Source organism: Pinus tabuliformis, chromosome 6, assembly GCF_031772625.1.
Source record: "Pinus tabuliformis cultivar Carrire ecotype Pingquan chromosome 6, CPIR1, whole genome shotgun sequence".
In the NCBI taxonomy this organism is placed as follows: domain Eukaryota; kingdom Viridiplantae; phylum Streptophyta; class Pinopsida; order Pinales; family Pinaceae; genus Pinus; species Pinus tabuliformis.
Window position 1 is genome coordinate 351,393,034 of NC_142292.1, and position 288,358 is coordinate 351,681,391.

General features: G+C 37.0%; 1 pseudogene across 1 annotated transcript; it reads left to right on the forward strand.

Annotated features, from left to right (window-relative positions):
• Positions 1–146,610: 146,610 nt before the first annotated feature.
• On the forward strand, positions 146,611–151,190 carry LOC149258749 (proline-rich receptor-like protein kinase PERK15; annotated as a pseudogene). The gene is made up of 8 exons (XR_016261227.1): positions 146,611–146,632; positions 148,021–148,917; positions 149,353–149,439; positions 149,514–149,584; positions 149,655–149,731; positions 149,820–149,967; positions 150,080–150,241; positions 150,357–151,190. The product of XR_016261227.1 is annotated as a proline-rich receptor-like protein kinase PERK15 (transcript).
• Positions 151,191–288,358: the final 137,168 nt, after the last annotated feature.

The following is a 288,358-nucleotide window of genomic DNA, read 5'->3' on the forward strand; positions in this document are numbered from 1 at the left end:
ATATGGTTTTAAATCTGAAAATTTGTGGATGTTTGCAGGTGAAAGACAATTGGCTGATATTGTCATGAAGAAGGAAAAAGACCAGCAGAATCAAAATTCTGTTCTGGAAAAGCAGAAGGTAGATGGGCCTTATATACAGTTGGAGAAGGTGATCATGGAGAATCAGAGAAGATATCTATAGAAATGGAACAGAAATGGGATGACTGCAGGAGTTCGAGAAAGAGAGATTGCAGTAATGAAGGTACAATTGCAGGTACTAGAAGAATGGCTACAAGAGCAGAAAAATCAAAATGGAAAATGGATCTTTCCACTGAAGGGAAAGAGAGTGATTTGGCGACAGTTGCAGAGGAGGTTGAGGCAAATTGTGATTGCCTTGTTGAAAAAGGGACTTAGAGTTCTTGCGCCAGAGTTGGAGTTTGAAATTCCCACATGCAGATATATTAAAAGAAAAATGTTGAAGGAAGCAGTCAAGACTGAAAAGTCTCATGATTTAAAAACTAATGAGTTGCGCATGTTTGCAGGTATAGAACAGGAAGATAAACAAGCTTTAGAGTTTGTGCAAGAAGAGTTGAACCTGAAGGCTATTCAGATCGATAATGAGTTAGCAAGATCTCAGAAGCAGATGGAGAAGAAGGAGTCTAATCAGGATGTTGATGCAGAAGAAGTGGATCAGTCTGTAGCACGGATAAGTAAAGCAACAGTTGAGTCTGTTAAAACTGGAAGTTTATGTATGAATGCAGGTGATGATGATATGCTACAACAATGCTACAGAGAAATTGCATTGTTGGAATATTGGTTGGAGAATCCAAAGTATGACAAGGAGATTGCAGCAGATGAAAGAGTTCAGTACAGTGAACGAGAGCAGAAAGACATCCTGGAGATAGATGATAAGAAGGCGAGACTAGCTGACAGTCTCATGGTGAATGTGAATCAGCATACTGATGTGCTGACAGAGAAGCTGGGAAGAAACTCAGAGCAACATATTGAAGTGTTGCCAGCGAAAGCTGAGGAAAAAGTTGCAGATGAAATTGCAGGTGACAAGCAAACGAATGTTGCAGAGGGACAGGAAGTTTGGGAGGCAGCAACATTCATAGTGACAGCTAGAGCAACATGTGGGGTGACATTTATGATGGCAGTTGAGCCAACACTAGCAGCAAAAGAGGCACTGATGCCTTATATTTTTTATTCTAACAATTGTTTTGTGAGTACAGGTCTTACTGAAGAAGCTGGAGAAAATCTGCTAGACAAAGAAATTGAAATGATGAGGCGGATGATGATGAAGGAATTCCGGAAGAGACCAGCAGCAGTGAAACAAAAGAGAAGCAGCAAGAGGAAGACAGCAGAAGATTGCAAGAGTACAGCTAGTGGAGCAAAGTAGCATAAAGTGTGGAGACCTGGAGAAGAACAATAGACAGAAGCAGCGGCAAATGGAAAGTTACAGTACAAGATATGGGATCCAGGCAAACATAGAGCTGAACACATGATCAGGAGATCATGAAATTTTTCTACCTTGGGAGTATGATGCGGGAGCATCCAACTCAAAGGGAATTATTGTAAATAATAGACATAGGGGTCATGCATTAGTTTCCTAAATTCCAAGTTATTAGATATTTTCAAAATAAATAAATAAAACTAGGAGAGCTTTTAGGCATAAAGGAATGGATGTGGATCATAAGGAAGCTTTTCTATTTTAGAACAGGGAAAAAGATGGAATAAAGCTGAAAGATGCTTTTGCCATGTGTATGCATTGCATGTAGAGTCTTAGAGCTTTAGTTGAGTGATTTTAGGATTTTTAGATCATGCTAAGTTTAATAAATTAGGGAGCCTCAAAGGCATTGAAGGCAAGGAGGAAGTGTGAGGAGTGAGTGTGAGAAGTGAGCAAGGATTCTCCTTGGGAGCCTTCGGCAGTTTGTAAAAGGGCCATGGATTTGCATATCTGGCCATGAATATAACTGTGTGAATGTTTGTTTTATGTAAATATAAGTATGTCGAATTTGACTTTGTATGGACATGATTGCGTTTAATAAAATTTGAGCTATGATTCTGTATATGGTCGTAGAAATCAGTGTTATGTAACTTGGAATCGCATGAAGTGCTGATGGTTTTTATTTGTTCAATGCGCAATTGATGTGTGTCCAATTCTGAATCTGCTTGCCTTTTGTATGGTGATAGACCACCTTGAATTACAGTTATGCAGGTGTTCTTTTCTAATGATATCCGCCTGGTGTTAAATCTTTGCCTCGCAGAACTCTTAATTTTTCCATCTCTGGTTATAATTGAATTTATACTTGAAGTTTGTCATTTCTGGTTGAGACTATACCGGCGTTGGAGACTTGAGACTGTTCGTAGGATATTTTACATCGTGGAGTAAGAGAGCAAAGGAACCACGGTTTTTCATTTATGAGAATCTGATGCTTACGGTGGTTAGCTTCTGGTTTAAGGTTGGAGCTTGAAGCGCATGCAAAGCGGTGTTATCTGTCCCATATGGTCATCGATTGCAAGTGGCTGTTTCATCGATTGCGAAGAGTAACCAGTTCATCAATTGCGAGGTTGAACGCATGAACTGTTAGATGATGACGGGTTTCAACAACGCCCATACCAAGTAAGGAAGACCGCGGATGAGCGTATGGGGAAAAGCCGTATGAGAATTTCTTTTACTAATAGTTGAAGAGCGTAACTCTGGTTGCGTTAGTAAATGGCCGAGATATGGGAATCAGAATAAGTAAGTGTGCCTGCGCATTGATATTATATGCATCGATATTATATGTATCGATGTTGGTTTTAATCGATTTCTTGTAAATAAGTGTGCCTGCGTCCTTGCCATGGCAAAATCCAGCCTATGTAATCAACGCCGATATCATAGAGGAAAGGGAAATTATACTGTGGGCGTATATAACATGATATACATATATATTGTGTGTGTTTCTTTTAAGAATTATCTGAAGTGTGCGTAAGTCCACTAAATATATGTTCTTTAAAGAATTTAATGAAAGCACCGTGTGTTAACAAATATGGATTTTATGGAAAACGTTGTGTGATAAACAAGCTCGGTTCTTTTTTTAATCATGAGATTACAACGCTTTGAAACAAGCTTTTATATGCATGGTGGATAGAGGATCCTAGTAGAAGTGGCCTGGGAGCGGCCTGGGCTGCATCAATTATGAATATTTTCCCAAGGTCACCTATTTGAGATGGAATTTTGGATCCTGCAAAAACCCTAACTTGATCGAATCATATCTCTGAAAATATAGCAAGACAAGATCTGAAATTCATACACCAGGTTCATCAAGATTTTTCTCCAATGGGTTTTAATTTCAGCTTCTGAAGCTTCATATCGAAAATGTTATATCGACAATTCCACGATGGCCTGTTTGAAGAAGTGAATCCCTAGAATCCAAATCTCTGATAGCAAATGTTATGCAACCAGCTCAAAAAATAAGAGAAGAGCTAGATCAATGACCTCAAAATGAGTCTATTTGAGGGTGAAACCTCTTTACATTACACAAATGAACAATTTTTGGATGATTCAAATGAAAAAAAAACTCCTTTCTATATATAGGAGTCTAAGGGGTCACAATATAATCAGAGCCAACATTAAAAGAATAATGTAGGGGCACAACAATAAAAAGTTGGCCTCTATGGGGAAAAACAATAACAATATGGGGACTACATGGGCACAAAAATAACAATAAGTGGGCTACACTAATAACAATGAGGGAATACACTAGTGTTATAGAGACCTAACAGACCATGGATATCAAATATCATATAATCCACAACACTATTGTCAAGCTCATGAATACAAGCCATATTGCTGGAGGTTGGCTACTTATGAATTCCATTAAAAATTATCAAATCTTTGCAGCTACGAAGCTTTATTAGCTCGGTACCATATAAGTTCTCGATTATTTCTTTATAATTTATTTTGATCCTACTATCTAAGTCAAAGTCCTCATCTAGGCAAAGGGGATTAGGGTGAGAGTTATAACTTAGGAGAGTAGATTGGTTAGTATTAGTTCTAGAATTGAAGTCCCCTAACAAGAGGATAATACTTTCACTCCCTAAACTATGAATATCGTGTTCTAAGGTATTGGAGGGACATGTCTTATCTAGGTTGTTTTTCTTATAGGAGGTTAAGTTGATAGTATAAAAATAACAAATTGTGAGATAAATCTTATTCGCATTAGAGTTAGAAATTTTGATCCAAATATATTGATTGAGGGGGTCGACCTTATGAAGCTGAATGCAAGGAGAAGTATGACCCTTTATATAGCAAACTACCTTTATGAGAGGATTTCTTGTTCCAAGTCATCTAGAGAATGAATCCATCTATGTGGGGGACCTTGGATTCATCATGCTCCTAAGTTTAGACTAAGAAAATAAGATCAAAATCACGTGGGATCCAACTTAACATAAGAGCTTTGTACCACAGAAAAACATCATAGTTCCCTAAGAGGATACAAAGTGTTCCCAATTCTTATTTATCACTCTTATTTTGGTCTTTATATCTAATAATAACTTTCCTATTTCTAATGATTTCCCATTTTCCTTTCTTGCGTCCTTTAACTTCAAACCTCTTTCTTTAGTTCCACTTGGTCTTCTAGAATAAGATAATTATTCATAAATACTCTTGACCGTTTTAGGCTTGGAGATTTACTAAGTATATCTAATTTATGGTCATTACAACTTACCTTAACGCATATTAGTCTATGTTTATGCTTATGGATTTTTCCCACCCTTTTCACTTCTGTGAGATAAGTTGTTGACTTAGTTTTCAGTTGTGCTTTTGTTATTTCTAACGTGTCATAATTTTTTTGCTCCTTTATACCAAAAATTATAAGGACTCTTTTATGGAGCTCATGATCTACTTCAATTAGTTTGTCCATTTCCTCTTTGGTGGCTTTAATATTATTTGATTCGTTATGTTACTTAGGGCCGAAACATTATTTAGTTTTTCTTTTAATTCTTTAATTTTGTCTTTCAAGGTGCAATTTTTCTTCAATTATTGGCTTCTTTTTATTTTCTATTTCTTACACCCTATCTTTTATTTCCTATAGTACAATCTCCAGTACTACCATTTTATTTTCTAATGATTTATAACTTATATAAAAAAAATAAAAATAAAAATAAATAATTATTAACTTTATATCATCAATATCCTAATCTATAAGAACATGTTATATTAATAGAGAACACCTTCATATGAATTCATTGCCCCTTCTATTCATAATAATATTCTTCTATTAGCATAAAGGGACACATTTTAAACAAAAGTTTTTTTTGTAATACATTTTCTAGCATGAGAGATATGAAGTGATCTAAAATTGATTGCTAGTTAATGCTATGCTAGTACCATTTCTAGATATAAAATTTCCTTTGCTTTAGTTTGCTTATCCATAGAGAGTTTATCCATGAGCATGTGATTGTCAATTCATCTAACTTGGTGAAATTTAGTGTTTTGCATGAACTTAAAAGCATGAATTTAAATGGCTAAACAACAACATATAAAAATACAGCAAGCACAAATAACAAAGCTCAATACACAATTTTTTGTTGAAGGAGTTCACCCATCTTGGGCTACATCTCCTTGGTCCAGCTTCATAGTGTGGGTCTTTGTATTAGCGTCAATAGTGCTCAAATTATTGTTACATGCATCCAATGCTCTTGGTACCTATTCCAATGAGTTTAAAACATTCAAATCTATCAGAATTGATTATTTTTTTACTCAATTTGGTTACCATCTGCTCTGGAATGGCCTCCGACACCTAGTGGCCCTAGGCTTCAAAAATCTTCAAGTAAACAAAAACACCTGTATATGACCTCTTCTACCTCTAAAACCTGTGCCAATGAATTCCCAGCATGCCAATCAGCCAAAAATGACTATCAAAATTTGGTTGAGAATTGAGTAAGTTATGGCTCAAACAGTTTTTCCTAGAAAACCTCCTCTAAATCTGGAGAACTGCGAGTTAAGTGTACCAAGTTTGGTGGCAGTTCCGGATTTAGTGGCTCTGCCAGAAATTCTACCAACTTAATTACAAATTAATTAAATGCTAAACTGATTAGTGGCGCACTAATCCCGCTTAACAGTTGGCCCCTAGCTCCTAGTTCAGGCGCTTGGTCACATGGGGTGGGGGCTAGCCCCGAGGGGCTTTCTTTTTACCAAACTTGCAAAAGCTCTAACTTTTGCATACGATGTCAGTTTTTCAAACCATTTGCGGCGTTGGAAAGCTATAGAAGAACTCTATCCATTAATTCAAGTCTAAAGAAATTCTAAGCACTTTCATTTTTTAGCTAAAACACTGATCCCTGGTCACAAAGGGAGGGGCATAGTCAAACTTCTAGTCCACCCTTACATTTAAAAAAAAGTGTAATATGCAACATTGTTGCTTAGTACATGTCTCTTATGTAAAAATTAATTGCTAGCTACTTTAAATTAATTTAAATGGTTATAGAGTTAAAAACTTCAAAAACCATATACATATAAAGTATGCTACAAAGCAATCATAAACCCCAATTTAAGGTAACCTTGTATTTATAAATTGTCTTATAATTAATTTTTTATACATTAATTGTACAAAATATATTACAGGCTAATCATAAACCCTAGTTTAAGGTATCTACATATAAAGTATGCTACATAGTAATCATAAACTCCAATTTAAGGTAGCTTTGGGATTGATAACTTTTCTTATGGTTAAATTGTTACATATTAATTGTACACAATATATCACATGGTAATCACAAACCCTAGTTTAAGGTAGACTTGGACTTTATAACTTTCCTATTAATGTTCAATAAAATAGTAATATGAATATTTTGATTCATTGACTACGACTTAGATTAATTTAAATTGTTATAGAGTTAAAGACCTCCAAAACCATGTCAAATTTGGAGTCTATGCACATTACCCCTGTATATGTTATGAAAAATTTAGGTTTAATAATGTGAGGTTTGAACTAGCTAAAGTACTATAAGGGTGAGACTAATGTCCTTAACGCAAATGGTACTTTCTTAACCTCTATAAACCACATATCATATATTTTTTTGTTAGTCTAAACCATGGGGGTTTCAACTTTGAATCTCATACTTTACATATTACATCATCACAAGGTGATCACCAATTGAGCTATACCACATGGGCAACCACAAATCATATCATCTGATTTTGTAGAGAGACATAGATTTGTATGGGGACAGTGCTCATCTGATGTTACAAAGTGTGGATTTCTGCAGATCATATACATGCATCTTAAATTCGGAAAAAAAATGAGTATCCCAAGACAAAACAAGCCTACCAAAAAGTTAAAAGCCGAAATTCAAGCAGGGATCACATCATTTTAAATAATTAATTTTTATATTATATATAGTTTTTAATTAATTATTTTAGTTTGGTGTCAGTGGACCATCATCATCATCAATTTAAAATATATATAAAAAATCACTTCATAATACTTAATAGTTGCCATTTCACAATTATAGAACATATGTCATTTTTATATGTTTTTTTTAAATTAATATTTTACATTTTTATTTTTTTTAAACTCATAAAAATTGTCTTTTCAATAGTTTAAGCTAATAAAAAAATAAGATTTTTGAATTTCAAATATTAATTATGAAAAAATCATTTTAATGTGATAATTTGATCAACTTATAAAATTTTATTAAAAAAATAAAAATTAATAAAGTCAAAAAAATTGACAAAAACCAATTGCAATATAAGCATGCCCACATATAAAAATAGCATATTATATTATTAATGATGCATTTGGTTTTTGGTCAAACTCATATTAGTTTGGGTTTGATCAACAATTTTTTGCAAAATTTTTATAGTTGAACATTGCACCTTGAAATTTATTATTTAAAATATATATATATATATATATTTATTTATTTATTTATTTATTTATTTATTTATTTATCTTTCTTCAATGTAATTGGATACCAAGATTAACATGTTATTACCTCATGCATTGATTTGAACCTTTGCAATGATGGTGATGTACATGTTATTGGTTTATAAATCTTATTTTAATGCATCTTGGAAGGCTATCATATTCAAAATAAATACCAAGATATCACAAGGTCCGACTCTGTCAGCTTAGGAAACAAACGTAGAAGGAAATTGACAGCTACTCAACGAAAAACATTTTTTTCAAAACACACTTTCTTAGACATAAAAGCCAACGAGTGTAGAGAAGTAGTAGGCGAGAAGTAATATTGAAGGAAGTAATATTCAACCGTACATCTTCATGTAATAAAAACAAAACCTGAGGCGAAATATCAACACTATTAGTTGGTAATGGCAATTTCAGTGGTTTAAACCAAAATAAAAATATCTTATCGACATAATCAAGGATGCATACGGTATTGAATTTAACGCAAAATATCAATGTCATTAATTGGTAATTAAGTTTTAATGATTTAATATAAAAAAAATTGATGATGATGGTTAACGTTCTCTGAGACCATACTTTGGTCTATCAGATCTAAAGAATCAAATTATTTGGTTTGATTTAAGATTTTATTCCTATGCTCAAAAAGCTTGGAGAGAAACCTCCCGAGCTCACTATAATTTTGACATCGTAAAAGGCTAGGAATTATGAAACTGAGATCTAATGTGGTTGTATGTGGGGCACTCTAAGAGGAAGTGGTTTTCATCCTCAATGTTCATATTCTCACAGAGATGGCAGATCCTTTCCATTTTAAGAACTGCCCAACGACCTGGCAGATCCTTTCCATTTTAAGCACTGCCCAACGACCTGTTTCACTATGGAGCTCGTGAGAGTTCGTTCTAATCTTTGTTATATTAATTTTCTTCTTTGAGCTAATTAAAACAAAAAGATACTTTTGATCTTCTAGAGATGCATATAGTCTTGAATTTAAATACAATTTTAGTAAAATTCATAATTTTCAGTTATTTAAATTGTATAAAAACTTTAAAAATTCTTTGAATTATAAATTTAAATTTATAATTCTCAGAAACTTACTATTCCAAGTAACATCTATAAAATTTAAAAAAAAAAAAAAAAATTAAAATATACAAAAATTAAACTATTTAATATCAAATTAAAAATATTCACTTTATTTTTTATTTTTTTTATATAATATATAAATTGCATAGCTATTTAATTAACCAATTAAAATCTATAATTTTATTATACTTTCACATAATCATAATTAATATTATAAAACAACATACAGTGCATTTTCTTTAATAACTTTACTTTTTAAAATTCTATTAAACATAATTTAATTATACATAAACCAAACAAATTAAAAATAGAAATCCTATATCAAATATAATAAATTAATGTTTTTTTTCAATTACATTATTGAAACATGCAATTTTTTATTATAATTATAACATAATTTAATTACACAGGAAAACAAAACAAACTAAAAATAGAAATCCTATGTCAAACATAATATTTTAATGTTTTTTTTCAATTATATTATTGAAACATACAATGTTTATATTATTGAAACATACAATTTTTTATTATAATTATAACATAATTTAATTACACATGAAAACAAAACAAACTAAAAATAGAAACCCTATGTCAAATATAATATTTTAATGGTTTTTTTTTCAATTATATTATTGAAACATACAATGTTTATATTATTGAAACATACAATTTTTTATTATAATTATAACATAATTTAATTACACATGAAAACAAAACAAACTAAAAATAGAAATCCTATATCAAATATAATATTTTAATGTTTTTTTTTTCAATTATATTATTAAAACATACAATGTTTATATTATTGAAACATACAATTTTTTTACTATAATTATAACATAATTTAATTACACATGAAAACAAAACAAACTAAAAATAGAAATCCTATGTCAAATATAATATTTTAATGTTTTTTTTCAAACATACCATGTTTTATTATAATTATTTAAATGTCATACATCAACCATACTTAAATTTAATATTATTTTATATTAATTCAAAGTTATGTTTTATATTTTTATTGAAGCTAATCGAAGTGTCATTTTATTTTTAGATTTTATTTTTAAATTATATTATAAATTTTGTTTGGTTTTTTCCACTTCCATCATAGTAATTTTTAAAGCCTACAAATGTGGTTCATTATGATCTTACAATCTTGATGATTAGCCACAAACCACACTCATGAGCTCTAAACATAGATTCTTCAAAAAAATTGTGAGAAAATTTGTTAAACAAAAAGATAACCCTCACTTTGAAATATTATAAATTTTAGTATAAATAATCAATAATTTTATATTGTATTTTTATCAAAGCCTCATCATGAAATATTTGATTTGTTTTTGTAATAATAGTTTTCTATTATTTAACATATTATAATTTTAGATAGAAATATGAAATTAAACATATTATAATTTTAGGTAGAAATATGAAATTAATATGTATAGAAAAAATTATTGATGGGATCAAAGCTTTTCTCCAAATAAAAATAAAATTATTAAAATTTATAAAGAGATATATATAGATATAGATATTGCATTGGCTAAACTTGAATTCTTAATTTTTTAAGAATAAAATATATGTTTTTAAGCAATAGGGTTATTCAATGTTTTTTAAATATCAATTATTAGTAATTTGACTTTAAATTAATTTAATAATTTATTTATGATTGGTCAATATTGTCTTAAAATATTATTTATTTATTTTAAAAATCAAAATATTTTTTGAAATTTATTTATTTTAATTAATTTCGGAAAGTGATGAGGTGGGAAAGGCTATTATTTTTTATATATATGCAAGAGTTTCAAAAATAAAAATAGAGTATGATCACATCGATTAAAAAGTTTTAATTACTACTCGGATCTTTTTCCAAGTTTATATATATATATATATATATATATATAAAGTTATTGTAGAAATATTATATATTCATTTAAATGTATAATTTATATGTTTTAAGTTAAATTAGGGCTTGAAAAACAATTACTATTGAATATTTTACCTTTATGCATATTTAATCTACTTTTTCCTACCACTTTTCTTTTTCTACAACCTCATTGCATTCAACTTCTAACATAGTTTGGAATGTTGGCATTTTTTTTTAAATCTAGTAAATTTCGCAAACATAAATTCTTGCTTTCAATTTCAAGTTATAATATTATAGATAATGAATCTTTACCCCATAAAAAAAAATGGTAGAATTTTTATCTTCACTCTTAATATAATAGTTTTGCAAGTTCTCTCAAATTTTGTTGTGCTAAGATAGTGACTTCTAAGATGTATTTTAAGTGATAAGGGAGGGATGCCATCAAGCGAATGGGTCCACGTAGACTAGCCATTATGCCATGTAAACTAGGTGAGGTGTCGTATGACATCTGTCCTCCACCATGCGACACTTGTCCTCCATGCATCGTGATCGGTTCAACCGGTTTAGGGCATGTTAAGTCCCCTCGAGAACACATTTAATGGTTGTTGTCTCATCGACTGCCTTATTTTGTTCGAGCCATTTACTTGCTTGTTTCTCCCCCCAAGTGCTTGTGCAGTGCTACAGGTGTTTCGCTTGCAGCTATGCCCATCCTTGACCCTGCAGATGGTGGGTTATGGTGTCTTTTTGCTGCTACTTTGAGAGGCTATGAGGATGTTGTCTACGATTTAGTTTGCAATATTGGAACCATTTCTCTTCCCTGTATGGTGTATTCGCCTAGTTATTCATTTACAGAGGTCCTTGTGGTGGATTTAGCTCAGCTCAGGGCAAGCTGTGGCGGTTTCATGCTCTGAAAGGTCTTATCAGGTAAATTGGTAAATTTCTGAGCTAAACCGCCTAGTTTTGCTCATTTTATGCTGGTTTTCAGAAGTTTTTCGCAGCCTAACTCCATGGCAGGCATGTCTTGCAGGTCATTGTGTGGTTTGCAGTTGAAGTTGGAGTTGGGGTTCCTATGGCACGCTGGAGCTGGGGTTTCTATGGCACGCTGGCATGGAGGAAGCCGTGAAAGAAGGTAGGACATTGTCCTACCAGCTGAGTACTTGTGTTTTTTAACACATTAAACTTGTTGGATTATTGTGCCTTTCTACTTACATGCATGTGTTTTTGAACACTTTCAGCTTGTCTAAATTATGGGTTTTTTGTGGGTTTTATGTAAATTGTGGGTTTTTGGTGGGTTTAATGTAAATTGTGGGTTTATCGTGCATTAGTTTGTTTCACCCTATCTGTTAATGTGCATTATTGTGTGTCATTATTGTTCATAATTGTGTGCATTATTGTTGTGTACCATTGTGAATTATTTGTGGGTTCAACTACTCTATTGTGTGCATTACTTTGTGCCATTTGTGAATTATTACCCTGCAGCAAATGCTAGAAGAAGAAGGGGGTTTCCAAGCACAAGGGGGTTTGAAGGTAGTGGAAAATCTAAATATTCCCAGCAGGTCTCAAGGGTTTGATTAAAGGCCTTTCTGTGCATTACTGTGTGCCATTGTGATTCTATTGTTTTCTCACTATACATATTCCCTATTTTTCATTAATAACACCAGGGCTCTTCATTATTCACTATGAAGATATAACTATAGTGGTTAACTCACTAAGGAACAACTCACTTACTAAGATGTGATGCTTCTGTTATAGACTCTTAATGTCGATGTTTGCAAACTAATGATAGTCATGTTTGAGAACAATGGCTCGTTAGAAAGGGATTGTCATCGAACAATAGCTCTAAGTGTAGGGTTTATTTTGAAAAGATAGTGGGTGTTGTTTTGAAATGACAGTAGGTGTATTGTTAGTGTGTTAATTACTTCTGGTTATAGTACTTTCTAATTGAGTTTAAATTTAGAAATAGTGTTTTTGTTATAAAGAGATCTCTATAAATTTTGTACTACTTTCGAGATGATTCTCCATAAAAAAAAATGTATGCATTATTGTGTGCCATTACTGTGCATTATTGTTGTGTGCCATTGTGAACTATTTGTAGGTTCAACTACACTATTGTGTGCATTACTCTGTTGCATTTGTGAATTATTACCCTACAACAAATGCTAGAAGCACAAGGGGGTTATGTTTAAGAAATTGGCATTGGTTTGAAGAAAATGTTTGTTGATTCAAAGTTTTTATTCTCAGTGTGTTAATTACTTCGGGTTATAATACTTTCTAATTGAGTTTAAATTTAGAAATAGTGTTAGTCTTATAAAGATGTCTCTACTCTATTGTGTTCATTACTCTATGCCATTTGTGAATTATTACCCTACGCCAAATGATAGAAGCACAAGGGGGTTTCCGAGCACAAGGGGGTTATGTTGAAGAAATTATTGTTGGCTTGAAGAAATTGTGTGTTGATTCAAACATTTTATTGTTAGTGTGTTAATTACTTCTGGTTATAGTACTTTTTAATTGAGTTTAAATTTAGAAATAGTGTTAGTGTTATAAAGATGTCTCTATAAATTCTATACTACTTTCTAGATGATTCTCCGTGATTTTTTTATGCATTAATGTTGTGTGCCATTATCAATAATTTATGGGTTCAACTACTCTATTGTGTGCATTACTCTGTGCCATTTGTGAATTATTACCCTGCAGCAAATGCTAGAAGCACAAGGGGGTTATGTTGAAGAAATTGTCGTTGGTTTGAAGAAATTGTCTATTGATTCAAAGTTTTTATTGCCAATGTGTTAATTACTTCTGGTTATAGTACTTTCTAATTGAGTTTAAATTTAGAAATAGTGTTAGTGTTATAAAGATGTCTCTATAAATTATGTACTACTTTCTAGATGATTCTCCATGAATTTTTTTATGCATTATTGTTGTGTGCCATTGTGAATTATTTGTGGGTTCAACTACTCTATTGTGTGCATTACTCTGTGCCATTTGTGAATTATTACCCTGCAACAAATGCTAGAAGCACAAGGGGGTTTCTGAGCACAAGGGGGTTATGTTGAAGAAACTATCGTTGGTTTGAAGAAACTGTCTACTGATTCAAAGTTTTTATTGCCAATGTGTTAATTACTTCTAGTTATAGTACTTTCTAATTGAGTTTAAATTTAGAAATAGTGTTTGTGTTATAAACATGTCTCTATAAATTATGTACTACTTTCTAGATGATTCTCCATGAATTTTTTTATGCTTTTCTATGAGTCTTTTGATCTATGTAATTTTGTATTCTCAGCAATTCAAGCAGGAGGAATTCATGTTGGTGAGTCTCGCCTCTATTATATGTTATTGTGTCTCTATTATATGTTATTGTGTGCATTATTGTGTGCCATTGTGAATTATTTGTGGGTTCAACTACTCTATTGTGTGCATTACTCTGTGCCATTGTGAATTAGCTTTAGGGATTGTATGTTGTTGTATGGAACTATGTACCTAGGACTAGAAACAATCAAGTAGAAGGCCTGAACAGAATAAGGCAACCGACGAAACAACAGTCATTCAATGTGTTCTCAAGGGACTTAACATGCCCTAAACCGGTTGAACCGGTCACGATGCATGGAGGACAGGTGTCGCATGGTGGAGGATAGGTGTCGTATGACACCTCACATGGTTTACGTGGCATAATGGTTGGTCTAAGTGGATCTGTTCACCTAATGGCATCCCTCCCCTAATGTTGTTAGCAGTTTAATGTTGTTAGCAGTATAAATTATTAATAGTTGTCAACAATATAATACATTTAAATTGTTAGCAGTAAAATGTTGTTAGCTTGTTTGTTTGTTAGTGATTCATTGCTTTAGATTCATTTATGTTGTTAGCTTGTTTGTTTGTTAGTGATTCATTGCTTTAGAATCATTTATGTTGTTAGCTTGTTTGTTTGTTAGTGATTCATTGCTTTAGATTCATTTATGTTGTTAGCTTGTTTATTTGTTAGTGATTCATTGTTTTAGATTCATTGCTTTAGGGTTAGTGATTTTCTCTAAATAAAAGAGTATATTTTGATGATTGAAAAAAACATAAAAACCTGACATCGAAATAAAAATATTTTTCATATTAGAATTAAAATTCAAATTCAACAGAGTTCAGATTCTTGAATTCAGTTTATCTAACTTTGATCAAATTATCCAAACAGAGTTCAATTATCTGCAAATCACATTATCACAACAAATTTAAAATTCTTTAATTTTATTCATTTACCTTTGTTCCTTGATCATCACAATGACCATTAACAAACATTCTAAAATCAAGTAAAATTTTATGTAACTGTGTAGAAGAGAATGATCTTTTTTATCATTTACATTCCTTAATCTAATGAACTATATAATCCTTAACTACGTATAAGTGTAGCTTCTACTATTAAACCAATCAAAATAATGCATCTCTACAAAATTTAAATTGTGATGTGGTTACAAAAATTATGTCATGCCACCCTTATGTTTGATGGCCTCCCATTTCCTGTATTGCCCAAAATTGTTGAGTTGTCTACCTGACCCAAGTATGGTGGATTACCCAAGATTGGTTGATTAGGATGTGCCTGAATGTTACCATATGCTTGACTCCAATTTCCTCTTTATAGCCATGGAAGGATTGAGTAGCCCAAGTTTCCACTTGTGTTACTAACCCCAACACTTAGTGCAAGTGTCATATAAACTTAGTTAGGATTTAAACCTGCACTAGTAGGGGTATAAGAGATGGGCATAACCCCTGGCTGATAACAGAGGACTTGGATGTTAATCAGGTCTTTGTATTGTTTAGATTGCAACAGGATGATGGAGCTTAGTGAAAAAAGTCACCTTCACTAAGTGGGCCCGCAGGCAAATTATGGCGCAAGTTCTATTTTTGGATCACAGCAGGGATGATCACAGCAGGAGTGACCACAACAGGGATGATCATAGTAGGAGTGATCACAGCGGGAGTGATCACAACAGGAGTGATCAAAGTCTATTTTTAGACTGGCTGTCAAAAATAGAAAAGTCAAATATCATTGTCTCATAATAATATTTGGACTATAAACTTGATCTTATTCTCTTGGATCACTTCAATTTGAGCTACAAATGTGGCACATGCAGCTGTCAGAAGGAAGTATGCTTTCTTTGTGGGTCAGTTGAGTTTTTGCATGCATGACTTCAATTAGAACTCAATCAGTTGAGTTTGGTGGAGTTGATTGTGGAGTTGATGGAGTTGTGTTCAATTTGACTTGGTTTAACTAGTTGTAATTAGTCCAACTGCAAATAGACTAATGATGAGTTGTTAAACTAATTATTAACTCATAATGCAACTATAGAATACATCAATTAACTCAGTTGCATGTCAGTGCATATTCAGTTCAGCAGGGACAGGTGTTAGAGGATCAGATTGCTTTCAGTTGTGACTATAGTTGTGCATGAGGATTTGCACAATCAAGGGATTGAGTATGCCAATGAGTATTGCTTAGCAAATGCCCAGTATTATAGCCTCTGCTCACATCTTTCCCAGTGTGAGTGATTCTTTGGAGGTAAATACGAGTTTGGTTAATCCATTCTCATTCATTCTTGAGCAGGTATTGAGCAGTGGAGGCAAGCAAGCAGTGGAATAGATTTGGAGATCAGATCTGAGCTGTATTGTGTGTAACAGGTGGAGCTGGTACCAGATTGCTTGTGATAAGCATTATACTTTGTAATGTTACATGCTCTCAATCATTAATATACAGATAGTGTGGGGTTTTCAGCTGTAAGCTTTCCCCGGGTTACATACTGTGTTAATGTGTGAATGCTCTTGATGTTTTATTGTTATTGATGCTGCTAAATTGATGATCAACATAGAGGAGCTTACGTATTGTGTATGTATTCCGCAATAGTACATGATCAGGATAATCTCCATTGTATATGTGTTAAATTATTCAAAATTTCTACATGTATGATGGTGTGTGCTCTGCAATATGGTCCAATGTGTTGGACAACATTCTATTTGCCTCAAATTGGCATGGTCCATAGTCTTTAGTGCTTGTCACCCTTACTTCTTTTTCCAACAACTGTTGAACCTTTCTTCCCTCCCTCTCTTGCCTTGCCAATTGTTTATGATGTTCCTTATCTTCCCTTGATTTTTTTCTTTCCAACCTTTCCTTTGCTCGAGCTTTTGCTACTGCAGTCCTTGCAGCTCTCTTTTCCTTGGCTAACTCCTTCTTTCTCTTTTTAGATTCCTGAATTTCATTTTTTTTACGTTCAAACTCAAACAATAAATTCATATAATCTTTAGATGTGAGCAACTATGAACTCCTCCCCAAACGAAGACAATCTGATGTTGAGTGCCTTGATGAGGTCTTCACTCTCTCTACTAGTAACTTTAGGAATGCAACAAGTTTTCTCTATTTTGATGTCCCATGCTCTTCAGGACCTAACACTTAGATTTCAACCTCAGGGACAACTGATATTGGCCCCCATTATTGTCTTCTTTAGGTACTTCATGTTGAATAGGCTCCTCTTGCATTGACCCATTATCCAAAAAATAATGAACAATTTAAGTGTTCAACTCTGATGGCTGTGAGGGCATGTCCATGCTTTCTATATTGGTAGTAAACACATTATGTGTGTTTATATTCATCATGGCCTCTGCCAACCATGATGGTGGACTTACTTGGGTTGGCATGCTCAATTTATCATCGTTTAATCCTGTTGCATTATCATTTGAAACCAAGTTTGCATTTTCATTAAGTTGATCAACTGCCTCATATGGAATATCACATGAAGAATTGGTCAGTGGTTCAATGGGTGTGACAACTTCCATGGTATTGACAGTTGGTTCATGACTGAATTGTGTTTCACTCACATGTTCATCATCATTACCATCGAAGTTCCCTTTAAAAAGAGACATTATACCTTCAACAACATCAACATCTTCTTGACCATCAACATGGTCTTGTAAGTTCTATGTTTCTTAACCTACCACATAAAATGCTTGGCTACAACCTGTATCATGCATAAGAGCATCAACATTAAGTGGCCATATACCAATCCTCCTAAATCCAACCTTCATATTAGAAGGTATCAGAACCCTTTTAAATTATTTGCTTGCAAGCTCACCTAGCTCAAACCTCTTTAATTCCACCCCTAGATTCTTTGCCATCCATGAAGCTCGCTCAACCCTGAAATAGTTCTTTAAATGACCAAACACGTTAACATCAAGGTTTTGTAGTCTGTGAGTGGTATGAGCCGACAATGTTAACAGGTCAATGCCAAAATTGTTGGCCTCCTCAATTGTCTGCACAACCATGTGGATTCCATGGCCATCTAAAATCAGTAGGTGTATGTTTTCATGATCCGAATCGAATCCTTAAACACTCTTAAAGTTTCCTGAACTCTGTAAAAACTCATGCCGAAGTTTCAAAGCCTTATGGATGTCGAGCTTATCAGAAATAACCTCTAAACAATGGCAATTTGTGATCAACACGGAGCAACAAGGACCCTCGGTCAAAGCACGCAAACCGTTGGCCCATGGTAACCACGCGTTGGCACAAATTGACAAACGGGAGGTCAAATCCAAAAACAGGGGTAGTTTCTGATATGCGATTAGTGCTAAAGCGCTAATCGCGTATCGCAGGGCATCCCCCTCAGTGAAGGAAAGCCCCTAAGCGCTCGATCTCGAGAAAAGCATAAAACCATACGGAAATCGCCAATTCCGTCAGAAGGCGGGTCCCACACTAAAACCGGCAGGATATTGGAAGGACCTCAAGCAGTAAGCGGGTTTGAGCGAGTCTTGCCCGATATCATACACTGGGTGACATGTGTCTGGCAGATGAGAGAGAAAACCGCTCACATCAGACAGGTAAAAGTCATGCTACTTACCCACCCGATATGGACGGAGACCGTAGGATCTGGAGGCCCCAGATCAACGGTGGAGAAATGATCCGACGGATGACCAGATTCGATGGGAAATAGGCTGAGTCACATAAGATTTGAGGTCCGGCAAGACTAATGAGTTGGCAGAGGAATCAGTTTCACAGACAATCTTGGAGAAACGGAAATAACGACCATTCAAAGAGAACTGATGCTCAGTTCGTGAAGAAACAGGTGGCCACCTCTCTGTGAAACGTGTCTAGTCAATTTAACGTCTTAAATTGCTCTACATAAATTATCAATTCGGGTATCGTAAACTGATGAAGTGTGGTGCACCATATGTGCTTAGTTAACATTTTTCATACTTCATTGTTTTATAGTTTATGTTGTTTTTGGAGTTTTGTTCTTGTTGGTTTCCTAAAGTGTTTAATACAAATAGAAATCCTATTCTAAGGTCTTAAGAATATTTTTAAAGGTCAAGTATGGATGTATATTTCAAGACAAGGTTTATGTCCCTTATGGTAGCTTCCAAAACTTAGCACTTCAAAAGATCTCAAAACATGCTATTGATAAAATTAATACTTGAACAAGAATGTAAGTGTGCAACTACTTAAATCAAACAAATGATGAAATGTTGATCATGAGGTCACTGTCTCTGCTACCCATCTAATTACAGAAATAAAATCTAAACTATTGCACTCAAACAAACCAAAAATTGCATACTAATGAAAGCAAGATCAATTTACTTCACTTATAATCTGATAGCTCACCAAGTAGCTTCTTGGGTTAAGCCATGGCACTGGATATAACATCAAATAACATGAAGAGTTGATATCTAAATTACCTACTTGCAGATTAATGAAAGCAAAATCAAATTACTTCACTTATAATCTGATAGCTCGCCAAGTAGATTTTCAGGGTTAAGCCATGGCACCGATGATAACGTCAAATAACATGAAGAACTTGATATCTAAACTACCTACTTGCAGATTAATGAAAGTAAAATCAAATCACTTCACTTATAATCCAATAGCTCACCAAGTAGATTTTCAGGGTTAAGCCATGGCACCGGAGATAATGTCAAATAACATGAAGGACTTGATATCTAAACTAGCTAATAGTAGCAAACAAATCTTACTAAAATCAAAGCATAACAACTGAAATTTAAAAGCTAAAGTTCAGCATAGGAAGAAAGTCTCGTATCACCACTTGATTTAAAAACTACATTAAAAAGCTCGAGCAAAAACTAATAATAAAATACAAGAACATGTAAAGAAAAATTAATCTACAATCAACCGGTTGAAGACACTTGCATGAATTAGAATTGAATGAATGGAAAATCTAAACTATCAAACTTGAAAGCAATAAAATGACATACTTGAATGAAATCAAAGAAAAACTACAAAGAAAAATCTACTCTACCTTACATTCTAATATGCTCCATTACATCTACTTCACATCTCCTTCCATGTTGAGAACATCAAAGCTTTATTCAAATTCTTCAAAATTACAAAGTACAACAAAGCTCTCCAAAGCTTTCTAAAGCCATCAAATAAGAACTACAAACTCCAAGCTAAAGAACTAAAAATCCAAGCTAAGCTAAGACTAACAAATGAAGGAGAGAGATCTCCTATTTATACAAAAAGATGAGAAACCATCTCATTAATGAGAGTCCATGAATCTCTCCCTCTACCTCTAGAGTCCTAATCAAAATAGGAACTGATAAGACACATGTCTTCTTAGAGTTTCAATACAATTAGGAGATGTGGCACATATCCTCATGATCCCATGATTCTTTCCACTCAAATTCGAATTTGGCCTTAGAGTGCCACATAAAGGTCTTCTAGAAGCCCCCTTTTAACCCACACATGTCAACAATCTCAACCTACTTGTTAGGTATAAGCATATGCACATTATTTTCTAATTTTTAACCACAAATTCACTTAAAAAGGCTAAGAATTAATAAAGTTTGGAAAAACATAAATGTGGCCCAATGATAATGAAAGTGGGATGAATGTAGTGACATAGTAGTGAAATATAGGTGAAATGGAGGTGATATAATGGACATAATAGTGAATGTGTAATGGAAATGAATGACATTTTCAAGACCCAACATACCCCCAACTAAATTTATTGCATGTCCTCATGCAATATATATTACATTAACTCTTTTTATCCTTGAGCTTTGGCTTAACTTTGCGTGACATCATTTGATAACTTCATCTTTTTGCAAAGTGTTTTACTGGAATTGCAACATGGTTGGTTCTTGTGTTACAACCATTTTTTTCTTGTTGCATTCTATTTTGATCTTTGAACTTTGCATAATGATATTTTGATTATTGTTGCAAAACATATCTTTATTGGATTGCATGATGGTTGGTTCTTGTGTGACAACCATGATTTTGTTTCTATCCAATTTATCCTTTAAGCACTTTTGAAAAGCCATTGTATGCTGATAATAACAATGTAATAGTTAATATATGTTGGAAGTATGTGGGCTCCTGAATATGATATGGACATGGCAAAATATGAAGATAAATGTATTCCCCCCCACAACTGATGGTATTGGCAATTTTATGAAATGAGGAAGAGAAATGTTTTTCCAACAATTATCATTCTAGCTTTTTATGGAATTCTATGGTCAAAAGTTAGAAAATGATGTACCTTAACTTACCCTTTGGAATGGATGAGTTGTATGTGTGGTCGCTGCAAAATTTTGATCATATTCTTCTTCAAGTGGTTGAACAAGAAGAGTCATAGATAAAAAGTTAAGATGACTTTTTATTGCTTCTACTAAAACTAGCTGAATCTGCTCCAAAATGCTGAAAATAATAGTCTTCATGTCTTCAAAACTCATTGGCGCAATTCCTACTATGTGAAAAGATGTTCTAATGTCGAACATAGTAGTAAATTGTTGACTTAGTGTCCATTAATGGAAGCCACTAGTCAACACGATAACCCTCACCATTGATGACAATGAGAGTCAAGATGCCCAAACACATCTTGCTAAGTACGAATAGTTTTGCTGATGTCGAGTCACCTAGAAGATCTAATGAACAAGGGACATTAATGTATTCCCATTGTTTGTCAGCATGAGAATTTTCCATTAAGGCATGCAAGCCTCAAGGTGTTTTTACAAAGAACTTAGACTCAAAGGACTATGGACTCAATAATTTGCATTGAAGCAGGGCTTATTTGTGAAATGAAAATGATAGGAAATGAAAAATGAAAATGGAAGATGGCAATGGAGAGCAGAAATGGCAATGGGCAATAAACATGTGAATGAGCCTCTTGCTCTTATTTGTGGGCTATGAATGGACAAAAAGAGATGGAAAGTGTATGTGAATGTAAATGGAAAATATGAAGTGAAATGAGGTGAATGGTTTATTATGAGGTATGGATATGATGGAGACAATAGTATCTGAAAGTTTTTCAAGTGTTTGGATCTGATTTTGCATCAGCATATTTCTTCTTTGTTGTTGATCATCCTCTTATGAAACAAATTGGCCTCTTAGAGAGACACCATTCTCTTGTAGTCATTTGTCCTTCCTCCTGGAACCTGCAAAAAAAACTAATACTTCTTTTGCAATGGAATGTAAGATTATCAAAGGAGAGAGGTGATCAATCTCTCTAGTTATGAAATTTACATACAAAACTAAGAATTTGTATTAATGAAACAAGTTCTCAAAGGAAAAATCAAAAGAATTTATACCTGTTTTGGAATTAGTGCCTCAAGTTGAATGTTGCTTCTTTTCAGCAATTTATTTCATTATTTACCGTTTCAAACTCTAATGATGGATTTCTCATTGTGTAGATCTTGTTGAGATCTTTCCAATGATACTTGAATCATCAAAATCTGATTTTGTATGAGAAAGTTAGGCTGATTTGAACAATGAGGTTTTTCAGCTGCAAATTGATGTTTAGCTGCGGAATTGGACTTTAGCTGTGGAATGTGCACAGTTTCTGTAGCTAAAAATCTTGAATAAAAAGTTAGTCATTCATCTTTCATCATCAGTCCAAAATTAATCAATACCTTCAAAAAAGTGAGCAAATAACTTATTCATTTCATTGATTCAAAATTGTTTTTTTTCTTGACATGCGGTGACTTAGTGTGGCGACTTAGTGATAACACACACCTTGACTTCCCTTTGACGGGGTCTTTTTCATCGATTTGGATCAAATGGATAGGAAACCATCCATTTACTGACATTTTCCCAGCTACCCATGTGGTTTGTTTCGTCTCTTGACACCTATAACCTATAGAAGTATGAAAATGGCTGTGGAATTGCTAGTTAGCTGTGGAATCAAGTTGCATTCTATAGCTAAAAGACAGCCAACCATCAGTTTTTTTATTTAAGTTATTGGAAAAGAGATTTTATGCACCCATGTACTAGGGAGAAAGAGCCTAAGATCGCAGCTGGTGCACAAGACCAATTATTCGTGAGCTTCTCTGTGATTTTTCAAAAAACAATTCTTCACTGTCTACCTGAAAAATAAAAATTTTATAAATGATATATGAAGCAAAACAGTTTTAATGATGAAAATATATCAGAGTAATGGAAATGTATGATCTTTTCAACAGCTTTGATGACTCCCTCGGGCTCTGTCAATGAGACCCATTCTGCCTTTTTTTCACTGTGTAAATACCTCTGTAAATGATGGTTATATGAAAACAAAATGGTTATATAGACGATGGAAGAAGACTGGGGAGAGAGAATCGATGGGTATGGAACTGGGAAAATGATGAGTATGAGGTTGCGTTAAGAAGGGTTTACGAAGTAAGAAGATTCGTATGAAAGGAAATGGATGAAGGCTGTAAAGCTTGGTGTACAGACAGACTGCGTGGAGGCAGAGTATCCCTCATGAATAGAACCGCGAGACTGAATGGAGTCCGAGTGGTTTGAGTTCATTAAAAAAAAATTGCGGGAGTAGAAAACAAGAACTTTGGTGAGAGAGAGCCGTATTCAATCAAGTTACGATTCACAAGAATCCAATCCTTGACTTGTGCAAAGCTTGGTTCACATAATGGAGTTAAAACAGAGCCGTATGATTTTTGGATACGTCTTTGCTGTCGGTCGTGAAACTGAAGCACAGTCACAGAGGTTGCATGAGACTATTAGTCATTAAAGATGTGTAATTAAGATTGAATACCAGCACATACTAGGTTCCCAAATTGGAATTTCCTTCCCCAGACAACCGAATTAAATCAAACTATCAGTTCATTAATTGAAATTCCATTTTTCCTCTCGCGGCCTACAAAAATGGGCTTCGAAGAACTGAGGAGATCTCCCAAACCGCTTCAAATTCCTTAAAACGGTTTCTGGGTTATCTAATTGGCCCTATTTCCAAAAAAACTCATGTTTTATTTTTTCCAAATTCGCCTCCGTTTAGCCAGACCGTGCATTCAAAGTTTGACGTTTTCTCTATTTTGTGTTTTTGTGGATTGCTGTGTTTGAATTTTCTTTTATTTGCAGGTTCATGAGCATCTTGGAAAATTCTTGCAGTAGTATTATGAGCAGCCACAGTGAAAACCTACCACATGGAGCTTTGTGTTGATTTTATGCGCTTGGAGATAGCAACTTTTCGTCAAACTTTTCCTAATTAACACACCGGTTTTGATCTGCCGAGTTTGCATTTTATAATCTAAATCTGTGTTTTTTTTCTCTTTGTTCTATTAACTATCTACATAGAAATACCAGATTGAAAAGAAAGGAAAAAAAAAACAGAAGTTTCACTTGCAGTGTAGCTTCACACTCTCTCTCAATTCTAGCCTTTTCATGCTCTAAATACTGACCCTTCCAACTCTCCGAAGAAGGAAAGCATGTAGATAAATCTGGAAGAAAAATAACAGTGATTTCTTTATGGCTTGGCAGGCCATCTTGCACCTTAGCAACAATCTTCCTATTAGTTTTGTTTAGCAATTTCTGTAATCCATTGAAAGCTCTCCATATGAGTAAGATACATGATTCAGATGAATGTAAATGGGTTGCTTACAAAGGGCTGAAGATTTTCACTAACATTGGCACGCTGCTGCTGATTACAAGAGTCAAGCAAACAACTAGAGAAGGCTTTTGTAGATTTTTTTTTATTTTTTTATTTTTTATTTTTGCGGGTTCGTTTTAAGGCCAAAGCTTGAACAGAGATGCTGATTTTCTATTGAGGCCACAGTAAAAGATAGGATTGAAGACAAGGTTTAGTCAAGTATGGATGTATATTTAAAGACAAGGTTTATGTCCCTTATGGTAGCTTCCAAAACTTAGCACTTCAAAAGATCTCAAAACATGCTATTGATAAATTAATACTTGAACAGGAATGTAAATATGCAGCTACTTAAACCAAACAAATGATGAAACGTTGATCATGAGGTCATTGTCTCTATTGCCCATCTAATTACAGAAATAAAATCTAAACTATTGCACTCAAACAAACCAAAAATTGCATACTAACGAAAGCAAGATCAATTTACTTCACTTATAATCCGATAGCTCGCCAAGTAGCTTCTCGAGTTAAGCCATGGCACCGGAGATAACATCAAATAACATGAAGAGTTGATATCTAAATTACCTACTTGCAGATTAATGAAAGAAAAATCAAATTACTTCACTTATAATCTGATAGCTCACCAAGTAGCTTTTCGGGGTTAAGCCATGGCACCGATGATAACGTCAAATAACATGAAGAACTTGATATCTAAACTACCTATTTTCAGATTAATGAAAGTAAAATCAAACTACTTCACTTATAATCTGATAGCTCGTCAAGTAGCTTTTCAGAGTTAAGCCATGGCACCGGAGAAAACGTCAAATAACATGAAGGACTTGATATCTAAACTAGCTAATAGCAGCAAACAAATCTTACTAAAATCAAATCATAACAACTGAAATTTAAAAGCTAAAGTTCAGCAGTGGAAGCAAGTCTCATATCACCACTTGATGTAAAAACTACATTAAAAAGCTCGAGAAAAAACTAATAAGCAAATACAAGAACATGTAAAGAAAAACTAATCTACAATCAACCGGTTGAACACACTTGCATGAATTAGAATTGCATGAATGGAAAATCTAAACTATCAATCTTGAAAGCAATAAAATGACACACTTGAATGAAATCAAAGCAAAACTACAAAGGAAAATCTAATCTACCTTACATTCTAATATGCTCCATGACATCTACTTCACATCTCCTTCCATGTTGAGAACATCAAAGCTTTATTCAAATTCTTCAAAATTACAAAGTACAACAAAGCTCTCCAAAGCTTTCCAAAGCCATCAAAGAAGAACTACAAACTCCAAGCTAAAGAACTAAAAAGCCAAGCTAAGCTAAGACTAACAAATGAAGGAGAGAGATCTCCTATTTATACAAAAAGATGAGAAGCCATCTCATTAATGAGAGTCCATGAATCTCTCCCTCTACCTCTAGAGTCCTAATCAAAATAGGAACTGATAAGACACATGTCTTCTTAGAGTTTCAATACAATTAGGAGATGTGACACATATCCTCATGATCCCATGATTCTTTCCACTCAAATTCGAATTTGGCCTTAGAGTGCCACATAAAGGTCTTCTAGAAGCCTCCTTTTAACCTACACATGTCGACAATCCCAACCCACATGTTAGTTATAAGCATATGCACATTATTTTCTCATTTTTAACCACAAATTCACTTAAAAAGGCTAAGAATTAATAAAGTTTGGAAAAACATAAATGTGGCCCAATGATAATGAAAGTGGGATGAATGTAGTGACATAGTAGTGAAATAGAGGTGAAATGGAGGTGATATAATGGACATAACAGTGAAAGTGTAATGGAAATGAATGACATTTTCAAGACCCAACAAAGCCTTGCACAATGATGATGACGCAGAGCAGGGGAATTCAAGTGGACAGAGGCAGGAGATCTAGAGAGCCAGGAAGTGGAAACAAACAGTCAGGACGCAGATTGGCTTTAAGTCACGAATGGACAGAGAGTAAGAACAGGCAGACAGAGAGAAGCAGAAAGTCGAGAGGCAAGAGATAAGTAAATTGCAGAGAACAGAGAAGCCGAGATGACCTACAGAGAAAAGGAAACATCGAGCCAGACAAAGACAAAGAGAGTCCGAAATTTTGTGAACTCCAGAGAAGGCTTGAGAGGTTCAAGCAAACTCTTTTGTGTATACCTGTCAGGTATTGAGTACCAGATTGGACTCATACCACTGAGACCAGTTGAGGTCGAGATTCAGTAAGGGGAGTCTGTGTACTCTAGAGACTTGGGGAATCCAAGTACCATCCTATTGATCATCATCTGTTAAGTGAGACTCAAATTGAGCTCATTATTGTAAAAACTCTACTTTTTAAGACACAATAGAAAGGCCACCACTGAAGGCTAGACCAAGAGACGTAGCCTCAGAGGATTGGGTGAACTCCTTATTAAACTTTTTGCGTTTATGTGTTTTCTTACTGTGTTTCTCTTACTTCTTCAGTGTCTGTGTATTTCGCAATATTATTAATCCATTGCATAAAATAACATAGGCACACCCCAAAACTTGAGTCTGTGATACCTTCATTAAGTCTCTGAGATCATTTGCGATTGATTTCGGATCAAGTGGTATCAAAGCGCCTAGGTTGTTAAGGTTAGACAAGCTTGTGCTAGATTTTTGTTGTTGAACGCTAACTAGATCAAAGCTTAAATTAGGAGAATGAGAGTTGGTTGCAACTAACCCGGAAATTGGAAGAGTCTATTCTAAGAGGGAAATGTCAGAAGAAAATCTGTTGGGATCAGACCCCCAGTTCATAGATAGTTTCCTGGCCATGAGATCCATGGTAGAGGAAATGTATAGGGAGTTTAAGAAAGGTAGAGATGCAGATTCATCACACCCCAAAGACAAAGGAGAAGAAGAATCTCTCCTCCATTACCACTCTAAAGGCAAAGGGAAAGAAGAAAACTTTCTTACACCTCCTAATAGCCCTGAACATAAAAAGAAGACATATTTTATTAAATTAGATGTTAAATTTGATTTATCAATATATGATGGAGAGTTGAATGCAGAGAAGCTAGATAATTGGATCAGACAGATTGATATTTATTACAGAGTGCAGAGTATCGACTCAGACAAGAGTAAGATTCAGCTAGCCAGCCTACGCCTCGGAGGTACTACCTTGGTATGGTGGGAAGGCAGGACACAAGCTGACATGAAGAAACATGGTAAGATTCTTTCTGTCTGGAGTGAATTTGTTTCTGCAATCAAAAAGAAGTTCTATCCACTAGCTTACATGCAGCAAGCCATGATGAGCTGGCAGACTCTTCGCCAATTGAAAGGGCAAAGTGTACAAGGTTACACCCAAGAATTTAGGAAAAGAGATTTGATTCTAGGAATTTCATTAGACTCACCTGAGACTCTATTGAAGTACATAGGTGGTCTACACAGCTACATGAGGCACACTATCTTCATGTTTAACCCCACTAATATAGATGAGGTATCCGTTCAAGCTACACATATAGAAGCTAGAGTTAAGAATGGGAACCCAGAAGTTGGGGGATCATCCCAACCCATTGCAAGCAAAAATAAGGAGAAAAGTAAACAGAAATGGAAAGACAGGAAGACAAACACTATACAAAAAAGCAAGTCCTCATGCACTCACTATAAGAAGGATTGGCATGATGATGAGCACTGCTGGATTCTGCATCCGGAGCTGAGACCTAAGAAGTTCAAGGGCAAAAAGAAGAAGACTGTTACAGCTATTCAGAAACATTTGGGGTCAGAATCAGGAGATGAAACAACCATTGTAGCCACCGGTATAAAAGGTAAAAATTCTGAAGCATCTACTAGTAATTCTGCACAATCTACTAATAATGAAGAAAATGAGAGGAAAAGACATGAGCTTTTTCATATTCGAGTTATTTCCAATCATCAAAAGATTGATACTTTCTTTGATAGTGGCTCACAAGTAAATTTAAATTCTGAAGCAATTGTAAAGAAGTTGGGATTACTGAATACACCTCACAAGAAGCCATATCCATTAGGTTGGGTATGTGATAAAGCCCAACTACAAGTGACTAGACAATGTAAACTTAAGTTTTCTTTTGGGTCAGCATTTGTAGATGAGGTTGAGTTAGATATAGTTCCTTTGGATATATGTGGAATTGTTTTAGGAAGTCCTTACTTGTATGATAGAAAAGCTATTTTCTATAGAGCTGAGAACAAGTATCTACTCGTTAAAAATGGAATTGAATATATTGTAAGAGGCATAAGCTCAAGAATAATTATACCCTCAATAAACTCACAGCAGATGAAATGAATTGTAAATTCATGCAAACAATTTTTACTGATGGTTGTAAAGGAAAAGAAACTTGAGAAAACCAATGTATTTGAGGGCTGTGATGCTAAACAGCAAGCCGATTTAGAAAAAGTTGTTTCAGAATATGATGTATTGTTTCAAGAACCTAAAGGTCTGTGATCAGGAGCTCAGGACCAAGTGTCGTAAAATGGTCAAAAATGAAAGTGCCCAGAACTGATTGGAACCTAAACAACCGAATAGAGCTTGTCTTTCTGATTCCGGCGCCACAAACGGTTCGAAAAACGGTCGTTGTATGAGAAAGTTATGCCAAAAACAAAATCGCCCAATAACCCTTAATTTTTGAATTTTTCAAAAAAAAATTAAAAAGAATATTCCTTGGAATATTCCAGGGAATATTATTTTTGGGCAGCGAATCAACAACTGACACGTGGCAGGCCCGGAGACTGCCATGTGTCCATGGTAACATCATCATATGTATGGGCGTTGGTTTCGGGCAGGCCAATCAGAGGATGCCACGTGGCAGGCCCACAAGCTGCCACATGGCCCAAGTGACAGCATCATGACGTCAGCACAGTTTTATGGTGTGCGTTAAAATTTTGGTAGCAAAGGGGTTTGAACACGCAACCTGTGCAATAACACTCCAACGCTTTACCATTACACCATATGGTTGACTGTTGATATATGGGTGGAATGAACTAATTAAGAAGTTTAAATTTGTTTTGGCGGGGCCTTAAGGGGGCCAGCCCCATTTCATGTGACCCTCGGCCCATAACCGTGGGCTCAACCCCCTAAACCTCTGGCGCGCAATCCGATGCAAACTGCCAGCTGGAATTTTTGGTCACATGCGCATTAATAACTGCAGTCAAGTTGGCGGAAATTTTGGTAGAGCGCCAAATTTGGGCAGACCCGCCATATTTGGCGGGCCTATCTGGACTCCAACTACAGTTAGCTGGAGCTTTTCTAGGGGCAGAATGGAGAAACTTTAAATGGCCATAACTTTGGCTAGGAAAGGCAGTTTTGGACATTTTTTTTTTTTTTTTTATTTTGGGTCTCTTCGACCTTCTGAAGCCATTGGCACAGGTTTCACAGTCGTCTGAGGTCATTTGCAGAGGTTTTTGCTTCGTGGAAGTTCCGGGAGCCATCAAGGCCAAATCAGTTTGGGAGCTGCATTGGGAATTGTGCAGCCATTGCATGTGGAACGAAGGTTATTCCTGAAGGTTTTCAGCATTCTAAATCCATTTCTACAGCTCGTTTTTCCTGTTGAGGCATTCTTCTCACTATTTAGCTTCAGGGAAGCTTTCAGGGCCACTAGGGCCATTTCAGTGATTGAGCTGTTTGGGGGCTCTATTCATCTAGTTTTGGTGATTCAAAAGCCTATGTCTGCTATTTTCGACCTTCTGAGTCTAATGGCAGAGGTTTTAGAACCAATTGAGGTCATCTTCACCTCGAAATTCTCCATGCAAGTTTAAAGGGCCACCAGGGCCAATTGGGGAAAGTATTGTATGAAGGTACAATTTCATTGTTTAGTGTTTGGGAAAGAGCATGTTTAGCTAATTCCTATCTTCTGATTCTGTATTTACAGTCAGCTCTGTCTTTCGAGACACTCATATTCTTATATTAGCCTTTGTAGCATTTTTAATACAAGAGGACAAGCCTAGTTTGAGAGGTTTGGTCTAGCAGATGTAGCCCAGGAGGGGGTGAACTGCTTTATCATTTTGATGTCTTTATTTGTTGAAGATGATATGCTAAACAAAACTGATATAAATTATTAAACATCAAATATACATAACTTGCATACACACATAATCACCTATTCAGCTGCAGAAAGTTATTTGTCTTATTCCGCAAGACATCAAACTTCAAGTATGTGTATGTCAAAGACTTCTAAGTGTTTACTTTGTTATTTCTTTAGGCAGAGCCTGTAGAGGGCCAGGTAGCCTCTGGAACTCATCCTCTTTTTAGAGGTGACATGTCCGGTGAATGCCCCTATAGTCTATCTCTGTATAAGAAATAGTAAGTTTTCACATTTTTAGAGGTCACTTGGAGTGTATAGCTCACATTTGCAATTATGGGAAATGGATACCTTGCACCCTTAAACAAGTACATTCCATTTTCAGATCAGATGGTATCAGAGCACTAGGTTTGCTTGACTGACATCACTAGCTTGAAAGGTGTCTTAAGCAGTGTGGAAGATTGACTGCTTTATTATTCTGTAAACTACTTGTTGTTTGAGTTTGCTGAAGCTCTTTTGTTCATTTTTATAATGACAACTTCCATAAGTGAGTTTTCAAAATCGTCCTCCTTCATAAGATTCTTTGATGAAGGCTTGAAGCAAGAATTTTTCATCATGATGAATATGGTGAGAGAAATGTATGAGGATGAAAGAAAGAGCTTTAGACTTCAAGAGCAATTGAATTCCATGAGGGAAGAGAAGCAGTTGCTTTCTGACCAATTGCGGGAAATGGAAGGCCAACTTCATATTGTAAACATGAATCTGGAAAGGATGCATGAGTTGGAGACACAACTCCTTGTTGCTAAAGAAGCCTTAGCTAAGTATCAGCTTGAAGAAGAGGTAAACAATTCTAGTTTGTCTTCAAATTCTTATAAGAATGTTTATGTTGGTTCTTTTGAGAAACATACCAGAGGCATAGAGTCCAAGTTGATGTCCAAAATGGGATATGAAGGAAAAGGATTGGGCAAACATGCACAGGGTATAGTTGAGCCAATAATGGTTGAGGTAAGGCCTAAGAATTTGGGTCTTGGCTATGGACAATCTTATGGAGAAAGTTCCAAAGCAGCCATGAAGGCAATGGAAACAGTTCCTAGAAGGAGTTTCATTTCAGGTTCTCTATCTCAAGGTTGTAAAGGTTGTATCCTTGAGGAATGCAATAGTTTGAAACATGCTTTGTAAGAAGAAGGTGTGCATAAGCATGCACCTGAACAAGAGAATTGTGAAAGCTCTAAAACCATTGAAGGGATTGATGGTGTTCCAAAAGGATCTTCTTCTTCGTTTGATTCACCTCCTTATGAAGGTAATGAAGGTGAAAGGGAAAGGTATAAATCTGATTTCAATTATATTTCCTTTGATCATGTAAACCATGGAAAATTTCCACATAAGCATTGGAAAAGAATTGCATGTTCTTTTTGTGGTTCGGTTAACCATAATGTTTCTAGATGTTGGAAAAGAATGGCAACATGCAGGAAACTTTTGAAAGAAAGGAGGCAAGAAGCCAAAGTTCCATTGAACAATGCAAATCATGCTGTCAAGAAGATGAACATGTGTTTCCTTATTGCCATAAGCATGGACATACTGCTGAAAGGTGTTGGACTCTGAATCCAACAATGCTTCCACGAAAATTGAAGAAATTGGAGCAAGAGTATGGCAAGAATGGGAAGGAAGTTTCCATCATTGATATGTGTCAGGATGATACACATGTTGATATTTATGTGCAGTTAAAGGAAGCACCTTTGAAATGGATTGGTAAGAAATGGTTAGAATTCTTATCCAATTAAAGTTGCATGTCTTTTGATTGAATGCATTTCTTTGTTAAGGGAATGCAAGTTGCGGGATGGAAAAGATGAGTATGAGACTCATTATATTGCAACGAAAGTTATATTCATTTCAGCTTTGAAAGTACATGTACATGTGATCGAGGATATTGTACTTATGATTGTACTTAAGAGAAAGTTGAAGGATAAACTGCATGCATGAGAATGATATGCATGAGCACAGGGATCATGATGATTTCCTTGTATTTTAAACATGTATGTGTGATTAACTTGAAGGGTTGATTACTTTGTTTTTAACCATGCATGTAATGTAATATTGACTTGGAAAAAGTTAATTTGATATCCAAGATTGTAAATAGGAGAAAGGATGAAGTGTATCATCTTTGTAAGAGCCTTCTCATTTGGGAGGCAGATCTTCTTCTAGAGCGGAGGTGCCATGGATGGGCATCATGATAGTTGATAAGGCTGAACGGATGAGGATATTTTTGTTCCTCAAGTGCTGTATAGTTCAGTTCAGAGATTCAGTAAGCTTTTGGGGACCAAAAGCCTTCTCATTTGGGAGGTGTGATCAGGAGCTCAGGACCAAGTGTCGTAAAATGGTCAAAAATGAAAGTGCTCAGAACTAATTGGAACCTGAATGACCAGATAGATCTCGTCTTCCTGATTCTGGCGCCGAAAATGGTTCGAAAAATGGTCGTCGTATGAGAAAGTTATGCCAAAAACAAAATCGCCCAATAACCCTTAATTTTTGAATTTTTCCAAAAAAAATTAAAAAGAATATTCCTTGGAATATTCTAGGGAATATTCTTTTTGGGCAGCGAATCAACGGCTGACACATGGCAGGCCCGGAGGCTACCACGTGTCCATGGTAACGTCAGCATATGTATGGGCGTTGTTTTTGGGCAGGCCAATCAAAGGATGCCACGTGGCAGGCCCGCAGGCTGCCACGTGGCCCAAGTGACAGCATCATGACGTCAGCGCAGTTTTATGGTGTGCGTTAAAATTTTGGCAGCAAAGGGGTTTGAACATGCAACCTGTGCAATAACACTCCAACGCTTTACCATTACACCATATGGTTGACTGTTGATATATGGGTGGAATGAACTAATTAAGAAGTTTAAATTTGTTTTGGCGGGGCCTTAAGGGGGCCAGCCCCATTTCATGTGACCCTCGGCCCATAACCGTGGGCTCAACCCCCTAAACCGTTGGCACGCAATCCGATGCAAACTGCCAGCCGGAATTTTTGGTCACATGCGCATTAATAACTGCAGTCAAGTTGGCGGAAATTTTGGCGGAGCGCCAAATTTGGGCGGACCCGCCATATTTGGCGGGCCTATCTGGACTCCAACTACAGTTAGCTGGAGTTTTTCTAGGGGCAGACTGGAGAAACTTTAAATGGCCATAACTTTGGCTAGGAAAGGCGGTTTTGGACGAATTTTTTTTATTTTCTTTTATTTTGGGTCTCTTCGACCTTCTGAAGCCATTGGCACAGGTTTCACAGCCATCTGAGGTCATTTGCAGAGGTTTTTGCTTCGTGGAAGTTCCGGGAGCCACCAGGGCCAAATCAGTTTGGGAGCTGCATTGGGAATTGTGCAGCTAGTGCATGTGGAACGAAGGTCATTCCTGAAGGTTTTCAGCATTCTGAATCCATTTCTACAAATTGTTTTGCCTGTTGAGACATTCTTCTCACTATTTAGCTTCAGGGAAGCTTTCAGGGCCACTAGGGCCATTTCAGCGATTGAGCTGTTTGGGGGCTCTGTTCATCCATTTTTGGTGATTCAAAAGCCTATGTCTGCTATTTTCAACCTTCTGAGTCTAATGGCAGAGGTTTCAGAACCAATTGAGGTCATCTTCACCTCAAAATTCTCCATGCAAGTTTAAAGGGCCACCAGGGCCAATTGCGGAAAGTACTGTATGAAGGTACAATTTCACTGTTTAGTGTTTGGGAAAGAGCATGTTTAGTTAATTCCTATCTTCTAATTCTGTATTTACAATCAGCTCTGTCTTTCGAGACACTCATATTCTTGTATTAGCCTTTGTAGCATTTTTAATACAAGAGGACAAGCCTAGTTTGAGAGGTTTGGTCCAGCAGATGTAGCCCAGGAGGGGGTGAACTGCTTTATCATTTTGATGTCTCTATTTGCTGAAGATGATATGCCAAACAAAACTGATATAATGTATTAAACAGCAAATATACATAACTTGCATACACACATAATCACCTATTCAGCTGCAGAAAGTTATTTGTCTTATTCCGCAAGACATCAAACTTCAAGTATGTGTATGTCAAAGACTTCTAAGTGTTTACTTTGTTATTTCTTTAGGCAGAGCCTGTAGAGGGCCAGGTAGCCTCTGGATCTCATCCTCTTTTTAGAGGTGACATGTCTGGTGAATGCCCCTACAGTCTATCTCTGTATAAGAAATACTAAGTTTTCACATTTTTAGAGGTCACTTGGAGTGTATAGCTCACATTTGCAATTATGGGAAATAGATACCTTGCACCCTTAAACAAGTACATTCCATTTTCAGATCAGTCTGCCACCCAAAAAGGAAATAGTGCATGATATTAATTTGCAGCAAGATGCTCCATTGCCTAACATCGGAATGTACAGGTTGTCCACTTTAGAGAATGCAGAAATCAAGAGGCAGGTATAGGAGTTGCTCGAGAAGGGGTTCATCAGACCTAGCACATCACCATGTGGGTCTCCAATCATTTTGGTGAAAAATAAAGATGGGTCGTGGAGAATGTGCATTGATTACCGAGCACTGAATAAGATAACGATCAAAAATCATTATCCCCTTCCTCACATAGATGATCTATTAGATCAGTTAAAGGAAGTTGTTTATTTTTCTAAGTTATACTTGCATAGTGGTTATCATTAGGTCAGAGTTGCAGAACAAGATGCATGGAAGATTGCTTTCAAAACAAAGCAGGGATTGTATGAGTAATTGGTTATGCCTTTTGGCTTAACTAATGCTCCTGCTACTTTCATGAGAGTAATGAATGATGTACTCAGACCTTTTCTTGATGATTTTGTTATTGTATATTTGGATGACATTCTTATATTCAGCAAAACATGGGAAGAACATTTAAAGCATGTTAATCAGACCCTAGATATTTTGAATTTGGCAAAACATCTTTGAATTATTTGGGACATATAGTAGGGGGTGGTGAATTGAAGATAGATCCCTCTAAGGTTGCAGTCATTGTAAACTGGCCTAAACCCAAATCTGCTATTGAAGTTAGAAGCTTCTTAGGAGCAGCACAGTATTGGTGAATTTATTTCTAACTTTTCCTTAATTGCAGCTCTGTTACATGCTTTAACAGGATTGAATAAGGTGTTTTAGTAGGGAGGCAAACAACAGAAAGCCTTTGACACCTTGAAAGAAAAGATTAGTACAAGCACCAGTACTAGCACTGCCCGATCTTCAAAGACCATTTGAGATTCAAACAGATGCCAGTGACTATGCCATGGGAGCAGTGTTGATACAGCACGGTAAACCCATATGTTATTATTCTGAGACATTTAATTCTGCAGTAGTTAACTATCCCACATATGATAAAGAATTGTATGCATTAGTACAGAGTGTGAAAAAGTGGAAACATTACTTAATGGGCAAAGAGACAGTTATACATACTGATCATCAACCACTTCAATATCTACACTCCCAAACTAAGTTGCAGAAATCAAGACACTATAGATGGATGGGTTTTCTACAACAGTTTCATTTAGTCATCAGATATAAAAAAAGGCATACACAATAAAGTTGCAGATATGCTATCTAGACCAATTCTAAATGCATTTACTATACTTAAGCATAATTCAGTGTTGCATGAGAGATATATTGAAGAATATGCTAAAGATATAGATTTTAAAGATGTATATGCAACTTTAAGTCAAGGCAAATGAGTAGAAGAATTGTATTATCATATTAAGGACCAACTCTTGTATCATTGTGGGAAGCTATGCATTCCACAAACTAAAAGAGTAAAGATAACTCGAGAAGCACACACTTTTCTAATATCAATTCACTTTGGTATAAGTAAAATGGTTGCACAGCTACAAAGATTTTGTTATTGGCCGAAAATGAATGAGACAGTTTCTAGATATGTAAGAGGGTGTACCATGTGTGCTAAAATCAAGCCCAACAATAGAAAACTAGGCTTGTACACTCCACTACCAGTTCCTTCTCATCCTTGGGAAAGTGTTTCCATGGACTTTGTTGGAAGACTGCCTAAATCTAGGAAAGATCATGACTATTTATATGGTGTTGTGGATAGGTTCAAAAAATGTGTATTTTGATACCTTGTAATAAACAGGTTACAGCTGAACAAACTGCAATGTTGTTCTTCCAGCACGTAGGGGTTCATTTTGGATTACCCACTTCCATTGTATCTGATCGAGATTCCCGATTTGTTGGGAAGTTTTGGTCGAGTCTGTTGAAACTGATGGACACCAAACTGAAGAAAAGCACAGCCTTTCATCCACAAACAGATGGCCAAACAGAAGTGGTCAACAGGACAGTGATCTAGTTGCTCAGAGGTTATTGCAGCAAGCATCCCAAACTTTGGGATGAACATTTGTGTTATGTGCAACATGCTTACAACCAAGCAAAACATTCTTCTACACAGAGATCTCCTTTTGAGACCTATTTTGGTTTCACACCAAGGTCTCCCTTGGATTTTGTCTTTGGTAAAGACATAGCAATTGATGGACACAGTGATGTGGACAAGGCAACCAAGTTCATTGAACAAATCCAAGAGATTCACCAGGCAGTACAGGAATAGTTGGAAAAGAGAAAAGCCAAGTACAAGGCAAGGCATGACAAGCATCGGATGGAGCATAGTTTCCAAGTTGGTGACCAAATCTGGTTGTATATCAGCAAAGACGGAATGCAAGGTGAAGGTAAAAAGCTAAAGCCAATAAGGTATGGACCTTTCAAGATACTTGAGAAAATTGGTGAGAATACTTTTCACCTTGATCTACCAGCTTACATTCACATCTACTCAGTTGTTAATGCAAACAGCTTGAGAATTTTTGAACCCTCATTAATTGAAGATCCAAAAGAACAGAGTCAATTGCCTTCTATTGATGATCTGTTGCCTGAATATCTTAATGAATTGCAGGAATATACAATTCTAGACAGGAAGGTAAGAACTACATGCAAAGGTGATGTTGAGTACCTCAGGGTCGGACTTAAAGGTTCAAAGCTAAGCAGTGCGAAATGGATAGAAATTGAGCAAGCAAGGAAGCAATACCCTCACTTGATTGATGCTTAAAAGAAAACCAACTTTTGGTGGTCCAAAAGCTTTTTCAGTGGGAAGGTCGTGATCTAAATCGAATCCTTAAACACTCTTAAAGTTTCCTGAACTCTGTAAAAACTCATGTTGAAGTTTCAAAGCCTTATGGATGTTGAGCTTATTAGTAATAACCTCTAAACAATGGCAATTTGTGATCAGCACGGAGCAACGAGGACCCTCGGTCAAAGCGCGCATAGTGTTGGCCCATGTTAACTGTGCATTGGCACAAATTGACAAACTGGAGGTCAAATCCAAAAACAGGGGTAGTTTCTAATACGTGATTAGCGCTAATCATGTATCGCAAGGCATCCCCTTCAGTGAAGGAAATCCCCTAAGCGCTCGGTCCCGATAAAAGCATAAAACCGTATGGAAATCACCGATTCCGTCAAAAGGCGAGTCCCACACGAAAACCGACAGGATATCAGAAAGGCCTCAAGCGGTAAATGGGTTCGACCGAGTCCCGCCTAATACCATACACTGGGTGACACACGTCTGGTGGATGAGAGAGAAAACCGCTCACATCGGACGGGTAAAAGTCATGCTACTTACCCCCCTGATATGGACGGAGACCGTAGGATCTGGAGGCCCCAAATCAACGGCGAAGAAATGATCCAACGGATGACTGGATTCGACAAAGAAATAGGCTGAGTCACATAAGATTTGAGGTCCGGCATGACTAATGAGTTGGCAGAGGAATCAGTTTCGCGGGTAATCTTGGAGCAACGGAAATAATGACAGTTCAAAGAGAACTAACGCTCATTTCATGAGGAAACAGGTGGCCACCTCTCTATGAACCATTACACAGTGATGATGATGCAGAGCAGGGGAATTCAAGTGGACAGAGGTAGGGGATCCAAAGAGCCAGGAAGCGGAAACGAACAGTCAGGACGCGGATTGACTTTAAGTCACGAATGGACAGAGAGTAAGAGCAGGCAGAGAGAGAGAAGCAGAAATTCGAGAGGTAAGAGAGAAGTAAATTGCAGAGAACAAAGAAGTCAAGCTGACCTACAGAGCAAAGGCAGCATCGAGCCAGATAGAGACAGAGAGATTCCGAGAGTCTGTGAACTCCAAAGAAGGGTTGAGAGGTTCAAGCAAACTCTTTTGTGTATACCTTTCAAGTATTGAGTACCAGATTGGATTCATACCACTGAGACCAGTTGAGGTCGAGATTCAGTAAGGGGAGTTTGTGTACTCTAAAGACTTGGGGAATCCAAGTACCATCCTACTGATCATCATCTATTAAGTGGGACACAAATTGAGCTCATTATTGTAAAAGCTCTGCTTTTTAAGACACAATAGAAAGGCCACCACTAAAGGCTGGACCAAGAGACATAGCCCAGGAGGATTGGGTGAACTCCTTATTAAAATTGTTGTGTTTATGTGTTTTCTTACTGTGTTTCTCTTACTGCTTCAGTGTCTGTGTATTTCGCAATCTTATAGATCCATTGCATAAAATAACATAGGCACACCCCAGCACTTGAGTATGTAATACCTTCATTAATTCTATGAGATCATTTACGAGTGATTTCAGATCACTTAAGGCGAGACACCACCTGGTACAAATGCAGCAAAGTGACAAAGCCAATTCAGAAATAGTTCCTTTGTCATCCATGCATGGGGATGTGCAGCCATGCATGCACCTGGTTCACAGTTCTGTATATATTTTTTTAGTTGTGTTTTACCTTTGAATAGATAAAATCCTGGGATTGAAGAACCAATTGCATTGACACAACAAAGAATAGTGATCCACTCCCTACTCTTAGGAAAAATCTTAGGCACATTTCTGCTCCCTCTCTTGGCAATTACCCGCATACCACAATTCCTTCCTGCCTGTAAGTCTGTTTCATCACAGTTCCATATATGGTCTGGGGCATATGAGTGTTGCTCATATGCAGTAGAAAGAGTGTTATAGAACTTGGACACAATTTTAGTGCATAGATTTAAAGCCCTGTCTTTGTCAAGGCCCTCAGATGTATGTAGCACAAGGTCTGGGTGCCTTTTTTTTAACCCACTCCACCATGATTGACTAGGAAATCCATCTTTGAAGGGTTTGGCCTCTCTTGACAGATTTGAGTTACTGTGTATTTAAGTTGTATAAGCTCTAACCCATGTCCCAATTGGGCCATCTCCTTACACCACTCAACCACCTCGTCCTCCTCCTCTTCAGTCATAATTGTAACAGACCCTCTATGCTTTGTATTAGTCAACCCATTTATCCAATAATGTATGTTAGAGGCAGCAATACCATGTTTTTTTGCAGAGGCATGGATTGAATGTCCCTTAAACTCGATGTCATCAATTGCAGCTAGCATGTCTTGCTTTGTCCAGCCTCTGATGGCATTGACTTTCTTTGTTGAACTTGCACCTTGCACTATGATTGAAGGTGACTCTGTGGTTGATAGTGGAATAGAACGATTTACAACCACGGCGTCATTTTCAATGACATTACTAGGTGCATTGGGAGCATTCACATCACCCCCCCTATCCTCATCTGATTCATTAGATTCTAGTCGGGGCCCCCTCGCCCCTCGCCTCCTCCTATTCCTTGTACGATCTACAATAGAAACTATTGGCATGAATGCAACAACTTGCAGAGTTACCACGAAATTCTGATTTTAAAAAACTGTATTTGAAAACAAGATAATGTATTGGCCTTTGCAATCAATAAGCAACAACAATTAGTGATTTATCTATATATTTTAACTGAATACATCTCAGATTATCTATCTACAAGAAACCCTTGGGTTGGCCAAACAGGTCATCTCTGTGATGAACTCCCTGAAGTCGGGATTATCTATCTACAAGAAACCCTTGGGTTGGCCAAGCAAGTCATCTCTGTGATGAACTCCCTGAAGTCGGGATGGACCTTCCACGCTCTAGATGTTAGTGGATGATCTGGGGGAATCACACTTGGCATTAACCCCCACACGATTAAGCTTCTTTCATCCTAGGGGGGATGCTTTTATTGGTATGGATATATACTCCTTGGAGCTGGGCCTGGAATTCAGAATTATCAATGTTTATGCTCCCTGTCATAACAGGGAAGAATTTTGGAATCACCTACTCAACCTATCTCTCACAAACTCTGACAATATTATTCTGGGAGGGGATCTCAATTTCTCAATTGGACATGCGGAATCTTGGGGACACAATGCCTAGTTGGACCCCCTCTCGAACAATATGGAGCATCTTCTGGAGCAGCATCGTCTGGTAGATATCCCTATGAATAAGATGCAACTGACTTGGCGTAACAGAAGAACTAGAGAGGCATCACTGGCCAGAAGACTGGATCACTTCTTAATCAAGGAGAACTTGGTAAGGGCCTTGACAAATTTCCGACAGTGGGTGGGATCTGGAGGCATTTCTGACCACTCCCCTATTTTTTTGGAGTTGTCAGGACCCTTTCAAAAACCAAGAGCTCCCTTTAAATTCAACCCCATCTGGTTGATGGACCCTAATTACATCAAATTGGTAAATGACTATTGGCGGGCTTACCCTCCTGCACAAGGGAGGTCTATATCATAAGTTTTTTGTCACAATATGAATGACCTAAAGAGATTAACAAGGAATTTAGACTTCTGTGATCCATAACGTTTGTTTAGAAAAATCTTTGGCGAAATCACATAAATAATCACCTAAAGAGATTATTTATACAATGGGCTAAACATAAAATAGATCAGGACGAGTAAACTCTAAGGCTCATCGAAGATACGCTGGTAGATCTGGTGGATGAGAGTGTGGGGGGGGGAGGGGGGGTTCTCCTTTGCATAAGCTAAAAACACCCTCATAGACCTAGAAGTACAACGATCCAAAATTATTAAAGAATAGGAGGAAACTTGGTGCCTTAGAAGTAGGGCTATCTGGTTACAAGAAGGGGATGACAACACCAAATTATTCCACAATTTTTTGAATGAGAGATGGGCAATTAATACTATCTGGTAGATGCCTAATGAGGATGGCCAACCTACTCACACTTTTCACCAACTGGCTCATCTTGGTACTAACCACTTTCGACAGCTTTTCAAGGCTCCTCTCGAGGCCACTCTTGTTGAAATCATTAGAGTTGCTAGACTATTTCCTTGATTTCTTGATTAGGATGCAGAAGCTGACCTCATCAAGCCTGTTACAATGGGGAAACTCGAAAGTACCCTCAAATGGTTTAAAAAGGATAAAATCCTTGGCCTGGATGGATGGTCTATTGAATTCTATTTGGCTTTATTTGAGACCATTAGTCAGGACCTACTTAAGGTTTTGGAGGAATGCAAATCATCTGGTCTAATGTATGAGTCATTCAATTCCACCTTCATTTCCCTCATCCCCAAAGTGGACTCCCCACTTTCTTTGAATGATTTCAGTCCTATCTCCCTTTGAAATTGCCTCTACAATATTATTGCCAAAATCAATGCTAATTGAATAAAGCTGATCCTATCTGCCCACATCTCATCTGAACAATTTTCCTTTCTGCATAACAAACAAATTCATGAGGCCATTGGCACCACCCAGGAGGTCCTCCACTCCATCAATACAAGGCATTTAAAAGGCTCTATCCTCAATATCGACCTCTCAAAGGCTTTCGATCGTGTCATTTGGTTATACTTAAGAATTCTTCTAACACACCTAAGCTTCCCCCTTCCTTTCATTCATTGGATCATGTGTTGTATCACTTCTGTTTCCTTTAGCATTCTCATAAATGGCTCGGCCTCCAATTTCTTCCATGTAGAGCAAGGACTCAGACAGGGATGTCCCCTTTCTCCACTCCTCTTCCTCCTTGTAATGGAAGGTTTGAGCATATTAATACTGCAGGAAAGAAGAGAAGGGCGACTTCAGGGTATCAAGATTATAGACCAATGTATCATCTCCCACCTACTTTTTGTTGATGATGTCCTCATCTTCCTCAGTGGGGGTATTCGGGACTTCTCTGTTTTCTCTACTATCATGCAACTTTTTTGCCTTGCAACTAGAATGGAATCAAATCGTCTAAAATCCACCATGTCCTTTTCAGAATGCTCTCCTCAGGAAATTCGGACTGCTCTTCTGAAGTTCCCTTTTCAGAGACTTTACTTGGAAGATGGACTCAAATATCTTGGGTTTCACATCAAGCCACATAGTTACAAGATTACATATTGGATTTGGCTTGTGGCCAAGGTGGAAAAAATACTCGATGTCATTGGCTTGGATTCCCACAGGAATCCTATCTCGGATACAAAAAATATGTTGTAGATTCCTATGGAATGGTTTCAAGGAGGGGAGGCATTTTTCTTGGGTGGGTTGGAGTTGTTATCACTCCAAAATTTCTTCAAAGTTGTCAAAAAAATAAATCATAGAGGTAACCACTAACCACTTTTGGAGATCAGGACCTAGCCTTCCTAATCTTAGAGAGGGCTCTCTCTTTATGATTTAATTTTGTTTTAGTTAATTAATTTTAGGCTAGTTATGATTGTCCTTGGGTTTTTGATTTGAAATTGGGTGGTGGGATCACTTACTTAGATGAAAAGGGTTGTCTTTTACCATTGCTCTATGGGGTCAAATGTCAGATAAACAAGACTGGGTTAAGCTCTCAAAACAGTGTCTAGAGGGCAAGATAGAGGCATTACTATAGATATCAAAGACTTGAAAGTGAAATGGTTTCCAATCGGATCCGAGGAGAAATTAAGGGTTCCCTAGGCTGGATCATGAAGAGAAGTGAAAGAGGTCAAATGGGATGGGAGAGAAATTAACGGTTCTCAAATCCGGGTATTAGATGAAAACATATAAATGACTAACTGTGCAAAAAAGAGTGTACTAAAACAAATTCTGAGTGATATTTCCAGTTAATTCATTCAAATTTAGAAAACAATTAAGTTTATGAAACACATAAGAAGGTAACAAAATTAGACAAATAAGTTGATACTTCACTACAATAGCTCACCTCATGAATCCTGTAGTGCAATCTTTTTATTACTTGCTCCAGTCCGTTGACTTGAAAATGGTACAATCACCCTTAGGTTTAAGATCAAAATAACTCTACAAATGTATAGCAGTCCACCCCTCAATAATTCGAAATATGAAGTATTTATACAAAAAGAATTTACAGACTATCTCAAACTGCATTGAGAAATAATCTAGGAAAAGGAAATATCTTCATGCAAGAAGATAGAGACAGCTATTGAATTGCTATTTGTTGTCCCTTTTATTTAGGTTCTGTTGTCTTTTAGTCTTCAATCTTTTGCCCTTTAAGCTACTTGTTTGTTTGGTCTTCACGCTGGATGTCATATTTACTTATGACCTTTCATCTTATACACTTTCATCTGATACTCTTTGACCTTGCTGACCTGTCAATATCCTTTTACTATGCTCTTTTACTTTTTACTGTACATTTATATTTTTACTGTGTATTTACTATAGTAAATCATTGAGTTTTTCCCATGTCTCAGCATCTGGTAATTGGATATTGAGCATTTTTTGGTATATCTCATCTGCCTTTGTATACTTGGAAAAAGTTGGCTTATTGATAAAAAGGTGTTTTACCTCATGTTGGAGGTAAAACAAGTTTTCAAATGTTTGATACAATACTTTTCCTGTTGGTATGCCCTTCATGGATGAAGTGTTTACCTGATCTCTAGCCACTTCCATGATCTTCTTATTGTAATCTTCCTGTGTCATTAGCTTATCATTTATAACTAAGGGATTTGGTAATCCCCTCTGCCTCAAAAGTTCGAACTTAACCATGAACCTATCAATGGCCAATTGCATGGTTTGACACTTATCCTCCAAGTTCAACATCAAATTCCTCTTGGTGAGGACTCTTCTAAATTCCAAAATTGTACATGTCCTGTCAGGTACCTCTAGTTCTTGTCACTTATACTTGTCCTTGGAGTTGAGGAAGTGGATGATTGCTGCTGCTTCCTCGGGCATATCTCCAAGTTCTTATTTAACAATTTGAATGGATTATGTATTATCAAATCAATCTGTTCAAAAATAACCTGAATGGATGGCCAAATATCATTGAAAGAGTCAATGTTATTAGCCCACAGTTGTTCCTTAGCCTGACCTAGAGGTTCATCCAGTGTCAGCTCTTTCTCTAGGCTTTTGATTCTTTCAGTCATCCTTATGGCCTTTTGTTGTTCTTCTTTGTGCATGATTTGGGCCAATTTGTAATCTGTCTCCAGGGTGGTGACTTTCTCCTTAACTTTTTTCATCTCAATGGTCTGAATGGACATTTCTTCCATTACTTTGACCAGCCTGTTGGCTTCATCACCTGTAGAGCATGTTGTTGTTGATTATGTTGTTGATGTAGTTGGTGTAGATGTCAGTTGTGCAGTGGCCATTAGAGCAGTGAGAGCTAAGGATGCTGCCAAAGTAGAAGGTACAGCAGTGGTAGCTGTTGGAATGATAGTTGCAGGAGAATTATCAAGACTAGCTTGTTTGAGCTGCATCAAGCTATCCAATTCTTTCTCCATCTCCTTCAATTGATCATTCAGTTGTAGCACTAGGTCCATCATCTCTTCATGATTGCTCTGACTTTCCAGGACCTTCTTTGTCTGTGGGTGTTGTAAATGAGGCAGCTTAAGCTATTTCTTGAGGGTTTTTATGTCCTCATTCTTCTTCTTGATTAATTTCTCTGTGGCCTTAATGTCACTTGGGTCATGGCCCAGTTCAATGACGAATTCCTCCAAGGACTTTATTCTGTTGTCTTTGGCCTATGAGGAGACCTTCTCCAACTTGTATTAGTATGTCACATTATCCAATGAATCTTTCAACTTAAAGGCATCCATGGCCTTTTATGTGAGGGTGGAGTAAATCATTTCTCCAACCTTCTTATGGAACTCTATGTCATCATTGGGATGAACATCCCTGTCCAACACCTCAAAATTAGTCTTCTTGTAGTCTTTCGAGGTCTTTGGTTGCTTTACAGTGGATTGCAAAAATGACACCTGCATCTTGCCTGCTTTGATGTCAAAGGCTGACATCAATCTGTTCTGGTTTGGCAGTGTAAGCTTGAGGTATTGGGCATATGCCTCTGCTTTCAAATTTACATTCCTCATCTTTATCTCTTTGAATCTATCTTTGATATCCTTTTCCCTGTTAGCTGGCCTGACCAAGGAAGAAACCTCTATAGTCTATTGTCTCTCTATCATCTGTGTGTTGGAGGTTGATGGCTATTTGGTTTCACCTAATGCAGCTGCTTATTTACTTTTCTGCCCCATTAACTCAGTGTCTATTATTTCCTCTGAGGAAATGTTGTCCTCCTATTCAGACACAGGATTCAGCTTCGGCTTCTTTCTTAGCTCAAACAGCTCATCAGTAGTTTCCATGGTAGAGTTGGATGCTTCTTCCATGTTCCTCTTAGGATTCTTTTCCTCATTGGCTAGGGTCTGTAACACAGGATGAACATTCATTGGTTCTCTTATTTCTGGAACCTGTAGGAAAGAGCTCTGGTCGAATTGATTTTCTAAATCAAACAGTGTGTTCTCAACATACACAACTGTGTTTTCCATATCAATCAATGTGTTCTCCACCCACTCAGATTGGTTGGAAAACTGTTCAATGTCTGGTCTCTGGTGGTGGATGTAAGGTGCCAATTTGACCTTAAGTCTCAACTTGTTTATGACTCCATGAGGGTCATAATGCCATATGAAGCTATTTCTGAATTTCATCTATTGCGGTAACATGTTGGCCTCTGGTTCAACCTCTCTATTGTTGCAAATGAATGGGCCCATTTGGTTTTTCACTTTGAACTAGGTTTTCTTCTTAGCAGATAAGAAGTGGACCTCATCAGAATTGATTATTTGTCTAAAATATTCAAGGGAAAATATCCTCATAGGGAGGTATTTTAGAAATTTATAAGGGGCTAACTGGCAGCCATAAATTCTGATCTCAGTGTGGTTCTAGTAGAGGTGCCAATCTCCCACCTTGTTGTTCTTTGCCAATTGTATCACTCTCTTGATGTCTTGGTTGATTCTAGGCTGAGTATCAGAAGTCAGCATGTTCATGACTGGGTACACAAAGGAGTCTATGAAGTCTTTGTAGGTGAATGCTGTGGAAAAATTCTGGACCAAGGGTGTCTAGTAGACCACTGATCTCTCCTTTCCCCTGGTGTCCAAATTCTGGATGCTCACTGGGAACTTATCTGTCTGGTAATACAAAAACATATAAAACAACACTGAAGAGTATTTGAAAACTCTTTCAGTGGGTAGTCTGGTGAATTTTTCATGCATTCTGTCTGCAATGAACTGAGCATAATCATACATGATAGCAGAAGGCCTACCTGGATGTGAAAATAGACAGGAAGGCCAAGATGACCTCAGCCACATGCTAATCTGATGTGTATCCTAGGATGCATGAGAGCATGGTGATTATGTGTCTACCAATTTCTGAGAAAATGGTGGCAGCATAGGGTGGGGTATCTGTAGGAGTATGGCGCTCTTCAATAATAAGATTCTGGAAAATTTGCTTGATTTTCACCTAGCCTAATGTGATGTATAAGTCTAACAGATTTCCAATGGACAGAGGAGTCTGATTATGGCTAGATTGGATTTGTAGCATTTGGTTGATTGACTCACGTGTAATGGTAAATAACAACTCTTGATTTGGGGCAACAATAGCCCTTTGGCTAGTGATATAATAGGCATGACAAAAATGTACAATATCAGGGAATGGGTGAACTTCTGGGAATGCGTATTTGGGTAAACTGGATTCCCAAACGCTGATGTCATCTCTATGGTTCAAAAATCTATCCTTACTCCAACAGTGGAGCTTCAAAAGGTGGGTTGGATTTGCAATGTCTTTTATTTTGAAATCCCTGTCTGCTAGGGCCAAATGCTCAATGTCTAGGTGAGGGGTTGAGAGCGGTCTAACATCTAGAGAGGTCTAGGTAACCATCTTTAGGATAAAATGTGGGAATTAGGTTGTACAGATTGTATAAGTGAAGCTTTGAATAGGTTTGTGCAAAGATAGGGTACTGGCAGTTTGCGGGAAAGGGGTTTGGGTATTTCAGGGGGGAAATATTCTCAATTTAGGGGAAATCAATTAAATTCAATTAAATATTTCTTGAATTCACTGTATGTTTTTAAACTGGGAGGGTCGTTCTAGTTTTTTGTTAAATACCTGGAAATGGTGGTATAGGCTGCAACCTAGTGTGAATGATAGTTGCAGAGGGTACTCTAGCTTCAATTGTGCACTGGATGGCTGAATTAGGCGTTCGGAGTGTGTTTGGGAGGCAATTGGCGGTCAAATCTGGTTGCAAAGGCTCAGGGTGGTGCAGGAAAGCTTAGGAGGCTTTCAGAGAGCAAATGAGCGAAAAAGGGTGAAAATGGGCATCTTTCGCCTTTTAACCGGCAACGATTAGAAATTGGCAGGGAATTTCATAATGAACAGTGATGGTTTTGGATTTTGGTGGGGAGGTGGTTTCAGGGTCTATCGCACCGTTTTTGGGCATCGGGCGGTATTTTCATGAGAGAACGTGAAATAGCGTGGAGCTGCCATGTAACTGAAAGGGTCCCGAGCAAAACCACCCATTTCGTGTGTTATTGGGCAAGTAAAGGTCGACAAGGAAATCAACGCAATATGGATGCATGCCGTCAGATCTGGGGGTGGTAGATTGGACGGTTGTCACATGGTGGAGATGCACGGAGGGAAATCGAGCGGAGATCTATGGGGCCCAGGGGATTAATTACAAATAACTGTAATTATTTAATGAATAAGTGGGGGAGTAAAATATAATGAGCAAGTTAGGGAGAGAAAACTTAGAGTAAGGGGTTTTATGTAGCAAAAGGGATTCTGTCGAGAAATATAGGAATGGGGGAGTTATTAAAGTAATGTGGGGGGGATTTAAACTTAGGATAAAGGTTTTTAGTGGGTTTTTAGGAAAAATAGGGAAATTAATAAGGGGAAAGTGGTTTTCTCAAAGGGGAATGGGTTTCACACTAAGGAAAAGGAGTTTTGGGTAGGGGAATGAGTTTGGAGGGTAGATTGCTAGGGAAATGTGTGAAACCAAGGGGCAAGGGTGAAAATGAAGGGAAAAGGGCATTTTCTTAGGAAATTATGGGAATATGGGGAAATTAGTAAATATGTAGTGGGGGGTGAAATGAAATGAGGGGAAGTTAGCCAAATGAGTTTGTGAACATCCTTTCACTTTCATAACTGCTCCTGCACACTGAAACATATGATTAAGCATGATAAATGTGCTTTTGCTTCAATCAACTTTGTATTTCAGCAACGTTTCTTCTACTTACACTTTACTTACCCTAGCATTTTTTCTTCATTATTGGGTGCATTTAAGCTAGCAGGCCCTTTCTTTCCTTTTTCTTTTGAAAAGTAAACTATCTAATTCTAACCTTATATCTTCCAATGGCTCAGATTAAGTTTATGAGCACATTTTATTTCTCTACCTAACTACTGATCTGCCAAGATTAAACAGTTTGGATAGATCTTTATTCTCTATCTATAAACATGAAATTTAAAGCATGAAGTAGTCAATATTAAATAGTTTGACTATCATGGGTTGTGGCATTTATGACAAGCTGCACACAACCATTATTTTGTACAGTAAAGTAAAAAGTAGTGGCACTTAGACTTGCACACTTTCATGATCTGTTTTTGTTTGGGGTTCATATATTTTCACTTTTTTGATCTTTTCTTATTCTTTTTGTCCTTTGATATTTCTTTTAGGACATACCCTCTTTACATTTTTTAATTTTTAATATGGAAAACATTTGCAGAAAAGCAAAGGTATGTACAATATTACAAGATCAACCACAGCCAATTCAAAATTATGAATCCTATTAATATAGGACTCTAACAGTGGCTCCACATGGGGATGGCATTTCCTGGTGAAATGTCAAGAACTCTAAAGATCAGTAGCCTTTGAATTGGGACTGAAATTACCTTGTAAACTGTTCTTCTGTGATTTCTGCCTTATTGATACTTATGATGGTAAAACCTTCAAAGCTCAGGGCCTTCTCTCCGGGCTTCAACTTCAAAAGATCACCATCCAATCAAATCTAACACTCTGCAATGTTATGTACAATGATGGAAAGTAAAGTGAACTATGGTCAATTAGTGGAAAAATAATGATTCAACATTCCACCATTGACAGGTCCTCCTGGTAGATCTGATCCATCTATCTCTCTCAAGAAAAAGGCATTGTTGCCCTTGTAACCGTAAATGACATAAGGTCCTTGCCATAAGAAGTCAAATTTGCCATGTTTGCCTTTGTCTTCCCTTCTTGAATCCCACTTAAGAACTTTATCACCTATGTAAAAATCATCTGCTTTGGTCTTTTTATCAAATACCTTTTTGATTTTGTCCTAGATTACCTGTGATTTTACATATACTTCTTCTCTGGTCTGTTGCAGGTGTATGGTCTGATTTATCCTTCTCTGGATCGTTTGGCTCCACCTGTAATTCCTGGATGATCTTCATCACCAGCACTCCCAAAGATGATGGGAAAACTGCATCCATCCTATATACTAACTGGTAGGGAGATGTGCCAGTGGACTTCTTGGTAGTTAGTCTATCTGCCCATAAGGCATTGACTAACTTTTTGTTCCATGTCTTTTTGTTGTCTTCCAGTAATTTCTTAATGATATTGACCAGGATTTTGTTAAAGGATTTTGCTAGTCCATTTCCTTGAGGGTAATAGGTTGTAGAGTGGCCAAGGGTGATGTGGTATTTGTTACAGAAGTCTATCATTCTCTTCGATTTAAAGGGAGCTGCATTATCAGTAATGAGCTTCTAGGGGCATCCAAATCTTGAAAGGATATTATTCTCTAGAAAGGAGATAATGACAATGTTTGTGGCTTGTATAGAAGGTATGGCTTCTATCCATTTGGTAAAATAGTCAGTGGCTGTCAGAATCCACTTATGCTGGGCTGAGGAGGCTAGGTGTATTTTTCCAATGAAGTCTAACCCCCATTGTTCAAATAGCATTTCAATGGAGATTGGTTTAAGAGGCAAGCATAAAATTTTTCTCTTTCCCTCAAATATCTTCCACTTATGACAGGAGGTCACATTTTTCTTAACATCTGCAAACAAGGTGGGCCAGTAGAAACCAGCCCTCAAATTTTTGTCAGTAGTAGTCTTCGAATACAAGTGTTGAAATGTGGCAACAAGAATATTCCAATTTTAATTTGTCCTTGAATTAAAATTGAGAATTAAAATTCAAATTTAGTCTCACCAGCTGCTTGAAAAATAATTAATTAATACATCTTGGATTAATTAGCTGGAGAAATTCAAGCTAGATGTCTTTGTGAAGTCATGTAACAGTTATCCCTTAAATTAAGGAGATTATCCCTTAATTAAGGAGATAAGGATGAGTTATAATTGAGTTGTAATTAGTTAGCTCAGTTAACTGAGATATGTCCAGTTAAATTAGTTCCAAACGGTTTGAGGAACTAATTTTGAGTACAGTTAGTTAATTCATGCATGCATCAAACTAGTGTACTCCAGATAACTGAAGATTCTCTCATAAATAACTCATGCATGTCTATTAAGAGAAAGACCCAGTTGAGATTAAAGACAGGGAAAATGTACTATCAGTTGCAAGAATTTTCCTATAAGGAAAACTCTTGCATATAGAAGGAATTCATTCCTTGATATTTGCGCAGTTTTACAAGGTGTAAGATCAGTGTGAGTGATTAGTGTTACACTTGGTAATAGTTGGATCACCCAGGAAAAACAACGCAAGGAAATAGGAGCTTGGAGGGCAGAGGAGAAGGCATATGAGCAGTCTATTTTGTCTGTGAGCATCCGTGAGGATTGTACTGAGAGTTGGCTACCTGTGAGAGCTAAAGTCGTTGTAATCCTGGGATATTTCCACTTGTATGATAATACAGATAGCAGGGTTTTTTAGCTGAGGCTTTCCCCAGAGTATTCTTTCGTGTTTCACGTGCATTGATTCTGCTTCTGGTTATATGTGTTCTGCATGATCTTGCTCAAATCTATTAAGCTTCCGCAAGTTTGATTGTAGAAGTATATTAAAGTATTTTTCTTTAGTTATATTGAATTATCAGGTTAATCTACCATGTGAATTTCTACATGGTATCAGAGCAAAGGTTATCAGAGCTATGAACAGTATACGGAGAAGGGAATTCGAAGTTTGAAGTTCGGGATTGCGAGTACAAATCAAATTCATCTCATACTTCAGGTTGGTCAATGGAATTCTATGGCTTGAGACTCAAGTATGCCTTGTAAGGAAGCTCTAATTACATAGCATGGAAAGATAGAATGGAAGTTGTATTAGAAGACAATGGTTTCAAGGATTTCATTAATCAAGAAATCCCCAAGCCAGCTGCAGCTAATGCATAAGAATTGGTTGAATGGAAGAAGTGTGTGGCGAAGGCGAGACAAATTCTTCTGGAGGGAGTTCGAGACCATATTGTCTCGAGTCTCCATGGGAAGGATAATTCATTTTCAATGTGGAAGACATTGAAGGACCTCTATTAGAATAATAGCGACTAGAGGAAACTGGCACTCAAGGATAAGCTTCAGAAATCAAGATGGAGAAGGGCGATACTATTTCTACATATCTAAATAAGCTCACCACCTGTAGAGGTGAGTTTGGTAGTGTGGGAATAACTATTTCTAATGATGATATGGTGAGCCTTGCTCTCCTCGGTCTTCCAAAGAGATGGAATAGCTACCAAGACTCTATGAATGGAAGAGAGAAACTACCAGATTGGGAACGACTATGGTTAGATCTCATGCAAGAGGAGATCAGGAGGAGCACTCGAGATGGTTCTTCATCAAAGAATGATGATGAAGAAAATATGGCCTTAGCGAGTAAGGCAAGGAAAGGGAAAAGGAAGGATTCCCATTCCAATCGAATTTTTCTCATGGAGGGAAGAAGGGTGACAAATCTAAAGTGAGATGCTTTAATTGTCACGATATGGGACATTATGCAACTAATTTCCCATCGAAGAAGTCCAAGAAGGGATCCACAAAAGGATCGTAAGGTGAGGCATTAGCGTCTCGGTTGGAAATCGATTTTACCCTCATCGCACGTAATATTCATCAATGGTGGGTTGTGTTTGGTATCTTGACAGTGGAGCCTCATTCCACATGATTGGGATAAAAGTTTATTCAGTACCTTGGAGGATAAAGACCTCAAGATGTGCATAGAGATGGGTGATGACGGAAAGTATAGTGTTTTAGGAGTGGGCACGGTTTCTTTTCAGAGGGAGCATGGAGCTCCTCTCACCTTGACAGATGTGAAGTATGTGCCTAGACTGAAGAAGAACTTGGTATCGGTTGTGATGTTGGAGGATAAAGGCTATGATGTTGTCTTCAGTAAAGGAAAGGCATTCCTAAGACACGTAGCCATGGGTCAGACCAAGAGGATTGCAATTCGAGTGAAGAATATCTATAAACTAGAGGTAGATGATTGTGCTGCATTGAGTTCGAAAGCAGAATTGGTGCAAAGCCAAGACATTGGCGAGTTATGGCACAAGCAGTTGGGCCATTTGCATCATGGGGTCTTGAAGATAATGCAGTGGATATCTATAGGACTTTCCAAAGGTAAACTTGATCAAGTTGACACATGCAAAGGTTGTACCTTGGGAAAGTACGCCAAGTCTTCCTTTCATGATAGAGACAGTCAAGCAGAAGCGATCTTAGAGCAAGTTCATACTGATTTGTGTGGACCATTCTCGACAGCATCCACAGTGAAGCAAAGGTATTATGTTATTTTCATTGATGATTATTCTCGTAAATGCTGGAATTATTTCATGCAGAAGAAGGATCAAACCTTCTGAAGGTTTTGTGAGTTCAAAGCTTTGGTTGAGAAATAATTAGGGCAAAAGATCAAGGCCTTGAGAAGCAAAAATGGTGGAGAATATGTCTCTCAATAGTTTAAGGACTTCTGTGCAGCAGAAGGAATTAAATGGGAGTTGACGGCACCTCATAACCCACAGCAGAATGGGGTGGCCGAGAGGAAGAATAGAACGATTGTAGGGGAAGCACAGGCGATGCTGCATGACCAAGGCCTACCACTTCATTTGTGGGCTGAGGCATGCAAAACAACGGTCTATTTGCAAAATAGAAGACCGCATCGCATACTTGGGATGAAAACACCACAGGAATCTTTCTTCGGTAAGAGACTAGATGTGGGTCACTTCAGGATCTTTGGCTCAACAGTATATTTCCATGTGACAAAGGATGCATGGAAGAAGCTTGAGTCGATAGCTGAGTTGGGGATACCCATGGGGTACACTGATACACCCCACAACTACCAGTTGTACTTGCCTACCAGTCGAAGGACAGTGGTTCACAGAGATCTCAAGTTTGATGAGCAGAAGGCCATGCAAGTTTCCCTTGAGAGGGAGCTCCAACTAGGGGTTGTGGAGGAACTTTTGGTTCCTAAGGAAGAGGAGCCTCAGACTGATGCAAAGCAGCCACATGCAGAGGATCCAAGAGTGGAGACATCCACTTGAGCAGAGTCTTCCAGAGATAGACGGAAGTGCACAAGAGAAGCTGACATATTACTATTGGATGCGAGAGAGAATGTGGGAGAACCATCTTCTCATCGCAGACAGAGGAGGTCACCTGAGAGGTACAATGGATACATGGCCCTTGTTGGGGAATGTGTTGAGATTGAGCCATCTTCCTTTGACGAAGCAGTGCAGCAGCCGATTTGGGTTGATGCTATGGTGGAGGAGTATGACTCGATAGTTCGTATCAGTGTTTGGGATGTGGTTCCAAGACCGGATAACAAGTCAATTGTGAGTTCTCGTTGGCTCTACAAGGTAAAGCAAGCTGTTGATGGTAGTGTGGAGAAACACAAGGCAAGATTTGTTGCCCTTGGTTTCTCACAGGTCTAGGGGATTGACTATGATGAGACTTTTGCTCCTATAGCAAGGTACTCATCTAGCAGGTCGATGTTGGCACTATTAGCATAGATGGGTTGGAAGATCCATCAGATGGATGTGAAGACTGCATTCCTCAATGGCAATATTGAGGCAGAGGTGTACATAGAGCAGTCGGAAGGTTTTGATACCTTCGATCATGAGTTGCATGTGTGCTGACTCAAGAGAGCTTTGTACGAGCTGAAGCAAGCACCTCGTGCTTGGTACACAAGGATCGACAACTACTTCACTGGGTTGGGCTTCACAAAACATGAAGAAGATGCGAACCAGTACCACATAATGGTGAAAGGTAAGCAGTTGATCATTGTACTTTATGTTGATGATCTCATATTGAAAGGTGATGATTAGTTGATCATGTCTTGTAAGGAGGACCTTGCAAGAGAATTCGAGATGAAAGACATGGGTCTCATGCATTACTTCCTTGGCATGGAAGTATGCCAGAAGGATGGGGAGTTGTTTGTGTCTCAGGGCAAGTATGCCAATGAGATACTCAGGAGATTCCACATGCAGAAGTGCAAGCCCATGTAAACTCCTCTAGCAGGTAACTAGAGGAAGGAGGATGCTGCTTCAGGAGTAGTAGAAGCTATTGTGTACAGGAAGCTTGTGGGTTCACAGATGTACTTAGTGAACACACGACCAGATTTGTGCTATGCGGTGAACTAGTTGAGTCAAGCTATGGTTCAGCCTACCAAGATGTTTTGGAAGGCGTAAAAGCATGTATTGAGATACCTCAGAGGCACATCTTAGTATGGATAATGGTACCGACGGAAAGAGGGAGTGAAGCTACAGGGCTTCACTGATGCAGATTGGGCAGGGAGTCCATCAAATCAGAAGAGCACATTAGGTGGAATTTTCAATCTTGGGTCGGCGGTAGTTTCCTGGTACAACAAGAAACAGAGGTCGGTTGCACTCAGCACGGCAGAGGCCGTATACATGGCTACAAGTCATGCAGCATGTGAGGCCATCTGGATGCGGAAAATTTTAGTTGGTTTGCTTGATCAGAGAATGGATCCAACTCTGATCTATTGTGATAATCACAGTTGTATCAAACTCTTTGAGAATCCATTATTTCATGATAGGTCCAAGCACATCGACATTCGGTATCATCATCTTAGAGACTATGTGGCGAGGAGGATCATGTTTTTGTAGTATATTTCGACCAAGGAGCAAGATGCTGACATTTTGACTAAGGCATTGTCAAAGTGTAAATTCAAGTTCCATAGAGATAGGTTCGGGGTGGCAGATAATCCCTTTCTTATTGAGAGAGTGTTGAAATGTGGCAACAAGAATATTCCAATTTTATTCTGTCCTTGAATTAAAATTGAGAATTAAAATTTGAATTTAGTCTCACTAATTGCTTGAAAAATAATTAATTAATTCATCTTGGATTAATTAGTTGGAGAAATTCAAACTAGAAGTCTATGTGAAGTCATGTAACAGTTATCCCTTAAATTAAGGAGGTTATCCCTTAATTAAGGAGATAAGGATGAGTTGTAATTGAGTTGTAATTAGTTAGCTCAGTTAACTGAGTTATGTCCAGTTAAATTAGTTCCAAACAGTTTGAGGAACTAATTGTGAGTTCAGTCAGTTAATGCATGCATGCATCAAACTAGTGTACTCCAGATAACTGAAGATTCTCTCATAAATAACTCATGCATGTCTATTAAGAGAAAGACCCAGTTGAGATTAAAAACAGGGATAGTGTACTATCACTTGCAAGAATTTTCCTATAAGGAAAACTATTGCATGCAGAAGGAATTCAGTCCTTCATATTAGCGCAGTTTTACAGGGTGTAAGATTAGTGTTACACTTGATAACAGCTGGATCATCCAGGAAAAACAGTGCAAGGAAATAGGAGCTTGGAGGGTAGAGGAGAAGGCATATGAGCAGTCTATTTTGTCTGTGAGCATCTGTGAGGATTGTACTGAGAGCTGGCTAGCTATGAGAGCTAAATCTGTGTGTAATCCTAAGATATTTCCACTTGTATGATAATACAGATAGCATGGTTTTTTAGCTGAGGCTTTCCCCAGAGAATTCTTCTGTGTTTCATGTGCATTGATTTTGGTTCTGGTTATATGTGTTCTGCTTGATCTTGCTCAAATCTATTAAGCTTCTGCGGGTTTGATTGTAGAAGTAGATTAAAGTATTTTTCTTTAGTTATATTGCATTATCAGGTTAATCTATAGTGAGAATTTCTACAACAAGTGTTCTCCACAATCCCCTGCATGAAATTCTCGCATAATCTTTTCAGCTTCATCTTTCAGTAAACAGTTTAATAGAATACCACTAATGTCCTTCTGAAACAAAGCATTATTTATAATACAATATCTCAATGACTTCATTTTAAAAAATCTAGCTTTATTTCTTGTCAAACTAGGAGGAGCTTGTAAATTTAGTAATACAAATATGATATCTGCATACCAAGGTGAATCAGTAAAAGGTCCATTGATTTGTGGAGTCACCATCTCTTCCTGATCATCAAGGGCACCAATGAAATTAATATCTAGGGCCTGACAGTTCGATTCAGCCATGAGGTTGTCTAAACCTTGGCCTTTGATAAGTTTAGTAGGCTTTATTTCTATGTCATATTCCAATATAGTGGCAATCCATTTGCCTATTTTCCCTTCAAGACCATTTTGTGTCAAAATGTCCTTAACTACTTAAATTTGGAACATAAGCAATAATGTGAGGATACATAATGTAGACTCTGAAATCTTTGATGGCCTTTACTAAATCTAATGCTTGTTTTTCCATAATATTGTATTTGAGTGTGGCATCTCTTAAGTATTTACTGAAAAATGCAATCGGTTGTTCATATCCTTGGTCGTTCTTGTTAAACACACACATGGCAGCAACAAATATGAAAGATAAAACATGAGAGTACATTTTTTATTAACAAGAGATATACATTTATAGTACATGGTTTGACTGTTGGATTCCACATCCCAAGGTCTCTTGGACTTCCTTTTGTCTATTCCACTTCCACACTAACCCATTGAGGATTAGGTGTCCAAAATTCCCCCCTTAATCCAAAGGGTTATGTATGAGTCCAGGAAGAAAGCTATAATACAAAATGTACAAAAATGCATGGCAGCACTAGGTTGAATGTGCTCTATGAAATGTTGGTATAAAAGGAGGTGGTTTAAGGATGACCACCAACACTGGAACGCTTAGTGTAGTTCCTGGAACTCCTCCAAAACTGGAAAGAAGCTGAAGTCTTCTGCTAGAGGAAGTGCTCCTATTGTTTTGAAGAGAGAAACCTTCAACCAATAAAGGGAGGTCTCACCCCGCATAAAAGGGAGAACATCAACCTGAGAAGGGAAGTCTCAACCTGTGATGGTTTAAGGATGACCAACAACTCTGGAATGCTTAATGCAATTCCTGGAACTCCTCCAAAACTGGCAAGAAGCTAAAGTCTTCTACTAGAGGAAGTGTCCCCAATTTTGTTCCTGGAATTCTTCCGAAACTGGTAAGAAGCTGAAGTCTTCTCCTAGAGGAAGTGTCCTAGATTACCAACTGAAGGCATGCTCAGGGGCATCTTTGTTTCTGGCTACAACTCTGACACTGGTGTGGTAGGTTGTGGCTCAGGCTCGCTTGATGTGGCTTTGAAGCTTGTAGATGACCATCATTTCCCCCCCTATCAGATACAAGGTGAGATGATGGAGAAAACTCAACTGCGAGACTGTTCAATACTCTGGAACAAGTTCTGACATGTTATTGGAATATCTTCTTGGTTGTTGATGCCCATTGCCAAGAAGCGATCCATCCAAGACGAATCTTTGTTCTTGCAGGATGTTTGTTTTTGAAGCATCTGTTTGAAGAATGACTGGTTTTATGGCAGTGCTTAGATGGATGAAGATCAAAGCAGTGATCTTTCAGATGGCCAACTCGGTCATAGTGTTGGCATTTCACAATCTGTTGTTGTTGTTGTTGTTGTGGAAGAGGAGCAGAATTTGGAACAGCTGGATGTGAACTATCATGAATGAATCCAGCACTCTGAAACTGAATGGGCTTTGAGTAGTCTGGAATATGAAAGGACAAGTCCCTCTCATATCCAAGACCAGTTCTGTGCTTATTGTGGACAAGCTATTCCCAAGGTCTGATGATGGGCTTGGGAAGTGCAGACTGAGTTTCTGCATCTGCATGTACAACTACTACTTTATTGGGTACTAAATCTGAACCTACTGTAACATTATTGACTTTCTTTTGATGGGTTGCAGTCTCAATGTTCTGAACAGAAACATGTCCAAAATGACTCCTCTGTTTTAATTCTTCTTGCAGTAGTTGAGATTCGAGCTGCAAAAAATCAATTTTATCTTGTGCATTTTGTAGACAGACCTGAATGTCTGTGAGACAAAATTTTCTGACTTTTAATGTATCATGATTAGTAGACAATATGAGAGTTTTGAGGAACTTCAATACTTCACTGATTCTGGGCATTTTTTCTTCAAAGTCAGATTTACACCTTAAAAAACTGAACAACTACTACTCAATGCAGAAAAGTAATATCACTCATAGTACACAGCAATATCCTTTATAAATGTGCAGCAAATGATCAGTGTGCAACCAGCAAGCACCAATTACAATCCATTACATAAAAAATAAGAGTTTACTCATGACCAGCATTATGTTCTGACAATACAACCGACAAAACTTTTCTCCATAAAAGATTACAGTCAGCCCACCAAACTCTTTATGCAGCAGTCGAATCAAGGAATCAATGCACTATAATGAGTTTTAAATACAATGCCACACTGGGGCAGCAACAACTGCAAACTTGCTTGGATCCTTCAAATACTAGAAAGAGCTGTCACAGTAGAAATACTAGCAGTAAATTTCTCTATTAGATCATCCTCTATGAGATCAAGAACTTCAGGATCAAATACCGATCCATTGTTGTATACAGACTGCACAATTCTCTTGAAGCAAAACTCTCAAGGAATTTTATTTGTTTTCTTGGTGTCCTTCTTTGGAATCCGTCTTGACTCTTTCTCGATGGCGAGTTGCTGTGAGAGGATCAATGTATTGTCGTTGTTTCTGTGTCAATAATAATAATAATCTCAATGATCCACTTCCTCCTATACCAGATGATCTAATAAACGGAGGTCATACTCCTAAAGAAGAAATTCTACAAGTTATAGATGTTCCTGGTGATAGCATGAAACATGTTATAGGAAAGGAAGGAGCATCAATTAAAGTAATTAGAAATTCTTGAAATTTTCCTTAGAGGTAAACCGGGCGGTTCACGGATGAAGGCATGCATTATTGGAGCTCGGAATGATGTGAATTTAGCAGCAGAATTCTGGTACCAAATTCATCCAGAAAAAGATAGATTGATGTTACTTTTTGGCACTTGTATCTTTCTTAGCAGCATGCATATGCCGGGAATTGTATAAGTCACGGTTGCAATAACGCTAAAGACTTATTTGTAGAAAATTCTTCTGAATTTCTATTATTGATTTAGACTAATTTAGCATAATATGGATTGGTCCTATTGATTTTGAAATGCAAAAACCATAAAAAGATGCCTGAGAACTTGCCACAATGAGACAGCCTCAGAATATCAATCAAAGATGAAGTTCAAATCAACTATTTGACCCAAAATTATCAGCTCCAATAAATGCTACGATATCACTACTGACAAAGGGATAAAGAGACCATGTTGATCTGAAATAATATGTGTAACTCAGCCACTCCTTCCAGCTCAGGTACTCCCTTGATTCAGCCAAGAAAGAGTCCATGCAGAGGTATATTTACTCCAGCAAATCAACTGTAGTATGAGTCCATCACCCACATGGTGAATAGAGGAGTATTGTGATGTCAATACAGAGGGAACTCAACTTTTGAATCTCCCACAGTCCTTCAGAACCCACGACTAGGGTAAAAACGAAAATGCCTCCATTTCCTGCCACTAATGCGAAGTCGACAGATATAATACACCAAATAAGATGCAAAACGCTCCAAAATTGAAAATAAAACAACGCATTCGGAGGAGTTAGACAAGCTCAGCCGATGAAATCCTTCAGAAGATAAAATTCACTTAATTCCACAGATATTCCATGAAAACTACACGAATTTCTTCCCATTAAAATCGAAATCCTTCAACACGCACAAAATTAGAGGAAATTCCAACGCACGGTTAAAGCGGCTTAATTTCAAATGTTGTTTTTGTAAATAAAAAGCAGCTTTTTTTCACACCGTAACCACAACCAGAAGATACCTCGGGAACTGGATTTGAAGATGAAGTACGGCGGAATTCTGGAGGTATTATCAGACATTAAATCCTATAAGCCTAAAACCCTAGTGAGACTCCAATTGGGGGCGGAGAAAAGGGGCCAAATTAGGCTTCAAATTATCTCGGCGTTTTCCTTCTAAATACAAGGAGGTTTTCAACAATGGAACCCCAGAATTTTCAAAAGATCAAAAATATTTCTCTACGAAGGGGTGTTTCGAGCCGGTAAGAGCGCAACCTTGATTAAATTTGGTGGAGACTTGGGCAATGGCAGTGGCAGCATGCTCACAATGAGAGGACCACCATTTTCTTCAACAATAACATTATAATCATGGTGAAAGCCTTTTTCAGTCATTACAGAATCAAAATTCTCTGAAATCTCCGGCCAAGTAGAGCTGCTTCTCGAGTACTAATCGTCCTCTTGATTCTTCTGGAACAAGCGTAAACCTGAAAGGGTGTTGCTACATCTTTGAAGTGCGCTCAATGCAAAAATGGGTATTAATTTGACACCGAGAGAATCAAGCAGAACTGTTAGGTACGTTTGGGTGGCAAGGATAATTTTTGTGTTGTCCGAGAAACAAAAGTCAGAGAGACGTTGAGTAGAGTAGCTGGCAAAGGAACGCTAATGGAAAGCTGGCAGTACTATAGGAGCAAGTATTCGATGGGAATACCAAGCGTTACCCATTATCACGCAGAGAGCAGATTATTAAGACTGCGCAGATTCAAAATGGCAGAGAGATAATTAGATGAAATGGCTTGGTGCATGTAAGTAGCAGACCTGATAGACAGAGGTGGAAGCTAATGGCAGACGACAGTTATGGCAGAAAGCCCACAGAGCACAGGAAAGAATATGGCGTAGAATGAGGAATAAAATGCTCAATTCTGACAAGTAGATAGGGCATTAATTAATGTTGTCAAGAAGGCTGTTAGACTGGCAAAATCTAACCAATTTTGAGGCATATTTGACAGGTGTGAAAAATAACTCAGCAAGATTCATGCTAAGAGGTCAGATCCATAGGCGTGTGGCAAGGAAAATGGACAGATACCCTGTGAAATCTACTTGGTAATGAAATAGGTATGTATGCACACAGTAAAATGCTCTATAAGGTGGCAATTCTGATCAACTCTGATTAGGAGAAAGGCAGAATTGACATGTATATAGAGACCACAAAACAAGTGGCTCAAATTGGAGCAGGACCAGCAATCGCCCACTCTGGTACCATGTTAAACACAGAAATGGCAGCAATAAATATGAAAGATAAAACATGAGAGTACATTTTTTATTAACAAGAGATATACATTTATAGTACATGGTTTGACCGTTGGGTTCCAGATCCCAAGGTCTCTTGGACTTCCTTTTGTCTATTCCACTTCCACACTAACCCATTGAGGATTAGGTGTCCAACAGTTCTTTTGTAGCAAGACTGCTGCAATGGTGTGTTCTGAAGCAAAAGAAAAAATTATAAAGTCTTTCTGAAAATCAGGACTTATAAGGACTGGAGTTTTGGTTAAGGCTTCCTTGATGGCTTCAAAGGATTGTTTGGCCTCCACTGTCCATTTAAGTGTTGAGTCCTTTCTCAACATGTTATTTAGTTCTCTAATCAATTCTACTAAATTTGAAATGAATCTCCTGAGAAAATTTATCTTGCCTAAAAATGACTATAACTCTTTAATGTTTCTAGGATGGGCAATGGTCAAAATGGCCTCTATTCTAGCAGGATCTATTCTAATTCCACCTTTAGATATGATATGTCCCAACAGTTTACCCTCTTCTAAACCAAAGAGTATTTTTTGGATTTAAAGAAATACCAAATTTCCTACATTTCATGAAAACTCTTATCAAATGGTCTAGGTGTTCATTATCAGATTTAGAGAAGATAGTGATGTCATCTTGGTATACTACTAGGAAGTCATGGATCTCCTTGGCAAAAGCTATATCCATAGCTCTCTGAAATGTTGCTCCTGCGTTCATTAATCCAAAAGGCATCTTCAAATACATGAAGGTACCCCATGGAGTAGTAAATGTAGTTTTGGCTTGGTCCTCTAGCTGAACTAAGATCTAGTTATATCCAGAAAATCCATCAAGTAAAGAGATTTTGGATGAGCCCACTACCCTGAAGAATATGGTCCATTTTTGGTAGAGGATAGTTGTCTTTTAAGGAGACCTTGTTCAAATTTCTAAAATCGACACAAAGTTTGATTTCTCCAGTCTTTTTCCTAGTAGTGACTAAATTTTGAAATCCAATCTGAGTATCTAATGGGAGCTATAATTTGGGCATCAAACATTCTTTTAACTTCTTTCTCAATAGATGTCATAATAACTAGGTTAATTCTCCTAAGTTTCTGTTTGAAAGGTTTATGATCTTCTTTAATAGGTATTTTGTGTTGTATTATGTTGGTGTCATAAGATTTTAAGTCTTCATAACTCCATGCAAATACATCTTGGAACTCTTTAAACAACTTTATGTATTTTACCTTTTCTTCTGGAGGTAAGGCTTTTGATATTTTAATGAATTTTGGTTTTTCCTCAATTCCTATGTTACATTCTTCTATATCTGCTCTCAATGGCTCTAGTTTTGGTTTCCTAGCTACATTGTTTGAGTCAAACAAATATTCTAAGGGGACGAATCCCTTAGGCAAAAAATTATTTTTAAGATTAATAATTTCAAGAGCATCATTCATTATCTCTTCTATCTCTACATTTTCTAAGTTATCTACTTCTAATCTAGTGAAATTAGTAGGTTTAGCTATATCTAAAATATTTACATCTATGTCACTATCTATGTTATTATCTACCATACAGTCTGTATCTATTTTACAATTCTGAAACTCACCTTCAGCATTCATGAAGTTATAAATCTGAGAATCCTGGGAGAAAATCTGCCAATACTTCAAGTTGTCTGGAATAACAAGCCTATGTCTCACTTCTGTAGTGTACTGATGGTTGGGTTGAAAGGGAAATTTGCAGGTACTAGCAAAAGTGGCAAGACTATGGGCTTGCATGTTTTGTTTTCTAGGAATGGCAACAAAGTTTGTTTCCAGGAGGTCTTTAATCAAATCTAGGATAGTTTCCCTATATTGACTAAGTCTAGGATTGTTTACAGAGTATTCACCATTAATCTGTTTAATAATTAGTTCTGAGTCTCCAAGCATGGAAACTCTTTTGGCTCCAAGTTTTCTAAGAATTTGTAATCCTAATATCAGAGCTTCATACTCTGCCATGTTGTTTGTACACTTGAAGTTCAATTTGAATGCATGTCCCTCAGAATGATTATTCTCCACATTATCCACGCTCCTGCACCAACCCCTAACCTATTCACAGATCCATCAAAATCTAGATGTCATAGGGACTCATGAAAAATGTTCTCACTATCAGCTATTTTGTATTTTGGGTCTTTAGCTCTGATTTAGTTATTGTCATGTTCTGAATTGCACAGGATGAAAGAGTCCATATCAGAATGCATGGAGTATATGGGAAAGTTTTTTGGTTTTTCAGCACTACTCACCATGTATTTCATCAAGGTCTCTCTATATAATTTCCTTTGTTGGTCAAAAACAGATATGGTGGCATAAGACATATCTAACTGCAAAGATCCTTGCAATTTTTCTCCCCATGAGCAAGATAACAGCATACCATATTTGGGTGGGATGTCTGCAACTACTATGTCTATCACTATACTTTTCGTTGGGCATTGGACTAGAGTTACACATAAATCCTTTATCAAACCAAGGCATTTAACTTGGCTAGAGTCAAAGGAAAACAAATCCTTATATGGTATGGTGATGTCTAAGCTTAGTCTCTCCATAATTGCTTTTGCATCAAATTATGGGATGCCCCTGAGTCTAACATAGCATTATGTAATATTTTTTCATGAATGTTTAGGCTAATGTATAAAGGAGGGATTCCCCCTTGCTGATGAGTACCATTCACCTCAGGGCCAAACAATAATTCAAGTTGATCATCATTCAAATTAACAACATCTTCTCCCTCTCCTATATTTAAAGTTTCAGTTATATGTGATCTATAGGATTCATTCTTTACTAATTCAGTCAAAGGAACTGATATCTTTAATTTTTCTATTTCAATTTTGATGTTGAAAGGGAGCTGAGCTTTGTTTGTTTGGATGAGATCTTCCTTAACAAATGCAGTCTATGTGTTTTTATCTTGTTTCTCAATACTAGGAATTTTAGTCTGTGTTTCAGTTGTTTTGCCTTGATTTCTCTTGTTTGGAATGTTTTTAGTGATTGTTTCATTTTGAGTTTCAGTGGAGGTTATATCTACAATTTTTTGGGTAGAAGTCTTCAGTGTTCCCCTAGGGAGGATTTGTAAGATTTTAGTGACAGGAGCTTCTGTTATTTTCTTAGTGTGGGTCTGGATTGATCTCTTAATGGGAGGTTCATTGTTCTTTTTACTTCTTAAGCTATATTTTTTGTGTACCTCATATATATCTTACTCATATCCCTGTTTAAAGCCAAAATATTCACCAGATTCTAACTGCAATTGTTGCAACATGTACAACTCTTGTTCTTCTTGAGTAAGAAAAACAACATCTTCGTCTTTGATTTCTAGTAAGTTTATCTGGGTATCATCCTCTCCTTCTTCGTCTTGTGAACCCTCAACATAGTTCTCTTGGAAAGGGGGCCTAATCTGCTGATCTGGTATAGCATTCTTTCCAGCATTAGGATTCTTTCTAAAATTAGGGGTTTTATTAGGGGCGGTTGTTGATTCTCCCATTGAGTTTTCCTCTCCATGCTTTCTAATCTATCCATTATTCTCTCTACACTCTTGACTAAACTATCTATCTTTCCATTAGAAGTGGAATTTTCCTCTTTAATTACAACTCTCTTTTCATTTCTCATTTTAGCTTTCTTGGCTAACAGGTTGGCCTCTACACTAACAACATTTCTTTACATTTGTTCCAATGTTTCAAGGTTTCTTTCCCTTAACTAGTATGACATGTCAGTTTCAAAACCATCAAGGAATTTAATTAATGCTAGGTCAGGTGGAGGCTTAATATTAGCTGGGATTGCATTGTAGATATTATTGAACCTAGTACAATAATCCTAGACTGACTCATTAGGAGCTCTTCTAATGTTGTCATATTCAGAAAGTATTTGCAGAGGGTTTTTCTTTCTCTCCCATCTATCAATGAATAATATATGAAAATTAGCTAAGTCTGCAATATGGTGGGTGGGTAAATCTTTGAACCATTTCTTGACATCCCTAGTTAATGTTTGGGCAAACAACCTCATTTGGACATCTGATTCATCTATCTCATGCAACTCAAAATAGTTAGTCATCTTGTTTACATGTTTTTGGGCAGTATACTAACCAGTAGCATCAAACAAAAAATATTTTGCTCTGATAATCTTGGGGCATGGCATGGAGTTGTGCAGGCAAAACCAGAGGTGCATATCGGTCTGCCATGACTTGGATTCTGGCTTGACTAGGGGGTAAAGTGCTGGTAGTTGAGGAAGGACTTGAACTAGATGATGGTGAGGATGGTTGATGAATAACTGGTTTAGGAGATTGGACTGTGGTGGATACTATGGGTGAGTTTATCATAAAAGAAGGTGTATTTACAGTGAGTGAAGATTGTGCAGAAATTTCAGAGGCAGTAGCAGTGAGGGCAGCTAGTTCAACAGATTGCTGAAGGTAAGCACTATCTATATTTCTTATCAATGTAGAGGTCAAAGCTTATAATTTGTCAAAATATTCCAAGACAAATTTATCTAAATCTGGATGGATAACCCTTTTTGATACAATGAGTTGACTAAACTCAGGTTCTAACATTGTTTCATGGATGGCATTCTCAGATTTAGTTATAAATAATGAGAGGTCAAATGACAAATCAAAATGGATTTCCTCTAAAGTTGAAAACTCCTCAGGGAGTGAATTTTCTTTGACTAACTGGCTACTACTTGCCTGAGTTTCTACGTTTTTTGGTTTTCTTAAAATCCTGTCTGGGTCATCAACTATAGTTGCGGGGTTTGGATCTGGATTCGCCCTGGTATAGTGAGTCTTCTAAGGAGCCAGAATTCTAAATTTTTTAAGTGTTTTTTATGAAACTTTTGAAAAACAACTTCGGAAAATGACCTTAAGGGGGTTAAGATTAAATTTAAGGTTTCCTTAAAGTTTTATGAGATTGAGGATTGAAGTCCCCAGTATGGTCGCCAATGATGTTATCACTCCAAAATTTCTTCGAAGTTGTTAGAAAAATAAATAATAGAGGTAACCACTAACCATTTTTGGAGATCATGACCTAGCCTTCCTAATCTCAGAGAGGGCTCTCTCTTTATGATTTAACTTTGTTATAGTTAATTAATTTTAGGCTAGTTATGATTGTGCTTGGGTATTTTATTTGAAATTGGGTGGTGGGATCACTTACTTAGATGAAAAGGGTTGTCTTTTACCATTGGGATATGGGGTCAAATGCCAGACAAACAAGACTAGATTAAGCTCTGAAAATAGTGTCTAGAGGGAAAAATAGACTAGTTACTGTATATCTCAAAGACTTGAAAGTGAAATGGTTTCCAATTGGATCCAGGGAGCACTTAAGGGTTCCCTAGGCCGGATTATGAAGAGAAGTGAAAGAGGTCAACTGGGATGGGAGAGAAATTAAGGGTTCTCAAATCCGGGTATCAGAGGAAAACATATAAATGACTAACTGTGCAAAACAGTGTGTACTTAAAAAAAATTTGAGTGATATTTCTAGTTAATTCATTCAAATTTAGAAAACAATTAAGTTTATGAAACACATAAGGAGGTAAAAAAATCAGACAAAGAAGATACTTCACTGCAATAGCTCATCTCATGAATCCTTTAGTGCAATCTTTTTATTACTTGCTCCGGTCTGTTGACTTGAAAATGGTACAATCACCCTTAGGTTTAAGATCAAAATAACTCTACAAATGTATAGAAATCCACCCCTCAATACTTCGAAATATGAAGTATTTATACAAAAAGAATTTACAAAATATCTCAAACTACATTAAGAACTAATCTAGGAAAAAGAAATATCTTCATGCAAGAAGATAAAGACACCTATTGAACCGTTATTTGTTGTCCCTTTTATTTAGGTTATGTTGTCTTTTAGTCTTCGATCTTTTGCCCTTTAAGCTACTTGGTTGTTTGGTCTTCATGCTGGCTGTCATATTTGCTTATGACCTGTCATCTAATACACTTTCATCTGATACTCTTTGACCTTGTTGACCTGTCAATATCCTTTTACTGTGCTCTTTTACTTTTTACTATACATTTATATTTTTATTGTGTATTTACTACAGTAAATCATTGAGTTTTTCCCATGTCTCAGCATCTGGTAATTGGATATTAAGCATTTTTCGGTATATCTCATCCACCTCTGTATACTTGGAAAAAGTTGGCTTATTGATAAAAAGGTGTTTTACCTCATGCTGGAGGTAAAACAAGTTTTCAAATATTTGATACAATACTTTGCCTGTTGCTTTTCCCTTCATGGATGAAGTGTTTAACTGATCTCTGGCCACTTCCCTGATCTTCTTATTGTAATCTTCTTGTGTCATTAGCTTATCATTTGTAACTAAGGGATTTGGTAATCCCTTCTGCCTCAAAATTTCGAACTTAACCATGAACCTAGCAATGGCCAGTTGCATGGTTTGACACTTATCCTCCAAGTTCAACATCAAATTCCTCTTGGTGAGGACTCTTCTAACTTCCAAAATTGTACCTGTCCTGTCAGGTATATCTAGTTCTTGCAACTCATACTTGTTCTTAGAGTTGAGGAAATGGATGATTGATGTTGTTTCCTCTGGCATATCTCCAAGTTCTTCTTTAACTTTCTAAATGGCTTCTATAGCCTGCTTTATCAAATCAATCTATTCAAAAATAACCTGAATGGATGGCCAAATATCATTGACCGAGTCAATGTTATTGGCCCACAGTTGTTCTTTAGCCTGGCCTGGAGGTTCATTCAGTGTAAGCTCTTTCTCCAGGCTTTTAATTCTTTCAGTGATCCATGTGGCCTTTTATTGTTATTCTCTGTGCATGATTTGGGCCAATTTGTAATCTGTCTCCAAGTTGGTGACTTTCTCCTTTAGTTTATTCATCTCAGTGGTCTGAATGGACATTTCTTCCATTGCTTTGACCAGCCTATTGGCTTCATCACCTGTAGAGCATGTTGTTGTTGATTCTATTGTTGATGTAGTTGGTGTAGATGTTAGTAGTGCAGTGGCCATTGGAGCAGTGGGAGCTAAGGATGCTGCCAAAGTAGAAGGTACAGCAGTGGTAATTGTTGTAATGGCAGTTGTAGGAGAATTATCAAGACTAGCTTGTTTGAGTTGCATCAAGCTATCCAGTTCTTTCTCCATCTCCTTCAACTGATCATTCAGTTGCAGCACTAGGTCCATCATCTCTTCATCATTGCTTTGACTTTCCAGGACCTCCTTTGTCTGTGGGTGTTGTAAATGAGGCAGCTTAAGTTGTTTCTTGAGGGCTGTTATGTCCTCATTCTTCTTCTTGATTAATTTCTTTATGGCCTTAATGTCACTTGGGTCATGGCCCAGTTCAATGACCAAGTCCTCCAAGGACTTTATTCTATTGTCTTTGGCCTATGAGGAGGCCTTCTCCAGCTTGTATTAGTATGTCACATTATCCAATGAATATTTCAGCTTAAAGGCATTCATGGCCTTTTATGTGAGGGTAGAGTAAATCATTTCTCCAGCCTGCTTATGGAACTCTATCTCATCAATGGGATGAATATCCCTGGCCAACATCTCAAAATTAGTCTTCTTATAGCCTGCTGAGGTCTTTGGTTGCTTTATAGTGGGCTGCAAAAATGACACTTGCATCTTGCCTGCTTTGATGTCAAAGGTTGACATCAATCTAGTCTGGTTTAGTGGTGTAAGCTTGAGGTATTGGGCATATGTCTCTGCTTTCAACTTTTCATTCCTCATCTTTATCTATTTGAATCTGTCTTTGATATCCTTTTCCTTGTCAGCTCACCTAACCAAGGAAGAAATCTCCATACTCTATTGTCTCTCTATCTTTTGTGTGTTGGAGGTTGATGGTTGTTGGGTTTCACCTGATGCATCTGCTTCTTTACTTTTCTGCCCCATTGTCTCAATGTCAGTTATTTCCTCTAAGGCAATGTTCTCCTCCTATTCAGACACAGGATTCAACTTAGGCTTATTTCTTAGCTCAAACAGCTCATCAGAAGTCTCCATGGTAGAGTTGTATGCCTCTTCCCTGTTCCTCTTAGGATTCTTCTCCTCATTGGCTGGGGCCTGCATAGGATGAACATTCATTGGTTCTCCTATTTCTAGAACCTACAGGAAAGAGCTCTGGTCAAATTTATTTTCTAAATCAATCAATGTGTTCTCAACATCCACAACTATGTTGTCCATATCAATCAATGTGTTCTCCACCCACTCAGATTGGTTGGAAAACTGTTCAATGTCTGGTCTTGGGTGGTGGATGTAAGGTGCCAATTTGACCTTAAGTCTCAACTTGTTTATGACTCCATGAGGGTCATAATGCCATATGAAGTTGTTTTTGAATTTCATCTGTTGCAGTAACATGTCAGCCTCTAGTCCAACCTCTCTATTGTTGCAAATGAATGGGCCCATTTGGTTTTTCACCTTGAACTGGGTTTTCTTCTTAGCAGATAAGAAGTGGACCTCATCAGAATTGATGATTTGTCTGAAATATTCAAGGGAAAATATCCTCATAGGGAGGTATTTTGGCAATTTATAAGGGGCTAACTGGCAGCCATAAATTCTGATCTCAGTGTGGTTCTGGTAGAGGTACCAGTCTCCCACCTTGTTGTTCTTTGCCAATTGCAACACTCTCTTGATGTCTTGGTTGATTCTAGGCTGAGTATCAGAAGTCAGCATGTTCATGATTGGGTACACAAAGGAGTCTATGAAGTCTTTGTAGGTGAATGTTGTGGAAAACTTCTAGACCAAGGGTGTCTAGTAGACCATTGATCTCTCCTTTCCCCTGGTGTCCAACTTCTGGATGCTCACAGGGAACTTATCTATCTGGTAATACAAAAACATATAAAACAACACTGAAGAGTATTTGAAAACTCTTTCAGTGGGAAGTCTAGTGAATTTTTCATGCATTCTGTCTGCAATGAACTGAGCATAATCATACATGATAGAAGGAGGCTTACCTAGAGTGAAAATAGACAGGAAGGCTAGAATGACCCCATCCACGTGCTCATTTGATGTGTATCCTAGGATGCATGAGAGCATGGCGATTATGTGTCTGCCGGTTTCTGAGAAAATGGTGGCAACATAGGGTGGGGTATATGTAGGAGTATGGCGCTCTTCAATGATAAAATTCTGTAAAATTTGCTTGATTTTCACCTAGTCTAATGTGATGTATAAGTCTAACAGGTTTCCAATGGACAAAGGAGTCTGAGTAGGGATAGATTGGATTTGTAGCATTTGGTTTATTGACTCAATTGTAATGGTAAATAAAAACTCTTGGTTTGGGGCAACAATAGCCCTTTGGCTCGTGATATAATAGGCATGACAAAAATGTACAATATCGGGGAATGAGTGAACTTCTGGGAATGTGTATTTGGGTAAATTGGACTCCCAAAGGCTGATGTCATCTATATGGCTCAAAAATCTATCCATGCTCCAACAGTGGAGCTTCAGAAGGTGGGCTGGAGTTGCGGTGTATTTTATTTGGAAATCCTTGTCTGTTAGGGCCAAATGGTCAATGTCCGGGTGCGGTGATGAGACCAGTCTGACATCTAGAGAGGTCTGGGCAGCCATCTTGAGGATAAAATGTGGGAATTAGGCTTGTACAGATTGTATAAGTGAAGCTTTGAATAGGTCTGTACAAAGATAAGGTATTGGCAGTTTGCAGGATAGGGGTTTGGGTATTTCAGGGGGGAAATATTCTCAATTTAGGGGAAATCAATTAAATTCAATTAATTATTTCTTGAATTCACTGTACGTTTTTTAACTGAGAGGGTCATTCTAGTTTTTTGTTAAAACACCTGGAAATGGTGGTATGGGCTGCAAACTGGTGTGAATGATAGTTACAGAGGGTGCTCTGGCTTCAATTGTGCACTGGATGGTTGAATTGGGCGTCCAGAGCATGTTCGGGAGGCAACTGGCAGTCAAATCTGGTTGCAGAGGCTCAGGGTGGTGCAGGAAAGCTTAGGAGGCTTTCATAGAGCAAATGAACGAAAAAGGGTGAAATGGGCGTCTTTCACCTTTTAACGGGCAACGGTTAGAAATTGTCGGGGAATTTCATAATGAACAGTGATGGTTTTGGCTTTTGTCGGGGAGGTGGTTTTAGGGGCTATCGCACCGCTTTTGGGCATCGGGAAGTATTTTCATGAGAGCACGCGAAATAGCGTGGAGCTGCCACGTAACCGAAAGGGGCCCGAGCAAAACCACCCATTTCGCGTGCTATCGGGCGGGTAAAGGTCGGCAAGGAAATCAACGCGATATGGATGCGCGCCGTCAAATCTGGGGGTGGTAGATCGAACAGTTGTCGCACGGTGGAGATGCACGAAAGGAACTCAGGCAGAGATATGTGGGGCCCAGGGGATTAATTACAAATAATTGTAATTATTTAATGAATAAGTGGGGGGTTAAAATAATGAGCGGGTTAGGGAGAGAAAACTTAGAGTAAGGGGTTTTATGTGGTAAAATGGATTATGTTGGGAAATATAGGAATGGGGGAGTTATTAAAGTAATGCAGGGGGGATTTAAACTTAGGATAAAGGTTTTTAGTGGGTTTTTAGGCAAAATAGGGAAATTAATAAGGGGAAAGTGGTTTGCTCAAAGGGGAATGGGTTTCACACTAGGGAAAAGGGGTTTTCAGTAGGGGAATTAGTTTGGAGGGTAAATTGCTAGGGAAATGTGTGAAACCAAGGGGCAAGGGTGAAAATGAAGGGAAAAGGGCATTTTCTTAGGAAATGATGGGAATATGCGGAAATTAGTAAATATGTAGTGGGAGGTGAAATGAAATGAAGGGAAGTTAGCCATATGAGCTTGTGAAGATCTTTTCAATTTCATAACTGCTCCAGTACACTAAAACATATGATTAAGCATGATAAATGTGCTTTTTCTTCAGTCAAATTTTTATTTCAGCAACTTTTCTTCTACTTACCCTAACATTTTTTCTTCACTTTATTGGGTGCATTTAAGCTAGCAGACCCTTTCTTTCCTTTTTCTTTTGAAAAGTAAACTATCTAATTCTAACCTTATATCTTCCAATGGCTCAAATTAAACTTATGAGCACATTTTATTTCTCTACCTAACTACTGATCTGCCAAGATTAAACAGTTTGGATAGATCTTTATTCTCTATCTATAAACATGAAATTTAAAGCATGAAGTAGTCAAGATTAAACAGTTTGACTATCATGGGTTGTGGCATTTATGACAAGCTGCACACAACCATTATTTTGTATAGTAAAGTAAAAAGTAGTGGCACTTAGACTTGCACACTTTCATGATCTGTTTTTGTTTGGGGTTCATATATTTTCACTTTTTTGATCTTTTCTTATTCTTTTTTTCCTTTGATATTTCTTTTAGGACATACCCTCTTTACATTTTTTAATTTTAATATGGAAAACATTTGCAGAAAAGCAAAGGTATGTACAATATTACAAGATCAACCATAGCCAATTCAAAAATTATGAATCCTATTAATATAGGACCCTAACAGGAGTCACATCGCCCGTCCAAAGAAATGGGGTTGTTGGGGATTGAAGGACCTATCCTCCTTTGCACATGCTCTTGCTGCCAAGATGAGTTGGCATGTTCTCACAACATGCAGCCTTTGGACTGATGCGGTCCATCACAAATACATATGGCCCCTTCATATTATGGATTGGATTTGACTCTCACCTTAGCACAGAATTGGTATTTCGATGATCTGGAGGGTTATTCTCTGCACCCTTCCCACTATGAGAGATGGCCTTGTATGGCGTATTAAATCTAGCATATCAGTGTGCATCAGCATGGGCCCTTGGACAGGATGCAGCAACATGTACAGGCTACCCCCTGATCTTATTAATTTCCTAAATGATCGAGGCATCAACTCGATTTCCCATATTGTCAATTCAAAGAATTCCACCATATTTTCACAAGCTTGGAAATCAACTGATCTTCTGGGAATCCCTGTCCAATGGAAACAGGATTGGGTGGGTTATATCTCCGCTTTGACTTATCACATGTTTGTATCTCGGAGGATGAATATGAACTCATTTGGGCACCTGCAACACACAAAAATTATTCCCAAAAGAAGGCTATCCTATTATTTATGTTGCACACAAGCCACTTAAGTTGGCCGGGTGGTGGCGCACCCTTTGGAAGCTCAAAGCCCCCCCACATACCAAGTTGTTTATGTGGAATGTTCTAATGAACAAAACTCCTACTGGGGAAAATCTGAAGAAAAGGTCTTTTTATGGTCCCTCCTCGTGCGTGCTCTGTCATCAAGCCAAAGTATAAAATGAACACCTCTTTCTTATCTGCCCTATTATTGTCAATTTATGGGAACAGGTTCTCTCCTCACTGGCTATTACTCAGAGATGGCATGGAGATAACATTTTGGATGCTTGGAATCATTGGTGGATTGAGTCCTCGAACCAGAAAGCACGCAACCTCCCCCTTCTTATCTGTTGGTCACTCTAGTTGAATAGGAATGGAATCATCTTTAGAGATAAAGCTGCCCGGTGGCCTCTTTCAATCGCCCAGATTATAAACTCATTCCATGAAATCCTCGACGAGGAACACACTCCTCCTGTCCGTGTTGTTACACCTAAAGATATAGACCAAGATCACCCTTGGGCATACTTTGATGGATCTGCACAAGATCAAGGATGTGGGGGGGGGGGTGTGTTTTATTGCATCTATCTGACAGTCATATTTTTCGTATCTAGATGGGCCTGGGGGCTGGTACAAACAACTATGCTGAACTCATCACTCTTAGACATTTGCTTCATTTTTCTTTGGATCATGATTGCAGACACCTACAAATTTTTAGGGACTCCAAAAACATTATAAACAGGTTCAATAACACAAATACATGTCATGTGCACTCACTCAGGAACATACTGGACGAAGCCATACTTTTAAAATCCCAATTTGATTATATTTCCTTTCATCATATTTACAGGGAATGTAATCAGATTGCCAACCAGTTATCAAAGGATGCCATAGTCTATCCCAAGGGTTGATGGCTAATACAGGAACAGTGGAAGGATGATCACTACCAGTATTACCATCAACCATACATAGATCAGATATTTCAAGGGGCTGATAGGCCCTAATGCAGTCTTTTTTTTCTGATATTATCAGACTCTTATATTATGCTCTTTATTTCCCTGTATATATATATATATATATATATATATATATTTCCAATCAGCTATAGTATACCCTCTTGGATAATTTTCTATAGACATATATATTTTTTGAAGGCTTTGGCCTAACCTTCTGCATATGCCTGGTTGGCATCTAAAACATGTAATTTTCTCAAAGTAATAGAAAATTACGATTTTTCCTCGGGGAAAAAAAATTGAATACATCTCAGATCTGAAACTCATAATTGGAAGGGTTTTCACACATAAAATTTCATATTACAATAGGATTGGAATAATTAAATTCGCAGAAAGAAACAGTGAGGATTCACACATAAAAATTCATACATAAAATTCACACAAAAATTATTTCTAGATTTCTCTTGCAAGGTTGTGGGATTTATTTGATCGATTTTTCTAGGGCGTGAGGATCTTATAAGGTCTGTTTAATGTTATTGATGATCGGAGTGTCTTTTTTCAATCATTTGTAAGCTTACTTCTCCTCAACAATGACCTATTGCAAACTGTCGAAAAATATCAGGTCTGAAGCATTGCTATTATAGTAGTATGATATTGAATTGCAAGGGTCGAATTTGAGGTTACGATGGAATTGATCCTTTCTTGCATTTTAACTTATTTATTGATTATTAGTTGGTAAAAATATGAGTTATGAAAAAGAGCTATCCCTTTTTCTTTTTGTAACAACTTTGACATAACACAATTTCTTCAACACAACTAGCTTTTTGTGTCCTCAAATCATTGTTCTTGGCATTTATTTTGTTCTTATTATTCATTCTATTCCTAGTTGGTAAAAATATGAGTTATCAGGAAGAGCTATTCCTTTCTCTTTTTGTAACAGCTTTGACATAACACAATTTCGTCAACACAACTAGCTTTCTATGTCCTTAAATCATTGGTCTTGGCATTCATTTTACTCCTAGTTCGTAAAAATATGAGTTATCAGGAATAGTTATTCCTTTTTATTTTTGTAAAAACTTTGACATAGCACAATTTCTTTAACACAAATAGCTTTATGTGCTCTCAAATCATTGTTCTTCGCATTCATTCTATCCCTAGTTGGTAAAAATATGAGTTATCGGGAAGAGATATTCCTTTTTCTTTTTGTAAAATCTTTGACATAACAAAATTTATTCAAAACAAATAGCTTTATGTGTCCTAAAATCATTGTTCTTGGAATTAATTTTGTTCTTGGCATTCATTCTATTCCTAGTTGGTAAAAATATGAGTTATGAGGAAAAGTTATTCCTTTTTGTTTTTGTAACAACTTTGACGTAACACAATTTCTTCAGCACAACTAGCTTTATGCGTCCTTAAATCATTGTTCTTGGCATTCATTTTATTCCTAGTTCGTAAAAATATGAGTTATGAAAAAGAGTTATTCCTTTTTCTTTTTGTAGCAGCTTTGACATAACACAAGTTCTTCAACACAACTAGCTTTCTATGTCCTCAAATCATTGTTCTTGGCATTCATTGTATTCCTAGTTGGTAAAAATATGAATTATCAGGAAGAGATATAGAGAGTAAGGGTTCTTAGTTGTAGTCTCTTTATGTAGTTATTCCCCTCAAATTCTAAAATTTTAAGGGTTTAGTTCTAGTTATTTAGTTCTTGCAAGTGAAAGCCTCAGAAAACAAAGAAGGCACACTCAATTGAAAAAGAGAGAGAATGGGTGTTATGCACATTGAATATGCATCCCTTTCATTGACTGAAAGAAAAGATAAATCTATTACGATTCCAACCATACAACAACATGATAGCAATCCAATGGTAAGAGATTATAAACCTCTGAGTAAAGGATACCAGAGAAAGAAAGAAAACTTGATGTTGTTATAAAAATTGCACCTAAGTGAACCTCACGAGACAGAGGAGTAAGACTAGCTGAAATGGTCCTAATTAAATCACAGCACAATGAACCTCGGTAAGAAGAAGAAGGAAAATACTAGTATAAGAACATAGGAAAATCAGAGAACTGGTTGAATAAACTGAAAAACTTTAAGAAGGCCATGAGGGTCATATTTATTTCTCATATCCGTCATGATATTGTCAGACACCATTATGAGCTGGGTAGGGGACAAGTTAAAGGGGTGGTCATCATTTAAGTACACTTCCTCCTCCTACACTTCTTCTTGCTCCCCCATCATGAGCAGACCAGTGGAATCAAGCTTCTTCCTCCCCCATCATGAGCAAACTAGTGGAATCAAGCGAAAAAAACTCATCTGCTACCTCTACATTATCATCATGATTAAATAGAATTTTAATGTCTATGGGTCAGTCTCTAAGACCTTAAACACCTTGCTCATATTATTCCTCATAACAAAATAAACAATTATCTGTTGCATCTCAATTGTTTGATTCCTTGTAGTTCTACTGCTCCAATCTTGTAGTTATCTCGTTTTAATTTGATATTGTAATAATTAAAAGAGAATTTCTATATCAATGGGTTTGTTATTCATTTAGAAATTATTCTCTAACCAAACAGCGAATCTACCTCACATCAAAATTCTCTTTGAATTCATAAAGTTCATAGGCCATTCCCCTTTAGGAGGTCACATATCTCCTCCATGTTGCTTCATTTCCTTCAAAGAATGAACATGATAATGCACTCTAGGATGCATCATCTTCAAGATTATAAATTTATAAATTTATATGCATCATCTTCAAAACTGTGAAATGGTATTCTTTGCTATTATAGTAGTCAGATATTGAATTGCAAGGGTCAGATTTGAGGTTACAATGGCATTGAAATTGGTTTCTAAATCAGTGGGTTTGTTATTCATATATAAATGCTTCTCTAATCAGATCTTGTGATCTGTTTAACAAGTGATATTGGCTATAATGGCTTTAATTTACCCTTGTCTCCCAACAAAAATAACATTATCCAACAAAAAGAAACTTGTATGTCTCCATAACATTATTCAACAAAAATGATAACATTATTCAACAAAAACAAACCTGTATGTCTCCAGCAGTTGATGAATAGAATGAATGTAACAATGTGCACACACTTTGTTTGTATGTCTCCAGCAGCTGATGAATAGAATGAATGTAACAGTGTCTGAACACTCTAATTGTATGTCTCCAACAGTTGATGACTAGAATGAATGTTTGAAATGAAAATCAGTAAGAGTTGATGTTTTATAGTTTTTTGATATAGAATTTAATTGGTAGGGAATATTGGCATGGATTGCCATCTCCCAAATTCAAATGTGTGGTCTGGATTGATTTGTACATGATCAAATGGCTGATAATATTTCATGGTTGATCCTTGTGCTTTCTTGTGTTTAATTCCTGAATTGAAAAGGTTGGTGTGTTTAATACTTGAATTGAAAGGGTTGGTGTCATTTATTGCATCTTCTGAACTAATTCTTGAATTGAATGTTGTCATTTATTGTCTTCAATAGGTTAAATGGTTAAACACACATGTACATATGGCTGACACACATTTCACCTATTCTTGTGCAGGTATTACTAAGCAATGGGATGTGTTTCTCTAGTGGAAATCAGTGGGTGACTATTTGATGGGATAGGTGTACTCTTGAATAGAATTCAATGGAATGTTTTGTAGTGCATTTTGACTTATTTGGTAATTCAGAGTTGGAGGTACTTGGGACATTATGTCTTGTCAACTTGTGATGTTAAGGTTTGGTGTTTGACACTTGTTGGCCCAATCAATATGTGGGCCCATTTTGGACTAAATTATATAACTTATATAACTTAATATAAACTATTTATGTGCATCTTTTTTATGGTTTATGAATATTTTTTGATGGTATTACTAGTATTGGTCCTTGCACACCAATAGAAGGCTCTCCCCTAGTTACCAAGTTTCAGTTTGAATTCGAATCCTTTATATTACATAAAGTTCAATACAAAAATAATTTGGAAATATACATCTTACAAATAATTGAAAATTATGAAAATGTCGAAATTCTTTAAAAACAATTTTAATATAGTTGTATATTAATAATTTATGTATTCATCACCCGGATGCGGGTGTCATTGTGGTCCATTGAAGTTGGAGTTACTCCCCGCCGGCAGCTGTCCCTGCACCTGGCACTCGGGTGCAAATCCCACAAACCCACAGCAATTGAAATGAATGTTACGGAGTACAGAATTATGGTCAGGCATTCGACATTGAATGCGCGCTCAACTCGAGAGCCCGTGCAGGTTGATTTATCCATGGCTCGGCTTCTGGTTTATTCCATCGCCCTCCTCGGCTCCTTCTATATCCGTCTGCTCTTTTTCCCGCACCCCTGCTTCATTCTGGCCACTTGGGAGCTCATTTGGTATATGGTTTTGGCCTGGTCTGCCTACTCTCGGCCCTATCCCATTTGGTCCTGCTTAATTCCCTTCCCAGGTCTCTCTGTTAATTCGAAAATGGTCCGACGTCGTGGAGTTTCTCGCCGTGGAGGCACCACTGGCCGCGCTTCTCAATCTGCTCCCCAGAATATAGTTCCACTGGCCTCAGCCTCCCCGTCCTCTCCACCTTCTGGTCATAGCAAGCCCCTCCTGCACAATTCCTTCCAAACAACCCGCTTCAAATTCCACAGTAGGCTCAATAAACCCATTCTATCAGCCAGTATTACAGTGATCCTTGCTGAGGAGGAGGATAAGCCTAGCAGTTCTGTCCATACCACTACGTCTCAGTCTCAGGATGATAGCGTTCTTCAGGGAGAGGTGGTTGGCGTCGTGTTCAATGGTGACAATATGCAGGAAGAGGGTAATGCGCCTGAAGCTCCTCAGCCTCCAGTGGACTCTACACAGCGCAATTTGCATGCAGGTGAGCCGGAGCATCCTCCCGGTGGCATTCTGAATTTGGAAACTCCTCCAGGTGGCGGCGACATGGGAGATGCAGACAACGCGGTCGTCACGTGGATGGGCTCTCCTAGCCAGGTGGAAAGGGATGCTCTAGACTCTCAGAAACATGTTTGATGAATTTGGTACAATGCCCACTGATGGCAGTCTCTCTTTTGGTCTTTTTCATCTTTCTGTTATGCTTCTCTGGATAATGGTAACTCTGTTTTGCTTCAGCTCTTGGTTTAGTAATGATACTCGCCATTGTAGTCCTATGAATTGTATCAGATCATGGCTCAGCAAGCTATTGTTTTTGTCTAATTTTGCATATGGCTATCAAGGCAGAATGTTTATCAGTAAAGCCATAGTCGTCGATAGTACTGTAGTGATAATCACAGCTCTGGTTCACACTTTTGTCTGTAAGGGATTTGAAAAATATGTCTTAAGGTTTCTCAATCCCGGAATGGTTGTCAAAGGGGTTTATGTGTATCAGGATATCTGGTTGAGGGCAGGCTTCAGCCCCCTCTGAGGTCTTGACCTCTTTGTACATATATTTTTTCTCTTTTTTTAATAGAAGTAGCCTTTATGCAAAAAAAAAATAATAATAATAATAATAATAATAATAATAATTTATGTATTCATCTATATATCTATCTACATCTTAAATTATATAATGTTCATTATAAAATAAATTTTCATACCAATTTATATTAACAAACATTTTATATTTGAAATAAAGTTATATATTAACTGTGTGCAAACATTATTTAAAATATACACTTGTAATTTTTAATTTTTAATTATTTATTTACCAAATTAAACCGTATTAACAATAACATTTATTATTTATATAAAAAATATTAAATATTACAATTTAATACTTAGTCAAATCCCAATGGGAAAAAATATATTTAAAGAAAAAAACCAAAAGCAAAACAAAAACAAAAATATTCGCTAAAAAGGATATTTGTTTAAATTGATAAGATTACTCCACAAAAATTAATACAACCCATATGTTCATACTCCATTAATGCAAAATCTCATTGTATAAAATGTCAACCGTATGAGATCTCGTTGTTCCATAAGGGTTTTTGAAGCGCTGAGGATATGCTATGTTCTTTATGTACCAATTAAATTTTCAAATTTTTTTGGTCAGTTGGATTGAATTTGGTAATTATGGGTTGTTGATGGTTTGGTTTATTATGATTATTCTCTTTCATGTTTTAAAGATAATTATTTTCTTTTATATTTTAAATAATGTAGTATTTTTTTAGCTTTTATTTTCCTTGTTTCAAAGACTATTTTTCAGATTGTAGATTATTTTGGTTTTTATTTTTCTAATTAGGTAATGTTCAGTCTAGGTCATAGTCAATCTACATGTTATGTCAATGTTGGATGGAAGAATGATCTATTTAGATTGGGATGTTGTCATAGGCATTGAGTAAGATTTAGTAAAAAATGGATGTTTCATGGAACGTTTTTTATCTCATTCCCACCCTTAACCCCTTCCAATAAGATTGGAACCAATGACTCAAACATATTTGATCAACAATGTTAATTTCTCACATTTTGATAGAGAACATGGAAGTTGTCCACTTCCAACACTTTCTAAAAAAAAAAAAGAGAGAGAGAAAAGTATTTTTTGATTGTAAGAAATTGACATAGAAAAAAAAGAAACTCTTTTGTTTTTTTTGTTTTTTTCCATAGTTAGATTTGGGACACTTCTCTCCTTTGGAACTAAATGATAGATCTCTTGGATGTGCTTGCAAATTTTAAAAATATATTGTGGGCGAGGCTATCTTTTACATTTTAATATTATTGCTGTTTTGTTGAACTAGTCTATACTCAGACTATCTTTCACATTTTTTATATTATTATTGTTTTGTTGGCGGAATCTATACAAGTGCTTTTGAGAGAAAGAGTTTGGTATACTTTTCTCGAATTCTATTATATTAGCATTGGAGTTTTATCAATGGTTGTATTTGATTTTATACTTATGGATTCAAAAGAAAATTTACTTCCGATGTTGTTCATAGATGCAACTATCCTAGGTTTATTTCTGCAATATATGACAACAAAGAGAGTGCAATCAACTTGTTTTCATCAGCTATATATATATTTTTATCCAGCTTTTGGACAACCTCCCATTCGAGCATTGTTTTGACCCTATTCACCCAACAAACTACAGAACTAATCTCTATTTTATTATCAGTCTTTTTTTGCAACCTTTGTAACTTGTTTTCACCTCATCAATCTCTGTTTTATTATCTGTCTTTTTCTGCAACCTTTATAACTTGTTTTCACCTCATTTATACTTCATAGCTTTAGTTTACAACCATCTTAATTAGGTAACCCTCCCTTGAACTGGAGAGAGCTACCCTTAAAAGTAGAAGAGAGTCACCAAGGTAACAATGCCTGTACTCCTAGTTACCCAAGTCTATAATATAGGTGCTTGGATTTTTACATATTTTTGACAAATTGAATAATAAGACATCATGAAATATAAAACATAATGTAGACTTTCATGACATTTAGATTAGGGACAATCTATTTTTCTTCATGTACGTAGACTCTCCCTTACTCCTAGTCTCTGTTACTATATTAATTGACTGTAAATGTGTTTCTATATTATTATTTTTTGGCAATAGCTTTAACACTTCAAGTAAATCAGATATTTAGTGATTTGAAGCTTTGTTCTCAAGATAGTTAATTGTTTTGAATCTTGCACATTCTTTCATCTCAATAATTCAAGAATAAGCATAGAGCAACATCATTTTTTCCTGTTCAGGAAATTGCTACAATTCATAGTTCAGTTAACTCTTCTCTTTGACATTGTGCATATGTATGAACGCCTCAATACCTGTCGTATTTCTTACATTAAGACAATCACTGTTTTTGGAATAATGATGTCAAAACTGTCCCACCTCCATCCCATTCATTTAATGTTGGCAATACTTCTAAACCTCAATCATCACCTCTTGTATCTATGCCACATCCTCCAACTTCCCAACCCATACTTAACAGTGGAGTTGATTCAAGCCCTGGGTTTTTGGCATCGCAGCAGCCATTATCTCCTCCACCTCTTGTATTCATGCCATGTCCTCCACCTTCCCAATATGTATATAACAGTGGAGATGATCCAAGCTCTTGTTTTTCGGCATCACAACAATCATTACCTCCACCTGTTGTATGCATGCCATGTCCTCCACCTTCCCAACTTGTAATTAGTAGTGGGGATGATTTAACCTTTGGTTTTCTGGGATTACAGCAGCCATTACCTCCTCCAACTTATATTCATGCAATATTTTCCACCTCCCCAACCTGTATTTAGTAGTAGATATGATTTAAGCATTGGTTTCTCGGGATCACAACGCCCATTACCTCCTCCTTCTCTAGGCATTAGTATCAGTATCTCAAAATAAATCACCTATGAAGAGTTAGATATGGCTACAGATAGCTTCACAGGGACCAATCTATTAGGAGAGCGGGGTTTTGGATATGTATACAAAGGCATTATTCCAGGAAATAAAACTATAGCAGTGAAGAAGCTCAAGGTTCATGGGAGAGAGGGAGAATGTGGCTCTCAAGCAGAAGTGGAAATAATCAATTGTGTGCATCACCGCAACCTTGTCTCATTGTTGGTTTACTGCATAGTTGGTAGCCAACGATTGATTGTTTATGATTTTGTTCCTAATAATACACTAGAGCACCATCTACATGGTAATTAATATGTGTGTAACAATTCTTCCATTATTCACTTATCATTTTGCATATGATTTTGACTAGAAGCGAGTTGTTCCACTATCTGTATTGGGGGAGATCTTGAACACTTCATTTGTGCATGTGTAATGCTAAAGAAATGCAGAAAAGAGCCCACAATTTAAAATCTGTGTTTTACCATAAATGTAATAACAAAAAAAGGAAAATATGCATTGTATTAAACATTTATTAGTAAGTAGCATATATCCATTTCAATAATCTTAGATTTTTCATGCATCTTCAACACTGAGAACTTATATGAAAGATAAAAGGCTTAATAAATCTCGGGCTAAGATGAATCAATGCTAGTATGCTTTCACTTTTGAGGAAACCATATTTTAGTACATGTCAAACTGCTTCATGCTAGTAAAGCCACTCGAAGTATAATTTCTATGATTTCCAATAAAGTTTGATATTTTATGGCAGCACAAGGTCAACTTAGCATGGACTTGCCAACTAGATTGAAGATTGAATAAGATCAGCTCATGGTCTTGCTTATCTACATGAAGACTGTATACTAGATTGAAGATTGCAATAGGATCAGCTCTTGGTCTTTCTTATCTACATGAAGATTGTATGCTATATTGCTTTTGTCTTCTTACTTAAGCCACATTCCTTTATTATATATTTTTGAAATAGTTATAATTGTAGGTTATGGGAAGATTATTCGTAGAGACATCAAAGTTTCAAATATTCTCATTGATTCCAACTTCAAATCAAATGTAACCTTTTGTTCATGGTGTGATAGACCTCACAATATACACTAAAACCTTATATAATCTTTTATCATAGATTGCAAACTCTGGTCTTGCAAAACTTGCTTCAGAAGATTCTCCTTGTGCCAACACAATGCCTAAGGGGACTTTTGGGTAAATCCCTTTCCGATTGGGTATTTCTTCTTTGTAGATACCTTTTGTACCTTTATGCGATCTGAGTTTATGCAATAGCACATATGCAGTATCTGATGATGCATGTATAACTCCAGTTTTTTTTCAAAAAGAAAAAACATCGACTAACAAAAATAGTTATATTTTCATTTCTCTGTGCCTCCCAAAAGCTCTATGTCCGTCATGACATGTCTATCAGAAAAAATGTTCACTTAGCATAATTCCTCCGGTTATGACCTTTTCTATTTTAGATATAATACATGCCTTTAATATATTAAAAAATAAAAATAAAAATCAATACAAAGTTGTGTGTCTATCTAGTAATGCATTTCTTTCACATTACCATTATTTGACCAAGTAAATCTTATGTTTCTCATATCTGTCAGCTTCATGAGTGTGGTGGCATTGATTTATCCTAGCTTCTATTTGGTCTATTTTCTCTACGTTCGGAAGAGACTATTTATAGGGTCCAACATCTCCATCAATAAAGAGAAAGAGATAATAAATAAGAGGACAATATCATTCCTAAATAGAAAGATGGAGAGAAACCATCATAGTAGTGTTTATTATGTCATTGCTTGCGCAGTGACATCTACGATTTGGTTGTAGCTATTAGTTTGTTTATATTGCGAATTTTTTTCAAATTTCTATAGTTAACATTAGCCTTTTGCTTGAAATGTTTGGCTGACGTCAACCAGCCGCCACATCCCTGACCCCTAATTTCGGTGGTAGATGTCATCCTGCCATGCACGATTGATCGGGTTGATCAAATAGTACAGAGGAGACCGATTTTGCGTACAACTAGGAATTAATTTCGACCTGCTTTGAGCTCTAGTGTCGTAAATTCGGTTTTAAGAGTGTTGGTGGATAATTTATTAACAGATTATCGATAAGTGCATTTCTAATTAGTTGTGAGTTGTTTTCTTGGTTTTTTGGTGCTCATTGAGGCTAGAATTCCTATTTTCATGCTTGTGTTTTCTTTGCGGCATAACTCTTGCTTCTCAGGCTTCCATTGTTACCAAGTGAGCTACCCATTACATATTCTTCTTTTTTACTTCACCGGATGCGAGCAGTAAACTTTTGCTACGAAACCTTGAAGGTGTTTGGTTTTGTGCCAGGTCACAGGATTACCGACCTCCTCAATGAGCATCTGACAAATAAATGTATGAATATTAATCTCTTATTTAATCATCGTGGTGCATAGTTTGAACTTCTAATGGTTCATTGTTTCACATAATTTTCATATTATACTTTAGAATTTAGTCAACAAAAATTGTTTGGGTAAGCGGATTGATGGATTCTACTAATGGAAACCTGGTGATTTTTTGAGATATCCCTCCGAGCAAACCCTGGTTTAATGCGTATTTTATTTCTTAACGGAAAATTATGGAGTTTGTGGGTAAATATAAAAATAACACAAAAGTTTCAGTTTTAAATGCATTATGGGGTCGATTTTTTATGCTTTAATTGCAATGTTGTAGGAGTAATATAGTAGTAATTGTTCACAACTAAGTTGGAAGTCGGCCCATCTTTTCATTTTCACAAGTCCTATGAGAAAGGTGTCGAACCCAATTCCATATGGTCTGCATTTAAATAGTCTGCTCACTCCAATTCCATGTTCTTATGTAACCGTTACGACGAAGTTTTCCAAGAATTTAACACTCTTAAAGTTGCGAAGTTGGAAGTATCGCATCTTTGCATTTTCATAAGCCTCGTGAGCAAGGTGTCGACTTTGACCCAATATCTTGGTGTTTTAGATAGTTGGGGGGTCAAAGTTATATTGACATAAACATCTAACTACAAAAGAAAATAACTTTGAGCTCAGTTGGGTGTGACACATAGACACAAGGATGCGTTAATTATTTACTTTCTAATATTTTCCATGTCGGATACTGATGCATGTTTCCATTTCCACAAGACCCATGAGCAAGGTCTCGACCCCGACTCCATATCATGGTCTTTTAAATAGTCGGGGAGTCAAAGTTCTATTGGCATAAATATCTAGTTGACGAAGAAAATAACGCTGACCTCAGTCGGGTCTGACGCATAGATGTAGCATTTTAAGTTTCTAAAAAATATTGATGTCAAAATTTGGTCGATGTTTCCATTTCCACAAGACCCTTGAGCAATAAATATATGAAAAAAAAAATAAATAACCCCTGTTAGATCGTTAAATTTGCAGTTCAGAGTTTGATCCTACATATGTGAGTTTTCTCATGGCTTTTACGTTCACTCCACTGTCATAGGACACATTGTTGCTACTAATTTGTTTTTCAAAACACTAAATTTATTGGAATAAAAGTTATAGTTTAACTGACCAGAAATTACAATCTCGCATAATTCCCAACTAGGAAAACAAAAACATAAAAGAATTAACCGAAAAATTCAACCTTCAACAATATTTGAGAACTTTTGAGACCAATGCTACCAGTATTCTGAGTTTCCAGCAGTGGGATTTTCTAATGTATGTTCTTCCTCAATTTTATACATAAACGAACATGTTTGAGCCACGGTTGTAAGAGTACGTTTAAAAAAAATCAAATTAAGAATAAGTGCATCCCTCTTCATGACATTTTTTTTGGGTTTGTTTGGTCTTGGACGAAACCCGTAGTTGCAACTAGCGTTTAAGTTAGTTATTTTCGACTTCTGTAATTTATCAACCATATTCAAATTATTTTTTCTTTAAAGGAGGGATAACGGGTTCATATATTTTAAACATTTTAATAGTAATTTGTTTTAGTGTTAAATGCATTGTTGGGTTGTTTTTCAATGCTTTGAGTGCAATTATGTAAGAGTAAAGCAGTAGAAACTGACCATAACTAAGTCAGAAATCAGCCCATCTTACATTTTTTCAAGTCCTATGAGCAAGGTGTCGACCCCTATTCCATATGGTCTACTTTTAAATAGTTTGTTGACCCCGATTCCATGTTTTTATGTAGTGTTTATGATGATTTTTTTATTGGAATTTAACACTCTGAAAGTTGCAAAGTTGGAAATATACGCATCTTTGCATTTTCAGAAGGCTCATGAGCAAGGTGTCGGCTTCGACTCCATATCGTGGTGTTTTAGATAGTCGAGGAGTCGAAGTTCTATTGACATAAACATCTAGCTACGGAAGAAAATAACTTCGAGCTCAGTCGGGCACGACGCATAGACACAAGGATGTGTTAATTATTAACTTTCTAAAATTTTTGGTGTCGGAAGTTGACGTGTCTTTCCATTTTCACAAGACCCGTGAGCAAGGTCTCGACCCCAACTCCATATCGTGGTCTTTTAAATAGTTGGGGAGTCAAAGTTATATTGGCATAAATATCTAGTTGGAGAAGAAAATAACACCGACCTCAGTGGTGCTCGATGCATAAATGTGGTGTTTTAAGTTTCTAAAATTTGTGGTGTCAGAAGTTGGTCAATCTTTCCATTTCCACAAGACCCTTGAGCAATAAATATATGAAAAAATAAATAAATAACCCCTATTAGATCATTAAATTTGCAGTTCAGAGTTTGATCCTGTATATGTGAGTTTTCTCATGGCTTTTACGTTCACTGCACTGTCATAGGACACACTGTTGCTACTAATTTGTTTTTCAAAACATTTTGAGTTTCCAACGGTGGGATTTTCTAATGTACGTTGTTCTTCAATTTTATACATAAATGAACATGCTTGAGCCACGGTTGTAAGAGTACGTTTAAAAAAAATCAAATTAAGAATAAGTGCATCCCTCTCCATGTCAGTTTTTTGGGTTTCTTTGGACTCAGATGAAACCCGTAGTCAAGGTTGGGCCCGACTTCCTGGCCGGCAGTCGACGTGTGTGTGGAGAAGAATCATAAGGAAAAGGCCAACCTCCGACCCATCTTGGCAAAGGTTGAACTTTGAGCGATCTTGAAGTTGCAATTGACATTTAAGTTAGTTATTTTCGACTTTTGTAATTTATCAACCATATTCACATTTTTTTCTTTAAATGAGGCATAACAGGTTCATATCTTTTAAACATTTTAATAGTAATTTGTTTTAATTTGTACGTAGTTTTTGGATTTGTTATCTTAAACTTTTAGATAGAATAATAATCTTTCTATAAATTTGCTTTAAATAAATTTATCTTATAAAAATAATTTATTCAATTTATTTTTTTATTGATAAAAAAAAAGTATTTTAAATTAAATTTATTAAATAATATGTTATATGAAAAAACAAAATAATAAATTATAAACATGCCAACTATACACATATTTATTTTGTGGGCCCTCCTAGAAGCAAGTCAGAAGTCAGGATGACTATGAGGTCGGAGGTCGGCCTTGTCTTTACGGTATTAAGAGACTCCCTAACCAATCTAGCTCCTTGTAAACACGCATAAATATACACACATATTTATTTTGTGGCCCCTACTGAAAGAAAGTTGGAGGTTGGCCTCCACTATGAGGTCGTTTGAATGGTCTCTCTAAACATTCCTGACTACTAACACTCCCCAACCAATTCAGTTGCAACTACAATACTTCACGTGAGCTGGTGCAAGCCCTAACAAATTCAACAGAGGTTGTGATATCTATTTCATTTAAATATTATTTTAATCAAAATTATTCATGTATACATTAATGTTGATATTCCGTGAGATTAAAGTACTCTGTTGTTTTACGAGGAAATGAGCAGCAATGGTCAAATTATCTTGCTTCATGGTTTTTATCGTTTGTGTTGAGATTTGAGAGTAATGATGCCATTTATTACCAGTAAATTGTAACTTATTCCCCCGCCCATATTTTATTTATTTTCTGATGCAGTAGCATCCAACTAAGGGCACCATGACTGGGTGTTGGTCTCAGCTGAGGAGGAGAGGTTCATCAGTATTTGAATTTCATTTGTGTTTGTTAATTAAGAACAGTATTAGGAACCTGTTTGATTTCATTGTCCGTTAATAAGTAGTTAGGGACAATACAGTCAGGTAAAAGTAGTTACAGCCACATGGTTGTCTGGTCTTTTATTTTTAGTTTATTTTATAGTTATTCACTTTTGGAAAAAAAAAAAATAACAGAAAGGGAAATATTATCTTTGTATTCTACAGAACTAAAGAGTTAAAATAGTAAGATAAGTTATCAACTGCATAACTAAAGAAGCAACCGCCAACAGTTTGCTTAACTATATTGTAAGATTATAAAACAAATGTACACAGCATGGACGAAGTTCGACAATTCTGAGCAGAGAAAAATAATATAAAAAAGATATATTTTCTTTTCATTTTTATGAGTCCATATGACTAGCTATTATGTCCTTCTCATCAAATTCTTGCTATGTGTAATAAAAAGACAGTTAAACAATCTGTCAAAATCCTTCCATGCTAAACAGAGGCGAATTCCCAAACTAAAATGACTAGTAGAACCATAGCCACGAAACAAACATAGATAGAAACAACGAAGACCGAGCACACAATTCCTTTGCATATTAAGAAGCTACAGAGGCACCAGAGTATGCTATAGCGAGCCATCATCAACAGATCCAATCACAGAGCAAAATTCAAGCGATTTAACCCCATGCGCACTAACACAAAATTCTTTTCATTGATTTTTCAAAATAATTACAGTAGCAAACATTGTATTCCAACTATACAATTACAAGTCCAAAGTCCAGCGGCCCTGAAGGCGAGAAAACCCTCCTTCGGGAGCAGAGCAGCGAGAAGAGGGTTAGGGTTTTAACCCTTAAACAAAAATTCATTACAGTTCACGGCAGAACCAACAACATTCAGTCAACCGAACCAGAAAACTAAATTGCCAACAACCGAACGGCATTGCAACCAGAACCCAGGTCGACTACAAGAAAAAACAACCAGAGAAACCTTCGACCAAACAGTTATAACAAGGAAAGACCCTACCAGTTCCATTCGAAGGAGGAGCCGAGGGATACTCCAGCCAGAGACCAGCGACCTGCATAGGAAATACAACAAAATGTTAGAACCGTGGATTGAAAGCAAACCGAAAGAGACAGTGAAGATTGACAGTAAGGGAAGAGAACACCGAGAACACTTACCCACTCGACAGCAATGCTGGATGAGGAGACTCATAACTGACCGCGACCATCACAAAACAAAACCCTGCTTGCAAGGAGCCGAGCCTATTAGTGCACAGAAAAACTGAGAGCGTAACATTCATCATGGAGTGAAATCTTACCTTGCCAGAGTGAGCAAACGCAGAATGGAAGGGTCCTGCTGAGGCCGCGACCTGAGCACAAATGCATGCATACAAAATCAACCGATAATACAACCATACAAGTAGCAGAGGAACCATAAGCAAGCCCAAAAGATTGAGCGAGCAACGAAGATGAAACAGTGAGCACCGAGGCAACAAAGGAACAGAGAACCATCTCAATAGTCCAAAACATCAAATAACAGAGCCAAGCCAGCAAGAGCGTAAACCAAGAGAAACGTTGGAGCACAGCTACCACTTACCAACAAAGAAGCCACAGTTGGCGCAAGCAGAACATCGTTATACAATAGTGATAGTCACCTAGAGAACCTCAGAGCTCACAACCTGAACAGAGCATGCTGAAAATGACTGGGAGCAACCAACATCCTAGGGTTTAGCCAAACGCGAGAAGGAAGACTGAGGTCAGGACAATTGTCCTCTCGGCATACAGGCTCATTAACACAAGCAATCAATGCCCATTAAAAAAATATCAGCGCAAACCTCTGTTTAACAAATTAATCATACTAAATCTTTGTTAATCAACAATTATTGGGTTGATTGAATCACACATCACAGGCTAGTCCCATCATAGTGGTATGAGAGCAGGATTTAGAATTGGCCTGAGAAATGGAGATAGGAAGAAGAGGTCGTGGAAGAGGTGCTCGGAGGGTAGCAGAGGAAGGATTGCGGGAGGAGATCAAGATCCTTACTGCCCGTTTGGAGGCAGTTGAAGCAGGGAGAAGAAGGGATCCAGAGGTAGGAGATGATAGCGAAGAAGAAGTTGTAGTGACAACAGATGGGTCAAATGAAGAAGGGCCGAAAATGAGATTATTTAGGTCGGTCTTGTTGGCAAGTAGTAAGCCTAAACTAGAAATTCCAAATTATGACGGCAGCTTGTCTACAGAAGTCCTGTTGGACTGGATCAACGAACTGGATAAATATTTTGAGTGTGAAGAGGTCAGTGAAGACCGGAGAGTTAATTTCGCTGCAACAAAGTTGAAGGGACACACAGCCCTGTGGTGGGATAGTGTCCAAACAGAGAGAAGAAGGTTGAACAAGTTGCCAATAAAGAAATGGTCAAGGATGGTGGCCAAGTTGAAAGGCAGATTTTGGCCTAAGGATTACCAGATTGCACTACATCAGCAAGTGCAGAATCTGAAGCAGAAAGGAATGACAGTAAGAGAGTACACTGAAGAATTCTACCGGGTAAATTTAAGAGCTGGTTATACGGAGGACACCCCGGAGAAAATAGCAAGGTATGTGAATGGTTTAAGGTTAGAAATATTAGATGAAATTAGCATTCTTTCCCTGAAAAACATAGAAGAAGCATATCAAAGTGTTATGAAAGCAGAGGAGAAGATCACCAAGAAACAAAATGCTAGGAGAGGACGGGGAACCGGTAGAGGAAGAGGATAGTCTTATGGCAGAGGATGAACTGCCAGCAATAGTGAAGAAGGCAGCAGTTCCAAAGCTTCTGGGACAACAGAAAAAGGTGACAGCATGAGAGGTGGCAGGCCATACCAGTGAGGGAGAGGAAATGGCTGAGGCAGAGGAGCTAGTTATCAATGTTACAAGTGCCACAAGTGGGGGCACAGATCTTTTGAATGTCCAGAGGCAGAACAAGCTGGACAGAGGGGTGCTTATGTCACACAGCCAGAGGAAGCATAGGTACCTCTGTAGGTTTTAACCCCGTACAGAAATTACCTGCATACGAATTCTAAATCACAGAAAAATAAACAATGCGAGAGCATAACACATAAAACACATATACACAGAGTTTTTCCCCTGGATCCCAAAACCGAGACTACCAGCTTGATTTTTCATTATATTCCTTTCAATGTTACAATACATATTTATACATGCTGAAGCATCCAATACCATGGACCGAAAACCATCGCGTCCAAAACCATGGACCGAAAACCATAGGTAGGTTCGCCCAACCTAATATAGGGTCCAAAAAAAAATTTCCCAGGGCGCTACCTCGGACCCCGTAGAAGGGGGCTACCCGCCCCCCTCAAACCCCCCGGATAGGGGGGGCTGCCGCCCCCCCCCCCCCCGTGACCCTCCCGCTGCGCAATCGGCGTAACGAAGGGGGGGCTCCGCCCCCCCTCTAACCCCCCGGTTCACTACGTCGGTTAGTCGTGGAAAGAATATAACACAACCCAACAATCTCCCACTTGTTGTTTTCTTTCCACACGAGGCCACAAGAGAGCTTAGTCATTTTTCCAGCCCTGAAATGCCCATTATTTCTCTACACCAAGAGAACTTCTCAGAGCTCACAGATTTTGTCAATGCATCTGCAGTATTCTTCAATGTGTCCACCTTTACCAGCAACACCTTTTTGTCTTCTATCATATCCCTCACAAAGTGATACTGAACATCAATGTGCTTTGTCTTCGAATGATAAGTAGGGTTCTTTGCCAAGAAAATTGCACTTTGGCTGTCACAATCTATTCTTATAGCTCCCTGTACTAACCTCATACTTGAACACAATCTCTGCAACCAAACTGCTTCCTTGCTTGCATGAGTGGCTGCCATGTATTCTGCCTCTGTAGTTGATAGTGCCACTACAGATTGTTTCTTACTCATCCAACTGACTGCACCTCCAAATAGGTTAAACACATACCCACTTGTAGATCTTCTCTGATCCAGATCTCCAGCTCAATCTGCATCAACAAAGCCACAAATATTCAACACTTTGTCCAATCCTAGTCTTCCTTGGTAGCACAAACCATAATCACTAGTGCCACGCAAATACCGAAAAACCCGCTTCACTGCTGTCTAGTGCTCCTTCCCTGGTTTTGACATAAACCTGCTCAATACTCCCACTGCATGTGCAATGTCTGGTCTAGTACAGACCATTGCATACATCAGGCTACCGACTGCACTTGCATATGGAACACGGGACATGTCCTCTTCCTCTTCTTGTTTCTTGGGACACTGTTCAGCAGATAACCTCACACCTACAGGAATAGGAACCTTCACCGGTTTACTATCCTGCATATTAAACCTCTGTAGTATTGTCTCGACATACTTCCTCTAGTTTAACCAGAGCTTCCTCTTTGCCTAATCTCTTTTAATTTCCATGCCCAAAATATAGTTTGCAGCACCAAGATCTTTCATGTCGAATTTGGAGGACAATTGGGTCCTCAAATCCTGGATAATTTCTTTGTCATTTCCAACCAGCAACATATCATCCACATACAAGACCAGATAAATAACACGATCACCAATTAATTTAAAATACACACAGTGATCTGCTTTGCTTCTGGTGAAGCCAAGTCCCCGTATAAATGTATCAAATTTCTGATACCACATCCTTGGTGACTGTTTTAACCCATACAGAGACTTCTTTAACTTGCATACCAGTTCTTTCTTACCCTTCACCGCAAAGCCTTCAGGTTGCTTCATGTAGATTTCCTCTTCCAAATCCCTGTGAAGAAATGTTGTCTTCACATCCATCTGTTCTACCTCAAAATCAAAAGCAGCAGCAACAGATAAAAGTAACCTAATAGAAGTTACCTTGGCAACAGGAGAAAAAATATCACCAAAATCAATTCTCGGCACCTGGGAATAACCTTTTGCTACCAACCGAGCTTTGTATTTCTCCACCTTCCCTTCTGCATTTGTCTTCTTTTTGAAAACCCATTTGCTGCCAATGGGTTTCCTTCCAGGCGGCAACTCCACCAGATCCCAAGCCTCATTTTTGTGCAAAGATGCCATTTCATCAACCATGGCTTCTTTCCAGAGTTTTCCATCCTCTGAATCCACTGCTTCCTTCACAGTTCTGGGATCATCATCAGTAACAGAAAAAGCAAAATTTGAACAGAAAGCAGATTGACTATACCTTTCTAGTTGCCTTCTTTCTCGAATTGATCTTCTCAGAGCCGGAGTTTGTGGCTCTTCATCTTCTAATTCCTCCTCTATTGTAGAGTCTGATTCTTCCTCCTTTAGCTCAAACTCTATCTTCTCAGGTTCCTTTGGTTGGACTTCATGTTTAATAACATATTTTACCTCTCTGAACACCACATCTCGACTGTACACAACCTTCCGTGTGACTAGGTTCCAAAGCTTATAACCCTTTAAACCATCCTTATACCCAATAAAGATGCACTTCTCAGATTTACTATCCAACTTGGTTCGTTTCTCCTTTGGAACATGTACATATGCATCACATCCAAATATCCTCAGATGTGAAAGAGAGGGTTTCTTACCAGTCCATACTTCTTGTGGAGTCTTATCTTCCAACGCTGATGAAGGTGACCTGTTGACCAAGTAACATGCAGTATCCTCCGCCTCTGCCCAGAATTCCTGTCCTAACCCGGCACCACTGGGCATGCTTCTTGCCCTTTCCATCAACGTCTTGTTCATTCTTTCTGCAACTCCATTTTGCTGAGGTGTATATGGAGTAGTCTTCTACCGTGCTATACCACACTTCTTACAGAATTCTTCAAATTCCTTGCTGCAAAACTCTCCACCATTATCTGTCTTTAGCACCTTTATCTTCTTCTCTGTTTGATTTTCCACCAGAGCCTTAAATTCTTTAAACCTGTCAAAGACTTCATATTTCTTCTTAAGGAAATATATCCATGTATTCCTTGAGAAGTCATCTATAAATGATACATAGTACACAGACTTACCCAGTGATGGAACTTTCACAAGTCCAAACACATCACTGTGCACAAGCTCTAATATCTGTTTCGCCCTCTTAGCACCAGAGGGGAAATTCACCCGATTCTGCTTCCCATATACACAATTTTCACAAAAATCAAAATCCAGAGAGCTATTACTCATACCTTCTACCATACCTTTACCATGAAGTATTCGAAGGCCCTTCTCTCCAATATGTCCAAGCCTTTGATGCCACAGCATGGTCTTCTCTCCAGAGACCACTAGATTTTCAGCTCCACTTTCAGGAACCACAGAACTGTTGCACCCATCAACAACAGTGCTACCTTGCAGCTTGTACAGAGTTCCAATCCGAACTCCCCACATCAATACCAGTGTTCCCCGAACCATCTTGCAGGTATCCTTCTCGAACACTGTTTTTACACCTGCATCATCCAACTTGCTTACAGAAATCAGATTTTTGGCCAATGCAGGAATATGCAGAACACCCGGAAGTGTTCTAACCCTTCCACCTTGCAACTTCAACTTTACTTTTCCGCGACCAATGATTCTAGCCTTCTTATCATCTCCTAAGAAGACATCACCACCATCATATTTCTGATACTCGCAGAACCACTCTCTATGGGGAGTGAAGTGAAAGGATGCACCTGAGTCAATCAACCATGCCTCATGATCTACATGTGTACTTGAAGAAGCCAAGTACACATCCCCACCTTCATCTGATGTGGTTTTCACCTCTGCAGAAGGAGCATCATCAGATCCCTTTCCTTTATCAGGAGCTTTAGATTTACAGTCCCTTTTGAGGTGCCCTTCCTTTCTGCATTTCTAGCACACCACCTTTACAGGTTTTCCTGGAGATTTAGATCTCCCTCTAGATTTAGATCTCCCACTCGATGACTTATTTTTGTTTCTATTCTGGGACCGTCCTCGTACAGACAAGGCATCACCATTTTGGCTCTCCATATTTTTCCATCTCATCTCCTCCGTCAGCAAGGCTGAGACTATTTCATCAAACTGCAAAGCAGTTGCATTGCTACCTATTGCAATAACCAGACTATCCCACGAATCTGGTAGAGAACACAACAAACTGATGCACTTATCTTCATCTGAAATTTTAATATCAACAGACGCTAACTAACTTACCACAATATTAAAAGCGTTCAGATGCTCTGTCACTGAGTCTCCATCTTTCATCCTCAGGTTATACAGCTTTTTCCGCAGGAACAGTTTATTCACCAGAGACTTAGATTGGTACAAAGTCCCTAACTTGTCCCACAAAGCCTTCACCGTAGCTTCCCCTGATACATTCAGCAATACTGAATCTGAGACACACAATCGTATTGTGCTCTTTGCCTTCCGATCCAACTTCTTCCATTCTTCATCGGTCACTCCCGTTGGTTTAGTACCTGGATTTATCGTGATCCACTGATCTTTATCCACCAACAGATCCTCCATCTTGAGTTTCCACAACTCAAAACTCTGACCATTGAACTTCTCGATCTCTATCTTTCCGCTGCTCGCCATCTTCTTTCACCACCAGAATCGATCTCATAGATCTCCCATTGAACAGGGTCTACCACAGGCCCGAGCGAAACCCCTCAGCAACAAAGGCGTCCCCTTGAAGCCAAAACAGCTCTGATACCAAATGTAGGTTTTAACCCCGTACAGAAATTACCTGCATACGAATTCTAAATCACAGAAAAATAAACAATGCGAGAGCATAACACATAAAACACATATACACAGAGATTTTCCCCTAGATCCCAAAACCGAGACTACCAGCTTGATTTTTCATTATATTCCTTTCAATGTTACAATACATATTTATACATGTCGAAGCATCCAATACCATGGACCGAAAACCATCGCGTCCAAAACCATGGACCGAAAACCATAGGTAGGTTCGCCCAACCTAATATAGGGTCCAAAAAAGAAAATTTCCCAGGGTGCTGCCCCAGACCCCGTAGAGGGGGGCTACCCGCCCCCCCCCTAACCCCCTAGTTCACTACATGGGTTAGTCATGGAAAGAATATAACACAACCCAACAACCTCCCCAAGAAGCAGAAAATGTGCTAAAAATAGGGGAAGCCTTAGTTTTGAACAAGGTGTTGTTGAAACCAGCCAAAGAAATAGCTAAACAAACTCAAAGGAAAGCTTTGTTCTGGACAGTTTGTAAATCACACGGTAAATGTTGTAAGTTGATTATCGATAGTGGGAGCACAGATAATCTGGTTGCCACAGAGATGGTGGAGAAGTTGGGGCTGAAGCAGTTGAAGCACCCCACTCCTTACAAGGTATCATGGCTGAAAAAAGGCCATCATCTGTTGGTAGATGAGCAATGTGAAGTGGAGTTCCATATCAGCAAATATAAGGATAAGGTCATTTGTGATATAATGCCAATGGATGTATGGCACATATTGCTAGGCAGGCCATGGCAGTATGACAGGAAGGTAGTACATGACGGGAAGACAAACTATTATAAGTTTGTCAAAAATGGAATCAAGCACACGCTTGTGCCCATCAAGGAAGAAGAGACAGTGGAAACAAGCGGGACGAGAGTGTTACTAATGGGCGGAAAACAGTTTTTGAAGCAACTTGAAGATAGTGAAGTAAGCTATGTTGTTGTAAGAAGAGCGAAGACAGTGCTGCTACACACAGAGGTGTCAGATTTGCCTGCAGAAATTCAGCAGATGCTGAAGGAGTTCAGCGATATAGTAGTGGATGACTTGCCAGATAAATTGCCTCCCAAGAGAAGTATAAGTCATCATATTGACTTTATACCCGGAGCAAGTCTACCGAATAAGGTAGCGTATCGGATGAGCCCCAAAGACAATGAGGAGATCAGAAAACAGGTGTAGGAATTGCTAGATAAAGGACTGATAAGGGAGAGTTTGAACCCCTGCGCAGTTCCAACAGTTCTCGCTCCCAAGAAAGGAGGAGAATGGCGAATGTGCACAAATTCGAGGGCCATCAACAAGATTACCATCCGGTATAGATTTCCACTACCACGGATGGATGACATGATGGATTGCCTGAGCGGGGCAGCATATTTTTCAAAAATTGATTTGAAAAGTGGGTATCATCATATTCTAATCCAAGAAGGGGATGAGTGGAAGACAGCCTTCAAAACTAATGAAGGACTGTATGAGTGGCTGGTGATGCCATTCGGACTGAGCAATGCAGCCAGTACCTTTATGCGATTAATGAACAAAATGATGAAAGAATTCATTGGGAAGTTTGTAATAGTGTACCTGGATGATATATTAATTTTCAGCAAGACAAGGGAGGAAAATTTTTGACATGTTCGCAAAGTGCTGGAAAAATTGCAGCAGAATAAGTTCCTGATAAATCTAAAAAAAAAAATGTACTTTTCTGCAAAAAGAATTGGTTTATCTGGGTTTCGTGATTGCAGAAAACGAGTTGAAGATGGACCCAGAGAAGATTGCAGCAATTGTCAACTGGCCATACCCAAAAACTCTGTTTGAGGTACATAGTTTTCATGGGCTGGCAAGTTTCTATCGTAAATTTATAAGAAATTTTAGTGAAATCTTCGCACCTATGTTGGACACTTTAAAGAAGGCAAGTCAACCTTTTCATTGGACCGAGGCAATAGAGAAGAGTTTTCAGCTACTGAAGAAGAAGATCACAAAGAGACCGATCCTGAGATTGCTAGATTTTAAAAAGCTTTTTTAGGTTCGCTATGATGCAAGCGATACGGCCATTGGAGCTATACTTAGCCAAGAAGACAAACCTGTTGCATTTTTCAGCTAGAAGTTGAATGAGAGCAGGAAAAAGTATTCATCCTACGACAAGGAATTCTATGTTGTCATCCAAGCACTGAAGCATTGGAGACATTATCTGTTGGGGAATGAGTTTGTTTTGTTCTCGGATAATTCCGCACTGCAAATGTGATGCAACAGCACAAGTTGAATCACAAGCATGCAAAGTGGGTAGAATATTTGCAAAGTTTCACCTTTGTGTTGAAACACATCAACGGGCAGGCCAACAAGGTGGCAGATGCATTGAGCAGAAGATCCTTAATCTTGCAGGAGAGTACGATACAAGTGTTGGGCTTTGAGCATTTGAAAGACTTATATCAGACTGACATGGATTTCAAGGAGGCTTATGAAGCCTGTCAGAATCCTTTGGTGAGAGACAATAGTCCGTGGTTGGGCTATAACTTGCAAGAGAAGCTATTGTTTAAAGGGGGATAGTTATGCATGCCTGACTGTTCAATGAGAGAGAATATCATTCGGGAGAAGAACAGTGGAGGTCTAGCCACACATTTCGCTATAGACAAGACATTAGAGCAGCTTAGCCATTTTTGTTTTTGGCCAAGAATGTGAAGGGATGTGCAGAGATTTGTGACTAGATGTAAAGTGTGTCAGTTGGTGAAAGGAAACAGTCAAAATACAGGACTTTACACGCCATTTCCCATTCCAAGTAGACCATGGGACTCAGTCAGCTTGGACTTCATCTTGGGTCTACCAAGGACACAACGGGGTTATCATTCGGTGATGGTAGTAGTGGGCCGGTTTTCAAAGATGTCACATTTCATCCCTTGCAGAAAAACCAGCAATGTCACTCAAGTGGCCCACTTGTTCTTTACAGAGATCATCAGGCTACATGGCCTACCTAAGTCCATTCTCTCTGACAGGGATGTGAAGTTTACAGGACACTTCTGGCATACCTTGTGGAAGAAGATGGACACACAATTGAGTTACAGCTCTGCTTATCACCCATAGACCGATGGGAAAACAGAGGTGGTAAACAGGAGTCTGGGGAACCTGCTACGAAGTTTTATTGGTGAAAATTCGCGAATGTGGGATTGAATACTTGCCCAGGCGGAGTTCACTTATAACAACTCACCCAATCGTAGCATGGGTTACAGTCCTTTCGAGATCTTGTATGGCATGCATCCTCACGGAGTGTACGAGTTACAAGATCTAGGATAGCAGGAAAGATAGAGTGCTGATGGGGAAGAATTCGCTAAAGTGATAAGTGATTTACATGAGCAGGTGAAAATAAAGTTGCAGGACAGCAGTCAAAAATATAAGCAACGAGCAGATTTGAAGCGGAGAGACGTATAGTTTAATGTGGGGGATGAAGTCCTCGCACATCTGCGTAAGGAACGTTTCCCTAGAGGTGCATACAACAAGCTGAAGTACAAAAAGATAGGTCCCTGCAAAATTCTACAGAAATTTTCAGCCAATGCTTATGAAATACAGCTGCCACCAGGAATAGGCATCTCGCCCATATTTAATGTGGCAGACCTGTTTCCATACACTGTTGGTTCAAAGGAAGACAATGCGACACGGCCTACACAGGACATACAGGAAGAAAGTGAGTCTTGGATGAGACAAATGCCTTACGCTCAGCCCCTCGAGATCGAGAGGATCCTCGATACTCAGGTGGCCAAGTGAACTCGGCGGAAAGAGTATCTGCAATATCTAGTCAAGTGGAAGAACCATCCTATTGAGGACAGTTCGTGGCTTAACGCTAGACAGATAGAGCAGGCGGGTTATTCAGTCGAGAAGCTCATGGAACGGAGTCATGAATTTTTCTTCCCCCGGGAGCCTGATGCAGGAGCATCCAACTAAGGGCGCCATGACCAGGTGTTGGTCTCAGTTGAGGAGGAGAGGTTCATCAGTATTTGAATTTCATTTGTGTTTGTTAATTAAGAACAATATTAGGAACCTGTTTTATGTCATTGTCCGTTAATAGGTAGTTAGGGACAGTATAGTTAGGTAAAAGTAGTTACAGCCACATGGTTGTCTGGTATTTTATTTTTAGTTTATTTTATAGTTATTCACTTTTGAAAAAAAAAACCAAAATAACAGAAAGGAAAATATTATCTTTGTATTCTACAGAACTAAAGAGTTAAAACAGCAAGATAAGTTATCAACTGCATAACTAAAGAAGCAACTGCCAACAGTTTGCTTAACTATATTGTAAGATTATAAAACAAATGTACACAGCATGGACGGGGTTTGACAATTCTGAGCAGAGAAGAATAATACAAGAAAGAGATATTTTCTTTTCATTTTCCTGAGTCCATCTGACTAGCTATTATGTCCTTCTCATCTAATTCTTGCTATGTGTAATAAGAAGACAGTTAAACAATCTGTCAAAATCCTTCCATGCTAAACAGAGGCGAATTCCCAAATAAAACGACAAGCAGAAGCATAGCCACGGAACAAACATAGATAGAAACAACGAAGACCGAGCACACAGTTCCTTTGCATATTAAGAAGCTACAGAGGCACCAGAGTATGCTACAGCGAGCCATCATTAACAGATACAGTCACAGAGCAAAATTCGAGCAAGAGGTAACCCTGTGCGCACTAACACAAAATTCTTTTCATTGATTTTTCAAAATAATTACAGTAGCAAACATTGTATTCCAACCATACAATTACAAGTCCAAAGTCCAGCGACCCTGAAGGCAAGAAAACCTTCCTTCGGGAGCAGAGCAGCGAGAGGAGGGTTAGGGTTTAAACCCTTAAACAAAAATTCATTACAGTTCACAGCAGAACAAACAACATTCAGTCAACCGAACCATAAAACTAAATTGCCAACCACCAAACGGCATTGCAATTGGAACCCAAGTCGACTACAAGAAAAAACAACTATCTTGTCTTTGAGGTTTCTGCGAGTTACATCATTGTTTAGATTCTCTTCCGGATCCATCGCATAAGGATTCTTTTCCATCAATCCTTATGCGATGGATCCGGAAGAGAATCTAAACAAAAAACAGCTAGAGAAACCTTTGACCAAACATTTATAACAAGGAAAGACCCTACCGGTTCCATTCGAAGGAGGAACCAAGGGATACTCTAGCCAGAGACCAGCGACCTGCATTGGCAATGCAACAAAATGTTAGAACTGTGGATTGAAAGCAAACCGAAAGAGACAGTGAAGATTGACAGTGAGGGAAGAGAACACCGAGAATACTTACCCACTCGATAGCAAGGCTGGATGAAGGAGACTCATAACTGACCGCGGCCATCGCAAAACAAAACCCTGCTCGCAAGGAGCCGAGCCTATTAGTGCATAGAAAAACTGAGAGCGTAACATTCATCATGGAGTGAAATCTTACCTTGCCGTAGTGAGCAAATGCATAATGGAAGGGTTTCGCTAAGGCCGCAACCTAAGAACAAAATCAACCGATAATGCAACATAAAAATAGCAGAGGAACCATAAGCAAGCCCAAAAGACCGAGCAAGCAATGAAGACGAAACAATGAGTACCGAGCCACCAAAGGAACAGAGAACCTCACAACAGTCCAAAACATCGAATAACAGAGCCAAGCTAGCAAGAGCGTAAACCAAGAGAAATGTTGGAGCACAACTACCACTTACCAACAGAGAAGCCACAGTCAACGCAAGCAGAACATCGTTATACAACAGTGACAGTCACCTATAGAACCGCAGAGCTCACAACCCGAACAGAGCATGGTGAAAATGACAGGGAGCAACCAACATCCTAGGGTTTAGCCAAACATGGGAAGGAAGCCCGAGGTCAGGACAACTGTCCTCTCGGCGTACAGGCTCATTAACACAAGCAATCAATGCCCAATAAAAAAATATCAGCGCTAACCTCTGTTTAACAAATTAATCATACTAAATCATTGTTAATCAAAAATTATTGGGTTGATTGAATCACACATCACGGGCTGGTCCCATCATTTTCTCATACATATTTGGCTTGTAATGTACTTTTTTAATTCAATACATATTGTGTTTTGTTTCCTAGAATCTAGGTTCACTGCTATTATTATTATTATTATTATTATTATTTATAAACGAATTAAATGAGGTCTATGATCACGTCTATCATCAGTTGATATGTTTTAAATTAAAAGTTAAATATCTAGTAAAATTAGTTGTTATTATACCTTCACTTTGTGACATTTAGGCGAAAAAAATTGTTAATCTAAATTTAATTTTTTATAACTATAAATAAACAACCAAATAGTTTTATAATAATATATATTATTTATTATTGACTAATTTGTATCATTAATATTTGAAAAGGAAAATAGAAATAACCATATTCATAAAATAGGTTCATATCTTTTAGACATTTTAATAGTAATTTTTTTTAAATTTATAAGTAGTTTTTGGATTTGTTATCTTAAACTTTTAGATAGAAAGAATAATAAAATTTTTGTAAAATTGCTTTAAATAAATTTATCTTATAAAAATAATTTATTCAATTTATTTTTTTATTGATAGAAAAAATAAATTTTTTAAATAATATGTTATATGAAAAAACAAAATAATAAATTATAAATAAGCCAACTATACATATATATTTCTTTTGTGGGCCCTCCTAGAAGCAAGTCGAAGGTCGAGCTGACTATGAGGTCGAAGGTTGGCCTTGTCATTTTAATGGTACTATGACACTTCCTGACCAATTCGGGTTCTTGTAAACACCCCCAACTATACGCACATATTTCTTTTGTGGCCCCTACTGAAAGCAAGTCGGAGGTCGGCCTTGTCGTTTGTATGGTCTCTCTAGACACTACTGAGACTCCCTGATCAATTTGACTCCAGCTACAGTACTTCACGGGAGCTGGTGCGAGCTCTGACAAATTCAACGAAGGTTGCGATATGTGTTATATTTAAATATTATTTTAATCAAAATATTCACATATACATTAATGTTGATATTATGTGAGATTAAAGTACTCTATTGTTTTATGAGGAAATGAGCAACAATGGTCAAATTATCTTGCTTCATGGTTTTTATCATTTGTGTTGATATTTGAGAGTAATAATGCCATTTATTACCTACAAATTGTAACTTATTCCCTCGTCCATGTTTTATTTCTCTTCATACATATTTGGCTTGTAATGTAATTTTTATTCAATATAGATTGAAAATATATTTTTTGCATTTTGTTTTCTAGAATTCAGGTTCACTATTATTATTATTATTATTATTATTATTCCCTCATCCATGTTTTATTTCTTTTCATATATATTTAGCTTGTAATATACTTTTTTATTCAATATAGATTGAAAATATAATTTTTGTGTTTTGTTTTCTAGAATTCAGGTTCACTGCTATTATTATTATTATTATTATTATTATTATTATTATAAACGACTTAAATGAGGTCAGGGTTATCATCAGTTGATATCTTATAAATTTAAATTTAAATATCTAGTAAATTAGTTGTTATTATACATTCATTGTGTGACATTTAGGAAAAAATAATGTTAATTTAAATTTAATTTTTTTTATAAATATAAATAGGCAAGCAAATAGTTTTTATGTTTGAGTTTTTTTTTTCTTCCCTAAATCAATTTTGTTTTAAATTGATTTTTTTTAATTAAATTACAATTTAAGACAATGCACGAGCTCAAATATTAAGTCTATTTAGATACTTAAAAATTATATATATATATATATATATATATATATATATATATATATATATATATATATATATACAACAACCGAATTAATTTAAAATGTATATAAAATAATTAAACTCTTATACATTTTAAATATTTTATCAATTTATATTTAAAATACACCTTTGTAGTATATTTAACTTTTGGTTTATAGTACATTTTATATGAAGATATTTTTTACTTTGTTTGTTGACCATGTTCTTCTATTTTTTTTTTGTCCTAATAATTTAAAATTGTACGAAGCGATTAATTTGTTAGGTTTTGTTGATTTTACTTAAAATTGTGGATGATTGCAAAATGAATTAAAGTTTCAATGAGTGTTTTAATTATTTGCCTAAACTTTATAAGAGATAAAGGGACTTAGTTTAAAGAGATGTGAATGCATATATTCAATGAACAGAGGTTATCGATTTTTTTTTTGTAAGCTTGGTAGGACTACATCTTCATCATGTCCAACTTCTCACCCTGATCGGGGGGATAGCATAAGATTTGAACCCAAGATCTCTGGTTCAATGATACTTCATTTCCACGACCATTGCCAATTGAGCTACCCTAAACGGACGTTGAAAAAAAATGTAATTGATTTAAGCAATAAAAATATAGAATCATAGATACAAATCACTAGTATAAATTATTCTATCTAGGTATTTTATGTAAATAGATCATGCACTAGTTTATTGCCTTCATAATATTTATAATGGGCCTTTGAAATATATATTTTTAGGATTCAATAAAGTGATTGCTATATTAGCTAAGAAATAATTGATTTTGCATGTGCTTTTTATTTTATAAATATGGGATCCTAATGATTAAGATGTTGTAGACATTTGTGAAAATTTGAATTTGTTCTAAATTTTTCAAGTGCTAGATACTTTTATCTAAACGAAATCCAAAACTGACAGATTTTTCAGAAACTTTAAATGAACTTTATTCTTGTCCATTAATTTGGGATTAAATTACACGTTATTTATGTCTAAGTGTCAAGCTAAACTTAAAAAAAAAATGAATTATGAAATAGTATTAACGTTTTTATGTAGTAATTATGTGCATTCTTTTTTTAAAACAAGTGAAAGGAAATAAAAGACAAATGTGAATTAGAATGAATTAAAGAACCTTACAACCTTTTTTATTTGGTATTTGTGGCAATTAATAGTATTTAATGTCTAAACACTTAAAGACAATTATCAGTTTTTTCAAATATTTTTAGATACTTAGATTTGACTTTTTGGTCAATTGATATTTGGTATGATTTGAAGTACAATGTCTAATTTGTTTACATTTGAACATCTTCAACTAATGGAATTAGTTTTTAGAGCATTTTTTCTTGGTATTATTTATTGTAGTTGATACTAAAAAGCCTTTAAAGAGTGATATTATTTAGATTGTTAAGTCATTATTTGACTTGATGATATACTAGGTTCAAGTGATGTCTACTGGTTTGGGTGGAATCTATTAAAAAACAGTGTTATGCAATTGTGAATAATTCTGAGCCATGGAATGTGTAGCTGTGCAATTATCAAAATCGTTGCAACATCTTATAAAAGAGGAGGAGACCAATAATCAGAAATTGGATTCTACAAATAAAACAGAGAAGAAGAAAAACAATGAGCGTTTTAAATGCAATTTCCATGGCAAGTGGATTAGTTACAGTTTAAATTGGTGCAAATGTTGGTGTTGTTGCATGCAATATGTTTGAACAAATCCAGAGAATGGTGAATGAGTGTCAAAGGGAAACATGCAACATTTTTTTTTGTGATATAAATGAGAGATTTGTTGATTCATTAGGTCTCATGTGAGAAATAATTTTCACAAATTATAATTGCTAAAATTAGCGAATATTTTAGGCACCTCTAAATTTCATAGTCATTTCTTTTGTGTATGTCTACTTGGGATCTTTATTCCAAGATTAGCGGCTACGAAAGCTTAAATTATTGTATTTATAGTCAATTTTGGTGCAATATCTTTTGCTCAAATTGACACATTTACTAAAATACATATGCAATTTAATGTAGTTATAGTACTATGATTACATTTGAGTGATGGTTTTTATTTACAATTTCTGCAGTCATGTATGACTAGAATGTTATTTTTTATTTATGACATAGTAGATAATGCTTTCTATGGCTAGCAAACAATATGATACAAATTCACATTTCCCACCTTCATATGCAATTTAATGGAGTTATGGTACCATGATTTTTTATTTGCAATTTCTTTAGTCATGTGTGACTAGAATGTTATTTGTTATTTATGGCATAGTAGATAATGCTTTCAATGGCTAGCAAACAATATGATACAAAGCCACATTAGCCACTTTTGGTCATTGTTATTTGCACAATATATATATATATATATCTATATATATATATATATATATATATATATATATATATATATATATATATATATATATATATATATATATATATAATGCTTTCAATGGCTAGCAAACAATATGATACAAAACCACATTAGCCACCTTTGGTCATTGTTATTTGCACAAAATAGATTATATATATATAGAGAGAGAGAGAGAGAGAGAGATATTCTTTAGTAGCATTGAATACAATGTTACTTTGTTTTTGTACTCAACCTTTGTGTACCTTGCATAAATTGATGGCTACAATGTTATAAATGCTATTATTAATAATGCAAATAATCCTACTTTTGAAGGCATTATGGTTCTCATATACTCTCATTCTAAGTATGCCAATCTCTTGATGATCAATGGGTGATCATGAATACATTTGAGTTGTGTATAATAAATGCATGGATAGAAAATATATAGAACTAATGTGATTAATTTTATTGTATCATAAATCATAGAGTGACAATTTACATAGAAGAATTCTAAATCATATATATAGCAAAAATACTAGAATTTTTAAGGCAAAAAATTTCATAGGTATTTGTGCAAAAAACAACAATGTGTGGTGTGTTTTAGTGATCAAAACATCATATTCAATTTTATAATGTCTATAACAAGATCTCATCTTCCACCACTTTTGAACCAATTCTTCTCTGACCAATGCACTTGTTCTTTCTAAAGAACGTATCAAGTCTTCACTTCCCTGCAATCACCTCACTTAATGTTGTAAAGTTCCTTTTCCTCTTCAACCTCTTTTCACTATAAAGTTGTCTTCAAACCTAGAAATTTAATTTGTACATAGATCAACTCTTCATTGACCTATATGCCATATTCATCACATGGATCTTCTGCCAATCTCTTCATTTGTCTTCAAGTTGTACTAAAATCCAATCTTTGTTATTTTGACTGCGTCACCAAAGAGAAATATCTTCTACTTCAAGGTAGACACTCTCCACTAAGTCTACACAATACCTCACACTCAGAAAATCTCAATTCAACAGAGACTTACCTCAAATTGTTGTAATCTTTGCTTCCTCTAGGAGCTGTAAAGCTGAAAGATTTTTGCGACTCTAACATTCTCCAAAAACATAGTTGAGCTCTGATACCACTTGATGGCTATAGGTTGGGCTACTCGAGCTGTCTCCCAATAACCCAAGACAAAATACCCACAAGTACATCTTCGTTCTTAACTCAATTCTGGAATTCAGAAATTTAATTCAACATATGCAGTCAAAATAGAGAATGGAAATTTCCTTCACAAATTCTATGAGATCTCTCTCTCATGCCTTCCAACCCTTCTTCTGTCTACCTCAACTATCACACAAGGGCTTCACTCATCCAAGGATACAACGAGCAGGCCAAACAGGCTTCAAAAACTCAAACCAAAACCTTGAAAATTACTTGTTGTAGGCACTACGAAATAATTTTGTAGCGCAGTCAAAAACCTATAGGCGCTATGAAATATTTTCATAGCGCTTCCAGAAAAGTGTATTTTCAACTTCTAGACAGCTTAAACGACTCATCCTTACTCTCAATCAACTCTACGTGGCCTTGAGTCACTCCTTAACACTACACACAACATCATACGCCCTTCTTCGTGGGGATTTACCTTTGACTCACACTTACCAATTATGCATGGTTTTGGACAACATAGAAAACAGGTCCTCTGGTTTTTTGTTGTAACAACACATCAATCACCAACATAAAACACACAGCCACTATTCACATAATTCTTCTACGGGATTTAATACAAGAATCCCACAAAGGCACATGGGCAACCTCACCATACACTTTACAAATCAAACCAGTTAAAGAGGTATTAACATAGGTGATTTGTTCTTATTCTAAACACTCAATTCACCCACAGCTACCTACTAGAGTACAATGACTACTCCATCACAAGTTTGGAGACCATTATAACGAAAACCCAAGGTGCATAAACTAATGCACATAGCGATCATCTCTTAAAATAAATCAATTCTTCGGATTGTAGGGTCTCAATGACACATCGCTTTTACAGCACCTATCTGACAACGCAATATACCAACAATGAATACACACACCAATGTACATATCGGTAACATCATCAGCCACAACTATGCAACAATATGAAGGTACAAATTCATACGCTCGGGGGTAAACATTCAACCTTCAAATTTCATTCAAGCCAACGCATCAATCAAACCTAAAGACTTACAACCATGACACATCTCTCAACACCTCCAGATTCAACATGAAGTCATACAACTATGATACTTTTTCTCAGCACATTTCATATTCTTAACATGTATGGATAAACAACTCCATTAATAATGGACAAGACAGAGAAAATAACAACACAAAGGCATCTAAACAACTTTATCATTAATTGAATTCATACATACAACAAACTAACCAGAATATACATTACGGGCATGTGTTTCCAAGGCCCTCAACCTCTGCCTCTCCTCCTAACGTTGGAGCTTCTCCTCTCTACCTTTGCTGCACTTCTGCCTACTCTCTTCTCAAACACTCATGTATTTATAAAGAAAGCTAACATTGGTAACCAAGAGTCAAAAGTGATGATTTGTTTCCCCTTCTCACAAAATAGGGAAACTAAAATTACATTTATATTAGGAAATAATTCCTCCCACTTATTCTAAAACAGAACTCCCATCCTAAAGAAAATATCTACAAAACATTTAAAATATCTCATAGCATCATCATGTATCCATCCCATCACATTGGCAAGTCTCAATCCAATCTTCCTCGAACTTCATGATCCATCAATGCCTCAAAATGGCTCTAGAAGATTTCAAGCCCAATTTTCAAAACTAAGACATGTTGTTAAAAAAAACTTGCAAGCTAATTCCTCCAATATTTCCACTCTAAAAACATCCATATAGATGACATAATATAATAATCCAATTTGGATAAGTTTAGATCTATTTTCCATCCTCTATTGGGTATGAAACAAATAAATTTGTGTGATAAGTGACTCTTTGCAAATTTCTTTATTACTTTCCATTGACAAATTGTATCGTGTTCTCTACTGTTCATGTATAGAAATACAAACATGTTTATAAGAAACTGTGGTGAAAGAAATTTTTATATGGTTCGAATTCTTTGCTAAATCTAAGTATTAAGATATTTGCTTGAATTTCCTCAACTTTAGATTAATTATAATGAATTAAGTATGTAAATTTATGGAGCCATCAAACTCTATTTCAAATCATTGGAAATGTAATATTTCATTCAATACATGAATAACATTATATTTTGAGCTCTACTATGGAAATTATACAATGCATAAAGCTTGAGATTTAGGATTTGTTACTTGCATAAATATGGGTATATGTGTGAATAGTCCTTTGATTATACTACTACTTGAATATATATTCCACGGTAGAGCAATAAGCATTTTGATTAGATATGAAATTTAGCCATCTTATGCAAAGCTTATGAATAACCTGAACAAATCCATGTTCTATTTGTAGCTTAATGTTTTCATTAGCCTTAAAATAATATCTTTTTTTTTAATTTTATTTTGACAAGCTATTATAGGATATGTTGTAGTGAAGCAATTTTACTGTACTCAGGGCATTTATCTTGTGTTGAGATTACTAGAATAACTCATTAGCTAAGAGGGAAATGACCTTTTAACCCTAGGGCATTTGAACCAACAAGAGAAATTGTTTTTGAACATGCCCACGTGGTGGTCTAAAAGACTACCAATTATAAGTATTGTTAGTCTTTATTTTATTTAATGAGGGGAATAAGTGTTTCACGGAATGCCAAAACCATAATTGATTGTAGAATGTTTAATAGTTGTAAAAACCATTTGAAATTATTGCTTCATGGACATAATTATTGGCATGTACGAACAAGAAATACCATGTGTGGCTTACCATTTGAATTTATTGCTTCATGGTCCTAATTGTTGGCATGTAGAACAAGAAATACCATGTGTGGCTTTGGAAATCAAATTGGTTCACTTTCAATAGTAGTAGTACAACTTGCTACTATAATCCTTTTGCATTATTGAGGCATTTGTGTAAATTAACTTTGATACCCACTTGGTTTAAAAAATTTATGGCCTTGAACATTTGTAAATTGTAAGATTAATTTGAAAGAGAGAATTCATATTGACCAATTTCACACTATGATATTATCAAACAAATGATTGGGGAAGTTGATAGTGTGAAAACATCAAATCCAAATCCGGCATGTTGTCTACGTTGTGTTTTTTTAATTACTTAGAAATATCATACTTGGATGAGTAAGTTGATAGCAGGATATGTAAAATTTCTTTGAACATATTTATGTCTTGTTCAACTAAATATGTATGTGCATTTTGTGGGAATTACATCTAAAGTAATTGAGTATCCACCAACTCTAAATATTTAAAAATAGAAGTGAAATAATGATTAAAAAATTATGATAGATGAAAAATAATTCATGCACTTCATTTATATTTATGTTTATAGTTACACTGTATATGACTCCTCTAACACATAGGTGGAAACCATCATCACAAATGAGTTGTAATTATTTTGGCTTCTTCTTATAACATTGTTAATCTTTTGTTCACCTCCAATTGATTCCACAAAAAAGCCAATATATGGCATGTGTTAGGAATGATGAATTGTTATAAGAGGACACACCTTACCGTAAGTTGATTTTCTCTATGTAAAAAAATTTTGTGTATTCCATTGTTTTAATTAATCATTTGAACTATGTGATTAATGATGACAAATCTAACTTTTTGAAAAGTCTTAAATGCATTAAGCCATTATATAATTTCTAAAGTGTAAAAGCCAAAATACCATAAATCATATTTATATCACTTATAAATTTTAAAGTTATAAAGTGAGTTTCAATTATTATAAATGCTTATAAATTATTCATTCCATTGTTTTAATTAATCATTTGAACTATGTGATTAATGATGACAAATCTAACTTGTTAAAAGGTATTAAATATATTTAGTCATCATATAATTTTTAAAATGTAAAAGCCAAAATACCATAAATCATATTTGTATCACTTAAAAATTTTAAAGTTATAGAGTGAGTTTCAATTATTATAAATGCTTAGAAATTATTCATTCCAGTGCTTTAATTAATCATTTGAACTATGTGATTAATGATGACAAATCTAACTTGTTGAAAGGTATTAAATGTATTAAGCGATCATATAGTTTCTAAAAAGTAAAAGCCAAAATACCATAAATCATATTTGTATCACTTGATAAATTTTAAAGTTATAAAGTTAATTTCAATTATTATAAATGCTTAGAAATTATTCATTCCGTTGTTTTAATTAATCATTTGAACTATATGATTAATGATGGAAAATATAACTTGTTTAAATGTATTAAATGTATTAAGTCATCATATAATTTGTAAAAACCAAAATACCATAAATAATATTTGTATCACTTGATAAATTTTAAAGTTATAAAGTGAGTTTCAATTATTATAAATGCTTAGAAATTATTCATATTTATATCACTGATCAATTTTAAAATTATAAAGTGAGTTAAACTATAAATACTTAGAAATTATTCAAAATTATTTAATAACTAATTGCTTTCCTTTCCTTTCCTTTCCATGCTCAAACCTTCCCCTTTTATTCAAAATTATTTAATAACTAGTTGCTTTCCTTTCTTTTCCTTTCAATGCTCAAACATTCCCATTTTCTAAACTAGCATAAAAGGAAAAATAACTAATTGCTTTCCTTTCCTTTCAATGCTCAAACATTCTCATTTTCTAAACTAGCATAAAAAGAAAAATGCATACTCTAGTCCAACTATTGTCTTTCTTATTAATTTTACACCAATCTACCTTCTTCTAAACTAGTAAAGAATGGAAAACAATGCATACTCCAGTCCAACTATTGTTTTTTTTGTGTTAATTTTACACCAATCTACCTTCTTCTAAACTGGTAAAAAAAGAAAAAAATGCATACTCCTGTCCAACTATTGTTTTTCTTGTGTTAATTTTCCACCAATCTACCTTGGTCTATACTAGCATGGAAAAAAATGCAGTCCAACTATTCACAAGATAATGTAAGATAACGTAATTCAGACACCATCAAAATCTATTCACGTAATTCAGACACCATCAAAATCTATTCACAAGATTCCTTTTTTATGAGGTAGACGTTTGGAAAATGCACGTAAATTCAATAATTTTTTCCTATTTTTTCCTAATTAACAGGAAGGTTCCAAAAGGTATTACCTTACTTTTTGGCTCCCTACCTTGCTCCTTCCAGGGTCTTATCGTTCCAAAATTGATTATCACTTCTCCACTGGCATGGCAAATGGAGATTACAACAATTTAGAAAATCATTTTGTAGTTATTACATCTTAGAAAGTAGCGGTCCTTCTCTGCACCGATGTGGGACTAAGCAAGATTGCGGTATCTGTTGTGCACCAAGCAAAGTTGCGTGTATTTGCTGCGCATAGAGGAATGCTCTTACCCGATCACGAATTATTTTCTTTTGGGAGAAATCTGCCCTATAATGTGAACTGATAGAACCTTTTTATTTGTACTCTTGCAAAATAGTATAATGTGAAATTGGAACGAATAAATGATGAACGGGTGAGGTGGCAAAATATTTTAATTTCCAATGCCATGAGACTCCTCGTAAACTTCATTGGTTCGTTATCAACTCCTACACCAATGATGCAGAAATTTCTTTCGTTATTGACTCCCAGGTGATGATGCAGAAACTTCAATCAGAATCGTACAGTGGTGACGCAGGAATCAGAAACTTCAATCAGAATCGTACAGTGGTGACGCAGGAATCAGAAACTTCAATCAGAATCGTACAGTGGTGACGCAGGAATCAGAAACTTCAATCCCTTCAGAATCCTACAGTGGTGACGCGTTAATTTGACTTTAACTCAAAAAGGATTTGTCATGTGTTGTTGAGGAAACATCTCACGAAAAATAGTTGATATGGACTCCTGCGTTGATGAAGCAGGACCTAGAAACTTCATTCCTTGTAGAACCGACAGTCATGACGCGTTGATATTGTAAGGAAATGGAGGACATGAGCACAAGTTACTATGTATTTCCGTTAGTGCTGTACCATTATTTAATGAACATTCGAGGAAGCCAGTCAGACAAAGTAGTCAATAAATAAAAGACAAGTTTTAGATATGTTGGGCAGTGGCCACCACAGTCAAGCGATCGCGATAGTTCACCGACACGAATGCCATAGTATGTTTTGCACTGTTACCTGTGCCTGGACCATTGTGACCCACATATCTAAAATAATTAAAATTCAAAATGTTACCAAAAATTAAATGATCAAATCAGGAACGAAAAATCTAAATGCCCTAACAGGTTTGTGAAGTGTCTTCACGAAACATATCACCAAAATAGATGAGTTCATAATAGACAAAACAGTTAAACCGTAACTCCCATTTAAACTGCCTATCCTCTGTTTTATTGTCTTAATCTCATTTTAAGCCAACAAATTAAATGTGAAGTTGTTAATGCAACGTGTCAATGGCTTGTTGGACATATTTGTGTGTTCATATTGTATTATATGAAAATCAACGATATCAATAATCATGGTTATATTGTAACAAAAGATTGTCCCTTGGTCTAACATAATATTATGATAACATGGTCTATGGTCTAACGTCGTAATATGATAATGATTGTTTTAATATGAAAATCAACCATGCTCAACCATTGTCTATAGTTGTATTGTGAGAAAGGTATCAATATGAAAATTAATCATGGTCAACCATAGTCTAATGTCGCATTATAACAAAGATTTTGTCAATATGAGAATCAATCGTGGTCAACCATGTCTATTTCAGGGTTTATAATATTATTCCCTCGGGTTTATAATCCTTTGGGTTTTAGTATGAATCCCTTGGGTCTATAATATTTATATTAGGGTTTATATACCTTAGGTTTATAATATTAATCCCTTGGGTTTAATATTATTCCATTGGGTTTATAATACCTTGGGGTTTTATAATTGTCACATTGTGTCAATTATAATGTCATATTGTGTCAAAATTTGTCTCAATATGAAAATCAACCATGTTCCAACATCGCGTTCCAACATCGCATTGGAACAAAGATTGTCTCAATATAAAAATCAGCCATGGTCACATTATGACAAAAATCGTCTCTTGATCCAATATCACATTGTGACAACCATGGTCATCCATGGTCAACCATGTTCCAACGTCGCATTGTGACAAAAATTGTCTCAATATGAAAATCAACCATGGTCATTCATGATCAACCATGGTCATTCATGATCAACTATGGTCAATAACCATGGTCACATTGTGACAAAGATTGTCTCTTCGTCCAATGTCACATTGTTACAAAGAGAGTCTCCATATGAAAACCAATCATGGTCAACCATGGTCCAACGTCGCATTGTGACAAATATTGTCCCAATATGAAAATCAACCATGGTAAACTATGATTGTTTTAGGGTTTATAATATTTATCTTAGGGTTTATATACCTTGAGTTTATAATATTGATCCCTTCAGTTTAATATTATTTCTTTGGATTTTTAGTTTAAATCCTTTAAGTTTTTAGTGTAAATCCCTTGAGTTTATTAATCTAAAGGTTCATATTGGTAGGGTACAATGTTATTCATAAGATTTTTAATATTAGTTATTGCGTTAAATATAAATTCTTGAATTTAATTAATTAATATAAATTATAATAAATAAATAAACAATATTTATATTAATTAATAAATAAAAAACAATATTGATATTAATGAAACCATATTAATAAACCATAATAATACTTAGTTAATTATAATTATTATTTATTAATTAATTAATTAATTATTAATGGATTAATTATTTAATGAATTAAATAATAATTTTATAAATTATTTTTAAATGATTTATTAATAATATTAATTCTTTTGTAACATTATTTTTATTTTTTTTAAACACGATCGGATACTTTTCTATTATAAAAAACTGCTAATAGCAAGTGCTATTACAGAGAGTGAAGGAGGAAGAAGAAGCGAAGTCCAAAATGGGTGCGCAGACCCTGACTTCTTGAAGATAGACTTAAAAAGGAAAGACTGAAATAAGAAGCGGCTGTATTGCCTTACAAAGAGGCCTGCAAGTAAGCAAAATTTACTGGACATTTGAATGATTACCAAAACTGGTTGACAGAGTCTTCGATCTGAGGTTCCTTCTTGATGCTTGCTTTGGTTGATGCCTCAGCTTGCATACTCTGAGTGAGATTTTTTATATGAGAAATGACCTCTTCCAAGTGATTACATTTTTCTTTCAGGCTCTCGATCTCAGCTCTTTGCTTTTCCAGTTTCTTTCTCTTAGATCGACTGTCAGCCAGGAAATCTTCTTTTAGTTCGTTGAAATGTTTGATGAATCTAGCAATCATGAAACAGTGCTGTTTGCAGAGCGTGCAGGTGTTGTTGCCAAGCACACGGTCTAGCGGATTCTCCGGTTGCTCTCTGCCTTCCTGGTTCTCGTTCTGCATTCTGTTTTCTGAAGTCTCCACCATGTCTAGGGAGCTAAAAGAGAAGAGGACAGTCGTGGAGGAAAGGGGGTCAGCGACAAAAAAGCCTGAAGATAACAAAAGTTATACCTTTATCCTTTGGAAAGAGAATGCGCTTCAGTGGTGCTCAGGGAACTGCCTCGCCTGTTGCAGAGCTTCTGTATCCGACTGTGTAAAGAAAGATCTCTGATCACCGTGAAGAAGACAAACGAAATGCTGAGGTGCGCGATGTTGGGAGGGTAAAGGGGGGTATAAATCAGGGCGAAGGTGGAGGGGGGCGATGGGAGAGATGTGAGGAAGTGGATTTGCACTGAAAGGAAATCGAGGGAAGGATTTTTGTCATAGATTGTGAAGATCATGATATAACTGAAGTCAGGAGGTGACTTGGGTAAATCACAAGAATCTTGAGAGATATGGATCCTGATTTTGTCCCAGTACCTTCGGGAGAGGCTCGATGCAGGAGGAGGAGCTTGTTTCGAGGCGGGACGGATTACTTGCAGCATGATTAAGTGAGACCAGGGATCACGAGGAGGATTGCAGAGAAAGATTGCATCAGAATTTACCGAGGGGCTGATTAGACTTGTCTGAGGATTTGACTGACCTCTGGATTGATCACGGGATTGCTTTGCCATAGATGAGCTCGTTTTCCTTGACTTGACCGGTTTGCCTGAAAGTTGCCATGGAGGCGAAGTGATCTGCTTCCTTATTGTTTTCTCTCAGAACATGTTTGAATAGTGTGTCCCCCATTTCCTTGAGATTGTCTAGAATTCTGGTTTTCACGTTGTTAAGAGCCTCTTTTTTGAAATGAGTCCCCGACACCATGGCTGCGATAACAATGGCCGAATCTCCAATTATTAAAGGGTTCCTGAAATTTAATCTGCTCAAAATGGAGGTACCTATATAAAGACTGTATGCTTCTGCCAAATTGTTGGACATTTGTCCCAATCCCCATTCGTAGCTCACTAATGTTTTCCCTTGGCAATCCTTTATGATCCCTCCAGCTCCTGCTTTCCCTGGGTTGTTCTTGGAGGCCCCGTCGAAGAACAAAGTGTGGCGTTTTTTATCACTGATCCACTGGCTTACCTCTTCCTTTTTGCCCCTGATCTTCCATTGGGGTCTTCTCATGCTGCCTTTGGGATAATCTGGGCCTACTTTGCTGAATTTAATATGGAATTTGCTGAGCCATTCCTCCTCTTCTTTGTGCCAGTTGGTTCGCTCTGGGGGAGCTGCTAAATTTGCGCTGACTGTTTCATAGATGAGGGCGATTGTTTTGGCCAAAATTCGGGCAGGATTGGGCTTTTTGTCTTTGAAGATGCAGTTGTTTCTGGCAAGCCATATTTGCCAGCAAAGAGTGGCTGGGATGCATTTCCAAACTCGGGTAATGATGCCTTTGCCTTTCTTGGAGAAAGGGTAGAGTCTTGCCTAATTTTTTTGTAGGGATGGGAGCTGGTTGTTTGTTTCTTCAATTTCCAGAGGGCTGATCATCTGTTTCCAGCAGTTTTGAGCAAGAGGGCATTGGAAGAACAAGTGGTGACTGCTTTCCTCCTCGATTCTACAGAAATAGCAGATTGAAGGCCCTACAATGCCTCTTTTCCTTAAGTTTTCAGTTGTGAGCACTTTACCTTTAAGGAGTGTCCAGTTGAAATGCTTGACCTTAGGAATGCATTCTGTTTTCCATACCATTGTGGAGAGATTCCAATTCTCTATTGGATTGAGAGACTGAAGGAAGTTGTAACCATCTCTGACCGTGAATTTACCTCCACTTGGTTCCCATATGTACCTGTCAACGGCCCCTGAATTGGTAGGAGCGGCACCTGAGAGCGAGGCCTTGAGGTTGAGCCACAAATCTTCCATATCTATGAGGGGCTTTATTTCCTTCCAGCCCTGCCAAACATTGTGCTCTCAGGTAGAGATATCGAACAAAGTATGAAGGTTTTTGATTTCCATCCAAGTCTGCAAGGGCCTGAGGTTTTGGCTGAGATTTCTCGGTTTTGTGCCCATTATTTTATCTTTCCATATGTTAATCTCCTTGCCATTGCCCGGCGCTTTGGATATGTTGTCCCTGAACTGAGGAAGGACCTTTTTAATGAGCTTCCAGACCGAGGTGCAAGGCTGCTCAGCAATTGTTTCTGATAGAAGATTTGAGTTTGCTCCATTGAGGTATTTCTTTGATAGCACATCCACCCACCAGGCGCCTTTGTCATTGAGTAATCTCCAGGTCAGTTTGAGTCCCATGGCGCGGTTGGAAAGGCTAGGAATTTTTATGGCTAGGCCTCCCTTTTCATAAGGCAGAGTAACCTGCTCCCATTTGACTAGACTGAATTTTTTTGATTCTTGCCTCCCCCCTTGCCACTTGTAACATTATTTTTATTATTATATATTGGAATTGTGCAATTTTTTGGACTTTCCTGTGTATATATGGAACTCTAGGGCACTTCAATTGTGCAAGGGTTACCATCAAACTTGTGATTTCAATAAATGCCTACCAGATTTTAGAGAAATTAGAGTGAGAAAAACCCAAAAAAAACTTCCAAAAATTTTTACTAAAAACCACTTTTATATATTTATCATTCAGCATATATCAACTACATTTAATTAATTAATTAAATATAATTATACTAATAAACAAAACAGTTAAACCCTAACTCTCGGTTAAACTGAGCATCCTCTGTTTTATTGTCTTAATCCATCACCACTCATTTTAAGGCAGCAAACTAACCGTGAAGTTGTTCATGCAACATGTTGTCGTGTCCCAGTCGCTTGTTTGACATTTTGTCGGTACTGTACTAATGTTTCGTGCAAATTACCGAATAAGTACCCAGGACGTTCGAGGAAGCCGGCTTTGACCTCAAAAAAACATTAGCCAAAACAAAGGAAGAAGTTTCAGATACCATGCCCATCACAATCTAGCGATCGCCAACGAAATTTTATAAATACAGGCCAGTGACATTTAGTTGGCCGAGGGTAAAGCACACAGACATTCGACGCAGGCAGAAGGCTCGAGGGGCGGGGACTGTCCAAGGCTGTATATACAGTGTGTATATGTACAGTTGTGTGAAATCTACAAGGCATTGATCATGGAGCCTGTGACTAAATCAAGAGTGGAGGAGCACACGGACGAGTGGAGGGATTGATCTGTATATCTACCTTGTCTACAGCACCATCACCACCACCACCCACCATGCAGTCGTCCTCTCCACCTCGCTCATCTGGATCTCCAGCTTTGACATCCCCTACACAACCCAGCAACACCAGTCTTTTGATTACTGCAATTCCGGTAGTGGGTGTCGTTGGAGTTGTGTTGGTCTGCGTCCTCGTAGCATGCTGCCTCTGGCACAAGCAAAGCAGGAGCTCTGGGCCGTACCAGCCTGACCCTCGCGGAGGTATGTTGCTCTGTAACCTGCTTCATTATTTGTTTTTAGTTATGGTCAGATCAATATGTTGCGTTATAAGAAGAAAATAAACGTATTCCGCCCTAAATATCACAACCCAGCATTTTGTTCAGCTTGCCCAATTACATGGAGCCTCCACAAATGTTTCACCAAATCCTTTATTTATTTATTTTTCAAGTAGTGTCTCTGGTTTTTAGTATTTGCTGATCTTTTAGTGGAAGGAATAGGATTTTCTATATGGAAAAGGATTCGTTTTCGAAAGGTTTGCATCCATACCATGCAAACAAACTCATTACAACAATTGATGTGGATCTACATTATTAACCACTGCTTAATATAAATTTGTATATATAGTTTTGATTATATGTTTTCACAATTTTGTAATTGTGTATTTTTCATGTGTTTTGGGTAGGTATGGAAAAGATATTATATGTTTTCACAATTTTGTAATTGTGTATTTTTCATGTGTTTTGGGTAGGTATGGAAAAGATAGTGTAAGGTTATATAAACAATTACATCAAAATAAAAATAAGATAACAAAATTATAATTATAATTGTAAAATTAAATCAATTTAGATCAATCTTAATTATGGATATATCAAGGGTAAAGAGAGGTAAAATTTTTGGAGGTACAAACATTTTCTCAAATTTTTTATTCAAAAAAGAGGTTTGCATATTAAGAGAATTGATCCCTCTCAAGCTTGATAGATCCAAGAAATTAAAATGGATTTAGGTTGGTTTTAGCTTTTTAGAGATTGGGACATTGGTAGAAGGTTTTATTTACTTGTGCTATATGAGAAATTTTGGTGGGGAGAATCTCATAACCTTTGGGTTGGATGGTGGTTACACGTGTTGCTTTTGTGGTGGATTGTGATTATTGGTATCCTCATCATGGTGACGTACCTTGGATGATAGATATTTGGGTGTTAGAAGTTTATGGTCTTGATCATGAAGAGAATTTTGAGACTAGAAATGGACCTCAAAACAAGAAATGTACTAACAAAATCAATTTTTGAAGAACCAATAAGATTTAGGTGATGATCTCATCCTTAGAGGTAAATTTTTTGGAGGAAAAAGGAATAAAACTATTGTTTTTATCATATTTTCAACTTATTTTCTCATAGGTTTACTCAACTGTAAGAACCCACTCTGCACACAAGGGGATCCACACCGAAAAACAAAATTGAAAATACATTATTAACATGTGTCAAATATGTTATTTTCATGTATTTTCAATTTTCTCTCTATGAGCCTACTCAAAAGTGTTAGTATGGGTGCATACACTCCATGCTTGAGTAATTTTTATTGGTGTTGATCAACTCAAAAGTGTGCAGAATGGGTGTTCCTTGGATACATTTTGCATTCAATGAGTGTCTGCACTTAACATTTGAGTAGTCCTATAATGAGATAAGTAAAGAAACATGTTTTTCATGTATTTTCAATTTTACTTAGTATGAGTCCACTTAAAACATGTATTGTGATACTCGTTAGATTTAAAATATAATTTAAGTAAATTTATGAGTAGATAAATCAAAAACACAATTAATAAATAATTTATTTATTTTACTTTATAAATTCAAATCTTTTATTTTATTATTTTAATTATCATTTTGTTTAAAAATATATTTTAAATCTCTTTTATGATATATAATAAAAATATTATAAAGATGTATTGCAAAAAAAATACTTTAATTTGATTTTTAATCAAATCTTTTTTCACTCTAAAAGAGGTTTGCACCTCAAGTGACTTCATCCCTTTCATCTAGAGGTAGGATAGATAACTCTAAAATGGTTTATATATATACATACACATACACACAAATATCATCTTAACCACAGGCCTAGAGGGATCAAATCTCTTGACTCGGTGTAACCCTCTTTTAGAGTGCAAAACTTGAATAATAAGTTTCCACCTAAATAGATTTGATCCCTCATGAAGCTTATAGATCTATAATATAATATATAAACAGCGTGTAACTTTTCATTGTTTAAGTTTGTGAATGTATAGAATAGATTCAACATCTTCAAAATTTACTTGGGCATACAATAGTGAGACTCATTAAAATATTTTAACCATAAAAATTTTGTTTTCGATTTATATTATCTATATAGTTTTCTTTTTTAAATGACTTTATTTCTCTATAAAGTCGATATAAGATTATGTTAGTTTATATATTGAAATATTTTATTTATGCTTGAGAGTGAGAGTGAACTATTTATCACTTCTCCTTAGCATGGCCACTTAGAGTGAGATTATTGATGTTTTATGATACTTTTAATTAAACAAACCAAACATATATATATATATATATTAATTTTTGTTTTTTTATTATATCCCCCATTTTTTTTAAAAGGGACAAGTGTCAACTCCAAGTTGAGCACAGACAAAATTACACATCGCCATCATATTGGGCTATAAGCCTCTAAGCCATCATATTGGGCTATAAGCCTCTAAGCGTAACCAAATAAGACATTACAACATCTCTTCCATACTAAGCTAAACACTCAATAAATTTTTTTCAGAGAGAAAAAACTTCATGATTTATATTAAGAGAATATAAAAGTCGAGATACATGAGAAGACAAAATGCCTTAGGCGCAGATATACTGTCATAGGATCATAGGATCAGAACCGCATGGATGTCAAGAAAGATCAAAACATTGAGCGCATAGCGCCACAAGATCTCCAGGGGAGATATCCAACAAAAGCAAGATATAAAAAGATTTGGATACAACAATAATGCCACATGAGAAGGAAACATATGATGCCAGGACAGATATTAATCCACAGGAGGCATATAGCCCGAAATTTTGATCAAGATGGAGTCAAGGGGCAAACAGGAATTCTGGAAGATGTGTTCATTCCTCCACTTCCAAAGGAACCAGCGAGTAATAACGAAAAGAGAACGCCAGGAGGGGCGTTGCGCGCTCCACCACATGAAACCATCCTGAACAGAAGGAAAAACCCGGTGAGTAAAACCATAATTTAAGGACAGATCATACCAGATTGAAGATGTTGCGCCACATTGGAAGAACATGTGTAGATTGGATTCAACATCGATGAGACACATTTGACATTGACTCGGACCCTGCCAACCTTTTCTTTGGAGAACCTCCCAGGAGAGATTTCTGTTAGAGAAGAGAAGCCAAGAGAAGAGAATCATCTTAAGCGGACAGGAAGCTTTCCAAAAATTGAAAGGAAAGGAGGGAGAGGAAGGCGGACGGCCAGGAGAGAGAGCAGCATATAAATCTTTAACAATAATTAAATGAGAGGGCTTCTCAAGGGACCAAATGAGTTTATCGGATGAACCCGATTGCAAGATTCCTTTGCTTGTGAAACTGTTGACAGCCAATTCCCATAAGGGGCGAAGAGGGAGGGGAATGGATAAATCATCTCCATTCTTCCAAACAAGGATCTGTGAGATCCATGAATTTATAAGCTTATTCCACGTAAAAAGACCTTTTGAAAGAAAGAAGAGGAGCAAGTCAGGAGAGATCATCGATTCCAGCTTGAGCAGCGTTGGGTCACTCAATAAATGTATTAACAATATTAATTTTTATTTTCACAATAACAATAATTACAAAATATATTTTAAATAATAACATATATACTAATATAACTGAATTTAAATAAATATTATAATATTATTTTTGAAAGAAAAGGCATCTTGTTCATCATGAGAACATAACAAAATTACATTTTGTATATGTTGTAAGCATTACAGGAAATAACGTCTCACGACATTAAACTAAAAAACTAAAACTGATAAAAAACTTACAATAATAAATGATCATAAATGTTAAAATAATCACTTAAATTCTAATTTTTACAATTTTTTGTAAATGATCTTCCTATTTTTTTAATGAAATTTTTGTGTCTGAACCAAAACTCTTAAATACACATTCACATGCTCTTTTTGTGCCCCTATTCCATCAAATACCTAAATTTCACCCCATTCAATTCAATTCCTTTCTGAATATAAATTACAATACCAGAATATACCACCACAACAGATAGAATACCCAAATCGCACCCGATTCAATTCATTTCTGAATATAGATTACAATACCAGCATAAGCCACAACATCCCATTTGCTTGGTTATGGTGTTGAAATAATTATTATAATATTAAACTGCCACTTATCGATAAAGTTATAAAAATATGTTATAATGGCAGGGCACATGTAGATATTTTAAACAAAATAATATTATAATATTATTTACAAAGATATTCGAAACCTAAGTAATATTATGATATTCTTTCAGGACACATAATTTAAACCAAAGTTATATTATAATAGTGTGTCAAATAATAAGATATATGGAAGGAGGGGCCTAAACAAAAGTAATATTATAATAATATTTCCTTAAAGGACAAATAGATTACGTAAAAGTTAAATTACAATATTATGTCAAAGTATAAATATATGAAAGGAGGGCCTAGCTTCCCAGAATATGGGTCACAAATATTTAAATATATATATAAATTAGAAATTGTTATATTTATGAAAGCCATTGGATAATTGAGTATGCATTGAGCCCACTAAAATACACCACGATTTAATGGAGCAACGGTGAGTTTTTTTTAAGTCATTTGAATTTTTTTTAGGTTAAATGAAATACACGGACAAAAAAAATTAGGTATATTTGAGTTTAATTTATAGATGAAAAAATAAGAATTTGGTAATATAATTTTAAATAAAAATGTGATTTTTTTATTGTTTAAAATATATTTTTGAAAGTATAAATAGATTTAGCATCTTAAACTATATTTGGGCACTTAAATTATACAAATTAAACAATTTAAATTTAAGTTTTTAAAATTATCTACCAAATTTAAAATGTCCCTAAAAACAATTTATTTTGTCTATAAGTTGAACTACTCAATTTTATAAAGTCTTTTGGCCATAAATCCTGAAAACAATTATTTCATCTATAAGTTAGAACTACTCAATTTTATTAAGTCTTTTGGCCATAAATCCTGAAAACTATTTATTTCATCTCTAAGTCGAACTACTCAATTTTATAAAGTCTTTGGGTCATAAATCAAGGAACCGCTTGTTGACATAACCAGATCTTGTTGACATAACCAGATCAAGTTAGTCTATTTATTTATTTTAAACTGAGTTGAGTGGATTGAATTTATTTATTTATTTTAAACTTGGTTGGTAGAGAAATTTTATTTATTTTAAATTAAATTGGTTAGACCAATTTTATATATTTATTTATTTTAAGTTGAGTTGGATGAACAAGTTTATCATACAAATTGTATGGATCTACAAATTATTAGGGAGCCTCTTTCATATGCAATGAGGAGTGGATTTAGAAGAGTTCACTCCTTTTAGTTGATGGAAAATATAGTTATTTGCTATTTCTTATATTATATTATATTATGATTAATTTTTTATTATATAAAATTATGTGTTTTCCTTATATAGTATAAGAAGTAATTTTTTATTTTTTAGATAAACAAAAATATAATTTTTTATTATTTAAATTTTATTTTTCAATGTAAAAATAAATTTAATGTTTTTCAAAAACCCTTAAATCGTTGAGATTATACAGATTTAACAACTTAAAACTATAATTTTTAATTAGATTTTGGAAAAATCAACTAAACAATCTATAAAAAAAAATCACCAATTTAAATATATTGAACGTGCATCATATCACAGTTTCATAAGATTGCTTTCTAACTGAAAGTGGAAACGTGGATTCATAGCGTTCAGCCTTCAAACCAATCAGTTGAGTCAAGTAACATGTACATGGAACATGTGTCATCTTATACATGGTTCCACTCATCCGATTATTCTCTTTAATATCTCAATGAATGGTGGTTTCTTATGTAAACTTCCACTTAAGCATGGTTAACGGAAAGGTTAATGGCTCATCTCTAGAAGAAGAGAACATGGGAGTTGTTGAACACTTCAGAGTTAATTATAATAAATAAATAAACATTTTTTTATCTTAAAAGTTTAAGATTAAAAAACATATGTTTAAAGAATAGTTTTTATTTTTTAAATTGGTTGGATTTGGGAGATTTTTTCTTGGAACTTAATGAGATTTTTTTAGATGTATTCGGAGGTTTTAGTAATATTTTATCAGCAAGGCTATTTTTCACATTTTTAATGTTATTTTTTTGTTGAAGTAATCTAGACTAGTTTTTTTGGAGCAGGAATTTGGTATGTTTCTTCCATTTTCTATAATGTTATTAGTGGAGTTTTGTCAATAGTTGTATTTCAGTTTCTATTTATGGATTGAATGTACACATAGCTCCTAGTAATTATGTTGTAAGGTGTTCCTCTAGTGCGATACTACCACCAATGAGACCCTTGAGTCATTCCACCCGTCGATATTGTTACACAACCATCAAACCAAACCTTTTCATTCCTTCCTTATGTTGCTTGTACCAAGCCTCAAAGCTCAACCATGGGATTTGGAATCGAATTTTAGATTCTCATCCACCTATAGCGATGGGATTCTACATTCACATTCGTCGATGGCATGTGATAGGGCACATTGTGTCCCAAAAAACCACATGTTGATGTGACGTGATAGATAATGTTATCTATGAGAAAACCCAGTGTGGATGAAAGGCCTTGTTTCACCTAAGGTAGCAAATAGATCTAATCTTTCTCTTCAAATTCGGTTAGACGAACTACACCCTTGAGTGTTTCTTTTGTCGGTGCCCTGAGGCCCTTCACAAGATTGTACTTGAACATTTGAAAGCTTTAAATTACACCCCTATCAAGACACAATTACCCTAGTCTTGCTCATGGCCTATGCATTGGCCCCCCTTGTTGAAGCCTTTAACCAATTTTTGTCTTATTCGGTGGATTTGCAACGGTAGATGGAGAAAAACCCCATGTATCATTCCATTATATTCAAGTAAATGGTACCCACTATGGCACTCCAATAGGGGATTCAAGCCATTGTGGACATAAACTCTAAGCAACCTGGCATTTGGCCCTCAACTTTCAGGTCTTGTTTGACTGGTGTCTCTAACACTGGCACAAAGTTGTCAAACAATTGAAATTGTTGGGTTGGACAACTTAGACAATGGGCATCACTTCTCATGAAGATATCCTCCATTGCATGAAGAACTGCACCTACCAAATTTTGGAAAAGGTTCCACTTTTCACCCACTTCTACTCTTGAAAAGTAAGTTTTGACTTCACAAGAATCAAAACCTGCAATTCTAACGCAGTCAATATTTTCAACTTCGAACCTTGAAGACCATAATTATTTGCATCAAGGATGCCAAAGGTGGCCCCGAGTTTCGTTTTTTTCAACAATGATCATGGTTTGAGTTGCACTATTGACATGAAACAATTTAGGGAAAAAATCTATCAAATATTGACAAAATTAGCAATGTTACAAATCTTTTCATCTTTGCTTAAATTCTCATTAGAGAAATTTTGAGGTCTACATTAGGGGAATTTTGAAGTCTAAAATGGGCCTCCTAAGAAAAATTTACAATCAAAATAAACTTTATAAGAACCAATAGGATTCAAAATGATGATGTCAACCATGGGAGATGATTCACCATTTTTGAAGTAAAGTAAAAAGTTTAAAAAACAATAAAATAATAAAACTACTATTTCAACTTGTATTTTCAACTTATTTCTCTAAAATTTTACTCAAATTTCGAGTGGGAGTACTCATTGGATGCAAAATTTGGTTCCTCATCCAAGGAGTACCCATGTTGCATACTTTCGATGGACCGTGCTACACGAAAAATGAAAAATACATGGAAAAACGTGATTGTTTCTCGAAATTTGAGTAAACCGAAGGGAGATAAGTTGAAAAATAGTTTTTTTTTTTTCCTCTAAAGTTTGATGATGTAATCTAGTCATATTTTATTATTTCCACTATTATTCTATAATCTCCTTAGGAGGCTCATTTTCGACCTCAAAATATGGATCTTCTAAGGAATATTATAGAAATTTAGTGAGAATAATAAAATAAGATTAGATTACATCATCAAGTTTTCGAGGGAAAAATTAAAAAACTAATTTTTCAACTTGTATTTTCAATTTATCTCCCTATGATTTTACTCAAATTTTGAGGAAATTTGTAGGGAGATAAATTGAAAATATGAGTTGAAAAAATAGCTTTTTTTTTTTTTATTTTTTTTTATTTTTTACCTTTTTACTCCAAAAATGGTAAATCATCCCCATGGTTGACAACATCATTTTGAATCCTATTGGTTCTTATAAAGTTGATTTTTATTGTATTTTTTTGTTTTGAAACTCATTTTTAACCTTAAAAGTTTTCTAATTTATAATAAAAGATCTTTAAACTTCTGTTGAATTATGTTTTGACTATAATATCATTCAATGGCTTCCAACTTTTAGCAATGCAAAATAGTATTTATTAGATCACAACGTTTGATTTCTTTTGAGAAAATGAAAAATATATTCCCTCTCAGGTTAGTATTCCTTCCAATATTCGTTCATATTTTTTCTATGGTAGTATATGATTTTTAATCACCACATATGTGCAAATAGTAAAACAGATTATTTACTAAAATAAAAGTCATATGTGCAAATAGTAAAATCAATACTAGTATTTGTGTCATCAAATTGTATATGCAACAACATAAAAAAGGAAGTATGGTAAACAAGATTTTTTACCATATTTTTCAATAACTACTCACAAATATATGTTATGAGATATCGCATTATTGTTTTTAGAATAAGTTTCTACTTACACATATTAAGAATTCCATTTTCACTAAAAAGCATTTGGACATTGGGAATCAACTAGTTGTGATGGGTATCATAAAATCATATACCATTATTTGAGACTGCAACCTGGCAATTCCAACTTTTCTGACATTATACACCAAACAATCAATGTTTTTGAAAAACACAAGCAAGTACGTCGATACTTTTCATTCATAACCAAAATTAATGTTCATGCTCATATTTTGAATTGTTCTTTTCGGCAATTTTATAAAAATACAATGAAAACACATTGTACAAATTTAACTACAAACACCTATATTTTCATTGTCTTGCCTCTAAATTATTGGTAACTATGCATAATTTATCCTTTTAAAACAATCTTACAACAATAAATTTCCTAGCATACCCATTCTACATAATTTATCCTTTCAAAATGCTCCTACATTTATAGCTTCGAAACAAACAAATTTCTTAGCAGATCCATATGATTTAAATTCTCTTCTTTATCAATTCTTAGGAATTGAATATGAGACCAAGGAATTTTTGGATTTAGCATATTATGGACCTGATGACGAGGCAAAATGTACCACCAATAATAAGGGGATCCCCCGGTGTAAGTCTCAAATTAGATCTCACATCGTTTGGGATGGGAGTCTCATCTATTATGTGGGCTTGGTTGCCACCATATTTGTTTCCTATGGGCTTTCAAGTGAAGAGATGTTAACATGATGACAAGTATGAAATACCCAGAGAAAGCAGACGAAATCAACGCAAAATTGATAACTTGAAGTACAAGGAACAAGAAGATAACAAAAGAATAATTAGGAGTATATCTCAACAGGAGTTAGTTAGCTAAAACCATCTAAAACATTCACAAATAAGAAAGTACTAGAGGTTAGTTGCAAATTTGTTCACAACAGATTACTAGTGTTACCATGGAATGGAAAAGCAAATATTCAACAAACATATGAGCAATAAGCCATGAATTAGTTCACTAACATACAACCCATGTGAAAGCAAACATGCACAGATAGTTGGAGTATCGAATAGCTATTACAACCATTAGATGAGTGCACGACAGTCGAGAAGAGCTTATGATTGATAATGTTGCAACTTCAAGTACATGTACAATAGGTCCATCAAAATCCAATAGTGGAATGTGGGTTGCTCATATTATCTTCATGATAAGCTCCTTAGCCTCACCACAACTCAGTCTAAAATTACCAAGAGAAAAAGTGTTCATAGCTACCTAAGTGCTAAAAGCCCCTTTGCTAAAGACATGAGGAAACATTTATACAAATGGGGAGGTGACCCTTCAACTCCCACATGACTCTTCAAATTCCCCATGACCTATTTGAATCCGAAGAACTTTTCATATTCCAAATGACTCTTGGATGACTTTTAACATTTACTATTTTCATGAATACAACAAAAAATATTTACATGGAAGGAAATACATGAGTCACAATTTAAGACATATCTTGAGTTGGAAGCTTTGAGGTGGACTATATCCCTCTTCAATCCATTGTTTTGCTATTGCAAGTCTTTTGATTTTCTCTTAAAGGCATGGTATCCTTCTGGTGTCTTGAGCACTTGTTCTACTAGATTCTTAAGATCAATGAGCTTTGTTGAAAGTGTCTCTTGTAGCATATGATTTTCATCTTGTTTAAGTTTTGGTACTCGGGTTGCAGTTTCAGTAGGTTCTTTGTCAGCATATCCAAATCTGCAAGAAAATAAAGATCATCTAAATTTTTGTCACAAATATCCATGATGCTTGATTCAAGCCTATCATCAAACCCAACTACCAGTTCGTTGTTATGCCTTTTGAAAATTTTCTCGACACAAACTGGAATCCCTTGGACAAATATGATTATCCCATAGACCTGATTGGTAACAACTGCAAATGGATATTAGAGTCAAATAAGATGTTTCTTGAGCAAATATCAATAATAGAAAGACTGAAGAAACCTTGAAATGTAGAATTGCACTGATGGAAAGGAAAATAATCTACAAGCACCAACACAATCCTTTCCTTAACCTACTCTAGAAGTTTCTCACCCAATATATTTGTATTCACTTTAGAGAAGCAATCAATCCGGGAAGCTATATGCCCTTTATTTCAAGCAGAGGTCTTCACAATAAAAGAATATTGAAAATTAAGACCATATTTTGGGGTGTTTCCACATGTTTTAAGTGCCCTGAAAAGAGCCTTCTCGGCACCAAGTATCTGATGCAGGACATAATGCAAAATTTGCAATGTTTCCAGCATGAGATATCAACCGAGCACCCACTATTTCACTAATCGAACTAGCAACGTTTGCAGCAGTATCTTAAACTTGTCAACTCAGATAAGGCATTCTCTGACAAAGTGGACTCGTCCTTCACATATTCTACTACTCTTGCATAGATATAGTTGTCATTGGTAGTTTTCACTAGCTCGGGAAAATGCCACGAGTACCACTCCCTTATTCTCATGCAGAGGATATTCATGTTTTTGTTCAAGGTATCAAGAAGATTAATTGCCTATAAAATCATGCTATCCATTCTATTGACATTAAACTTTAATTTGGATCTACTATAACTATGCCCAAGACCTAATAATGCCTTCTCTAGGTCTACTTCCTTGAGATTCTTAATGAACATGAGAATATGAAAGTGGATTCCACGAATAAGCTTCAAAACAAAATCATTACTCTGGCAGGGAATTCTCTAAACTTTAAAAATTTGAGAGCCTAGCTTTGGCTCTAATATTCCCAAGTTGAATTTTGGCTTCTTTCTCTCCTTGACTTTTGGAAAGTTTGGCACTTTTAGTGATTGACTGCTCTAACAACTATAACCACTTCATACATGTTGCAATTATCCTAGAAAGACACGACCCAAGGCAGAGAAACATCCTCTATGCAAAGCCATGATCATTTTGAGACAACATCAATGGGCCCTCAGGGTCACAAATTTTTTATTGCAGTTGCATATATATCATCAAGAGGTCCTTCATATAAGTTTTCCACATGATATCTTTGCACCTTCACTAAAGAAGGAAGATGGAAAATCATCACATTGAGTAAAGCACTACTTGCAGGTATCCAAGTTTGCTCTACAACCAACTCCTCTCCACTCTTCATTACAACTCTCAATTTCTGCAACATGTGCCACAACTTATCCTTTTGATAATTCATACAAATATTGATGATTTGCTTAATAGGTTCATATATAAATTAAACAAATCCTCTTTTGCAGGTTGCTGAACTTGTATTTTGGGTTATTCACTTCTTGGTAATTGGATCAAAAAGTTTTCATCTCATAGCTTCTCCATCATCTTTCCTTCATCCACACGTGAAGCCCTTTCCAAGAGCCATATTAAACATGCCACACATCCTAACCTTGTGATTGGACTCCAAGAGGGAAATATTACATCACTATGGTGCAAGGGTATTTAGTAGAAAAGCATATGCCTCTCCATCCTTCAGATCTGAAAAATAAATAAATAAAAATAAAAATAAAATTGAAACAATTTTCTTAAAACTTGCTTTAAAAATATGAGAATTCATCCATCGTAGCAAAACCTTCTTAGGGGCTAGACTTGCGGATTCCTCCATTTCCTTACTATCATCAACCAACTCCACAAGCTCAGGTGTTTTTTTTCAAGTCAAAGTCGGAAATAAGTTCTATTTTGAGATATTAAACCAATTAAAAGATGAGCCCTTCCTTCAACTAGATCTTGTGTTCCAGTATTGACAATTGTGCATCTAATTGCCTTTGTAAAATTGAGATAGAGTATGATTTTTGTTCATCTCCCATGGGTTGAGATTTTTCTTGATATATATAGTGTGTTCACCAATCGTTCTCGAGACTACCGAATTGATCAATTTACACAACAGAACCCCATTATTTGTTATCTCAAAGAGATCATTTTTGGACAAATCGATTTTAAGGTATCTCTTCATTGTGGGGTCATTTTCAAAGCAATTGTTGATGTGTGCAACAATAGCTTTCTTCTCGGACTCACGGATGGTATGAAGCAAGTTGGTTGTTGTTGCATCCAAAAATGAGGACGAGTTTCTTGAAACCGCCCCCTTTCCCCGTCTGACATGATCGATTTCGACAACAGCATCATTTCAACCACATTTTGAAGCCCTACAAGGCAAGGAAGGCACTGCATACCTCCAAATCCTGGATTAATCACAAGTTGAAGTTTTTGCAAACCAACCTGTGCTTTTGGGGTTGAAATACAAGCATGACAAGACATTGCTAATTCTAATCCACTACCAAGCACAAGCCTTTGAATAGCAGCGACGAAAAGTTTCTTAGCCTCTTCAATAGTATTGATCACGAGACAACAAAAACTCTACCCAAACGTGACAAGTTACCTATAGTCTGTAGAAATTCCTAAGCTTGTAAAGCCTTTTCAATTTCCTACGCTACGATGTGCCCCAAGGAGACGCAATCCTTCTAATAGCGCAAATAAGGCTCGCTCTATGCAATGCATCGCAAAGAAGCCCTGCTCCTTGTGACGTGTCACTGGGAGACTTATTTACTTGTGATGTAATGCTATGAGACTATGTTCTTTGTGATGGGTCGTAAAGATGATCTATTCCTTGCAATGAGTCACGTAATCACTCAGTATTTTCCATTGTATCGCATCTTTACCTAGTTCCTTGCAACATGTCGCTAAGAGGACTCGTTCCTTGCAATAAATCGCAGTGAAAACTCTATCCTTGTGAACTTATAACTTTCTTTCTCCTCCTGAAAACATTGAACTCCCTTTTACATGTCAAATTGTCATTCCTTGGTAATGATAATGGCATTGCCTTTTCTTGTATAAACTCCAGGACCAACTGATACTTAATGATGACATTCGCAAGAGAGACAAACTTCACAGAGAACGAAAACCTATTTCTACCAATCCAAGTAGTCATTCCATCCATTCTATACGCAATAGCCTGAGGTACATTATGCAATGTCAATTCCATATTTACGCTTCTAGATTTTGTAATTCAAACCATAATTGGACTTGTTTTAGCAAGCAAAATTTTCTAGGAGCACATTAAATGCTTTGCCTTGATTGGGTAGCCTCACTAGAACAAGGAATCTAATTGACATCGGGCATACCTCACTTTTGTAAAGTTGTTCATCTTCACAGTTATATTGGTTCAAATTGTTGTCCACATCCAGTCCTTTGGTGGGATAAACTGCATTATCTTACAATCATAATATCTGGTGGATGCCTTTGAAGGAAGCATTGCACTACCTTCTATAGATATGGTGAGGGAAACAAGAATGGAAATGCTTCAAGAAATCTAATGAAGCTCAATCCACTGTTATTTCCAATTAAAACAGTGCCTACCACTTTCATTTGGCAAGCAACAAGAGTATAAACCACAAAACTACTCCCATCGAATCATGTTTGCTTCAAAATCTAGGTTTCTATCATCCCCACGCCTATGCAGGATCAGAACCCCAAATATTGCCAACGTACATAGCTTTAGTATCCCTCTATCTTGATGTCCAGATCCAAACATACATGTCATTACCACCGAAAGTTAGTTATATCTCTAATTTCTTCAGATAAGGATTCAAGTTCCATCCTGAATAACTACAAAACATAATTGAGTCTCATAATCACTTGATTTTGCATTTGGTTTGCATTAATCATATGTTGGCTTTAAAAGATAAAGATGTGATTTATTTTTAGCCTCAATAGATAGTGCTATTGATTTTAACCAAAATTAGGTGGTCTCTAATTGCACATTATTTACTAGATGCTTAGATACACAGTTGGATACAACCCAAGCACCACTACAAGCAGCACCAATGTCAATTTTGTAGGCTCCTCATAAATTCCTTTTCTTCATCGTGTAATTGGCAGCATCCAAAGCCAAATTCTCATTTTGAGCCCAAAAGTGATCTTGAGATAGACAAAAATCTATCTCCATATTTGTGTATATTCAATGATTTGCTTCACTTTATTATATACTTTGTTATCATGATCTCCCTCCACATCAAGCTTATCTAACCACACCTACAAACAATGACAAAGAGACACCATGAGCCACGAGACATAATGACCATGCTTATTCAACTCACAAAGATCAAGCCGACTATAAATTGGAATTAAAGCATGAACAAGCATACTTCCAAAAGTTACATGATTGTCATCTTTAGTAAAGTCTATATCACACAAATTTCACTATGGTGATGGAGTCAATGTTTAAGCAAGCTATGACAAAGATTCAGTCAAGGACTGCATTTGGAGATGACTAAAACATTCTAAAAAGCATAGCTAAGTATTAACAAAAATAACCAAAAATTTGGAAAAGCAAAAAAGGATCCAATACTTTAAGAGTACAAGGTGAAATTTTGGGGGTGTTGTCGCTACTACAACAACACCTTGAATAAGTATTATAACTACATGTCAATATTGAAAAAAATTCAAAATTTCTAGCATCTCTTATATTTTATAAGCAATTTTGCATATTTCCCAGAAACCTTTCCTAACCAAAATATTTATTAAAAAAGCACCAAACAATTAAATAAATAAATAAAATAAAATCACTATGCTTCATAATAAATAGGGGAAAAATTATAAATTAATGATTTATATAATATTCTATTGGATTATTTCAATGTTTTATTTCTTTTGGGGTTATTTCCTCATTTATATTTTATTTCTTTTGGGGTTATTTCCTCATTTATATTTAATTACAAGTTCCATTTTGATGTTGATGAGTTAAATTTTAAATTAGATAATTTGTATCTTTTGTTTAGTTTTTATTTTGTATATTTTTTTTAATATTTTAAGTAAAAATTTGAAATTTTGTTTAATTTTTATTTTGTATATTTTTTTAATATTATAAGTAAAAATTTGAAATTTCATTTTTATTTTTGGATATTATTATATTTTAAATTATAAATATTTATCTTCTTCATTCAAGTTCAAATTTGTCGGGCACTAAGGCGTGCCCACATCTCGTCTGCATGCCAAACACACACGTCGGCCACCTTGGTGAGGTGAAACACTGAGGCATGGTCCCCTTGGGTGAGGGCACACCTAGCTGAGTGTCAAAAAAGTTGACATTATGGTTTCCACTTGGGCATGAGAGCGCACAACATGTTGGCTTGGTGGCACAAGCACCACAAGGTTGTGTCATGTAGGTTTTAACCCCGTATAGAAATTACCTGAATACGAATTCTAAAACACATATACACAGATATTTTCCCCTGTATCCCAAAACCGAGACTACCAACTTGATTTTTCATTATGTTCATTTCAATGTTACAATACATATTTATACATGCCGAAGCATCCAAAACCATGAACTGAAAACCATCGCGTCCAAAACCATGGACCGAAAACCATCGCGTCCAAAAAACATGTGTGAAAATCATGCACAAAACCATAGGTGGGTCCGCCCAATCTAACATACGGTCCAACGAAAGGGGGGGCTCCGCCCCTCCTCTAACCCCCCGGCTAACTACGTGAGCTAGTTGTGGAAAGAATATAACACAACCCAACATTCTCCCACTTGTTGTTTTCTTTCCACAAAGGGGCCACAAGAGAGCTTAGTCATTTTTCCAGCCCTGAAACGCCCATTGTCTCTCTAGACCAAGAGAACTTCGCAGAGCTCACAGATTTTGTCAATGCATCTGCAATATTCTTCAAAGTGTCCACCTTTACCAGCAACACCTTTTTGTCTTCTATCATATCCCTCACAAAGTGATACTGAACATCAATGTGCTTTGTCTTTGAATGGTATGCAGGGTTCTTTACCAAAAAAATTGCACTTTGGTTGTCACAGTATATCCTTATAGCTTCCTATACTAACCCCATACTTGAACACAATCTCTGCAACCAAACTGCTTCCTTGCTTGCATGAGTGGTTGCCATGTATTCTGCCTCTGTAGTTGATAGTGCCACTACAAATTGTTTCTTACTCATCCAGCTGACTGCACCTCCAAATAGGTTAAACACATACCCACTTGTAGATCTTCTCTGATCCAAATCTCCAACCCAATCTGCATCAACAAAGCCATGAATATCCAACACTCTGTCCAATCCTAGTCTTCCTTGGTAGCACAAACCATAATCACTAGTACCATGCAAATACCTGAAAACCCGCTTCACTGTTGTCCAGTGCTCCTTCCTTGGTTTTGACATAAACCTACTCAATACTCCCACTACATGCAATGTCTGGTCTAGTACAGACCATTGCATTAATCAGGCTACCGACTGCACTTGCATATGGAACACGGGACATGTCCTCTTCCTCTTCTTGTGTCTTGAGACATTGTTCAGCAGATAACTTCACACCTACAGGAATACGAAACTTCACCGGTTTACTATCCTGCATATTAAACCTCTGCAGTATTGTCTCGATATACTTCCTCTGGTTTAACCAGAGCTTCCTTTTTGTACGATCTCTTTTAATTTCCATATCCAAAATATAGTTTGTAGCACCAAGATCTTTCATGTCGAATTTGGAGGACAATTGGCTCTTCAAACCCTGGATAATTTCTTTGTCATTTCCAACCAGCAACATATCATCCACATAAAAGACCAAATAAATAACACGGTCACCAATTAATTTAAAATACACACAGTGATCTGCTTTGCTTCTAGTGAAGCCAAGTTCTCGTATAAATGTATCAAATTTCTGATACCACATCCTTGGTGACTATTTTAACCCATACAGAGACTTCTTTAACTTGCATACTAGTTCTTTCTTACCTTTCACCGCAAAACCTTCAGGTTGCTTCATGTAGATCTCCTCCTCCAGATCCCCGTGAAGAAATGTTGTCTTCATATCCATCTGTTCTACATCATAATCAAAAGTAGCAGCAACAGATAAAAGTAATCTAATAGAAGTTACCTTCGCAACAAGAGAAAAAATATCACCAAAATCAATTCCCGACACCTGGGAATAGCCTTTTGCTACCAACCGAGCTTTGTATTTCTCCACCTTTCCTTCTGCATTTGTCTTCTTGAACACCCATTTGCTACCAATGGGTTTCCTTCTAGCTGGCAACTTCACCAGATCCCCAGCCTCATTTTTGTGCAAAGATGCCATTTCATCAACCATGGCCTCTTTCCAGGGTTTTCCATCCTCTGAATCTATTGCTTCCTTCATAGTTCTGGGATAATCATCAGTAATAGATAAAGCAAAATTGAACAGAAAGCAGATGGACTATACCTTTCTGGTTGCCTTCTTTCTCAAACTGATCTTCTCACACCCAGAGTTTGTGGCTCTTCATCTTCTGATTCCTCCTCAACTGTAGAGTCTGATTCTTCCTCCTTTAACTCAAACTCTATCTTCTCAAGTTCCTTTGGTTGGAATTCATGTTAAATAACATATTTTACCTCTCTGAACACCACATCTCGGCTGTACACAACCTTCCTTGTTACTGGGTTCCAAAGCTTATAACCCTTTAAACCATCATTATACCCAATAAAGATGCACTTTTCATATTTACTATCCAACTTGGTTATTTTCTCCTTTGGAACATGTACATATGCATCACATCCAAATACCCTCAGATGTGAAAGAGAGGGTTTCTTACCAGTCCATACCTCTTGTGGAGTCTTACCCTCCAACGCTGAAGAAGGTGATCTATTGACCAGGTAACATGCTGTCTCCACCGCCTCTGCCCAGAATTCCTGTCCTAACTTGGCACCACTGAGCATGCTTCTTGCCCTTTCCATCAATGTCTTGTTCATTCTTTCTGCAACTCCATTTTGATGAGGTGTATATGGAGTAGTCTTCTGTCGTGCTATACCACACTTCTTACAGAATTATTCAAATTCCTTGTTGCAAAACTCTCCATCATTATCTGTGTTCAACACCTTTATCTTCTTCTCTGTCTGGTTTTCCACCAGAGCCTTAAATTCTTTAAACTTGTCAAAGACTTCAGATTTCTTCTTAAGGAAATATATCCATGTATTCCTTGAGAAATCATCTATAAATGATACATAGTACACAGACTTACCCAGTGATGGAACCTTCACAGGTCCAAACACATCATTGTGCACAAGCTCTAATATATGTTTTGCCCTCTTACTACCAAAGGGGAAACTCAAACGATTTAGCTTCCCATATACACAATTTTTACAGAAATCAAAATTCAGAGAGCTATTACTCATACCTTGTACCATACCTTTACCATGAAGTATTCGAAGACCCTTTTCTCCAATATGTCCAAGCCTTTGATGCCACAGCACGGTCTTCTCTCCAGAGACCACTAGATTTTCTGCTCCACTTTCAGGAACCATAGAACTGTTGCAGACATCAACAACCGTGCTACCTTGTAGCTTGTACAGAGTTCCAATCTGAACTCCCCACATCAATACCAGTGCTCCCCGAACCATCTTGCAGGTATCCTTCTCGAACACTGTTTTTACACCTGCATCATCCAGCTTGCTAACAGAAATCAGATTTCTGGCTAATGTAGGAATATGCAGAACACCCGGAAGTGTTCTAACCCTTCCACCTTGCAGCTTCAACTTTACTTTTCCACGACCAATGATTCTAGCCTTCCTGTCATCCCCCAAGAAGACATCACCACCATCATATTTCTCATACTCGCAAAACCACTCTCTATGGGGAGTGAAGTGAAAGGATGCACCTGAGTTAATCAACCATGCCTCATGATCTACATGTGTACTTGAAGAAGCCAAGTACACATCCCCACCTTCATCTGAGGTGGTTTTCGCCTCTGCAGAAGGAGCATCATCAGATCCCTTTCCTTTATCAGGAGCTTTAAATTTACAATCCTTTTGTAGTGCCCTTCCTTTCTGCATTTCCAGCACACCACCTTTACAGGTTTTCCTGGAGATTTAGATCTCCCACTCGATGACTTATTTTTGTTTTTGTTTTGGGACCGTCCTCGTACAAACAAGGCGTCACCATTCTGGCTCTCCATATTTTTCCGTCTCATCTCCTCCATCAGCAAGGATGAGACTATTTCATCAAACTATAAGGCAGTTGCATTGCTACCTATTGCAATAACCAGACTATCCCACGAATCTAGTAAAGAACACAACAAACTAATGCACTTATCTTCATCTGAAATTTTAATATCAACAGATGCTAACTGACTTACCACAGTGTTAAATGCGTTCGGATGCTTTGTCACCGAGTCTCCATCTTTCATCCTCAAGTTATACAGCTTTTTCCGCAAGAACAGTTTATTCACTAGAAACTTAGATTGGTACAAAGTCCCTAACTTGTCCCACAAAGCCTTTGTTGTAGCTTCCCCTGACACATTCAGCAATACTGAATCTGAGACACACAATCGTATTGTGCTCTTTGCCTTCCGATCCAACTTCTTCCATTCTTCATCAGACACTCACGTTGGTTTAGTACCTGGATCTACCGCGATCAACTGATCTTTATCCACCAACAGATCCTCCATATTGAGTTTCCATAACTCAAAACTCTGACCATTAAATTTCTCGATCTCTATCTTTCCACTGCTCGCCATCGTATTTCACCACCAGAATCGATCTCACAGATCTCCCACTGAACAGGGTCTGTTATCACCCCAAGAAATTCTCTTAGGTTGTATCTTGGAGATGCTCGAGAACATTACAAACTCAACAAAAATGTTGGAAATAGGTGGATGAATGGAAGGAATTATGCATATTCAAGCCAGATAACCACTTCTACTATGCTTAACCCCAGACATGGGTGAACACCCCCAGACTACAAGGCTTTAGACCACCAATTACTCACAATTTGAGGATTAGGTGAACATGGAGAATACTGACCACACCAGCAGATGCACAAGACCATGTGATAGTCGGCTACAACCAGTAAAGAGGTCTGCAAATCTATTTCCTAATGCACAAACAGGATGACAGCTCTCTGGCACTAAGAAAACAGAACCCTGCATAGCACATTCAATAATACATACTAGATTCTAACACAGAGGTGGGATGACAGCCCCTCTAATGCTAAATATCAAGAGCACATGAAAAATACATAACAGGCATAGCCTAGAATAGAGCAGAAATGGAAAGTGAGCAATTAACAGCAAAAGAAGCTTGTATTAGCTGAAAATGAAGACCAGACGCTGCAAGTATCACAGTAGTTACAGTCTCCAGAAGTTGAACCTTACATCAAAACTACAACCATCAACCCCTATTACATCTGTGTTCAGGGTATATATAGAGTTTCATTACAAAATATCCTGTTGTTCCAGGCGTGGAGGGGTCATAATCGACCACCAACCACTTTAACTGTCTGATGGCGTCTTTGGTGTAGTCTGTCTGCTTCAGTGAACGGATTTGATCTTCTTGGATGCTCTATTGTCCTTCTCGGGCAGGTGGAGTGTTGTGGAGGACAAAATTCCATAACTGTTAAATGCGCCCACCTGCTCGGACTCTGTACTTTTTACCTCGGCCATAATGTTTGTTGAATATGATGGTTGAAGATTAACTGCGTAGAGTGCTGGTAGGTGATCGCCTTCGTCCTTTGGCAGCACAAAACAGTCAAGGGTGCGAAGGCCGCATAGTGGAAGCATGAGCATGACGAGAACAATTATCGGTCGTTGGATCGCGCAGGTGAACGACTGAGATCGTTTGCTAAGGAGTATCGGGAGGCGGACAGTCGTGAGCTGTCGGATCTCGGGCAGACAGATCCGACGGTGATCGGGCGGCAAAGATGCACGAGAGATAGCGCGCGGGGACAGGCAGGACAGCGGTAAATGGTATTCCCCACACCACTTTTCGGAGGTGGTGGTAATCGTACAACGAGCGCACGATACCATTGAAAGCACAACACGTGGCGGATGGGACAGGCGGAAAACCTCTTTCCCCGCGGGTTAACAAGTGGGCAGCTCGCGCGATCGGGAGGAGCGACTACCGTCCGATCGCTTTGGTGAATGATCGGACGGCGGAGACAGGTGGGCAAGTTATTTGCAGCGGGGACCATAGGATCTAGTCGGGGTTGATTAGACAGCGGAGGAGTAATCAGATCGGCAGAAAACAAGGGGCAAGCCTTACACACACATAATGCGATTTGCCGATAGCGATGAGGTCTGAAAGCGCCGAGGTTATATGGTAGGGTCTTATGGAGGGCTTGCGCTTCGTGCTTAAAGGCTGGGTCTGAAAAGGGGATTTGTTGGATTTCGGAGGGATTATTCGAGGAATGGAGAGGTTTAAGGAGGAAAACAGAGATAGCGGGGCTAGGGGAGTGCAAGGGAAATGAAGGAGGAGGAAGGAACAAACTCCTGCGATCTGCCTTTCGGCATAAACACATGGCCAAGCTAGTATTTGGTCCTCCAAATGCTGAAGTTTGTAGCAGAGCTAACAGGGTTTACCACAGGCCCGAGCGAAACCCCTCAGCAACAAAGGCGTCTCCTTGAAGCCAAAACAGCTCTGATACCAAATGTAGGTTTTAACCCCGTACAGAAATTACCTGTACACGAATTCTAAAACACATAAAATAAACAATGCGAGAGCATAACACATAAAACACATATACACAGAGATTTTCCCCTAGATCCCAAAACCGGGACTACCAGCTTGATTTTTCATTATGTTCCTTTCAATGTTACAATACATATTTATACATGCCGAAGCATCCAATACCACGGACTGAAAACCATCGTGTCCAAAAAACATGTGCGAAAATCATGCACAAAACCATAGGTGGGTTCGCCTAACCTAACATAGGGTCCAAAACCAAAATTTTCCGAGGCGCTGCCCCTAACCCCATAAAGTGGGGTTACAGGTATGCCTCAAACCTCCTGTGACCCCCCCCACTACACAATCGGCGCAATGAAGGGGGGGGCACTACGCCCCCCCTCTAACCCCCCGGTTAACTATGTGGGCTTGGTGGCACGAGCACCACAAGGGTGTCTCACGATCAGGTGACATGCCCAAACATGTGTGGGAGAGAGTTGGTTTGAACGACAGAAGGACCGTGTAGTGGCAGTGACAAACCGAGTATACTGGAGTCGCACATCAACCAGAAAGTTAAGGAGTTAGTGCACGATTTAACCAATGTGAGTGTGGAGCCAACCGCACGAAGTAGTAAGCTGACCAACTGAACAAGTATGGAATGTTAAGGGCCGCGAGGTGTTGAACCATCATGTTAGCACCATATATACTTGCGAGGAGTATGAAATTGAAAGGAAGCAAGACAGGAAGCACAAGACGAGCAAAGTCGCATTAAAACATAACCAAACTAAAGATGAGGAGAGGAGATTGGGGGGGTCTGTGGTAAGGCAAACCCTCGAGCGAGCCAAGGAGAGGAGCTTGGGTGGATCTACAGTAAGGAAAACCCTCGAGCGAGCCAAGGAACAACTAGGTGTGGGAACCGAAGTTGGGTGGAGACGACCCGAGATAGTGGATCGAACCGATGGACATGTTTATTGGCTTATATATTTTTGTTGGGCTTTGCTTGTTGTGACAATGGAATGAGCCTTCATCTTGAGTTACCTATCATAAAGATTTGGCATTGTTATAATAGAAGAGAAGATCGATGGGTTGTTTTACATAAAAACTATGTACATGTGTTATGGCATATATTTGTGGATTGTTATTACTGCAAGTTATTTATATTGTGTTAGAAATGTGATAATGCGCTACTTGTTTTATATTGATAATTCCGCAAAAGTAACTAATATAAAATATAGCAAGAGTAACATATTATGAGGCTAGTCAAGGTGGATTAACATTGTGCTACACTGGGTAGTTGTGAAACACGTCAGTGTCGTTGTAATGCTCCCTCTCACCCTTTGGCTTTTCTTGGGTTGTGTGGAAGTGTTATATGTTATGAGGCTAGTCGAGGTGGATTACATTATGCTACACTAGGCAGTGGTGAAACACGTTAGTGTTGTTGTAATGCTCCCTCTCACCCTTTGGCTTTTCTTAGGTTGTGTGGAAGTGTTATATGTTTGTTTTTAATCCAACATCCAAGGTTTGTTAAGAAGATGGGGTTATCAAAAATCTCACTTTTCAAACTTGGCAGAAATCAGAAATTAATTTTGATCACTATTATGACCAGCTCGTTGAGAGCTTTCCAACAACATACAAATTTACCTCAATCTGAGTTCCAGATTGAAAGATATTCCCATAAAAAATTTGGCGCATTAAAAGAGGCCATGTCATCACATTAGCCATGCGACACCCTCATGGCCTCCACTAGGCTTGCTTGACCCTAACATGTCATCACTGCGGGACCCATAGTACCCTATCCACATTATGCCGACACAACCACTCTTCTGCTTCTCGCCCGCAAAATGTTGAAAGTAACAAGTAAAAAGCAGCAGACGGTCTTCCAATGGGCAAGGTTCCCAGACCAAAACCTTGGTTGGATCATCCCTTTCATCATCGGCATTGCCCATATGAGTTCACAACAATCGTCATCGTGGCAGTGGGCGGTGGCTCGACCGCATGGTTCCATGAGTTGGAACATGCAATGGATCGACTCCTCAACATTAGGCTCTCCTTACCTCACTTTCATTTCAACTCCAATTGCAAACGTCGAGGTCCATGATCTGAGATCCACGATTAGGGTCCACCCCCAAGCCACATCATCTTAGGCTATGTCATCTTGCCCTCATCATCTCAAGCCATGTCATCTATGCATCTTGGTCTCAAGTTTCCTCACCTCATGTCTATTCCAATCTAAATGGCAAATGTCGAGGTTTGAGGTCTCAAACTTGCGACGTTAATCACGTGCACCTAGTGTTTGAGGTGGAGTTCATGTCATCTCGAGGCTTTGACATCAAGGTTTCCCCTCCACCCCAATCTCAATTGCATAGTCATGGTTTGAAGTCTAACGGTCCAATGGCAAGGTTTTGGCACCACAATTCTACCTCAATCCCACTCTCCACGGTGTTCCTTCGAATAAGCTCAGTGGCCCGAAGACCTGCGAACTCACTTGTCCATTTTATAACCAATAGTCAATCGTCGAGACCCTCGTGGGGACAGCTTGGCACGATTACATTAGGACAAGGTTCCATCTGTGAACTCGCGGTGTTGGCTCCTGCCCATAAACATATATGTATATACCAACAGTCTTTCTTCCCTCTAGTCTGAGCGACATAAGAAGCACCAAGTTGGGGTGTTCACCAAAACAAAGAAGGGTGGTTGCCTTGAGCCATCTCCTTTATGTATTATGGTTCGCGGTCCCAAGGTTTGATGACATGGCTGCCAAAAGAAATCTACAACCTAACTATCAAGCATTACAAACTCTTGACCATGTTGAGCTACTATTTATAAATCAAGATTGTCAAGTAAAGAAAAAAGAGAGCATGGGCACATAGTTTATGACTTCCATCATGAACATAGCATTAACCAACACAACCCAAAACTTCAATTCAACTATCAACAAACAAGATAGTTGCAATTCACAAGTATGGAAGAAACCTTCATAATTCACACATTCATACAACTATAGACCTATAAGGTAACTTGCCAATCCCAAGTTTAACAGTGAAATTTAGGCAATCAATTATAAACTTTTAAGGTATCCCACAATCATGCATATGATAGTGAATTATTTAGTTCAAGTTGACAATCTATATTCATAACGCATGAGATAATTGGTCAATTGTTAGCATAATTGTAAGTTTGAGGCATCCCCTCATGGACATATAGGTTTATGCATTAATCACAAGCACAAGAAGGAATTTGATAGTCTATAATCCAACATGTATAAACAATTATACACAATTATACTTATATGTGTGTGTTAAGGTGGTACAACAACTGAAGGAGGGACTTCCACTCTCCACCAAACTATAGGTCAACTACACTACAACTTTCTTGCCGTTGACCACCCCCGAGCCAAATTCCACAATTTGAGGGGTTGCTTACTCAAGGATTTCACACCAGAGGCTACGCTAGACACTCAAGAGGTGGACTCCACTATCATGGTGGACTATCAACTGCTCTTTGGCAGTGACACCATTGTGACCCACTCTTCTCTAAACTCATTCACAAGCTTCGCCCATAATTTATAGTAGCTCAAATCAAACACAGGGTTCAACAATCAACTCCACAATTGCTTTATCTTTTGCATTCATTGCTCCACAGTTCCACACACAATTTTTTGAACATCCTCTATTATCCAACAAGAGAGATTAAGAGAGAAAGCTCACAACCACGACCAACAAAACCAACCTAAGAACCAAAAGATCAATTGATGAACAACCTCCCTCTCTCCTTGCTACCAATATTTTCGCTTGACTCTCCCAACATTCTTCCACCAATATCCTCTTCTTCCCGAGGCAATCTCCCCCTGCCTCGATCTGTGAGAGAGATAGGATGGGTGTGGTCCTCTACCCATACCTCCCAATCCCATCTCTTCCTTTTTTTGTCAACATAGATGGTGAACTGATCAATAGGGGTTCCAAGACTTCAACGCGGGCTAACTCGTGGTTGTTCACAATATGCAACCAGTTTTCCTCCAATTGCATCTCATAAACAATTTGTCAAGCATTGGCTTTCTTGATTTGCAAGAGACTCCAATCATTAATTTCAGGTTAGGTTTATGGCCTTCAAAGCACACAAGTGGGCAAGCTTTCCTCGAGCTATGGATCCGTAAGGCAATCCTTCCTTTAGTTGGTAGTAAATTAATTTTACATAATTAAGTTTAAATGCTTTATCAACGTATCATCCAATTGTGTTTCTCCATGTCGGCATTTCGGTCATAATTTAATATTACTAAAATAGGGGCAAGGCAAGGGATGTCATACTCAGATGTTAAAGGGGTCACAATGCGCCAAGCACACTTTTTAACTGTAACGAGCCCCTGGGGTCGTGATAGGTGGTATTAAAGTAGTTCAGCAATACAGTTGAAATGGAAATGTGCAACCAAAGAGGTATGTCAGAATTTGGTGATTCTTGTTCACATGAAGATTCTTGTATGAATGTCTTGGGAAAGGAACAGGACAACTGAAGGCACAAGTTGTGCTTTGTGAACATGGAGATCAGCAAAAGGGAAATACTAGCACTTGTTGACATAGGTACCTCACAAAAATTCATGAAGGCATGTTTGGTAGGGCAACTTGGGTTGAAAGCAGCGGCTAGCAGAACTACGGTGAAGGTAGTAAACTCCAAGGCTAGAACAGTGACATGATTGGCAGCAGATGTGTCAATTCAGGTTGATGCATGGAAGGGATTGTCGGATTTTATAGTAATGCCTATGGATGATTTTGGGGTGATATTGGGACAGAATTTATTTGCTAATGCTTAGCAAATTAGAAAAAAAAAAATGAAACTTCTCCAAAAAGGTTCCAAGTGGATCAATTAGTTACGAAGTTCTACAATCATACCACAATAATCTTTGATAGTTAAAATTAAACTTTTCACCTTATGACGGCATACTTTTTACACCTTCAAGAGCAAATGCTAGTTATAATCCTCTTCAATGGTGAATGTTGTCAACACATGCAACAAACCTAGGTTTTGTAATATAGGACAACAAAGAGGGATTGCAATCAACTTGCAATCTTTAGCCATATTGTATTTATTACACTTACAGGGCACCCTTTCGTTTGAGCATTGTTATGACCCAATTTACTCAATCGACTATGGCATTAATCTCTAATTCTAGTATCTATCTTTTTGTGCAACCTTTACAACTTGTTTTATTAGAATCTACTTTACACTTCATAGCTTTAGTTTCCAGCACTCTTAGTTACGAAAACCTCCCTTGAGCCAGAGGAGATCTGGTCTAAAGAAATTAGGAGAGTTGACAAGATAACAATGGCTGACCTCTTAATTACCGAAATCTATCATTTAGAACCCTGGAATTGTTATATATTTAGGATAACAAATTGAATAATAACACCCATCTCAAAATATAGTATAAATTTTCTTTATCAGTAATAGATCAACTATCTTTTGGCATATGCTGGATTTTCTAAATTTCTTTGCTTTACACATACCATCGCCTGTAATCCCAGATTAGCTGACATTTAGGTTAGCAACAATATATTCTTCTTCCTGTGTGGAGAATCCTCCCAGCCTCTGTTACCATATCAATTGACAGTAATGTGTTCCTATAATTTTTTGGGGTAAAAGCTTTAAAACTTCAAGTAAATCAGATATTTAGTGATCTGAAGCTTTATTCTCAAGAAAGTTAATTGTTTTGAATCTGGCACATTCTTCTAACTCAATAATAAGGATAGAGCAACATTATTTTTCCCTGTTTAGGAAATTGCTACAATAAATATTTTAGTTAACTCTTCTCTTTGACATTGTGCAGATGAGCTTTATGGGCGAACACCTCAATACCTGCCTTATTTTCCTGACATTAAGACAATCACTCTTTGGGGGAATAATGATGTCAAAATTAACTCACCTCCATCCCATCCAGTTCATGTTGGCAATACGTCTGAACCTCAACCATCACCTCGTGTGTCCATGCCACATCCTCCGACTTCCCAACCCGTACTTAATAGTGGAGTTGATTCAAGCTCTGGTTTTCCAGAATCACAGCAGCCATTTCCTCCTCCACCTCCTGTATTGATGCCATGTCCTCAACCTTCCCGACGTATATTTAACAGTGGAGATGATTCAAGGTCTGCTTTTCCCGCATCACAGCAGCCATTACCTCCTCCACCTCCTGTATTGATGCCATGTCCTCGACCTTTCCAACCTGTAGTTAGCAGTGGGGATGATTTAAGCTCTGGTTTTCCGGGATTACAGCAACCATTACCTACTCCAACTTCTGTATTCATGCAATCCCTTCCACCTCCCCAACCTGTATTTAGCAGTAGAGATGATTTAAGCTCTGTTTTCCCAAGATCACAACAGCAATTACCTCCTCCTCCTCCAAGCATTAGTCTTGGTATCTCAAAAAAATTCACCTATGAAGAGTTAGAGGTTGCTACAGATAGCTTCTCAGAGACCAATCTATTAGGACAGTGGGGTTTTGGATATGTATACAAAGGCATTCTTCCAGGAAACAAAAATATAGCGGTGAAGAAGCTCAAACTTCGTGGGAGCGAGGGAGAATGTGGCTTTCAAGCAGAAGTGGAAATAATCAGTTGTGTGCATCACCGCAACCTTGTCTCATTGCTGGGTTACTGCATAGCTGGTAGCCAACGATTGCTTGTTTATGAGTTTGTTCCTAATAATACACTAGAGCACCATCTACATGGTAAGTAATATGTGTAACAATTCTTCCATTATTCACTTATCATTATGCATATGATTTTGACTAAAGCGAGCTCTTCCACCATCTGCATTGGGTGAGACCTTCAACACTTCATTTGTGCATGTGTAATGCTAAAGAAATGCAGAAAAGAGCCCACAATCTAATTTTCTAAATTTTAGCATAATGTATAACAAAAAAATGATAGTATTAAGAACTTTTGAATAAGTAGCATAGATCCATTTTAATCTTCGATCTGTCATGCATTTAAAACATTGAGAACAAAAGGCTTAATAGATCCCAGGATAAGATGAATCAATGCAAGTATCCTTTTAAAAATGAGGAATGAGTATTTCAGTAAATGTCAAATTGCTTCATGCTAGTAAAGTCACTTGAAGTATAATTTCTATGATTTCCAATAAAGTTTATATTTTATGGCAGCTGAAGGTCAGCCTAGCATGAAGTGGCCAACTAGATTGAAGATTGCAATAGGAGCAGCTCGCGGGCTTGCTTATCTACATGAAGACTGTATGCTATATTACTTTTGTCTTCTTACTTCAACATTCTTTTATTATCTATTTTGACATTGTTCTAAATTGCAGGTTCTCCGAAGATAATTCATAGAGACATCAAAGCTTCAAATATTCTACTTGACTCCAACTTTGAAGCAAAGGTAACCTTATGTTCATGGTGTGTTAGACCTCAAAATATATGCTGAAATCTGATATAATCTTTTGTCACAGATTGCAGACTTTGGTCTTGCAAAATTTGCTTCCGAAGGTTCTCCTCGTGTCAACACAACGCCTAAGGGGACTTTTGGGTAAATCCCTTTCCAGTGCATTTTGACTTTGTAGATACCTTTTGTACCTTTATACTGGACCTCTGAGTCCCTATTGTTGCCTGGATAGGTATTTGGATCCAGAATATGTGTCAAGTGGGGAACTGACAGATAAATCTGATGTTTTCTCTTTCGGTGTCGTGCTGCTTGAGTTGATCACTGGCCGCCGGCCTCTAGATCTAACTCTATCATTTCCGGAAAGTAGTCTAGTCAATTCGGTTAGTACTTCAAATCGGAACTTATTTGTATACTGTTTTGACTGCTTAAATCTTCATGCCAACTTGGGTTAGAATTTATTCTAGGTGGTCTAAATTTTTTATCACTCTGTAGGCCCGACCCTTGCTTGCTCGAGCAATGGAAGATGGCAATCTAGGTGCCCTTGTTGATCCCCGCCTACAGAACAACTTCAATGTGAATGATATGATGCGGGTAGTTGCATGTGCAGCTTCTTGTATTCAAAAGTCTGCAAGAAGCCGCTCGCGTATGGAACGGGTACAGTCCTTGCTTGCATAAGTTGTTGACCTTCAGACGTTTTTTTTTCCTTCAAAGTTTCTGGGGAGGATTTAGTTGTAGAAATACACAATCTGACAGCAGTCATATTTTTCAGATAGTTCGTGTCTTGGAAGGTGATGTTCCTCCTGGCATTCTTCACAACGGAGTCAGTCTGGCGCATGGTACTCGGTATGTCTCAGTGGGAGGATCTGTCCGCTAGCCAATATAGTGAAGACACTGAAGAATCTCAAAAGATTGACTTAGGAAGTCAGGAACATGGTAGTGTGAGTACAGTGGCTCTACCAGTGAATGGGGTAAACCAATCTGTTTCTAGTAGTTAATATCTACAAAGTAAGGAAGTGCATCTAGCATTGAGAGGTCACATGTCCCTAGGATTAATGGGCATGACAGAACTCCTTCAGGTACAACCTAAGAGTACCTCTCTTGGAAACACACGGACAGAGATGTTCCATCAATATATAGAAATTATTAGACACTTTGCAAATGTCTGCAGTTTGAAATATTACTTAATCTGCTTATTCTACTGGTATTTGCTTTTATCAACAAATACACAATTGATATTTTGGAATCCATGCATTCTTCTCTCCTCTCTCTCCAGCTTGTTTTATCTGGGGAGGCTTCTTGTTTTTCTCACAAGTATTATCATCAAAGAAGCATAAATGTTCTCTGTAGAGCAAGCTAGCCTTTAGTTTTTCAAACTAGGACTTGACTCTTTCTTTGCATGAGAGTGAAGTTCAGGTGAGGCTGTATACTGTGTCTCTTCATGACTGTCATCAGCTACCAATAGAATGTTATAACAGATCTTGTGTGGATGAGCTTGTACAATAGTGCATGTGCAGTATAGGATGATGAATTTGTAAGTCCTTCAGTTATGACTTTTTATATTTCTAGGCATAATGCAGCTAGTCAATGTATAAAATTTCTAGGAATCAATACAAAATTCACTGTCTTCAGTATGTAATAATGCATTTCTTTTACATTATTATTATTTGACCAAGTAAATTCTGCACTTCTCATATTTGCTGGCTTCATGACTGGGGTGACATTTATTCATCCTAGCTTCTATCCTATCCACTTGTTCTACATCCTGCAGACACTGTTTATAGGTTCCAACTTATCCATCCATAAAGAGAAAGATGGAGATAAGAGAGCAACCATCGTACAAGTGTTTATCATGTTTGAACTGTTCCTAGAACTCATAGGTGCAAATCCCAAAAGAATTAGAGAAATAGACCACTTCAAAATTGACATCAAGATTAGGAGCATACATTAAGATTAGCATTAAAGTAACATAGATTATAGGACTTCAAATTATTATCACATATGTTTATTTGGAAGTTTTTGGAAACGATTATAATGCCAAGAAAATGAATACATATTGTCAGATGAATTTGTTTTGTTCAAACGAGGCAGAAAAGTGAATGGCGGCCATAGATTCCTACATATTAATGTTGCAAAAAAGAACTTGTTGGTTCCCACGTGTGATTTTCAGCTTCAAGGCTGACAATAGGAGGAATTATACAGTAAATGATATGACTATCATATGCAGATTCCTTGATTTTTGACCATTGGATCAAGCTCTACGATGGTGGATACAACTCAAAATGGAAAGTGAAAGGATTGATTAAGGTCAAAATGTGTGCAAAGGGTTTCTTTTTCATGATTTTCATTCATTTAAAGGATTGGGAAACAATATTTGAAGCTAGGCCATTCTTCTTTTAACTCTTTTGACCTCGAGATGAGATACTGTAACAAGCAGTCCCATCCCACTTTAAGATGATTTTCGAAAGCTCTACGCTAGAGAAGACTATAGATGCTCATGTTGAAGTTTTGGAGTGAAGAGACTTCGAGGATATAGGAAATATGCTGGGAGTTTCTATCAAATCATCAGATGTAACCAAAGCCATGAGGTACGTGTCTTATACTTGATTCTTTGTTTTAATGAATATCTATACCTTCGCGGAATCCATAATATTTAGATTATATACGACCAACAAATCCCTTTTCAATGTAAGCTATGTCATGAACATGGACATTTGGTGAGGGATAGCCCCTTAGATTAGAAATCTAGATGGGATAATAACACAGATTCTGAAGGATTTGCCAAATTGAAATCCAAAGCCAAATCGCTAAAAAAAAAAAAAAGTGGGAAAAGAAACATTTTTCACATGTGGAAAATGCCAATAAACTTGGCATTCTATCTTAATTTAATGAAAAAGGTTAAGGGAAGCAATCAAAGGGAGGATGAACAAGGAGCAAGCCAACCGAACAGTTCACTAGTGAAAGGAAACGATGGAGCAGATCCAAAAGGAAGGCAGACATGAGGAAGATATGGCAGCCAATAGAGAGTGACGATGAAACTAATGTTAAAGAGATAGTCAAAAAAATAAATAATCATCTATCAGAACAGACAAGCGGGTTAGTGGAGTAGGAAATTAAGAAAGAAGTTAGAAGGGGTGATAAAAGTAACATGAAAAATACTCACAGTACTCGGGATCTCAGTCCAGGAGCAGGGTTCTGATTATAGCGGAAGATGGCTAATAATAAGAAGAGCCATATGAGGAAACTGTTCGACACTCTATCAATCAGGAGGCAAAAGTCTAGATCAGTGTGGACATGAAATTATGGACGTAGGCATGAAATTTTTAGCAATAGAACGTGAACAATCCTATATTTGAAAGCATTGACTATAGATCAACAAATATTTTTCAAGATAGTCTCAAGGAAAGGAAAAACAAACAAAGTATGAAAAGGAAGGCTGCTAGGAATCAAATCGACCACCCTCAAACCAAAAAAATCAGTCAAACCAAAAGGGGAATGATACCTAACGATGAAAATTTGAGGAAAAGAGAAGTTCTTGTAAACTCAGGTAAATCCAGTCCCTTTAGTAGGTGTATATCCAAAATAGATTGAATAACTTCAATGAAACTATTATCACATAGTAGTAGGGGTCTTAATGCCCCAGGCGAATATGGAATTCTAAAAAGGAAAATGGGGCTTGAGAAACCAGATGTAATTTTCATTCACAAAACTAAATACAGCGATGAGGAAATGAGCAAGTGTTCACGGAAAATTTGGAAAGGGTGTACCAAATAGTGCCAGAGGTTACGCAGGGAACTTAACTACTCTATAAGATCCAACGAAAGCTATTGAGGATGAGGGTGGTAGCAAATGCTGAATATAACGGTTTTAATTCTTACACTTGATCCACCAATCTATATGCATGCAACGATCTGACTAAAAAATTAAAATGTTGGAAGTCAATTAGAAAAGTAGGGGTCAATCCAAATAGGAAGCACTAGAATATTGGTGTTTATATGACCTGTTAGACCGAGACAAAAGGTGGGGATAAGAGGATCAGTGAACAGTATTTCATCTCAAAACTGATATCAAAGGTCTTCGACTTGGTGGATGAACTGTCAAAAAAAGGTATGTTATTTCGAATGGTAGAAGAATAGACAATGCTTTAATAGAAGAAAGGTTGGGCGAGTGCTTTAGTAGTGACTCCTCTGTCAACAACAATGCCGAGTCTTTTATTCTCAAAGGGGCTGGTTCAGGTCACAGGCCTATCTCTCTCTAGTGAATAAAAAATGTAAAGCCCCCCAGATGCCGAAATTAGATTTGAAAAAAATGTGGCTACTCATGCAAATTTTAAGTACTTTGAAGACCCGGTATAAAGCAGCTAAAGTTGAAAAGAAAAGAAAAAGTACACCCTCCAGCAAAGACTCGAGGTCTCTAAAAACAATTGTAAACTATTGTAACAGAGTAGAACATATTTACTTTAAACAATCAATTAGAAAAACTAGAAAAGGTTTAGGAGAAAACCCTATAACATAGGCTAAATAGTACATTCACTGGCAAGGAAGAGACTATCCAACAACTTATGGAAGCGCATCAAATTCAGGGAGAGATCTTTTAGAAACAGATATCAAGAGTTAGATGGCTGAAAGAAAGGGATCAAAACCAAAATATTTTCACCAAACAATAATGAAAAACAGGAGTGTAAACAAAATTAGTGAGTTGTGACCCACTGCATGTATTTAAACGGAGTCAAGGTGACAGATTGAGAAAGAGCTGGAGTTTTACGTGAAGGATCTCCTCACTATTCCAACCATGAACAGAGAAGAAGCCATTAGATAAATATGTGATGGCATTCAAGCTATACAACAGCATCTCATAAAAGAAGGAAGGCAACTTTAAGACTAGTTATTGATAAGGCTTTGCAATCGGATGGTTTTCCATAACACTCCTTTCAAGATTGCTGGGATATAGTTGTGAAGGATGTTCGGGAAGTGGTAAGAATCAAAGGAAACAAGGGTGGTCCTCAAGGCTCTCAATTCTTATTCCCAAAGGAGAGGAGGCAAAGTCAATAGAGCAATTTAGGTCCATAGCGCTTATGCTTAGGCCCTGGGCCAACTTAAAAGGGTAGAGGGAAAAACAAGTGGTATGTGGTATGCTGATTAAATTGGGAATTTACAGTGTATGATTGACTTAATTGGGACATATCGTGCTAGAAAATTTTGTGTTATGTGTGTTGAATTTTTGAGCAATTAGGGAGACATTTCCCTAGAAATAAGTTTATGTGGTTAACCCCTTTCACCCTTGAAGCGAATTATTTCTCAAGAGCAAATTATTTTTCATAAGAGCAAAAGTTATTTCAAAAATATTTTATAAAGCAATTAGACATGTGCAAAATAAAATCACTTAAGTGATTCAATTAGACATGTGCAAAATAAAATCACTTAAGTTATCTAATTCGAATGGATCACTCTAGGAGCTTCCAAAACACTTAATTCGAGGAAGGGATTTTGCCTCAAAGATTTCTATATATTGAAGAGCAGCCTTCATTTGCAACACATCAAGTTCTCTCTCTCTCGCTTTGATGATCTAGCTCTCACATTGATGATCAAGCCCTCGCATCAGTAATTTAGTTCTATTGATTATCTATTGCATATTTGCAGATCTCTTATCATCATTGGCAGATATCTTATTATCAGTAGCAAATCTATTGCAGATTTGCAGATCTCTTATCATCATTAGCAGATCTCTTATTATCAGTAGCAGATCTATTACAGATTTGTAGATCTCTTATCATCATTGGCAGATTTCTTATTATCAGTTACAGATCTGTTGCAGAGCTATTGCAGATTTGCAGATCTCTTATCATCATTGGCAGACCTTTTATTGTTAGTGACAGATCTCTTATTATCAGTAGCAGATCTATTGCAGATTTGCAGATTTGCAGATCTCTTATCATCATTGGCAGATCTATTGTTTGGCAGATCTATTGATCTGTTGACAGATCTCAGAACTCTCGTTCAGCTCTCGCACCAAAAGTATTTAGCTCTTGTATTGATCTCGCTCCAGAGATATTATATTCTTGATATTGCTTTCGCACAAGAGTTTGATTGCTGGTATATTGCCCTCGCTTCAGTAACATTCTGATCTTGCATTTGGAGAATATTGCTTTTAGTATTTAGCTCTCGTACTTGTGCACTTTGTTCACACACTTGCTTCTACTGTGCTTGTTTTGGAAGTTTTTGAAGGCTTGTGGTGGTATTTTGAAGCTATCATATAAAAAAGGGTTGTTATTACTGTTATTTGTAAAAGGGGTTTTGTACTCTGATTATGTATCTTTGCTGAACATTTGAAGATGATCTAATAGAAGAGCATTTTAAAAAGGGTTTTCCCTCCTAGTGGGGTTTTTCCCTGGTCTTGGACCAAATCCTGTGTCTTGTTGTTCATTGACTGTCTTCTATGGTTTATGATCTCAGAAATTAAATTTTAAACCTGTAAAATAACAATGTGAAACTAGGATCCACTGGGTTCATGGATGTATCTCTTTGGCCTTTTATTCAATCTTGAGAATTGAGCTCCAACTACCCCCTTAAACCCAAGTTGGAGCATTAAAAAAGGACATCGACTATTCCTCGACATTTTAATACTGTTAGAAAAGGGCTTTGTCTGGACTCTTGCGAAACTGAAGGCTGCCAGGGATCTTATAGGTGTAAAAGCACTCCTTCAAAAGCGATCTTGCATTTGTAGCTTGCGGATGATACTTTCATGGCAGGAAAAATTCCACTCGAAAAGGTAAATCTAAAGTATTTGAATATGTTGTTGTTAGCCTCAGGGGGGAAAGATAAATGGGGTAAATCTAAAGTATTCTTCTTCAGTACTAGATTCAGCTCCTTCCCGCAAATCGCTTGTTGACACTAGAACTTGCTTGGATGTTATGTGGACAGAGCAATCCCCAAGCAAGGGTTGCATGCATGTGCTCGAATTTGTTTAGAAGTGGATTTCGTGAAAGGATCACCAGCAGCCATCAAATCCAAATGCAAATTCTTAGGAATGCCACTCAGAGTTCAGGGAAATATCTGTTGTGGGAAGAAGTTATCAGTGACAGTAGGAACAAAATAAGTCCATGTAACTTTGGTCATTGTAATGAAAAGTAGATCTTTAACATGAGTTGGTTTCTAGAATCTAATTATGTATGAATCATTTTCTGTACTTGAAATTTTAAACAGTATTAGACCAGGAAGACTCCAAATAACAAGGTATACCCTGAATGACAAGATCAGTAGTCCGAGTTGAATTCATTTGGAATCCATGAGTCCGTTTAAATAAACTAAATGGTTTTAGTTGTTTCCATTCGTTCAACCCAAGGAGAGTAAAAGTGTCTTTAAGTAGCACGGCAAAAAAAACATAAATTCGCCATTAGAGAAGGAATGCGGAGTCGATGACAGACTTCATGAATTGCAGAAATTCATGAAGAGAAGGGAAATACGCAGCTGAATTCAGGATTCTCGATATCAACGAGTATAACTATCTATTATTTATTAAAATAGAGATACTTGTTTTGTTTGGTTCCAGAAGTCCTCAGCGGACACAAGGACTTTTATTCTTAATAGAGCACAAATATAAAGTCTTTATTTTCGGAAGGATATATTTTGAGGGATTATCAGAGAGTTACACATCATTCTTGAATAGCTTACACATTGGTTACACAGTTATCTTTTCTAAATTATTTTAATAGGTTACATATTGTTTACACAGTAAGATTTACTGATGCAGTCAAGATTTCAATGACTTGATCACGATTTGACCAAAGTTTCTTCAATGATCAAGTTGGGCTTGAATTCTCAATTACTGATCAACGCTTCTTGCAATGACTTCCAGGAGCTGGGCAATTAATTTAATACATTTACTAACCAAGTTGTGGGTATCCCGCAACTAAACTTCATTTTCAGATGTAATACTCAGCATACAATCATATGAGCTGTAGACACATCGTTTAACCCTATCGTTACAGAGAATGTAACTTCCACCGTTCGATTCTACTTTGTCATACGTGAACACAGACAAGGATATAACCAGAAACACAATTTAAATCATATCAGTGTTGATCCAAATCACAGAATCAAACATTCTGCCACCTGAGAGCGATTTGCCCCACACATCACAATTTATCTCAAAAAATAGCTCTCATTTCCCAAGAGATTGAATCTCACGACTTCAAGATTAAATACACGATTTCACGATTAAATACACAGATCTCGAGTTTGGATGAAGCGGGGAATAAAACCGACTTACCTTTAACGCTGTCTCCAGATCTCCAGCGAGTCTTCACTCAACAGGGTTTGTTTATAATGCAGCCCTTCCGGTCTCTTTTTCCAGTAGCCTTAACTGTGTAGCCTTGCTTTACGAACTCAGTGTGTCTGAGTGTAATAATGCTGCCAGGTCAAGATTGAAGTCAACAGACACGCCCAAAAAACCTCGGCGAAGACTCGCGGCAACCAGTGGTGACAAAGTCGACGATTGCAATTGCGTCCTTGGCCACGTTTGGAACCCGATGGGCTCCTTCTTTGTGGGCCTGATAATGTTATAATTGAGGGAAAATCTATTCCCACTTGCGATACCTCATAATCCCCTTTTGGTTCCCAAAAAAAAGGAGTTTGCCAAAGGGTTGATGCTCCGATCAAAAAAGAGGTTGATACCTGGAGTTTGCTTAAGGGTTGATGCTCGAAAAGGTTTGACCTCTTAGTCAAATGTCCTCAATTTGTGTTCCTAGTCAAATGTTTTCAATTTGTGTTGGAGTTGTTTATTTTGTTTTCTTTGTTGGGTTGCTGTTGGTATTAGCTCATCTTGATTTCATACTTTACTTTGTAGTTGTCCATTGTTAGTGTTTATCTACTTGTTTCTATCATGGTTCTCTTGTGGGTTTCATCATCCCAAAGTCCCACGTTCTACTTTGTTCTTGCCCACTTACTTTGTTGATGTTTTTTCTTGGAATCAACCTAATTATCTTATTTGTTGTCTCCTTGTACCCTTCCTCAGGGACTTGTTGCATCAGCGTCCATATCATCCTATGGATCTCACTCATGACCTCAGTTGTCATTTCATCATCCAACATATGCTTTAAGATGTTCAAAACACTTGGCTACCTCCACCATCACTGCCCTATGAGAGATAATCCTCTCTTCTCCTTTTCATTTGGTTGTCCCTTGTCATCATACTAGACTACAATCTCCTCCATACGTGTAGTCTTCATCTCAAGGACTTCACACGACAACTGAGTCTCTTTTTGTGGTTCATTTTACTGTCCCTAGGGTTTTAGCATTCACAATTCCTATTGTTGAACCAAGCTCTCCAATTGCAATAATAATTTCAACACCTATATGTTATTGATTGCATTCTTTGTGCAATGTTCCTCAAGCCAATCCTCAAACCTTGGATTGATCAACCGATCTCTAAAGAACATTGCATCATAATGTTGTTCATCCCCTCTTGTACAATTTCTCTCTTATTGATGCATTCTTTGATTGTTCAGGGACTCCTCATTAATGACATTTGAGGGACAATTTTGCCTCCTTCCTTGTCTTAACAGAAACTTGGCTCTGTTCTCCATCTCCATCTTCCACATGGCTGCTAGGTGTCATGGTCACTTCTGACAATTGCTTGCAAGGTTCTCTTGGCTTCATTTTGCCTTGTTTTTTCCTTTGAGAATCTCATCCTTCCTTGAGGACTATCTAGCGTCTACTACCTCAATTTGGCTTTCATGGAGCAATTTAATGCTCTCGTTCTACTTTTGGATCAGTTTTCCATTTTCCTCACATGCAAAACATGCATTCAAATAAAAGTCACCAATTTTAAAAACAAAAGGCCACCTAGCCTCTTATGATGGCTCCAGCGTCAAATTTTGTCTTCCTTCCATGCTTTAGGAAGGTACTCCTTCTCTTTCTTCTATTCTTATCACTGTTATGAATGATTGTCCCTCTCCACAATCCTTATGACCTGCATCTATAACTCTCAGGATTATATACCAGCCTAGATCCATCTAAACTCCAAATCTACAAGCACCAAGAGGGATCAAATCTCGAGGCGAAAACCTCTTTTTAGAGTGAAAAGAGATTTGATCCCTCTCAACCCTTGGCGGATCTGGAGTTAACATGGATCTAGGCTGGTTTCATATATATATATATATATATATATATATATATGTATATATTCTTACACAATAATACAATTGGAAAAAAAAAAAACTGAAAATCCACCAATTGTAACCTCAAATTTATTTTAATTTAATTGAATTTATATTTATATTTTTATGTAATTTGACGAGTCAAAAATGTTCAGGTAACATAACATTACTGGACATTACAACATCTCTTCCCATACTAGGTTGGAGAGCACCTTTTGGCGCAATCAATTATAAGATTATTTTTTTATCAGATAAAATAAATTTAAAAATAATTCTTTTGAGATATTGATGATATAATACAAAATATATTTTAATCAAACATGTAAAAGGAATATTGTGAAATAATATCAAAGTTGTTAAGAAATATGAAGTATTGTAAGCATATATTCAATTCCTTCTTCATATTGTTGAATGGTTGCTCAATAGTTGCATCCATTTTTTTATTATCTTAAATCTAGATGGAAAGGCCACAATGACATTTGCAAATTATTTCACTGAAACCATGTCATTTGGCAAGGGATCAAGGAAGAGGTAATAATTGTTGGAGGAATTTCCATCATCACCCTTGGAGTTGTGGGGTTTTGTTGGGTTGTTGATATTCGTATTGATTCAACTTCGATGTTTCGGGCACTGTCTTCACTCCGCCACAAGATCTTGCACGTTGTCCTTGCTCTCCTTTAGTTGTTTGGTGGTTTCAGTTTTGCAAGTGTTCTCTCCATTGGATTTTATCCCTGGACCTAGAGTTTATGCTTGTAGGTGCCTTGTTGTTCATGGACACTGCTTAACATATTTCTCGTTGGGCTTTCATTGAGCCTTTTGGCTTTGCTTTTTGCTGCCCTATTGGGCTTGATGTTTGACGACTATCAAGCCGGTATGTGCCCTGCACAATTTTTTTATGGCATGTGTGTCTGGTTTTGTTTTCAATCCTATTGAAGCATCTACAAGCTTTTCTTATCGGTCAGAGTATTTTTCAGCGTTATTATGGTCATACTGGTCAGAGTATCTTTTGGTGTTGTTTATCTTGCCATTCAAAGTAACTTTCATGCTTGTTATCTCGTTGGTTATAATATCTTCTGGCATTGCTAGAATGATGAGTTGATGACCATTGTTGGGTTGTATTTATTGCTCCCTATAGGGTTTCTTTAGGGGTGTTGTGTGCCCTGTATCTGATTATTAGTTATATGTAGTATGAGGATAATACTGACACATATGTTATATGCATGTTTTATGTAAACATCTTTTTATTTAATAGAAAGTTGTTGGTTTTCTCTTTCCTGAAAAAAGAATTGTTGGAGGAATTGAGAAACAAGAATTGTAAAAAAACCACACTCACTACACCGACTTCAAGAAAGATTCTTCCAATTTATATGGATCTGAACTAACACTCAGTGAACGAACAATGAATAAAACTTGATTTTTTTCCCTTTCATCAACATTTTGAATGTAACACCCTCCTCCCACATCTACCCAAGTAACTGGCCAACTAGGGTAAACATGTGACTAGAGGCTACTATGATATTATTCAACTCCCCGTGTACAGTTAAGGAATTGGAACTGACACAACACAAAAAATCTGACCTTCTACACATGCAATAGAACCCCTAGGAGCCATCCAACCCTTCCAGGTGACTAGCCCTTGAGACAACTGTTCAGTTAATTTAGTTTCCTAAATTGATACATAAATTATCAATCTGGGTATCGTAAACTGATGAAGTGTAGTGCACTATATGTGCTAGATAACCCTTCTTACCTCACTATTTTTGAGTTTATGTTTATTTTGGGGGTTTTGCTCTTTTGATTCCTAATGTTCTGCAATGTAGTCTACAAAATCTTATTCTACTACTGCTAAGAATCTAGAGAAATGAAATGAGAGTTAAAAGTGCTTTAAGCTAGATTGGAAGTAAAGTTTCAGACAAGAAAATGAAAACAGAGCTTTTCTTCTTACTGTTATGATAGTTTCCAAAACATGAACTAAAAGGACTTAGAACTACTATCTACTCAATCACAAAACCAAAGCTTAAATGAGAAAATGAAATTGCAGCTATCTATGATAAACCAAATAAGATTACCACTACTGTCTAATCTATTTGCAGAATCAAAACTTTAATGAACAACTGAAGATAGAATTGCAACTAACTAAGTGAAAAACTATAATTGAAAATGAAGTTGCAACTATTCTATTATGAAAGCAAGGCTAAATGAAGTATTTTTGTCACTCTGCTACACAATTTAGGGAGAACTACCTCCTTGTGATAGCGTTTTGAGAGATTTCATTCTTCATTATTCTAATAAAAGTAAACATAAAAATGCACAGAAAGACTCATTCAAAAATGAAACATTTCACCACTTAGTCTGAAGATTAACCATCAACTGAAAGGGCTTTTGGAAATATTCATTTATAACATGAGCTACTAAACTAATAAGAAAATGGCATTGAACAGCTTAATTCAAAATCTAAAAACTAATGAACAACAAGTGAAGTGAATCAATTTATGCTACTGACATCAATCTAAAGCTACTGGCAAGAAACTAGAAAGCAGTGAAAACCAAAGAACTATTCTGCGCTGAAGTGAAACTACTCTGAGTTAGTGAAAGGATGACACAAGCTGCATTATAAACAGAGTTAGAAAACAATTATAAACATTATCAAAAAAACACAGTGAATATACAATTGAACTATGAAAGACAGAACAACAATAAAATGTACCCTTGACCACGCAGGGGCCCTCTGCAAAGGTCTCAGATTATGAGCACTCAATCAACAACGCTTCAGGTATCCATTGAAAACAGAGTATTCATATTAAAACAGAGAACTGAGTTCTTCAAACTACAAGCGGAAATTTGAACTATTACATAAGCAAAACTTGGACTTGTTCTGCGTTCTACACGCTGGTATTTATAGAAAAATATACAACTGTTTTGAAGAGAGAAATCAGCTACAGCAAAACACGTAGACAGGCCAGTATGCGGAATTCTTGTCCCTGGTTGCTTGGAAACATAAATCCATGGTAGTGGCTTGTTAGATTCTATTTGCGCAGGTGGCATATGAAGTCCGTTGCTTCAGGAGACTGCTTCGAATCCCATCACTGAGAGCCGTGTGCAAACAGAATCCTATTTTGCCATAGTTTTCTATAGTTGGCTTTCCTTTGACCGGCGGAACAGCCGATTAGCTGCGGAATGTGGCTGTGTTCCGTAGCTGAAAGACAAAAACCTATTCAAATAGAAAACATAACAGCATAACTTGTAAATCACTGAAACATACTCCTTGAGGCAATGTGTAATGGTTTTTGATGATTAAGAATGCATTTTTCATGGAAAAGCAAAGAAAGAAGGATGAGAAAGTTGCTTAAGGGAAAGGCAGTTTTGGAACTCAACAACAACCTAACATTCTCATGCATTAAAGCCTCAATCACTCCCTTGACATGGGCATGCATGTGACAGGGACCCTCTAGTGGCTCCCACAGCAAGGCATGCATGCGACTGGGGACTTTTCTAGGTAGTTCTTTGCTAACAACTTTGGATTGTGTGCCACTTTTTCAGGGCTAGGACTCAGGCCACTACCCAAAACTCCATGAAACCTACAGAAATGAAAAGTAACATTAAAACAATGATACATATGCAAATACTTGAACAAGGACTTGACTGGACCCCTACTAGTCATGACAAACATTTCGTCAAACATGTCACAATTATGCATTCTACATGTTTAAACAACATATCTAAGCATAGGGATCTTATACTTATCTGAAAATCGCTAAGAAGCATTGGTGCCTTGTCACATTAACTGCATTATCATCTATTAGTTCATATATTCCTTTCTCATTCATTTACGAATCAAAACACGATGACAACCATACATTGTCACTGTCATAAAACATATTCATAACCAGCATATAAACAATATAAATAATGAGCATACAATAGCCATATATGCCACAAATGAACCAGTACATTTACACCTAAAATACCAAGGAAAGGAACTCTTATTGATGAATGCAAAAACCAACCCAGTATGTGACTACCCTGTTCCACCTGACCATAGATTCGATGAGCCAATTCTCTCTTCAGCCAACCACTCTCGTGCCATATTCCAAGCATGAATGCGGGACTCATAACCGAAAGAAGAAATGAATGAGCATGGATGCCACCAGATTTCTCCACCTATATCATGAGGAATTTTACTACCTCCTAGTCCCTAGGCTTTACGACAACCCATAGTCTGATTCAAGGGTCACTAGGCCATGATCGGGACACCACCCTCCATGCTTTACCTTATATATCGTCATTCACTGGCAAGGATTCCTAGGCCTAATCAAGGGCAACTACCTCTAGGGTTTACCGTATATCCCACCATACATCGGTCGAGGATTCCTAGGCCCACCAAGGCACACAATATCTGGCTTTACCGCAACCCACAGTTTGGTTCAGGGGTTACTAGGCTAGTGGCTTTACCACAATCCACAGTTTGGTTCAGGGATCACTAGGCCATGTGTTTTTCCTTTCAGAGATCCACCTCACTCAACTTTGAATCCATCCGAAAATCTAGCTCCACCAAAACATGAGAACCCATCACCTCAAGGCTATCTGGAAATGGCAAGATAAGGCTGAAGAACACTGGCACACCTGGAAAAACCCATGTCCATGACATAAAGAGAACTAAGAACACACGTGCATAACAATGCATGCCAAATCTAGCAAGGAAATCATGCATGCAAATCGATACCTACAAGTAAACCCGGTGTAGTTGCTTAATCCTGCTCTTCCTTGCTTGTTCTTTGCTTGATCTTTTCCCTCTTTTCCTTTCTTGATCCAATGTTGAATTGATCCAAGAAAATTCTGAGTGTCCAAGTGTGTGAGAGGGAGAGAATAGAGAGAGAGCTCCGAAATTGAACTGATAAAAGGTACTCATTGATGCTCATAAGCCTTTTTATTAATGTGGACTCTATATTCTTCATTTTTCCATTATTTTTATTAATTTTCATCCTCACATGAAACCTATGACCTTTCACCTTCATTTTATCCTAATTTCCATTATTTTCGAAAATATATTGCCAAAAATTTCATTTTGCCTTTTCAAAGCCTTTGCCAATTTCCTTATCCATAATAAACTAGATGAACACCCGCACTAGGATGTTTTTTCCCAAAATTTAGTTTGGAATAAGTATCCCATAATGGTGGTTATTATTTTGGCTTTATTAACTTTATTTACATGGAATTTTCACCAGGGCTGCTACAGAACCCTCCCCCTTGGGGGAACGTTGTCCTCAGTGTTCAATGACACCTACAACCAAAAATATTGTTGAAAGAAAAACATACTGCCCATGGAGCTTTATAACTTGCTCGTTGTAGTATTTACAATGATCAACTTGATGAGAAGCAAACCAACATGACAACCATAATGAAATGACACCCATACTGCTTATTGGAGCTTTATAACACAACTCATGGCAGTATTTACATCCATATACATATGTACATATACCAAAAACATCATATCAAACATATACCAAAATCATTCAATCAACTAGCGAATAGAGAAGGACATGTGTCCCGCATCTGATTTGGCATCTCCCATGTAGCTTCGTCGGGCCTAAAGTGCTTCCATTGCACTTTAAACTACTCGACTGCTTGGTTCCAGAGCATGAGCATTTTTATCTGCAATATACACTGAGGTTTCGGCTGGAATTCTCCATCTAGCTCCACCTGCAATACAAACCATTCAATCACGTGATCAACATATTTAACATACTTCTTAAGCAATGACACATGGAAAACATCATGGACTTTCATTGTCGAAGGTAGTGCAAGTCGATAGGATACTGGTCCAATCCTTTCAAGAATCTTGAAAGGTCCACAAAACCGAGGTGCCAGCTTGGCACATGATCCAATCTGCAAGGAGCTCTTCTTTGGCTTGATGCGGAAGTGCACCTATTCCCCAACCTGAAACTCCTTAAACAACCTGTTCTGATTTGCATAGATTTTTTGTCTGTCTTGTGTTGCATTTCTTGTTCCATTTCTGCTAACATGTCTGGTCCAATCAATACCTTGTTCACTGGGTCACTCCAACTAATGGGAGTATTATAACTCCGCCCATACAATGCCTCAAATAGACTCATCCTCAGTGACTCCTGGTAACCATTGTTATAAGAAAACTCAACCAATGAAAGGTACTCCTCCCATCTCCTCTGTTGATGCATCACATACATCCTCAACATGTCCTCCAATATCTTGTTGACCCTCTCTGTCTGCCCATCTGTTTGCAGATAATAAGTTGTGCTGAAGGCCAACTCTGTACCTAAACCTGCAAACAACTCCTTCCAAAACATGGAAGTGAACTTTGCATCCCTATCTGACACAATCTTCTTCGAAAAACCATGCAATCTGAACATATCTCTTATGAACACTTATGCCACATCACTAGCTAAATACGTAGTCTTCACTGAAATAAAGTGTGCTACCTTAGTCAACCTTTCCACCACAACCATGATGGAATAATGATGTCTAGATGGCCTCGGCAAACCTGTAATGAAATCCATGGAAATGACCTCACATTTCCATTATGGAATGAGAATCGGCTGTAGAAATCCACCTGGATGTTTACACTCTGCCTTCACCTACTGACAGTCCAAACATCTAGCCACAAACTCTGCCACATCCTTTTTCAAAATTTTCCAATAGTAAAATTTCTTCAGTGTTGTCAATGTCTTCTGGTATCCCGGGTGACCTAAATATGGTTTCGCATGAAATTCCCTCAAGATAATCTTCTTGAGCTCACTATTGTCTGGCATATATATCATGTCCCTAAATTTGATCAAGCCATCTACTGAGAGATGATATTCCACATCTTGTGCACCTGTACCTGCACTTGTACCACTACCTATACTCTATTGTAATGTGTTCCTAAGCCCTCTATATCTGCCATCCTATTGAATTGCCTGTAAAATTTGATCCTGCAAATTTGTCCTATAAGAGCTCATAGTTGTTATATGATTCACTTTTATCCATTGGCTAAGAGCATCTGCAACCCTGTTCTCTTTACCCTTGATGTACCTGATCTCGTAGGCAAACTCGCTGATCATGGCCAACCATCTAGCTTGTCTAGCATTCAGATTTAGCTGGTCAAACAAATATTTCAACCCACTGTGATCACTCATCAATAGAAACCTCATGCCAACAAGATAGTGCCTCCACATCTTCAATGCATGAATGATCGCTACCAACTCAAGATCATATGTCAGATAGTTCTGCTCATGCTCATTCAGTTTTCATGACTCGTAGCATACTACTTGTCCTTCCTGCATAAGAACTCCACCAAGTCCTCTCTTGCAAGCATTTGTACACACTACAAACTCTTTGTTTGGGTTTGCAATATTTAACATTAGAGCGTTTGCCAACAACTTCTTTAACTGCTCAAAACTTGTTGCACATTCCTCTGTCTGTTCAAATTTCTTATCATTTCTTCTGCAACAATGTAATAGGATATGAAATCCGAGAGAAGTTCTTGATGAACCTCCTATAATAGCCTGCTAGCCCCATGAATGATCTTACCTCATCCACATTTCTAGGAGTTTCCCACTCCATGATAACTCTTATCTTCTCTAGATCTACTGTTATGCCTTCCTTGGAGACCACATGCCCCAAGTAATGTACCTCTATCTGAAAGAAGCTGCATTTACTGAGCTTAGCATACAATTGATTCTCTCTCAACAGTCTCAATATTGTTGCTAAATGCTCTTCCTCATTCTTAGAATATATCAAGATGTCATCAATGAATACAATAACAAACTTGTCCAGATAAGGACGGAACACACTATTCATCGAGCACATAAAGGTATATGGAGCATTAGTTAAGCCAAATGGAACTACAACAAACTCATAATGCCCATACCTGGTATGGAAATTTGTCTTGTAAATGTCCTCTTCCTTGATGCATACTTGGTGATATCTGGATCTCAAATCAATCTTTGAGAACACTGATGCTCCCTTTAACTGATCAAATAAGCATCAATCCTCGACAACGAGTACTTGTTAGTGATGGTCACCTTGTTCCATTGTCTGTAATCAATGCATAACCTGAGAGCACCATCTTTCTTCCACACAAAAATATTGGTGCACCCCATGGTGATACACTTGGCCTAATGTATCCTTTGTCCAACATTTTCCTTCAACTGCACCTTTAGCTCTACTAACTCTGGAGTGCTCATCTTGTATAGTGCCTTTGATGTTGGTGTTTCCCATGGTACCAATTCAATAGAAAAGTCTACTTCCCTGTGAGGCAGCAATTCTGAGATCTCTACTAGAAACACATCCTGAAACTGCTGCAAGATCAGGTACCTGCTCAATATCTCTGCATCCTCATCCTCCTTACCTTTATCACTAGAAATGTACACTGCAAATAACACACATCCTTTTCTACAACTGTGCTTTGCTTGCATAGATGTCACCATCCTAACTAATGTTTCTTTCTTCTTTCCCTGTAAGAATTTGTTCTACATTGTCATCCAAGCACTCAATGGATTTGTCATAACAATCCACTTTAGTCCTATGAAGATATAGCCAGTCCATACCCAAAGCCATACTATATGACCCCAATGATAATACATTTAGGTGTGTTGATGTAGGCATACCATTCAACTCAAATGCACAAGCTCTTACTCAATGATGAACTCTCTTCTTGGTACCTATAGCCAACTGCACTAACCAATATTCTGCATGCACTTATTTATTCAAACCACACTTATCCACCAAGTCAGGGTTAACATAACTATAACTAGATCCAAGGTCAATCAAAATAGAAACAACTCAATCACAAGGCCTACCGTCCATCGCAATGATAAATGTTTGATGATCTACCTACCTGTTATCCAATGTTGCATAGATATGAGGAATGCTCTGCCCAACATCCCCAACAGTCTGTGCCTCCTGTGCACTATAGATATAAGGCCTACAACCTCGATTCTGTGGACAATCCTTCCTAAGATTCTCCTTACCACATGTCCAACACTCCAACCATCTTGTACCCTCACCTCTATTCGTCCTTATGTAACTGTATTGAACTTCTTATGCAGTGGAACAATCTCTTTTTCTTCTGCATTCTGAGATCTTGCTCTTTTCAGCTGCCATTTACCTTTACCTTTATCTTTCACTTTCCATCCTTGCTGAGATTCATTCTCACGCTTTGACTGCTAATAATGGTGCTTCAATTTCTCAATAACTTCCTCAAGTGTTCGAGGCTCATCATACTCAATTTGATCTCTAAATGCTATTAGCAATCCACTGACAAATCTTTACACTTTAGCTTTTTCATCCTTAATATATGGTACATACCTCAATAGCTCCAGGAATTTGGTCGTATACTCCTCATTTGTCATCGATCCCATTTTAAGCTCATAAAATTCCTTGGCTTTGTTGTCGTATTACCTTTTTGACAAGTACTTATTTCTGAAGAGTCTTTTGAATTCATTCCAACTCAACTCTTTTGTCCTGATGTCTCTGACCCATTTTACATCTTCCCACCAGATGTTTGCTTTACCTTTTAGGATGAAGGTAGCTATTCTAGCCTTCATATTCTTTGTGTACTCATGCAGTTCAAAGAACTTATCCATGCCAAGTAACCAAGCCTCTGCATCCTTAGGCTTCTTCAACTCTCCGTCAAAATTAGGTTGCTTCACTTTCTTAAACCCATTTGGCAAGTATCCCTTGTCACTCCTCCTGTAAGGGTGATAATGATGATGATCATAGTGCCTATAAGAACCAAACCTAGAATAATACTCATGTCCATCACCTCTCCTACCCAGAGTATCCAAGAATCTACCATCCTCAATCATGTCATCTCAGTCTGACCTGTGACCACCATGAGGCTGACTTCCATATGCCCCATTAGTCCCATCCTCTTGTCCATAGCTGATCCAGAGTGGCCCCTGACTCTACAATTCTGACAAACTCTGAAGGATTACTGCATTGAATTCTACTTGTTTCTCTTGTGCCTACATGATTCTGTCATTATTTTCTTTTCAACTCCTTATTTCTTCCTTCAAACTCTTCAATGTGTCTGCTAAGTCAGAAGAGTTTCCAACACCACGTTGCTCATATGATTCATAGGGAGAATCTTTGTAGTCTACAATCTTGCTAGTCATCTTGATCTCTTCGTGTAAGGCATACTATGTCAGCTAAATCAAATCATAAACAAACCAACGTACCTTATTATAATTCGGGGAGGATATCTTGTCTGCAAGACCGACTGGATTAGCACAATACACACACACACACACACATATAAACATAATCAAATCAACATATAGTCATCATTCCAACCATTTTCAAACTATCAATGCATGAGCATACCCACCACATATCATGGCCTCATGCATGGTAACTACTACCATATCACTGTATGCATAACAACATATGTATGACACGCACACATACACCTTACATACAAACATTGACACGCATAACTAGTGCATATCTAACCTACATTCACAACAATTACATTCAACAACGACACCATCAAATTTCACATGGCGACATGACTAAAACCATACCCAACACCATGTGTACACAACCAATACATAGACCATAAACATAAGAACACATATGCAACTAACATGAATGCATGACCAACACAACACCCATCCAGTCCAAGGGGTGAAACATGCTCTGATACCACTCTATAACACCCTCTTCCCATATTTACCCAAGTAACCGACTAACCGGGATAAAAATGTGACGAGAGGCTACTATGATCTAAGTAATCTCCCCATGTACAGTTAATGAAGTGGAACCGACACAACACAACCAATCTAACCTTCTACTCATGCAACAAACCCCTAGGAGCCATCCAACCCTTCCAGGTGACCAACCCTGAGACAATCTGACATTCTCATGCATTAAAACCTCAATCTCGCCCTTGACATGGGCATGCATGCGACTGGGACCCTCAAGTTGCTCCCACAATAAGGCATGCATGCGACTGGGGAATTTTCCACGTAGTTTTGTGCCAACGACTCTGGATTCTATGCCATTTTTTCAGTTCCATGACTCAGGCCACTGCCCATAACTCCATGAAACTTCCAAAAATGAAAAGTAGCATCAAAACAATGATACAAATGCAAATACTTGAACAAGGACTTGAATGAACCCCTATTAGCCATGATAGGCATTTCGTTAAACATGTCACAATTATGCATTCTACAGGTTTAAACGACAGATCTGAGCATAAGGGTCTTATACTTATCTGAGAATCGCTAAGAAGCATTGGTACCTTCTCACATTAGTTGCATTATCATCTATTAGGTCATATATTCATTGCTCATTCATTTACAAATCAAAACATGATGACAACCATACATTGTCACTGTCATAAAACATATTCATAACTAGCATATAAACAATAGAAATAATGAGCATACAATAGCCATATATGCCACAAATGAACCAATACATTTACACCTAAAATACCAAGGAAAGGAACTCTTATTGATGAATGCAAAAGCCAACCTTGTATGGGACTACCACATTCCACTGGACCATAGATTGACAGAAGCAAGTCTCTCTTCAGCCAATCGCCCCCGTTCCATATTCCAAGCATGAGTGTGGGACTCATAACCGAAAAGAATAATTGAATGAGCATGGATGCCATTCGATTTCTCCAATTCCACCGTGAGTAATTTTACTTCCTCCTAGTCCCTAGGCTTTACTGCAACCCATAGTCTGATTCAGGGGTCACTAGGCCATGATTGGGACACCACCCTCTAGGCTTTACCGTATATCCTGCCTTTCACTAGCAAGGATTCCAAGGCCTGATCAAGGGAAACCACCTCTAGGCTTTACCATATATCCCGCCATTCACTGGTCGAGGATTCCTAGGCCCACCGAGGCACACAATACATGGCTTTACCGCAACCCACAGTCTGGTTCAGGGATCACTAGGCCATGTGTTTTTCCTTTCAGAGATCCACCTCACTCAACTTCGAATCCATCCAGAAATCCATCTCCACCAAAACATGAGAACCCATCACCTCAAGGCTATCCAGAAATGGCAAGGCAAGGCTGAAGAACATTGTCACACCTAGAAAAACCCATGCCCATGACAAAAAGAGAACCAAGAACACACATGCATAACCATGCATGCCAAATCTAGCAAGGAAATCACACATACAAATCAATACCTACAAGTAAACCTGTTGTAGCTTCTTAATCCCGCTCTTCCTTGCTTGATCTTTGCTTCTTCTTTGCCCTTTTTTCCTTTCTTGATCCAATGCTGAAGTGCTCCAAGAAAACTCTAAGTGTCCAAGAGTGTGAGAGGGAGAGAATAGAGAGAGAGCTCCAAAATTAAACTGACAAAAGGTTCCAACTGATCCTCAAAATCCTTTTTAATGATGTGGCATCTATTTTCTTCATTTTTCCATTATTCTCCTTCGTTTTCCTCCTCACATGCAACCTGTGACCTTTCACCTTCCTTTTCTCCTAATTTCCACTATTTTCATAAATAAATTGCCAAAAATGGCATTTTGCCTTTCCAAAGCCTTTGCCAATTTCCTTAGCCATAATAATCCAAACGAACACCGGCGCTAAGATGTTTTTGCCCCAACTTCGAATAAGTGTCCCATAACTGTGCTTATTATTTTTCCTTTATTAACTTTAATTACATGGAATTTTCACTAGGCATGTTACACTGAACTTTGAAAACCAATTAAAATAAATAAATAAATTTCTTCAATTGATATGGATCCGAGTTTGGCAAAGAAATACTAACAAAGAAATTAAAATGATAATGCTCTGAAATATCAAGTGAATCATTTATTATAATATTTGTTTCAACTTAATATATATGTTAAAACCCATGATTGGCCAAACACATAATACGTCATTGGTTCCACTCCCAAAAAAACAACAATTCAAGATTAAAGGATTAAAATTTCAAGTGTTCGGTAACAATTATTCACGATGTCCTTAGATTCTTATCTTGGAGAATTTATGTGAGAATAAAAACTAGTTAGGATGTCCTTAGCTTTAAGGCTGTAACAACACAAAATTCAGCGTTCATATAATAAAGTGAAAATAATTACAATGGTTTCACAACAAAAATACCTTTGCTTTCAAAGATAGAGATTTCATGACGAAATATATTTCTTTTCATCCTATTTGATGGACTAGGGTTATTTTTCAACCATGAAATTTGGTCTGCCTCCACACCATGTTTCGAATCCAACACATGTCTTGGCCCTCGAGCTCTAGCCCTTAAGTACTCATGCAGCGACAACTTCTCTTCTTCCTCCTCCTCATCGTGGGCCATGTTGAAATTGATGACATAGGGGTTCTACTCTTTTAGGTGGTTGACAACCTGATTCTCCTTATAGAAAAAAGTTACCCATAATCCAACAAACTCAGGGAACACAAGGGACAAATTCAATGAGCAAATGATCCTCAATGAGTGAGTAAGTGAGTGATTGATAGATTTTATGTTATCACAACGAGTGAGTGACCAATTGATTGATTGCATGTTATATATTTATTTATACATTTACTTTTGATTTGTTGAAGCCAACATTTAATTTTGTTTAGTTAAATTTTTTCCTCTATGTATATTTTTCTATGTGTATCTCTTTCATATGTAGTTTGTAATATAGTCAAAATTTCAAAAATGTTCACATACTTATATTACACCTCAACATCTTCCACATGCTAGGCTGTAAAGCGCCTCTCGACACAATCGTATATTTTACATGATTTTTTTTAATGATGTCTAAATCTTTCTCTTGAGCTTAGAAGTTTAATAGAAAAAAGAAGCAAGTTCACATTTTCCATAATTGAAATTTGTTAAAAAACTAGTGAAATCCCTATGGTCACATTGACGCATACATTACTAAGAAGAGAAGTAATCTCCATTGAAGAATGCTTATTGGTTTGCTAAGGTAATCTCCTTTCACAAATGTTGCTTGGTTAATGACCAATTTATAGGTAATCTCTTTGTAGGAATACTCCTTGGTTGACCAATTTATAGGTAATCTCCTTTCAATAATGCTCCTTGGTTGACTAATTTATAGGATTATGGCCATCCTCCACATCAATGGAGTGTTGGGTAGCTAATAATTGGTTAGTATAAATAGATGGAGGGATTTTGATCCACTTTTTCATAAGGGAATTTTATGCCTTCAATGTGAGCATAACAAAGACAAATATTTAATCTTTTGCCTTAAACACTTCTTCGTGGGCTTGAAAAGGATATACCTTATTAGATTTTGCCCTAGAAGTGGATGCCCCCCTATGTAATTCTTATCTAGGTTTGTATCCCTCACCTTGATTTGGATCTTTGGGATGGAAAATCCCTTACTGATATTAGAACTTTCTTGGGTGTTATGGGGATAGATTAATCCTCGAGCAAGGTTTGCATATTTGTACTTAGATCCATGTAAAGTGGATTTAAGGAAATAAATAATGGAACCCATTAAATTGGAGCTAGGCGACTATACTCACATTCTCTAGATTAATAACACCAACAATTTGAGTTTCATATTTTCATGTGATTGTGCTAAGAACTCTAAGCACACAACCACTGATGTGCTATAAAAAAATAAATAGAACTTAGGCCAAGAGATAGGGAGATACATCTTAGAGGTAACGATTGGATTGAAATAAAAGAGTAGCTTAATTGATGAACAAATATGAGATCAATATGTGATGTACCCCTACTTTGGTACCAATTTGTGGCACACCCCTACCTTGGTGCCAATCTATGACGTACATGTCAAGCCTTTCCATTTCCCTAGGGGGGTACCCTAGTTTGGTATGAATTTGAGATCAATTTGTGATGAACCTTATAAGCTAGAAGTTGGGGGGCACCCTAGGAAAATGGAGTAGATTGGCTTGGTACAAATTTGAGATCATTTTGTGGCATTTACCCTAGCTCTTATACCAATATGTGATGTACCCCCTAGCTTGGTATGAACTCGAGGAATCAATTTCTCCGCAATGCAATTCCTCATGTTATTCCATTTCCCTCTAGGGCTCCAGTGCTAGTGGTCATAAAATCTCAATGCTGGAAACTCTAGAGGCTCTCAACCATGGACATTTCACTAGTAATGCTAATGCATACATATACTCAATCATATTCTTAGGCTAGAATAATAACACATATTAACACAATGGAAGTAGTCTAATTGTTAGATGCCTTTTTCCCTTTTCCAGGCATTTTTTCTAGTCAATTTTTCCCAAATCCAACAAGGATTTCTTGGAATCTTACTTTTGAGTTGTATAACCTACATAAATCGAGTGCCCTGTGGATTTTTTAGGGTGTTGAATCCATATATACATTCAAAAAAGTGTTTTAAATTAAAATTCACAGTCAAACCAAAAATTATGTTGTTGGATTTCAATGAAAAAGGTAAAAATGTCTAATGGTTAGACTTCTCCTTAACACAACCACTAACAATGGCTCTTTTCCACAAAGCTCTTCTCCCAAAGAAGCAAGAACTCCCATAACGAAAGAAATAAATGAATGAATGCACCCCTAAACAACCAAAAAGGAAAGGTTAAATATGCATGTTGTTAACATTCCACATGGCATCTCCTAAGAAGCCTACAAAACCACCCGTTCCCTTTATTTCAATGATGACTATAATAAAATATAAATAAAATGGTCTAGCCTCTCTAGCTACCCCTCTCTTCCTAGAGCATGACTCTTTTTTTCTTATTTTGAGAGTGAAGCTATATGTTATGTCTCTTCACGACTATGTCATCAAATACTTATGGAATGTTATGACAGATCTAGTGTGGGAGAGTTTGTAAAATAATGCATATGCAGTATTGGATGATGCATTTATAACACCTTCATTAAATTTCTAAGAATTAATACAAAGTTCATTGTATTCAATATGTAGTAATGCATTTCTTTTACATTACTATTATTTGACCAGGTAAATTATGTGCTTTTCATATTTGTTAGCTTCATGATTGGGGTGACATTGATTCATCTTAGCTTATATCCTATCCATTTGTTATATGTCTCACTAACATTGTTTATAAGCTCCTACTTGTCCATCCATAGATAGAAAGATAAATAAGAGGACAAAATCACATAAAAAATAGAAAGATTGAGATAAAAGAGAAATCATAGATTGAGAAAGAAGAGCAACCATAGATTGAGATAAAAGAGCAACCGTCATATAAGTGTTTAGCATGTTTGAAATTTTCTTGAAACTCTTCAATGTAAATCCCAAAAGAATTATAGAAATAGACCATGACATAATTAATATCACATTTAGGAGAATAAGCTAGCATTAATTTAGCATAACTTATAGGACTTCTTATTCTCATTACATTTGTTTATTTTAATGTCTTTGAAAACAATTATTGTGCCAATAAAATGAATACATATTGTCAAATGAATTTGTTTAATTCAACTGAGGTAGAAAAGTGAATAGTAGCCAATATTACTACATATAAATGTCATTAAAGAGAATTTGTTTGTTGCCACTTGTGATTCTAATCCCGAAGGATGAAAATAGGAGGAAATATACAATACATGACTAATCATATGTATCATAAGTAGATTCCTAGGTTTCTGGCCATTGAAATAGATTCTATGATGGTGACTAAACTCAAATTGGAAAGTGAAAGCATTGATTAATCTCAAATTGTGTGCAAATAGTTTTTTTTTTCATTCAGATGAAGGACTGAAAAGCAATTTTGGAAGCTAGGTCATACTTATTTTGACTCCTCTAACCTCCACATGTGACACTTGATTGAGCACTTCCATCTACTTGAAGAGGATTTTCAAAAGCTCTAAGCTAGATAAGACTATATGTGCTCCCATTGGAGTTTTGAAGTGAAGAGACTTGGAAGATTTAGAGAATACGTTAGGAGTTTCCATTAAGTCAAAAGAGTGTTGGCATAGTCATTGATGTATATTGGTTGTAGAGTGAGCAATAAATTTCTTAGTTCTTAATGATTGTCTTGCAGGTGTTTAGCTCATCAGATTTCATCTGAAAATAATTGGTATGAGTAGAGTTTAGTTAGTGCCATCATGGTTTATTCAACAAGGTTTGGTCACCCTTTGCTATTAATGTCAAAAGGGGAAAATGAGCCAACCACTAGAGTAAGAATGAGACTAGCTAGTCAGCTTTGAAAAGATGATCAATTTGGTAGTGCGGCTAAAGGTTGACATCAATGCCAAAGGAGGAGATTGTTGGCAACACGTTGTTGGCATTAATGCCAACCATGGGGAGTCATCTAGTTGAGTTAGGCATTGATGTCAATAGCCAGATGACCATGTGCATGGTTTTGATCAAAATTGATTTGTTCTTGGTGTTGTAGAGGTTCTAGAGGTGTACGAGGAAGTGGATTGAAGTGTTGGTAGCAGATTTGGGTAGAGAAATTTTGAGTTTCCATGTGTACAGATACTATTGTGGTCTTAATGTTGTCAATAAGTGGTATTGTTGCAATGTCGTGATCTTGCCTTGTTGTTCTAGTAGTAATCCCCCCGGCTTCCTATTCTATGCTCGCAACACTGCCTTTAGCGTGCAAAATTAAATACCTTGGGCTAATCTATCATTTTTCCCATGGTTTCCTCAAGTGATTAACTTTAGAGAAATGTAGTGGAAAATAATGTATGGGTTGTTGTAGTCATCATTTGATTTGGTCTCCATTCTGAACACATTGATTAGTTGGTTATGGTGTTAGTGGATCAACTTGGTCATTAGATGTAGTGGAACACACTTAACTCATCGCCCTAATATGGTCTGATTTACCATGGAATAAATAGTTTAAAGTGTGGTTTGTTTGTCGATTCAGAGGTTAGATAGTGCACATGGTTAAAGAGTTATTTGGATAGTATGCGTAGACAAAGAGCATATTTTTTTTGTAGAATACAATTGGCATAAGTTGAGCACTCCTGTATGTGAGATTGGTAGATTAGGCAATGTGATGGAAAACAATTAATGTAGTAGAATGATTGGACAAAGATTAGAGGTACCTACACATGGATTGATTAGTTGACAATGTTTAGTGTGTGCACATGGTGTGACAGAGACATATCGATGTCAAAATGGATTGTTACACTTGTAGAGTGCACATGGACATAGTTTTTTCTTAGAGACAAAGTTCATAATGTCTGATCATTTTTAACAGTGTGTTGCAGGAGTGCATATTTGAGCATGTTATGTATTGTTGTAGTAGTTATATGCTACATATATTGTTATTTTTGTATTGTCATGGAGGATGTGGTTTATATTGTGGTTGCTAGGGTGTTTGGGTCTTATTGTTGAGTTAGAGTATGCTATTGTTTCTATGTATGGTGTAGTTGTTTGAGTTTGAGTTTAATGAGCAACAAGAGATGTATATATGCAATAGAGAGCCATGTATTGTCATATATTGATGTGTGTATGTTGTTGAGTGAGAGGTGTCTTGAGACTATGTTGTTGAGTTGATGTGTTAGAGTTGATGAGAAAAGTGTGTGTTATGAGAGCAGATATTGTTTGTATTATAGAGATAGAGTTTGTTTTGGATTCAGTTGATTGATCTAAGAAGCTTAGTGGGTTTAGTATGAAAATATGATGAAACGTGGCCTACAGTTGTTTTATTTTGTTGCAGGTGGGCATTAGTTTGAAAATGGATGAAAAGTAGTCCATGAGAGCTTTAAGGTCGGTGTATTTAGTGGGAAAATGATGGCTTGCTGGAAAGTAGTGGCTTGTTGATTTAGGGAGTGGTGGCTTCCTTCAGGTTGTGGCCTAAAAACTTTGGGAGTGGTGGCTTGTCTCTGGTGGTGGCTAGAGAAACTATTAGGTGTTGAGACATCTAGCAAGTAGTGGCCTACATAGTTGAGGGAGTGGTGGCTTCCAGCAAGTGGTGCCTACAAAGTTGAGGAAATGAAGTCTTCCATCAGATAGTGGCCTAGAGCGAGTGGTTTCTCACATGCATCACAAGTTGGGGCTTGCAAACTGGCAGTGGTCAGTGATAGGATGTAAATAAAATATTTTATAACAAGAAGAAGGTGAAGTAAACAAAGCATATGGTGGTTTTTCTCCTAGAAGGGTTTCCACCGTATATCTTGTGTTAATGTGTTTTATGTGTTGAATCTCTCATATTTATGTGCATTAATGTCTATATGTTGCTCATGGTTTAATTGTTGTTGATCGTATTTTGTTCTACTAATTAATGATTCAATTAATTGTGAAATAAAAGGGAAAATTGATTAATTAATGATCTACATAGAATAATATTGATTCACCCCCTCTCAATTTTGTCAAGCTCCCAACAACTACATCATTAAAGGTTGGTGCCTCAATAAGGTTGTTACCTACATCATCAAAGGTTGGTGCCTCAATTATCTTTTTGCTTATATCAAGTCAGTGCTTGCATTTTTTAGAGGATGGGTGTCTCCTTCTGGTTGATTCAATAAACATTGTAAATTGAATATTGAAGATTGAAGAGAAGAATATTTGTGGTTTTCTCTTGCAAGGGTTTCCACGTAAAAGATGGTGTTTTCATGTGTTGATAATATGATTGTTACTTGATGTGTAGTTTTATTCATTGTTATGATGCATGTTATTTAGTGATGCATTGCTATATTTTCAGTTGTTGATGAAATAATTTTGAAAGGTTGAATATGCCAATTCATTGATTCACCCCACTCTTAATGTACTCTTTGGTCTAACAATTGAAATCAGAGTGGATTCCTTCAGGAAAAACTAATCACTGGAAGGTTGATCTTAGGGAAGATGGTCTCTATTAGATCATCAAGAAATCCTCCTCAATTTGATGGATCCAACTATTCTTTTTGGAATATAAGAATGGAAACCTACCTCATATCCTTGGAGTTGATTCTTGGGCAACATAGAGAATAATTATCAAGTTACGGATTGTCCACCAACTGATAAACCTAGTAAGGGCCTCTATACATCCAATGCAATAGCTAAACATGCCATTTTGAGTGGCTTATCTGATACATAGTTTGTCAAAGTAATGCATTGCAAATCATCCCATGATGTATGGAATAAGCTCAAAAATTGTTATGAAAGGGACACGAAGGTGAAGGAAGCCAAGCTACAATATTACAAGGCTCAATTCGAAAGTTTCAAAATGGAAGAGGATGAGGATATTGCTTCATATTTTATTTGAGTAGAAAAGGTTGTCAACGCTATCACAAGCCTTAGTGAAGACATCAAGGATGATGTTATTGTTTGAAAAATATTGAGATCTCTTCCTTCAAGATTCAATCCCAAGGTATCATCCCTTAAAGAGCTATTAGACATGGATAAGTTAAACATGGATCTGCTTCGTGGAACACTCTCAATATATGAACTAAGGATGGAGAAGGACAAGTTAAGAATCAAAGAAATAACAATCAAAGTAGCCAAATAAGGAAGAAATCACGAGAATAAAGGAGAATATGTTCATGAATATGATGAAGAATAAGCCAAGTTCATTAGAAAGCGAAAGAAGGGAACTAGAAAGTTTAAATGTAAGCTTCCTTTTATATTCTTTGAATGTTGAAGAATATGACACTATGCTTCTAAATGTCCTTTCATAAAAAATGAATGACAGTGATGATGAAATGAAGTTTAAGTCCAAGGATTAAAAGAAAACATGATATGTGAAAAAGAACATTTCTTCTCAAAAGAAGAAAGTGATTATGAAAGTAGTGAAAGTGTGACTAATGATGAAAGAGGTGAGGAAATTTTCTTCATTGAAGAAGGAACAAATTATGAAGGAGAAATTTGAAGTGCATTGAAGGAAATAAAGAGTATTAGAAATATGGTGGATCGACTAGAACAACAATTGCAAGACAAAGACTGAGATACAAATTCCATTGTTTCTCTCAAGGTTGAGCTAGAACAAACCAAAAGGGTAAAGGAGTTTATGTTTGAAAAACTGAAAAAAAAAAAGAAGGAAGAACTTTGTGAAAAATTAGAAGAATAATTTGTGCTTTTGAGAGAAGAATTGGAGCAGCTTAAACGCAACTTAAAACTTCTCAAAGGCAAGTCTTTTAATCACATACTCATCATCCAAATATCTCCTCTTATCAAAACAGACCTTGGTTATCAGGAAGATCATGGGACATCTATAAATAAATATATCTCAATAACATCAAATGTAAAAAAACCTAAAAACTAGGTACCTACATTCATTATATCTTACAATAACTCATTTGATGATCCCAAGCAAGTGATGCATCAACCCAAACATGCTCATAACTATTAGAAAGGCATCAAGAATAAACAAGATCCATCTAGCTCAAGTAAGAAAAATAAAAATGAAAGTGTGTAGCCTTCCATGATAGAAAATATTCTCAAGAAATCCACAAGCAACAATGGAAGATGTATCAAGAATTTTTAAAGAGATGAGAAGGGTAGTAAATGGTAAATATGAGGGTTATACTGCTTACATTTGGATCACCAATTTATGTGCATGTAAACCATCCAACTAAAAAATTAGAATGTTGGGAGGCAATTAGAAAAGGAGTTAATACAAATGGAAAGCACTGGATTATTAGTGGAGTTTACAAGGCTAGTTAGACAGAGATGGAAGGTGGGATTAAGAGGATCAATGACCAGGAATTCATCTAAAAAATGATCTCATAGGTCTTCAACTTGGTGGGTGAACTACCAAAAAAAGATATGTTATTCCAAAATAATAGAATAATAGACAATTCTTTAATAGTAGAAAGGTTGGACAAGTGTTTTGGTAGCGACTCCTCCGTCAACAACAATGTTGACTCTATTATCAAAGGGACTGGTTCAGATCACTGGATCCACCTCTCTCTAGTGGATAAAGAATGGAAAGACCCCCATATACTGACTTTAGTTTTGAAAAAAAGTGGCTACTCATGCAAATTTTAAGGACGAAGACTTGGTGTTAAGCAACTAAAGTTGATAAGGATTAAAAAAAGTAAAGGTTTTGGAGGAAAGCCTATAACATGGGCTAAATAATACCTTCACAAGCAATGAAAAGGCCATCCAAAAACTTACGGAAGAGCATCAAATTCAGGAAGGGATTTTCTAGAAACAAATATCAACAATTAGATGGCTGAAAGAAGGGGATACAAACAAATTATTTTCAACAAACAAGAAGGAAAAACAAGAGTGTAAAGAAAATTAGTGAGTCGTGACCACTTTAGGTATTCAGATGGAGTCAAGGCGAGAGATTGAGAAAGGGTTAGTCTTATTTCAAATATCTCCTCAAGGTTCCATACATGAACATAGAGGAATCCATTAGAGAAATATGTGGTGGCATTCAAGCTATGCAAGAGCATCTCAAAGGAAAGAAGGATTTTTTTTTTTAGGTTGAAGCTAAGTCGGGGCCCCCTATATTGGAAAGAAGGAAACTTTTGAACTAGTTGTTGACAAGGCTTTGGGATCAGGTGGTTTTCCATAAGACTTCTTTCAAGATTGTTGGGATATAGTTGTGAAGGATGTTTAGGAAGGGGTAAAAGAATAAAAGGAAATAGGGATGGTCTTCAAGACTCTCAACTCTTGTTTCCAAAAGAAAGGAGGCAGAGTCAATAGAGCAATTTAGGTCCATAGCGTTATGCATATGAACAATAAATCAAACTCTATCATGGACTGTTAGGATATTCTGACACATAGGAAATAATTAAGTACAACTTGGTCTAGTGTATAGTTAGGTAAAGTGTGTTTCTTTAGTATGTACTTTTTGTAACTTACAATCCGACGGTCATGATATGTTCTAGACATGAAGTGATCCGACGGTTCATTCTCTCCTTGGTATTACCGACACTTGATCCGTGGCTTAACACCCGATTGGTCCATGATCTCTATTTAAAGAGCATGGAGGGTCATTTGTTAGGTGATCGTTCATGAGAGAAGCTTATGTAAATTTTCTTTCTTTTACATTAATAAATTGCCTGAAGTGACCACGTTGGCTCAGGCCGTGGACTGTTTCACTCTTTGAGGGTTTTAACCACGTTAAGAATACCGGTGTATTGATATGTGATATGTTTGTGAGCAGTTTCCTTTGGTGTTCTATCTAAGGAACTTACCCTGTAAATTCCTACATGGTATCAAAGCTATTTGAGGGTTGCATCCATTGTTGATCCAAATCTTAAGTCGGTACAACTGCATCCGACTGTTATTTCCTAGATCTACTGTTTTTGACCGCTTTTGGGCCAAGAAGACTACTCTATTGTGTTAGGTGCATCTGATCCAGTGAGGAACCCCTTTCGTTTCACGCGAAAAGGTTTCTGGTAGCCCTAGCTACGTCATTTTTAAGATCTAGAGGTATACAGTCTTTATTTGCAGTTATAGTTAGTTATCTCTCTGTTTATTTCGATTTATAGTCTTCTATAAAAAAAATATTTACTGGATCTATACCTTTCGTTTCTGTGTATGCTCTTTTCCCTGCAAGTTTGTGCGGTTTGGGCAAACCAAAAATAGAAAGAAAGGATTTTTGTCATGTGTATGCTCTTTTCCGCCATGCCTTAGTGTGATCTCAGAAAATCAGAAACATTGAGAAAAATATTTAGTTTTCGGACAAATCTAACTTTAAGCCGTAAGGCTTGGGTTACTTTTGCTTGTTCGTTTTGGGTTGTGTGGTTTTTTTGTTTTGTAGGAAAAAATAGGTTTTTCAAGTAAGCACGCACTCCAAAGCATAACCTTTTAAACTAGCTCACTTGGTCCAAAGTTACTTTATGAGAATAGAGGTCTTGGGTTCAAGTCTTTTTTTTTGGTTGAGTTATTTTTTCAAAAAACACATGTAACTTATGTTTTAAAGTTACTTTATATAAAAATAAAAAGTGAGTCACTTATAATTCTAAAGTTTCTTTATCTTTTATTTAAGTTACAATTTAGTGGATAGTTCATAAAGTACCATTATAAAAGTGACTTTCACTTATTTATAAAAGTGGGTCACATAAAGTTATTTTTTTTTAAGTGAGTTAATTAGATTAAGTTTGGAAATGGGTGATTTTTTTTTTTTTTTTTGGTAAATATAACATTATAATTCATTTCCCAACATTCATGTACTTCGTCAGCATCTTCAACAACTTTTCTTCAAAAAACCATAACTTATTCATCCGGAAGCCATTTTCAGAGCCGTTTTTTTAATCGGCCTAATTTTTCGAGATCTTTCCATTGGAACATTTAGTTTCAACATCTACAACTTCAGTTTCTTTTAGAATGAAAAGTCCATGCCTAGTTATTCTTGACAACACCAACTACTTCTAATGGTTATCCTACATTGTGGATTTACTTAGAAGTAAATGTCTCTATAGAATAGCCTTAGGCCAAAAGTCTAAACCTAAAGATGAAGATAAGCAATTCAAATGGAAAAATAAGCAAGATCAAGAACGTGGGTTGATAGAGATGTCTATTTCTCCAGACCTTAGATTCCATATTGCAGAAATTGATACCCTCGATGAAGCAATGAAACAACTCAATAAATTTTTTGGAATTAAAAATGAAATTAGAGCTCATCAACTTGAAAATGAGTTGCTTACGTTGGACTTCCATTGAAGATTTTTTGTCCAAGTTCAAGACCCTTAGACTTCTTTTGGAAGGTGTTAAGGTTAAGAAAGAAAATGATAGCCTTATCTATTCCATTCTTACAAAGTTAGGACCATCCTACTTTATGTTTGTTTCCACCTTCCATTCTACTAGAGAAGCCTTTATTTCTCAAGGACAAGACTACAAGTCCCCCTCTTTTGATGTTTTTTGTGATTCTTTAATAAGAGAACAAGAAATACTGGAAATTCTTCTAAGAAAGCCGTAGCAGCTCAACAACAACCAAATTCAAAGAATCCTAAAAAGTAGCATCCTAAAAAAAATGGTCCTAAACCAAACAAGGGTCCTAAGAAATTTCAGTCTTAAAATGAAAAATCAATTCAAGAAAATGATAAGGCTAATAAAAACAAAGGGAAGAAGACTGATATACATTGCAATTTTTGTAATCGTGATGGCCACTTAGAATCCAAATGCTTTAAGAAGATGGAAGCTTGGGAAGCAGCGATGAAGAAGCATAACATCCATTTGGAGCACTCTTCAATTTCAACTTCAACTTCATATTCAGGAATAACACTTTCTGCATGTGGTTGTCAAGCATCTCGATCTGATTATGCATTAAATGTATCTTCTTCTTCTCATTCTCATGAGTGACTCATTGATTCTGAAGCTTCTTATCACATGGAAAAAAACAAAGCCATGTTTTCTTCTTTAAATGATTGTAACACCAAAAATATTTATGTTGGTGATGAGAGATCTCTTAGTGTTGTAGGGACCAGAACTATTCATCTAGACATTGGTCAATTTAATGTTGTATTATGGGTTCCTACCTTATCCTGCAACCTTCTATTTGTATATCAGATAACTCATTCAAGGGAAGGTAAAACCGTTGACTTTTCAGCTCATGATGTTGTAATTAAGGACCTAAGAGATCTTAGACAAATTTTAACTACTAGCATTGTTGATGATTCTACAAGGTTGTATAAGTTTAACAACTTTGGGTCATCAACTCTTCCCTCGGTATTTGTTGCTCATAATGATGAAGTGAGCAAACTTTGACATGAGCGATTTGGTCACTTAAACTATCGCTCCCTTCAAAATCTATTTAAAAAAAATATGGTGACAAGTCTTCCTATGGTATCTTGTAGAGATGGTGTTTGTTTCGGATGTGTACTCAAAAAACATCATCGGGATAGTTTTGAAAAACGTGCCTCTTGGCATGCCTCAACCCCTTTACAGCTTGTGCATAATGATTTATGTGGTCCACTTCCAGTTGTTTCATTCTTTGGCTACAAGTATTTCTTAACTTTCATTGATGATTTCTCCATACACACTTGGGTATACTTCTTAAAACTCAAGAGTGAGGTCTTTAACATGTTCTTGGCCTTTAAGGCCTTTGTTGAGAAACAATTTGGACATCAAATTCTTAAGTTAAGATCTGACAATGGCGGAGAATATGCTAACAACAATTTCATCAAATTTTGCACTGAGCATGGAATTCAATTGCAACATACTGTTCCATATACTCCATAACAAAATGGTGTAGCTAAAAGGAATAATCACAGCTTAAAGGAAATGGCTAATTGTATGCTTCAATCTAAAGGACTTAGTCTTCATTTTTGGGCAGAAGCAATTAACTATGCAAATTACATAGTAAATCGCACTCCTACTAAGGTTTTAAACAATATCACTCTAGAAGAAGCATGGAGCTCAATTAAACTAGATGTAAGTCACTTTCATGTTTTTGGAAGTGAAGCATGGACCCATATTCCAGATGAGAAACATAAAGCCTTAGAACCTAAGAGTGAAAAATGTATTTTTGTTGGATATTTTGAAGATGTCAAAGGATATAGACTTCTTCAACCTAAATCCAAAAATGTTATCATTAGAATAGATGTAAAGTTCATTGAAAATATATCGCCCTGCGAGCCTAGTTCGGCGGATGTGCCACCTCTCTCTATCCCTTCTACTTCTGAAAATATCCCTTCTTCAGATGATGACAGTGAGGATGAAAATCCTCCCCCACGTTCTCGGGATCCTCCTCCAGCTCCTCATCTTCCAAAATGGGTCTGCGCTACTCGGGATACAGCAGATGCTCTTACAGGCGATCTTACAGATCAACGTCGTACACGTTCCCAGTTCGATAGAGCCTCTTCTTTACTAGCTCAAGCTTCAACGAATTATGATCCTGACACCTTTGTAGAAGCTTCAGGCCATCCAGATTTGGACGCAGCTATGAATGAAGAATATCGTTCATTATTGGAAAATGATACACGGGACCTTGTTCCTCTACCAAAGGGATGAAAAATTGTTAGATGCAAATGGGTTTACAGAACCAAGTTTGGACCGGATGGAAAAGTTGATAAACATAAATTTTGTCTTGTTGCTAAGGGTTTTTCACAAGTTGAAGGAATTGACTATACTGAAACCTTCTCCCCTATTGCCAAAATGAAATCTATCTGCCTTGTTCTTTCCCTTGCTGCCTCTTTCAAATGGGAAGTCCATCAGATGGATGTTAAATCTGCCTTATTGCATGGGGAATTGCATGAAGAAATCTATATGGAACAACCTCTTGGCTTTATACAAACATACTCCAGCCTTGTATGTTGGCTTAAGGAATCCCTTTATGGTCTCAAGCAAGCCCCTCAGGCTTGGTATGCCAAAATGGATAGCTTTCTTTTAAATACTGGCTTTTCTAGGTGTCATTTTGATAATACTATCTACACCAAGAAAGTGGGTAACTCTCTTATCATTCTTTTTCTTTATGTTGATGATCTTATCCTTACTAGTAGTGATCCCAACCTTATAAACCGTGTGAACTCTAGCCTTAAAAAGCAGTTTGAAATGATAGACTTAGGACACCTGGATTATTTTCTTGGTCTTCAAGTCTTGCAATCCAAAGAAGGTATTTCCCTTTCCCAGTCCAAGTATGCCTATGATCTTCTACGCCACTTTTAAATGGAAGGTTGTAAGCCATCCCTTTCTCCCTTTTAGTCTGGAGCCAAAATTTTAGTCCCTTGTACTTCCCTCGAAGTTGATGCAACCTTATATCATCATCTTGTTGGAAAAAATTTATATCTGACCCATACCCGTTCTGACCTTTCCTTTGTTGTTGGTCTTGTTGCTCAGTTTATGCAAAACCCACATGAAAGTCATTGGAAAGCAGCTAAAAGAATACTTTGTTATGTTCGAGGTACAATTCAGTTTGGGATTCATTACAGTGCAAAAGCATCTCCTCTATTGGTTGGTTTCACTGCTTCTGATTGGGCTAGTAACCTTGACGATCAAAAGTCTACTGCTGTAATGTCCCTTAATAATAAATAATAAATAATAAAAATAATAAATAATAAATAATATAATATCATATTAAAATACAAGAAAATAAACAATAAACAATAAACAATAAATAAAAATAGTAATAGTAAATAAATAATAAATAATAATAAAATAATAAATAACAATACTAAAGCTCTAAATAAATATAAATAAAAATAAACAAAAAATAATAAAAATCAGTAAAGCTATCAAAAAGTAAAAACAAAAGAAATAAAACAAGAAAGCAGTAAAGTTGCATGTTGACACATGGAGTGTGTGCATGTGGCTCTCCTTCCAATGTTTGCTCTATTTAATAGATGGTGAGGAAGATGAGAGGCATTCCATCATGATCTAAGGTGTATCCTTCCCACCTGGTCGCCACAGGTACCTCTTCTTGTAAGGCAAATTTTATTTGTTGGTATTGCAGGTCCCCTACTAGGTGGTTTAGAATCCGGCTTCTCAAGTCTATCTTTAATGACGATATTGAATGAAGTCTAGGTCTCCTGCTTAAAGCATCTGCAACTTTATTTTCTTTCCCCTTGATGTAGGATATCTTGAAATCATAATCACTAAATAGCTCACTCCAGCGTCGTTGTCGAGCATTAAGGTCCTTTTGGGTGAAGATATACTCAAGACTTTTATGATCTATTCTTAATTCAAATTGACACCCCATCAGATAATGTCTCCATAGTCTCAAGGCCATTACAACTGCCACTAATTCCAGATCATGAGTAGCATAATTGATTTCATGGGTCTTGAGTTTACGTGAAGCATAAGCGATAACCCCTTCATCTTGCATCAAGACTGCACCTAATCCTTCTCCTGATGCATCTGTGCATACACGAAAGTCCTTGTCCATGTCGGGTACCTTTAATATTGGAGCAGTTGTTAGTCGATGTTTTAGCTCATTAAATGCTTTCTCACACTCACTTGTCCATTCAAACTTAACCCCTTTCCTTTGGAGGTGGGTGATGGGATTAGATATCTGTGAGAACCCTTCTACAAATCTTCTATAATAGCCTGCCAACCCCATAAAGCTGCGTACTTCCTTGACATTCTGAGGAGTAGGCCATACCATTAGTGGGAATTTCGTCCCGAAGTTAAGTTGAACTATTTAACATTTTATTTTTTTATTTATTACTTCATGTTCGTCGACTCAGGAACCATGAGTTTGAGCAAGTCAAGGTCCAATGGGACCAATATAGCCCAGGGTCAGCCACCTGGGAAGATGCAAATGTTATTTTTAATGACTTTCCTTATTTACTTGATTAAAATGTGTGGTGAACTAATTAGGAGTGCTTACTTAGCTAACACAGATACTTTTATGGAGCATCTAAATAATGTTTTATTGTTTAAACTTTATGATACATCTAAATCGTACACTATGATTTCAGTTTAGTTTAATTAACTGTTATGATGTTGAGTATAATGTTACATGAGGTTTCGTGATATAATGGTAGGAGGATAATGATGTACATGTGGTTCTTATAGTGATGATGTATCCTTATGATGATGATAATATGCATAGGCATTATGATGTTATGTCAAGGTATATTGACATATTCATTTATTACGTGATAATAGGTATTTAATGTTGAATACTCATGAAGGATATGATATGCATAACGTGGCATAGGAATTATGATGCTATAATATGAGGTTTATTGACATGTGGTTCATTTATTATGTGAAGTCATGATATGTCTTTGATGCAAATATGTTGATGTTATAACTTATGATGCTATTTCATGAGGTGAAGCATGTGATAGTAATTTATGACATGCATGAGCATGCAGTTTGTTATTAGTCATAATGTTGCGATTAACAATGATGAATGTTCTCATGATGACATGCAAGACTTGGCATGTGGATTATTTTCTATGATACTATGATGGTATAGCTAATGCATTGGTTGCATGTTGAGGTGTGATGATTGACAGGACTCCACAAATGGGTCGAGAGGGCCGGTTTATTTGATGATCTCGTGCGAGCCCATACGCACGAGGGAGAATAAGTAACACCATATGGGCTGGGGACAAACTCAATCAACACTACATATGCCAATGGTTCCTTTGTCTTGTATAGCTCTTGATGGATAGCTCTTGAGGGCTTTGGGACCATCTTGAGGAGGCAAAGTGCCTGATATTGAAGGCTAGGTGCCTGATATTGTATTGGGATGCCGAAGTCTGGTAGGGGTGTAAGGACTTCGATGCCTGGGGTTGTGCGCCTTAGTGAGTTGTGGAGGGAGTGGGCCAACCTTGCGAGATGCCCGGAGACATTAAGCACTGTACCGAATGCTTGCCTTGGGGCAGATGAGGTCTGAGTCGGGCGCAAGCCTTGCGGCCAGACTTGGACTAGGATACAGATCAAGGAGGCTTATGTCTGGTTCCGAAAGTGGGAAAAATGACAGAGATTCCTTGGGATTTCCCGGGTGTTGTGAAACTTTCGATGCTTGCTAGTTATACTAGTTCAGCAAAGGGTGTCGGCGAACATGAAGTAATAAATAACAAAATAAAATGTTAAATAATTCAACTTAACTTCGGGACGAAGTTCCTTAAAGTGGGGGAGTATGTAATGTCCCTTAATAATAAATAATAAATAATAAATAATATAAATAATATAATATAATATTAAAATACAAGAAAATAAATAATAAACAATAAATAAAAAATAGTAATAGTAAATAAATAATACATAATAATAAAGTAATAAATAACAATACTAAAGCTTTAAATAAATATAAATATAAATAAACAGAAAAATAGTAAAAATCAGTAACGCTATCAAAAAGTAAAAACAAAATAAATAAAACAAGAAAGCAGTAAAGTTGTATGTTGACACATGGAGTGTGTGCATGTGGTTCCCCTTCCAATGTTTGCTCTATTTAATAGATGGTGAGGAAGATGAGAGGCATTCCATCATTCCATGATTCCATCATCCATTCTCTTGGGAGAATAGTGTTGTGAGACAAAGGATTCCCTGGCAGTAGTACATTGATCGAGGGCTCGGGGGTGGCTAGTTGTATCAAGATTTTGTGCAATTGAGCCTATGGTTGGGTGGAGAGTCGTCCCCAAGACTTTGTTGTAGTTAGCAGAATTCAACTAGCGTTCAACCCAGAAATCATAAGTGAGAAACATCATCGCCACAGGTAAGTTGTCTCTACTCATATTTCTTTTGAAATTTAATGTTAATTAGTTGATAAATTGCGTGTTGATTATGAATCGCATGATTAATCTAAATAATTACATGTTTTTATTTCAGGGCTGTTACAACTGCAGGTTATATCTTCAGTCTTGGTTCTTGACCTATTACATGGGATTGTAAGAAACAAAGTGTCGTTTCTCTTTCTTCAGCAAAATCAGAGTATCGTGGTGCCGTTGAAGCTAGTAAGGAAGCCCTGTGGCTTTGTCAGATCCTATCAGAGTTTGGTTTTCAGCAGTAACATCCAACTACACTTTGGTGCAATAATCAAAGTGCCATTCAACTATGCAAAGATCCAACCCAACATCAATGCAACAAACACATTGAACTACACATACACTTCATTAGAAAGCTCATTCATGACCATGTTCTTGAAGTGCACTATTGTTCAACCGATGATCAAGTTGCATGCATCTTTACAAAGGCTCTCATAGAGGCGAAGTTTACTAAACTTCGATTTATGGTTGGAGTTTAGGAAGTTGTCACTAAGGAGGGATAGGCTCTAATGCCTCCTTCCTTCTCCTATTGTGCCATCTTTTTACATCCTTCAATCCTATCCCAATTTGTTCTTAAGGGTGGATGTTAGGATATTCTGACACATAGGAAATAATTAAGTACAACTTGGTCTAGTGTATAGTTAGGTAAAGTGTGTTTCTTTAGTATGTACTTTTTGTAACTTACAATCTGACGGTCATGATATGTTCTAGACATGAAGTGATCCAACGGTTCATTCTCTCCTCAATTTTACCGACACTTGAGCCATGGCTTAGCACTCAATTGGTCCATGATCTCTATTTAAAGAGCATGGAGGGTCATTTGTTAAGTGATCGTTCATGAGAGAAGCTTATGTAAATTTTCTTTCTTTTACATTAATAAATTGCCTGAAGTGGCCGCATTGGCTTAGGTCATGAACTGTTTCCCTCTTTGAGGGTTTTAACCACGTCAAGAATACTGGTGTACTGATCTGTGATCTATTTGTGAGTGATGTCCTTTGGTGTTCTATCTAAGGAACTTACCCTTTAAATTCCTACATGAACAGCCTTAACTCGAAAGAGTAGAGGGAAAAACAAGTGGTATGCTAATTAAATTGGGTATTTAGAGTGTATGATTGATATAATTGGGAATATCATTAAGATGCTAGAAAATTATGTTTTGTGAAACTTGGATCGACTGGGTTCATGGAAGTCGTTCTTCGGCATTCTATTCAATCTTGTGAATTGTGCTCCAACTACCCCCTTAATAGCCTAATTGAGGGCATTAAACAAGGAGATCCACTATCCCTCGACATTTTAATCATGTTAGAAGAGGGCTTTGTGGGGACTCTTTCTCAACTGAAGGTTGCTAGGGATATTAAAGGTGTTAAAGCACTCCTTCAAAAAGCAATCTTGCATTTGGAGCTTGTGGATGATACTTTCATGGAAGGAATAAATACACTCGAAAGGGTAGAGAAAATTTCAAATTATTTGTATATGTTGTTGTTAACCTCGAGGGAATGATAAATGAGGCTAAATCTAAAGTATTCTTCTTCAATGCTAGATTATTCTTCATCCCATAAATCTTTCGTTGTCTTTTGAATGGAGTTCGGATTTTCCACAGTGTTCATGTTTTTTAGTCGACGTTTCGAGTCTGAAACTAGACTCATCATCAGGACAAAATGTGAGGAGAAAAGAAGGAGATGTAAGGTATAAATATGAAAAACCTAGGTTGTGAAGACCAATGGCCGACTCTTTACCTCATTGATGATTTAATTTATTATTATCTTTTAAGTTTTTTGATTTTATAATTAATTATTTAATAACTCCTTGTAATTATTTTTAATTTTTATATTAATATTACAATTTTATATTTGGTTTTATTTTATCATTATGCTTCATAATTAAATTTATGCTTTATTAATTATGGTGTATGCTTGTTGATATTTTTGATGCTATTTTTTAATTGATTAAAATGAGATTTTATTATCCTTGTTATGTAAGTTTATTAATTATGTCTTCTTATAAATTAATTTATTTGTTATTAAAAACTCTTTTTGTAATTCTTAGATTATTTAGTATTATTCTTATTAGTATTTTAATATTAAATGCTTTTTTTGTTTATATTTATTATTTTTTTGTTAATGTTATTCTAGTTCTATGTTATTGTTTTGCTCCTATCATCTATATTATTATTAAAGGTATTTACTATGGTATTAGCTAAAGTTCTTCTATATATACCTATTGTTATCTACTCTAATTTATATTTATTATGATATTTATTAATGCTCTACTATGTATACTTATTAATATATTTATTATTTATAGATGTTTTGTTTATTGATAGTTGCTAATCTATATTATTATATATGTTATTTACTAAGATATTTATTAATGTTCTTCTATACATGCTTATTATATCTATTATAGTTTATAATTGTTTTATATTTGATGAGGTTAATGTTAGCCTTATTATTTAATTAATATTAATGTTATTAATGTTTCTATTATTTGCATCCATTAATGCTTTTTATACCCTTTATTAGATGATTAATTTTAATTATATTATAGTAAATTTTTTAGGTTTCAACTTGTCTCGGATTCTCAAGAGCATTAGGTTAATATTATTATTATGAAGGCCGGTTAGGAATTTCTAACATTGTTATTAAGATTATTAGCGGGGGTTAGCACGGGGTTCCAATTTTTGCTAATTTCCATGCCACCATCCCTATTAAGGTTTTTAGGATGTTTAATGATTTCAATGGCTTCCCTAACTTTACGCTTGAATTGGTGTTCTACATTAGCAATGACTTTGGTGTCTTCTAAGCAAATATGATGATTAGTTTTACCTACATGCTCAGCTAGGGCTGAGGACTTGGTTCTTTCGTTACGAATGTCTGCACTATGCTCTTTGAGTCTAATCCTAACCGATCTACCAGTTTCTCCTATGTATTGATCCCCACACGAACATTTGATGATATAAACTCCTTTTTGCTGAAATAGCTCTTGGTTATCCTTAACAGATCTCATTCTTTGCTTAATGGTAGACAAGGGTTTGAAAGCAGTTTTTATATTTTTCTTATTGAGGATTTTGGCTATTTTGTCAGTGACCCCTTGGATGTAAGGAAGGCAGGTATTGGAGGTTGGGTTGTCTTTTGTTTTGTTTTTATTGTTATCAGTTTTTGCTTTTTGAATGGCTTTGTATATGTTTTCATTGCTGTACCCTAGGTTGGTAAAGGTTCTTTTAAGGTAGGAAATTTCTTCATCGGCATGGTTTATATCAGAGATTCTATAAGCTCTAGTGAAGAGGGTTTGTAGAACCCCCATTTTTTGGGCGGGGTGGTGATGAGAGTCGGCATGAAGGTAGTTATCCGTATGGGCTTTTTTTCTAAACACTTTGTGACCAATGGAACCATCCTTCCTTCTAATGAGGAGAATGTCTAAGAAAGGAATGCAATTATTTTCTTCAACTTCCATGGTGAATTTGATGTCTTCAGACAAGCTATTGAGGTGATCCAGGAACTTGTTTAGCTCTTTCTCGCCATGAGGCCAATTGACACTGGTGTCATCCACAAACCTAACACTGGTGTCATTGAAACTTTATTGGGCGTTATGTGGACAGAGCAATCCCAAAATGAGTCTTTCATGCATGTGTTTGAATTCGCTTAAAAGTGGATTTGGTGAAAGGGTTACAGAATCCATCAAATCCGTGGGCCAACCCTCGAAGCAAATTCTTAGGAATGCTACTCAGAACTTAGGGAATAATCTATTGCGAGAAGAAGCTATCAGTGACGCTAGGAACAAGATAAAGCCATGTCGTGACTTTTGGTCACTGTAATAAAAGTATATCTTCTACATGAATCATTTTGTATATTTGAAAGTTTAAGATGGCATTAGTCCACGAAGATTCCAAATAACGAAAGATATAATGTATGAATCATTTTGTATATTCATTGAAGTAGAGATAAGTACGTATTTTATTTGGTTCTAGAAGCCCATAACATACAAGGATTTTTATAAAAATATTTAATTTCAGAAAGATATATTTTGAGGGAGGATTATATTATCAGAGAAGTATACAATTCTTGAATATCTTACATATTGCTTACACGATAAGCTTTTCTAGGATATTTTAATAGGTTACATATTGGTTACACAGTAAGCTTTTCGAGAATATTTTAGAATACGTTTAAATTAGTTGTTTTTGGCTTTTATGTTAACTCTTAATGGAACAAAAGAGGATCTTATGAAGGATAAGAATTTATTGCGAGAAGGAGATTATGAAACCTAACAAAAATAATAACAGATAGATGATGAATTTTGAATTTTTATTTTAAGTTGTTAAATTTATAAGATTGGAGAATAGAGAAGTTTTAATTTAATATGGATATTTGTTTAAGTAGATCGAGAATTTAGAAAAGAGTTTGATACTTTAAGAATTTGTGATTTTAAAGGTTTATAAAATTTGGGAATTTTACTTGTGTAAGGGTATAGAGAAGTTCTTTGAAAAATATTTCCATTATGAATTTGTTTTATATTTTTATTAGTTATTTTGTAATAGATTTAGTATTAGGGAAATCAAAAGAAAATTTACATTTAATATGAGAGAAGGTGGTAGAATAAGTAACACTTAATAATATATTAGGACTTATTTGAATTCAAGTTTCTGTGATCCATAACTAGTTAATTCATGAAAGTTTTTGGAAAAAATCATGTAGAAAGTATTTGGTCCATAGCTTCTTAATTCATGAAAATTTTCGGAAAAAATCACGTAGAAAGTATTTGGTTCATAACTTGTTAATTCATGAAAATTTTCGGAAAAAATCACATAGAAAGTATTTGGTTGACATGTTTCTAACCGGCTAGTGCGTTTCATCTTTAGGACAAGATGAAGAGACATATTTCAGAGGAAGGTTAAATAAGAAGATAGGTCAACCGAACGGTCAAAAGAAAAAATGGTTATATTTCACTGGGGAGAGAAAATTATATATATAATATTGAAAACCAACAAAACAACTATATATGACTAGGGAAGGGGATTACTTTAAATTGTTTAAAGAATTAATAAATAATAATTTAATTCTTTTAAATAATTATTTAATATATTAATTAACTTATTAATTCCTTATTTATTAATTAATATTATTTATTTGATTATCCGATTAGGAAAAAATTAGTAAAATAAAAATAAAATAAAAATATCTAAATAAAAAACTAAATAAAATATAAAATAAATAAATAATAAAAGGGATAAATAAATAAGAATATATAAAAATAAAAAGTGAGGGTGTTCTTAAAAAGAGAAAAAGAATAAAATGAAATAAAAATAAAAATATAACCAATTATTAAATAAACTATATATATATATATATATATATATATATATATATATATATATATATATATATATAGATATATATATATATAAACAAAAAAATAATAATAAAAGGGGATAAAAAAACAATAATAAAATGAAAACTATTTAAAATTATATAGAAAATAAAAGAGGGTGTTCTAAAAAAAATAAAATTAAAAAATGATAAAAATAAAAATAAAAATAATTAATAATAATAATAAATAAAAGAAAAATCAATAAATAATAACAATGAACCACACTGGTTGGTTCGAAACGTGTTGGCCTAAATCTACCAATGTGATTTCTCCTGAAATTGTTTCCAAATTAAATTATGGATCACATAAGCTTGAATTCGATAATAACAATAATGTTAATAATAATAATAATAATAGTAATAATTGAAATTCATCACAAATACACAATATTACTAAAAAAACAATAAAAATAAATAATAAGAGAGAGCGAATCCTCTATAAAACAAAAAGGGATAAAAAGCTCAGAAAAAGAGGGGAAAGAGTAAGAGGAGAGGGCAGAAATCCAACAGTTACTAATTTTCAAGTCATCATCCCTACTAACGTTATTAGAGGATCCCTCAATTCCAATGGCTTCCCTAAACTTGCATTGATGAAATGAGAAATTTTTGCGAAGAGCTTAACCTCCACAATGCATATGTGATGCTTGGTCTTCACTGCATGTTCCGCTAAAGCCCAGGATTTGGTCCTCCCAAGTTTGTTAGCAAAAACATGTTCTTTAACCCTTTGGTTAATAGATCAACCCGTTTCTCCGATGTATGAGGTCCCACACGAACATGGGATGACATAAACACCTTTCAAATCCATAGGGTTCACTTGGTCTTTAACCGACTTTAGGGAGCTTCTAATGGTGTTGAGGGGTCTAAAGGTTGAGGGAACATTATGTTTCTTCAAGATTCTCGCAATCTTGTCTGTCGTCCCTTGGATGAAGGGGAGGTGAACTCCTGAATGTCGATCAAATGTGTCAGTCTTAACCTTAGGACCCTTACCAGCTTTGAGGAAAGCTTTAACACCCTGCTGCCTACTATAACCATTCTGGACAAAAACATTAAGGAGATGGGACTTTTCCTTAGAAAGGTGGTCTTCATCTGAAATCCTTAAAGCACGGGTGGCTAATGTGCTGAGAACACCTATCTTTTGAGCAGGAAAATGATGGGAACTTGCATGAAGATACTGCTCAGTATGAGTCTTTTTTCGATACACCTAATGGGAGAAAGAACCATCAGCTTTCTAGAAATGAGGACATCAAGGAACGGAAGGCAACCATCCACTTCTCGTTCCATGGTGAACTTTATGGAGTTAGACTGATTATTAAGATGCTCAAAAAAGCTATCTAACTTATCAGGCCCGTGCTGCCAAATGGAGCAGGTATCATCAACAAATCTTTTCCAAAGTTTAGGTTTAAAAACAATTTACTTTTATATATATTTTTAGTTTATTTAATAATTGGTTATATTTTTATTTTTATTTCATTTTATTCTATTTTTTTTTAAAACACCCTCACTTTTTATTTTTATATATTCTTATTTATTTATCTCTTTTATTATTTATTTATTTTATATTTTATTTAGTTTATTTATATATTTTTATTTTACTCATTTTTTCCTAATCGGATAATCAAATAAATAAATACATTAATAAATAAGGAATGAATAAGCTAATTAATATATTAAATATTTATTTCAATTAATTAAATTATTATTTATTAATTATTTAAACAATTTAAATTAATCCCCTTCCCTAGTCATATATAGCCGTTTTGTTGGTTTTCAATATTATATATATAATTTTCCCTCCCCAGTCAAATATAGCCATTTTTTCTTATGACCGTTCAATTGACCTATCTTCTTATTTAACCTTCCTTTGAGATCTGCCTCTTCATCTTGTCCTGTAGATGGACCACACTCGGTGGTTCGAAACGCGTTGACCAAATACTCTCTATGTGATTTTTTCCTAAAATTTTCTTGAATTAACAAATATATTAGGAGTGTTAGAATAAATAAGACTTAATAATATATTTGAAGTTATAATATATATTCTAGTGAGATGTGGTGAATGACATACATATTAAATGATCAACTAAGTTAGTGAATGATAATTAGTGGTAGTAGTTTGTGGAGATTAGGTAGTGCGACTATATAAGACACAAATAGAAATGATTCAACTCATTGTATTAAATGACTTCATTGGAATAAAATAATATATATTTACATGAGTTTTTTTATAATTGTGTTTAAATCTGTCTCTTATGCTTAAAAGTTTAAGAGAAAAAATAATCAAGTTCGCATTTTCCACAATTGAAATTGATTAAAAAACTAGATGAAATCCCTATTGTCACATTGATGCATGCATTGCTAAAAATAAAGGTAATCTCCCTTGAGGAATGCTCCTTGGTTGATCAATTTATAGGTAATCTCCTTGCAAGAATGTTGTATGGTTGACCAATTTATAATCTCCTTGTAAGAATGCTACTTGTGTTGAAGAATGTAACTAGGTTCAGTCTTCATAATTGTATGATGTATTTTATCTATCAAAATAAATTTTATTATGACTTATTAAATCATGGGTTTCATGCTTAGGTCAATTATTTTTTAGATCAAAGCCTCCATTGCAGGCTTCTAGGGTTTATGTCAAGTGTCATTGTCCATGTCATAATGTAAAGAACCCTTCTTGGGATTTATTTGTCAAAGAAAAAAATTATTTTATTGTATTTTAGGTCTTCTAGGCCTCCTCCACCAAGTTGGCCTCAAGGAAGGACAAGTCAGCCTCAAACAGGGTAATTCGACCTCACAAGAAGCCTATATATTGGAGCAACTCGACCTCATTTGAAGTGGATGTCAAGCAAGTTCGATTTGCAGAAGATTGTAGCTGGAAAAGTGCGAAATTCCAAGGAAGAGGAGGACAAGTCTAAGGGAAAAGAAGAAGGTCTCTTTCAAGGTCAAGAATTCGATTTCTCTCTCTCTCATCTCACATGTGCGAAGTTCTGGAGTTTTGCTGGAAGGCTGAAATTCTGCAGTTGCTGGGGAGGCCGAAATTCTGGAGTAGCTGGGCCGAAAATTCTGCTGTTGGATCGAAGTTTTGGATTGAAGCTGCACTTTGAAGGGCTGACATTTGAAAGACTAAGAAAATGATATTTACAAGGAGGAAGGGCTGACTTGGTGGAGGATAATGGTCTATGGGTCTAGAGTCTTGGTCTATCTCATCTTGATTTTGAATCTACTAAAGGAAGAGTTCGTTTGATCCAGATTTAAACAGGAACGCAACAAATTACAGATATAACCATAAATACAGAGATGCAGCAGAAATAATACTTCATTTCATTAATGTAAAATACTAAAATATGCCTAGTAACAGAAATGGAAATAAACTAGCTTGGGCAATGGTAGCTTATCCCTGAGAAGAGATGTGGCGGCTACATGCCTCTGAACTACCTTACAATGAGGCTGAAGGGCCTTTTTATTATTGAACAATAAGAGCAAACCCTAAACAACCAAAACCCTAACCCGAGGAGATGTAACACCAAGAGTTTATGGGCCCCGTTGGGGTTAGTTGGACAACCAACTTCCCAGGGTCGTGACTTGGTCATATTATCTCCGTTTGACGCGCATGATACCCCGTTGAAAAGATATCTTCGAGGAATACGACGGAAAAGACGATTTTATTGAAAAATTGCTAGCTGTATATTGCAAAAAAAAACGTTGTTTAGGGCATCAAAACAACTCCGTAAGTTTAGGACCCGAAAAACTGCTAAAAATAGTAAATTGTGCTACAATTAAGGAAACTAAAAAATTGAAAGAAACAATGGTGGGGGTCCAAGTGGAATTGGCGGGTGGCCACCAATATCCACCTGGATCATCGTTGACTGGGTTTTCCCCTATATGGGGGTTTTAGCCCTGGTTGTCTGCCTACATTTACCGTCACTGATCTTCATATTTTTGCTTTTGATAATTGCTTGATGAAACAGAGATAAAAGAAGAACATAAGAAATTTAATTAGAACATAAGAATATCACAAGTAATTATCAACATAAGAAAATATTTATGCCTTTCTGATTTTCTAACACCTTGGTTGAGCAATTTTTAGGGCTATGGCCATCCTCCAAATCAATGGAGTGTTGGGTAGCTAATAATTGGTTGGCATTTATGGATGGAATGATTTTGATCCACTTTTTCATAATGGAATTTTATTCCTTTAATTTGAACACAAGGAAGACAAATATTTAACATGTTTGCAATAATTACTTCTTCGTAAGCTTGCGAGGGATATACCTTATTGGATTTTGGCCTAGAAGTAGATGCCCTCTATGCAATGATCATCTAGGTTTGTCTCCCCCATCTAGGTGTGGATATTTGGGATGACAAAGCCCTTCTTAATATTCGAACTTGGTTGGGTGTTACGGGGATAGATCAATCCTAAGACAAGGTTTGCATGCTTGTACTTCGATCCATGTAAAGTGGATTTATAGAAAGGAATATTTGAATGCATCAAATTGAAGCTAGATGACTAAACTCACATTCAAGCCCTAGATTAATAACCACTACCATTTGTGTTTGATATTTTCTTGTAATTTTACTAAGAACTCTAAGCGCACAACTATGGAGGTGTTATAAAAAATGAATAAACCTTAGGCCAAGAGGTAGATATATGCATCCTAGAGGCAACAATTGGATTGAAAAAAAAGTAGCTTAATTGATGAAAACATTTGAGATCAATATGTAATGTTCCCCTAGTTTGATACCCACTATGACATACACACTAGGCCTTTCCATTTCCGTAGGGGGTACCCAAGTTTGGTACAGATTTGAGATCAATTTGTGACGAACCCTAGAAGCTAGAAGCTAGGGGGTACCCCAAGGAAATGGGATAGCTTAGCTTGGTACAAATTTGAGATTAATATATGACATATTCCCTAGCTCTGGTACTCATATGTGATGTTACCCCTAACTTGGTATCAACTTGAGGAATCCATTTGTTTGCAATGCAATTCCTAGGGCTATTCCATTTCCTTATAGGGCTTGAGTGCTACTGCTAAAAAAATCTCAATTCTAGAAGCTCCAGAGCCTTTCAACCATGGACAATTTCACTAGCAATGCCAATGCATATTTACCCTCAATCGTCTTCTTAGGCTAGAATGATAACACATATTAATATAACCACTAATAATGTTTTTTTTCCACAAATCTCTTCTCCACATGAAGCAAGAACTCCCATAATGAAAGAGAAGAATGAATTATTACACCCTTAAACAACAAAAAATGCAAGGTTAAATATGCATGCTCTTAACATGCTACATGGCCTCTCCTAAGAAGCCCACAAAACCACCTGTTTCCTTAATTTCAAAGTTGGGTATAATAAAATATAAATAAAATTGTCTAGCCTCTCTAACCACACATCTCTCTCTAGTGGTTGGCTCTTTTTTTCTTGTTTTGAGAGTGAAGTTCAAGTAAAGTTGTATACTATGTCTCTTCATGATTGTGTCATCAATTACTTATGGAACACTATAAAGAGCTCGTGTGGGAGAGTTTGTAAAATAGTGCATATGTAGTATTAGATGATGCATTTATAATACCTTTCATAAAATTTCTGGAAATGAATACAAAATTCATTGTATTTAGTATGTAGTAATGTATTTCTTTTGCATTAATATTATTTGACCAAGTAAATTTTGTGCTTCTCATATTTTTTTGCTTCAAGATTGGGGTGGAATTGGTTCATCATAGCTTCTTTCCCATCCATTCGTTATATGTTCAGTGGAAATTGTTTATAAGCTCCTACTTGTCCATCCATAAATAGAAAGATAAACAAGAGGATAGAATCACATAAAAAGCATAAAGATGGAGATAAAAGAGCAACCATCATACAAGTATTTAGTATGTTCGAAATGTTCTTAGAAATCTTCAACATAAATCCCAAAATAACTAGAGAAATAGACCATGACAAAATTAATATCAAGCTTATGAGCATATGCTAGCATTAATGTAGCATAACTTATAGGACCTCACATTCATATTACATTTGTTTATTTTAAATTTGATAATGCCATTAAAATGAATACATATTGTTAAATGAGTTTGTTGCACCAAGATACGCTCTACATTCGAGAGATATTGCACTATTCCTAAATGACTGTAAACATTTAAATGTTGGCTCAATATGGAGGAGATATTGTAGTGGTTGTAAATGAGTGTAAACATTTAAATGTCAACTTAATATGGGAGAGATGTTGTAGTGTTCATAAAATGAAGCACTAGATCAAATAATAATAATAACGATAATAAAGCATAATGTTAGTTGAATAAAAAAAAGTAATACAAATAATAAATCCATTCAATTCAATTTGTTGTATTGTAATTTGTTTTTATTAATAAAATTACCAACAATTTTTCTTAATAAAAATCATAATATACATATCACATTAAAATAAATTTATATTGAGCCCATGGGGCGTAAAATAGATGGTGATGGGTGTTACACAAAATATTGTCACCATGACTATTTGCAGTCAGTATGGGTCTATCATCATTCATATTGTCCTCCTTAGCAAGTCTCAAGCCTCAGCTCTTCATGTCAAGCTTTGAAAATGAGAGAAAGACCTTAAAAATCAATAAAGCTTTGGTTCCGCACTTTTTTTCACTGTTACCTGCAGTCCCGCACCCCTTGTTCATGTTACCTGCGGACCTGTCTGCTCTGTCTCTAAAGGAGTGGGTGCGGACCCCTGTGAAAGTAAAAAAGGCGCAAGTTTATTCTTAAAAAGTCACTTTGGGCTAATTCTAGATGATTCTAGAAGGAATCTTGACGTGTATGGTTCGCTCCTAGGTGGTTCATGCATCCCAAAACTAAAGGAGCTAATCCCTTGATGAGAGGAGCTTATCCCTTTGAAGGAAGGCTTTATCCCTTTGAAGGTGGACCTAGTAACTTCCCTCCATTACACTATAAATTAAGGCATTGGGCTGGTTGCTAGGGAGGTTAGAAGCTGAACATTTTTGAGGGTAAATGCTGTTGGAATTGAGACTTCCTAGTTAATCTTGAGAGGAGAGATCACATACCTTTTGGCTTCATTGGGAAGAGAGTGAAACTTGTCAAAGTAAAGGAGACTTCTTGTTGAACCCTGGGAGGAGCTTGTACAGCATCAAGGCACCAAGGTTGTAAAGTTCTTCTTTGATTTAAGTTAATACAATCAGATTCATTTTTCTCAACAAATTGTCTTATGTGATTTGTTTCATGAATTCCTTGATCATCATGATAAGTATGCTTTATTATATTGGCTTTTCAGGTGCTATTTAATGCGTGTGCTTGTTTGTGTTTGCAGATTCTATACAAAGGAGCTCATTTGGATCAACGGAGCGAGGCTTCCACAAACTGGCATGGACCCAAGGTAGGCCTAAAACACTTGTTTGCCTTTATTTATAAATTGCATATTTAGAGAAAGATAGAATTTGTTTGGTTTGCTTGTCGCTAGATATCATTGGATACTAGTGAGGTCGGTCTTGTCCGCAAGAACGACTTATCCGGCCGACAAAATGGCGACTCCACTGGGGACTTGAATTTTTGATTTTTTCCTGTTTTTACTTTGATTTGAGAAACTGTGTTTTTGTTTTTGTTTTTGACTTGATGTGTGTGGAATTGGTTAGGTTTAGTAGATCTTGAATTATTTTTTGTTTTTCATACTTTTGGGAGAGGACCGCACCCTCTGTTTGTAACACAGTGTGGACCTATCTGCACTTTTGCTTTACACATAGAGCGGTACCGCACCTGTGTAAACTGGGAGCCTGCGGACCCTATCAAAATTTTGAAAAAATAAAGATTTTCTCTTTCAGTCAGCTTAGGATTTGTTATGTGTTTTTAGCCTCTGCCCAGATTTGCACGTGACTTGTCAGGAACTTTTCTTAGGTTAATTCCATTGGCATTAGGGTTTTAGGTGAAATTCCTAGAAGTTTTGGTTGCCGGGCTTGATTTTCATTTTGGTCTTGTAGTAGCTCAGAGCTTAGAAGCCTTAGAAGCCTCAGATCACCTTGGTTTTTACTGGCCTTCTTATGAGTCTAACCATTTCGTAAAATCTGCTTTTGTTGAGGAATCCATCTTGTGTTTCTCTTTGCGAAACTTTGAAAGGACTTGTGTTAAAAGTTTTGGATTTCATTTTTAGAAAAGAAAACAAAAAATTGTTGTTTTTTGACTGATTTGTGATTCTGGACATATTAGTCCTTAGTTTTCTTATAGCTAAGTAAAACATCCTTGAAAAAAATCTTGTAAGCTTTTACTTCAAATAGTTTTTTTTAGAATTTATTGATCTCAAGATTAGATTTTTCCATAGTTTTGAGTGTTTTATAAAAATAAAAAAATCTCTTTTGAAAAAGTTTGTTTTTGTAGTATTTGAGTGTTTGAAAGAAAGGGAAATTTTCGTGAGCATAACTAGTTGTCTCGTTTTTGAGTGTATTGGAAAAGACAAAAAGCTCTTCTTTTGATTTGTTTGTTAAGGAAAGATTTGTTTTTACAAGCATTTGCATTCTCAGCTCTTTCTTAGCTAGAAATTCATTGAAGGGAAAAGATTGCTTATCATCTTAAGTGTTTTTTTTAGTGATTTGGAGTCGAGTCTTCACACCATAAGTTTCATCTCCGCACCTTTTGACTTAAGAAAAAACCAATAAAAATAACGCTTAAAGTAAAATCTATTTAGTAATATTTTTATTTTCTAGGGCTCTTTATCACCAACATAGCTTAGGCTAGTATCTTGGAGTAGGGAGTAATCAACTCTCCAAGATAGTAAAACAAACAAGTAGTTGTATCTTGCGGTAGGAGATAAATTCCAATTGTTACATCTATGCTCTGGGAAAGCTCCTCTTAAAGGAGAAGCACGAGATCATATCTGAACCAGTGTGGGAATCAATCCTTCCTCATTGGGAAGGATAGAAGATATTCACGTATTAAAAACGGTAAACCTCGGATTAACCATTGTTGAGGAGCCTAGGGTCACTTGTTGGTAAACCTTGGATTATGTCAAGGAGCCTTCAAGGGGATTGAGCTTGTTACTCTGCCCTTGCGTGCATATCAGATCGTAGACTGTTCCCCCAGGTATATTTGTTTCCGTTGGTAACCTTAGTGATCATATTCTATAGGATTCTTTCCTAAGGTGACGGTGGAGGGAAGATCCCACTATACCTGGAGCAGACATCGGCTAGACTCACTTGGATTTTCTGGGGGGTTCTCTTCACTCGAGACGGTTTAGTGGAGAAACTTGTGCTAGTCTATTCATTAAGAAGGTTTCCGGGGTAACTGTTCCAACCGCCATTTCTGTATTGAATTCTGTGACGTTGGATTTCATCACCAACTAGTGTTTTCAGTACGCAAAGTTACTGTTTGTGTGTGGTTTGATCTCCTAGATTCTTTAGGCGTGTGATTCAAAATTGTTTGGTTCTTTAGAGGCTTTAGGTGGTTTTCATTGAGATTATTCTTTGTTTGTGTGTGAAGTAGTTAAAATATTTAATCATGGCTGAATTACTGAGGAAGTCCCGTAGACTTCAGGGCCAACCTCCTAAGTTTTCACCGAGCCATCCTAAAGGGCTACGAGCCCTTGTAACTCCTAGAGACAGTAGAGTTGGGTCACCTGAAGAAGGAGAGTCTTCATTAGTTGTACATCCTGATTATCAAGCTCTAGTAACAGATTATAATCTGCAATCTATTTCGTTTTCCGAAATTACTGATAGTTTTTCATCTACTAGTGATTTAGCTGAGGAACCTGAAATATCTGAACCTGAAACTGAATTTGCTGCTACTCCAATATCAGGATTTGCCTCTCCAACTTCCAGTGGTCCTGGTTCACCAATGGTAGAAAGAGTAATTACCCAAAATCTTCCTTCTAGACTTGTATCTATTGAAGAACTTGTTACTCCGGAAGAAGGTATCTCTATCCTTGAAAATCAACCAGCTATAGAACTTAGGGAGCGTGAATCGATCTTTTACAGTCCACCTAGGAGCAATGCTTGGTATCTTTCATTGACCAATTTTTTGGAAAACCCGGGACTAAGTTTTTCACCACCTCGCATTCCTTTTCACCCAACACCTAGGGGTTATTATCCTCCGTTAAATATGTCAAGACAGTCGTCCATGTTTTCTCAATCTCCAGAAACTTTTTTATACGGCGGTCCTTCTGTTCCCTCTGGGTATCAGTCACTTACTGGTACTTTTTCGGGAGCATCTCCTTAACCTATTGAACAAGGGTTATTAACTGGTAATAACAGAACTAAGCCGTTGAGTGTAGAAGATATTATTATGATGTCAGGTACTATTCCTAATCCGCAACCTCAAGGTGGCCAGTTATCGCCTGGGGGGCAGCCTCAAAGTCCTCAATTATCCCATGGGGGGCAACCTCAAGGACAATACATACCTACGGGATAGTACATTCCTCAAGGTCAACCCCAGACTCAGTATGTACCTCAAGGTCAACCCCAGTATCAATATGTACCTCAAGGTCAACCCCAGTATCAGTACGTGCCTCAAGGTTATCAATCTCAAGGTCAGTACCCAACCTAAGGTTTCCAACCACCTTTTGGTCAATCATTTGTCCAAGGAGTTGGAAATGTACCTTTGATTTATCAACCCTACCCTCAACCCGGTTATGGTCCTCAATATTCTCAACCTGCTATGGGTCTGTACCCCGGAATGAACTTAGTGTGAGATCCATCTCAATCTCAATAGATCTTGCAACCGAATGTGTAGTTGTCATCTCAATCTGGACAACCCTTGGTTTCTAGTTCACCCCAGCAACCTGTCCAGTCTACTATTCAAACTTCTGCACCTTCTGTAGTTTCTCAGCCTGGGCCTAGTATGCCTCGTACTCCGCCTCAAACGACTGCTGCAACTGCTGCAACATCTGTTCAATCTACCCCACCTACTTCTGGAGTATCGATAGCTCCGGTTTCTACTGTTCCTGTATCAACTCCTCAGACATCTTTACCTCAGTCTGGATCCACAATTCAGACTTTGGTTCAAATGCCTGTAGGACAACCTGGTCCAAGTACGGTTGTCACAAGTCAACCTCAATTTACTTATCAACCGTACCAGGGACAGTACCAATTCGGTCCTGCTGTGCAGCAGCCAGTCTATCAGTATCAACCGTACCCTGGATATACATATCAACAACCTCAACAACCCCAGTACGGTCCGGTTAATCCTGGTTTTTTCGAGAGGATATAATATCCCAAATGCAATTCCAATTCCTAGTTATCCTGGATATCCTCCTCCTGGGGTTGGTCTCATGACCCAGGGTTTCAGGGACCCTAATCGTCAGTTACCATTCATTGCAACTTTGGACTTGCCTGACTTGTCGTGCCTTACGAATGATCGAATTAACTATCTTCCGTTTTGGCTGCTAATGCCGAATAAGTTGCCTAGTGATATTCCTAAGTTTGAAGGCAAATCAGGAGAGGACCCGTCAAACCATGTGATGACTTATCACCTCTGGTGTGCGTCTAACTCCTTTTCAGATGATTCAATTCGTTTAAGGCTTTTCCAACGCACTCTAATTGGTCTTGCAGCCAAGTGGTACATTGAGTTACCGCGAGCCATTTTTTATAACTTTAGTCAGTTAGCTACTTCGTTTTTAACTCATTTTCAGTTTCTAGTCAGATATGAAAATGGCACAGAATTATTAACTTCATTAAAACAATCAACATCCACTTACATTTCAGATCACATTCATGAATGGAGACGTCGACGACGTTTAGTGAAGGTTTTTATTCCGGATCAGATCTTAGCTGAATGGTTTGTCAAATCTTTATTACCAAAGATCACTGAGGATGTAGCTAAGGCAAGAGTCGTTACTGAAGAGCAAGTAATTACTCAAGCTCAGTACCTTGACTTAGTTTATACGCAGTCAGGTACATTACACGAGAAAATCCCTGACCTTCCTAAACAAAATCAAATAATTGCAGCTCCTTCAGGGTCTCATGCCGCTGATGGTATGATTGGTACGGTTAATACCAAAAGTAAGAAGAAGTCTTCCAAGAATTCTTCTCCTATCATAACTTTACCAGATTCCCCGACAAGAGATTCTTCCGCAGAAATTTCCGCTGATATTCATGTTGTAGAGTCATCTACAGCAAAATCAAAATCTGGCGGTAAAAAGAAAGGGAAGAAGAAAAATAAAACAGATAAAAATTCGAAAGAGAAACAAGAAAAAACGGAATCAACTGATGAGAAACGCAAACCTCGTTATCCTTGTCTCATTTGTGACAAAGAGAATTTTACAAGAGACTGCCCTCATCGTGCAGAGGTTGCGAAAATCATCAAAGGTTCCCAAACGCCTGCTGTTTTGAAGGATCCTTTTCCTAGTCAAGACAGTAAGATGATAGGTTCTTCCTCAAATGCCTGCGAACAACCCATAATGATGATGTCCCATGTTAGGATTGCGACTCGATCACAAGATTATGGAAGTAAAATTCCTGTTGATGGTAAGGAAGCAGAATCTTCTCATTCGAACCCATCAACTTCAACTCCCGGTTTCGATCCACTACAGATAGAGAAACCTAACCCAGACTTAGTAATCAAACCGCCTGCCAAGGGTATACTTCGAAAGTCAGCTTTCAATCCACATGCGAGAGCGGCTCAGAACTATAACATTGTTGAAGATTTGGCTATTTCACCTTCGACAATGTCGGCTTTGGAAGTGCTGCAGTCATGTCCAGCGCAGCGTAAATTGCTATTGTCGGCTATAGGAGCTGTTGACGTTCAGGACTCGAACCTTATAATTTTCAATCTAGAAAATAGTACACCTTGCTTACCTCATCAAATGGCTTTCCAGATTCCAGTGTTAGTCAAAAACATACCTTGTTATAGGACTGTGATTGATGAGGGAGCCTCAACGTGTATTATGTCGATCCAGCGTTGGAGATCGCTTGGTTCTCCTACGCTTAATCAATTCCCGACGATTCTAAAGGCCTTTGATGGCCGTGGGTTCCATCCTTTTGGCATTCTACAAGATTTACTTATAGGGGTTGAAGGCAAAACTGTTAATCTAGATGTGGAGGTGGTTGATGCCCCTCTAGATTACAACCTTCTCTTGGGTCGTAGTTGGTCTTACGTTATGACAAATGTTGTTTCATCGGTCTTTCGGCTTATAAATTTCCCTCATAATGGAAAGATCATAACTATAGACCAGCTAACTTACTTTTCATCTGACCCAGCCTCTTCTGAAAGTATTCAGCATGTCGCAAAACAACTATCCCATATAAGGATGTTGGAGTAGGACTAGTTAAAGATTCTAGTTTACTAGGAACTTTTCCTTTTCCTCCTATCAACACATCGTCTTCTATTGCAACCATTCATATGATTTCATCAGACACTATTGTTTATGATGATCCTTGGATCGTACCTTCCGAATCTGAGATAGATTCATTTGGTGATGTTATGCCTTTGAGTCCATATGAAATTGCGTATCAGGCCGTGCAGTCATTTTCCGACCCTTTTTCAACCAAAATTGACTTAATGAATGTGTTCCATGAAGAATCAATTTCAACATCAAACTCAGATTCAACTATGTTTTCCGAACTTGTCCACACCGATGAGAAAATTCGTGAAATCCTGTGTGTTGATGATTTACCATGGGAAGATCTTCATCATAGATCTTCGTTTTTACCTGAGATTGATTGCTTTGAAAATGATTTTTCATCTATTTTTACGACTGAATATTTCAAGGAACCTCAGAATCCAATGAAAAATTTCTGATTCTGAGTTAAATTTGGGAAACATTTCTCGAACTATTCCTACTGATATTTCGGTTAAACCTGGAATTGTTGAAAACATTCATATAGGTGCCTCTTGTACGGAAAATGAAATTCAAACATATAAGGCCTTATTTCAAGAATTCCGCGACGTGTTTGCCTGGTCATATGAGAAATGCCAGGAATTGACCCAGCAATTGTTGTTCATGAAATCAAAACTTACCCGGATGCTAAACCCGTCCGGCAACGTTTGCGTCAGATCCACCTGCGAAAATCTGCTGCTATTAAAGCAGAGTTGAAAAATTACTTAAAGCAGGTTTCATTTAACCAATTCCGTTAACGGATTGGGTATCTAATATTGTTCCTCTTAACAAAAAGCAAGGAACAATAAGAATATGTATCGATTATAGGGATATTAATCGAGCCTGTCCAAAAGACAATTACCCAACTCCCTATATCGATCAAATCATTGATGATTGTGCCGACAGTGAAATATTCTCCTTCATGGATGGTTTTTCCGGATACAATCAAATAAATATTCTACCTGCTGATCAACCAAAAATGGCTTTCATTTGTCCATGGGGGACATTTTCTTATTGCAAATTACCTTTTGGGCTCAAGAACGCCGGGGCAACTTTTCAAAGAGCCATGTCTTACACGTTTCATGACATCAAGCACATTGTGCAACCCTATCTCGATGATTTACCTACTCATTCATTACATCGAGCTGATCATCTCATCCATTTACGAGCAATCTTTATGAGGTGTAGGCATTATCGAATTAGGTTGAATCCACACAAGTGTGTTTTCTGTATAGAAACGGGTCGGTTACTGGGGTTTGTTGTTTCGAAAGCCGGCATTCGCGTCGATCCCTCGAAGGTTGAAGCTATTGTCAAATTGCCTCCTCCTTTGAGTCTTCGCCAACTCCAAATTTTGCAAGGGAAAGCAAACTTTTTACGTCGATTCATTCCTAACTACGCCGAGATCACAAAGGGTTTTACCCGGTTGTTGAAACAGAATACTCCATTATTTTGGGATGAGATAGCTGATAAATCTTTTGATGCACTAAAACATGCGTTGACCCATGCACCGTTACTGCATCCTCCCAACAACAACCACAACTACTTCTTATATCTCGCCGCCTCGCATTCCACCATTGTAATGGTGTTAGTTCAGGAAGATGAATTCGGTAGTGAACATGTGATATATTACCTTAGTCGGACTTTAAATCCAACTGAGCTAAAATATTCACATGTGGAGAAATTGGCATTGGCAGCTGTTCAAGCTGTCCAACATTTTCGTCATTACATTTTACTACGCAAAACTACAGTAATTTCCGATTGCAACCCTATGATCTATATTTTGACCAAACAATTGCTGGGGGGAAAGTACTCCAAATGGATTGTAATCCTGCAGGAGTTCGACTTGGAATTTGAAAAGTCTAAGTCGAAGAAATCTTTAGTTTTTGCGGAGTTGATGTGTGACTTCCCACGTGTTGACACGGAAACTGTGGCGGAGGAGCCCATTGCGGACGAATCCTTGTTTCTAATCAACACTTTAGATCCATGGTATGGAGATATCATAGTTTATCTCCAAACCCAATCCTTTCGGCTAGAAATTTCAAGGTTAGAACGTCGAAAAATACGATTCCAGTCCCAACAATTCAAAATTATTGGAGATACACTTTATTGTCGTGGGGCGGACTCTGTTTTCCGACGTTGTTTAAATCATGAGGATGCTGAAAGGGTTCTAAATGACTGTCACTCTGGAGCGTGTGGCGGTCATATGTCTAGGTTTGCCACAACCCAAAGATATTGCGCGCTGGCTATTTCTGGCCGTCTTTGTTTAAAGATTGTATTAACGCGGTCTGAAAATGCAACAACTACCAAATTTTTGACCGAAAGATGCGCGCTCCACCCACTCCTCTCCACCCTATAATTGCCATCGGTCCTTTTGCGAAATGGGGTATCGATTTTATTACATGTAACCCTCACTCGGCTGGGGGGCTTGCGTATATCATCCTTGCGGTAGATTATTTTACCAAGTGAGCTGAGGTGATGCCGACATTTGAGGCAGACGGAAAAACTGCTGCGATTTTCGTGTTCAATCATATAATTGCTAGGTTTGGTGTTCCACAAGCGATTATCACTGATCATGGGCGTCATTTTCGAAACATTATGATGACTAAAATTACAGACCAACTTGGCTTGCGTCACGATAGTTCAACTCCATATTATCCACAGGCTAATGGTCTGGTTGAAGCCGTCAACAAAGTTCTAGTCATCATGACCCGACGAATCATTGGGATTCATAGGTCGAATTGGCATAACATTCTTTTTTCAGCGCTTTGGGCGTATCGAACCTCAGTAAAAACGTCAACTGGTTCCACTCCTTTCCAGCTAGTTTATGGTTTGGAAGCTGTGTTACCCATTGAATGCGAAATCCCGTCATTGCGAATGGCCATCGAATTACTTCCAGCCACTTCCGAAGAGGAAAAACGTCTGTTATACTTGGCTCAGCTAGATGAGAATCGACGTGATGCTGCATTAGTGATCGAAACTCAATATACTTTGCCAAAAAACCCCCCTAATCGAAAACCATAATGCCCAAATTAGAGCCTTTATCGAAGGGTAATTTTCAGAGTAATACCCCCCTAAGGATAGCATCAAAAAGCAGAGCTTAAACTTCGCGAGAAGGCCATTTCAGAAAAATCGACCTCAAAAAAAAGGTCGCAGTATCGTATATACCAAAAATCCAAAGCGAACCCCAAACCCTAAAGGACAACCATCAACCCTAAAGGCCAATCCAATCCGATCGGATTAAATATTCTTTAATTCTTCATTTATAGATTTATAAATAATTTATTCTTCTTTATTTAGATATCTATATATCTATTACCTACTAATGACACCATTTATTTTTATTTTCATTAAATAAATAATTTATACTATTATTAGTTTATATTTTTTCATTTAATCATTTATTTATTTAGTAGATTAATAATTTATTTATTATTATTTTTCTTCATTTATATATTTATATATTTAGTTAATAAATAAATAATTTGTTTATTTTATCTTACACCTAATATAACTAATTTTTTATATATCTATATGTAAAATTTATTTATTTATTATTATATTATAATTTATTTATTATTTATAATTTTATAATTAAATAATTTATTATTATTCTATAATTCTTTATCTATCTTACACCTAATATAACTAAAAATGATACCATTTAATTTTATTTTTTCATTAAATAAAATATTTTATACTTTTATATTCATTAATATATAATTTATTATTAATTTATATTTCTTCATTGATTTATTTATAAATAATTTATTATTATTTTATAATTCTTCATATGTTTATAGTTTTATCTCACACCGAATATAACTAATTTTATACATTTATATATATTGATTTATTTATTATTATATTTAATTTAATTTTTATCTATTTTTTACCTAATATATCTGAATTGGACCTTGCTCCCTTAGTTAGGTAACCGTTGGTGTCTCTGCTCTAGCTATTTAAACAAGCGAAGCTGGATCTGTTTTTCAACTTGTCCTGACGATGAACCACACTAGTTGGTTCGAAACGCGTCGACAAAAGATTGATTATGTGATTTTGCCGAAGATTTTCTAAACAGTATTAAAGCTCAGTACGATCGAAATGTTACCCCTCGTAATTTTTCGGAAGGAGACCTAGTCTTATTGTATGATCAAGCAAATGATAAATTAGGTGCTGGAAAATTCGTACCCATATGGCATGGTCCTTATGTTGTTAAGCGAAAGCTGGCAAAAGGGGTCTATGAATTGGTAGACTTTGACGGGGTCTCTTTAGGTAAACCCAGAAATGGTCTTTACCTGAAGAAGTATTATGCTTAAATTTGGGTGTGGAGATTTTTAGTTAGGTTAGTTTTCTTTCTAGCTGGTGTGTTTTAGGTTAAAAAGTCTGCTTAGCTTAGAGAGTGTTTTTTGTCATTATCCCTGCTTATCTTGATTTTACTCTTGATATTGCAGATGTTGACGCCTCTCCAAACATACATTGGTTTTGCTGATGGTACTTGTCGTAATACACGGAACATTTCTTCCGTAGCTTGGGTTATCTATTCGTCCTCTGATGAGTTGGTATCTATGCATGGGGTAAGCCTCGGTCAAACAACAAACAACATTGCCGAGTATAGTGCAGTGATTGAGTTATTATCTGAATCTATTTCATTTGGGATTTAGAGTTTGATAGTGAGGTTAGATTCTGAACTCGTTGTATTACAACTTAATAGAGTATATGCCATTAGAAATCCAGTGTTATTGAGATTATTTTTGAGAGTTCATCTCTTGGAACGTGAATTTGACTATATTGAATATTAGCATATTCCAAGATATTTAAATACATTAGCAGATGCAATTGCTTCTCGAATGTTAAGTAGACATTTGCAATAATCATAGAAGTAAATTTAAAAAACATTCCATAACATGTTTTACAAGATAAACCGGTAATAGTGAAACAGTATAGCATAGAAGTGTGTCAAATATACATCGTCTTCGATCATAGGTTGAAAAACACCTTATGATCGGCAAAAATGATAGTACAAAAAGCAAAAAATGTCGTATGTGTCTACAACAGGCGATCATCCTATCATTGGTGATGATCACGATAAAAAACCACTGTACGGTCCACCTTACAAAGGAACCTCCTGAAAGGTCCTGGGACCCCAATCACATAGCGTTGTAGCCTAAGAGGAATGTCATCTATGCTGGTCTCCGGAATGTCTGCTGTCAAACGCTCTAGATGACTCTCCAATTCGGCCAAGGTCTCTGTAGATTCGTCCTGTGGGGCTGGTGCTACTGCAGCTGGTTGTTTCCTCTCATAGGGTCGGAGAGTGGCTGGTCACCGTGGACCTACATTTGCATTTGAAACTTTTACTATCAATTTTGGGACGAGATAAAAAAAAAAAAAAATAAAAATTAAATTAGAAAATGTTGAAAATGATTTTACCTGAGTCATCCCATTGCTCTCCTGGTGGAAGAGCCATGTCTGGGTCACCACAATAATCTACCCCAGCATAAGGAAAGTCCTGAATAGCAAAAACTTGGTTCTCCAACCAATGAAAATACTCAGGAGTGAATCAAATGACTTCTGTTCCCTCCTTAGGATGACAGGCCATAACTGCAACCCAACACATCAGTTTGGGCTCTCGGGGAAGTCCAGCTCCAACAGTGAGATGCTGTGGGACCAACATTGGGACCCTCTCCAGACCAAAGCTCACAACTAAAGCACCATATCCAAAGGTCTTCAGTTGTCCGTTCTTTGCTCTAGTCAGTTGGCCTTTTATATTAGCCAACACAGCATCGCACCAGTTGAAGATGGTGCCTCGAAAGCAATCTACTGCCACCCGTATTTGGGATCCAGTGGATATGTGTAGTGCTGCACTTCCGCAGAGCCTGGTAACAGTAAACGCAATCACTTTCAGTTCAGGAAGGGATATGGTTTTGATATCTATCCCTTTGTCTCTAGTTTGGTAGTTGCAGAACTCTAGCCGGAGGCTATCGACAGACTGGCCAACTGGCCTAGCCCCGAATAGAGTCAAATGTTCACCTCTCTTAGGCAAACCAGTCAAAAAGTAAATGTCTTCTGGCTCCATTTCGAGCTGGTGACCACCAATAAAGAAGCACTGGTCCTGTATGTTCCACCTGTCTACCAGCCACTGCAAAAAGTCCACCTAGGCCCTCATGCCAGGTATGGCCCAGAATTTGTATAAGCTGCATGCCTTCAATGCATCAATCAAAGGTTGATGATTTATCGTGGCGAGATCTACATCCTCGTGCTCCCGTTCTCGCCAATCAAGCATGATGTATACCCTACATTCAATAAAAAGGCGAACTAGAATATCTAAAATCAAATTTTTTGGGCGAAATTTGAGAAATTTAGGTTTAAAAACCTTTGTTGTAGGGACCGCACCCTCTCTGTTAGAGATAGCGCGTGGGTCCGCACTTTGCCTTCACGGTAGGTGCGGACCCCTGACTTTTTTCCTTTTACAAAAAAGTCGGGGTCCGCAGGTTACCTGTGCTATGCCTGCGGACCCTGCGTGCGGGTTTTTAACCTAAAAATTCCTTAAAAAATGAAATCAAAGCCTAAAAAAAATTTTTAAACGGATGAAATGGAAGAGGAGGATGATGTAGATTACCTGGAGGAGACGGCGTTCGATTCCAACGGAGGGATTTTCCACAATCTTCACAGGAAGTTTCTAACCAAAAGCTCTCTTTTCTCACTCTGAAGTCAAATGGTAAAAATGAATTTACGAAAGCCCTTTTTATAAGCTTTTTTGAATAAATGCATTTTTAATATGTTTATTTTTCACTTTAAGGAGGCAAATTTTGAAGCATTTTTATCCATTTTAAACAAGTATGAGTACTGTTTGAGTTTTTGTGCAGGATAACAGATTTTTCAGGCAAAATCGATCATTTTCGACAAAAAACATTAGAGTCACCTTTAATCTCTTTTCTGACTCCTAAAACATGAAAAGATTGCCAAGTTTTTCTTTTTAAACTCGTTAAAACAGAACTAAAAAGAGGGTCCACTTACAGCCCTTTTCTGACCGTAAAAACATGAAAAGATTGCCGGATTTTTGTCGTTTCAAATTCAATATTGGTTATAAAACGATGTGTCATTGATCGCTTTTTTACTTTTTCGGATTAGAGGCACTAATTATGAAAAGTACTCCTTGGTCGTAATGATCAAGCGGTTCTCTCAAGTATTATTTTATACTTTTTCGAGCTTGGAGACACAAATTTACGAAAAAGGACAACCATGGAGTCTTCTTAAGTTTTTTCAGACTCTCTAAAATTGAAAAACGCCGAGTTTCTCCTATACTAGACTCGTTAAAATTTAACAGTAAAGGACTTGTTCAATTACAAACAGGAAAGGACCACTCCTTCTTAGGGTTCAAATTTAAACTAAGTTGGACTCATCCGAAGGATGAGCTTATAATCAAGCAAATGTTATCCTCCTCAAGCTTGTCAAAAATAAAGTGGTACTTGCCAGAAATGGTGGGGGAAAAGAGAGAAAAATGAGCCTGTTTGTCATACTTTGTAACCACTCTTGAACATGACACTTTTTATTCACCTGGGTTGGGAAATCCTTTGCCTAACAGTTGATCAAACCATATTGAAAGTCTTCAACCGGTTTCTGGGTATTAACTTTGGGTCAGTTGTCACCAAACCATCTGCTGTGTCGTTATGTGTTCAAGAGGTTAGTGCAAATAAACCATTCATCTACAAAATAGCTATCATGCATCTTGACCATCCCTGAGTCGGTCCTTGCAACTAAATTTCTTCAAATTTGATCTATGATTTCGTGTTGTGGGCTTGCCTATGATGGATCGCTTTCTATCGACTTCAGCTCATTATCTAGAAAGATGATCTAGAAATCGTCAGTACCTTCGGATCTGCATGCCTCAATGGCGGGTTTCTCGCCTTCGACGATAGGTTGCATCATTGACCTTCGATCAAAGGATTCCATGACATGTTCGACATCAACACATCTATTCACATCTCATGGATTGTACTGAGTACTTTGAGAACCATTGACATTACTGGTGGTTTCTCTCACACTTGTTAACAGTTTACATCATTGACTGGTAATCAAGTGGTTTCTACCATGTTCGACTTCGACACATTCATTCACATGGTTAGAATCATACTATTTCGGGAAGTAGAAATCAAGACCCTGGATCTAGTTTCCACCATCCAGGCTGCGAGGAATTTTGTATTCATTATACAGTGGACTATTCATAAACAGATGGCTGCGTCCATACTGTGTCTACATGTGTCTATACTTGTGATGTATTACAAGATCATTCCTATATCAGAGCAGTAGTTAGTTTTCTAGTCAGTTTTGATCTGAGTATGGGAATGCCTACCTCAGCGATGATATTATCTCATATATATATTTTGCATTGAATGTTTTTATAGGTTCCAACCGGGCTCTCCACAAGATGATCCTCGAAATGATAAAGTACTTCACTCTTCTTAGATGATAAATGAAATCCTCATCTACTACAGACTTCGCACTTTAGGGGGCAATTTGTTACACAAAATATTGTCACCATGACTATTTGCAGTCAGTATGGGTCTATCATCATTCATACTATCCTCCTTAGCAAGTCTCAAACCTCAGCTCTTCATGTCAAGCTTTGAAAATGAGAGAAAGACCTTAAAAATCAATAGAGCTCTGGTTCCGCACTTTCTCTCACTATTACTTGCGGTCCCGCACCCCTTGTTCATGTTACCTACAGACCTACCCGCTCTGTCTCTAAAGGAGTGGGTGCAGACCCCTGTGAAAGTAAAAAAGGCGCAAGTTTATTCTTAAAAACTCACTTTGGGTTAATTCTAGATGATTCTAGAAGGAATCTTGACGTGTATGGTTCACTCCTAGGTGGTTCATGCATCTCAAAACTGAAGGAGCTAATCCCTTGATGAGAGGAGCTTATCCCTTTGAAGGAGGGCTTTATCCCTTTGAAGGTGGACCTAGTAACTTCCCTCCATTGCACTATAAATTAAGGCATTGGGCTGGTTGCTAGGGAGGTTAGAAGCTGAACATTTTTGAGGGTAAACGCTGTTGGAATTGAGACTTCCTAGTTAAGCTTAAGAGGAGAGATCACATACCTTTTGGCTTCATTGGGAAGAGAGTGAAACTTGTCAAAGTAAAGGAGACTTCTTGCTGGACCCTGGGAGGAGCTTGTACAGCATCAAGGCACCAAGGTTGTAAAGTTCTTCTTTGATTTAAGTTAATACAATCAGATTCATTTTTCTCAACAAATTGTCTTATGTGATTTGTTTCATGAATTCCTTGATCATCATGATAAGTATGCTTTATTATATTGGCTTTTCAGGTGCTATTTAATGTGTGCGCTTGTTTGTGTTTGCAGATTCTATACAAAGGAGCTCATTTGGATCAACGGAGCGAGGCTTCCACAAACTTGCATTGGACCCAAGGTAGGCCTAAAACACTTGTTTGCCTTTATTTATAAATTGCATATTTAGAGAAAGATAGAATTTGTTTGGTTTTCTTGTCGCTAGATATCATTAGATACTAGCGAGGTCGGTCTTGTCCGCAAGAGCGACTTATCCGGCCAACAATGGGGTGTACTGTTGGGTCCCTATAATACTAGTGATTACCCCATTACTATTGTAGTTATACCCTTATTTATATTTTTGTGCCCCTATTACCCCCATATTGTTATTTCTGTGCCCCATAGAATCCCTCTATTGTTATTTTTGTGGCTTTATATTATTATTGTTAGGTCGGTTGGATTATATTGTCTCCTTAGACTCCTATATATAGAAAGAAGGTTTTATCATTTGTATCATCCAAGAATTGTTCATTCATGTAATGTAAAGGAGGTTGCCCCCTCGAAGAGGCTGAATTCTAAGGCGTTGATCTATATTTTCTATCTTTTCTTGAGCTGGTTTCATAACATTTGGTATCAGAGCTTTGGATTCTAGGGTTTCGCTGCTCCAAACAGGTCATCGTTGCATTTTCGCTATAACTTTTTTTCTGTGATGTTTCAGAAGTCGCAAAAAAACCCCATTTGAGAAGAATTGGCGCTGAACCTTGGGTCCGAATTTCAGAGCTTTTCGCGTGATATTTTCGGAGATATGATCTGAGGAAGTTGGCCTTTTGGCATACTCCTGAATTACATTCAAAACAGGTGACCTGGGGAAAATCGTCATAACTCTCTCTCTGAGGATCGGATTGAAATTTTGTAAAAAGGTACAGAAAGAGGACAGACTGTAGTTTCTTGTATGTGTGTTTTAGATTCAAAGGTTGAAACAGTAACTCGTGGCACGTCGTACAAGTTCGCTCTACTGAACCAGTCTAAGAGCAAGTCACTGTGGGATATTTCACATAACTCTTCCTTGGAGAATCCAATTTGGCTCAGACTTGTGGCATTGGAAAGAGGACGCAGAAGGCTACTGCAGGTAGCAATTTCAGAACTGGATGATCCGAAATTACAGAGATACATCAGATTCAATATCAGGCTTCTATAAAGTGAAAAAAGGTGTGTAGTTTTTTTTTTAAATTTTTGTGTAAGCTTGGTTTAACGGAATTCAAAGGGCATAGTAAAGCATTATTATCGGTAACGGATGCCCCAAGGAAAGAAAATGCAAACACCTAGTAAGGAACCTGAAAGCTCTAGCATGACTCATGAAGAAGAAGAAGAAATGCTACATGATATATCAAAATTACAAGAACAAGTGCAACAAATGTCACGCTCACAAAAGCTAACAGAAGCTAAGATAAGTGGCGTGGAATCTAAGATAAAGGGCATGGAAGCTAAGATGGATGATACGAAGACAGATTTGAAGAGAGACATGGTAGATTTGAAGACAGATATGGAAGAATTGAAGAAGTTGCTACAAGAAAGGGTCACTAATGGTGAAAAGGTAGTAAAGGAAACTCATGATGAGAACAAAAGAAATGTTAATCATGATACTATATATGCTAATGTTGGATCGAAGACTCACCATGTTCCAAAAATCGATATGAGGAAGTTTGATGGCAAGGATCCCGCCACATGGATATTACAGATGGAGCAATTCTTCGATCTCAATAATGTGCAAAACACACAAAAGGTACGTATGGCAACTTTATATTTGGAACCAAATCAATTTGTATGGTATCAATGGCTTTGTTCTCGCAAACAATTTATCACTTGGGAAATTTTTACGGAAGAATTGATAGCACATTATGAGGATACAAAAAGCAAGACTTTTTTTAGCCAATTGATAAGTCTCAAACAAAAGGGTTCAATAATGGAGCACATTGAGGAGTTCCAAAAATTGAACATAAGGGTAAAAGATATTCCAGAGGAGCATAGGATTGATGTGTTCATAGGGTCTTTAAAGGATAATATCCAACATGATGTGCGCCTTTGGGAACCTGATTCATTAGAGAAGGCATTCAGGTTAGCAAGAAAAATGGAAAGCAAAATTATGGCAACTAGGAAGCATACCATTCACAACTATAAAGATGGAAGTGTTGTTGCCCATAGTCTTCCACAACCTACAAGGTTGACACCACAACAATTGGAAGAAAAAAGAGCAAAAGGGTTTTGTTACAATTGTGATAGCAAATACACAAAAGGTCATAAGTGTGCTGAGAAGAAATTATTCTACATAGATTGTGAAGAGGAAGAAGAAAAAGAGCAAGAAAGGTCAAAAGAAGAGGATATATTCCAGGAACAAAGCCTAGATGAAGAACAAATAAATCCGACCATATCTTGTAATGCATTGGCGGGAATTACCACTCCTCAAACCATCAAGATAGAAGGACAAATCAAGAAGAAAAAGGTAATAGTGTTGATTGATTTAGGAAGCACCCACAATTTTATTCATTGTAGGGTAGCAAAAGAATTGAATTACTTCCTATATCCAGCACCAGAGTGTCAAGTGATGATTGCAAATGGAGGAACAATAAATTGTTCTGGAAAGTGCCATAATATCAAGCTATCCATGTGTTGTGGGGAAAAATGCCTATGCAGGACGATCCTATCCACCTAAGGTGTGACAGTGCCTTAGCAACAAACAGAGACAGCTATTCTAGTATTCTTCCTTTATGAATTAAGAATGAAGAGAGATGGATGGACTAACCGGTGTCTTCCGTTTGTCCCTCGATCTGGTCTCTCTTCTCTTTGGGAGTTCACAGCTACTTGTCTTCTTGCTCGCCCAGCTTCAACAGGTCTTTGCAAGATTACAAGAGAAGAACACTACACAAAGACATAGATTCATAATCATAACTAGTTCAGGATTAGAAGTAAACTAAACATACTAATGCAATCATACATCAAAGATACATCAGTATATAGGAGAAACCAAGATAGCTTTATTGATGAATAACAAGGTTCAGGAAGAGATACAACCCAGAGGGCTCCAATCCAGCATCTCCTTCCCAGCAAAATGGAATTCCTATCTTCACCTCCCTTCAAAGCATTAAGCACCCAATGATTCCAATCTCAAACCAACAGCAATTCTTTGCAATAACAAAATTCCAGCCTCTAGATCTCATGGAGGAGAGATCCATATATAGATGATTGGAGAGAGGATGAGTCAGCTTGAGATCTGACTAGTGTCCTCTCCCTCTGTCAGTTCTTGATTCCACTTGGAGGTTCTTGCTTCCACTTGGAGATTTGGAACCTCTTACTCATCATAGTCGAATTCCCTGAGGCAAGTGTCATTTTGGAAGCTTCCTGGGTTTTGACACCTTGATAAATGAACTTGCCACATGTCCACTCTCGCTCAGCGCAGGTAGCCAGTGTTGGCTTTGACATTCAGCGCAGGTAGCCAGTGTTGGCTTTGACATTCAGCGCAGACAGCCAGTGGAGCCATTGACATGATCCTGAATTGACTTGTTTTTGAGCAGTTTCTGGTGGAGAACTTCTGTGAATTGCTGTGGTTTGTTAGCCTTGTTCCTCTAGGGGTAGGAACAACATGTTTAGGGACTTTGGATCCCTTAGATTATGGACATTTCATGATCAATGCTGTAAGGCACAAAAATGTCTATAACAGTTGCCCCCTAAAGTATGAGGCCGTTTATCGGGTGAAATGCTTTATCCAGGAGGATCCGAAGTTCATCCATTGTTGGGAGGAGACCTGTAATGAAATACAATACAATACATTATTTTTCATACTGCTTTCATGATCTAGCTGAGGCGGGCATTCCCATGCTCAGCTTTATAAATTCATTTTTCTGTACATAGAACAGACAACCGTCTGATGGTAGACTGATAATTTTGATGAAATTATCATCCTTTGAGTAGGATGATTATCTGCTGCAATGATGTACATGTCAATGTCTTTATCTTTCCTGAATATATATCGCAGCCCGGATGGATGAAACTAGATCCGGGGTCTTCAAACTCGTTCGATCTTCACTCTAAGTACAAGTCGATCCATGTGAGAAATGTTCTGAAGTCGAACATGGAAAGACATCGCTTGATTACCGGTCAATGAGGTAAACCGTTAACAAGCGCGAGAGGAATCACCGATAATGATAATGACCCTCAAGGTACTGCAGTACAATTCACGTGGTGTGAATAAAGGAATTGGCGTCGAACACCACGCAAAATCTTTCGGTCGAAGGTCATTGATGTATACCTGTCGCCGGAAGTGAGAAACTTGCCATTAAGGCATGCAAGCTTCAAAGTACTGAAGGGGTTGTTCCTAGATCAACTTCTTGGATAATGAGCTGATGTCGACAAGAAGCGATCCGTCAAAGGAGGGCCTTAATGAATCCCACATCAGTGACACGGAATGGAGCTAATGATTTTGATGGAGGTGAAAACGATCTGTGACATATGATTCAGGGTGGCGGTCATGAACGGATGAAGGATAATGTATGGCAGTGGATGGGACACGGTTGACTTTTTCTGAACGACTTCTCTTGAACATATGGCGACACTGATGCGATGGATCGGTAGCATTACCCCAAATATGGATGGTATGGCGAGACCATGGTGATGTGACCGGTGAATGAAACAACCCAACCCGATTGTGGTACGGAGGAAAAGTGTCATGTTCAAGAGCGACTTGCTACCATCAAAGTTTTCTTGAGTTTCTCCCAATTTTTCCCCAGTCATTGCTGACCAGTACCTCTTTATTTTTGTCAAGCTTGAGGAGGATAACATATGCTTGTTCTATAACCTGCCCTTCGGGCAAGCCCATCGCTATGTTTTAACGAGCCTAGCGATAGTGAAACTCGTTCTCGTCTAAAGACAAGTTTGTCGCTATTTAATGATTTTAACGAGTCTAACGACAAAGATAACTCGGTCCTTTTCATTTTTAGAGAGTCTGAAAAGGTACATAAAGTTAACTCCAAAATTCCTTTTTCGTCATCTAATCCCTTAAGTCCGAAAAAGTATAAAACAATACAGAAGGGATGAGTTTTCGATAGTTTTAACGAGCCGAACAAGACATGCGCTCGATCTTTTTGTGCAATAATCCCTCAGGTCCAAAAAGATTAAAATCTAGAGGAGGGATAGCACTTCCTGTCCCTTTAACGAGCTGGAAGGCCAAGGACTCGGCAATCTTTTCATATTTTACGAGTCAGTTGAAAAGAGCTTAAAGAAGACTCGTCTTTTGAGGAACGAGTGATAAACAGGGTTAGCAGCTGATTCCAGGTACAGGTTGGAATTTTCCAATCACGGCAGTGTCACAAGGATGGCTAGGTGAAATCGCTCTTCGCAGCTGTTCCTCAAAATGGGTAAACAATCAGATGGAGGTGAACGATCGGCCAAATGAAAAGTGGAGGTGACGGTGCAAACACGACCAAGGCTTTAATGGCTGATAATGTTACATTCACAGTGGTTATTTACCAGGTAGTGGTTCATTTTTTATTTTAAAATGTGCTTAAACGCTGGCGGAAACACTTGCTCATTACTTATGTTTATTTTTTAACGAGCATGAAGTCCGCGTTAAAACTGCTCGGATCTTGCGTTTATTTTTTAACGAGCATGAACTTTGTGCTAAAACTGCTCGATTATCCAGTCATATGATAAGAGTGTCTCATTGAAGATGCTATTTTTTAGGGAGCTTAGATCTTACGTAAGCTTTGCTCTGGATCCTTTCGTTATGCAAGTTCGGAAATGACTAATCCTACGAGTTTAAAGGGTTAGACCTACAGGTTTAAAGGGAGGACCTAAAAATCTAAAAAATAAATAGCCGCCCCTTGCTTGCACTCCAAAAGGTTTGCATGCCCCCAGGGATAAAACAGAGTTTCAAGGTTACCTCTACTTCTTTTCCGTCAAAACATTTGTTCTAACGAGAGAGGCTTACCTCTTTCAGGTTACCCAAAGATTGTCTCGTTCGCGGCCACGAATAAAACACTTCCTTGGCAATGTCTACCGAAATAGACAAAGGTGAGCGACGACGCCCGCCAACTCACATAACTTTGACAAAAGAATCTTATTCTAGAACAACCCCTCTTCCAATCATGGACGGGGTACGAACTAGTCATATTCTCCCGCGGAAACCTACCCTATACCCAAAGTTTTCTTGCCGAAGCAGACCAGGATGCATGCCCCCTGGGTTCCAGTCATATCCTCCCAGATTACTCGCGCTCATCAGGAGGACGGACCGTGGGTTGAGACACTTCTTGCATGAAGAGACCATTTAGGGATGGTACATGACTATTTGCGATGCGTGATCCGGGAAATGAAAGTTGGTCCACGAGCTTGACCACTCTTCCTTCATGCGGAAAACACATTACTCTAAAGAGTGAGGAGACGATGGCTCCCATGCAATATATATAGTCTCGTCCAAGGAGTAGGTTATAATCCAAGGGTCCTTGAACGACCATCACGTTCATTTGAACGGTCTTCCCTTTCAATGTGATCGGCACATTGGGGAGGATCCCTAAAGGTCGACTGGTTCCTTTATCAAAGCCTGATAGATTTCTCATTTCAGGCAAAAGTGCTGGCGAACCAAGCGCTTTCCAAGCAATAGAGGAAAGGATACTCACAGATGCCCCCTCATCAATGATAGTGCCAACCATTACCATTCTATATATTTGAACGATAATTCTGAATGGTATACTGGCTGGCAACCGGGGTCTGCCTAGTTGGTTCCAGTCGAGCGAGACAACTAGGTTGCTTGGTGGTGGGACCGAATAGACGGCCGGATATCGCTCTGACGAACTTCCTTCCTGCGATAAAGGAATGGGGGCATTGCCCCCTTGTTCATCGGAGTCAGTGTTGATGAAGAGAATTTGGACGGTGTCGTCTTCATTCTCCTCTATGATGGTATCATTCGAAGATAGAGCCTCTGAAGGAAAAACCGGGTCAACTGCCGCCTCAACCTTTTGACTTTTGTCAGGAATGGATTCAGATGGTTCATCTCCAATGATAGGTGCTTCGGCTGACCACCTGAGCAGGCCAGCCGGGTTCTCAACTAGTGAAGGACTTGGCAGGAGTTTTTGATATCCAGGAGGAAGTTGCGCTCGTAAAATTGGGCAATCTTCCAAAACTCTTTTTGCCTCGTCTAAGAAGGGACAACGGTGGATGGCATGATCGCCTTCACACAGTTTGCAGGGAAATTTAGCTTTCCCTCTCTGTCCTGGGGCTTCACTTCCACTAGTCGACGGTGTGCTGTCAACATGGCTATCAGAGGTTGACGCCACCGAATTGTGCAAACGGGGAGACCAGTCCCTTAGTATCCGAGGGATGCAGGGACAATCTTTGTGGAAGTGGTCTCCCTTGCATATGACACATGGCGATTTAGGCCTGGTCAGTGCTGTGTGTGGATTTTTGTCAGACGACACTTGTTTGCCCCCAGTCGCTTTTGGCTCCTTCTTCTTCTTCTCTTTCTTCTTCTTTTCCTTCTTCTCCTTAGGAACTCGGTTTTTTGTTTTACCAGTTCTGTCAAGCGAAGAGGAAGGAGGAGAGGAAGAATTATATGAAGTAGAAGGCTGGTGGGTAACTCTGGTCTGGTCTAACTGTTGACTCGACTGTTCAGGAATAGTGGTGTTCTGAACGACACTGGTTGAAAAGAGCCAGACCGGCAGGCCAATTGTCAGTCCTGGAAGCGACAATGTGGCCATATGGGGCGCACCAACATCTCCCCAAGAGGAGAAGGGACTAGGATTTCTACCAAGGGGAATTCCTTGGTTGGTGGGCTCCATCTTTTCAACCTAAAGATCAACGCGGGAAAAAGGGGGATTGTTCCGTTTAAAATAAATTGTTAACGACGCTTTAGACACAACTTGCTTTTTCACTTTTAAAGAGTCGAGAAAAAGCTAAAGATGACTCTAGTCTCCTTCGATGTTTTAACGAGCCCGAAGTGACAAATGCTCGGATGGACTTTTTCCGTTATAGAGTCTGAAAAAGGCCAAAAGGAACTGCTCTGGAGTTCTAGGCAGAGGGTGTGCCAAACTTTTCGCAAAACCGCAGAATACTTTTTAGGGTACGGGCGGTCGATCTTCCTGAATGCTGTGTTCAGTGCATTGTGATCAGTAGGGCGGCCGACACGGCTTCCTAAGGATAAAGGTTAAATTTCTATAGGGGTCTCCCAATATATACGCGACGGTACGTGGGAGCACAATCCGAACTGGCGCTATCGTCCCTCAGGAGGAATCACCCACCTTCAACGAGATCGACAGTCACCAGGCTTTACGACGCCAGAACACGTCTCTAGCCTAGACCTCTATGTTGTGCGTTATGTTGCAAAGCGTTGTTAAGTTCATTCAGTTTATTTTAAGTTGATCTTTTTAGAAGTTTGCCTTTCTGGATCACCACGAGATGTATGGTACAATTCCTAAATGCAGTCTAAAGATGATAAGCAAGCTTTATATCTTTTCAACTTTGAAAATCCTAGCTACTAAGGGAAAAGAAAGACACCATCTTTTCTCAAAGAGCAATCAGCACACTCTAATGCACTTTTCCTAAATCAAGCATGCAAACTATCAAAATGAAAATGCACAATGCAGGTGTTTGTTTTCCGCTTTCTTAATATTGATGCCTACAAAGAAAGCTTTTTGTACAACTTTGAATTTTCTTTTAAATGACAAGTACAAACAAGTTTACTTTTTCGAAATCAGAAAGGGTAGAAGAGAATACAACACTTTACGACTTTCGAAACGAACGCTTGTTTCGACACTTAAAAGAGACAAACTCAAACCAATAAGCAAAAGAAAATGTATAATCAACTGTAAACAGCCAATGAACTCTCTCCTAAGATCACAATCAACAGATCTGAATCAAGGGCTACAGGATGATTATTTCACTCATGCAAAGGAAAACTGTAAATGACGCCACAAACACATAAAAAAACTCACAGTCTTTTTGTACAAAAGGAGGCGGAATTTAAGCAGAGAAAAGGAGTTATCAGACTGGTACCTATGCTGGTTACAGGCTGCAAAAATCAGAGATCAAAACAAGGCAAAACAGAGCAGAGAACCCCAGCTGCACAAGGCCAAACTGGATCAGCGCAACCTCAACACTGGGGTTTGGACATTCAGCGCAGGTAGCCTTCACGGGACCTGCGTTGAAATGCAGAAGCCCTTCACAGGGGTCGCGCTGAAGGGGAAACGAGAGTTTCTCAATGGGTTCTGGGTCACAGATTGCTGATTAATCAACGGTTTTAGGCCAAATAAAAGCAACAAGCAAGGTACAATCAAAGGGATGCTTTGAGGGGGTACTAAGATCTATCACAAAGGATCATCAAATCATTTGTGAGTCCATTGTTCAGATCATAGACAAATCCAGTGATTGGATCAAAGCAGCAACTGTCTACTTTGCAACTGAGAATAGCAGAAGCAGTTCGATTGTTGCTGTTGAGTCTATGAAACAAACAATGATAGAGACACAAATAAAATGACTAAACAGATCTCCCCAGCGGAGTCGCCAATTTGTTGTGGGGAAAAATGCCTATGCAGGACGATCCTATCCACCTAAGGTGTGACAATGCCTTAGCAACAAACAGAGACAGCTATTCTAGTATTCTTCCTTTATGAATTAAGAATGAAGAGAGATGGATGGACAAACCGGTGTCTTCCGTTTGTCCCTAGATCCGGTCTCTCTTCTCTTTGGGAGTTCACAGCTACTTGTCTTCTTGCTCGCCCAGCTTTAACAGGTCTCTGCAAGATTACAAGAGAAGAACACTACACAAAGACATAGATTCATAATCATAACTAGTTCAGGATTAGAAGTAAACTAAACATACTAATGCAATCATACATCAAAGATACATCAGTATATAGGAGAAACCAAGATAGCTTTATTGATGAATAAAAAGGTTCAGGAAGAGATACAACCCAGAGGGCTCCAATCCAGCATCTCCTTCCCAGCAAAATGGAATTCCTATCTTCACCTCCCTTCAAAGCATTAAGCACCCAATGATTCCAATCTCAAACCAACAACAATTCTTTGCAATAACAAAATTCCAGCCTCTAGATCTCATGGAGGAGAGATCCATATATAGATGATTGGAGAGAGGATGAGTCAGCTTGAGATCTGACTAGTGTCCTCTCCCTCTGTCAGTTCTTGATTCCACTTGGAGGTTCTTGCTTCCACTTGGAGATTTGGAACCTCTTACTCATCATAGTCGAATTCCCTGAGGCAAGTGTCATTTTGGAAGCTTCCTGGGTTTTGACACCTTGAGAAATGAACTTGCCACATGTCCACTCTCGCTCAGCGCAGGTAGCCAGTGTTGGCTTTGACATTCAGCGCAGGTAGCCAGTGTTGGCTTTGACATTCAGCGCAGACAGCCAGTGGAGCCATTGACATGATCCTGAATTGACTTGTTTTTGAGCAGTTTCTGGTGGAGAACTTCTGTGAATTGCTGTGGTTTGTTAGCCTTGTTCCTCTAGGGGTAGGAACAACATGTTTAGGGACTTTGGATCCCTTAGATTATGGACATTTCATGCTCAATGCTGTAAGGCACAAAAATGTCTATAACACCATGGGAAAATATGTATTGACTAGCCCAATGCTTTCCATTCCAATGGGAGGTGCTGATGTTGTACTAGGAGTCCAATGGCTACAATCCTTGGGTACAATAGCTTTTAATTTTCAAGAACTTTTCATGAAATTTTCTGTGGAAGGAAAGGAAGTTGAATTAAGGGGTATTGCAGGGAAACCAGGAAAGATAATCAGCTCTAATGGCATGACAAAGCTTCTAAAAAAGGAGCAAAGAGGTGTAATTGCACAATTATGTTCGCTAGATGTTTCCACATTGGAATCATCTATTTCTCCAGATCTCCAAAAAGTCCTGGACAATCATTCCAAGGTATTTGAGACTCCCAAAGGTCTCCCACCTATGCGTGATCATGATCATGCTATTCATCTGATTCCAGGAAGTGTTCCTCCAAACATCAGGCCGTACAGATATCCATATGTCCAAAAAAGTGAAATTGAACGTATGGTTGCAGAAATGCTAGAGGCTGGTATAATTCAACCGAGTCAAAGTTCTTTCTCAGCTCCAGTAGTATTGGTGCACAAGAAGGATGGATCATGGCGCATGTGTCCAGATTATAGGGAGCTCAACAAGCTCACTATTAAAGATAAGTTCCCCATTCCTGTCATTGATGAATTACTGGATGAATTGCATGGATCAATTTACTTCACCAAGTTGGATCTTCGTTCGGGATATCATCAAATCAGAATGAAGATTGAAGACATTCCGAAAACGGCATTTAGAACTCATGAGGGTCATTATGAATTTTTGGTCATGCCTTTTGGCCTTACCAATGCACCTTCAACATTTCAAGGTTTGATGAATTCAATTTTCAAACCATTCCTTAGAAAATTTGTGTTAGTATTTTTTGATGATATACTAATCTACAGCAAGTCTTGGAAGGATCATGTTGAACATGTTGACAGGGTGCTACAACTATTGGAGGAGAAACAATTATATGCAAAAAGATCCAAATGTTTCTTTGGAGTCCAGGAGGTGGAATATTTGGGTCATATTGTATCTCATGAAGGAGTTAAGGTAGACCCTAGCAAAATTAAAGCCATTAAGGAATGGAAAATCCCCACATCCATAAAGCATCTGCGAGGATTTCTTGGGTTGACAGGGTATTATCGCAAGTTTGTTAAGAATTATGGGAGAATAGCAGCACCTCTAACAACATTATTGAAGAAAGATTCATTTTCATGGACTCCGGAAGCAACAAAGGCCTTTGAACATCTTAAAGAGGCAATGTGCCAAGCACCGGTCTTAGCTACACCGGACTTCACAAAAACCTTTATTGTGGAATGTGATGCTTCAGGAAATGGAATTGGTGCTGTTCTAATGCAAGATGAAAGACCCATTGCTTTTGAAAGTCGTCCAATCAAGGGAAAGTTTTTAAGCAAAGCTATTTATGAGAAGGAAATGTTGGCAATACTCCATGCACTTAAGAAATGGCGACCCTACCTAATGGGAAGACACTTCAAGGTAAAAACGGATCATGATAGCCTTAAATACTTTTTAGAACAAAGATTATCCTCTGAAGAGCAACAAAAGTGGGTCACAAAGATGTTGGGTTATGACTTTGAAATCATCTACAAAAAAGGGAAGCAAAATGTGGTGGCAGATGCACTCTCAAGAAAGGATGAGGATGTGGAAGCATTGTTGTGTGCCATTTCTATTATCCAACCAGATTGGATAAACGAAGCAAGGGAGGAATGGAAGAATGATGAAGAAGTGTGGGCACTTATTCGAAAGCTACAACAAGATTCCAGTACTTCTGATACATTTAGCTGGCAAAATGATTCGTTATGGTACAAAGATCGCTTATACCTCTGTAAGAATTCCCAGCTAAAACAAAAGATTCTTATGGAATTGCACACTTCTCCCTTAGGAGGGCACTCAGGATTTTTAAAAACTTACCACAGGGTTAAGAAGGAATTTTTTTGGGATGGCCTTAAATCAGATATTCAAAAGTTTGTGGCGGAATGTTTGGTTTGCCAACAAAATAAAGTTGAAACAATTAAGACACCGGGTCTATTACAACCTTTATCCATTCCAAGCCAACGTTGGGAGGAGGTTTCAATGGATTTTATCACAGGTTTACCCAAGTCTGAGGGAAAGAGTGTCATCATGGTGGTAGTTGACAGACTTACCAAGTATGCACACTTTTGTGCATTATCACATCCATTTAAAGCCAGTACAGTTTCTACTGCATTTATGGAAACAGTTCAAAAGCTACATGGAAACCCAAAGATTATTGTAAGTGACAGAGATCCCATTTTCACTGGAAATTTTTGGACAGAATTATTTTCTTGTCTTGGTACTCAGTTAGCTCATAGCTCATCTTATCATCCTCAATCTGATGGGCAAACTGAGATAGTAAACAAATGTTTGGAAGGATATCTTCGTTGCTTTGTATCTGATAAACAGACACAATGGGTCAAATGGTTGCCTCTGGCTGAATGGTGGTATAACACTTCCTTCCATACAGCAACAAAAATGACCCCATTTATGGCACTTTATGGGTATCAACCACCATCCATCACATCATATTTAAGAGAAAATTCTAAGGTTCAGGCAGTGGAACATCACATCGAACATCAACAACAAGTCCTCCAACTCTTAAAGGATAACCTCGTGTTGGCACAAAATAGAATGAAACAACAGGCAGATCAACATCGCAGTGAAAGAAGTTTTGATGTAGGTGATTGGGTATTCCTACGGCTACAACCATATAAGCAAATGTCCCTAAAGCAAGCTAAGAAGGATAATAAATTATCACCAAAGTATTATGGTCCGTACAAGGTGTTGCAAAAGATTGGTACTATGGCATACAAATTGGAGCTTCCTGCAGCTTCTCGATTGCACCCAGTTTTCCATGTTTCATGTTTAAAGAAGGTTATAGGCGACAAGCTCCCAGTTCAAACAATATTGCCAGAACTTGACGAGGAAGGAAAAATTATATTGGAACCGGAAGCAGTCACAGAAACAAGAACTCGACAGCTACGAAATCGATCAATTTCAGAGTATCTTATCAAGTGGAAGAACTTATCCGCTGAAGATTCCACATGGGAGGATGAGAATTTTATGCAGAAGTATCCAGAACTACTCAAGCGTTGAGGACAACACTTTTTTGAAGGAGAGGGGCATGTTGGGTCCCTATAATACTAGTGATTACCCCATTACTATTGTAGTTATACCCTTATTTATATTGTTGTGCCCCTATTACCCCATATTGTTATTTCTGTGCCCCATAGAATCCCTCTATTGTTATTTTTGTGGCTTTATATTATTATTGTTAGGTCGGCTGGATTATATTGTGACTCCTTAGACTCCTATATATAGAAAGGAGGTTTTATCATTTGTATCATCCAAGAATTGTTCATTCATGTAATGTAAAGGAGGTTGCCCCCTCGAAGAGGCTAAATTCTAAGGCGTTGATCTATCTTTTCTATCTTTTCTTGAGTTGGTTTCATAACATGTACTGTTAAGTCACTCCATGATGTGAAGGTCACCAGTTCAAAACTCAGTGGGAAAAAATCTAGCCATGTTAAGGGCTGGTGTGGCCCAGGTCGGGTGTGATCCCCAGGTGATTTTGATGGCTTAGATGCCCCTAGGTCACAGTTTCTCAACCCACAGGTCAAACCTGATGTATTCTATGGAAAACTTAGACAAATTGATAAACAAACAAACAAATAAATTTAAATTGATTCATGTAACATTTTTTTCCACAGGTAAAAAAACTGTAATTTTCATTGTTTTAAAAAAAGATTCAAAATTACATTTTTTTGATGCACCCCTATTGCATTCCAAGAAGTGTGTTAGGTTTAAGGACCTGTAGCTGAAATTTGTCAAAAGATTGACCGATACATGTTCCAGTTGAGCCATGATATGTTCAAAATATACATTGTTGTTTTTACATTGAAAATTGGTGAGAAACAATTGTTTTCAATCTTTTTGAAAGAAAAAAACTATCATATGGTCTAAAGGAAATATCATATTATTGTGTGTGAAGTATACAACAAAAAAGACAAAGATTAAAACCTTAGTTTTATCAACATGATCTATGAATGGTCGATGATAAAACTCATATGAAGAACCTTCACGCTGCTCCCGTATGTGCCAGAGACCTTGTTCCATGGTGAACCTATTTTTTGGAAAGCTTCTTTTCCAACCCATTTCGACACGTATATTTATGAGAACATTCAAAGAAATTGAATGAGTCTTTGATCCACCATAAATATTCTAGAATAGGGATTAAAAGTAAGTTTTTGCATGCTTGAGATCTATTTAGCCAATTTATAACAAGCATCGAGTCTTCATAAACTTGAAGTTGAGTACATCCTTTTTCTTTTTCATAAACCAATAAATTTTTACATGCCAATAATTATGCTTGATTATTTGTTCCTGTACTGAATCCCATTTTTGCATGAGAAGAATGTCTAGAAAATTGAAAGAGTACAAATCTGCCTCCACTCCAATTTGTTGTATCACTAGATACACCATCAAAATAACCACATGGCATTGTAGGATCTGGATTTTCATCTACTATAATTATGGGAGGATTGACACCTTGTTCTTAAGGACAATGAGCAAGAATTGCAAGATATTATGCTACAATATACTCAGGAACTAATAATTTGTCATGAAAAATGGCTTTGTTGCGTGCCAGCCAGAAACCCAAAGCATATGATTAGTAGAAGGATCTATATGCACAAGTAATTGGATCAAAGTGCAATTCTTTCCATGCTTCTTCCATATTTTCCCCTTCCCAGATTTGGTTGAGGCCTATCATTGACTTATAGGCATCCCACACCTGCTTGAAGAAAGGGCACTGGTTGAACACATGTTCATTGGTTTCTTTGCCTCCCTTACAGAGGGAACACCATCTTAGCCCATTAGCATAATGCGTTGAAGGAAATCCCATGTGGGGACATTCTTCTCCATTAAGCACCGCATAAATACTTTAGATTTTTCTAGAGATTTGATTTTCCATACCGCCCTACACCACCATTTTGGCTCTTCTGGAGCTCTGTCTGTATATATAACTAAATAACCAATCTTTGGAGTGTAAAATATAGATGAGAAGCTACTATAAACTAGGTCATCCTCTCTTTCAGTGATCATAATGTGTCTGATAAACAAAGCATTCAGATAATCATTCTAGGCCTCATGGAATTCAACCTCTAACCCTAACTCCTCTCCTAATTTCCAACCTTGCCTCCATATTGTGGTGTTATCCTAGCTGGGAATGTGGGCTAACTTTCAAATGAATCTATCCCATAAAGAAACAATGAGTGGTTGAGGGAGGATGTGGCTTGCACCACTCTCTAGCCATGTAATTAGATCCAATCTGCACTCTGTCACCATTTCCTATTTTCCAGGCTAACCCATTTCCTATAAGGTTGAACGAGTTTAGGACTACCCTGTAAATGGGTGATATGTTTGCATAAGGTTTGGCCTCCTACTAGATCCATTCTTCCAAAGGACTTGGGGCTCTATATTTTTGAGTAACTACCAATGTTCATAAACTCTGAGTTGTGAGTAGTCTCCAGTTGCATTTTGTCAACAATTCCTTTGAAAACATGAAGATATTTTTGAGCCCTCATCCTCCCAAGAGTTTTGGAGCCGCTAGTTTTTTCAATTTTACCCAAGGAAGGACCCCCTTCTCCTAATTCCAAGACGAGAGGAATTTGAAACATAATCTTCTTATTTTCTTTAGAATGCTCTTGGGGACCCATGAAAGAGACATCCGATAGACTGGGTGTAATGACTGTTGGTACTATTTTATTGCCATTATTTTCTTCTAAAAATCCATCATTCATCTATCATTTTCTCCCATAAACCCCTCATAGTCCATTGAAATTGATCAATTAAGCATTATAATTGTTATTTTACATTAAATTTAATTTGTGGATTTTTATGTTAAAAATTAGAAATTTTCAACAAAATTACGGGATGTCATGACTTCCTGTAATTGGTTTATGTTGTGACACGTGGCATGGCAGGAAAATCAAAACAGAGGATAGGGACGTGATCACAGATGTACATACATGGTGAAAGATCTATTCAGCATTGCATCTGGAGCTCCTGGATACATGGTCAATGTTGGTCAAACCCAGCCCTTTTGGTCATAAAAGCAGCAAAAAGCCAAAGTTACCTAAACTGTTTTCATTTTGTTTTAGAAATCAGTTAAGATTAGAAAAAAACAAAAATCGCCTTTTTGACTGTAAAAGCAGAAACATCTGCGTGATAATGTATGCACATTCGATTGTAAACCTTAAGGAATGTTAGTGAACGGAGGATAAGAGACATTGAGCAAAATTAAGACTGCGTATTGTATTGTTACTAGAACTCTGTTCTTGCATGTAATTGATTTCCAGACTTTAATCACAGGCAGCGTTTCATCATTCCAGTGTTTTATGTGTTAACGGTTTCAACATCTGAAGTTTTCTAAGTGTACCATCAACGCGTGGACGGGCCCTATGTGGGGACTGGTATACTTTCATTTCATTTTCATAGCATTTAGACTTCAGATCTGAATAGTGTTTGATGCCATTTCTTTGCTTGTGAATTAATTAATTCGATTAGAAGTTCTTGCGAGTGTTATTGTATGATTCATGGTGATAGCTCGAAACTTCAATTGCTAAATTATTGAACAAGATCTTGTAAAATATTTAATTGAGCACTGAATTTCGAAGTATCTCTGTGGACTCCATTTTCATGCATTTGAGTTTTAGTATGCTAAAAAGAGTCTTTAGTTTTCATGAATTTGATTGTTAGGATGCTTAGTGTGTTACCGAGAAAGAGTTTTTGTGAATGATCTCCTTGTAAGAGGTTTGAAAACTCAGACTAGTAACATGCTGTGTTTTTAGAACAGTTAATTAAATTAGATGATCTGAGTGTTTAAAGTGTGAAAGGAAACATATTCCAATCTCTTGTAAAAGAGTGTTGTAGCCTGTCACAGTAGACACTTATCTAGGTAGATGAAATCATTTTAGGTCTATAGATTGTAGAAAAGTGCCTCTAAGTTTACCTATCTTGGTTGACATTAAATTTAGTCTAATCCGGACCCCTGGATTGGTCACTAAATTTTTGCGCCATTGCCGGGGAGGCACAGCTAGAGGATTTCTAAAAACAAAATATATATATATAAAAAAAAACAAAAACAAACAAAAACATATATTTAATTTTAATTCATCATTTTAGAAGTCATGTTTACTTATGTCTAGATCTAGAGATGATAAAGGTAGATTCATAAAAACCCCCCATCCAAAAACTAATTCACCACTAGGAGTAGACCCTTTAGGAAAAGTTGAACACACAACACCAGCTGGGAAAGTCACCATACAAACATTAGAGGATAAAAAGAAATCAGGGCAAAGACTCACACTCATTGAGCGACAAATTCTATTGGCACACGAATCACAGAAGAAACATCTCCCTGAATCCTCTATAAAAAGAGAACAATCTCTCCTTGAACCTACTGATTTTGAAAAATCTTAAGAAGGAGAAAAATCACTAGAACAACTTCTCTTTGAAACAAGTGACACTGAACAAGGAATTAAATCAACAGAGGAACCTATCAAAATGGTTGAGGAAGGATATGGATCAGCAATATGACCACAAAATCAAGGTCGAAGAGAGGAGGAAGAGTCAACCTTTAAATTTCCTATTCAAGAACTAGGAGAAGATGAGGAAATAAAAATGAAAAACATACCTCCATTTGTGCTACCAAACTTTTATGGCATGGCTTCAGAAGACCCAGATACATTCTTGTTTGAGTTTGACATAGTATGTCGAACATATGGTTACACAGATGATGCCCATAGGCTTAGACTCTTCCCAGCAACATTAAAAGCATCAACATTAAGATGGTTCATGGGACTTGGTGAACATGTAATAACTGATTGGGATGGCATGAGAAGAATATTCCTAAAGAAATACCAACCTTATTGCAGATCAAAAAATTCTAAAGATGATATCTTTAGGATGAATCAACAAGAGGATGAAAATTTAGAGGAGTATTTGGAACGATTTGTTTACAATTTTCAAAAATCAAAACATAGGACCATGTCTCTTGATCTGATTCGAACAATATTTTTGAAGGGCATTTGAGAGGAATACTTAGATGATCTTAATTTGATGGGCAAAGGTGATATTTCCACTTTACCTTTCGAAGAAATTGCTGATTTATGTGAAAAGTATTCAAGGAGCAAAGCCAGATATGGAAAAAGAGCTCTATCATCTAAAACCACAAAATCTGCTTCAACAAGTGTCACAAGGGCTGAAATAGGAACCCTATTAGAAGAATTCAAAACAGATCTATTAAGTACCTTAGGAACTCAAATTGACACTCTGAAAGCCAAGAAAAGACAAGAAGAGGAAGATCAAATAATGGCTGTCTTTTGTCCAAAATGCCAGAAGAAACATGCCTTGAAAGACTACCCATTAGAAAACATTCAAGTTTGTGCCTTTTGTACTGAAAATCATGATATATTTCATTGTTCTAAAGTCAAGATTTTGCAGAATTGTAATGTGGAAGCAGCTAATACAGATATGGAGAATGTGTATTTCATGGGCGCCAAGAGACCGTGGCAACCTAGACCTCCACCTCCAGGTATGTTTCCAAACAAAAATTTGCAATTTCCTACACAAGATCAGATGTATGCTCAGAATTCTTGGAATGTGCCCATGCCATGGCAACACCAAAATTACCCACAGCAACAATGGAGACCATTTCAGCAGTACTCTCAACAATATCAACCATATCCTCAACCATACCAATAATATTCTCAGCCATATCAACAGTATCATCAGCCACATTCGCAATATCCTCAAACATATCAACAATATCCTCAACAAGAAGTTGTTTATCAACCCCAAAACACTCAACAAGCATTGCCTGCTCCACCAATAACTCCACCTCACTTACAACTCCCATCTAACCAACAACCTCCTAGACCCACTCAGATCCCTGCTCAACCTGTACCAAATCCAAATAACAGAGCAGAGAGACCAACCTATAATGTAGATGAGGGACCATCATATCCTACATTACCTTTACAAAATATCAATTTGAGGTCTGGTAAGGTACTTCAAAAAGAACCTCCAATAGATGAAAAACAAGAAGAAAACGAAGAAAATGAAAACGAAACTCCAACTCAAAGGAAACAAAATGATGACATTAAAAATAAACAAATGCAACCGTTGCATCCACCACCTTTTCCAGACAGATTGGTCCAAACAAAACTTCCCATGTCTATACCACAGTTTGATGTTTTAGATGAGTTAAAGAATGTCTATATAAAAATTCCACTATTGCAAGCCATAAAAGACATTCCTATATATACTAAAGCAATCAAAGAACTGTGCCTCAAGAAGCCTACTAAGAAAAGAATTGATCCACAAGCTATTCATGTTATTGGACATTTAGCTGGCCTTATGACAAACACCATTTCAATGGAAAAGTATGTTGATCCTGGTATTCCAGAGTCACTACAATCATTAACAACATACATATTCCAAACACCTTAATTGACCTTGGGGCCGCAATAAATGTGATGACTCTTGAAACAATGAAGACATTGCAGCTCACAAACTTGCAGCACACAACAATTGTTCTAGAACTAGCTGATAGGTCTAAAGTGATTCCTGAAGGGATTTTGGAGGAAATAATTGTTTCACTGGTCTCTTGGGAGTATCCAGTGGACTTTTTAGTTCTTCAGCCAAAATCTAATTTAGGAGGACACCCTATCATCCTTGGTAGACCATGGTTAGCAACTGCTGATGCATTCATAGGATGTAGATCGGGTAATATGATTATTTCACGAGGAACTGAAAGAAAACAACTCACTCTTTACCCATCAGCACAATCACCAACAGTAGCACACAATTTATGGCTTGACGATAAATACAATGACAAGGAAGAAGTTCAATCTGTTTTCAACATCAATCAAATCTATGATTTTCAAGAACATAATAATGATGATTTGGTAGAATTGTTCCTTTCTCAACCTAATATTTCTGAAGAATTAAGAAATGAACAATACCATGCTGCAGATGAACTTTTGGCACAGAATTTTCAGGAAACATGCACCATTCAATCTTTGCAAACAACATTTCAGAACATTTTTCCCATTCAATCTATCACAAACACACAGAGCAAGACCATAGAGATTAGTCCAGGAAAAACTTTGAATATTAGCACTCACCTAGACTCATCTCAGGAGGAAAAATTGATCCAATTATTGAGAAAATACCAGAAAGCATTTGCTTGGGACTACATCGATATGCACGGAATTCACCCTGAAACATGCACTCACCATATTTATATCGATAGTAATATCAAACCAGTGAGGCAACCGCAAAGAAGAATGAATCCCATGCTTCAAGATATTGTTAGAGATGAATTACAAAAACTATTAAAAGTCAATTTTATTTATCCTATCTCTGACAGTCTGTGGGTATCTCCTTTGGTAGTAGTGCCCAAGAAAAATGGCAAGTGGAGGATTTGTGTTGATTACTGACAATTGAACAAAGCAACCCTCAAAGATTATTTCCCACTATCATTTATTGACCAAGTGCTAGACACCTTAGCTGGGAAATCATCATTCTCTTTTCTTGATGGTTTCAATGGCTATAATCAGATCAGGATAGCCTTAGAAGACCAGGACAAAACCACTTTTACTTGTCCCTGGGGCACTTATGCCTATAATGTTTTACCATTTGGACTTTGCAATGCTCCAACTACATTTCAGAGAGCTGCATTAGCTATTTTTGCTGATTTAGTTCATGACTGTGTTGAAGTATACATGGATGATTTTTCAGTGTATGGTAATTCATTTGAGCATGCATTAGAGAATCTTGAAATTTTTTTGAAGAGATGTATTGAAGCTAATATGTCCGTGAGCAATGAAAAGTGTTTTATGATGTTAAATGAAGGGATAGTATTAGGACACTATATTTCTTCTCAAGGCATTAAAGTTGATCCATCAAAAATCCAGATCATTGTCAATTTGCCAATTCCGAAGACTCAAAAAGAGGTAAGAAGTTTTATTGGGTATGCAAGCTATTACAGAAGGTTTATTGAACATTTTAGTAAAATAGCTTCACCTCTGTTTAAGCTTCTAGCAAAATATACACCTTTCAACTGGAATGAGAATTGTCAGCAATCTTTTGAAACACTTAAAGGAAAGTTATCAACCACACCAGTCTTAAAAGGACATAACTGGACCCTACCATTTCACATCTTTACAGATGCATCTGATACTACAGTAGGTGCCTCATTAGGCCAAAAAGAAGAGTCTTTCAATTATGCCATCTATTTCATTAGCAAAAATCTAACACCTGCAGAATTAAACTACACAGTCACTGAAAAAGAAATGCTTGCCATCATACATGCTGTGAATAAATTCCGACATTATATCACTGGTTATGAGGTTTTTGTACATACTGATCACTGTGCCATTAAGTATTTAATGAATAAACCAATCACTAATGGTAGAGTTACCAGATGGCTGTTATTATTACAGGAATTTAATATTACAGTGTTAGATAGACCATGTGAGGAGAATCAGGTGGTAGATTTTCTTTCTAGACTGCAAAATTCAGGTGAGGCTGTTCCGGTTGAAGATTCTTTTCCAGATGAAAATTTATTTGCAATTTCAATAGTGAATCCTTGGTATGCTGACTTAGCCAATTATTTATCCACAGGAAGAACACCTCCATATTTTACTCCAAAGGAAAAGAAGAGGCTGATCAAACAAAGTGCTAGATACTCATGGATTAATGGAGATTTATTTTACACCAGTTATGATATGATTAGTAGACGGTGTGCAAGAAATGATGAAATAATTGATATTTTAAAATCTTGTCATGATGAACCGTGTGGTGGGCATTTTGCAGCGAAAAGAACAACATTCAAGATTCTCAGTCTTGGATACTATTGGCCATCTATTTTTAAGGATTCCAAGAATTATGTGAAAAGTTGTGATAGCTGTCAAAGAATGGGCAGACCAACAACTACAGATGAAATGCCACTTCAGCCTCAAGTAAATTTAGAGCCATTTGAAAAATGGGCTCTAGATTTTATAGGACCCATCAATCCAACTTCAAAAGGTAAAAAGTACATCCTAGTATGTACTGATTACGTGACAAAATGGGCAGAAGCCAAAGCACTAGTCCAGGCAACTGAACAAACAGTGGTAAACTTCCTTTTTGAAGAAATTTTTGTAAGGTATGGAGTACCAAGGGAAATAGTGACGGATCAAGATACTCAGTTTACCTCACAGCTGGTCAAAGACATCATAGAAAAATATAAAATCAAGCACAGGAAAAGTACACCTTACCATCCACAGGCCAATGGCCAGGTGGAATCTACCAATAAAACATTGGAAGGAATTATCACTAAGATAATAGCAATGAACAGAAATAATTGGGAAGAGAAGCTCAAAGATGCACTCTGGGCTTACAGAATCACGTGGAAAAACACCACAGGATTTACACCATATCAGTTGGTGTATGGAAAAGAGGTAATGCTTCCTATTGAATTTCAAATACATACTTATAAGATGGCTGCAGATTTAGGAATTGATCTCAATGAAGCACAAAAAGAGATAATTATGCAATTGAACCAGTTAGATGAAATGAGGCAACAAGCAGAGGAGACAGCAATCCTAATGCAGAAACAAAGGAAGCAGTGGCATGATGCACACATAAAAAAGAAACAGTTCAAAGAAGGAGACTAGGCTTTACTGTTTGACTCTAAATTTAGAGATCATAAAGCCAAATTTACCACACATTGGATGGGCCCATATGAAATAGTTCAAGTATATGAAAATGGATCAATCAAGCTTGCTACCATTGATGGAGAAGGCAACACCTTTCTTGTCAATGGCCATCGGTTGAAACTCTATCATAAGCCCATCAACAAGGATGATTTTATTCACACTGTATCTCAGCAAAGGGAGGTTGAGATATTGCAGCCTTCAGCGGTGATATCTCTGCCTTAGTTCATTCAACTTCATTTAAAAAAAAAAAAAAAAAAAAAAAAACATAAAAAAATAAAACATATAAAAAAAACCATTCATTTGGCTGGTAAGAATTCCTTGTTCTACTTGTTTACTGTTTTGCTCATCACTTCAATAATGACTTGAGGACAAGTCAAAGCTTTAGTGGGGGAGAAGAATCAACATTTTGTTTTCCCTATCTCATCTCCTCATTTGTAAATCTTCAAAGAATTTGTTTCAGTACTTCAGTATTTCAATAAAAGAGTTCTTGTTTTTTTTGTTCTAATCAGAGGGACCTGTTCAAGCAATATGCAGTGGGACCTGTTCGAAGACTATGTTACCAGTACCAATATTAGAGGGACCTGTTCAACAAATATCAGAGGGACTTGTTAAAGACTGCATTCAAGATACATCAAGCTACTTCAACAAAGTTTTCAAAGGTTGCTTATCATCAAGGCTGCACCAACAACAAGGATAAAAGAAGCTGCACAAACATAGTTCTTCAGAGTTCTTCAGATTTTAAAGGGACCTATTATATTCAATCTCATTTCAAAGGGACCTGTTTTGGACATTGAAGACTAGTCATATTTGGACAATGAGGATCAGTCCTACCTGTGCACGCCAAATCAGCCATTGTCAACCAACAAGTGTAATGTATTGGTGAAATTTTTATTTTTAACATTTAAAATTCTTGAATTATTTTAGTGTTAAAAATGATGATTATGATTGCTTGTTATCAATTTCAAAACCCCTATACCCATCAACCTTGTAACATTCCTAACTACTCAACTCTGCTATCACTCTGCTATCATTTCCCATCACACTTTAGCCTATTGCCATATTCCTACTACAATTTTCAAACCTTTTCCTACACCACTCTTCAAACCTTGTCATCAAATCCTCATTTTTAAATCGACCATCAAACCTTGTCATCGATCCATCATTTTTCAATCAGCCGAGTACCAACACGTAGTAGACAAGTGGTAAACCATTGGAAAGACAAGTGGTAAATCATTGGAAAGACAAGTGTTAAATGATTCCGTTCATTTTGAATGCGGGAGTTATAAAACAGTATTTTGACCCAAGTCGGCTCATGAAACATATATCCGTTATCATCGCTACAACACTCTTTATATGTATATGGTGTTCTCATGATTGTACCTATGCAGATCAGTACCGCTCCTCTGTCTTTATGATGTGAATGCGCCTTCAACTCTGCATTATCATTATAGCAATAGGGTGAAGGTCAGCTGTTAATTTTCCACTTTATAAAACTCTCAGCTCATAAAGTGCGTTACCATGTGAGTGTTCAAACTCTGAGTTTTCAAAGAGGGCCGAGACAACAGGAGCTACAAAGGGAGAGCATAGCAAACAGGCTTACCATGAGTTTCTACCGCCGCCCAAGCAATTAAAGAAGGAAACCCTGAGAATCGAGGGCGTTACCAGGTCGGCTAAGTGGAACGCAGGAGAAGAGGTAACACATTGAAAAAACCCTGATTGAATTGTTAAGCATAAACAAAAGGGTTAGAACAGAGATTTTTAAAAAATGACCAATAGAGCAGAGCCTGAAACATTTGATAGTTCACAATATCATGATGACTGTGTCACGATTTTAAGGGAAAAACATTGGTTATCTTTTCTAGAGAAATTCAATGGAAACAATGAAGAAGTGACAAAGCAGTTTGCATTCACATTCAATGGAGAGAAAGCATTAATAGGAAACTTCTCTTTTAGAATTTCAGAGGATACCATAGCACAAACATTGGGAATCAGTCCAGAAGGGGAAAAGTATTTCAAAACCAAACAATTTAAGGAAAAATCATGGACTCAGTTTATGTATAGGTCAAGGGTTTCCTCTGTCAATTGAAAAAAGGGTGTTCCCAGTAGTTGGCTAATTCACCCGTGGGACGAAATGGTATACATTATTCAAAAATTTGTTACATGTGAAGGACGTTATAATATAGTATACATATATCACATCAAACTTTTGTTTCACTTAAAAGGTCAATGCACCTTCAGTTTGCCCTACTTCCTCTTACAGAGTTTGACTAAAATGTCGAAGACCATTTAGAAACGAAAGGGTAATGAAGATAAGAGTTTGTGTCTTTTTGGGTTGATCAAAATTCTAATTGAATTTGAGTTGCAGAGGAGAGGAAAAACATGGAAAGAATTTTTAATTGCCAATCAAATTAAAAAAGATGAACAGGAACAGTAGCAAGAACGCACCGAGTTTATGCTTGATATTGATGAGGAAATCCCTGAGCGTAAGTCAAGCAATGTTCTTCAACCCAACAGTGGTGTAAAAACAAGAAGGATGAGGCAAGAAACTGCCAAGAAAATTGAACAAGACAAAATCTTCACTACTTATACGAGAAGATCAAGGAGAATACAAAAGAACCAAACACAAGATGATCAACCAGAGTCAAATAAAAATGCACCAATGGAAATTGAAAGCAGTGCTCATTCACAGCCAGAACATGAAGCAGAAATGGAAATCGAGAGTAACAAGGGAGAAAGGAAAGAGCCAGCACCTACAAACAAGAAACAAAGAAGGTTAGAGAAACAAATTGAAGAGCTAAAAGAGGAATTGATGGAAGCAAACATGTTGGAGAAGGTCATAAAGAAGGAAAATGAAATGTTGAGAGCTCAGAGCAAGAAGATTCAGCAGAAAAATGAGAAACTGAAGAAGCAAATCAAAGAACTTAAGATTGATCAAACTGAAACGTGCAAATGGGCGACAAAATGGTACACTCAGAAAAAAACTCTCAAAGAAAAATATAAGAATCTGAAACATGAGTTCCAAGTTTAGAAGAATGCCCAAGTTCAGAGGAGTATAGATGTCTTGCTACAAGCGGCAGAGGCACAAGCAAGAACAAAATATAAAGGGAGCACATCAGGATTAGCATAAGGACATGCTAAATCATTGAACTTGGGGGAGATGTTGGTACTATTTTATTGCCATCCTTTTCTTCTAAAAATCCATCATTCATCTATCATTTTCTCCCATAAACCCCTCATAGTCCATTGAAATTGATCAATTAAGCATTATAATTGTTATTTTACATTAAATTTAATTTGTGGATTTTTATGTTAAAAATTAGAAATTTTCAACAAAATTACGGGATGTCATGACTTCCTCTAATTGGTTTATGTTGTGACACGTGGAATGGTAGGAAAATCAAAACAGAGGATAGGGACGTGATCACAGATGTACATACATGGTGAAAGATCTATTCAGCATCACATCTGGAGCTCTTGGATACACGGTCAATGCTGGTCAAACCCAGCCCTTTTGGTCATAAAAGCAGCAAAAAGCCAAAGTTACCTAAACTGATTTCGTTTTGCTTTAGAAATTAGTTAAGATTAGAAAAAAACAAAAATCGCCTTTTTGACTGTAAAAGCAGAAACATCTGCATGATAATGTATGTACATTCGATTGTAAACCTTAAGGAATGTTAGTGAACGAAGGATAAGAGACATTGAGCAGACTTAAGACTGCGTATTGTATTGTTACCAGAACTCTATTCTTGCATGTAATTGATTTCTAGACTTTAATCACAGGCAACGTTTCATCATTCCAGTGTTTTATGTGTTAACGGTTTCAACATCTGAATTTGTCTAAGTGTACCATCAACGCGTGGACGGGCCCTACGTGGGGACTGGTATACTTTCATTTCATTTTCATAGCATTTAGACTTCAGATCTGAATAGTGTTTGATGCCATTTCTTTGCTTGTGAATTAATTAATTCGATTAGAAGTTCTTACGAGTGTTATTGTATGATTCATGGTGATAGCTTGAAACTTCAATTGCTAAATTATTGAACAAGATCTTGTAAAAGATTTAATTGAGCAGTGAATTTCGAAGTATCTCTGTGGACTCCGTTTTCATGCATTTGAGTTTTAGTATGCTTAAAAGAGTATTTAGTTTTCATGAATTTGAATGTTAGGATGCTTAGTGTGTTACCGAGAAAGAGTTTTTGTGAATGATCTCCTTGTAAGAGGATTGAAAACTCAGACTAGTAACACGCTGTGTTTTTAGAACAGTTAATTAAATTAGATGATCTGAGTGTTTAAAGTGTGAAAGGAAACATATTCCAATCTCTTGTAAAAGAGTGTTGTAGCCTGTCATAGTAGACACTTATATAGGTAGATGAAATCCTTTTAGGTCTATAGATTGTAGACACGTGCCTCTAAGTTTACCTACCTTGGTTGACATTAAATTTAGTCTAATCCGGACCCCTGGATTGGTCACTACAATGACCCCGACCATTTAGGTGAAATAATATGAGTTCCACTAGCCTAATAAGTTCTCGTAGGCTAAGGTTGGGAATTTCTTTAATAAAGGAACATGATTCGCCTAGGAAAACTTATAATTGCCTAAGGAGTGAAAATGGGACATTCTAGGCCAATGAAAAGTCACTTTAATTTTATAAAGTTAAAGTATCCTAAAGTGACTTAATAAAATATTAAAAGAGTAAAGATGCGGCAAAAGTGGCCACTGAATTATAAAAAATAAAGAAGTGAGGGGTTTATCCTCATTCTTGCACTTGCATTTTAGTGAAAATAGTTTTGAAGAGTTTTTGGAGAGAATCTTAGGTTTTTGTAAACCCTAGCTGCCATAGCTAGCTTCAATTTTGAAACTAGACACCCTAGTTAGTCCAAAGAGTGAAATCACTTAGATTTCACGATTGTGCTTTCATGGGTAAAAATATTTGCAGGATATATTGAGGTTGAAGAGGTTTTATTAGTTGATTTTATTTCCTGAGGTTGTAGTTTCTATGTATCATCTCGTAGGTGGAGACTCAAGCCAAATCAAAGGAAGACATTTCCAAGAAAGGGACCATGCTTTGCCATACATGAATGGGTCGAAGCTCAAATATTTAAGGATAATTTTCTGCAACCCAAAGAACCATACGCTCTGTGGTTACCTAAGGTCAAAGTGTTATCCATAAAGGGACTAAGTTTTTGCATTAATATAGAGGTAGAGTTTGTCATTTAATAAGGAGTCAAGTTACACCATCTTAGAAGTCAAATTCTACAATGTATTGGTGTGTGTTGGAGCCTAGTAACGGGGAGCAAGAACCACCTTCTTCATTGGTCGAGTTTCCTCACTTGGCTGGCTAAATATACACATGGAAAAGGAAGAGTCGAACAACTACTTCATATGGGTCGAGTTCTACTCTTTTCAACCATATAAGTTGCTACAACCATCATTAATAGAATTTGAGTCCCCTTGCTGTAGATGTAGTTTCTTATACGTGTACACTTAAGGCTGAAGATTGAATTTATAACTATTATTATCAAAGGAATTTCTATTTCCATCTTGCTAGTTCATACCTAGGTTCTTGTTTCCTTATTGAATGTAACAACTCTTGTATCAATTCATAAATCTGAAGTATATCTCATTTTTTGCCTCAAATAATGGTCTCTATAATTTTTTGAGTAACATATGGATGAAGTGTGTTAATTTTGGAGTGTTTTCATAAGAAATTACTTGGTTTTGTGTTTATATTAAATAAATTACATGAAAGTGCACCCATTATACATACATTATAAGATAAAATTATACATGCTCCCATTGGATTTCCACTAAGTCATAAGAGGTAACCAAGGCTTTTCCATCGAGTCATAAGAGGTAACCAAGGCCATAAGGTACACATCTTATGCTTGATTCTTTGTTTTAATGTATACCTCTGGTACCCTTGTGTAGTCCATAATCCTTTGATTCAAAATATAAATTAGTGTCAAATCCCTTTGTAGTGTAAGATAAACTTGAATGTGGAAATTTGATGAGGCATTTTCCCTTCAATTAAAAATCTAACTTTAATAATAACATAAACGAATTTTGAAGGATTTTCCAAATTGAAATCCAAAGCCAAATCACGAAAGAAACAATGGAAAAATAAACATGTTTCATGATTGCAAATGCTAATAACTTATTTTAATGAAATGATGGAGGAGATATGAAAGGAAAGTAGACATAAGAAAGATATGACAACTAATAAAGAGTGAAGATCAAACTAAGGTTAAAGTGATAGTCAAATAAATAAAGAATAATTAATTGGAACATATAAGTAAGTTAAAGGAGCATGAAAGAGAAGAAAGTTAGAACGGGGAGATCAAAGTAACATTACCAATACTTGCAATACTCAAGATCTTAGTCCACAAGTAAGGCTTTAATTATAGGGAAAGATGGCCAATAGTAAGAAGATCCATATAGCCATATGAGGAAATTTTGCAGCACTCCACCAATTTAAAAGAGGAGGCGAGTCTAGATCAGTGTGGAGATGAAATTATGCAAGAGATAGGCATGGAATTTTTAGCAACAAAATATAAACAATCTTATATTTGAAAGCATTGACTAGAAATCAAAAAAATATTTTTGAACATAGACTCAAGGAAAAAGCAATAAATTGTGAAAATGGAAGGTTTTTATGAACCAAAAAAAACCCCCTCAAATAAAAAAAAGTATGAGAGGAACCAAAATTTAAATGAAACCTAAATAAGAAAATTTGAGGGAAGGATAACTTTTTATAAGCTTGGGTGAATTCCATTGAGTGTCTTTAGTAGGCTTATATCCAAAATATATCAAATAATTCTCAATGAAACTACTGTCATAGAATTTTAGGGGTGTTAATGCCCCAAGGGAATGTGGAATTTAGAAAATGAAATTAGGCCTAGAAAAACTAAATTTAGTTTTCATTCAAGAAACTAAATGCAACAATGAGGAAATAATCAAGTTTTCTCTGAAATTTTGGAAGGGTTGTAATTGCATACCAAATAATGTTGGAGGTGCGATAGGGGACTTAACTATTCTATGGGACCAAGGAAAGTTAGGATTTAGGACGAGGAGGGTAGTAAATGGTGAATATCAAGGTTTGAATTCTTACATTTGACTCACCATTCTATATGCATGCAACAATATAACTAAAAAATTGGAAAGTTGGAAGGCATTTAGAAAAGTAGGAGTTAATACAAGTTTGGAGCATTAGATTATTGTTGGAGTTTTCAAAATGATTAGTTAGATAAAGAATAAAGGTGGGATTAAGAGTATTGGTCTAGAAATCCTTTGCAACACTAATCTTAGAGGTATTTAAGTTGGTGGGTGAACTACCAAAACATGTATGTTATTTTGGATAATAGAAAAAATAGACAATGATTTAATAGCAGAAAAGTTGGACACGTGTTTTGATAGTGACTCCTCTATGAACAACAACAATTTTGAGTCCTTTTTTCTCAAAGGGGCAGGTTTAGGTCATTAGCTCATTTCTCTCTAGTGGATAAAGAATGGAAATGCCCCTAGGTTTCCAATTTATATATGAAAAAAGTGGCTACACAACCAAATTTTATGGACATTAAAGACTTGGTGTTGAACAACTAAAGTTGATAAGGATTTAAAAATGTATAGCCTTCAATAGAAATTCGAAGTCTCTGAAATGGGTTGTAAAGTATTCGAATGTAGAGTGGAACATATTTGCTCAAAAAAAAAATAGACTTGGTACAAAGTAATAATAATAATAATAATAATAATGAAATAATAGTTATTTCATAATTATGAAATTGTGACAAAATAATTATGATAATTACTCAACTATGTAATTTCAACCCTATAACTTCTAATAACTTCTTTGTAAGGACCATATGGGAAAAAACAAGGGTGAAAGGGGATGCATTCTAACCAACAACTGAGGTAAGTTGAACTAGGTCCCCTCTCCTGAAATTAAGTGGAAAAAATGGTTATAACATGTAGGCTAATGGTTACACACAAGAATCACATTCTATTTTATCTTCTCTTATTTTTTCACCTCGAATTAATTGCTTCAATTCCCAATCCAAATTTTCCTTTTCTCCTCATGAATTAAAGGATTAGTTAACCATACTAACCTTAACATATTACTTTAACAAACTTGGGAGACAAGTCTCCAAGAATATAGGAGGGAGTTTAGGGTAGGCTTCATGATTCTTTTTAAACCATGGCTTAGGTTCCATAGTTATAACTCAAAAGAACGAAGATAAAATCAGAAGCCTAGGTGGGTAAGGGAAAATTTTAAGGATGGAAATTTATCTTAAAGTTTAGAAATCTTGGCGAATCTTATTAGTCCTTAATATGCAAACTATAAAATGTTTGATGATATTTTTGTAAAAATTTTCAAATCTATAATGATTTTATATAGCGTCTATAAAATTTTGAGGATTTTAAAGGTGAATTTCCTTTATATTATAAATTTGGGCGAATTATTTTTAGAAAAAATGGAAATTGGAAATTTAGTTTTTATTTTTGGAACAACACAAAAAATTAGCACACATGCGAATATGAGCCCCTAAAACTTTCCATGATAAGTATCGAGGCATCAATTTTCCCATAGACCTTTGTACCGTTTCTACACTAGTGGTATAATGGTCTCTCTATAAGTGCTCATGTCTTGGTTGCTGGATATTTTTATTAATCAAAATAAAATGCATTTACATTGTCTTCTTGGTTTGAACTATTCAACTCAGCATAATAACATAATATTTATGCCATAAGTAAAAATATCAAGAATAATAATTACAAGTGTTAAATAGGGTTTAAAATGGAGATATTACAATCCACCTCCCTTTAAAGAAATATTGTCTTTCATGTTGCACTATCTACATTAGTGTTTATGTCTTCATTCTTTAGATGTACCTACTATGTCATCCTTTCAACTATCTTGGTACACAACATGCCAATATTTATCTACATCAATCATCAAAAGAAACATGTATATTGCAACCATTTTCATACAACAATTATCTTATCCATATGATTTTTCAACTCAACAACGTAGACATGTATTCAAAAATAACTATGACATCTTATTTGAATACATATTTGCATAGCTATTGTCCACGTCACAAGGCTTGTATGGGCAATAATTCATCTCACTATTTTTTAACACACTCTTTTTTATCTCAGCCAACATGCCATATTATTTTTTAAGTTGTCTCTTCCTCAACACACTTACCATCCAAGCTCAAGTATCTCCTTCGCTTCTATACAATCCCTCAAGTGATCCATCTTGCTAAGGATTTCATGTGCAAGGAGAGTATTAAATTACTACAAAACATCCACTCGTAGTTTGTAACTTGTGGCTTTCATAGGGTTCCAACGTCCACATAGTGGTCTTCTTTTTGGGCTTTTCAACTTCAACAACTATCATCTATCCTTCCTTGACAAACCCATCATCTCACCTATATCATATACATATTTCTATGAAATATCATCATAAAAACTTCAATTAGGAATTTTTGTTTTAAACATGCTTCATATAGAAATAATATTTCACAAGTATGCAATTATTTTCATAGTATTTGCCTCTTGCATGTGGTAGCACCCAATATTCATTATGGACTTATACTCATTTCCGCATCCAAGACTATTCTATTGAAATTTAAAATTTAAATTAACCAAACAATTATGATTATTCATGCATATAATCTTTTTGTTGTATCACTTAAAACAACTCTTAAAAATAATCTCAAAATTATAACACACTTAATAATTTAATCACTTTCAGTTGTAAATTGTAGAAATTGAAATGAAACTATCATTCATTATATACACATTATTACCATTCTAAGCATTTCATAATGCAATCAAACATTTATTCCAATAAACCAAAATATCAAAACTTATAATTGTGTAATCACTTTCTTGATTGGATACATATTTAGAATTGATTAATTAATTTTGCTTTTTCTTTTTGGGAAAATGGATATGTACCACTAATTTTAATAATCAACAATTCCTTAGAAGTACTAGAATTTCTTTCCTTTCATGACATTCAATCATGCAAATGATTCTTCCATACAAATACAAACATGCATCCACTCAATACACCAAGCTTAAAAACCAACATACTTCATAAATATAGGAACATTATTTATATGATTTTTAATAGTTGATTTATGAATATTCACTTAATGCATCTTTACATTAATTCAAAAATATATATCCTATATTCCACCATATTAAATTAAAATGTCTCACAACTTCATCCAACCACCTCCCAAAATGTCTCAACACATCATCCAACCACCTCCCAAAATGTCTCAACACATCATCCAACCACCTCCCTATACCATTTGGACACCTTTTTCTTTAGCCCAACCTAACACCAGGTGTATAGCCCTTCTTTACTAAACATCCCATCGGGAATACTAAAAGGCATTTTCCTTCTTTGCTATATAATCCCTTGGGAACCCTTCCCCTCATATGCTTCTGATTCATTCAACCATCTAGTCTAATGGCTTGTGGATTCTATATTAATTTACGAGAACGTGGACCTAGAACTGATTTCCTTGACTTGCGTGCTTCTCTACGATAGGATGTGGTTATACAACATCCTTTTCATGTGTTCCTTTAGAATAATGGAAAAGCAGGTTGATCCCCTATTGATGTATATGATGTAATTTTGTTACTCCATGAAACGAATAGTAGGGATGTCTACACCTTGTCCATGTTTGGGAACAATGACTCTTGATTTCAAGGCAATCAATACACTTGCTTGCAAAGCTATGTTACCTTTATAATTTGTTTGCTAGTTATTACTCAGTGAAGTCCAAACAACTAACTACTAACAAAGATATGCTAACACATCAATTTATATCTTGAAATCAAAAGGAGGACTTAAACCTTCACATTACTCACACGCTTATAATACATATTTATATTAACATATGCTATTAAGTCTCAAATAAAAGTGCCAAATGGAGATGGAAAACAATGAATAAACTAGCTCTAGCTCTTAGCAGAACCTTGTTTCTACCTTTTTCCCTCTTCTATCTCATCTTATTGCAGAGGTTGTACTAAAATACTTTGGGAAGAAGTTGATACAATTATGAAAAAGAAAATTACTAGAAAAATCTTGCTTGAAACTTAGCTAACTCTAGTGTATTGTCCCTCCTTGCTTAAATTTGCTTTGAGAAGGATTGTGACATCAAGCTAAGGATTAACTAAATATTTGAGTTACCATTTTGATTATCTTGTATGTATGTAACTTTTGGAATGTGCTTACTTGATGAGGTCACAATTGATATTTTTGATTGTTGAGTTGATTGAAATGTATGTTATGATAGATGTATGCATGGATCATGAAATTAATACTTTTGTTGTGATCAAGTGTGAATTGTGTTAGTTGGGAAAAAAAACTACAAAATTTCTAGGTGGAATCGATTATATAAGTGTAAGGCTATGGAAGCCAAACTAAATGTTTTTTTTTTTTTCTAGTTAAGACTAACCTAAGTACCCACGGGGGATTTGAACCGGTGACCTATCGCAAGGAGTGCCTTAACAGTGTACCCATTCACCGTCAATCCAAAGCCCCGTGGGCGGAAGCCAAACTAAATGTTGCAAAAGATTAAGAAAGTCAATAGAATTTGATTTGATATTATGTATGATTAAAGTGTATATCTATGAGCACATGCTATAATTCATTGTATTTTTAGTGGTGCGAGAAATGAGTGATATAAAGTGTGATAATAAAGGACGCAATGAATATAAATATGACTAAAATTTGAATTCAAAATTATTCTGCTTAAACCTAGAAATACTATGGAAGGTCACTTGCAAACCTACAAACTTGTCAAGGGTAACATCTAATTGATTTGATTCAATTATATTACACTTTGATATATTTGATATGAGTAGGTGCATATTTGTGTAGAGGTATAAGACAAAGCCTTACCAACTCGTCAACAGATCGATGTGGGTTATAACCATTGAAACCTTAATAAACATCTAGAGTCTCAACATAGGCATGCAATCTCAATAGAGACATGAAGACTCTCTTTGTAGAGTACATGTGATTACAAGGTGTACATCAAAGGTGGGATGACCTTACTCCCCAACAAAAAATCCTTCCAGACATAGAACTAAGCTAAGATAACCTAAAAGGACCCCATAATCAACTTAATCAATAAAAGAATTAAACACTTTGAGGGAGATCGTAAATATATTATTATTGTATCCCTAGTGTGGGTGTGGTCTGAGGAGATTGGCGACATGGGTCATTGAGCCCACCACCTTGAGGAATCAGGTGCATTAAATGGTGGGGCTGTCATGTCCACCCCCATGCATGCAAACGCATATGACTTTATTACCATTTGATTTTTCAAACGAGGGCTAATTGCAGACGAAGAAGATAGAAACAAATTCGTCTGTGCCATGTCCCAACTAAGAATTCATAAGTTGTCCCTGATTATAAATCTCTACCAACATTCTGGGAGGTTTTTAATCTAGAAAAAGATACTAGTTTAAGATTGTTGGGGAACTCTGGTAACTTGGAAATCTTATGTGAGAATTTGATGAACCATAATTCTAGAGGGTGACTCTTTATCAATGGTGGTATGGTTAATTATGATCTAGATATCAGTGATTCAATGAACAAGAAGAGGGCCAGGAGATTAAGACGTGGGCAGATTATAAAATTTAGGGCTTAGTTACTATCGATACTTTTGATTCACTGAAATTTGTATTGGTCTCCTGCATGTGTTGCTCGGCGCCTAGTTTATTTTTGGTAATACTGAAGCCCTTCAGTAGTTTTAATTTCATTGTCACATTCTTATTGAACTCCAGGATTGTTAATCTAGATTTAGTCCCAAGTTTCCGCATTGTGAGTTGGATTTATGCTTGGTCATAGCCAGTTGTCAAGGTAGTTTATTGTTGCATTGTGGCTCATTATTGGTGTTGTTGTGTCTTAGCCTATGTGGTCCGGTCCCATCTCATTTTGTGTTATCATACTTTGGGTTGTTAGTGTATTCTTTGTGTGAGTAGTGTTGAGTCTCTTTGGATATCTTCCCTCCGTAGGTGGTTGGTGTTTGACCGTTTGTACTTCTCTCATCGAATTTAGTTTCTTGGTAATTCATGTGTTTACCACCAAAATACTTATTTTTCTGCCACTATGCAATGCTAGTGCATGAAGAGTAAGAGAGGGGGAAGGCTGAGGCCCTCAGGGCCATAACTGATCCCAACAACAAGCCCAAGATGTTGCTGAGATCTTCCATTTAGCTCTCTCACTAGAAATTAGAAGTGATATTCAAAACCTGGAGACCATGGTATTTAGATATAAGCATGCCTTCGCTAATTCAGAGCTGATGGAGGTATTCGGGTAATGGATTCCTAACCCTGGCCACACCAGGGGTAAAAATAATAATATTTCCAAGCCTTATCTCTCTATTGGAAAATGAAAACCTTGTTGTGTAGTGTTCATATTGAGAAATATGCTTATAGGTATAATTTATTCGCCAATGTTTTGGATGTGAAACGAGAACAACAAAATCTTTAGGTTCTATATGGAGAGAATGGATGCTTTTTTGGCTCAAATTAAGTGTCATATTCCATGCATTACCACTACTTTTGTGCCTCCATGATCTAGTGCAAAATATTCGACACCTATCACTTCTTCTGAATCATAGTTGATAGATGACTATTGATAATTTTTTGTGTTATCATTATGTAATATACACTCTAGTTATGTTACAGTTATTAAAAATCTTATAGTTTTGGACAAATTATTATATAGGCAGATGGTCAACAATATCTGGTTTCCCATTAGGCAGATTGAGACCACCTGTCATAAAGCATGATGACATTGGATTGATGAATGATGTAATTGCAACTTTGATTTTGTGAGGTAATACAATCTAAGCTTACAAAAAAATAATATACTATTATAAATAATGAATTATTATGCATGTGTGCTCACACACACACACAAACCAATGGGTTAGTGTGAATGGTTAAATGCTTAGAATTACAAGCAGGAGGTTGTAGGGTCAAGTTTCTGGGTTGGTTGTCTCTATGAATATTATAGGTCCTCACTCGATGTCCCTATCGGGTTAGGTTTCTAAAAACTACAACCATCCAATTTACCTTAGGTACTATCCTCAAAATGAATGGATGTGCCGGAAGGGTTTCCTTTGGTATGTGTATTCCATTCATATATATATAACAAAAATACCTTTTAGATGTAGAACTAAGCTAAGGAAACATAAACGGACCCCATAACAGAATTAATCACTAAAGTAATTAATAACTTTGAGGGGGATATTGAATATACTATTTATTTATTAAATAGTGGATTATACATACATACATACATAAATATAGAATTAAGGAAAAAGGTGGCATTGACAACTTGGGAGGGTGGGGGAAAGTGTGGAGGCGCAATGATGAATTCCAATGAATGAATAAATAAAAAATGGGCTAATTTTACATGAGGAGGTGAGGTGGCTAGTATCACTAAACCAATAAATAGAGGGGGAACCCATAGTTTTTGGGGGATAATGTGAAGACTACAAAAAATTACTCAAAATTTTTGTAACACGAATAATTTAACTAGCATGGTAAAATGGTCTCTGGAAAGAAAGCTAGTATCCCAAATTTGGATGTTACCAATGGATGGTAACACCCATGCTGGGAATGTACTACAGCCAAAGCTTGTTATGGACTCACACAACTCAAGGTTTTTAGGGAAAGAATTTTTCTGAGTATGGGTAGGAGGAAACTGGTTAGCATTATGAGAGTTGACCATGGCAAGGGAAATGGAGCTAATGGATGAAGCATTGATAAAATTGAGAAAATTACTTACAAGTTCAATATTATTTCACTGATATTCATATTGAAATTTATTTCTTAATTTTTATTTTGGTACATATTTGGTCACATATCAATTTTTGGTATTACCAACCTAGTATTGGTATGAAAAATTATCTACTTTATGCTATACTTCTCCTAATAAAAGTATGGAAAAATATTTTGGGAGTATGATGGCTAATTTAATGCAAATTAAAAATTCCAATATTAGGAGATTGCTTCCAATATTGTTTCCAAAAGTCATTGTGAATTTTTATTTATATATCTCAGAATTCTTGTGGTTGAATTGTTGGGGTTCAATAAACTATGATCTATGTCACCAATTTTTTGTGGAAAGTATTCAATAAATAAATCTTATGTTTATGATCTATAAACTACCATAGTTATTCCACTGGAACATTTTGTCCGAACAGATTTGCTAAAATATAAAATCTTTATTGTGAAGGTTAACTTCCTTTAAATCTCGAATTATTTAATTATTGGTTTCCTGCTTAAATGTATGAAAATGGTGAAATGAAAAAATATAGAATAAAAATAAATACTCACACACCATCCATCAATAAACATAATATTTAACCTAGGAAACCCATTATGGGAGAAAAAATAGTTATAAGGTGAGGCCACTCTGGTTTCTTTTTTCTTGTATGGAATTATGCAAAATACAAAGAAAAGGTACTCTTTGTGGATTTACGTGAGATATCATGGCTTGTAAGGATATGAAATAATCTTACCCCCGTGTGTTCTTTTCTCTAACTTAACACCCCTAGTTGCTTTGCTCAGCTATGGAAGAAATATGATGACATCGAATGGAACCCCTAGTCCTCCCGGTAACCTCGTAATTAACAAAGACCAATATTTGTTTAGGCATAAGGTTTTTGTAACATCCCCTACATTGACTATGACTTTTATAAACATTTTTGTATAATTGAGCTCCCCAACATGATATCTGATCGCTGACAAAAACTCTATTTAAATATAATGAAAATATTAATGTTGAAATTTATTTATGTCTTGATCATGGTACCGAAATTGACAAATGCTTATTTAATGTTAATTATGCATTAATGTTTTAATCAATACCAAAATCAAAGTGATCATGTATTAATGCTTAAAAATGATTAATTAAAGATTTATGCTTTAATTAATAATAATAATAATAATAATTAATTATGATTTAATATTTAATTAATTTTTTTATTACTATTACTTGAAGAGTGAAATATGAGGAGAAGGGATGAAAGGCCAGAGTTTTGAGGAGATGGGGTTTGACGTGAACCACCATACCCATCTCACTAAAATTAATGTCGAACCCTTATGGATGGGAAAAGTTTCTTTGATCACATTTGGTCATTTAATGAAATTGGCAGTGTCGTTTTGATTTTTCCCTTCTCGTTAATTAAAAGGGTAATGTGCAAAGGAAGGTAGTGAGGGTCAAAGAGTTACCTATTGACCATGTTGGATGCAATTTGAAAACCATAATTATATTGGAAAACTCAAACAAGGGGTTCGATTTTGGATTCCTGGGTAATTTTTGTGGAAGAGCCAGTGCAAGGAACAACTCATGGAGAGAATTCAACCTGCACTACATTGTTGTTGATCAATCCTCAATTTTTACATGGTATTTCCAGATTAGGCACTAAGAAAATTGAATTATGAGATTGAGAAACCATTGGTGCTTATTGCGGATGAAAATCCACTAGTTCTTGTCTTAGGCTAAGAAACCACCCATAAAATGAATCTTTGGTTTTGTTATGATCCAAATGGAAAATGGCATCCACCCATGGTATTCATCCACCCATGTTATTCATCCACCCATGGAATTTACCCATGGTATTATAAGTGGCATCCACCCATGGTATTCATCCACCCGTGGTATTTATCCAAGCATGGTATTGTAAGTGGTATCCACCCATGGTATTTTCCCATGGTATTGTGACATCCACCCATGGTATTCATTCACCCATGGTATTTACCCACCCATGGAATTTACTTGTGGTATTGTAACCAAAAAAGGCTATAAGTAACAAGTTGCATTTTGTAAAAGGAAAGATTGTCCACCACAATGTAGCCTTTACAGTTATTATTTGTTTTAATAAAAACAAATCTTTGTGGTTTTGTTATTGTGTGTTCTCCTCTTTTCTTCTGGCATTTCAGTTTTTCAGATCTTGGGGGCCTCTCCCACAAGATCTAGATTAGTGGTATCATATTCAAGTTACGATTCCATGGGAATAAGGGTTTGATGCATATTTAGTTTCAAATTTTTGCAGCAATATTCAACAAACTTCAAGCACGTGCTACGACCTCCACAAAGCACTTTCTTGGGCAAAGCGGGAAGATTTTTTTTTCATTTTTCATTTTTTTTGCAGGAATTTTTTCGGGCGGTGAGTTTGAATATTAGATCTGAAACTTTTTGTTACAAAATTTACAAAAATAAATAACAGATCTAGATTCCTTGCGAAAAAATACCCAAATTAAAAAAAAGAAGGTCAAATTGGAGTTTGGATGAGGGAGATCACTGATTTAAAAATCAGCTCTATTGCAGAAAATTTTCTAATGACAATTTGTGGACAGCCGCACTCCTATCATTTTTTGTAGTTTTTGTGAAGAATTGTGAAAAATTGATTATACATATGAGCTCCTCTAAAAAAATCACCCAATTTAAAAAAGAATTTGGTCAAATCAGAGTTCGGATGAGGAGATATCGTTGATTTAAAATCAACTAATTTTTTCAGAAATTTTGTGATGGTGGGACAATTGCAGCGCGAATCTGAGTTTCCATAGTGTTTAGGTAGCGATTTAAATCACATGGGAAGATGCAGAATGGTCATTTTATTTCCCAAAACAAGTTATAATAAAGATTATAAGTTATATTGACCGAGTTATGCCCATTTTGAATTTGGAGCAGCATTCAAAGTGGGTTCCGTTTGGAGATGTTCCCTCCCACCCGTCTTTATTAAGCACCTAGTTCAAATTCATCAGTTTCTCCATAGCAGCGTTCGGTTTGGGTTCTTTGGAGACGTGCCCTCCCACCCCAGGCTATGTAGGCACCTTCTACTTCATCAACAATCAACATCACGGTTATGGGTCAACCACGCAAAATCCTTGTCATCGAAGTCCATTTGCTAGGCTACACACTGTTAGTATCACATTTGGTCACACGCATTATAGGGTATCTCTATCCTCGAATATTCATTTCTCATGGTTATGGGTCCTCCAAAAACCCACACTTCATCGAAGTCCATTTGTTAGGCCACACACTGTTAGTATCACAGTTGGTCACAAGCATTACAAGGTATCTCTATCCTCGGATCTTTATTTGTCATGGTTATGGGTCATCCACAAACTCACACTTCATCGAAGTCCATTTGATAAGCGGTGCACTGTCAGTATCACAATTGGTCACAAGCATTACAGGGTATATCTATCCTCGGATCTTCGTTCGTCATAGTTATGGGTTAACCACACGAAACCCTTCTCTTAAGTGGCTCTTCATATTCAACAAAGGCTTCACAGGAGGAACTTCACGCAATGGGGACCATTGCTTCTTAAGAAGGGAGGAACGATCTGAATGGAAAATGGAATCCACCCATTGTATTGTAAGTGGCATCTACCCATGGTATTCATTCACCCCTGGTATTTTCCCATGGTATTGTGACATCCACCCATGGTATTCATTCACCCATGGAATTTACTTGTGGTATTATAACCAAAAAGGATATAAGTAATAAGTCACATTTTGTAAAAAGGACATATTATCCACCACAATGTAGCCTTTACATTTATTTTCTATTTTAATTAAAAAAAATCTTTGTGGTTTTGTTATTATGCATTCTCCTCTTTTCTTCTGGCATTTCAGTTTTTCAGTACTTGGGGGTCTCTCCCCCCAAGATCCAAATCATGTTAGTTGGCTATGAAACCACTGGTGCTTGTTATGGCTCAAAAACCTCCAGTACTTGCTAGACTATTGATAAAATACCTGCAAGTGATATCATTCCCTTAGCTTATTTGGTGTATTACACTGTGAATTTTAAATCTCATACTCTCGACCTGGCAAAGGGGTGGCGAGTTATGAGATAGATTAGTGTAATTGCCTACAGTTGGGAGGATAGAGTGAAGCTCTTCTCCAATCACTAGTAGAATTTAACTTATAAGTAATTTAGTCTAAGTACTATGGTGATTTCCAAGTTCATTTGAATAAATTTCTCTATGAAATTTACTGGGACGCTTAATTTATGTCTTCGCATGTTAAATGGGTCACTGATAGAGGCGATTACAGTATGTAATTGCATGGGAATTGAATAATCGAGTTTCATACATATGTTATAATTCACACACACACACACACATAATTCCACATATATTTCGTAACATTGGAACTCCACCTCCACGGTTCATAACAGTTCCCTTCTTAAAAAATTACACCTACCCACTTAATTGCACTATGCCAAAATAGTGTTTGTAAACACATGAGAAATGAAAAACATACCCCTGCATATTGATAAATTGGTTGCGTCAGACACTTGTTATTTTGTTTTGTTTTGTTGGCCTCAATGCCACTATTGCATATGTGTGTGTGTGTGTTCTTCCATAGGGTCATGATAACATATTTAAGCTAAAACATACATTTATATATGCTTGAAATTAGTGGAATTTAGCTTGAAGCCACACCCCCCGACACCTTTATTTTTCTTTTTCACGTTAAAAATCAGGCTCTATTTTTTCCCATCCAAATGACATTATACTGACTGATATATGCATAACACCATTATTAGCCTCATGATGATGGAAATATTAACAAAATTGATATGGTCTAGGCCAGTAGTCTGGCTTAAGATATACTTGAAGCCATATCATTGCTTTGATTTTTCACATTCAAAATTAGGTTACGTTTTCACCCATCCTAATTATGTAATATTGAAAGATATATGAATAATGTCATGATTTTCCTCACAATGATGGAAATATTAACGCAATTGATACAACCGTGTGCCACCTATAATTTGAATAAATAATAATTAATCTCGTTGACGTAAGTTGTTGAAATTTTATGACTAAAATTTTTCCTGCAATCCCAACCCGATTTTAATTTCACCCTATCACTCCCATTCAGTTAAATGTCCTTTCCCATAAACATACATTCAACATTTAGAATTCTGGAAATGAAAATTTCAGATTAAAACACATTGGACTATCAACACATGCTGAAAATAAATATGGACATAAACATACCAACAACACACATAAAAATACACACACAATTTTGGTCAACTTAGACCTAGGCAAAACCCCTTCAATCTTCTTTGGGGAAAACCTGTTAGAGATCTCTTCAAATTTATTTATCTTTCAAGTTCAGGAAAAATAAATTTGTAGACAAAACAAAATAGAAAAATACAACTTATCGCTTCAGCCCAAAACGCCTTGAAAACTGTGCCCACTTTGCCTCGATTTCCATGCCCGCTTGAATCTGAAAATATGTACTGTACGAATACAAATTGTACAAACTGTACTATATGGATTCCGTACAGACTGTATGGATTTCCGTACCACTATATGGACTGTACGGTTTTTTTCAAAAACTTCTCTCGAACGATGTGCACCTCACAACATTAAATGTTGTTTGTACTGTACCTTCTGTTGTCTTCTATGCCTTGATTTTTGTGCCCATTTTTTTCCCAGAAATCACTCCTTCAGCTTGCTACAACAAATTTCTCCTTTAGAACTTTTCTCCAGCTCTTAGCCTCCTTTCTCCAATCTACTCATGAAGAATGAATGCAGTCTCTCTTTTCTTTTCCCCCTTTTGCTTCCCTAAATGAATTTTGGGCAACCCTAAGATCTAATGGCAAAGATTCATTTAGATCAAGGGATGAGAATAAATGTGAATTTAATTCTCACTTTCTATTTTTTGACTCACCCATTAAATAAAGTACCCACATTGTACTTTATGTCTAAAATCACTTTTCACTTTATAATTTAACATTGACTTTACGACTTATAAAGTCACTTTCACTTTATAAAGTCACACTTAGGAAAAGAATTATTTTGGACAGTTTTCCCTAGGTAGAGACTAACCCATGGGAAACCACTTATCCAAGGTATATTAAAAATCAACACTCCCACTTACCTAGGAAAGAGTTTCTCACCACACTCATCTTGTCCCGGAAATGGACACGCTTTCCTCTTTGCAAGGACATCATGAGAACATCGACCACCTGCTCATATGTCGATATATACTCCAACTTCAATGCCCCCTTTTGAACATAGTACCTGATGAAATGATATCCAATTTCAATGTGTTTTGACCTATCATGAAACACTGGATTCTATGTGAGTTTAATGCAACTATGATTATCACAATGAATAACCATCGGTCTCAACTCCTAATCAAATAGGCCATACAACAACTTGCAAAGCCAAATGGCCTCACAACTAGCCTGGCTAGTAGCCATATACTAAGCCTTATAAGAGCTCAAAGCAAATGACTTTTTCTTTTGACTGAACCATGACACAACTGCCGAACCTAATCCGAAGCAACACCCTGAAGTGCTTTCCCTGTCAGAAGCACACCCTGCCCAATCTGAATCTATGTAACCTGCCAACCTCACTACATCTCCCCGCCTATATTCCAGACCATAATCAATAGTCCCATGCACATAGTGAAGAATGTGCTTTGCGTCTACCCAGTGCGCCCTCCTGGGCTTAACCATGAACTGGCTATTGCAAAGCATATATCTGGCCTAGTGTTGACCAGATACATCAAGGACCCAATAAGATTCCTATATAATGTGGGATCCACCAACCTAGAATCTTAAGCATAAAGCTTATTCTAGTTGGTGATCATAGGTGTAGAAATGGGTCTACAGTTTTCCATATGAAATCTACTCAATGCATCCAGAGCATACTGCCCTTGCCCCAGAAATATATGCCCCTCCTCCTGCCACACCTCAAGCCCCAAAAAGTAATGCATCAACCCAATGTCCTTTATCTCGAACTCCATAGAAATATCCTACTTGTAACCAATAATCAATTTCTTTGCCCCTGTAATGAACAAGTCATCAACATACAACACAAGAGTGAGCGGATCATCCCCTACAACAATGTAGTATAGGTTTGGATTTCCATCATTCTTCGTGAAACCCATCTGCTGCAAGTAAGTATTAATCCTCGAATACCAAGCTCTCAGAGCTTGCTTAAGTCTGTAGAGTGCTCATCTTACCTGGAATACATGGGTCTCCCACCCAAGTACCTCAAAGCCCTATGGCTCCTCAACATACACCTCCTCCTCTATAACTCTGTTCAGAAATGCGGTCTTCACATCCATCTGATGGATCTGCCAAACCATTTTTGCAACAATATAAATAAGGGACCGAATAGAAGTGTGCTGAGATACGGGAGTGAAGGTCTCATCATAGTCAAATCCATCTCTCTGTGAGAACCCTCTAGCCACAAAACTTGCTTTGAACTTCTCAATCCTACCATCTGCAACATGCTTAATCTTGTAGAGCCACTTGGAAGTCACAACTGACTTGCCCTCAGGCCTAGGCACCACTTCCCAAACATTGTTCTTAATGATAGATGCATACTACTCTACCATAGCCTCTCTCCATACGTCCTGGCTAGCAGCCTCCTCATAGCTAGTAGGCTAAGAGTCAATAATGCTGGTAGCCTTGGCTACATAACTGCAAAACCGCTCAGGTGGCACAATATCCATGTTCACCCTTTGCAGAGGACCAATAGACTCCGCTTACTTCAAGGTGTCTTGAAGCCACTTGGGCCTTCTCTTCCCTTAAGAATCTTCTCCATAGGGAACCTCATCCTATACCCCCTAGTCTAGTGAACCTGAAGGTTTGCCAACTGACCTTGGTGTTCCTGTACCAACACCTCTCCTCGAAGAACCTGTATCAGCACTTGTGCCTGTGTTAGCTGAAGTGCCATGTGAACTCTGTACCAGTGGACTCCCTAAAGAAGTGCTCAGTGAACTCACCACTGGTGCCCCAGATGTCATTGACACTGAAGTACCTCCTGTACCACTCGATCCAGAACCCTGAGGTTCTACTCCCTGTACCTGACCTCCTTGTTGAGGAGAAGTCTGTGAATCTCTCTCATCATACTCCCATGATATCTAATATGTCCTTTCCTCCTCTAACTTCACATCCCTCCTAATCACCACTCTCTATTTAGAAGGAATGAATATTTGATAGGCCTTCGAAGTCTCGCTGTAACCCATAAATATACCCTTCTCTACCATGGGTTCCAGCTTCATCCTCTGATCTTGGGGGATATAAGAATATGTGAGACATCCAAAGATACGAAGATGTACCACATGAGGCTTCTCTCCAATGAAAGCCTCCTCTGGAGTCATATTCCCAAATACTCTGTGAGGACTCATGTTCTGAAGATAAACAACAATATTGTAGGCCTCAGTGTACAAAAACAAAGGCAACCCCTGATCATGAATCATCACTCTAGCAACCCCAACAATAGCTCTGTTATTCCTTTCAGACACCCCATTCTGTTGGGGGTTGTAAGGAACCGTGAAATCTCTCCTAATGCCCTCGTGTGCACAAAAGTCAGAAAACCCACCACCGGTTTACTCACCACCATTTTCTGACCTCAAGACTCGAATATTCCTACCTATTTGCTTTTCCACAAGAGCTTTGAACTCTTTAAAGTGACTAAAGGACTCACCCTTGGTCTTTAGGAAATATATCCAGGTCCTCCTAGAGTAGTCACCAATGAATATAACATAACACTCATAACCACCCAAAGACACATGAGACATATGATCACTAACATAAGTATGAATCAAGTCTAGTATACCTATAGATCTGCTGTCGCTCACTGGGAATGGTAACTTGGTGTACTTTCCCAAAGCACACCCTCTGCAAACATCATAATGCTCGACACTAAAATCAATGATATTCCTCAGTACTCTCAAAGCTCCATGATGCATATGCGCCATTCTCCGGTGCCATAACTTGCACAAGTCTCTATCGTTGGTGGTACTAGTATGAGTGCTACCAAATGTGGTACTCACCAATTCTCCTGCCGACTAAAAAATGAACTTGTATAGTTTCCCAGAGCGGACTCCAATCACTTTGGCCAAAGTGATGGAAGCTCCCCTAGGATGCATCAATACCTGCCCTCATGAGAAAGTGATGTCAAACCCCTTCTCCTCCATAGCAGACACTAAAATAAAGTTCTTCTTAATCCGTGGAACATACAAAACATCCATGACCTCCAAAGGAGGAAAAGACTCCCTCTCAAAGGTCACAATCCCCACACCAAGAGCTCTCACAGTGCGGTCATCTCCTAGTACAATCTCAATATCAAGTGCCCTCTCTGCAAGCTCTGAAAAGAAATCCCGTGCATGTGTCATATGGTAAGAAGACCCGCTATTTATGTACCACACATTGGATGATGTACTCCTACTAGATGTAGAAGTAATAAATGAAAAGTCCTTGTCAAAATGTGAAGAAAAATGCTCCACCTCTGCTGAAGCTGCAGTACCCTTCTTCCCCTTGTTCTTCCTCTCAAGACACGTAGCAGCACAGTGTCCCATCTTTTGACATGCCCAACTTTTGACTTTGGACATATCTGTATCTTTCTTCTTCTTATTCTCCTTTCACTTAGCCCCATTTGATGAGGCCCCTTTCCTAGCCTTCCCTTTGTTCTCCCCCCTGGATGTCAAGGCTACATTGTCCTCATCTGCTATATTCACCCCACCACTGGCAGTCTTTCGTATCTCATGCTGCACAATCATCCCATAATTTGTCCCAATTTTGAAGATTCTCCCTAGAGGTAACATCTCCAAAGACCTCCCAATACTTCCTTAGCCCCGCTACAACTATCCTGACTAACTCCGTGGGTGCAACTGCCTCACCAATAGCAGTCAAATCATCACGTATCTATTTTCCCTTGCCAAGATAATGAACTACACTTTCAGCCTTTGGCATCCTAATGTTCTTCAATTTTTCTTTAAGTACCATCTTGCTGCTCTCATTGGTGCTCTGACAAAGAGAGGTTAGAGCTGTCCAAATATGATATGCATATGTGTTTCCTCTCACCTGAGGAACCAAATGATCCTTCAGACTGTCCATCAAAATCCTTTTTGCCTTTGCATTATGTTTTTTGAATTTAGCAAGTTCATCTACAACAATAGGATGTACAACCACTTTCCGCACTATGTCCCAAACTGCTGCCTCCTCAAACACTGTCTGAATTCTGTCCTTCCAAATGGCATAGTTGGATATCCATCCAGTCTGTCCTCTAGCCTTAAGAACATGGCCATGGTTGTTGTCCAAAATTTACAAAACCAAGAAAATGGAGAAATGAAATTTCCAACACACCTTGTTGTCCCAAAAGTTTAGTCTGTGTGAAATTTCACCTTGCCGTCCCAAAATTCAGTTTGCTGTATAAAAATTTAGTTTATTGTCCAAACCACTATTTGCTGTCCCAAACTATTGTCTACTGTTCAAATTGCAATTTTCACCCTGTAGCTTTGATACCATGTTGAAATTTGATGACTAAAAAGTTTCCTGCAATCCCAACCCAGTTTCAATTTCACCTTATCACTCCCATTCAGTTAAATTCCCTTTCCCATTAACATACATTCAACATATAGGATTTTCGAAATAAAATTTCCAGAATAAAACAAATGGAACTGTCAACACATGCTGAAAATAAATATGGACATAAACAAACCAACAACACACATAAAAATACACACATATTTTTGGTCAACTTAGACCCAGGCAAAACCCCTTCAATCGTCTCCGGGGAAAACCTGTTAGAGAGCTCTTCAAATTTATTTATCTTTCAAGTTCAGGAAAAATACATTTGTAGACAGAACAAAACAACAAAATACAACATATCTCTTTAGCCCAAAACTCCTTGAAAATCGTGCCCACTTTGACTCGATTACCATGCCCACTTGAAGCTGAAAATATGTAGTGTACAGATACAGACTGTACGGATTGTACTGTACGAATTATGCATAGACTATACATATTTTTCATTGTTTTTTCTCAAAAAATTCTCTCAAACGACGTGCAACTCACAACATTAAATGTTGTATGTATTGTACCTTCTGATGTATTATATGCCTTGATTTTCATGCCCAGCTTTGCCTAGAAATCACTCTTTTAGCTTGCTGGAACAAATTTCTCCTTGAGAATCATTCTCTAGCTCTAAGCCTTCTTTCTCCAATTTGCTCATGAAGAATGAATGCAGTCTCTATTTTCTTTTCCCCCTTTTGTTTCTCTAAATGAATTTTTGGCAACCCTAAGATCTAATGGCTTAGATTCATTTAGATCAAGGGATGAGAATAAATGTGAATTTAATTCTCACTTTGTATTTTTAACTCACCCATTAAATAAAGTACCCACATTGTACTTTATGTCTAAAGTCACTTTTCACTTTATAATTTAACATTGACTTTACCACTTATAAAGTTACTTTCACTTTAAAAATTCACACGATATATATATATATATATAATGAAATTTGATACATACGACATGTTTATATTGAGGGACGTGGATTTTATTTGATACGTGCAATGTAGTTAGTTATGTGTGTGTGTGTCATGGATTTAATATATGCAGTTTTTTTCATAATGTATTTTAAATGATGTCGATATGAATACTTGCAATGTATTTATATGTATATATAGTCTTGCTCAATAAGTCTTGAACTATTGTGGTGGACCCACTAAGCACCAAATCCAATGATCACAAAAGATCCACAAGGCACACTGATATTGTCATGGCCAATTTTAAGGGGTCAAGTCTTCTTTTAAATTAACTTTGATTTGGGACTTGGGATAAAAAAAAAAAATTTACATTGTAGAAAGCTCTCACTAAGTTGGATGTGATGACAAACTTAAAATCTAATTCCATAAGTTTAGAAATGGCATGTTTTTGTATCCATTATCTTGACAGTCATGAAAACTCAGATTCAAGGCATCAATAACACCTTCCATAGCCCACATTATTACAAGGGAGTGGCAGGGAGTGTTATGAAGTAGTATTAGAGCACAAGTTCAAGACTTGCACTCAATCAACCTTGAAAAATAAAAATTCATGGATAAAATTTAAATATATCTAAGCAATTGCAATTATATGAATGAATACTCTTGTTAGTGTGTTGACATTATTTGTAGAATTTCGATTAACATCAAATCTAAATAAGCCTCAAGATTGAGTTGATGAATTGAAATATTTATATAATATTTAACTAATGGTTACGTGTGTGTAACAACACATAAAGCAACACATGTCCCAGCCAGAAAGTAAAGGATGAATAGTCGGATGGTGCAATGCAGTATGTGCAAAGCCCAATATGATCAAGGGGAAGAATCTATTGGGAAGAGGATGGAGGAAAATTCCCTTGACTTTAGAGTTGTTGATGATGTTAGATCCCACCAACATACAGGGGGTCTCCCCGATATGAAGTCCAAATTAGACCTCACACCATTTGGTATAGGAGCCCCATCCAGAAATGTGTCATGGATTCCATGTACTTAAATATTTTCCTTGGTTGCAGTTGTTAGCATAAGAGAGAAACACACATGTACTTTTGAATGAGAAAGTAAGTATGCCTTGTGAAGTGTTCAATTACAAAATGTATCAAGGTTCTTTCACTGGAAGGAAACAAAAGTGAGTCTTTAGGAGAAAAGTAATAGTACTATTCTAGTAAAGACGCATGCACATACACATGAAAGAATTGTTAACCAACTAGTGAAATAGTTCACAAAGAAGTAACGATCATTAAAACAATTTCAACACACATTAAACAATATGAGCATCGAATCCAATGAAATAGTTCAATTTCTTTAGTACCCTAAAATGCAAACATATCCAAAAACATCCAAAGAATAGCCTTAGAACATTTACGATATACAAATGAAAGTGTGTTGGCTCAATGAGCTTCAAATATTAAGTGGAAGTTCCAAGATACATTGATACAATGAAACACCACTAGATCTGATAGTAATGAGGCTTCTTTTATAACAAGAGGAATGACCTTTCACATCCCCATGACTCTTGAACTTCCCTCATGACTCTTAGACTTCTAATGTGACCTTTGGACTTCTATATGACTTTTGGACTTTTCCATGTGACTCTTTTGTCCATATGTGACTCTTGGACTTCCACATATTTACATTTACAATATTTCCCAAAATTACATCATCATGTGATGACAACATGACAAGTCATTGACATTGATGACTTGGACCCATGGTGACTTGTACATAGAGTTATTTTGAGAAGTTATGACATTGACGCTATGTCTTCAATGCTTATAACAAATCTGCATTGTGATTGTCTTCTACCCTCCAAAGGGTCTTGAGAGATCATGGAGTCTTCATGAGTCACTTTGATCATTGGAATCCAATGTTCTTTCAACTATCACAACATGGTACCTTTGTGCCTTTTGTCTTCAAGATGCTTCCTTGGGAAACCTTTCTTAACAAATCCCCCACACATATTTTCCATGGTTTATTTAACACCTATAGGTATAGATCACTCATGGCAAGAAAACATTAGCCCAAAAATATTCTATTATATCATGCTTCATGCAGATTTTCTGACTATGGATTGACAATGCCCAAGGGGAAGAGAGAGATACCTTTTGGGCACAAAGTGCACTTGAAGTATACAGGATAGGGCTTCACTTCTCACTGATACTGTGCCATGCACAACTCTGGAAGAGGAGGAGGCTTGGTGGGCGCAGGGCACACTTGCAAGTGGCAAGGCAACATGACTATTCATTGGAAATGTACCATGCGCTAGGGATGAGAGTTAGGGCCACAAGGAGGGTGCATGGTGCACTTGCAAGGCACAGGGGAAGACATAAATTCCCACTAGAAGTGTAGAATGTACTCAACTAGGAGATAGAAGCATGACTAGTGTAGGATGGAGAGATAAGTAACTCAAAGGAGAGCTCATTGACTAGAAATACGCTATGTGTTGGGAAGTGAGAGGGAAGCCTTTTGGGTGGAGGGTGCAGTTCTAGTTGGAAAGGAGGGTCTCCACTAGGCCTTAGGAGTGTGAAATGCACTCTTCCTATCCTAGAAGGAAGGCTTGCAAAGTCAGAAAAATGTCTAAGTTTAGAAGGGTGAAACTTGGAAAAACACACTAAGTTAGGAGAAATATCAAGCATTATACATCTCATATCATCACTAAAACTTAGACAGGACCAAAGACTAAGAAATATACACCAAAATTCTAGTTCACAAACATTCTCCAAGTGCAACAAACAAAGTATGTGCAGTTGCGACACATAAGTGTCATTTTGTGGCTAGAAAGTGTACTATGACTCAAATTGTGCTATCACCATCTTAATGATTCGAAGAAACTCGGGAGAGGAAATATATATATATATATATATATATATATATATATATATATATCCAATGTTCTTTCAACTGTCACAACATGGTACCTTTCTGCCTTTTGTCTTCAAGATGCTTCCTTGAGAAACCTTTCTTAACAAATCCCCCCACACATTTTTTCCATGCTTTATTGAACACCTGTAGGTATAGATCACTCATGACAAGAAAACATTAGCCCAAAAATATTCTACTATATCATGCTTCATGCAAATTTTCTGACTATGGATTGACAATGCCCAAGGGGAAGAGAGAGATACCTTTTGGGCACAAAGTGCACTTGAAGTATATAGGATAGGGCTTCACTTCTCACTAATACTGTGCCATGCACAACTCTGGAAGAGGAGGAGGCTTGGTGGGCACAGGGCACACTTGCAAGAGGCAAGGCAACATGACTATTCATTGGAAATGTACCATGCGCTAGGGATGAGAGTCAGGGCCACAAGGAGGGTGCATGGTGCACTTGCAAGGCATAGGGGAAGACATAAATTCCCACTAGAAGTGCAGAATGCACTCAACTAGGAGATAAAAGCTTGACTAGTGTAGGATGGAGAGATAAGTAACTCGAAGGAGAGCTCATTGACTAGAAATGCGCTATGTGTTGGGAAGAGAGAGGGAAGCATTTTGGGTGGAGGGTGCGGTTCTAGTTGACAAGGAGGGTCTCCACTAGGCCTTAGGAGTGTGAAATGCACTCTTCCTATCCTAGAGGGAAGGCTTGAAAAGTAAAAAAAATGTCTAAGTCTAGAAGGGTGAAACATGGAAAAGCACACTAAGTTAGGAGAAATATCAAGCATTATACATCTCATATCATCACTAAAACTTAGACAAGACCAAAGACTAAGAAATATACACCAAAATTCTAGTTCACAAACATTCTCCAAGTGCAACAAACAAAGTATGTGTAGTTGCGACACATAAGTGTCATTTTGTGGCTAGAAAGTGTACTATGACTCAAAGTGTGCTATCACCATCTTAATGATTTGAAGAAACTTGGGAGAGGAAACAAATATATATATATATATATATATAACTTGAAACATGTGTATAAACATACAAAGACACTTGATGACCAAAAGCGACAGTTACATTCTAGAAGGTAGGTTCCAAAATTAGAATATAGCAAAATTATGGAGGGCATTTTAGCAACGATGACACTTGGTGACACACTAGGCGAATTTCAGCTTATTTTTGTAGGGGTAGTTTTCTTCAAAGAATTAGCCCTTTAGGATGTATTGATTCGTGAAGGGAAATTCCTTAGCTTCCCCACTTAGCCCTTACCCACCATTCCCTTTCTTGGTTTAACACACAACAAATTTTATCATTTCATAATTGTTTTGATTCAGGAGAAGGGAAATATATAATTGCAAGATAATGATCATCAGAGTATTAATTTTCATCTCTAATGTTGTTCCACTGCTAGCAGGCTTGTTCAATACCTCGACGAAGTCACTACAGGAACACAATCATCGCTTTGCTACCAATGGGCATGTTCAGTACCTCGACGAAGTTACTTGCTTCACCTCTCTATGTAGGAATCATTTATATTCTTCACCCTTTATTTATTTTATTTATGTAGTTGTGCTTAGGAAATTATTATTCCATTAGGGGGGAAGAGGGATCATGAATTTTTGGAGTAGAAGAGGTTGTTTCTTCAGAGACAGTTATATAGACTTATGATATTGATTTTCTCGTCATTAATTTCCCATTTCCCTTCTCTACTTGATGGGATTAACATGAAGAACACCAAGTAATTTTAACACCAAGTTAAGGAATAAGGATGTTAGAATATATGTGGGTGTCGTGGTTCTACTCAAATTTTTCTTCTTGAATGTATCATATTTTATGTTTGGACATTACTTGACTTAAGGCATTTCCCAAACAAAGAAGTAGAACTCACAAAAAGGTAAGCATTGCAGTTGCGACAATGTCTGTTCATTTTGCCACATAGTCCTTTTGAGCCATACATGCACTCTCACACAAGGTCTTATTTATGTACACTAACCAAAATAAAGGGAAAAGGAGGAGGCATGACAAAAACAAACAACATGAGACAAGGAAAGAAAACTATACAAAGAGACGAACGTAGCCGAGGGATGCTACTGGAAGTAGTGGTTAAGATCTCGACCATTGACGAGAAGAGGATTAGTCCTCCAATCAAAATATTTAAATCTATAAGAATGGTGGCATAAGGTCCAATCCACAGAGACTGAAACTTGGTGTGCTTTCCTTTCTCTTCACGGGCCTTCTCCCACTTCAGTACTAGGTCACCCACACCAAAAACTTTGTTCCCTATGTAATTCTTATCAAACCAACACTTGATTTTATTCTGGTGTATGGAATTTTTTTTTTTTGCTTTGAGCCTTTATTCCTCAAGCTTAAGAAGAGTATCTATTTGACTTTGAACAAGGAGAAATGGTTTTACTTGCGATTCCAGAGAAAGTTGCAAGGTCGGAAGGTATATGTTCGATGAAAGGATAACTTCTTTTCTGTATATAAGTAAGTATGGAGAGGTTTTCAGAGAGGGTTTGGAAGTGACAAGGTCAACCCATAATGCATTCACCAAAGTGTTATGTTATTTATTTTGTTCATAGAAGACAATTTTCTTGATAATTTGGATTAGGTTTTTGTTTGTGGACTCAGCCAAAACATTTCCCTGTGGGTGTTATTTTGATGCATGCATTAAGCAATACCATTTTCGAATGCAAACTCACAAAGATTTAATGAGGAAAAATAATTTACTTTATCAAAGACAAGCGATGTAGGAACACTGAACCTAGTTATGATATTCTGTCTGATAAATTGGATGACTTCCTGATTATTAACTTGCCTTAAAGGAACTGCTTTGGTCCACCGAGTAAAGTAAAATAATCAGTTGCAGTTAAAATGTATTGTTGTTTCTTTGATGAATGAGGAAATATTTCATTGATAACATCTAATCCCCATTATTGAAATGGTTCCTCAGCTGCTATAGGTAGCAACGATGCAGCTGACTTTTGATCACGACTAGAACACCTTTGACACACTAGGAACTTTCGAGCATATGCATGAGAATCCTTAAATAATGTGGGCCAATAGTAACTAGGTCTCATCACCTTATGAGTAGTGGTATCTCTTGCAAAGTTTCTACCTGTTGGTACATCGTGAAGATATTTCAACACCCTTTTTGAATCTATAGGCTCTAAGCATCTAAGCAGGACACCATTGTGGTGCTTTCAGAAAATCACACCATGCAAAAGATGATAAAATAAAGCTTTAAGGTAAATTTCCCTCTTCTGTTTGCTCGATAAATGTGAAGGCAAGGTGTCATGCTCTAAATATTGTTGTATGTATGTATACCAAGACGTGGTTGTACTTATAGGAGGAACTTTCTCAACATTATACATCTTTATTTCTTGTTCCCACCCAGAAGGGTCTTCTTTTGTTGAATCCATTACTTTGACTGCAAGCCAATAGAGACCATGGAAATTGATAGTGTGAATTGCCCTAAACTCAAAATCATGTTCTTTTAAGCATGTGATCCAGTTCACCCTCCTTTCACCCAGCTCTTGTTGTATAAAAAGTGTCCTAAACGTTGGATGAGGAACATTAGATAATCATGTGAGCTTTGAGGAGGTAAGGCCTAAAATGATTAACTGCCTTGTCAACCACATATGATTTCTTATCCATGGCAGGATAATTAATTTCTAATCCATGTAAGCTAACACATGAAAGATATAGGTTGTTCATTCCCTTGATTGTCTTTTTGTGTTAATACAACTGCACTAGATGTGTCAGAAGCAAAATTATATAACAAGAAATCTTTGCCAAAATATGGATTGTATAAGGCTATAGCTTCAACAATGGCTTGCTTAATTTGGACAAAGGAATATCTTTCCCTTTTATCCCATTTATATATATCATCTTTCTTTATCATCTCCTATAATGGTTTGACAATCTGTGCATAGTCGGAGATGAACTTGCATAGGAAATTGATCTTCCCGAAATATTGCATTGCTTTGTTGTTCATGGGAAATAGGATTTGAGTAATATCCTTTACTCTTTCCAAGTCAACCTTGCTTCCACTCTTAGCAATTATATGTCCTAAGAGATTACCTTCGGACACACCAAATATGCACCTCTTTTTCGGATTCAATGAAATCCCATACTTGTGACATCATTCGAAAATATGCTTTAGATGACAAATATGATCTAATATATTGTTTGAAACACGGTTACATCATTAAAGTAGACGACTACACTTTGTCTAGTTAATCCACAAAATGTGATGTCCATGGCCCATTTAAATATAGTTTCGGAATTAAGAAGCCCAAATGGCATGCACTTGAAAGAAAAAATTCCCCACTTCGTCCCGGAAGTGGTCTTTAAATGATCTGGTTCTGCTACTAGCACCTTATTATATCCAGAAAATCCATATAGCAACGAAAACATTCTGACCTAGATACCACCTGGAATATATGTTCCATATATGGCACAACGTAATTATCCTTATCTAAAGCCCGATAGAGGTTGAGAAAATCAACACATAGGCATATCTCGTTTGAGTTCTTTTTGACAGGAACTAGGTTGGAAACCCATGTGGAATGTCGAACTTTAAAAAGGATCCAAGCACCCATCAATTTCCTTAATTCATTTTGACTTAGGGGTTCAAGCGTCAAATGAAATTTTCTTAATTTTTGTTGAAGCAAATTTACTGCTTCTTTGATAGGAATAACATGCTGAATGACGAATGTATCAAATGTCTTTGGATCATCATATGTCCACACAAATACATCTCGGTATTGTTTTAAGAGATAGATAAAATCATGTTGTTCTTGAGGAGAACAACATGGACCAAGATTCACATACTTCGTATCTTCTTTGGTTCCCAGATTGACTTGTTCACGTGACAACATTGAGCTCTAAGTCTTTTCTTTCACTAGTCCTCTTAAATGGTTTTGCAGGTCATAAAGTTTCTTAAGAGATACCACACCTTTGGGCATAGTATTCCCCTTAGATGCTTGAACTTCTTCCTGTTAGCACTCCAGGAAACTCTCCAAGGTTGTAAATCGGAGATGCCTGGTAACATATAATCTTCAATATTGTTCTCTGAACTACTGGAAGAGATGATGGTTTGGATCAAGTTAGATAACCATTTCAGCTCTATTCTCACTCAAGACATGCATGAACACCCCCAACGACACAAGGCTTTAGACTGCTAATGCTCAATAGTTTGTAAATTTAATGGATAGATGGAGAATACTGACTATGCCAGCAGATTGCACACATGAACCTATATGATTGGCTAGCTCCAGGCAGCAAATGAACTTACTGACTATACTGGCAGATGCATATATAATCACACATATAAATGGCTAGCCATAGGCAACAAAAAATCTTGCAAATCTAATATATCAAAGCAAAGATAAGATGATAGTTATCTGGCCTTAAACACACAGAAAACCTGAACAAATTGTTCAAGTGCAAGCATAGAAAAGAAGAGAAATGGACATTAAACATATAACAACAAAAGAAGCTTGTATTACTAAAGACTGTAGATGAGAATCTTGAAGGAACAGAGGAGGAATAATCTCCAAAAGTTGAACCCCTATTACATCTTGTTTTCAGCTATTTATAGCTTGTTTACAATGGTCCTGAGCCTTTTGAGGCTTCAGGTGTCTTAATCTATCCCTCTGTCTTGTTTAACTGATTGATTCCCTCAATAGGCAGGCATGGCCCGACGGTTTTCCTCTTCTGACAAAGGAATAACCACATTCAGATATTTTGGGTAGTTGCTGCGCTGTCTGGGAGCTCTACCGTGCCAGAGATGCCCCACAATCATTCTGTTTGTTTGCTGAGCTGTGCTGTTGATGCCCATGATTGCTTCTCGGCCTCTGTCTCCTGGAATTTATTTCCCGGCCTTTTTTTATGTGATAGAATGGGTCTTCGGGCCTCTATTATCTTCTAAATGCAAACGGGCACTGCTTTATGTTATAACGGAGAAATGATGCAACTGCGAGAAATCCTGCCAAACCTTCAACGTTTCAGACTTCAAAATTCCTTAAGCATGGCATATATATCTATCGGGTCTGCCCTTTGGGTCGCTCTCGCCTATCGCAGATGGCATGGTCCCTTTGTTCCCTTTTCTCCTTGAAATACTTGAAAAAAATACAGGAAATACATGAAAAAGGCCTCCCTCCAGACTTCAACTATTATAGATTTCATTCCCGAACTCTTTCAGGTCCGGGCTTCATCGCTATCAGCGCTACCAAGTTCCCCTTTGTATTTCATTATATAACAAAATACATTGCAAATGCATTGAAAATGGGCTTTGGCGGACGTGAAAGATTATACATTTTGCTTCTGAAACCCATCTGGTCCGGGTCTTATCGCATCGCGCACATATACGTAAAGGTTTTTCTCCTTGGTTTTCCTGATTGCGATCCGCTGATGTGATGCGGGCCGTCGATCTGCGCGCGCAATCGACGGTCCACGTTGAATCGCTGATCGTGATCGCTCATTGCATGCCGTCTGTGCCGATAACCTCTGACTCGCCTCCCCGACTGCGATTCGCCAATGCGATGTGGGCTGTCGATCTGATCACGCGATCGACGGTCCTCGTTTAATCGCCGATCACCGTTGCCCTCGCCCCTTGGTTTCCGTTGATTGCGATCCACCGATGCGATGTGCCGACCCGATCATCGGCGATCGCTGATCGGCGATGTCTTGCACCTATTGTCGCTACCTGCCTATGCCGATTGCGATTTTCCGCTTAGATCTGGGCTATTGATCGGCCAGATCTAACGGCTGCTGTGATTTGGACTATTTTTCATGGTTTTTCATGGTTTTGGAGTGTTTTCGCCTCCCGATAGTGTATTTCCGCCCTTCCAAGGGCTCTTGGCATGCGATGGTTTTGACTTTGAATGGTCCTTAAGAGGCTTTTGAAGACTTCAAGAGCATATATGGATCCATTGGCATGCTTTTAAGCAAATTTGGAGACTTTGGGGCATATTTGGATCCATTTTTTGGGCCATTTGCCAACAAGGCTAACACTGGCTCCTTCTGGGGATGAAAGCCTCCCTGTGAGGTTTCAAGAACTGCAGAGCAATGCCTTTCCTATAAAACAAAATTAAATTCTTCCCCTAGTGTTCCATTGGGCATGGAGTCTTTTTAGCATAACATAAAAACTGAAAGAAAAAACATATGTACAATAATAAGGCTTTCAAGCCTTAAATGAAATAGAGATTTAGGAATCGCCCGTTTACTGGGCTACCAAAAGGGTCTCCTCCTTCCAAATTGTGCAGGATGAATGTATTGTTGTGCTGAACTTGAGCGATGACAAAAGGACCAGTCCATAAGGAGTCAAACTTGCCGTGATTACCTCTCTTTTCCTTCAATGCATCCCATTTGAGCACCCAATCACCAACTTGGAAATTGTCCACTTTTGCCTTCCTGTCAAAGGTTCCTTTGATTTTCTTCTGATGGACCTGTGACTTCTCAACCAGCTGCTCTCTGATCTGCTGTAATTCAACTAGGTTATTCATTCTTCTTACTAAGTCATTCTCTTCATCTTGTTCTTCTTGCAAGAACTTAGCCACAGGGAGGATCAGCTGGATAGGGAAAACAACATCAATGCCATAAACCAATTTAAATGGAGAGTTCGCTATAGATTTTTTGATTGAAACTCTGTCAGCCCATAGTGCAAACTTCAACTTGGAATCCCAACTTTTTTTGTTGTCTTCTAACAGTTTTTTGATTATCCTTACCAAACTCTTGTTAGATGATTCTGCCAGGCCATTTCCTTGAGGATAATATGAGGTAGAATGCACCACTTTAATTCCCATGGATTCAGCCATGTCCATCAATTCTTTTGCCTTAAAAGTTGCTGTATTATCAGTGACTAGTTTGGCTGGGTAACCAAATCTAGTGAAAATATTCTCATTCAAGAACTTTATGACAACTTGATGATTGGCATTCTTAGTGGGTATAGCCTCAATCCACTTGGTGAAATAATTAGTGGCTACTAAGATCCATTTGTGTTGGCAACTAGAATGTGGGTTAATATCACCTATAAAGTCCAAGCCCCACTGCTGGAAGGGACCATTGACATGTATTGGCTTTAAGGGCAGAGATTTTAGCTGTTGTCTTCCTGCAAATCTCTGACATTTGTCACAAGATTTTACAAAAGAAAACACATCAGAGAACAGTGTAGGCCAATAATACCCAGCCCTCAAGATCTTGTGAGCCGTGGTTTTCCAATAATGATGCCCACCACAGATGCTAGAATGAAACTGGTGTATGACCTCTACAGATTATTCTTTATCTAGACACCTCAAGAGGATTCCTGATGGGTCTTTCCAGTAAAGAAGATTTTTGTCAATGTAGAATTTGGCTGATCTGAGTCTAGTGGTACGAGCTTGACTTGAACTAAGCCTTGGAGGAACTTCCAACTTCTGCAAGAAATGAACTATGCTGGCATACCATTCGCATGTGGCTAGATTTTCAGCCATGGATTGATTATGCTTTTGCTCTTCTGATGCTCCCCTTGTTTACTCATCATCTGAAGTTAAACCGATGAAATTTATGTCTAACAAGTGAAAATTTTCTTCGGCCATGAGCTTAGCCAAGCCCTGGCCTTTGAAAAGCTTAGTGGGCTTCACGTCTATGTCAAATTCTATGAATTTTGCAATCCATTTTTCCCTCTTTCCATCAATATCTAGCTGAGTCAAGACATCTTTCACTGAGGCTGAGGGCACATATGCAATTACTTTGGAATGCAGAATATAAATCCTGAATGCTTTCAAGGATTTTATGAGAGCATAAGCTTGCTTCTCAATAAGGTCATACCTTAGTTCAGCATCCCTTAGAGTTTTGCTAAAAAAGGCCACGGGGTGCTCTATGCCTTCATCATTTTTCTGCAACAAGACTGTTGCTAGTGTATCATAAGAGGCAAAAGAGAAGATACAAAACCCCTTAGTGTAATCTGGGCTGATTAGAGTGGGAGCCTCCATGATAGCTTGCTTGATGGCTTCAAAAGAGCTTCTTGAAGTGGCTGTCCATTTTATCTCCGATCCTTTCTTCAGCATGGAAGTGATGTGCTTTACTAACTCTGCAAAGTTTGGAATGAACCTCCTTACAAAGTTGATCTTACCCAGGAAGGATTGAATGTCCCTTTTCGACCTTGGGATGGACAATGTCTGAATGGCTTGAACCCTGGCTGGATCAATCTTCACACCTTCAACAGAAACAATATGTCCCAGAAGTTTGCCTTCTTCTAAAGCAAATTGTGACTTCTTTGGGTTGACTAAAATTCCAAACTGTCTGCACTTCAGAAAGACTTTCTTCAAATGCTGTAAATGATCTTTGTGGCTGCTGGAGAACACTGTTATGTCATCAAGATAAATAAGGACAAACTTGTCCTTCTCTCCCACGAAGGCTATGTCCATGGCCCTCTGAAAGGTAGCCCCAACATTCATTAGTCCGAAAGGCATCTTGGAGTACATGAAAGTGCCCCAAGGAGTAGTGCAGGCGGTCTTTTCCTGATCTTCAGGATGTACATCAATCTGATTGTAGCCTGAAAATCCATTTAGGAAAGACATGACTCCAGCCCCTAAAACTCTTTGTAGCAAGTGTTCCATCTTGGGCAGGGGATAATTATCTTTTTTAGAGCACTTGTTCAGATTTCTGAAGTCAACGCAAAGCCTGATTTCTCCATTTTTCTTCCTTACCACCACCAGGTTGGCTATCCACTTCGAATATCTTAGGGGGATTATGATTTTTGCATCCAACAGCTTCTTTATTTCTTTCTCAATCAAAGGCAGTAAGAGAGGGTTGACAGGTCTTAATTTCTGCTTAAAAGGGGTGGTGTTCTTTTCTAGTGGGATCCTATGCTGAATAATGTCTGGGTCATAGGTTTTAAGATCGTTGTATTCCCAGGAAAAAATATCAGTGAATTGCTTCATGAGGGAGCAATACTTGGAATTCTGGGCAGGAGACAAATGAGTAGACAGATTGATGAATTTCAGATGGGCTGGGCTCCCTATATTATGTTTACAAATGGCAGACTCATTCTCTATTTTGGCCGGCTTGTAGGGCATGTCATTATGATCAAAAAGCTTCTCTAGAGGCACCAATCCCTTTGGTATGTGATTACTGGGCAACTGGACGATGCTTTCTCGGCCGATTTCACTTTTTAGCTTGGACTGGCCGACTTCTTCCACGTTTTGATTTTCTTGGTCGATGTGCATTTCAACAAATTCCTCAACGACTTGTAAAAACCTGTTAATTTCCTCATCGTCTTGAAAAAATATCCAATACTTGACATTGTCTGGCAGGGATGGTCTGTATTTTACCTGAACTTCATATGTCAATTTAGGAGGCAAAGGGGGAACAAACGTGCTAGCAGAGACAGCAAGGGAGTCGGCAAGCTGGTTCTTCATTCTTGGAATATAAGAAATGCTGAAAACTTTGAAAGAATCTTTAAGCCTCCATACCTCATCCCTGTATTCTTTCAGCCTTGGATGCTTTGCTTGGAATGTTTTATTTACCTGTTGAATGATGAGGTCTGCATCCCCAAACACTTGCAGGCCTTTGATACCCATTTCCTTAGCAGCGCTTAAGCCCAGAATCAAAGCTTCATACTCTGCTATGTTGTTTGTGACCTGAAAGGCTAATTTGAACAAAAAATGAATGTATTCCTGTGTTGGGGACACAAGGACTACACCTGCCCCTGCAGCTTCTTTGGAGCAAGCGCCATCAAACAACATACCCCAAATCTGCGGGTTTCCATCCTGTGTGATCTGGCAAACTGGCTTTTTAAGTTGCATGGAGGCCAACTGAGACTCTTCCATGTGAAGAATACATGCTTCGAAATCAGTGTCAACAGCGTAGATGGGATGATTAGTGGGATTCTTCTCATTGCTGATGATGTAAGCCAACTGTGCCTCTCTGTATAATCTCTTGCTCTCACCTCCGAAAACTGGGACAGTAGCATAGGTTAGATCATTTTGTAATGATCCACCTAGTCTCTTGATCCAACCTCTAGAAAGTAACATGCCAAATTTGGGAGGTACATCTGCTACCACAATATCCATGATCATGCTTTTCATAGGCAGCTGAGACAAAGTGATGGCTAGGTCCTTGATTAATCCTAGACATTTCACTTTTCTAGAGTCGAAAGAAAACAAATCATGATAAGGCTTAGTGATGTCGAGACCCAACTCGTCCATGATAGCCTTTGGCATTAAGTTATGGCTAGCTCCAGTGTCCAAAAGGCAGTTGTGGAGGATTTTATCATGAATGTTCAGAGAGACATAGAATGATGGGGAGTTGTCCTCACCATTTTCAATCATTGGGCTGAGGATGACAACTGGCTTGTCATCTTGTAGATTTACACAGTCGGTGGAGGCTTGGATGGCTTTAGGCTCAAGGGCTTCGAGGATGGATCTTTTGAAGGACTCAATTTTCACTAGTTCAATCAGAGGCATAGGCATTCTTAGATTTTGAATTTCTAATTGAAAACTAAAAGGAGAAGGGGACTTGTCAAGGCCTCTTACCTCATGAGTTGGAGCTTTGAGGATGATAGGATCAACTGCCAGTTGTTTTTTCTTATTAGCTTGTTGTACTGCAGGGTTAGCAGCTCTTTGGACTGGAGTTTCCTTAGCATTATTTATCTTCGATCGCAAATTATATCTGCGCTGATCTTCAGCTTGTAGAATAGCTTCACCACCCCATTATTGGTTAGTCTGGTCATTGCATATTGACTTTTCATAGGTAGCTGTGGTAAAAAAGGAAGCATTGCCTTTGTCTTCAAGGCAATGGATCTCATCATCTTCTTTAAACTGTTCTTCCTCCATGACTACATTCTGGAAAGGGGTCTTGGCCCTTTGGTATTCATTGGCATCTTTGCTTCTTTGAAATATCTGCAACTGTTCATTAGCTCTTCTATATGGATTTGGATTTCTAGGAGCAAAGGTATTGGGAACTCTCCCTTTCCCAGGGTGGTGCTCAACCTTTAACTTGGAAATTTCAGAGGCTAATGACTCGATCATTTTGGTCATTTTATTTATCTTAGGATCAGAGGAGGATGAAGACTCGCCCCTCTGTCTTCTTCTATCATCATTTCCCTTGAGTTTTTCTGCAGCCATGATGTTTGATTCAACTTCCAAGGCTGCATCCTGCATGTCAGCCAAAGTAGCACACCGCCTCTCTCTCAACAGTAGGCAGAAGTCAGAATCAAAAGCATTAGCGTAGGTGAGTTTAGCAGAGGTAGTAGTGTCTTGACTTCAGCTGGTATCTTGCTGTACATGCGGTTAAATCTCTTATTAAAATCGGACAACAGTTCACCATTTTCTCTCTTTAAGTTCCCAAACTCGGTGTGATAATAGAGGAGATCCTTCTTGTCCCCCCCAATGTTTTAGGAATGTATCATCTAAAGCTTTGATATCCGCTATAGATCTTGGGGCTTGTTCTCTGAACCATTTTCTAGCCTCCCCATCCAGGCTTTGGACGAAGACTCTCATCCACACATCATCTTCGCTAATATCTAGATTATCAGCATAGCTATAAAATGACTCAAGGTGTTCTTCAACAGTGACACCTTCAGTCCTAGTGAACTTAGGCATATAATTTTGATATTCTCCTGTGGTCATATCATTCAAAGGAGTGGGTAGTATTAGAGGTCCATACCTAGCGGCTATGATTCTTTCCATTTTGTTGGGTGCTTGTGGACCTGCCATAACTGTGGTGACTAAAAGAGTACTATAAGTCTGAATGACAGAAGGCGGAGGAGTGATTGACGAGACCAAAGGAGTATGGTGAATAGGAGGTGAGGTTCCCTTTGGGCTAACAACAAAAGGAGAAACTAAAGAATAAGGAGATTTATGAATTTCTGAGAGCTTTTCTTCACTGCTAGTATTAGAATATGTACTCTCAACATGTATTTGTTCTATTGCAGGATATTCTTGAAGAGATATAGAATATTGTTTAGGTTTACCTGAACCCGATGCTCCTTTCTGCAAAACTTTCTTCTCCTTGATGGTATTTTCCAGGCTAGGTATTGGGTCAGCTTGCGATTTCTGAGGATTTCTCCGAGTATGCCTCACAAACTGAGCCATAATTATGAAGTGGAGTCGCCAAGAGGTTCGGCCTCCGGTAGAGTTGCCAGATAGATGATTACAACCAAAAATGTGCCCAAAATTTGTCTATCATCAAAGTTGGGTCTGTGTCGTTTCCCAGGGAAGCTGAGCTTCAGTTTCCTCTCCCCGGCAATGGCGCCAATTAATGTTAGCACTCCAGGAAACTCTCCAAGGTTGTAAATCAGAGATGCCTGGTAACATATAATCTTCAGTATTGTTCTCTGAACTACTGGAAGAGATGATGGTTTGGATCAAGTCAGATAACCATTTCAGCTCTATTCTCACTCAAGACATGCATGAACACCCCCAACAACACAAGGCTTTAGACTGCTAATGCTCAATAGTTTGTAGATTTAATGGATAGATGGAGAATACTGACTATGCCAACAGATTGCACACATGAACCTATATGAATGGCTAGCTACAGGTAGCAAATGAACTTACTGACTATACTAGCAGATGCATATATAATCACACATATAAATGGCTAGCCATAGGCAGCAAAGAAGCTTGCAAATCTAATATATCAAAGCAGAGATAAGATGATAGTTATCTGGCCTTAAACACACAGAAAACCTGAAAAAATTGTTCAAGTGCAAGCATAGAACAGAAGAGAAATGGACATTAAACATATAACAACAAAAGAAGCTTGTATTACTAAAGACTGCAGATGAGAATCTTGAAGGAACAGAGGAGGAATAATCTCCAAAAGTTGAACCCCTATTACATCTTGTTTTCAGCTATTTATAGCTTGTTTACAATGGTCCTTAGCCTTTTGAGGCTTCAGGTGTCTTAATCTATCCCTCTGTCTTGTTTAACTGATTGATTCCCTCAATAGGCAGTCATGGCCCAACGGTTTTCCTCTTCTGACAAAGGAATAACCACATTTAGATATTTTGGGTAGTTGCTGCGCTGTCTAGAAGCTCTACCGTGCCAGAGATGCCCCACAATCATTCTGTTTTTTTTCTGAGCTGTGCTGTCGATGCCCATGATTGCTTCTCGGCCTCTGTCTCCCGGAATTTATTTCCCGGCCTTTGTTTATGTGATAGAATGGGTCTTCGGGCCTCTATTATCTTCTAAATGCAAACGGGGACTGCTTTATGTTATAACGGAGAAATGATGCAACTGTGAGAAATCCTGCTAAACCTTCAACGTTTCAGACTTCAATAGTCCTTAAACATGGCATATATATCTATTGGGTCCGCCCTTTGGGTCACTGTCGCCTATCGCAGACGGCATGGTCCCTTTGTTCCTTGAAATACTTGAAAAAAATATGGGAAATATATGAAAAAGGCCTCCCTCCAGACTTCAACTATTATAGATTTCATTCCCGAACCCTTTCGGGTCCGGGCTTCATCACTATCGGCGCTACCGAGTTCCACTTTGTATTTCATTATATAACGAAATACATTGCAAATGCATTGAAAATGGGCTTTGGCGGACATGAAAGATTATACGTTTTGCTTTTGAAACCCATCGGGTTTGGGTCTTATCGCATCGTGCACATATACGTAAAGGTTGTGCCCCTTGGTTTTCCTAATTGCGATCCGCCAATGCGATGCGGGCCGTCGATCTGCGCGCGCAATCGACGGTCCATGTTGAATCGCTGATCGCGATCATTGATTGCATGCCATCTGTGCCGATAACCTTTGACTCACCTCCCCGACTTCGATCCGCCAATGCGATGTGGGCCGTCAATCTGATCGCGCGATCGATGGTCCTCATTTAATCGCCAATCACCGTTGCCCTCGCCCCTTGGTTTCCGCCGATTGCGATCTGCCGATGCGATGTGCCGACCCGATCATCGGCGATGTCTTGCACCTATTTCCGCTACCTGCCTATGCCGATTGCGATTTTCCGCTTAGATCTAGGCCGTTGATCGGCAAGATCTAATGGCTGCTGTGATTTGGACTATTTTTTCATGGTTTTGGAGTGTTTTCGCCTCCCGATAGTGTATTTCTGCCCTTCCAATGGCTCTTGGCATGCAATGGTTTTGACTTTGAATGGTCCTTAAGAGGCTTTTGAATACTTCAAGAGCATATATGGATCCATTGGCATGCTTCTAAGCAAGTTTGGAGACTTTGGGTCATATTTGGATCCATTTTTTGGGCCATTTGCCAACAAGGCTAACACTTCCTACAAAGCCTTGTCATGCTCATATTATTCAATAGCCACATCTTTAAACACATCTACATTTCCCATGAAGCGCAGTATCTATTGGTCATGATTAAAAAAGCAAAAATTAGTCACATTATCAGGCACAAATGGCTTATAAATAATTTCGATAGAAAAACCATCCTTTAGTGGTGATATTCTAGCAGCTACATTGGCTAATGTATACGTGACAACATTATGGATTCTAGGAACATAACTAATATTAAATGCTTTGAAGAATGAAATAAGTTGCCATACCTCTTGTTGGTATTTTTTTAAACAAGGTGAGACACAGTGAATGGTGTTCTATACCTGACGGGTAACAATATTTGAATCACCAATTACCTTAAGTACCTCTACCTTGAGGTGTATGGAGTTATTTAACCCCAAAATTAGTGCTTCATATTCAACGATGTTACGTAACACCCTACTCCCACATCTACCCAAGTAACTAGCCAACTGGGGTAAACATGAGACAAGAGGCCACTATGATTGAATTCGACTTGATATGTGACCTTAAGGAAGTGGAACCAATAGAAACATCACACGCAATCATCCATCATCAACTTCAGAATCCTCAGGAGACATGTCAACCACTCAGGTAGCCTGTCCCTAGGTCTCACTTATGTTCTAGACATCTTAGGCCTCAGTCACTCTCATGCTATAGGCAAGGGAGTGACCAAAAACCCAAAGTCACTCTCAGAGGCTTGCGTGCCAGTGACCGTGGAATTTAAGCCACTTTTCTAGGCCTAGAGCCCAGGTTATTGCTCAGAATGGAGTGATAGCTTAAAATCAGTAAAATTACAAGGAAATAATGATGCAATAGCAATAAGTTGAACAAAACCTTAACTATACCCCTACTAGCCGTTACAGGCATTTCGTCAAACATATCATCAACATGTAACCTATAGGTGTAAACAACATAATTAAGTGTAGGGATCTCATACTTATCTCAGAATCGCTATGAAACATTTTTCCCTCACGTCATTTAGTGCATTATCATCTATTAGGCCATAGATACATTATCCATACATTCACAAGTAAAAACATGCTAACAACCATACATAGCTATTGTCATAAAACATATGTATAACCAACATAATAGGGACGAAAATTTCATAAGCATATCAACCATGAAATCCACATATAAATCAAGGGAATAAATTTCTCATTAATGAATGTATTAAAACAACCAGAGATGGGACTACCACGTTCCACCCGACTATAGATTGGATGGGCCAAGTCTCTCTTCAGCTAATCACCCCTATGCCATATTCCAAGCATGAATGTGGGACTCATAGAACACACCAAAAAAACCAACAAGCATGGATGCCATCGGAGTTCGCAGCCTACACCGTGAGGAATTTGAGTGCCCCTTAGTCTCTCAGGATTTACCACAATCCACAGTATGATCCAGGGATCACTAGGCCCTACACTGAGACATACTATCCAGGCTTTACTGTACATCCCATCTTGAGACTACTAGGCCCAACGAAGAGAAAACCCACCACTTGGCTTTAACTCATATCCCGCCTTTCACTAAAAAGCATTCCTAGGCCCACCGAGGCACACAATATGTCTTTATTTCAACCCATAGTCTGGTTCAGGGGTTACTTGGCCAGTGTCTTTACCGTGATCCACAGTCTAGATCAGGGACCACTAGGCCATATGTTTGTCAATTCAGAGATCCACCCCACTCAGCTTCATATCTAATCCAACCATCCCACATTATCGGATGTGAGAACCCATCTCATCAAAGCTATCAGGAAATGGAAAGGCTAGGCTGAAGAATATTATCACACCTGGCAAAACCCATGCCATGATAGA